This window comes from Erpetoichthys calabaricus, chromosome 2 (assembly GCF_900747795.2).
Source record: "Erpetoichthys calabaricus chromosome 2, fErpCal1.3, whole genome shotgun sequence".
NCBI classification, from domain to species: domain Eukaryota; kingdom Metazoa; phylum Chordata; class Cladistia; order Polypteriformes; family Polypteridae; genus Erpetoichthys; species Erpetoichthys calabaricus.
The window spans coordinates 288,453,515-288,688,268 of record NC_041395.2 but is presented as its reverse complement, the minus strand read 5'-3'; the positions used below and the strand labels follow the sequence as shown (position 1 = coordinate 288,688,268).

At 38.5% G+C, this 234,754-nt stretch overlaps 1 protein-coding gene across 2 annotated transcripts; it reads left to right on the top strand.

The window, feature by feature from the left end:
* The first annotated feature begins 6,794 nt into the window (after window positions 1-6,794).
* armh3 (armadillo like helical domain containing 3) lies at window positions 6,795-228,516 on the top strand. 2 transcript variants are annotated; one of them, XM_028795718.2, is made up of 26 exons: window positions 6,795-6,860; window positions 32,942-33,052; window positions 53,905-53,961; window positions 54,273-54,419; window positions 62,229-62,336; window positions 62,599-62,691; window positions 65,727-65,801; window positions 66,127-66,213; window positions 70,660-70,716; window positions 71,497-71,540; window positions 73,133-73,193; window positions 73,954-74,000; window positions 75,984-76,059; window positions 76,153-76,231; window positions 94,764-94,865; window positions 98,968-99,026; window positions 102,423-102,488; window positions 104,791-104,860; window positions 105,682-105,742; window positions 106,593-106,681; window positions 112,360-112,442; window positions 115,584-115,710; window positions 133,117-133,192; window positions 155,971-156,049; window positions 223,248-223,364; window positions 227,520-228,516. In XM_028795718.2, exons 2-26 carry the CDS (start codon window positions 32,951-32,953, stop codon window positions 227,610-227,612), a joined length of 2,055 nt encoding a protein of 684 aa, XP_028651551.1. In that variant the 5' UTR covers window positions 6,795-6,860; window positions 32,942-32,950; the 3' UTR covers window positions 227,613-228,516. The 2 variants fall into 2 exon arrangements, with proteins under 2 accessions (XP_028651551.1, XP_028651550.1); XM_028795717.2 differs by lacking the exon at window positions 6,795-6,860 and adding an exon at window positions 17,508-17,973.
* Window positions 228,517-234,754: the final 6,238 nt, after the last annotated feature.

Sequence of the window (234,754 nt, the reverse complement as noted above, 5' to 3'; positions counted from 1 at the left end):
TCTTGGCTACAAGACTCCTTTAGGTTATATCGACTAATGGTGCCCCCTCTAAAACATTTTCCGGTTTAAAACAATGAAACCAAATCACTGGTGGTACTCTGTGTTGTAGGCATCTTGTTCCTCCTCACGATATGTAATTACTGTTACATGATGTATTAGATTCATCGAGTGGGTGCGATTCCTCTTGAAGGTTTCAGTACTTAAGAACCGGGGGTGTGTGTCTTCCTTGAAGGTATTAGCGCATTGGTATTAACATGATGTGGCATCTTAAGAGTTGAGGAGAGGGTTTCCTTCTTGGAGATTAGCCTTCATATTAGCATTCAAAATCAAAGAGTGGGAGTGAAGGGATGAGCTCGGGTATGCCATGGTGCCATTCGTTTGAGATTCTGGTCCATGTTGCCTTGATTGTGTCACACATGCTGAAAATCCTGTCCTGTTGGATTCAGATCTAGTGACTGGGAAGACCACTGAAGAACACTGAACTCATTGTCATGTTCATGAAACCAGTTTGAGACAATGTTTTCTTTGTGACATGGTGCATTATAATGCTGGAAGTAGCCATTAGAAGATGTGGTCGGCAACAATACTCCGATAGGCCATAGTATTTAAGTGAATTGATTTGTATTAAAGGGTCCAAATTGTGTCAAGAAAACATTACTGATAGCATTACACCACCACTACCAGCCTTGATGGTTGACCCAAGGCAGGCTGGGTGCAGTGATTTATGCTGTTGGTCTCAGATTCTGACCCTACCATCTGTGTGCCTGAGTAAATACTGAGATTCATCAGAGCAGGCTACATTTGTCCAGTCTTCAGCTGTTCAGTTTTGGTGAGCTTGTGCCCGCTTCAGCTTTCTGTTCTTGGCTGACAGGAGTGGAACCCAACATGGTGTTTGGTTGAAGAGCTTTTCTGTTCACCCCAGCTGTGCAGAGTGGTTATTTAAATTACTGTAGCCTTTCTGTCAGCTCAATTCAGGCTGGCCATTCTCCTCTGACCTCTGTCATCGACAAGGCATTTCTGTCCGCAGAACTGCCACTCACTAGATGTTTTTGGTTATTTCGACCCACTCTAAGTATACTCTAGAGATTGTTGTGTGAGCAAATCCCAGGAGATCAGAGATCACATTTTTTCAACATTCCGGTATTTGATGTGAATGTTAACTGAAGCTTCTGACCTGTATCTGCATGCTTTTATACACTGTGCTACTGCCATATGATTGGCCGATTAGATAATTGAATGGTTAAGCAGGTGTACAGGTGTTCCTAAACATTTTTCCATCATGAGAGAGAGTGAGAGAGTGTGCCATGTCAGTAGCTGTAAACAAAGAGAGTCTGATGCTTCAACTATGTGTTTTTAGAGAGAGAGAGAGAAGAAGAGAGGGAGGGTAACTTTTTAAAAGCATTTTCATCTGGGCATGGCATTTTCTGTTGTTATGTTAAAACTAAGAAAAAATGAAAATAAAAATTCACTTAAATTAAAAATAAAAACACATCAACAGGCTTAATATGTTTGTCAGTTTGCAGACTTCTGAGATACCACCAATAAACTTTACCTGCTCTTCAGAAGAGATACATCCAACTCAGGCTTTGTATGAGGGTTGTATTGCCCCATTGCCAAATGACTTTTCCAAACCACAAGTGATTCATCACCAACATCATTTTTCTCAGATATGTAAGCTTTAGTGAATCTATCAGTGAGTCCAACAACAGCTTTATTTTATATTTCTCACTGCTTTGCAATGTAACAGGTAAGAAAATGCCAGACACCTGACAAGTAAGCCGACACGTTTTTCATTTTCATTTTGTTGGCCAGTACATCTCTTCTGTAACGTCTGGATTAAAGTAAGCTAGGAGCTTGTCACATCTGTCCCCAGCCCACAAGTGCACCTTGTATTTTGCTTTCAGTGTGTGCCACTTGATCAGTTGCCTTGCAGTGACAATTATATCTAACAGGCTCTCACACATGACCACAGTGAAATTCTGTAAGGGGTCATCTCTATCTGATACATATGTCTTGTGGCCTAGAGATCAGTGAATGTCCGTTTTGAAAGTTGGCCAAAGCACTTGTTTCTCCACCTGTATTCAGAAGTGACATCAGAGCTTACCATTTGAGCAAAGCCATCACCTTCGTGTGCTTCACCATCATTAGAACTGGAATCTGCTGTATAATGTAGTCACTTGCCATTTCTGAAAAACTGGCAGTAACATGACAAATCGTATTCTTTTACACGTGCTTCATGTTCTGACAGCCTATGTGCCACCTGTGTTATTGCCACGACTGGATAATCTAGACACAGGAATAGTTTAAATGAAAACCAAACAACAAATATTTTTTCATACATCTTTGTTAATTTCGGGGCCCCTGTAGCTTGTAGGGGCCCTGTGCTGCATCCCAAGTCATCCTGCACAGAAGCTCTTGTGTTTCTTGTGCTTTTGTAGATTTTCCTCCAGGTTCTTCAGTCTTCCTACCATAGGTTAGATTTACTGACGTTACACAATTGGACATCTGTGAGTATTCATATGTGCATGGGTAATGAAATGGCATCCTGTCCAAAGCTGTTTCCTGGCCTCTGAAATGCTTATTTTCAAATGTTATGTTAGATTCTGTAGAGTCCTGCTTGTAACCAGGGATTTTGCACATTTCCATGGGCATCATTTAAGTGAGATTAACAGAATGAAACAAACTGAAAATAAACACCGAATTGAATTGGCTGCAAACCAGAAGTAGGATAATGATTGTCATCATGAGCATCTGAAAGTTGTTTTAGATCATAATGCTTAAGAATTATAGTTGTTTTTCCATTGTACCTTCCCCAGCTAAATTTCCCCCTGGGGACAAGTAAAGTTCTATCTATGGAAATTTCCTATTAGGACTGGCTAAATTAGCAATCTTGAAAACAAGAAGAAACAAGGAAAAAAAACTCATGGTGACTAGGGCCCACAATTTACCGCGGCCCGTGGAATTTAACACCATGCCGTGGAATTTAGGGTTTTGCAGCGGTAAATCGCCACGATGCAGAATTAACCTAACCGCCGCAAAAAATACCAAATCTGAATGAAATCTCACCATTTGAGGCATATTGATATTAGTATGATTAGTTTTGATTACTTCTTTAAGTTCTTTCTTTAGCCTATTGCATCATCTCATTGCGTCATTAGCCCTTCTGTTGGAAGAGTATAAACATTAATTTTTTAAGTCGATTTATAGCATTGGTGGTACTTGTAGCAATTTTTAAATTGATTTATTGGCTGTGGTAACAATTTGACCTATCGTGTACTTTACAATCAATTGGGCTTATTTAAATTTAGTAAATCTTTGAGTATGGCCAATAACAAGCAACGCAATAAAACTGCTGTGAATATTGGACCGGAACAGCGAGTTAAAGAATTTGGACAGGATAAATTCTATGCCGAAGGTGGTTTACTGTGGTGCAAGACTTGTAACGAACTGGTCGATCATGTTAGATGCCAGACTATAACTGATCATCTGGGGACAAAAAAGCACACAGAGCGTGCAAATAAACGACAACATGAGGCCACAAATAACCCCACAAGCAGCAAACGACAAAGTACTATTACCGGATGCATTGAATGATCAACTGCTGCCAAAGATACGTTAGTGATGGAACTGGTTGAAGCATTTATGGCAGCCAATATACCACTGGAGAAAGTTGACAACCCTACCATGCGTAGTTTTATGCAGAAGAACCTGAAGGGCGGTGGTGGAATACCGCAGGCTAATGCACTTGGGGAATTATACGTTACAAAAATTTAAAACCAACAACAGGCTAATATAATAGCGAAGCTAGCCGGACAGAAAGTTGTCGTTATTGCCGATGAAACAACGGATGTTGCTGGACGTTATGCTGTGAATGTGCTTATTCAACCGCTCAATGCTTTTAAACCAGATGAATGCACAGCAATGTTAGTGAACACAGATTTTTTAACCGAAGTGAAAAATGTAAGCACTGTGCAGCTAATTATCCGTACTCTGACTGAGGTTAATGTGCACTTCAATGACGTTGTAGCGTTTGTTACGGATAGTGCAGCTTATATGAAAAAATGTTTTCGTGACAGTTTGCGAGGAATACTGTCAAATGCCGTTCATGTCACATGTTGGGCCCACATCCTGTCATTAGTTGAAGAGTTTCGTGAAGCACTATGACTTTGTGATATGCTGGCTGCTTCTGTCAAGGCCATATTCTCTAAAGCATTAGGACGTCATGCTAGATATCTTCATCATCTGCGACAAATGAAAGTTGAAAAGGCAGTCATGCCGCCAACTCCAGTCATCACAAGATGGAACTCTTGATTCGAGGCTGTGCTGTATCACGCTGAGTTGCTACTGAAATCGAACACAGTGGAGCTACAGTCCAGTTAAAGAAGCTGTCGGCGTTGCTGCAACGTACTGATAAACTTAACGAGCTGAGAGCTGAACTTGAATTTGTATCTGTTCACTGCCTGCCAATTATGAACACTCTGACTTCTTTTGAGGCTCAGTCATTCATGGCTGTCAATGTCTACAACAAAGTGTCTGACTTACTGTCTTGCCTGAAATCGTCCGGATTTCCAATTACAACCAGCAGCTGTGAAGATGCAAAGCACAATGCTGCTGCTAAACTTGAAGAATATTTTGTGGGAACCAAACAGCCGGCAATAGACCCATTCAGATCTGTGAAAATATTTGATCCATGACAGCTACCACTCTTATCGAAGAATTTTGATGATCATGCACAATCGGTGTCAACAATGATGGCTGCAGCAGATGAATGGCAAGCGTATCTGGACATAGCATTTCGTGAAGTAATTCCAGCTGATATCACTGCTTTTTGGTGTGCCTTAGAGGACAGACTGCCTCGCTTAGCAGCTCTTGCTAAAGTTTACATTGCGTTGCCGATGTCTTCTGTTGATGTGGAACGTTCATTCTCAAAATATGGATCGGTGTTGTCACCACTGCGATGTTCTCTGTCACAAGAAAATCTACGAGCTTACACTGCCGTATTCTTCAACAATAAATAAACAATAACTTTATAAACATTATTCGATAGTTTGTTGAGAATAATATTATGCCTACATATGTTTCAGCATCGTTTGCCTAAAGTAAATCTGTGGATTAAAATGTGCGGATGTGAACGCTTTGATATACCTATTTGATTAGTATTACGAATTATGATTGATTATTAAGGATTAAGAATAAGAAAAATTGCATTTATTTTGCTTGGGTTACAAATTAGTCTTATGGAGTTCTGGTACTGCATTTGCCATGCCGCGGTACACCGCTGAGTTTAAAAAAACATGCCGCGGAATTTACGATTTCTTGCTGCGGTAAATCGTGGGCCCTAATGGTGACTGACGCACTGCTGTTGTTTAAAGTTCTTATTAAAAGTAGACTGAAACTTGAATTTACTTACCAGAAACTAATTAACAACTTGAAATGTTCAGCGAAATGTGGGGAACAGGACAGGTACTATGTGCTGTTGAGGGTGGCAAACTAGTAATAAATAGAAAGTACTGGTAATATCTCAAAGGGTGATTCAAAATTATGTGTGGAGTACGAGAAGTGTACTGAGGGTGTAGTACTGGAGTAAAAAAATGTATCTGTGCACTTATTGTAGACAATTATTTGAATGTGTGTGTGGTGTAGGAGGCATAGACTGGGCAGTAGTGGTGGAGTAATGCAATTATGATTTGTTTCTTTCTGTTTAAAAACTATTATTTATCATGGACAATAATAACTTTATTGTGAAATTGTTACTTATTTATTAACATATAATACTGATGTGTTTATGTTTTCTATTGCGCAAAATAAAGTTTATTTAAAAAGAAAAAGTATCTCTATCTATCTATCTATCTATCTATCTATCTATCTATCTATCTATCTATCTATCTATCTATCTATCTATCTATCTATCTATCTAGTGAGGGCAGTACGATCATATAACTGCTGTGATTTAGTTTCTACAAGATTTCCAGTTAAGTTTAGAGGCCAATAGGAGATCCTATTTTTGAGAAATTAGTTAGTTATTGATTTAGTCCCCCGATTTAATGCTTTTTGATACTTCCACAGATGCAGTCCTTACAATTCCTAAAGTAAATAAAGCTATGGCAGATGATATGGCCTTTAGGTTCAGGGCCCACAAATTGTGGAGTGACCCCCCTATCAGTAATGATACCCTGAGGGTCTTTGCCTCAAGGCTGTAACTGTTGAAATAACTCATTTGTTTTAATTCTCAGTGTTCTGTTGTGATACTTGGCACCTTTGCTATTCTGATTAAGCAGCTCTTGCTGATCCTGAATTGAGACTTCACATTAATTGGGAATAAATTAAACCATTAGCGGCAAACCTCAAATTTCAATCACCATGTGCATTTTGACCTCAAGGGTTGGTAGGTACAGTGGCACAGATCAGAACTTTCAGGGGGATAGGCAAATTTTCAATAATAAATGGTCAAGTTTCCATTCCAGACTTTTGCAGCACACAGGCTGTGTTATGTATGGGGGCATAGGGTTAGGAGATAAAAGGTTTTACAGTGGCATCAGTGTATGCATGTCACAAAGGATTATGGGATTACCAGCTGGGGCAGGGGGCTGAAGAGGTATGGTGGACATCAGAGCAGCTGTAGTGTATCCATCTAGAAACACCTCTGTAAACATCTGGTTAAATTCAAAGCAGGCTAAAGGCCCAAAGTTTTGTCTATTTAGATGAAAGCTATACAGTCAAAATTTGGTGTTTTTAAGCATCTTTCCTTTTCAGTGTGGAAATAACTTTTAACCTTATTTCCTTTGCAGATTCACACTAACGCAGACCTGCACTAACTCCATCTGGTTAAATTTAACATTACCGTGCATGATTGGAAAAATGTAAGTTGTTGTTCTTTATTCTTTTCTTTAGTATTCAATAATGATATTGCCACACTCTAAAATGGTATTCACAATGTTATTCTGTGTCAAACATTTATTGTTGTTTTATCCAATATGTCTGAAGACCTCTTTGAACTGTTGAACGCTCAATGTCAAAGGCTGTACTATCAAACATTTGCATACTCGGTAATACAAAGTGACGTACATGATATCTATGAAGTTGTCTTACTGATATTCCAAAGTAAACATGACCCATCTAGAACTGTTATGGTTTTTGGCTTAAGACAGTACCTTGGTGCCAAGTTTCTGACCTCTCAGTGCTATCACGTTTGCACACCATTGATCTTTTTAATTAAATGCCTCTTCCAAATCGAAAATGGTGAAGAAATTCCACCTGATGTCTGTGTTCATTACGTTACTTGGTCTAGATGTGGACTGACCGTTAACAAACTCAACTCATTACCCTTATGTGGAATGCCTGCACTACACATGCAATACGACTCGGGTAAGGTGTAAATATTGATCCCCACATATTATACTTCAGATGCTCTTCAGTTTTCTATGTCTTAGAAGCAGAGGCTGTTTTCAAAAAGGAAATGGTATTATTTGCCAATGCATTTTCTGCCATGATTTCCTCCACCTCCATTCAAAAAAGAATTTGGATACACAACGGGAGCCAAGAGTGGTGAGACATTATTGTTGGCTGCTTTAATGACTCCCAGTGGCTGACTAACATTTGAATTTCTGTGCAGTCACCTTTTCCTACATCATTCTTTCATTGTTACATCTCGCACAATGCACAAAAATAATGTAGTTGTACTATATATTTGAGCTAAAATGCAATTTGATTGTTTAATAATAATAATAAGTGTTATTTATATAGCAACTTTCCCATTCTCAAGGCGCTTCACAGAGTCTCACAAAGAAACAGCAGGTGTATGTAACATTGAATACAGTGTTCCCTCTTCGATCACGGGGGTTGCATTCCAGAACCCTCTGCGAAAAGTGAAAATTTGCGAAGTAAAAACCATATGTTTATATGGTTATTTTTTATATATTTTAAGCCCTTATAAACTCTGCCATACTCTTATAAACATTTCCCGCACAGTTATACAGCATAAACCCTTTATATTCTCTTAGATATTAGGTAAGATTCGTTGAAATGATGTATGTAAACACACTGTTTACATACAGTAAAACCTAAATGTTATTTTAAAGATATCGAGCGTCTCCGATATCACATATGTTGCAGCCATTAGGATAGACAGGCCACCAGCAAAAATACGTACAGTGCAAGAAGAATTGTATACAGTAAAATGTGTGTATAGTTGCACTAAACGTACGTACATGTACTAAGTACATAGAAAATTAGTTATGGGTACTCACCAATAATGACACGACGACTTGTCCGATAACGATGAGTTTAATTTTACTGCACAACAAAGGAGAGCGTTACAGCTCTTCTAAAGGAGCCTCTTCAGGTGACTGTGTAGCACCGCCGTCGTTGTCTGGAGTTCCTTCTTCCACTGAAGGCGTACTAGGTGGTGTTTTGTGGGTAAGGAACATCGTGATGAGCAGTTGCTGGTGCTGTTTTTTCATTTGTGTAAAGAGGTTTTTATACACTTCCGTGGTACTGTCAAGAGCATTTTTAAATTGCAAAGAACGAATCATTTGCGGGTCCCATTCTTCAACCGATGTCTGGAGATCTTTTGCCATTCGTAGAAAGGTTGCGAGACACTCGAGAGTTAGGCCGGCGTCTTCTTCCTGTGCTGGGTCCTCTTGTTCCTTATTTTCCTCGCTCATTGACTTGGTCATCTCGGCCAAATCTTCGTCGCTCAGCGTCTCGGAGTGGGCATTGAGCAGCTCATTGACGTCATCAAAAGTCATGTCATCGAACGAATCCTTCTCCTCGTTTTGCCAGCCTGACTGCCTTGTCAACCGCCGAGTGATGAATTTCTTCTGCAGAAAAGCCCTTATAGTCGTGCATGACTTCTGGCCACAATTTCTTCCAGCAGGCATTAACCGTCTCTTTCTTCATATTGTTAAGGGCCTTCTGCACGTTCACCAGACATGATGTGATCATGTACTTACGCCAGTACTCCTTCAGGGAAAAGTCGTTGGCCGTGTCCATTGCCTCGACCATGTGTTGCAGGGTGTTCCTGGTGTACAACGCCTTGAAAGCCTGGATAACTCCTTGATCCATTAGCTGAATGAGTGATGTATTTCAGCGGCAAGAACTCTATTTTTACGCCTTGGTAGGATAGATCCAAGGGATGACATCCAGCATTGTCCAGAAGCAAAAGGACTTTAAACTCCAGCCCTTTCTCTGCCAGATAGATCTTTACCTCCGGGATGAAACATTGGTGAAACCAATCCAACATCAGGAGTTTCATAATCCAGGCCTTCAGGTTGTGCATCCAGTACACAGGCAGCAGGTTTTTATTCTTGTTTTTCAGGGTCTGGGGTTTTTGGACTTATAAATGAGCCCAGGCTTTATCATAAAGCCCACAACATTGCCGAACATGACCAGCGTGATGCGATCTTTGTGAGCCTTAAACCCCGGGGCTTTTGCCTCTTCCTTCATGATAAAAGTACAAGATGGCATCCGCTTCCAAAATAGGGCCGTCTCATCCATATTAAACACTTGTTCAGGCCGATATCCGCCTTCCTCAATGGCCGCCTTGAACGTGTCGGCGACATATTTCTTGGCTGCGGCTTTGTCTGCGGAGGCAGCCTCTCCATGCAGGTTCACACTGGCCAACTTGAACCTTTTCTTGGATTTTTCAAACCAGTCCTTGCTGGCAGTAAATTCTGTTTTCTTGCTGAGGGATTCAACAGAAGTTCCAGGTTGACGGACATCGCCTAGAGCATCTCCGGCATCCGCAAACCTATCATGAAGTTGCTTGGCCTTCTCTCAGATGATATTGGTGTCCAAGGGGATGTTCTTCTTCCGGCAGTCTTCAATCCAAATCCCTAAAGCAGATTCCATCCAGACTACCACCTTATTACGTCCACTTACAACTCATTTCGCACCCTGGTTAAAGGACACGGCGGCTGTAGATCTTATATTCTTTTCCTCCTTTTTAATATAACGAACCATGGACTCATTGATGCCATAATGGCGTCCTACAGTGGCGTAGTTGTTCCCTTCCTTCAAGATATCCAAAACTTTTACCTTTTAGGCAATCGTTAGCATCTTCAGTTGGCGCTTGGGCACGGCCCATGAAGCAGTAGCAGGAGCAGATCATTTTGGAGCCATAACGAAGGGCTTGACTATGCACAAAGATAAACACAAAAGAGCACAAAAGTTACACAGCGAAACACGTTGATGCTGAATGAGCGAGATGAGATTTCCTGGTTAACGCAAAGCGGAATCGAATTCTGCGCTCCGTCGCTGAGCCATTCAGCACCCAGGAACTTAACTGCGTGCTGTGATTGGGTAGTTTCTCAGCCATCTGCCAATAGCGTCCCTTGTATGAAATTAACTGGGCAAACCAACTGAGGAAGCATGTATCAGAAATAAAAAGACCCATTGTCCAGAGAAATCCGCGAACCAGCGAAAAATCCGAGATATATATTTAGATATGCTTACATATAAAATACATGATAGAGTGAAGCCGCGAAAGTCGAAGCGCGATATAGCGAGGGATTACTGTACAGATGTTTCCTGAATAGAACATTAGAACAGATACAGAATATACAATAAATCAGAGTAAAAAACTAAATTCAGTTCTAAAAGAAAGCATAATAAATAACATCATTTGTTGTATAAAACACACACAGATTATGCTGAGCATCTGCACAGAGAGAAAGACTCAAAGAGGAGGCAGAATGTCAGGTTAAGTTAAAAGCCTTCCTAAATAGATGAGTTTTAAGTTGTTTCTTTAAAAGAATGAATGGAGTCTGCTGCTGTAATTAATTTAGAGAGGTCATTGCAAAGTCTGGGTGCCTTACAGCTAAAGGCCCTGTCACCCAAAGAGTGCAGGTTTGTGTGGGGCACAACAAGACTGCCAGAATCAGAGGACCTTAGTAGGCAAAAAGGAGGATAGTGATGGAGAAGGTCAATGATGTAGTCCGGTGCAAGGCCATTTAAAGCTTTGTAGGTTATTAATAGGATTTCATATTCAGTTCTGTAATAGGAGCCAGTGGAGGCAAAGCAGGATGGGTGTTATGTGCTCACTGTGTCTGGTCTGTGTTAGGACTCTTGCAGCAGAATTTTGAATTAGCTGAAGCTGTGATATAAGATTAGATAAGATATGTGATAAAAACACAGACCTGTTTACATCAACATCTGATCTGTCTCAGATGTGTGGAAATGTCAGAATCAGAACACATTAGAGTGGTACTGTAAATGGGAAAATGTTGTCGCTCTCCAATTGCAGAGAGCGGCTGCTGGACAGTATCAACCTTTGAGTCTTCCAAATTGTATATTCTCTTTGAAGCTTTGTTAGCTAATAGTACTGGGTAGTCTCCATTCATTTGTACAACTGCTTATATTTTAAAACATGGATTCATTTAATGGATTGATGGATCAGTGGATGTGAGTGTGAAGACTACAGTCTATACATACAGTCACTAGCTGCCTTAAACAGCATTAATTATTCTGAGAAGATGAATCTTATCTAGAAGACTGTGCTGCAAAACAGCTTACAGCTATTAATGGGAGCTTCCGTCAAGTTCCAACTTAAGGGGCACCAGCACATAAAATACTTTAAACATTTGCTGATATCCTTTAATTTTTTTTACTTTGCTGAATAATTGTAATGTTTTTGTGTAGATCACAGAAACAAAGTCCTGCTAGGTTGTATTTAAGGTGTTCAACTGGCACTGTACATGTAGCCGGAGACTGCAGTTGCTGTGTATTGAAATGGAGCAGCATGGTGGTGCAGTGGTTGGTACTGCTGCCATCTCACAGTTCCAGCAGACTTGTTTCTAATCTAGAACCCAGCTGCAATCTGTCTGTGCTTGCATATTCTTTCTGTGTCTGTGTGAGTTTTGTATCCAGGTACTCTGGCTTTCCTCCCAATACCATAAGCTGTTTGGATAGCTATTAATTTTCCCAATGTGAATGTATTGTGAACTAAATGCCCAAGATGGGGTGGACAGCCAGTTGGTTTGAGTAATCAGAACTGTGACTTTGTCTGTTGTAACTAACAGTCAATCACCCAAAGGTTTATTTCTATGGTAATGCTGGAGTTTCTGTTATCCTGTCAAGCATTATCAACAGGCCATATGTCAGTTATTATATTGAGTTTATTTTAGCTATAACTAAGCTTGTGCAGAGTAAGGAGCACAATATGACAAAACACTGAAAGTTAAACCTTGGCCTGCCATGACCCAGAATTGGATGGAACAAGTTAAAAAATGGATGATATATTTAAGTACAGTATAATATGTAAATGTTGTTTAGTAAAACATAGCAAGGGCAAGGAGTAATACTGAAGCTGTTGATTTTAATTTTATTAGATTCTTTGGCTTTTTAGATGTCTTGTGATGGAATATAACTCTTTTAATGGAGCCAGTGTAACTGGTTACACAGTAGCCCTCACATGTCTGCCTGCTTTATGGGTGAGTGATCCTGGACAGGACCATCACACACCACCAGTCCTTAATCCTGTTTAGCTTCAGAGGAAGCTCAAAATTGTGGTCTGCTTTGGTCTGGTAGGTGAACTCTCACCCTGAGACAGCGTCCACTCTACACTCCAGACCTCTGATCATAAGTGCTAGAGTGTACATTATTCTCTTGAAAGTTTCCTCTGCATACAGTTCACTAGTTGTAGTATAGTCATGTGTACAGAATACAGTAAAACTATCAGTTAAATGTCAAACCAACATATAATATACCTCATCACTCTCCAGTATCATGAGTAACAAGAATCCTGTCAGTGGTCAAGTAGTTGGTATTACTTTATTGTTTATCTTGTAGCATAGTAATTGTCACTGCTGCATTACAGCCTTACAGGCTTGCACAAGTTGCACATTCACCCCATAGCCTTATGAGTTTAAGCACTGTAATCCAGTTTTCTTGCACTTTACAAAAACGGACAGTTTAGGATGACTTCATCTGTTCCTTCATCCTCCCATCCTTCAATTCGCAAGCAATTCACTGGGGAGACTTTAGCTGTACTGGGTAAAAGAGGGGATCTAACTTTGTATAGGGCATCAGGTTTACTGCAGCGTATGCTTACACAACATATGTTTAATATCAAGGAGAATGCCTTACAATATCCTGGCACCTAGTCCAGCACTGGTTCCTTCCTTGATCCCAATGATGCTGGGATAGACTTCCCATAAGCATGTTCACAAAGTGAGAGAATGAATGAATGACCTTGTTGCAAAGATAAGACGGTGTGGCCTAGCTATCAAAGGAGTGGATTTTAAGGAATCGGTCTGCCAATTCAGTCCCCCGTAGAAACACATCCCCCACCAGACCTCCAGGAGAACATGGATGCAATTATGTTGAAGGTTTGTGCTCCGTAAGTTCCTTTGACTTAAAGTGAGATGTAAAGAGGTGAGTGATGTAACCTTTGCACATTGGTCAGACATATGGGTAAAGGCTGTGTCTGTCACTCTACGCAGTTTTTCCAGTGATTTTCAGTTTCAGAGTTCATTTACAAAATCTTTGTGAGTCTGATGCAGCCAGGGAGTGCTCCTGTGATAACCAGTCATGTAGTCTGACATTTTCTGTGACTTTCCAAAACAAGGTCAAACAGGTTTGATTTAGGGGTCGGTCTCTATGTGTTTAGGAGATGACAAACAATAGACACTCAGGCAGAAGTACAATGCATAAAATGCAGCTACAAGAAATAAAGAACACAGGCATTATGGCCCTCACAAATAGGAGAGAGTCTCATTTGTCTGTTATGTCATGTATTATGTACCAAAGCAGAATTAAAAAAAAAGAAGAAAAAGAACAGAGATTGTGGCCAAACGTACTGTACCTTTATAGCGCCAGCACAGTCAGGTATCACGTTATTGGCTGTCAGAAAAGGGGTGAACTCACAATACTTTGGAAATGTGGAGTTATGCTGGAAGGTTGCCACAGAGTCATCTAATTTGTCATAACCTGTGAAACTTGTCATGTAATCTGACATCCACAGGTGACAAAGTCAGCAACGGCACTTGGCAAGTTTGACATACCTTCCAACTAGAAGTTGTCTAATGTGTTACTGGTTTAAGACCTAACTGTACTCCAAGATATGTAACAGCATTAACACTTCTGCTACAACTGCAGAAGTAAAAGTAACATTTGAAGAGCAAAATTTGTTAAATTTACATATATCAATATCTGAATTATTAGGAATTGGATATACGTACTGTGTAAACAGTTTTTCATAGTGAAATTATAACAAAATTGTACATTTTTTCACATTTTATACTATGTAAGCATTACAGGTAACTGAGTAAAAAATTATTTGTCCTTAAGGATCCTAATAGAACACTATACAAAAATAAATGAATGGTGCAGACTTACTAACACTTAGTGTACCAAGCTGTCAGTATTCTCAAATAATAGATATAAGTGAAACACACTTCATCAACCAAGCTACTTGAGGGTTTAGAAACAACTGTAGGGTGACAGAGTAGAGCATATTGTACAACAGAATAAGAACTAAGTCAGACTTTTAAATCTGTGATGGATGGGCATCCTGTCCTGGCTTAGTTCTTGCTTAATGCCCAATGCTGCTGGGACAGACTATAGCTCCTTGTCATATTTTGTTAGAAAAGTGGGTTCAGAGAATCAGTGAGGTTTTTTCTATATGTCTTTGTTGCAATTTTCTGCTACACCCAGCTGCAAGCTGATGCAAGTCTTTTTAGATTGCAAAATATTACTAAGTCATGGTAAACCAAACAAATCAGTTTACTTCTGATTGCTTCTGCACATCACTGAAATGAGGTGCTTTATCTTGTTTTTAAAGAACTAACATGCTATACATTCTGCCCTGGCTCAGAAAAATGTTAATGTTGCACTCAGACCCACTCTTCTGGCTTCTTCTGCAATTTCATGGAATCATTGACAAATGCACACAAGATGACACCTGATGTGGTTAACATGGACTGCTGCATTCAGCTCAGTTCAATGCAATTTCATGTTATCAAGCCCACTTCCACTTATGAGGTCAATACGAAAGGCGATCGCCTCAGCCAAAACTATCATCTGGGCGGCATTTTCATGTAACAGTATCGTTTTACCACTACTTAATAAGAGTAGAAAAATTAATATTCACCTTAACTGTAAAAATTACACATACACACCTGTTCCTTATTTACATACAACCTTTAAAATTTTAAAATTACGCACAAACACAGACATCACAGGTTTCTCCACATTGCAAACTCCTGGGAATTAAATTGAGTGTGCACTTTGAAGCTCATGTCACAGGTGTGCGCTTGATATTGTTGTCAGTCTGGATTTCCACAAGTAAAAACATTTTATTTTTTTTAGAATTATCTATATACAGTTAGGTCCATAAATATTTGGACAGAGACAACTTTTTTCTAATTTTGGTTCTGTACATTACCACAATGAATTTTACATGAAACAACTCAGATGCAGTTGAAGTGCAGACTTTCAGCTTTAATTCAGTGGGGTGAACAAAACGACTGCATAAAAATGTGAGGCAACTAAAGCATTTTTTTTAACATAATCCCTTCATTTCAGGGGCTCAAAAGTAATTGGACAATTGACTCAAAGGCTATTTTATGGGCAGGTGTGGGCAAGTCCGTCGTTATGTCATTATCAATTAAGCAGATAAAAGGCCTGGAGTTGATTTGAGGTGTGGTGCTTGCGTGTGGAAGATTTTGCTGTGAACAGACAACATGCGGTCAAAGGAGCTCTCCATGCAGGTGAAAGAAGCCATTCTTAAGCTGCGAAAACAGAAAAAACCCATCCGAGAAATTGTTACAATATTACGAGTGGCAAAATCTACAGTTTGGTACATCCTGAGAAAGAAAGCAAGCACTGGTGAACTCAGCAACGCAAAAAGACCTGGACGTCCACGGAAGACAACAGTGGTGGATGATCGCAGAATCATTTCCATGGTGAAGAGAAACACATTAACAACAGCCAACCAAGTGAACAACACTCTCCAGTGGGTAGGCATATCGATATTCAAGTCTACCATAAAGAGAAGACTGCATGAAAGTAAATACAGAGGGTGCACCGCAAGGTGCAAGCCACTCATAAGCCTCAGGAATAGAAAGGCTAGATTGGACTTTGCTAAAGAACATCTAAAAAAAGCCAGCACAGTTCTGGAAAAACATTCTGTGGACAGATGAAACTAAGATCAACCTCTACCAGAATGATGGCAAGAAAAAAGTATGGAGAAGGCGTGGAACAGCTCATTATCCAAAGCATACCACATCATCTGTAAAACACAGTGGAGACAGTGTAATGGCTTGGGTGTGCATGGCTGCCAGTGGCACTGGGACACTAGTGTTTATTGATGATGTGACACAGGACAGAAGCAGCTGAATGAATTCTGAGGTGTTCAGAGACATACTGTCTGCTCAAATCCAGCTAAATGCAGTCAAATTGATTGGGCGGCGTTTCATGATACAGATGGACAATGGCCCAAAACTCACAGCCAAAGCAACCCAGGAGTTTATTAAAGCAAAGAAGTGGAAAATTCTTGAATGGCCAAGTCATTCACCTGATCTTAACCCAATTGAGCATGCATTTCACTTGTTGATGGCTAAACTTCGGACAGAAATGCCCACAAACAAACAGCAACTGAAAGGCGCTGCAGTAAAGGCCTGGCAGAGCATTAAAAAGGAGGAAACCCAGCATCTGGTGATGTCCATGAGTTCAAGAGTTCAGGCTGTCATTACCAGCAAAGTGTTTTCAACTAAGTATTAGAAATGAACATTTTATTTCCAGTTATTTAATTTGTCCAATTACTTTTGAGCCCCTGAAATGAAGGGATTGTGTTCAAAAAATGCTTTAGTTGCCTCAGATTTTTCTGCAATCGTTTTGTTCACCCCACTGAATTAAAGCTGAAAGTCTGCACTTCAACTGCATCTGAGTTTTCATTTAAAATTCATTGTGGTCATGTACAGAACCAAAATTAGAAAAAAGTTGTCTCTGTCCAAATATTTATGGACCTAACTGTATCTATATCCATATGTATATATATAATATTATTAGTTTGTTTTGTTAACTAATGTCTTATTTTAATTTCTTATTTTGTCTTTTATTTTTCTTCATTATGTAAAGCACTTTGAGCTACTTTTTTGTATGAAAATGTGCTATATAAATAAATCTTGTTGTTGTTTTACAAGGAGTACTGTACTGTTTTGCGAAACCTGTACTGCAATACATATTAACGTAGCCTAAATGTACCATTTCATGGGGGGCAAAAATGGGGTTTGCCTCAGGCAACTTTATTTAGCGGAACAGCTCTGCTTGCGGATAATAATGTACCTGTAAGGCGTTTTGGGAGTGATGTTCACTATGAAAAAAGTGCTACATTAAGTAATGCTGGCATGAACACATAAGTGGTCCATATAAACACTACTCTCCTAAGGGAGTCAGAATTTTTTGCCATTTGTTCAATCCTAAACGTAAGGAAGAAATTGTTTTATAGGTGTAAAATACTTGAGTTTATTTTTTGGGGAGAAGGAGATTTATTTGCGAGACCTGTATCGGTATGAATACTGAAAGCACTATAACCCAAAAATCTCTTTTGCCACCGCGCAGTCCTGGATTTAATTTCCGGCTGTGTGAATTTTCCATATTCTCGGCGTGTCTATCACTGTTTTCTCCTGGTATTCAAGTTTCCTACCACATCAACAAGACTTGCTAATGAAGATTTCCAAATTGTCACGGTGAGTGTGAACGTGTCCAGTGATAACTGACGTCCCATCCGCCGCTGATTCCCTTCCTTTGGACGGACACTGCCTGGACAAGCACCTCCTTCGTTCTGTTGTGGATTAGGTAAATTCGGAAATGAATGAATGGAAAGAGAAAAAAATGAGCGTGACACTTCGGGCCTTAGGACCCGGCTGGCTTCCGCGGAGGTGCGCGGGTTGGCTCGGATTGTGGAGTCCACAGAATTGTTGTTTTCTCCAAAGCCAAGAGGGGATGGATTCGTAGAGGATCACAGCAGAGCAGGTAGGATTGGCCGGCTGGAGCCTGCTGTCTTACAAATCTTCGGCTCCTACAAATTTGTCAGCGGTTTATCCGAGTCCGGTTTGGCACTGACAGACCTATCAAGTACAGTGACACTCCCCTCCTCGCTCCGCACACTTAGATTTACAGCATATAACGACGTCTGCTAGAGAGGCGAGCTGATGTGAAGCAATTCAGAGCTTGTTCTTTAAAAGCATCTTTATGCAGACTGAGGCAGTTATGTAGACATGGCAGTGATATTCTTCAGCGGTTAGCAGTAATTAGATTCGTGTAGTTTAATGTAACTCAGTAATATATTACAATCTGAAAAGACTGGTATCGGTCTTCAGAAGTCCCCCGATGTTAAGTGAGGGCTGGCCTGCTGTTGAGTTAGGAAAGTTCGCTGAAGTACAGGCGTGTGTAGGCCGCATGGAACCGGCGGGCTGTTGATCGAGGATTTCATCACGCTGAGCGGGCAGATCATACAACACTGGCGACTCACAATAACATGACGGTGTGAATGGCACTGTTTGTCCATCCAACGCGCGAACCCCGTTTTTCAATAAAAAGGTGGTTAGGACCTGTCCTGGCTAGCCGTGGGTGTGTGAGAGAAATTTAGACCAAGACGGCATGCCACTTCTCGGCTGGGCACAAAATCATATTTCGCAAGTTTGATTGGTGTTTTATGTAGTGTTCTTTTATAAAAACTTTTAACGAAAATGTGTTTTTTAAATTTCTTTTGTGTTTTTAGTCGTTGGCATATGGCCAATGAAACAACTTTTTGAGCTGCCTTAACATTTGTTGACTCATGGCATATTGGTGCTGTCAGCGATGGGCCAGATAATTCAAGTGCAGGGCTATGCTTTGGTTAAACTATATTTGGAGAGAGCAGGGAGGGTAGTCACACTGGTCATGCTAAGGTTTTGTCAGCAGAGAAATCTCTGAAACGCGTGATGACCATGAGACAATTAACTAATTTGTAGAAATTAGACGAAAGGGATGTATATTTGTATAGTGGTCATTGTCTAAATATACACTAAAAAAGTATCCTAGAACACGAGTCATTAGATTTTACTTAGTGTATTAGGGGAAAGTATTTCAAGGAAAGGGGTCAAAATAAGGGTAGTTAATAAAATGTACTTGCGTGTGAAAACTTCAGTCTTTCCTTGAATATGTTTGATGTGTTTTTGAGTATGCAGATATAAGCAGGCTTTCCAAAACGGTTCCAAAAAGAGCTTTGCATGGTCATTATTGTCATGTTGTGTAGAGAGTATGGTGAAATTCTTAATTGATTTTGATAACGTTCAAAACTTTGGCAATGTCTATCACTCTTCTTCAAAATCTTCTGTCTGCCATACCTAAAACATGTCGGAGCACATTTTTGTCATTATAGGGTAATACTGGTGTTTGACACTTATCTCTGTTGTGACTAGAACTAATTCATAATGCTGCTGTCAGAATATCAAGTGGCATTAAAAATGCCATCACATTTCACCCATGTTTGCTTCTCTCTATTGGCTCCCTGTGAAATACAGGTGGATTTAAGATTTTGTTTGTGTTCAAAGCCTTACAGCCTATCTTGCTGATCTCCTCTGTCCCGACTTATCCTCCAGGTCTCCCTGTTCCTCTAATCAATTATTACTGTTTGTTCCATGTGCAAGCTTTAGGCTGTGGATTGATCATTCCTTTGCTTTGGTGGGTTTTTGGTTATGGAACAGCCCACCCTTCTCAATAAGATCAGTTCCCACAATTACTGTAAATTACAGTTACCAACTAGCTTTTATTCACTTGCTTTTTTTAGATCATAATGACAGTCTAGCTTAACTTTGTAGTTTTAACTCTTGTTTTATTTTCTAACCACAATTGCGTCCAAAAATATTGGCATTGCTACAGTTTTTTCAGCTAATGCACCAATTCTTCCACAAAATGTATGACATTACAAAATGATTGGTATTAACATGTATTTTCATTTATTTGCATTGGAAGAACATTAAGCCTGGGAAAAAAACCCAATCTAATCTTATTTCACACAGAACCCCAAAACAGAGATTGATAGAATTGCTGGCACCTTTGATAAGCTGAAAGAAATAATTGGATTCCAAGCAGTTAATCCTGCTGTATTTTTTATTTAAAATCACCTGTGACAAGTTACATTGCTGGCAATTTAAAAGTTAAATATTGTGATTTGACTTGTGGTTCGCGTGTGTGTACAATAAACAGTCGCACAGCTACAAATCCATCTCCAGAGACCTTCATGTTCTTTTATCTGTGGTACGCAACAAGAAGTTTAAGGTCCATGACATGTTAGCCAGCCTTCCTGGATGTGGATGGAAGTATAACATTTATGAAAGACTGCAGTGAAGGATTGCAAGAATGGAGAAAAAAGAAACTCGTGTCAACTACCAAACAGATCCAAGCTGACCCTCAGAGACAAGGTACAACAGTGTCAACTTGCACTGTCTGTTTCTGTCTCATTGAAAGGGACTTTAGTTTAGAAGCCCTGGGAGGACTCTTCTCCTCACACAGAGACATAAAAATTCCATACTGGAGTTTGCTAAAACACACTTGAACAAGCCAAAATACTTCTGTGAGAATGTACTTTGGGCAGGCATGGCCAAATTAGTGCTTTTTGCTAAAGCACACTATCTTTTTGCTTACAGGAAAAAAAAATTAAGCCTTAAGAAAAGAACAGTAATCCCTGCTGTCAAAAACGGAGGTGGATCACTAATGTTTTGGGGTTTCTTTGCTGCTTTGGACACTGGGTACCTTGCAACTGTATCATGAAATCTGAAGATTACCAAGGAATTTTGGACTGCAGTGGAGGACCCAGTGTTGTAAAGCTTGTTTTCTGTCAAAGGTCATGGTTTTTCAGCATGACGGTGACCCAAAGCACACTTTAAAAAGTATTTAGAAATGGATTCAAATCAAGTGTTGAAGTGGTCGTGATACAAATCTAATGGTACACTTGTGGGGAGATTTGAAAAAAGCTGTTGGGAGAAGACAGCCATCAAATCCGGGAGACATGGAACATTTTACAAAAAAAAAGAGTGGTCAAATATTCCAGTAGAATGGTGCAAGAAACTCAGGCCTAGCTACATAAAGCACTTTACTGCAGTTATCCTTTCCAGCCAGTGATTTTGTCAATACCCTTACTGGGGTTGTGTGTGAAATAATTTTTTTTTTCCTTCAGATTTTTTGTGCTCTTGGAATGCAGTAAACCAATATACATATGTTAAAATTTATGACAAAACAAAAAACTGCAGAAGTTCCATATTTCATCTGCCTTTGTTTTTTTGTTCTTTTATTCTGATGTGTTCTGTTTATATTATATTACTCCTTTTACTTATCCTTTGTTGATTTTATTTTTGTAAAGCACTTTGGTCAACTTTTAGTTGATTTAAAAGTGCTATATAAGTACATTTTGACTTAACTAATATCATTTTGCCAGCTCCTTTTGAAAATTGCATTTTTTGATGATGTCAGGGCTCCTGTTAAATAACCACAGGTGCTCTAAGTGATAGATGGAATATCAAAGGCACTATATGAGACTCGAGCCTAACCAGGCCCAGCCCAATTCTAGTCACCAATAACAGAACTTGAATCATCATACATGAGGTTTACTGGTAGTGGCATCACTGGTGGCCAAGCTGGGGAAAAAGTGTAATTAGTCATTAGTGGTGGTCAAGTAACCAAAAGATTTACGAAAGGAGGAAAAAAAAAAAAAATCTCCCCCCAAGTGGTGGGAAGGATGTTGAGGAAGTCCAGAAGCAGGGACTGAGCTGCCTCAGCTATCAGTAGTGGGTTAAAGTTGACAGTTTTGAGTTGAGCTTGTGCGGTATAATGGTTTAAGCTCCAAAAATATGGTCATAATTAACAGCAGATTTATATTTTCAATAGTGAGAAATTATCACTAGAAAAATGAATTATTGAGTAGGGCTGTCAAATTATACCAAAATTTGGGTTCAAATATATTAAAAACATGGAAGTATTCAAATATTTTTGAACGTAGATTAAAAGCTCAAGTGCTGCTTCATACAAAGTTATATTTAACGTTCCTTTGTATGCTTTGCTATTATTATTTGTGCTTGTTTACTTGCAGTGCGTCACGTGGACCACTTGTGACTGACACTCCTACACCAAAAAAGACTTTCTGTCCATGGAAAGTGACATAATCAAAGAGAAAAGTGGAACCGAGACACTTCACCTGCCTGTAATGCATATTTGAAACACATTCAAAATCTCTCACAATCATTTAAAGATGTTAAACGCATTAGTTACTTTAGTCGCTGCACCCCGCTCCATCGTCTAGTCCTCTGGTCCACTGTGTGCATTTCTGCCTGGGCAAAAGTTGTGAAGTCCATGCCCATGTCTATTGTATATAAGTTGTGGCACAGTGAGTCTATTTGCATTTCACAAAAAGAGTTACTGAAAGTAATAAATGTTGCATTTTAATGATTCCGTCTTCTTATTTTTTATTTGGCATACCCTTTCATCAACAGCACCTTATACAATTCTACTACAGGTTTTTAAAAAAAATAAAAAGCAAAATTTTAAATACAAATTAAAAAGAAGCATAGGTTATTGTTTTAAAAAACAAAAATAAAATCAGGTTGTGGAAGGCAGATCTAGTATGCAGAACAGCCAGATCTGATACGTTAGCATAGTGGGGTGTTGGTAATCAAAGAATAAGTAGAAGTAAACTAAACTGATATTTCCCCTTCAAAGATTAAGCAAAAATATAACCCATGTAACTGTAAATTTTCATTTCACCTTTGTTTTAGGAATATGTGTCAAGCCAGCAGCCTTGAAATGACACGTGTTTGTTGAGGTAGCTAAGTATGCTTTCTTGACACTGAAAATACTGTTTAAAATAGCATGTCAAGATGTCTGGAGGTGCATGAGAGAGAAAGGAGTACCACTGAAGTATGTGAGGAATTTCCAGGATATGTATCAGCGAGTGAGGACTTGTGTTAAAAGCAGTGTTGGGGTATCAGACAAGATCCCAGTTAGAGTAGGTCTGCACCAAGGATCTTCTTTAACTCCTTACCTCTTTGATCTAGTTATGGATGTGTTGAGTCATGGGATAAAGGACCAGTCCCCCTGGTGCATGCTTTTTGATGATGACATTGTGTTCTGTAGTACCAGAAAAGAGGAAGTAGAGAATGAGTTGGAAGGTAGATGATCAAAGATACAGGTGCATCTCAATAAATTAAAATATCATCGAAAAGTTCAGTAATTCAATTCAAAAAGTGAAACTGATATATTCATTCATTTTATAGATTCATTACACACACATTAGTTATAAGCCATAATCGACAAAATGAAAAGAAATAAATGCTTGAAATATATCACTCTGTGTGTAGTGAATCTATATAATATGAGTTTCACTTTTTGAATTGAATTACTGAAATAAATTAACTTTTCAATGATATTCTAATTTATTGAGATGCATCTGTATACCGGAAGAAGACAATATATGAGGTTTAATGACAATTAGGATTCTGAACATAGCCTGCAAGGAGAGCAGAAAAATAGTGCATACATTTAAATATGCAGGATCAGAGGTAGTCCAAGATGGAAAAAAGGGTGCAGAAATAACAAATAGAGTGCAGTGTGGATGGAACATTTGGAAGATGGTATCATAGTGGCGCAGTGGGTAGCGCTGCTGCCTCTCAGTTGGGAGACCTGGGGACCTGGGTTCACTTCCTGGGTCCTCCCTGCGTGGAGTTTGCATGTTCTCCCCGTGTCTGCGTGGGTTTGCTCCCACAGTCCAAAGATATGCAGGTGAGGTGGATTGGCGATTCTAAATTGGCCCTAGTGTGTGCTTGGTGTGTGCGTGTGTTTGTGTGTGTCCTGCGGTGGGTTGGCACCCTGTCCGGGATTGGTTCCTGCCTTGTGCCCTGTGTTGGCTGGGATTGGCTCCAGCAGACCCCCGTGACCCTGTGTTCGGATTCTGCGGGTTGGAAAATGGATGGATGGATATCATAGTGGCTGTATTGTGTGATTGAAAGTTAAAGGTCAGATTTTTAAGACAGTGGTAAGATCAGCAATAACAAATGGAACCGAGACATGGGCAGTGAAGAGAGTGCAGGAGAAGTAGTTAGATGTGGCAGAAATAAGAGTGTTGATATGGATGTATGAAGTTAAATAAAAATGGCAGAATAACAAATGAGACAATCATAGGTTCAACACTAGTGGAATAGATATCTAAGAAAATACAGGAAAGTAAATTAAAGTGGTATGGGCATGTGATGAGAAGAGACAATGAATATATGGGCAAAGAGTGATGGGATAGGATGTACAGGGGAAGAGAAAGCGAGGGAGGCCAAAGCGGGAGGTGGATGGATAAAGTAATATAAGATCTGAAGGAAAACTTTTTGTCAGGGTAGGAGGTGCAGGATTGAGTTTTATGGTTGATCAAGCACATTGACCCCACATAAAAGTGGGAAACGATAAAAGAAGAAGAAAATGGTGATTTTAAAGCTGATATAGTAATAAAAGGAAAATCAGAAAAATTGTCAGTTATTTCCATTTATGTTTAATGAGAAATAAAACCAGCTTTTGTTTGTTGTGATGAATGCTTAATGGTTTTAAAACACCAAATCATGAATCTCAGGTTTAAGAGTGAAACAGGATCAGGAACAAAATGATACATGTTGGGTGCTGGAGATAAATATCTGTTTTATAAATGATTGTGGAAGTGATCATCAAAACACATGCAAAATACAAAAATATTGCAGCACAGAGCAACTGGAATAACATGATGTCAAAATTAGTGGGAGGTAATGTTTTGTCTTTGTAGAGTAATGTATTACTCTACTTTCCTCTTTTGTATTATTAACATGTAGCCTTTGTCAGAATGCCTTAAATCTTACAGACTTACCACTGTTTATAAGGTATTGTACCATATAACTTCTCCCCACCTTCCCTTCTACATTTATAACCTCAGGCAATTAGGTGTAGCAAAGGACAAGCAGGAGTTAAGTTACACTTTAAATAATGTATTATTGATAATATTCAGAAATAATAATAATATGCAAAGTACATTTGAATATTGGCAACCATACAACCTGATAAATGCTGATGTGTAGTTTCAGGCGGCACACAGACTTGTTAGTTACTTAAAATGTCTCTAGTTAAGTCCTCATTTTTGGTCAGCTTTCTTCAGAACAGGCCGCATGCCTGTCTCAATATGACTGCCAAGCTGTGCTCTTCATTGTGTTGTCCTTTTCAGTTCATGGTGTAAGATGCTCTTTTATCAGTTGGTGTGTGTGAGAGAGAGAGGGAGGGGTAAAGGAAGCAAATTTATAGATTCTCTGTCCAACCCCTACAGCCAATAGGGCGTCATGATACTTAAAGGCTTCTGATACAAGTCAATTACAAACAGCCATGCTTCAGACCAATGGGGCATAGAATACCTTCACACCTTCCCCCAAAACCATTTGTTAAGGTGAAGCTTGCCAGCTAGATAGTTTTCCTCCATACGGGGGTTGTTTGAGAGTCCTACAGAGAATCACTGGCCAAACTTGTTTTAGGCACTTCCCACAACCCTGTCGTAAAATTACAAAGACTCCTTCCTAAAAGCGGGGAAGGGGTTCTTAACCATCAAACCACTGCTGTTATCTTCTTATATAATATGCTACCGTGGCTGTTCGTTTGTCTGTCCAGAATTTTAAATCACCTGTAGCTCGCAAACCGTTTGAACTATTTACCTGAAATTTGGTACACATATACTACATGACGTCTACTATCTGCTTTCGGGTGATGATTGACCTCCAAGGTTATTCCTCATTTTATTTTATTGTAGAATCAACTCTCGGCAGCGGCCAGCAGGGCGGCTGTGCGGTGCATGCGTATGGGCGCTGTTCTCATTCCCAAACAACTTTGCCATCACTTCCTCTACCTCTTTATATCTTAAATTATTCTTGAGGCAGATTGAACACTTAAGCTATATTTGTCCATTATTAAAGGTGTTATTTTTCAGACATGTTCTATCTCGTAAATGGTGACTGATAAAGTAATAGCACTGAGAGATATGTTCTTCCAAATAATCAGTTTTAATTCTGTTTGTGACATTGCTAGTCTTCTCTGTTATAAGTGTTTAGGTTTATAGGATCATTATTGTCATGTGTATAGAGTACAGTAGTGCTGGGCGGTATGACCAAAATTCTATATCACGGTATTTTTCTAAATTATACCGGTCTCACGGTATTTTTTCCCCATGCATGAGTGGATGTTAACCACATTTTTCACTGCAATTACTGGCTAACAATAACCTATTCCACTGTCATGAGAATTGTACATTGTACAAAAAAAACATTTTAATGTGCACACAAGTATTAATACAGGTTTGCATGGCCCCATAAAGTGATAGTTTTCAAGGGGGTGGCACTAATGAAGAGAAGGAATCACATTGCATAATAGATACAGTCAAAATATAGAACCTTTTTATTGAACAAAGTTTGCAAACAACTTAAACAAAAATTTTGACAACATATTTTCAACCACTCAAATAGACATTTAGACTTAGTAAAATATCCAGAGGTGCTTGTCAAAAGTTGGATTGCACTGAACATGTCTTAGAAAAGGAATAAATAGTAAATATTTTTTGTAAACCAACTACACTTTCTGTTAATGTTAACAATCTCTGTCCACTGACATGTTAAAGTGACTTTTTAAACAACTTTACCATCATTAAACTGCATAATATTTAAACTAATAAATAATAACAATACAATAAATAATAGTGCAACTTCCAGTAATAATACTATTACAGTGATCCCTCGCTATATCGCGCTTCGACTTTCGTGGCTTCACTCCATCGTGGATTTTAAATGTAAGCATATCTAAATATATATCACGGATTTTTTGCTGGTTTGCGGATTTCTGTGGACAATGGGTCTTTTAATTTATGGTACATGCTTCCTCAGTTGTTTTGCCTAGTTGATTTCATACAAGGGACGCTATTGGCAGATGGCTGAGAAGCTACCCAACCAGAGCACGTATTACGTATTAAATAGAGTATTAAATTAACTCCTCAATGATATACGATATGCTTCCCACGCGGTGCTTCGCATACTTGAAAGCCCGAACAGCACGTATTGATTTTTGATTGTTTGCTTTTCTCTGTCTCTCTCACTCTCTCTGACATTCTCTGCTCCTGACGGAGGGGGTGTGAGCAGAGGGGCTGTTCGCACACTGGCCTAGAGGATATTAACGCTCCTCTAAAAAATGCATCTGCTTTGTCCGACGGTGCTTCGCATACGTAAAAGCCCGAACAGTCCTATTGATTTTTGATTGTTTGCTTTTCTCTCTCTTTCTCTGTCTGACATTCTCTGCTCTTGACACGCACTCCTTTGAAGAGGAAGATATGTTTGCATTGTTTTAATTGTGAGACGGAACTGTCATCCCTGTCTTGTCATGGAGTACAGTTTAAACTTTTGACTAAAGGGTGTTATTTCATGTCTAGAGGGCTCTAATAATGTTAAAAAATGTATTTAGAAGGCAGTAAACAGGCTTTCTATGCTCTAACTGCGAAAATATTCAATTTATAAATAAAGAATCCTACTTCGCGGAAATTCATTTATCGCGGTAGAGTCTGGAACGGATTAACTGTGATAAACGAGGGTTTACTGTACTTCCGAGACTTCAAAGCCCAGGTGCATTACACAGTATTCACCAAATTAAAATAAAATAAAACAAGTGCAACTTGGTGATGACATCTTTACCAACTGAACCATCATCAAGGCAAACTGCATTAATACGGACCTTGCTTCAAGCTAAGCTATATACATAAATAATAAAACTGCAACTTGCATTTATAATGCTATTTGTGGTATAGCCCTACGGAAGCGTGCCACAGTGAAGAGAAAAAAAAAAAAATGTCGAGATTAAAGTTGTCATTTCCACTTTATTCTCATAGTTTATTTTGTCATTAAAGTAGAATGCCGTAAACTAAATTTCATCCTAAAATCATTGTTTAATTTATAGATTTTCTCAAATCCCGTCATAAGTTAATGTAGCACATTAATTGCTTTGTGTTGTGTTCCGTTCCCTGACCCAGTTGTTAATTGCTACGCGCTTCTTAAACTGACTTTCTCTGCACTAAGAGGAGGCGCCGGTAGTGATCGCTGCACAGAATACATTCACTTCATGATATTTCTGCTCTCTGAAAATGTAGAATGCTAAGATAAATTTTCGTGATGAAATGCATTAAAGCAGGTATTAAACATGCACGGTAGTGCTGCTCCCTTGCAGTAAGGGGTCCCCAGGTGTATGTTCAGTGTAGAGAACTTGGGTTTGTGATCTGGTGGTCAGAGTAGAGGTGGGTGGTATGACCAAAATTCTATATCACGGTATTTTTCTAAATTCTGCTGGTTTCACTGTATTAGACGGTATTTTTTTCCCCATGCATGAGTGGATGTTAACCACATTTTCCACTGCAATTACTGCAGTAGACTGGCTAAGAATAACCTATTAGACTGTTATGAGAATTGTACATTGTACAAAAAGACATTTTAATGTGCACACAAGTATTAATCCAGGTTTGCATGGCCCCATAAAGTGATAGTTTTCAAGGGGGTGGCACTAAAGAGAAGGAATCACATTGCATGACAGATGCAGTCAAAATATAGAACCTTTAATTGAACAAATTTTGCAAAAGCATAAACTATGATTTTGACAACATATTTTCAACCATCCAAAGAGACATTTAGACTTAGTAAAATATCCAGAGGTGTTTGTCAAAAGTTGGATTGCACTGAACAAGTCTTAGAAAAGGAATAAATAGTAAATATTTTTTGTAAACCAACTACACTTTCTGTTAATGTTAACAATCTCTGTCCACTGACAACGTTAAAGTGACTTTTTAAACAATTTTATCATCATTAAACTGCATAATATTTAAACTAATAAATAATAACAATAAAATACATAATAGTATCACTGATAGTTGCACCAGTACTTCAAGGCTTCAAGCCCAGGTGCATTACACAGTATTCACCAAATTAAAATAAAATAAAACAAGTGCAACTTGGTGATGACATCTTACCAACTGTACCATCATTTAGGCAAACTGCATTAATATGGACCTTGCTTCAAGCTAAGCTATATACATAAATAATAAAAACTGCAACTTGCATTTATAATGCTGTTTGTGGTATAGCCCTATGGAAGCGCATTAGGGCCACTGTGAAGAAAAAAAAATATGGACACGGAAGAAAAAAACAAACTATATGTCGAGAATAAATTCGACATGTTGACTATATCAAGATTAAAGTCGACATTTCCACTTTATTCTCATAGTTTATTTTATAATTATAGTAGAATGTGGTAAACTAAACTTCATCCTAAAATCAATGTTTAATTTACTAGATTTTCTCAAACCCCGTCACAAGTTAATGCAGCACATGAAATACTTTGTGTTAAGTGTTCTCCGACCCAGTTGTTAATCACTACGCTTCTTAAACTGACTTCCTCCGCACTAAGAGCAGGCACCTGCAGCAATCACCACACAGAATCCATTCACTTCATGATATTCCTGCACTCTACCAAAACCCCAGTTCCTATCTTTCCTTTTTTCTCCACATTACCAATCACCACACGATAAACGTCTTTGTGAAATTAAAACTAGTTATTAACTTAGCCGACGGAGTGTTCAGAACTTTAAAAATAATCTTCGTTATACATGTTTAATTATGCCATCCATTCAGAGTTGCGCCCATCTATGAACGAGTCGATAGCACATCGCAGAATGAATACAAGCAAAACATACATTAGCAAGTACAAAAACAAGTACAACTTGGCTTGCAGTATTATCCAGTAGTATAGAAACAGTATTTACACATCTGACCTTTTAAAACTAAAGTATCTCCAAGTGACGGACGTGACTCCTTTTTTTCGGCAAAAGTTCTTCTGTTCATCACATGTTCAACTTTACTTTTAGTTCAGTTTCAGAATGCTCTCTGTCCATTTTCACCGCGCGGCATACCTATGCTACCGCCCACTATTTGGTGGTGTAGCAGTGAAAAAGAGCCCTAGTGCAACAAATCTGTGTTTAGCGGTGTAGCAGTGAAAAAGGTCCCCACTTAAACAGTTTCCCGCTGCATCATGTTCCGAACGTCGTTTAGGCAAGTTAAACCGGTGTTGCGGTATAAGAAAAATCCATATCATAAAAAAAAGAAAAAACGGTTTTCAGTATGAACCGGTATACCGCCCAGCACTAGGTCAGAGACACGAACACAGAATTCAATGCATGTTCTTCTGAGTGGACTTTCTTTATTGCATGCGTGCTTTCTGTCTGATGTACCAGACCCGCAGTTCCTATCTTTCCTTTTTCTTTCTCCACATAACCAATCACCACACGATAAACGTCTTTGTGAAATTAAATGTAGTTATAAACTTAGACCACGGAGTGTTCAGAACTTAAAAAAAATCTTTGGTATACATGTTTAATTATGCCATCCATTTAAGGTTGTGCCCATCCCAGTAAGCATTGTGTGCGAGGCAGGAGCAAATCCTGAACGTGGCGCCAGCACATTGCAGGGTGAATACGAGCAACACATACACTAGCAGGACTAATATAGCATAACAAAACCTCACATCCTACTTGACTTTGAAAGGAAACTGAAGCACGCCGAGTAAACCCACCAGAAAAACATGCAAATTCAAAGCGGGGAACAACCGGAACCCCATTGCTGCGAGGCAGCAGTGCAATCTCCATGCCACCGTGCCCCAACACGATTAATACCTGCTTTAATGCATTTCATCATGAAAATTATATCAAGTATTTATCTTGGCATTCTAAATGTTGAGGGAGCAGGAATTTCATGAAATTAATGTATTCTGTGTGCTGCCTGCACCTCCTCTTAGTGCAAGAGGAAGTCAGTTTAAGAAGCACGTAGCGATTGATAAGGCTCCGGGAACACTTAACACAAAGCATTTAATGTGCTACATAACTTATGACGGGGTTTGAGAAAATCTAGTAAATTAAATATTTATTTTAAGATGAAGTTTAGTTTACCACATTCTACTATAATTATAAAATAAACTATGAGAATATGATGCTCTACTTTAATAACAAATTACGAGAATAAATTCAACATGTCGACTTTAATCTCGACAAACGGCGAGAATAAAGTAGAGATGTCAAGAATAAAGTCAACATGTCGACTTTATTCTCGTCATAAGCGTCGAGATTAAAGTGGAAATGTCGAGAATAAAGTCAACCTGTCATCACACTATTACACAGTACCCAGGTACATTACACAGTATTGAAAAAATAAAACAAGTACAACTTGGCTTGCAGTATTATCCAGTAGTATAGAAACAGTATTTACACATTTGAAGATAATGGTCCACATCCGACCTTTTAAATCTAAAGTATCTCCAGACAACAGACGTAACTCCTTTTTCCAGCAAAAGTTCTTCTGTGTCATCATTTTCAACTTTATCGTCTGCTATAGCTTCAGTTTCGGAATGTTCTCTGTCCATTTTCACCACGCAATACCTCCACTACCGCATGTACTTCGTTGCGCGCCTGTTTAGCGGTGTAGCAGTGAAAAAGAGCCCCCATGCAACACCGGTGTAGTAGTGAAAAAGGTCCCCCTTAAACAGTTTCCCGTAGTGCCAAGTTCCGAATGTTGTTTAGGCAATTTAAACCGGTGTTGCGGTATCCATATCATAACAAAAATAAAAAACGGTTTTCGGTATGAACCGGTATACCACCCGGCACTAGAGTACAGTGAACTTATTACTTTCATGTGATAAAATAGTATGTATCACACTGCCCGTCCCTATTGCCATTATTACAGTGATCCCTCGCTATATCGCGCTTCGCCTTTCGCGGCTTCACTCCATCGCGGATTTTATATGTAAGCATATTTAAATATATATCGCGGATTTTTCGATGCTTCGCGGGTTTCTGCGGACAATAGGTCTTTTAATTTCTGGTACATGCTTCCTCAGTTGGTTTGCCCAGTTGATTTCATTGGCAGATGGCTGAGAAGCTATCCAGCTTACTTTCTCTCTTCCTCTCTCTCTCTCTCTCTCTTGCGCTGACGTAGGGGGGTGTGAGCAGGGGGGCTGTGTGCAGCTGCTTCCTGAAGGACAGGCTGCACGGAGCTTCGCATACTTAAAAGCTCAAAGGGCACGTATTGATTTTCTGTGGCTCTCTCTCTCTCTCTTCCTGCTCCTGACAGAGGGGGTGTGAGCTGCCGCCTTCAACAGCTTTGTACCGGCGGTGCTTCGCATACTTAAAAGCCAAAAAGCCCTATTGATTTTTTTTTTGACTGCTTGCTTTGCACTCCTTTGAAAAGGAAGATATGTTTGCATTCTTTTAATTGTGAGACAGAACTGTCATCTCTGTCTTGTCAAGGAGCACAGTTTAAACTTTTGAAAAAGAGACAAATGTTTGTTTGCAGTGTTTGAATAACGTTCCTGTCTCTCTACAACCTCCTGTGTTTCTGGGCAAATCTGTGACCCAAGCATGACAATATAAAAATAACCATATAAACATATGGTTTCTACTTCGCGGATTTTCCTATTTCGCGGGTGGCTCTGGAACGCAACCCCCGCGATGGAGGAGGGATTACTGTAGTGAGTAGAATTATCTTTCCTCAAAACTTTTGTCTTCATTGCCAAAGTACATTTTATAACACTATTCACCATTAACATTGAAATGCTGGTGCTGCTAATCTGTATTTGTTAATAACTGTTTAATACTTATACTCTCTTCAATGCTCAATTCTAATTTCTTACTTAAACTCAGTTCTTGCAGCCTAAGTATTGTGTTCTTAGTATAAATGGATCTAGTACAAATATTCTCATTGATGCTCCACCAATTGAAAGCTGGATTTTGTATTTGAATTAATAAAATAATAATTGGACCATTGTTGTTTGGAATAACATTTTAGACTATTGTTGATTGTGTTGAATTGATTTTTTTGATTAGTAACCTAATGTCTGTTTTCAGAACTTCGAGATGGCCCAGGTGGAGAAGAAAGCAGGTTTGCTGAGGAAATCCTCTGCTTCCAAGAAACCACTGAAGGAGAAGGTGGTGCTAATGTATGATGAGATCTTTGCGGTAGGTAATGAGTGGCAGCCGGTGGCCTGTAGCTTTTGTATCTGTTAAATAAGCTAATGGAAAGTTATGGTACTTGTAAAAGTTGTTTTTTTTTATTCAGTTTTATTCTCTGTTATGTTCACGCTCCCCCCAGTCTGACATTGTTAGTTTTCAAATAAAGACGTGCTATAACGAAACAAGAGGTTTTACTGTATGATCGATTTTATATAAAAGACATAGTTTGTCATCCACACCCACACTTTATAGGTATATATTTTTGTCTGTAAGTATTAGTTAGATAATAACATATGAAAGGGACAAAAGAAGCAGTACTTTGTAGTAAAGTGTAGAAAGCAAAAAAATAGTAAAACTAGATGGCATTTAATATACTTACTATAAGCAAACATGGAAGAAAGTGTATAAGAATGAAGGAATCTCTTGAATGGTCACATCATTTCTCTCAAAACACTTGTTCTATGTTGCATAAAAATGCCATAGTTCAGGTTTTCCTCCTTCATTTATTGTAATACATTGTTATTTATCCTGGAACCGAAGAGTACTGCACCTGATTTATACTTTATATTGTAGCAGCGCTACAGAATAAAGGACTGTATATTCCAGCTGCCCCAGCAGTGTTGCTCAGTTTCGAAGGGTGCATGGGTGGCTGGGAAGAAGACCAAGCCAGCAGGAACTTTTAAAGAGGGAACCGACAAGACACTGGGCGAGTCGCAATCTTTTGTCTGTCTGATAAAAACGCTGTTTCACACATTTGGATTACCAGTTTATTGTCTTGTTCCTGTGTGGATGTATGGTGTGTCTCATGCTTGCCTGTTCATGAGTTGTACAGATTGGACTTGCATTCTTTGGAGGGAGCGGTCCCAATCACCTCATCCCACACCGCATTAGGGGACTAGTAGAACAAACTTTACATTACTTACCGAACCATTCACAGGATTTTCCAGTTGCCTCCATCATTATCTGCTGCCACTTCATTTGGACTGTGTTTTGGACATTGTCATGAGTGTTTCTTGTTAGGTGTGTGTTGTATTATTTTTGGTCATTGCCGTAGGGAGGATTAACTGTTATATTGTTGTTTATATTTCTATTTCATTTAAAATACTGCATTATTTTTGATATAATCTGCTGTTCAACTCTGCCTCCGTGAGTGAGTGTGTGTGAATTGGCCAAGGCTGAGTGCGTTCCTGGGGTCCCCACCAAAAAAATTTGTAAGTCACTGTCCCTTTGACAGTGTGAATCTTAGGGGCACCTCGACTGCTACAATATTACTAGCCGAAATGTATTTATATAATGGGTTTAAGGTAAGAAAGCAAATATTTATGTGTTTTTTAAATGTTGACCCTTTTGTCGTTGCGGGCTGAAATGGAACTGACCCATCCACCGTCCACACTACCTCTCTGATAACTATCAATTTCTGAGCTCTCATGAGTCAAGATTTTTTCTTTTCTATGTGTAATTGGATTCCATTATTGCCATATCTCCTGTAAGGGTGGGAACCATAATAGTACATCTTTGTTTTTCCTGGTCTGTTGTGATTTCACTAGTAGGCATTTAATCCCACTTTAATAAGATTGTCGATTTTTTGATTAACTTGAGTTGTTTGAGTCATTTATATAGCAGTAAGCTGAACACAACTACTGTTTTTTTGTGTGATTTGTCTGCAATCAAACTCCTGTTTATGATGAAACCTTTAAGATTCCATAAGTCTGTAAGTTAAGTTAGATTAACTGTAAAAAAAAATTCATGAACTTACATTCATCTCTTTCGAAGTAATGCGTGGTATTTGTGGTGTTGGCCCTCCCATTATGACTCAATGAGATTCTTGAAACTCCTTGAAGCCTATATTTTAAATTGCATTAACAGTAATGCAATAGGAAATTTTGTGAAAGTTTACCTGTTTGAGTGATGCATGATTTTTGTGTTGATCACACCACTTAAGACCCCTAACCCCCTGCTGTTATTTTCACTGAATCACTGATGTTGAATATATTTTTCCACTGTAAATGGGGCCAAATTTAAATAATACGCCAAATTCATTACCATTGGCTGAATTGTTTTGGCACTATAACAAGGTTTTGTGCCCCCCTCCTTACAAGCTTGATTACCAGTGGAACTTTTGAAAAGTCAAATTTTAAGCATTATCAGCAGTAGTATGCATATGGCCAGCTGATATGGCTCAAAATTCATATCACGATATTTTTGCACCAAATGTTGATATACGATATGCATTGCTATTATTTCCTATTCAGTGTTACTGGAAACGATGTCACGCACTTATATTGTTCTTATATTTAATTATTTGGATCTAATTGCACAGTAATAATTGTATATTATTTACTTTATAATAGCATAAGCACAAGCAAAATATACACATTATTGCAAGAAATGCATATAAACATTAATTGAAGAAAACCAGTTTTCTGACTGTATGTACTTAGGTAGTGTAGGAGCAGGTGCTTTAACTACTTTAGAAGATTTGCCTTTTTTTTTTTTACCTATATCTCAGAATATATCGGTATATAAAACCATCTTATTCTGCACTGTAAAAAATGTAATAAGAACTGAAAATGAATTGGTAATTGTAGCAACAGGACAGAAACGAGGTGCCCTTGCACATGCTGTTTACTCAGAAATGCAAACCATAATCTGTTAGAAAAATCATAATCTTGGTATGAAATTTTTGGAAAGCAATATTTAATTCAAATAAATCTAGTGTGAAATCTGCTGTTGCTTTTTTGCAAGGAACAATAATACATTTTATTTATATAGCGCCTTTCAAAGCTCAAAGCACCACAGTCTCCTAAAGAAACAGCAGATATATGTAACACTGGATACAGATGTTTCCTAATTAGAACATTTAAACAGATAGATACAGAATATACAAATGCATTATATAGAATAAAAGACAATAAATCAGAAAAAATACTAAATTCAATACTAAAAGAAACCCTAGCAAATAACATTATTTCTGATATAACACACAAATTACACTGAGCATCTGGACTAAGAGGAGGCAGAATGTTAGGTTAAGTTAAAAGCCTTCTTGAACAGATGAGTTTTAATTTGTTTTTTAAATAGAATGAATGGAGTCCACTAATCTAATTAAGTTAGAGAGGCCATTCCAAAGTCTGGGTGCTATATAGCTAAAGGCCCTGTCACCCATAGACTGCAGGTTAGTATGGGACCAGAATCAGAGGAACTTGGTGAGCTAACATGAACATAGTGATGGAGAAGCTCACTGATGTAGTCCCGTGCAAGGCCATTTGAAGTTGTGAGCTGTGAAAGCCCTGATGAAGTTTCACTTTTAACATTGAAATAGAGTATCATCTTGATAAAAATGATAACCTAATCCATATTTACGAATGATATGGCCAAGAGGAAGCATATAGATATAGAAGAGCAGAGGACCGAGGACAGAACCCTGAGGAACACTTTACGTGACCAGTGCTGAACTGGATCTTCTGTAGCCAAGATTAACAAACTCTTGCATTGGGGGGCAACACCCTCTATACTAGATACTGTGGCTGCAGTGTTGCCTCCAAGAGATGAAGCACAGCATTGATATCCGTTCGGTTTCTTGGTATCAGTGATAAGGGTGAAAAAGTGATCTCACACAAATAACTAGTAGGCAGTATGATTAACAATTTAATAGCTGTGGCGACAGTTCACTGCCAGGGACTACAATGAAACCAAGCTTTAAGTATGCCTGACAAAGTTTCCTTTTCTTTTTTGGTTTCTGTCTCACATTCTGAAGTATGAACACATTTCTTTTTCGTGGACTATCATTTTAGCTTTCAAAGAAATTTAAAAGGTTTTGTTGTTTTTCCTTTCCATTTTGTAGGGTTTAACATTTTACCTCACATTGACTCAAGAAATAATTTGCTTTCTGAAATACCACAACCAAGTATTTGAAAAACAACATGCACGTGTTGTCGACAGGCAAGCTGACGCAATACCAGCAATAAAATGTACAATCATCAAAAGAGTGAACCTACCCCCTCCATAGCTACTTGGCAGACTGTATGTATCCCTGCCACCTATACTCGTTGTCCCAGGCAGCATTGCCCTGCTCCACTCCAGTACATCATCCAGATAAACACTGGAGTTTATCTGGGGAAACGGGAACAAAACAGCAAACGGAAGATGATACAGACGTACATGAAAACTAGGGAATTAAACTGCTCAAACATGTTGCACAAACACTTCACAAAGTGCACAGACAGCTAATTATAAAGCTATTACTTCTGCCTGGTTATAAAGCATACTGTTTAACCAGCTGCAGTTTGGTGCTGATGCTTCTGACTGCGGTGCACTGTATGTTAGATATTGCATTTTTGTTTTGCACTGTTATATTTTTAAAGCTGCTTTGTGACAATACTTGTTTAAAGCGCTATATAAAATGACATTTCAGCACTATGTAAAGTCAAAACTATTTTCCTCACACATAACAGATCTACAGCATTATTTTCAGTTCTGTTTCTCTGTCTGAAGTTGCCTCTGCTGACCGCTGCTGAAATCACAGATTCCTGTTGCCAGATCAGCACAGTAAAATTGGCATGGCATCAACACCAAGTTTTTATTAGTCATAAAACTTGTCCTGAGCCAGGTGAATATATATGTGGGCTTAATACATAATAACATGAGTTTGCTTAGACATCTTACCTTGTAAATAAGCGAATGCCAAACCGCTGCTTCATTGTAAGAGTCTCAGTTTGTTTCTTCAGCTCGAGGATCTCCTCTCTAACAGACATGTTTTCATCAAGCGCTAAGTAGACAACTGCTAGATCCGGAGGTAAATGTAGATGTTGGCCTCAAGGATTTTATCATCTTCCTCCTCACCCGTTGTGTCATCCTCTATTGGTCACTTTCTCCTCTCCCCAACCCCTGGTCTTGAAAGTGGAATGGAGAAATTGTTCCACTCAAATCAAACAACGCAGGAACTGCTTCCCTCTTCAACAGCCAGTGCTCTGTCTCAGACCCTGGCTTTCGAGAATCCTCATTCTTAAAATGCCGGCTACAAACTTGGGTATGAGGACTAACTGTAAGGCTCCCTCTCCAGGTCGCGACAGTCCTTTAGATTGGGTTTTCACATCAGAGGGAAATGTATGAAAACCATGTGCCTTGTTTCGCTTACTTGGAAGCTCAATATAAAGGTACACAACAATGTTCATCTTTAGAGCTATCTGTTCAATGAAACTTAAAGTTCTTTTTCTTGGACATTCTTGCCACTAAACACAAATCACAATGGAAGTGACAGAGCTGCCTATGATTTCACCGGAAGTACATCAGCAATACCGTGTGCTTATAGCCTATTAATATATCACAATAGTTTTATTTTCAAAAGATGTATTTAAAAATATTGGTTACATTTTTCAAAATTTGAAAACATTATCTAATTTTTTACTCTTTATGTTGGTTGTCTCAAAGTGGAAGGGAGGGGATGTGCTGTTTCTTTTTTCTTCTTTTAATTCTTTTGACCAGTTTTTGATTATAATTAAAAAAAAAAAAAAAAAAAAAAAAATTTTTTTTTTTTTTAACCTTGGGAAATACATGTAACATGTATCCTCAATTTTCACTCCAGTTGTTTAGGACTTTTTTTATTTTGTTGTTTTAGACATGAAGTGTTTATTGTGAAATTCAATGAGCCATAGTTGTTTGCAGTGAAGAAAATGGCAAAATCTACATATAGCTCCTTAAAGCCAAGATGTATGACATTGGTAACCGATGAAACTTTTTGGATTAATAAATTATGAGAGACCTAAAAATATGAACAAGTTTTTGCTGCTTGTGAAATATTCTCAGTTTCTACTACATGGGAAAGAGGATATGTCTGTGTGTGTTTTTTTATTACTTTGTAGGCATGGTATTGAATAACAGTTCATAAACAAAGCGAGAATTTAACACAAAGTTTTTGGTAGCCTGAATTGCTAGTAGCATATAAATAATCCTGGTATTGGCAGTTATCTACTAGTCCAGACAAAACAGACATATTTTCTTGTATGTAACATCACTTGCATTATTGCAGAGCTTTACATTAAGAAAAAAAGCTCTTCAATAAAGTGTAAATTGGAACAGCATCTTTAAAGTAGAAATTCCATAGTTTCACACAAGACCGTTTTAACATTTAATGTATTTTGTGATAATCTACAGTTATATTTTGACATAACCTAAGATTGTCAAATGTGCTTAATCCAATTCAAAGTTGTGGTAAGCTAGAGACTTTCCTAGCAGCACTGGGAGCAGGAAACAATCTTCGATAAGGGACAAGTCTATCATAGGACCCTTTCACATTCACACACTTAACTTAAACTCACTCCTACATAGCTCCAGTTTGGAAAATCATCAATTACCCTAATATACACATCTTACAGATTTGGGAGGAAAATTATATTTTCACATGAACCCCCTCTGAAGAGGTAGCCTCCATTGGGACCATTTGTGAAAAACAGTGACCTAATGTTGACCTCTCATCAGGTTAGGTCAGTTCAGGGTGGGGAGCATCCACTGGTACAGTGCCGTTTCCACCACACAATTAAACATCTTGGGATCCTGGTTGATAACCCCTCGGGCAGACACGCGGTCCAGTCCCATGCTCCGGAAATGGCCATCGCTCTGCTGTAGGCATGTGTAACGTGGGTGTCCCCTTGGCCTGGTCTGGCCACTCGGGTCCTCAACACGGAATCATGCCACATGGCCATAGTGCCATAACTGATGGTGCCTTACAATTCAGATAATGTGCCTCATTCGGGACTCCATGAGCAATTGCTCATTTGACACAAAGTTAAATCAGCAGTACCCAAGGATTCTTAGAAGAGGCACAGTACCGAAGGAGTCCAGTCTTCCTCTTCATCTCAGGTCACTGGATAGCGTCCATTTCTCTCAACCATGTAGCAAAACAGGAAGCACGAGGACTCTAAACACTTGGACCTTCATACTTTTTGCGCTACACACCCCTTTCCAGGGGCCTCATGACCCCCTTCCCCCCAGCCCCCATCCGGCCCCATACTCTACCAATCCATCTACTGACTTCTAGGAAGAGTCAGCAGAGAAATGATTGTCACTGCCAAGGTAGGTAAACCTCTCGACGCAGTCGACACTCTCTCTACAGACAGACACATTGCTGATGGTTGTGTCCTAGAGGTCATTAAGGTGAGGATCTTGGTTTTTTAACAGGGACACTCGCAAGCCCAGACACACTGACTTCTCACTCAGTCTCGAGTGCCCCAATCAGAGCCTCCATTGACTCCGCGAAGATCACAGCATCGTCGGTAAAGTCAAGATCATCGAATCTTCCTTCACCAACAGATGCTTCACACTGGACCCCACAACCCTGCCCAACACTCAGTTCATTATGTAATTTTTCAATTTGTCCATATCTTAGCTGTTCTGCTGCTAAAATTCTGATTGTTTTAACCTTTCACTCTTGGATTATTGTAAATGCTATTATAGAGGTCTACCAAATTAATCTGTACATAAATGATACAGAGTCCATCCACTCTCATCTTAACACGTACCAAGATGTCAAAGTGAACTTTATTGTCATCTCAACCATATACAAGTATACAGATAGATGAAATTGCGAAGCTCAGGGTCCAGAGTGTTACAACATGCAATAAATAAATTAAAAACAGAATTAAAAATTTAAAAATTAAAACACAAACAAGACAAGACATTGTGCAAAGATATGACAAAGAAGTAGCAGCAATATTGATGTGTAAGATATGTAATATAATAAATAATAGATATAGATAACGCAGAAATTATCAGTGTATGCTAATAGTTGTTTAAGACGTGTAAACAATGACAGGTTAGAATGTTTCACAGCAGAAGGATAACAAGAGTGTCAAAATACTTAAAGGTCAGTATGAGATTTTCAGTTCTTTTCTACCCGCACACTCATCTTTGCAGGAAAGTGGCTCGCATGTATAAAAGTTCTGTTTTTAAAGGTGGCTGAGGTCGTGTAGAAGATCCCAGGGGGCAGCCTGGTGTTAAGGAGTCTAACAGCTTGGAGGTAAAAACTCTCCCGCATCCTGGCAGATCTGGCTTTAATGCTGCAGTATCTTCTCTTGGATGGCAGAAGTGTGAAAAATCCATGTGAGGGGTGTAAGGGGTCCTGCACAATGCTGCAGGCCTTGTGGACACTGCGTTTGTAAAATATGTCCTGTAGTGAAAGGAGAGGCACCCCAATAATGTTCTCTGCTGTTTTCACTATCCTTTGCAGGCGCTTGCGGTCAGATATGTTGCAGTTGCCATACCAGACAGTGATGCAGCTGGTCAGAACACTCTCAATGGTGCCTCTGTAGAACATGGTGAGGATGGAAGGGGGAAGACTTGCTCACTTCAGCCACCTCAGGAAGTGTAGTCTCTGCTGGGCTTTCTTGATTAGTGATGAGGTGTTATGTGTCCACGTAAGTTCCTCAGTTATGTGCACACCGAGTAACTTGGTACTCCTAACAGTCTCCACATCTAAACCGTTGATGCTGAGTGGGAAGTGGGCAGGATGTGATTTTCTGAAGTCCACAATTATCTCTTTTGTCTTGTCGACATTGAGAGATAGATTGTTGTCTTCACACTATGCGGACAGCCGTTCCACCTCATCTCTGTATGCTGTTTCATCATCCCTGCTTATCAGTCCCAGCACCGTCGTATCATCCTCACACTTGATGATGTGGTTGGTGTTGTGCGTGGCTGTGCAGTCGTGAGTCAGCAGGGTGAACAGCAATGGACTAAGCACGCAGCCCTGTGGTGCTTCAGTGCTCAGTGTGATGATGCTGGAAGTGTTGTAGCCCATCCGAACTGACTGGGGACTCTCTGTCAAGAAATCCAGGATCCAATTGCAGAGGGTGGTGTTCAGGCCCAACCTGCTCAGTTTTACAACCAGCTTTGGTGGGATGATTGTGTTGAAGGCAGAGCTAAAGTCTATGAATAGCATCCTGACATATGTGTCTTTTTTATCCAGATGTGTCAGGGAGCAGTGAAGGGCAGAGCATATGGCATCCTCAGTTGACCTGTTTGAGAGGTATGCAAACTAAAGAGGGTCAAGGGAGGCAGGGAAAATAGTCTTTATGTGGGACATGACTAACCTTTTGAAGCACTTCATTATGATTGGCGTGAGTGCAACTGGTCGGTAGTCATTCAGGCAAGTCACTGATGACTTCTTTGGCACTGGTATGATGGTGGTCGACTTGAAGCATGCTGGGACTGACGACTGGCTTAGAGATGTGTTGAAGATGTCTGTGAGGACACCAGCCAGTTGACTGGCACATTCTTTGAGCACACGACCAGGTTTGTTGTCAGGTCCTGCAGCCTTGCGTGGATTGACTCTGGATAAAGTTCTCCTCACATCAGTTATGGAGAGACAGAGTGCCTGGTCAGTGGAGGGAGGTGTTGCTTTTCTCGCAGGCTCTTTGTTCTGCGCCTCAAACCCTGTGAAGAAGTTGTTCAGCTCATCCGGAAGGGAGGCATCACCATCGCTGCTGTGTGGGTTGGGCTTGTAGTTTGTAATTGTCTGAACGCCCTGCCACATACGACGTGCGTCTCTGGTGCTGCTGAATTGTTTGTTGATCCTCTGCACGTATGCCCACTTAGCTCTCCTTATAGCACGAGACAGGTTGGCTCTGGTCACCCTGAGGGCGGCCTTGTCTCCAGATCTGAAGGCTGCATTTCTGATCTTGAGCAGCTTGTGCACTTCTCACTTCTGTCATCCAGGGCTTTTGGTTGCCTCTTGTGGTAACATCCTTGGTAACAGTAACATCCTCTTTGCATTTGGAGATGTAGCCAGTCACAGAGTCTGTGTACTCCTCCAGATTGATGGAGTCACCATCCATAGCAGCCTCTCTGAAAATGTCCCAGTCTGTCAATTCAAAGCAGTCTTGGAGAGCTGAAACAGCACCAACCTGCCACACTCTGATGCTCTTGTTGGCTGGTTTAGTGCGCTTCAGCAGGGACTTGTATGCAGGGATCATAAAAACGCTGATATGATCTGAACAGCCGAGGTGGGTGTAGGGTAGGGCCTTGTAGGCGTCAGGAGCGTTCGTGTAAACATTGTCCAGACAGCTTCCCCCTCTAGTAGCAAAGTTCACATTCTGGGAGAATTTTGGGAGAAATGACTTCAAGTTGGCATAATTGAAGTCTCCAGCAATAATGAAAAATGCCTCGGGGTGCGTAGTTTGCAGTTTGCTGATGATCTCGTAGAGTTCCGCTAGCGCCAGGTTAGCATTCGCACTAGGCGGGAGGTAGACGGCAACCACCAGCACGCAACTGTATTCCCTCTACAGGTAGAAAGGCCGACACCTTACTGATAAAACCTCTATGAGCAGGGAGCAGTGTCGCGCAACTGAGGCAGTGTTTGTACACCACTTTCTGTTCACATAAACACACAGTCCGCCCCCGCGTGTCTTACACGTCTCCCATTTCCCACTGCATGGCCCACTGCAGCTTTATATAATCCAGCTTGTTGTCCAGCGATGGGACGTTTGCAAGCGGAATAGACAGTATCGCAGATCTGGTTGGGTTAGTTTTTAGCCTTGTGCTAACACCGCCACATTTACCTTGTTTCTGCTTCCGATCACTTGCGCTTGTGTTTTTGCCAGCTCAGCTTCTCAGGCTGCCGAAGTAAGCAAAGGCTGCAGAGCGTCTCTGTCACTTCACTGGATATTTCGGCGCAGTTTCTTCGGAAATCGAGCAGGATTTGCCGCTCATAAATGTATGTCTGCGTACTACTATCACTTAAATCTACTGTTTTACTTATACTAGTTGACAAAGACAAACAAAGATTAACACTAAACACCGCGGACTCAGGAGCTTTGTAAGCAGCAGCCCGCACGGGCGCCACCATTGTCTTCACAATTGTGTTTTATTATAAACCTAGTTTTATAAAGTTTATATTGGCTTGCAATTGAAAAGTATATTCATTTTAAAATGTTCTGTTTAACCTTCAAGGCACAGCATGAAAACTTTCCTTCATATTTATCCAGTTTGATAAATCGCTATGTATCTAACAGAGCTCTTCAACCTGCTGATGTTCATCATCTTGTGGTTTCACAGTACAAGTATAACACTTCTGTGCCTTGAGACCTGAGTTGTTATGCCCAGCAGTTGTTAGCTGGAGTGTTCAGTCAGCTTTAAATCAAGGCGTTTTTTTTACGTGTGTAGATTTATTTTATATAATTTAATTTTGTTTACATGGAGATAACATCATTGTATTCTTGTGCCACATGCTTATATTTAGTTTGATTTTTGTTTTCATCTTTATTTGTGGCAATTAAACTAATGAACTTGTATTTCTTCCAGGACAACAACCAGAAATTTACACTAGAAAAAAGTGGGAAAGTGAGATGTCACAATTGCTAAGTCTAAACATTTCCATAGCATGTGATCACAGCATAACATTCAACAGGAAAATAATGCTAAATGTGAAAAATCAGCAAAAAAAGCTGCTTCAAACCTTGGTTTAGAATGGAAACCAGGTTGAAAGCTTTCTAATGTTTAAAAAGTTTAAATGGTTCCAAAGACGGTAAGCAATGTGATATACTAATGTGTAGATTTAAAGTCTTTACCTACAGTAGATTTAAAATGTATTGTTTGCAATTACAGACTGTTTATCTTCTGGCAGTGTGATACTTTCCACATTGCTTTGTTGTTTTCATAACCCTCTCCAGACAAATATGCCATAGGGTGTGCTGTATTTGCATTGTGGCTTATTGTACTACACTAATCTCTGTGGGTGAGACCATACTGACCAAGTCACTTGGTGATCTGTTGTAAATGTCTCCTAACTTTTGTCCTGGTGAATGGACATGCAGGTGTTGGGTGTAACAGAGCAAGATGCAGAGGACAGGAAGAGATGGGATTGCTGTGGCAATCCCAAACGGGAGCAGCTGAAAGAAGAAGAATGGCTCATTGCCTTGGTATTCTCATCTCATTGACTGAGCCAATTAATCTTGGGGTTCACTTACTAGTGCGCATCATCAAATAATTTTATCATTTTATTTATTTTTGAAGGATACAATTTGTGGACATAAATACATTTCTTTATTTTGGACGTCTCATTTCCTCACCTTGTAATCCGTGAATTTACATTATAGGCTATTTTTGACACGCATTCAATTGACCTAGCTGTAGGCTTTTTGTATTCCAAAGTTCAGTCTTAATAGTCAGTAGGTATACCATGCAGCAATCAGAAAGTTACAAATTTAGAAGGTTCACTAAAATATTCTTCCATATATAATGTTCTTCTACTCTGTGTGTGCGTGCGTGTGTACGTGTGTATATAATGTATAATAATAATAATAAATTGCATTTATAGATCGCCTTTCACAAAACCAAGGTCGCTTTAAAAAAAAAAAAAATTACACAAAAGGCAAACATTTGTAGAAGGGGAAAAATTTTCAGTTGAAATTTAAAGGTGGAGAAAGAGGAGCAGTCTTGGAGAGACTGAGGAAGAGAGTTCCAGAGTTGAGGGGCCATAACACTGAAGGACGTGCCTCCCAGGGTGGAGAGTCTGGTGTGTGGGACAGTAAGGAGATTACTGATTGAGGACCTGAGAGAGCGACAAGGAGTGTAAGGAGCTAGGAGCTGAGTGAGGTAGAGAGGAGCAAGGTTATGTAGGGCTTTGAAGGTGAGAAGCAGAATCTTGAATTTAATCCTTGATGGAACCGGTAACCAGTGCAGTTGAGAAAGAACAGGGGAGATGTGAGCAAAATGCTTTGTGTGGGTGAGGACTGTGGCTGTGAAGTTCTGAATGTACTGTAGCTTCTGTATAGATTTTGCAGGGAGGCTGATGAAGAGGGAATTACAGTAATCAATACAAGACATTATGAAACAATGAACCAGAGTTTGAGCCTCATTAAAGGACAGACATGGACGGAGGTGGGCAATGTTATGGAGATGATAGAATTAAATTTTGTATAATGTATATACAGTTAGGTCCATAAATATTTGGACAGAGACAACTTTTTTCTAATTTTGGTTCTGTACATTACCACAATGAATTTTAAATGAAACAACTCAGATGCAGTTGAAGTGTAGACTTTCAGCTTTAATTCAGTGGGATGAACAAAACGACTGCATAAAAATGTGAGGCAACTAAAGCATTTTTTAACACAATCCCTTCATTTCAGGGGCTCAAAAGTAATTGGACAAATTAAATAACTGGAAATAAAATGTTCATTTCTAATACTTGGTTGCTGGCAATGACAGCCTGAAGTCTTGAACTCATGGACATCACCAGATGCTGGGTTTCCTCCTTTTTAATGCTCTGCCAGGCTTTTACTGCAGTGGCTTTCAGTTGCTGTTTGTTTGTGGGCCTTTCTGTTCGAAGTTTAGTCTTCAACAAGTGAAATGCATGCTCAGTTGGGTTAAGATCAGGGGCCTCATGTATAACGCCGTGCGTAGAACTCACACTATAACATGGCGTAAGCACAAAAGCGGGAATGTGCGTACGCACAGAAAAATCCAGATGCAGGAATCTGTACGTACGCAAACCTCCACGTTCTTCCGCTACATAAATCCCGATCAGCGTGAAAAGTAACGCACATGCACGCGCTTGCTGCCCCACCCCAACTCCTCCCAGAATTATGCCTCTTTGAATATGCAAATCAATATAAATAGCCCCTTACCTTCAGCACTTCAGGATGACAATGACGAAAGCACGGGAAAAAAAAAAAAAAACTTCAGCGAATGCGAAATGGAGATCTTGCTAAGAGAAGTAGAGGCCAGAAAAACTGTTTTATTTGGTAGCTTAGGAAGTGGAATTAGTAACAAAAGGAAATTGATGGAATGGCATAGCGTGGTGGATGCACTCAAAAGTGCTGGAGCAGAAACTCGCACTGTGACCGAAATAAAAAAGAAGTGGTCCGACATCAAAGTTGCCGTGAAAAGGAGAGTTGCAGCTCATCGTCTGCTTGTCAGCACGACTGGAGGAGGTAGTGAACTCCCGGAGCTCACACCATTTGAGCAGCGAGTTGCTGCAATTATTGGCGACACACTCATTGCCGGTATTGTACCAGCAGGGGAGGGTGATTCTGATATCATCGTAGGTGATGGTGAGTTACCATTTCTTTTTTGAATACCATTATCCATACTCGTGTAAATAATTTGTATGTGAAATAAGACAATCAGGCTGCAGATACTGTATTAATTACTGTTTAATTAATTCCAGACAACAGTACAAAAGCTGACCCCAATGCTGAGGACGTGGCTCCAGGCGATTATGGTGCTGCGTCTGTGCCGACCACATCTTCGGGCGCTGGCTGTTCACACACCCCTGCCTCAGAAACCACTGTTCGATCATCTGGCCGTGTGCTGACTGATGCAGTTCTGGAATCCCAAAATGCATTGGTGGATGCGGTGAGAGATGTAGTCAATGCACAACGGGATGTAGCCAATGAACTACGAAATATAAAGGCAGTATTGTGTGATATTAATCAAAAATTAAATGAATTTGTGAATAAATAAATGATGCATCTGCTTACCTGTTTTTACATTCTGTTAATTACATTCATTCGACATTGTAATGCTGTCCGGTGTGGCTGCTCATTTGGTGGACCAGGGTCCTGTTCATCATACCGCATCTCTTCAGGTACGGGCAAGCTATGAATGAGTGCCATATTATGTAGAATGCTACATGTTTGCACGATGCGACACACTTTCTGTGGACTATAGAGCAGCACTCCACCAGTCTTATCCAGGCAGCGCCAACGGCCCTTAAGCTGCCCTATAGTACGTTCTACCACCGCCCGAGCCTGAGAGTGGAGGTCAGTATAACGTCGCTCTTGTTCAGTCAGTGGGTTGGCGAGAAGGATGAGGAGCCACGTCTTCAGCGGGTACCCACTGTCACATAAGTAATCGTGTTATATGGTTACATTGTACAGATAACGTACGACTGTGATTAAAAGGTAATAAATGTCTTATTTTACCGAGAAGCCAGCCATCACGCACCGCACCATTTTCAAGTTTGTTCCCCACACTACTATTTCTCAGGATGAATGAATCATGAGTTGAGCCAGGCCATCTCGCAACAACATTAGTGAGGCGCATTTTCGCATCATTGATGATTTGCACATTAATAGAGTTAAAATGCTTTCTATTTACATAAACAAATTCATTCTGTGAAGGTGCCTTTATAGCAATGTGTGTGCAGTCGACCGCTCCGATGACATTTGGAAAACCGGACATTGCTGCAAATTGCGCTTTGATGTTTGCCTGTTCAACCAGAGTGTACGGAAATCTGATATATCTGCTTGACAAGCGGATAATACCATCCCATACAGCTGGCATGGCACGACTCGGTGTTGACTGAGAAATACCGGATCAGTCAGCCAGTTCACGCTGAAAAGCTCCTGTGGCTAAAAATCCGAGAGTGGACAGAACTTGCAAAGGAGCAGGTAGAGCACAATTCCTCAAAGTCTGCCTTTGAAAAGCAGGTGCCAGTTCAGCACACAGCTCCAAGAGGATCGCTCTTGGAAATCTAAACCGACTTAGTAGCCAGTCATCATCATGTGCCAAGAAATCCGTATGATCTCTGAATACGCGTACTCTTCTAATCCTTCCATTTGCGATGTCCTCTAACAATGCTAAAGCAGCCATGGCAGTGGAATAGTTTGGCCATTCAGTGCACAATTATATTGTTACAAATTGATTACAATCAGGTGCCTTAAATTTATCAATGATATGCAGTTAGTTTCAGTGTATATGATACAGCCGCGTCAGGGATGTCGTTCTAAAAATGAAAGGGAAACCACACAGGAACAGTAGCACTGCTTTGATGCTGGGTGCCACCAGTCTGCAAAACCGAGCGGAGAACTTGCGTACGCCAGGGTTTGAGTTACCGTGGAAATGTGCGTGGCTTTATGCCAAGTTTAGGTTTTATACATCGCGATTTGAGCGTGGAAACGTTCGTACGCAACATTTCTGTGCATACGCACCGTTTATACATGAGGCCCCAGGTGACTGACTTGGCCATTCAAAAATTTTCCACTTCTTTGCTTTAATAAACTCCTGGGTTGCATTGGCTGTATGTTTTGGGTCATTGTCCATCTGTATCATGAAACGCCACCCAATCAATTTGACTGCATTTAGCTGGATTTGAGCAGACAGTATGTCTCTGAACACCTCAGAATTCATTCGGCTGCTTCTGTCGTGTGTCACATCATCAATAGACACTAGTGTCCCAGTGCCACTGGCAGCCATGCACACCCAAGCCATCACACTGCCTCCACTGCGTTTTACAGATGATGTGGTATGCTTTGGATAATGAGCTGTGCCACGCCTTCTCCATACTTTTGTCTTGCCATCATTCTGGTAGAGGTTGATCTTGGTTTCATCTGTCCAAAGAATGTTTTTCCAGAACTGTGCTGGCTTTTTTAGATGTTCTAGCCTTTCTATTCTTGAGGCTTATGAGTGGCTTGCACCTTGCAGTGCACCCTTTGTATTTACTTTCATGCAGTCTTCTTTTTATGGTAGACTTGGATATCAATACGCCTACCCCCTAGAGAGTGTTGTTCACTTGGTTGGCTTTTGTGAAGGGGTTTCTCTTCAACATGGAAATGATTCTGCAATCATCCACCACTGTTGTCTTCCGTGGACGTCCAGGTCTTTTTGCATTGCTGAGTTCACCAGTGCTTGCTTTCTTTCTTTCTCAGGATGTACCAAACTGTAGATTTTGCCACTTGTAATATTGTAGCAATTTCTTGGATGGGTTTTTTCTGTTTTCGGAGCTTAAGGATGGCTTCTTTCACCTGCATGGAGAGCTCCTTTGACCGTATGTTGTCTGTTCACAGCAAAATCTTACACATGCAAGCACCACATCTCAAATCAACTCCAGGCCTTTTATCTGCTTAATTGATAATGACATAACGATGGACTTGCCCACACCTGCCCATGAAATAGCCTTTGAGTCAATTGTCCAATTACTTTTGAGCACCTGAAATGAAGGGATTGTGTTAAAAAATGCTTTAGTTGCCTCACATTTTTATGCAATCGTTTTGTTCACCCCACTGAATTAAAGCTGAAAGTCTGCACTTCAACTGCATCTGAGTTGTTTCATTTAAAATTCATTGTGGTAATGTACAGAACCAAAATTAGAAAAAAGTTGTCTCTGTCCAAATATTTATGGACCTAACTGTATGTATGTATATGTATATCATTTATATTCTTAGAACAAAACAACCAATATTTTTCTTTCTTCAAGAACTGAATTTTCAGTTTGCCTATTGATGAGAGAAGTGTCTTATTATTTGGCATGTCTCTCTATAAAACATGCAGTAATAACTGGATTTACAATATATGGATCATTTCTTTGTTTTGTATGGAGTTAATCAATCATAGAAACAAACCTGGCAGGTTTTTGTGAAATTTTCCAGTGGCTATCAGAAAGCCTCCTCCCTCTCTCCCTGTATACAGTACACTTAAGAAAGTCACAGATTTACTAATGTTTATTCACATGTTATTCAGGTGTCATTTCACCTTATTCACAAATAAAGGCCTGTGAATGGGAGGAAAAGTAGAGGTGGGCGGTATGACCAAAATTCTATATCACGGTATTTTTCTAAATTCTGCCGGTTTCACGGTATTAGACGGTATTTTTTTCCCCATGCATGAGTGGATGTTAACCACATTTTCCATTGCAATTACTGCAGTAGACCGGCTAAGAATAACCTATTCGACTGTTATGAGAATTGTACATCGTACAAAAAGACATTTTAATGTGCACACAAGTATTAATCCAGGTTTGCATGGCCCCATAAAGTGATAGTTTTCAAGGGGATGGCACTAAAGAGAAGGAATCACATTGCATGACAGATGCAGTCAAAATATTGAACCTTTAATTGAACAAATTTTGCAAACATATTTTCAACCATCCAAAGAGGCATTTAGACTTAGTAAAATATCCAGAGGTGTTTGTCAAAAGTTGGATTGCACTGAACACGTCTTAGAAAAGGAGTAAATAGTAAATATTTTTTGTAAACCAACTACACTTTCTGTTAATATTAACAATCTCTGTCCACTGACACGTTAAAGTGACTTTTTAAACAATTTTACCACCATTAAACTCCATAATATTTAAACTAATAAATAATAACAATAAAATACATAATAGTATTACTGATAGTTGCACCATTACTTCAAGGCTTCAAGCCCAGGTGCATTACACAGTATTCACCAAATTAAAATAAAATAAAACAAGTGCAATCTTGGTGATGACATCTTACCAACTGTACCATCATTTAGGCAAACTGCATTAATATGGACCTTGCTTCAAGCTAAGCTATATACATAAATAATAAAAACTGCAACTTGCATTTATAATGCTGTTTGTGGTATAGCCCTATGGAAGCGCGTTAGGGCCACTGTGAAGAAAAAAACAAACTATATGTCGAGAATAAATTCGACACGTTGACTATGTGAAGATTAAAGTCGACATTTCCACTTTATTCTCAGTTTATTTTATAATTAAAGTAGAATGTTGTAAACTAAACTTCATCCTAAAATCAATGTTTAATTTACTAGATTTTCTCAAACCCCGTCACAAGTTAATGCAACACATCAAATACTTTGTGTTAAGTGTTCTCCGACCCAGTCGTTAATCACTACGCTTCTTAAACTGACTTCCTCCGCACTAAGAGCAGGCGCCTGCAGCAATCACCGCACAGAATCCATTCACTTCATGATATTCCTGCTCTCTACCAAAACCACACGATAATTACCAATCACCACACGATAAATGTCTTTGTGAAATTAAAACTAGTTATTAACTTAGCCGACGGAGTGTTCAGAACTTTAAAAATATCTTCATTATACATGTTTAATTATGCCATCCATTCAGAGTTGCGCCCATCTCTGAATGAGTCGATAGCACATCGCAGAATGAATTCAAGCAAAACATACACTAGCAAGTACAAAAACAAGTACAACTTGGCTTGCAGTATTATCCAGTAGTATAGAAACAGTATTTACACATCTGACCTTTTAAAACTAAAGTATCTCCAGGTGACGGATGTGACTTCTTTTTTTCGGCAAAAGTTCTTCTGTTCATCACATGTTCAACTTTACTTTTAGTTCTGTTTCGGAATGCTCTCTGTCCATTTTCTCCGAGTGGCATACCTATGCTACCGCCCACTATTTGGTGGTGTAGCAGTGAAAAAGAGCCCTAGTGCAACAAATCTGTGTTTTAGCGGTGTAGCAGTGAAAAAGGTCCCCACTTAAACAGTTTCCCGCAGCGCCACGTTCCGAACGTCGTTTAGGCAATTTAAACCGGTGTTGCGGTATAAGAAATATCCATATCATAAAAAAAATAAACGGTTTTCGGTATGAACCGGTATACCGCCCAGCACTAAGGAAAAGTATAGTTACCATCTAATATTGTAATATTTTCATTATTTTCTGTTCTGGATTTGTGCCATCAAAGTTCAGTATAATACTTTTGCTGCAATGTTTGTTTGCAGAAAAGAATCTGTTGACACTAGTATCATGGGTGCTTAAGCGGTTCATATTTCTGTACCTCATGGGACTGTTTTAAAGCTATTACCAGTTGTTGTAGCACTACTTGACTACTGCTGTGGTGATTCATTTTAAATTAACCAGCATTATGTTTTCATATAGCTGTTCTTGTTTCACTTCACTTTTTGCCAATCTAGAAATGGTTGAGTCCAAAAATGATGTATTTCCTTAATCTCAGTAATTACAGTTAGGTGTAGACATAACTGTCTGAAGCTTTCTTGTAATTTCTTTTCATAATACTAATCTATCTATATACTTTATATAAGGTTTTATTAAATGTTTCTTTAAAAAAGTGAATGTTAGCAAAAAGTATAAAATATTATGTTTAATTAAAATACAGTACACTAGGAACACATATTTCACCATACAAGTAGTTAGTCCTGATGCTGCTTTATATTGATAGAGATGATTTACAAACAAAGGTAAGAGATTGCCCAGGTGTCAAGATGTGGAAGATTATCATACAATGGTTTGAGTATTTCCACATTTGTTCTTTAAAAGGTGAATGGAGAGTTCCTCCAAAGGATTCCTATAAATGCACAAGTGTGAGGTTTAAAGGCTTCTTTCTGCTAGTTACTTCGAAGATGGTGATGATTGGAGGTGGCAGGCTGGTAGCATAAGCCAGAGATAGACAAAGAGATACAGACAGTGAATGAAGGGCAAGAGTGTTTTGTTACAGAATGAGGCACTGTGTTTAATGATGGACAAGCAGGCACATTTTCCCAGCTGTTAAATAAAGGGTAAATCCATTAAGCTTAGTGGGTGTGCCACAGTTTGTTTCCTGTTCTGTTTATTTCATAATTAGTATTGACCCTTTGAGCATTCTTTCTTTTTGTGTGTTTATTTTAATTCAGTAACTGTTTTTATTACCTCACAAGCACTTCTTGTTCTGGTTAAGAGTTTTACACATAATTTACTGGTGCATCTCAAAATATTAGACATTTTTGTCACTGAATGGTAGGTAACATTTCCATGTAAGAGCCCAAGAATCCAAAGTTAAAGTCCAAGTTGATCAGTCCTACTCTGTTGATTTCACTGGACCTTCCTATGTTCATGTGGATTTCATCACTAGACTGTAGCAGAATACTAGAATTCAAAGACCGATGACACCCTAAACAGCCCAGCAAGTGAGGAGATTAACTTGTACTCTTCTTTATACTGTGTATCCCTCTCAATAGTGAGCACTTGTCTTGTTGCTTCTGCATGAAACCCTCCTAGGGATCAAATTAAAGCGATAATTTAATATCTGGATGACCATTTATTTAATTTTTTTCTTATTATTCTTAAATATTATCATAAAATACTCATCTTGAAAGTGAAGTAAAAAGCACATAAAGTTTGTTGTTTCATTTCAGAAAGATGATCCAGCAAAAAATAATCCACGTTTCTGGGAGGAGCTTTTTCTAATGAGGGTGAGAAAGCATTGCTATTTTAGTCTGTTTAGTTAACTGTGTGTCTTGTAGTGTTGTTTTTTTTTTTCTACCTATTAATACCTCAACCTCTGAAAGAATTCCTGTCATAAGTAACATTGTAGATGTTTTTCTGTACTATTTAATCCGCCTTGTGCATCTCTTCAAAATGCTTTACTTAATGAGAAAATTACACATTTATCCTGCAGTGTTTGACTGCCTGCAATTTTATTAATTTAGTTTTTACTTTATATCTTTTCAGTTTGTTACTTTTTGAGCATGCATTTGGGAGCATTTCTTCTCTTTTTTTGTAGGTGAATTTAGAATACCTTGAAGGAAAACTGGAATCTCTTGATGGTGATGATCTCATGAAAATTAAAGACAATGTAAATAGCCTTTTTCATCACTGCATTCAAGCTCTTGGAGAGGAGCACCAGATTAAAGTTGTCAATGCTTTACAGGTAAAAAGTAGGAAAAAACATTTTTATGTTTTAAGTTTACTGTTTTGGAAGCCAGTAGTCCTGAGTTTGAATCCTGGCCTAGGCTCCATTTGTATCTGCACCTGCATCTGTAGATTTTTCTCCTTGTTGTCCGGTTTTCTTCCATGACCCAAGGTGTGTGTTAGGTTAATTGGTGGCACTAAATTGGTCCCATATTAGTGAATGAGTGTGTGTGCTTAGTACGACCTGTTATAAACTAACATCCTATTCAAGTTTCAATGCTGATGAGATAGGCTTCAGCCACCTTCACCATGAATTGGGTTAAGCAGGTTTGAAAATGCTTGTTTGGATGGATTGGTACTTTAAAATGCCACTCAACCACCCATACTTTAAGTTTGTTAGTATAAACATTGTTTTAGTCAAGTAAAAATATGAAAGCATTTTTAAAGATGTTGCCATTGTGTTCATTTGAATGTCTTTTACTGTCTTAGTTGATTTTATATTGTACAGTAATAAAGAAAACCAACCTGAAGTGAAGCCGTGAAACATGAGTTTCTGCAGGTTCTGTTTCAAAATAGCTTTAAAAGCCGGCAGTTCAAACTTCACAATGGTGCTGTGCTCTACAATGCATTATTTGGGCTATTTAATCCCACTGCTGCAGCATTAAATGTGAATATGTTTACTTACATTTCTATTGCAACAGACTACCATGATTTTACTGATTTTATACATTTGTCTCCAGGCAGTTGTGCCTTAGTCCATAAAACAAAGGAAGCCAGGGACCAGGATTAAACCCAACTTCAGAACATCCACAAAACACACAGCAAGAAGATACATACAAAACTAGATAGTTGTAAGCAATTTTGATTGGGAACAATATTTATATTAGGGGTGAATAAAAATTATTAATACATTCATAATAAGTCAAATGTGTGAGAATTTAGCGTTTTTTTGAAATATATTACTGTCTTGCATTAGGACATTTTTTTGGAAAGTGTTCTCTTTCCACTGTGCCCTTTTTCTCTTTTTTTACCACAAGATGCTAAGATGCTATCGGGTTTAACCTTCCATTCAATCGGCCAAATATAAATTTTAAATGAAGAAGTTGAGTGTGTGGATGTACAGTTTGGGAAGAATATCTAGAACAGACAATGTGTAAATTTAACCAATTTCTTAAAATTAGGGTTGAACTCATCCCTGTCCTTTGTTAATTTAGAATAGTTGGTTTCCTGTACAACATTAAGTGATACATATAGGCTGATGGTAGTTTTCAAAATGTAACCGCCACCTTATCGTGGTGGAGGGTTTGCGTGTCCCAATGATCCTAGGAGCTCTGTTGTCCGGGGCTTCATGCCCCTGGTAGGGTCACCCAAGGCAAACTGGTCCTAGGTGAGGGATGAGACAAAGAGTGGTTCAAACCTCCTATGATGAAAGAAAACTTTGGACGGCGTTTTCCCTTGCCCGGATGCGGGTCACCGGGGCCCCCCTCTGGAGCGAGATGGAGGTGGGGCTCGATGGCGAGCGCCTAGTGGCCGGGCCTGCACCCATGGGGCTCGGCCGGGCACAGCCCGAAGAGGCAACATGGGTCCCCCTTCCCATGGGCTCACCACCTATGAGAGGGGCCAAGTAGGTCGGGTGCAGTGTGAGTTGGGTGGTGGCCGAAGGCGGGGACCTTGGCGGTCCGATCCTCGGCTACAGAAGCTGGCTCTTGGAACGTGGAATTTCACCTCTCTGAAGGGGAAGGAGCCTGAGCTAGTGCGCGAGGTTGAGAGGTTCCGGCTAGATATAGTCAGACTCACTTCGACGCACAGCTTGGACTCTGGAACCAATCTCCTTGAGAGGGGCTGGACTCTCTACCACTCTAGAGTTGCCCCCGGTGAGAGGCGCCGAGCGGGTGTGGGTATACTTATTGCCCCCCGACTTGGAGCCTGTTCATTGGGGTTTACCCCGGTAGACGAGAATGTAGCCTCCCTCCGCCTTTGGGTGGGGGGACGGGTCCTAACTGTTGTTTGTGCGTATGCACCGAACAGCAGCTTGGAGTACCCACCCTTTTTGGAGTCCCTGGAGGGGGTGCTAGAGGGCATATCTTCTGGGGACTCCCTCATTCTGCTGGGAGACTTCAATGCTCACGTGGGCAATGACAGTGAGACCTGGAAGGGCGTGATTGGGAGGAATGGCCCCCCCGATCTGAACCCGAGCGGTGTTTTGTTATTGGATTTCTGTGCTCGTCACGGATTGTCCATAACGAACACCATGTTCAAGCATAGGGGTGTTCATATGTGCACTTGGCACCAGGACACCCTAGGCCTCAGTTCGATGATCGACTTTGTGGTTGTGTTATCGGACTTACGGCCACATGTCTTGGACACTCGGGTGAAGAGAGGGGCGGAGCTGTCAACTGATCACCACCTGGTGGTGAGTTGGCTTCGATGGTGGGGGAGGATGCCGGTCAGGCCTGGTAGGCCCAAACGTGTTGTGAGGGTCTGCTGGGAACGTCTGGCAGAGCCCTCTGTCAGAAGTAGCTTCAACTCCCACCTCCGGCAGAACTTCGACCACATCCCGAGGGAGGTGGGGGATATTGAGTCCGAATGGGCCATGTTCCGTGCCTCTATTGTTGAGGCAGCTGACGGAGCTGTGGCCGTAAGGTGGTTGGTGCCTGTCGTGGCGGCAATCCCCGAACCCGTTGGTGGACACTGGCGGTGAGGGATGCCGTCAAGCTGAAGAAGGAGTCCTGCAGGACCCTTTTGTCCTGTGGGACTCTGGAGGCAGCTGATAGGTACCAGCAGGCCAAGCGGAATGCGGCTTTGGTGGTTGCTGAGGCAAAAACTCGGGCGTGGGAGGAGTTTGGGGAGGCCATGGAGAACGACTTTCGGATGGCTTCGAGGAGATTCTGGTCCACTGTCCGGCGTCTCAGGAGGGGCAAGCAGTGCAGTGTCAACACTGTATATGGTGGTGATGGTGCGCTGCTGACCTCGACTCGGGACGTTGTGGGTCGGTGGGGGGAGTACTTTGAAGACCTCCTCAATCCCGCTAACATGCCTTCCAATGTGGAAGCAGAGCCTGGGGACTCAGAGGTGGGCTCCCCCATCTCTGGGACTGAGGTCACCGAGGTGGTCAAAAAAACTCCTTGGTGGCAGGGCCCCAGGGGTGGATGAGATACGCCCGGAGTTCCTCAAGGCTCTGGATGTTGTAGGACTGTCTTGGTTGACACGCCTCTGCAACATCGCATGGACATCAGGGACAGTGCCTCTGGATTGGCAGACCGGGGTGGTGGTCCCCCTCTTTAAGAAAGGGGACCGGAGGGTGTGTTCCAACTACAGAGGGATCACACTCCTCAGCCTCCCTGGAAAAGTCTATTCGGGGGTCCTGAAGAGGAGGGTCCGTCGGATAGTCGAGCCTCGGATTCAGGAGGAACAGTGTGGTTTTCGTCCTGGTCGCGGAACAGTTGGCCAGCTCTACACCGTTAGCAGGGTCCTAGAGGGTGCATGGGAGTTTGCCCAACCAGTCTACAAGTGTTTTGTGGACTTGGAAAAGGCATTCGAACGTGTCCCTCGGGGAATCCTGTGGGGGGGTACTCCGAGAGTATGGGGTACCGGACCCCTTGATAAGGGCTGTTCGGTCCCTGTACGATCGGTGCCAGAGCTTGGTCCGCATTGCCGGCAGTAAGTCGAACCCATTTCCAGTGAGAGTTGGATTCCGCCAGGGCTGTCCTTTGTCACCGATTCTGTTCATAACTTTTATGGACAGAATTTCTAGGTGCAGCCAGGGCGTTGAGGGGGTCCGGTTTGGTGGACTCAGGATTGAATCACTGCTTTTTGCAGATGATGTTGTCCTGTTTGCTTCATCAGGCCGAGATCTTCAGCTCTCTCTAGATCAGTTCGCAGCCGAGTGTGAAGCGGCTGGGATGGGAATCAGCACCTCCAAATCCGAGACCATGGTCCTCAGCCGGAAAAGGGTGGAGTGCCCTCTCAGGGTAGGTAGCGAGATCCTGCCCCAAGTGGAGGAGTTCAAGTATCTCGGGGTCTTGTTCACGAGTGAGGGAAGAATGGAGCATGAGATCGACAGGCAGATCGGTGCGGCATCCGCAGTAATGCGGGCTCTGCATCGGTCTGTCGTGGTGAAAAAGGAGCTGAGCCGCAAGGCGAAGCTATCAATTTACCAGTCGATCTATGTTCCTACCCTCACCTATGGTCATGAGCTATGGGTAGTGACTGAAAGAACGAGATCGCGAATACAAGCGGCTGAAATGAGTTTCCTCCGCAGGGTGTCTGGGCTTTCCCTTAAAGATAGGGTGAGAAGCACAGTCATCCGGGAGGGGCTCAGTGTAGAGCCGCTGCTCCTCCGCATCGAGAGGAGTCAGATGAGGTGGCTTGGGCATCTGATCAGGATGCCTCCTGGACGCCCCCTTGGTGAGGTGTTCCGGGCACGTCTAACTGGGAGGAGACCCCGGGGAAGACCCAGGACACGCTGGAGGGACTATGTCTCCCTTGGGATTCTCCCGGAAGAGCTAGAAGAAGTGGCCAGGGAGAGGGAAGTCTGGGCATCTCTGCTCAAGCTGCTGCCCCCGCGACCCGACCTCGGATCAGCGGAAGAGGATGGATGGATGGATGGATGGAAGATGAAAGAACAGTAGCTACAGAAATTTTGTCATTTTCTTAATATCATGGAAAGTGACTTCAGTGACATTGCCAATACAAATTTCAGTATCTTTTCCTAGTTCTTTTTGCATTTTGTCATGTTTATGAGATGTTCATTAAAGCATACAGATGCAAGAAAAAGTTTTGAGTTCTCTACTCCTAACAATGAGGTCTGATTTTCAGCTGCAAACTCATTTAATTCATTGGAATATCAAACTTCAAAAAGTTTTTGTAGAAGACAAGCCTAGCAGTTAGCATACATTTTCCATCCTAGATTAGATGAAGTATAGTTGTTTGTATGTTTTATGTATTTTAAACCAATTTTGCTTGGCTATTATTATGACTTAGTTGAAGATTGGACCACATTATTAAGAGTACAGTAAAACCTTGATTATCTATCACTCGATTAACCGTCAGTCTCCATTAACCGTCAGGGCCATAGTAAGCGTGTAGTGTTCTTCCCCAGCACAACAGTGTCAGTTATGTACAGTGCATCCGGAAAGTATTCACAGCGCATCACTTTTTCCACATTTTGTTATGTTACAACCTTATTCCAAAATGGATTAAATTCATTTTTTTCCTCAGAATTCTACACACAACACCCCATAATGACAACGTGAAAAAAGTTTACTTGAGGTTTTTGCAAATTTATTAAAAATAAAAAATTGAGAAATCACATGTACATAAGTATTCACAGCCTTTGCTCAATACTTTGTCGATGCACCTTTGGCAGCAATTACAGCCTCAAGTCTTTTTAAATATGATGCCACAAGCTTGGCACACCTATCCTTGGCCAGTTTCACCCATTCCTCTTTGCAGCACCTCTCAAGCTCCATCAGGTTGGATGGCAAGCGTCGGTGCACAGCCATTTTAAGATCTCTCCAGAGATGTTCAATTGGATTCAAGTCTGGGCTCTGGCTGGGCCACTCAAGGACATTCACAGAGTTGTCTTGAAGCCACTCCTTTGATATCTTGGCTGTGTGCTTAGGGTCGTTGTCCTGCTGAAAGATGAACCGTCGCCCCAGTCTGAGGTTAAGAGTGGTCTGGAGCAGGTTTTCATCCAGAATGTCTCTGTACATTGCTACAGTCATCTTTCCCTTTACCCTGACTAGTCTCCCAGTCCCTGTCGCTGAAAAACATCCCCACAGCATGATGCTGCCACCACCATGCTTCACTGTAGGGATGGTATTGGCCTGGTGATGAGCGGTGCCTGGTTTCCTCCAAACGTGATGCCTGGCATTCACACCAAAGAGTTCAATTTTTGTCTCATCAGACCAGAGAATTTTCTTTCTCATGGTCTGAGAGTCCTTCAGGTGCCTTTTGGCAAACTCCAGGCGGGCTGCCATGTGCCTTTTACTAAGTAGTGGCTTCCGTCTGGCCACTCTACCATACAGGCCTGATTGGTGTTTTGCTGCAGAGATGGTTGTCCTTCTGGAAGGTTCTCCTCTCTCCACAGAGGACCTCTGGAGCTCTGACAGAGTGACCATCGGGTTCTCTTTCACCTCCCTGACTAAGGCCCTTCTCCCACGATCGCTCAGTTTAGATGGCCGGCCAGCTCTAGGAAGAGTCCTGGTGGTTTCAAACTTCTTCCACTTACGGATGATGGAGGCCAGTGTGCTCATTGGGACCTTCAAAGCAGCAGAAATTTTTCTGTAACCTTCCCCAGATTTGTGCCTCGAGACAATCCTGTCTCGGAGGTCTACAGACAATTCCTTTGACTTCATGCTTGGTTTGTGCTGTGACATGAACTGTCAACTGTGAGACCCTATATAGACAGGTGTGTGCCTTTCCAAATCATGTTCAATCAAGTGAATTTACCCACAGGTGGACTCCAATTAAGCTGCAGAAACATCTCAAGGATGATCAGGGGAAACAGGATGCATGAAAACATACAGTAGGCGAGCAAGGTGCCTTGAAATGACAGTCTGAGAGACAAGCTTTATGAGCTTTACCTGTCTTAGACAGCTAATGTGCCTAGTATATAATAAAAATGGAAAGCAAGCAATGTAACATAAGTACAAATTAAATATATATGGTACATTAAAGAATAATATTTCATAAACAGGCTGTATGAGTGCAGAGATTAAGGTATATTTAGATCACATTAGTACAATCTGGACAAGAACAGGCCATTCAGCCCAATAAAGCTCGACAGTCCTATTCACTTAATTCTTCTAAAATTACATAAAGTATAGTTTTGAAAGTCCCTAAAGTCTTACGGTCTACCACGCTACTTGGTAGGTTACTCCTAGTTTCTATGGTTCTCTGTGTAAAGAAAAACTTCCTAATGTGTTCTTGATGTACTCATTTTAAAATAACAATCCCGGTCCACTGTACTAATTCCCATCACTTCAATTATGTCTCCTCTTAATCTTCTTTTGCTTAAACTGAAAACGCTCAGCTCTTTTAATCTTTCTTGGAGCTCTGGAATGAATCTGGTCGCTCTTCTCAGGACCTTTTCTAGCGGTGCTGTGTCCTTTTTGTAGCCTGGAGACCACAACTCTGCACAGTACTCAAGATGAGGCCTCACCAGTGTAATATAAATCTTGAGCATAACCTCCTTGGACTTTTACTCCACACATCGTGCAATATAACCTAACATTCTGTTTGCCTTCTTATTGGCTTCTGAACACTGTCTGGAAGTTGATAGTATAGAGTCCACTACGACTCCTAAATCCTTGTAATAAGGTGTACTTTCGATTTTCAGACCTCCCATTGTGTATTCACATTGACTCAGTGCATATTAATTGAACTTTGTAGATGCCTGTTGTCATTTTGTACTGTTAATTTAAGATAAGACAGCTTTTAACTTTATTTCCAATTTTCCCAGGAGTTATTGCCATGAGGCCTATTGTTACGTTGGCACTTATAATTATAAATATTAAAAGGATAGATTAGAAATAAGTTGCTCTCTTTCACCCCCCCCCCCCCCCCCCCCCCCACTCCCCCACGTGAGGCTAGACCACACTTCACAAAGTCCCAGTCTTCTGACATACCTAGAGACACAGCACGTCCAAAGCAAAACAAGTCCCCCAGGAACGGCATATAAGGATTAAAATAGACTTTTTCTTGTAACTGTATGTAATTTATGATATATTTTTAACATCAGAATAAATAAAATTTCATTAATATTTCTAATTTTTATATGTAGTATATTGGTCATGTGTCCATACTTTGATATTTTGTTTTACAGACCTTGTGTGCACTGTTGTGGGGTGTCCATCAGAAGAACAAGTCTACATCAGGGTTTGATATTATTAACATGTTAATGGGCTTTGATAAAGCAGAACTTCGAATGAAGGTATGGTAATTTTTTGGTACCAAAAATACATACCACAAAACTGGTTTTAAATAAAGAAAATCCTTAAGTGAAGATTTCAGCTATAATTTAGCTGTTAGCAAGTTAAATTGCTGTGACATTTTTAAGTAAATTACTGAATATATTTGTTATTTAAATTATTTAGTGCTAACATTGATCATTTTGTTATATTTAAATTCTTGATAATAAAAATGAATGCAGAAATAAGTTTAAGTGATTTATTTATTTATTTTTTTAATTCTAGGATCTCATGGAAAGTTTGGACACACTTTTGTGTGGTGAGGGTTCAGAAAGCTTGAAGAGCCTTTGCCTTAAACTCTTGCTTTGTTTAGTTACGGTAAAGCTCTGTCATTTTTTTGGATTATATACTTTGAATAAATAAAGTAGCTTTGATGTAATTCATAAAATTAAAAAAGAAAATGAAGTAGCTTTAATGTTGTATTAGTCAGTTATACATAGTTTTTTTTTTTGGTGGTATGTATTTACACTAAGATGTGATTTTTGAGAGCAGGGCAAAGCTGTTCTAAACTTGGGTTTACCAAATAACCACACAAGAAGTTCCTCAAGGCACTATCCTCTTCCTTCAGCTCTTCTGTATCTATATGCTTCCTCTTGTTAATATTATTTGTAGAATTGGACTGGGTTATCATTTTTATGCAAATGATACTCAACTTAATTTCAATGTTAAAAGTGAAACTTCATCAGGGTTTTCTCAGCTCAGAACTCTCCTCACTGAAAGTAAAACCTGGATGAAGCAGAACTCTTTAAAATTATATTGCAACAAAATTGAACTCCTGCAAATTGGCACTAAAGTGCAACTTCAGCAGTTGAACTCCTCCTCAGTCAATCTTGATGGTGATCTCGTCAGACCTTCTTTTAATGCATGGAATCTTGGTTTTATTTTTCGATTCCTCTCTTTCTTATTCCACCCACATATACCACATTAAGAAACTTTCTTTCACCTCTGTAACATATCCCTTATTTGCTTATTCCTCTACTTTTCTAATGCTGACAAACTTGTCCATGCTTTTATCACATCTCATGTTGATTATTGTAACTCTCTACTGGCAGATGCCACTTCTATCTTACACAGCTCCAGTTATTTCAAAACTCTGCTGCAAGAGTACTTACACAAACCAGCAACAGCAAGCACATAACACCCATCCTGCTTTGCCTTCACTGGCTCCCTCTGTCTTTGGAATGACCTCCTGAAATTATTTAGATCAGCTGACTCAATTAATTCTTTCTAAAAAAACAACTGAAAACTCATCTGCTCAGAAAGGCTTTGAACTTAACCTAATATTCTACCCCTTCTTTCTGTTTACTTCTCAGTCCAGATGCTCCAGTTAATTTGTGTGTGTTATATCACAAATGATTTGTTTATGCGTTCTTTTTGTAGTGGATTTAGTATTTTACTGTTTTTCTTTTTCTTCTCTTTAATCTATATATTGCTTTGTATATCCTGTATTTATCTCTTTAAGTGTTCTATGCAGAAAGTATTTGTATCCAATGTTACATATACCCTGCTCTTCTTTCTGTGACTTTGTGGTGCTATATAAGTTAAATTGTATTATTTTATTATTATTATTTATATTATTATTATTATTTTATTATTATTATCAAGGTTTGAGAAACATGACAATGACTTACAAAGGGAGATTGAGAAATGATTGAAATTTTGTGAAGGACTGTGTTGTAGTTGTAGAAAGCAATGCTGGGATTTACTTTACTAGTGTTTTGTCTCTTAATTGGCAGGCTTTTTCTGATTAGAAGTTTAAGTTCCTTGCCAGTGTAGTTCCCTGTCAGAGGTCTTGCAATTCAGTGCTGTAAAAGTCATTGTTCTTAACTAACTAAAAAGGAAGCCAATGCTGATAAAGATTTTTCAACCTCTTTTGTATGTTGAAAGCTTAAGCAGGAATCAGAGCTACTGCTGAAGTCAACTGCTCAAAATGCAACATTGAATGAAAGGTGAAATATTCTAAACCTGAACCTGAAAGAACAGCTTCTTGGCACTAAAATATGTAAATTATAATTTTCAAATGTTTGTAGTTTATAGCATATGTTTCCTTTTTTAGAACAAAGCTAGCATTGATGTTTTAAAAAAACTATGTCAAGTATTATACTATCATTGAATTTCTAATGCTAGAGAACAGTGTGCTTTCAGTGATTGATTCCCAGCTATTTAATGTATTTTATGATAAGGCTACTTCAAATACCATAGTTAAGAGCTGGCTGCACATTGCTGTTACAGCAGGACACTTCTTGAACATGACCCAAGATTTGGCTGATTGTTGGCAATGATGACAGAAGAAAATGTTACGACAGTGGAACAAATCATAGTGGAGAATAAAGTATGAGATAGCAGACATTGTAGGGATTGATAGTCAGTTGGATCCATTCATCATAAGCATTTAATTATGATAAAGGTCTGTTCTTATTGAGTGAAGCAAAGTATCAGCTCATCCAACCAACTACTTAGAACAACGAGAGAGGAATGACCTAGAGTCTTAACAACAAACATAACAGAAGCATTATGATACTCCAAAACCAAATAAATTCAAAGTCAAAGCCAGAACTGCAAGGATTATTTGTACGTTTTTGTTTTTTATTTTCTTTGATAAATGGAGGAAGGTGTCAATCATTCTCCTTCTGTTTCATGGCAGTGCTCCGGCTCCCACTGCACTAACTGCAGAGGCTGCTCTGTGAAACTGTGGATACCAAGTTATACCACAGTCATCCCGTTCTCCACGCCTGGGTCCTTGTGACTACTGCCTGTTTCCTAGTCTGGAAAGCTACCTCTGCTAGGTGGAATGTGCTGTGTAGATGATGAAGATGTCAAGTCATCTACAAAGAGTGGTTGCACAAGAAAGTCAAAATGTTTTGAGTGGTATAGAAAAGATTATTGAATGATAAATACATTTATGTTCTTGGAGATTATGCTGAAAATAAAACCTGTTGGGTTTTGTATGCGTTTTTCGTAAAAGGTCAGACTCAGAACTGTTTGTTCACTTCTTGTAAAAATGTAAACATTTTTATCTTAAATAAAACCAATAACAGTGCAACCTTTCTGGAAAACTGTCTGCTTGGTTTCATCTCTGATTTGAAATGAAATCTAGAGTGTTTCCTGGATAAACAAGGTGGACTTGTCCTATATTGCAGAAACTGGAGAAAGTACAGCTGGAGAGCAACAGCCTCCCTTGAATAAACCCAGATAATGGCTACTGAAGTTCTTGTTGTTGTAATGCTGTATTTCTTCCAGATGTTATCACTGTAAATCTAATGCTTCTGTCTGTAATTTTGTTCAGTATATTTATGTTTTCAGTTATTGAACGTCCTATAGTTTAACTTTCTTTTACATACATATATACTTAGGTTACAGACAACATTAGCCAAAATTCAATCCTGGAATATGTAATGATAAACAGCATATTTGAAGCCATTTTACAGGTAAGTATAATTTTTAATATTAAGTTTGTAGTTTGAGCTTTTAGTTTTTTTAGATATTCTTTCAATAAGCATATTAACATTTTTTAGATGTACTGGGATAAAATTTACACATTATTTATCAGATAGCATTTCATTCCATGTTGTGTTCAACGGCTCTGGTGCATTTGTAGCATTCATTATTATTTGAGCTGCTTTCAGAGTCTCAGTTTCCCAATATGCATTGTTTGGTCATGTGGCTTTGTTACTTTTTAAGTGGTAAAGCATAATACTAATGCACAATTTCAGTTTACTAGAGTGAACCTTTTTTTTTGTTGTTTATATAAAGATTTTATCCACTGATCCCAGCAGACGACAGCATGGCTATGATGCAGTGGTCCTCTTGGCCCTATTGGTGAATTATCGAAAATATGAGGTGCTTGAATCTCTTTTGTTAATCGTACAAACTTTATTGGGATTTCTTGTAGACATCTTCATCAGCAACAAGATCTTAGGAGGAATCTACTGTAGCATGTCTTTTTAATATTTTGCTTGTCTTGAGCTATGTCAGTCAAGTATTCTATTTGTGTTATAAAATTATTGCTGAATTTCTTTTTCATGGTTTTATAGCAAGATGGGCTGTTCTCTGGACCATGGGGGGAAGACCCACCTCTTAGTGTATGCTGAAGTAATGTGACACATTCTGTACTGGCAGTCCATTTAATGTTTAATACCTTGTTTGGTGTATGCTTCTTTGAAAGCTTATAGTTCCACTACCAGTCATCCTTCAGAATGGTTATTGATGGATGAGAAATTAATTTCACTGCTCTCACTTAAGTCATTTTTATTTTCATTACTGCTTGTAGAAATATTTGGCTGTTTTTATTGCATTACACATTGCACTAAATAAGGCTAGGATACTGCTGTATTATGTGTTTTTTTTAAATCCATCCATCCATCCATCCATTGTCTCCCGCTTATCCGAGGTCGGGTCGCGGGGGCAGCAGCTTGAGCAGAGATGCCCAGACTTCCCTCTCCCCGGCCACTTCTTCTAGCTCTTCCGGGAGAATCCCAAGGCGTTCCCAGGCCAGTTGGGAGACATAGTCCCTCCAGCGTGTCCTGGGTCTTCCCCGGGGCCTCCTCCCGGTTGGACGTGCCCGGAACACCTCACCAGGGGGGGCGTCCAGGAGGCATCCTGATCAGATGCCCGAGCCACCTCATCTGACTCCTCTCGATGCGGAGGAGCAGCGGCTCTACTCTGAGCCCCTCCCGGATGACTGAGCTTCTCACCCTATCTTTAAGGGAAAGCCCAGACACCCTGCGGAGGAAACTCATTTCAGCCGCTTGTATTCGCGATCTCGTTCTTTCGGTCACTACCCATAGCTCATGACCATAGGTGAGGGTAGGAACATAGATCGACTGGTAAATTGATAGCTTCGCCTTGCGGCTCAGCTCCTTTTTCACCACGACAGACCGATGCAGAGCCCGCATTACTGCGGATGCCGCACCGATCCGCCTGTTGATCTCATGCTCCATTTTTTTTAATTGTATAAGCTAAATGAAATTCCTCATTCATTCAATAACACACAACAACTCTTTCATTCTGCCTGAAACTAATGCCCTCACAACATGCCTTTGTTAATTATTTAATTTAGTTTTTGCAAAATTCAGCTTACTTTACAGTCTCAGTTTAAAGGCACACTGTTTTTTTTATTACTTTTACCAGTACTAGTGGGTTGCTTTACATTGTAAGCCTGTCTGCTTTGTGAGGAACCATATGATTATACCTGCTATGCTGAATAAAATAAACAGTAATGGGTTTGATTGTACTTTTCTTTATATACTGTAATAGTGAAATGTTTTGGGCAGTTTTCACTTTACACTCCAATGTAAATATATTAAAAACACAATTATACATTTCAAAGATACAAGATCTATATTTGTGAAAACATTTTGTTTGCTCCAACATAGCAAGTTCTTAGTATTCTTGGATTCTCCACAATTTCCTCTTCAAGAGGCTTTTTACAATAATAAAATATAGCAAAATGTAATTTCGCACTAGTTTGTCACTGTTGTCAACTAGGAAAATTTGATTGCCTTTTAGGTTATAAATACTTTTAAATGAATGTATCTGCTATTAATTTTGTGACTGTACTCTTACAGATCTATGAAATATTTCTTCAAACCATACTTTTACTTTTTAACCACTCTTTTTCATTTGACAATTTTTATATTCCTTTTTATTCTACAAATTTAGTCTTGTGAGTTGTGCAGTAAAGACATTTTCAAGATGCAAACTTAGGTTAGGTATATGCTGTTATAATTAGAATGGAAACGTGTTAAAGCTGCCTTTGAACTTCACTCCTGCCCTTAGGTTTATTTGTTATTTTGCTTGCTTGTTATGAATTGCATATATACAGAAACAAAACAAAGACTGTATCTCTCTCCTTTCATTAGGCATCCAACCAGTTTATATCCCTTTTATCCAGTTCTCATTCATGGGAATCCTTTGCCTATCCTGGCCTGGATAAAGTGCCAGCCCATTGCTGGGATAATTTAGAACAGTGATTCTTAGCCTTTTTTGAATCCTTTTTTGAGTCCCCTTTTAAGAATCTGATGAAAGCTATGGCCCAATTATCCAGAAAAATTCACATAAACACAACATTGCACGCAATGCATCTAATGTAGTTTATTAAGATTTGATTGTTTCATACATATATGACATACACAAATTATTATTAAACTTTAAAGTAAACAATCTAAAAAATCACTCCTTTTTTATGCAAAAAGTAATGGCCACTCATTATAATTATGAAATACAATTTTCATGTGCAAATTGAAACACATCTACTACTACTACTTTTTCTACTACCATTACTACTACTACTACTACTACTACTACTACTACTACTACTACTACTCCTCTAAATCCACAGTATCGGGCTGTATAGTGAATATAAATAGACCTCAGGTTAAAAAACCCTGCTTTAGATTTACATATTACAGTAATGCATAATTCTTGTAGGATGTATCCAGTGTAAAACCAACACAGGCATGGGGAGAAAAAGCAACTCCATACAAGCAATGCTTGTGCTGGGATTCTAGCACAAGACTTTGAGGCAGAAGCACCAGTTACTGAGCTACCATATTGCCTTTTGCACTAGTATCCCTTAAAGATAAACTGGAGTTTAAGTAATATCTACACATAGATGTATTAATATAGTGATTTTTTGTAATAAGTATAAAAATGTGTTTATTTAGTATTTTTTAGTCAGTTTTATTTTTTCATAAGCTTTGCATGCATTAATTTGTCCTGCAGATTTGCACCATTAATTGAATCTGTATTTATAAACTAAAATGCAGTTCCACCCAACCTCAAAACATACTGAATAGTCCACTTTACCTTGGTAAATGTTCCAATTTCAGAAAACAAGACTTTTGTTTTTCTGATGTATGTTTGACAACAAAATTAAATTTTAAATAATTCATCTTTATCATTAATTCTTGGAACTATATTTTATGAGGGAAGAATATGTGTTCTCAGTTCAAAGTGGCTAGTATGGATGGAGTATTCTTGTACACAACAGCCTGTGGAAAGGATGCTTCTTAGCCAATTAAAAATAAGTGAAGCAGAATATTTCTAATGTAGAAGTAACATTCTGAATGTGTAGAAGTAACATCCTGAATGTGTAGATTTTCAGTACAACATTGCCTTTCAGCTGAAATAGTTCAGAAATAGACATCCTCATGATGTCAAAATATAGCGTCAAAGTGGAGTGACTGTAGCAAGGGTTCTGTAAGGCATCCGTGCTAAGCGGTGTGCTTCGGCAGCTAACTGTATTAGTAAACAAACTTAACACTAAGGAATTCTGTCTGTTTGGTCCCTTTGGCTTGAGTCACTTCTTGCAGTTTACATTTAGCAAATAAAGAAATGTTTCCATGACTCCATAATTGACAATGACAGAAAAACCATCCCCACCCATAATACAAATGATAGATTTGCATGCCAGAGCAGACTAAATCCATATTTTTATTAACATTTTGCCCCTTTCTTTGTAGCAAAAGCATTCATCCTTGTTTTAGTTTTTCACATGTATCTCAACATTTGCCAGTTTTCTAGAGCCTCATCATAACTATAGGATTTAGATTTAATTTCTTTTTCTCTCCCAATTCTGTCTCTGCCTTTTTCTGTCATCTTTGATCTGTTGCATCTCCTTATTGGTGTGTTGACTTCTTCAAGTTAGGCTCAGCGTCAATGCTGAAAGCTTATTGTTTGTCTAAATGCATAGAAAAGTCTAAATTTCATCTGCAAAATTAAATATGGTAGGTTCAATTTTCAAATCCCCAATAAAGTACAAGTGCAACTGCACCTTCTGTGATGCTAGTTAGCAGTAACCTCAAGCATGTGGGTGAAAGACTTCCATGTATCAAGAGAAGGAGTGAAGTGAAGAGGAAAGCCAGTCTTCTTTGTTAATGCATTCTTGCAAAAACAATATGTATATGCACATTTCTGGTTTGTCTCTGTGTGTGTGTGTGTGTGTATACAATTTACAGACATAAAAGTTTGCCAGAACATATTTTCAGCTTCAAGTTGATGACATACTCAGTAGATTAAAGTGTTTGTTTTAATGTTTTCATGTGATTCCAATTTGAACTCAATTCAATTTGTGAAATTCTTCTAAAATTTAAATATCACATTAGTGCACTTTCCTGAGGTCAGATGTTTAAACAGTTCAATCAATTAGACAAAACAGTGACTTGTATGGTTGAAATATAAGCCTGCAGTCACAGTGGTGCCCCAGGACTAAACCTGAGAACCACTATTCTAGTCTATTTATGCTTTAACATGATGTTTATGCTGTATGTTTTTTATCTTCAATAGTCTGTGAACCCATACATCGTTAAACTTTCAATTATTGATGATGAAACCACATTAAATGTAAGTTGATCTGTGATTTTGTTTGTTTGATAGCATATACCTAATTATGTTTCTAATAGTGAAAATGTAAGATCTTAATTTTGCATAAAACTGTTGGCTAAATTTGTTAATTGTAATACTCCTTGTTGGAAAGAAAAAATTAAAACTCCTACTACGTAGCTGAATTTTCATTATTAAACATTATTAATTTTTAACTGACAAGTCTCTTATCATAGCAGTTTTGAACACTATTTATATATCAATATTTCAAAAAAAATTACTGTTGCATTTTGTACTGTGCAAGCAAGCTGTTCAGAGTTTTGGACTGGAACAAAGACTGTTTGGATAATATTAGTTATTACTACTCAAAACATAAGTAAATATTCTTTTTTTGTTAAACATCTTAATTTAATGTAGAACATGACATGAGTATTTCATTAAAATAAAAAGAGATGAGGTCTGCCCAAATTAAGGAGACCTCTCTTTTAGTCACATTTGGTTAGTTAATAGCTATGTAAGTTGTTAGGACTTCTGCTTCAGCTACAAAACTTGTGGTTTTGTTCCAAATTACCATTATCCATTGTGTAAAAAAAAAAAAAAGCTTTCTGCATTAAGCACAGTTCTTTTTAAAATATTCTCTCATTTATCAATATTTACAGTTTATCAATTTATTTATATTAACTTTCTACAAGCATAGGTCAGAATGATGAAGTATAAGTTTAATTGTAATGCTGCTTTGTGTATGTCTACAATAAGCTAGTGTACACAGAATAGACATGTCCTTATATCTTTTTGTTATAGGGAATGGGTCTGGTCCTTTCACAAGCACTCTCTGAATATAACAGGTAAGAAAATGAAGTATGAAAGGCAGCATTATTGCACATTCTTGGATCCCAGAACTTTTTTGTAGAGTTTATGTGTTTCTCTATGTTTCTGTGATCTTTGATTTTCTTTTGTATTACAAAGACCAGCTGTTTGGTGGAGTGGTGACACTGTATTGGTAGGGTGTGGGTATGAGTTTATGCATAATGTCCCATCAAGGGTTTTTTTCATGCCCAATTTCCATACTGTTGACATGGGCTGCAGCTCCCCATGATGTTTTGTTTGGAAAAGTGTACAGATATGGGAATCAAGTAATTGTAGATGATTAGGATAAGGGTTTGAGTTGTGTTTTTAGGTTTTGAAGTGTTCCGTTTGAAGATTTTCACTTGTGAAATAGGTACACATAGACCTTGAACAAGAGACCTAACCAGCCTGTAATTTCTCTGTACAAGTATGTACCAGCTGTTCTTATAAGACATCTTTCAAACAGTTTGAATGGTAACCTTGTTCTACTTTTTAATGTTAGCCAAATTATTTTAAATTATTCATTATGCATTAAGTAAATATCATATTGCCCTTCCTAGGATCATGACTTACATATGTGAGGTGTCTTACATGTCCCATGAATCCACAGAGCTGTACTCTCAGGAACATGGTTAGTTAAATTGTCTTAAGGAGAGTTCAGTCAGTCGGTCATTTTCTAAAAGTCAGGGTCATGAGGGGTGCTGGAGCCTATCTCAGGTAGTACAGGGCACAGGCAAAAATATTCCCCTGGACATTGTGCCAGTCCATTTCAGGGCAGTTTGCTGTAAAAGTAAAACATTATTTAAAGATGCCTAATACGATATTCTGTTAAAACCATTTTAATTTGACAGACCATGCAAAAACAAATAACCAAACTGACCAAGAATAAGTTGTTTAACAGTTAAAAAATGTAATAATACAGGGAACATATTCTAGTTACGCTTATCACCTTGGTGATTCCCCTTAAAATCAGTCAGTTCTCATCTCGAATAGGGACAGCAAACTAGTACAAGTAAGTTGTGTCACCATCACCTAGTAAGACTTTGTGAAGAGACAGTGTGAGCTCACCTCTTGCTAGGCAAACCGTGACTAGGTCAGGAGTGGAACATAGGCAGGGCAGATATAAATGTACCTAGAATTTTGAGTATGAACTCTAGCTCTTAGTACTTAGACGGCCGTTTAATCTGTTGTAAATGTCCAGGTCCAGAATATTACAGATTGGTGTTGTATGGGTATTTGGCAAGTAAATTAAACACCTGTTTTAATTCAGCCCTTTTCACATGAAAAGGGGTAACTACTTTAAAAACGTGGAAGCTAACCAGCTTTTTTCTTGGCACGTATCTGCAATCTGTGATTTCCTGCTGTCTCCTTTGTTTTTTCTCTGTTCCAGATATCATCAATGCTACTTCTGTGTTCTCTTAGTTTTTAGTCTATTTTTCTGCACTATCTTTAGATAAACCTTTGTCTATTATATTTTATTTTTGAATCAGTTATATAATACATACATCACAACTGATTATCCTTCAGTTTTCCATCTTTGCTACAGATAAACAAAGATCACTTGTGGTTAACACTTGAAAAAATATTTTAGGCAATACAGAGATAAAGAAGAGGAGAACCAAGGAGGCTTTTTTTCTGCAATCACCAATATGGTATGAACTTTATGACCTTCTTAATACTGATGAAGTAAAAACATGTTGCATAGAGAAGTAACATTCATGGAAAATGAGTTGTAGAAGCTGTTGTAACAAACTTGAAAGTACTGTCTCCATTAAATATACACCAGCTAACTGGCAAGTTTAAGATAAATATCAAATAGCTCATACACCAATTTTGGCCAACTAATGCAAAGATCTTGCATAATAATTGACACGTTTTACAAGTGTTGGTTGGAATAAAAGGTAGAACAAATGAATAAAAGAAATTTTATAAATAAGAACAGTCCATAAAACATGCTTGGTTAACTAATAGGTGAACCATCATACTGGAAAAATAATCTTCATCTTTCTGGTGCTCCTGTTATAATATGCATAACATTTGAATCAAAAAAGCATTTAAAACAATTAATAATCACATGAATAATAAATTAGTCATCACATCAAGTTGTTAATGAATTAATTTAAACAGTAACTTAATGTTATAGAGAAAAAATGTAATCTGTGGATTTAGGAGAGTGATTAAAGGAGTAGTCTCAGTTGTACATATTAGATGCACATATTTGTTTTATATCTGTTAGTTTAATAAATTAACATTTTGTGTTTTTTTTTTTGTAAACTTAAAATTAACAGTAAGTCTCTTCGTGAAATACAAATAAAGATGCAGGCATTTGTGCAAATGTATGTTATATAAAATTGTGCCTATCTTCAGCTACTGTACTGTATCCTTTAAATTAAGCAGTATTCTTATCTACAGGTTGGCAGTATGTTCATATCGGATGCTGATGAAAAGATTTCAGTACAGTAAGTAACACAATAAAGATTGTTCTGTAAAAATCTGTTTAAAAGAAAAATTTTTAATCAAAAAGAAAGCATAACAGAATCCCCTGTGAACTCTCAAGCAAATAGTCCAGAGCTTTGGGCACATCAGTATACCATTTTGGACTTCTCTTTAAATGAAATCATATAGGCTAAGGTGCTAGTGCTGTGAGAAAATGAAAACTTAATGAAAATAAGGAGGATGAGTGGAGACAACTGGTGATTAGTATGTAATAAAAAATACATGCTGCCCAGTCACATGAAAATAGTTTTTCTATGACCTAAGTAAAATGTTATTAGCCCCTTTCATCCTTGCATACTGTTACAGCAATATACCTCTTCTTAGGAATTTACCAGTATATGTGAACAAAGCTGCATGAGAGGGTTCTTAGAAGCTCAACCAAAACCTAGACTAAATTCCAGGAATTTATCAGGGGTTTCTACTGTATGTGTCAAAAAAGCTGTAAAACTGTAGGGTTGAGCATGTAAAATGCCACAATAGGCTCATGTAGTGAAAGCACTATTCAAAAATAAATTGACTTAGCTTGACTCGCAGTCATAAGTAGCTATGAATGTAGGTCGGTGTCTGTATCGATCACTTTCAGAAATGGTTTAGAAATTTGTTTAATTTTCCAAGTTTAACCATTTGAAAGTGTCTGAAAATCAGACTCCAAAATGAGCAAGTGACTCCCTGTTGGAGGAATGAGATTGTTCAGTCCACTTACATTCTTTATTTTTATATTAGTAGAGAGGCTGACCCCGAGTGAAGTACAAATAAAGAATAATTTGAGAAGTGCTCATCCTGTTTAAACTGAGGGTTTGGCCAGTTTTCAGATCTTTGCTGCTTTGAATTTGGATGTCCAGTTTGTCAATTTAGTTGTGATTTGAATGTTTTGTGAAGTAGTTTCCTCGAAAGTAAGAGTAACAGGTCAAATATAACACCTACCCTTGTCTGTTTTGTTTTAGTTAAAGAGAGAAAAAAATTGTAGATGTTGGTAGGAAAAGATATTTTTAAGCAAGTTTCATGATATTTGCCCACTTAATTGGCACTGTTAAATTCTGAACATCGTTGAAAATTAGCAATTTGTCCTTGTATATCTGAACAATATATTTCCCTAAATCTATTTTATTTTTAGCCTGTAAACTAACTAGGGATGATTAAGACTTCAAATTCATGTTTGTTTGAAAGAGAATGCTAAATAAAGCTGGGTGGCATATAGCCATATGGTGCACACAGGCGCATTGGTTGGTGCTACTGCCTTACTGGTACATCATCCTGGATTTGCTACCTCAAGTTGCTGTTGTCCATGTTGGGGTTGTATGTTGTCACTGTGGGTGTGTGGTGTTACAGACACTCTTGTTTTTCTCCCTCATCTTTAAAGACATGTTAAGTGAAACCTGTGTTAGTTGGCTGTGTGATGTGCTGTCCCCCGTCTAGGCCTGACTACTATGTCTTATGCTGCTGAGACAGGCTTCACCCCTCCATGACCCTCACTTGGATAAAGCAGGATTATAAATGTTATGTTATATGTGGCCTTTATTGATAAGGTGAGATTTTTTTCACCGTTCAGGCACTTATTACCTTTGTAGACAATAGGAAAATATTTATATTGTATACATTTAGCCTCCGGGGAAGTACTTGTTTTCCTATGTTTGCCATGTTTACTAGCAGGCTGCAGTATATCCATGATTTTTTTTTTAATGTTGAGTATTTCCATGTCTTGTTCTACTAAAAAGACATGATGAATGAGAAAGCATGAGTTGTCGATGTACCAGAGACAAATGATTCATGGAAAATGGAGTGAGCATCATCCAGGAGACATAGAAGCTTAGAAAAGCTCTTAGCACTCATGAAAAGGCAATGGTTATTTGACTCTCTGATTGTTAGAAAAAAAGTGTTTAGTACAAAACAACAGCGTAACTCAAACATGAAGAAATGAATAATAATAACAATGTTTATGTTTTTAGGACCAATGAAGCTGTTTTGCTTGCATTATATGAAGCAGTGCATTTAAACAGGAATTTCATTACAGTACTTGCGCAGGTAAGCTTTTTTTTAATAAAGAAAAACAAACCTTTGTTAGTGTTAACCTATCTAAATAGTAAAGTCTGTCATACTTATTTTTCTTATTGTCAGAGTCATCCAGAGATTGGCATGATGTCAACTCCTACAACGCCAGTCCCAACCACTCCGACCACTCCTTCCTCGATGGATGGTAATGTGCTTATTCCTTTTTGTTGTTTTTTTTTCTACCACAAGATGGAGCTGCTTTCTTTAATTTCTTATTTGAAGTTAATTTAAGTACAAATGTTGCCTTGTGTGATAGATAGATAGATAGATAGATAGTACACATACATATACAGTCATAGATGGGTATAATTATACAGTACATTAGTTTTGTCGAATATGTGAAGTTTGCAAAACCACAAAAGGAACAACTCCTTATTTTTATAACTCTTTTCAAGTTTTGTAATATTCTGTTTTTTCTTTCGGAATAGTTTTCTGTTACACAGGTTCATAAATATTTTTTAAAAAGTGTTTACATTTTAAAACCATACATTTGTCTTAACATATAGACTTTAATAGATGAATATATTAAAATACTCCTAACTTTGAAAAATAAGGCAGTAATGATCAAGAAGAAATCAAAATCTTCTGCTGGTTCAGGTGCTGGGTAAAATAAATTGTTTTTATGGGCCCACAGTCCATAACGTCTAACTGACCTTAGCAAACTGATTGCTCAGTATTTCCTTGGGCATTCTGCCGTTCACTCCATTGCTGGCTAGTGTCAATAATTGGAGGAATTACATAATGGAGTCTGTGCTATTTTCTTTCATCCACTGTTTTGTGCAAACCCAGCAGGTGTATCTCTGTTGATTTATTGCTGGAACAAATCAGCACAACAGGATAATAAAAGGAAATTATACCAACAGCAAGAGGTAATGGGTGACACTATTTTAGTATTTATAAGTAACCTACTAACATTTGTTTGGTATGAGTAAATAACAAATTTCTGAGAACAATGATGCAGTTCCATGTATGTATATTACAGAGTTTTGAAGCTTGGTAGCTATTCCTTTTTTCTCCTCTTTTACTTTTAATTCCTTCTCATTCCTGTGCCATGTTGTGAGAGATGAATAAATATTGATAGTATTTATCTGGTAAATTTTTTTGTATCAAGTCAAGTTGGGGAGCATGCACTGGTATAGTGCATTGCCGCACCCATTACACAAAGAAACAACTCAGGATCCCAGTTTGCAACCCCCCAGGCAGACACGAGGTCCAGTCCCACCCTCCGGAAATGACCCTCTATCTGCCGAAGCCAGGTGTTACGTGGGCGACCCCTTGGTCTGGTCCAGCCACTCTGGTCCCCAACAATGAGGATTTTTACGAGCTGGATCACCCTCGGGGAAACACGCCACGTGGCTATAGTGTCGTAACTGACGCTCCCTCACAATGCAGGTAATGTGCCTCATTCGGGAGTCCATGAGCAAATGCTCATTCGACACAAAGTCAAACCAACGGTACCCAAAGATTTTCCAGAGAGACATGGTACCAAAGGAGTCGAGTCTTCGTCTCAGGTCACTGGATAGCGTCCATGTCTCGCAAACATATAGCAAGACAGGAGGCACCAGGATTGTAAAGACTTGGACCTTCGTCCTTTTGCATAGATATCGGGAGCACCACACACCCCTTTCCAGCGACCTCATGACCCCCCATGCTCTCCCAATCCATCTACTGACTTCATAGGAAGAGTCACCAGAGACGTGAATGTCACTGCTAAGGTAAGTAAACCTCTCAACAAGGTCAACACTCTCTCCGCAAACAGACACACTGCTGATGGCTGTGCCCAAGAGGTCATTAAAGGCCTGGATCTTGGATTTTATCCAGGACACTCGCAAGCCCAGACACTCAGACTCCTCGCTCAGTCTCTCGAGCGCCCTGATCAGGGCCTCCATTGACTCTGCGAAGATCACAGCATCGTCAGCAAAGTCAAGATCCGTGAACCTTTCTTCACCAACAGATGCCCCACAGCTGCTGGACCCCGCGACCTTGCCCAACGCCCAGTCCATACAAGCATTGAACAGAGTAGGAGCAAGAACACACCCTGACAAACCCCAGAATCAACGGAAAAATGCAGAGGTCCTGCCTCCACTCTGCACAGCACTCACAGTACCAGTGTACAGGCTGGCCATGATATCCAGCAACCTCGAGGGGATCCCACAAATCTTCAGGATTTCCCACAGGGCAGCTCGATCAACTGAGTGAACGCTTTGTGAAAATCAACAAAGGCTGCAAAGAAACTCTGCCGATATTCGCGTTTGCACTCCATGAGAACCCCCTAAGTGCCAGGATGCGGTTGATGGTAGACTTCTTAGGCGTAAAACCAGACTGTTCCGGTCGCTGGTAGGTGAGCAAGTCATCACGGATCCTGTTGAGGATCACCCTTGCAAGGACCTTACCCGGCACAGAGAGCAGTGTTATCCCCCTGTAGTTGCTGCAATCCATGAGATCACCCTTCCAGATAGGGACGACAAGTCCCGTTTTCCAGTCATTTGGGATGATGCCAGTCTCCCAAATGGAAGCAAAGTTTGCTTGCAGTTCCAGGAGGACAGTCTTACCACCAGCCTGGAGAAGTTCACCCCGGATACCTCAGATCCCTGGAGCCTTCCCCCCCCCTCAGCTGGTTCACTACCTGTGCAATCTCTGTGAGATTTGGTGGTTCACAGCTAATTGGAGGATCAGCCTCAAGAACCATGGACCCAGAGATATCCAACATCCAGCCAGAGGATCAGCTTTGAACAACTGCCTAAAGTAGCCAGCCCAGCGGGTCATAACTGCAGTGTCATCCTCTCCGAGGAACAGATTCAGATGTGTGTAATGCTTCGATTCCTCTGTAAGCAGGATGTGGGTCGCTACACCACAGATGGTGTGTCACTCGCTCACAGATTCCTCTAACAAACGCCTCTTTATCTGCCCTCAGAGCCCTCACAGCCATCCCTCTCAGTTCCCAGTACAGACCAGAGTTGCCATTGAGCTGTGCGCTGCGACTCCTCTCAATGATATCCGGGGTGCCCTGCAAGATGAAACACCTCCTTCTGGGAACACTGGTAACAACCTTCAGGGTCTTGTCACGGCAGGTCTCCCACATCACATTAGGATCGGCAGTCGTACCCAAATCTGCAAGTTCCTCACACAAACTGCGTGCAAACTCATTAGAAACAGCCTGGTCTTGGAGTCTGGCCAAGTCCAGGCTCATTTTCCTGGTAGGTATTAACCTACTGGACCTAAGCTGGATCCTAATATTGTGCTACTGTTATGTAAAGGTGTAATTGGTCAGGCTGTACAATTATTCCTACTCATTTACTGTTTTTTTTGTTTTCTGTATCACCTTGGCAGTAACTGCCTGGTCTTTCTGTTAATGAGAAGTGCATTTCTCAATATTGTACTTCAGCAACAAAAAGAAAATACATGTTTATTGAACTCAACTAACTATATTATCCAAGATCGGAATCATGTAGTAAAACAGTCAAGTACTAAATCATTTCAACAATCTTAAAGGTAGTACTAGCTTATTGCATGAGATCGATCTACTTATACTTGAAAGGTGACTGGACTGGGATTCGATTTAAACTTCTGAAGCTATGAAGCATTGGTAATAACCACTCTGCTCTTGTGCTCTTAGTTCACTCTAGTAACATAAAACTTCCTACAAAATATCTGGCACATGGGGATTTTGTCTTTCATACTGAAGACATCATTTTTTCCTCTATTGAAATAGTTACAGTAAAACCTCGATTATCCATCAGGGATCTGAACCGGGGCTGTGAGGGATAAGAAGAAAGACATTTTACTTGGAGTCTTTGTTCCATAACAAATGGTGCCCTGTCTTATACTCCATTATCAGGGTTATGGAGCACACCTCCAAAACAAAAGAAAGTTTTCCCTACTAATCAGTTTATCTCCTGTCACTCACATTCCTTTTTTCAACATACCGCAAACACTCCTGCTTATTGTCTCCTGACTTTCTACTCAAAACGTCCTTCCGCCACATCTTCCTTTTTCTCCTAACTTCTTCTACCATCTCATCTAACAGACGTGTCTGCCCCTTACAGAACAGTAGCCCTTCACCCAGTTCCATTACTTACAGCATTCATTATACAGTAATCCCTCGCTGTATCGCGCTTCGCCTTTCGCGGCTTTACTCTATCGCGGATTTTATATGTAAGCATATTTAAATATAGTTGGTTTCGTCCGTTTATAGGAGATGGACGTCTGAAGCAGAGCTCCGCTAGCAGCGGCTTTATTTTCCCACGTATTTCATATTATTTAGAGGTATCCTGTATTTAACCCGACCAAGGAACTTCCACTACAATATACAAGCATGAGTAACAAGAAGAAAAGTCAGAAAGAACCGGAAAAGAAACTTAAAGCTGCATCAAAGTCCGGACAGACTTCCGGCCTGAGTGCAAGTGTAAGGTATGGCATCACGGAGACTGACCTGGAACAGGCAGAAGAGTGCGCAGAATTCCTGGGACCCCGCTCCATTGTATCGTCTCCAGTCGAGAGTGAAAATGGGAGCGAAGGCGCAAGTGATACAGGTCGCGAGGGATCGCCGATTTCTGAGGATCATTCGAGACTAGAAAGGGCTCTGCAGGACGTGCTCTCATCTACTCATCTGCATTTTCACTTGCGGAGCACGAAAGCAGAAGCGAACTGTCCGAACTGAAAGAGATGATCGCTACACAGAAAGAGATGATCGCTACACTGGCCACTACCATGGTTACGGCCATGAATGAGCTTAAGAAAGATAACACAAATGATCTTAAGAAGGTGGCCATTGAGGTCAAGAAGGATAACAAAGATAAGGAAACGCGTCTATTTAAACGTTTCGACGTGAACTTTAAAGGCATGTTGAAGAAATTAGTGGAACACATTGAAGAAACTAATTCCAAACTGAAAAGGCTTGATGATCATATTAATGACGTTTCAGATCAGCTGGAAGACGTTAAGCAGGGACTCACGGCTCGAGTGGAAACAGCGGAACAACTGGCATCTAACGCCGATGAAAAAGCCACAGCTGCGAACTCGGAATACAAAAAAACTTGGAGACAGACTTGCAGCCCTGGAGGATGGGTGCAGAAGAAATAATATAAGAATTGAGGGTATACCTGAGAAACGAGAAAGCTCAAGCCCAGTGCAATTTGCAGTAGAATTACTGTCTAAAATAATTGGAGATGACTTTAAACTCGACAATGAGATAGCCACGGCTTATCGCACAAAGATACCAAGCGCCTTTAAACCTAGGTCTTTTATTGTCCGCTTCGAACGACTAAGATGTAAGCTTGATGTGATGGCACTTCTCAGACACAAGCAAGAGATTATATTCGAAAATAATCTTATTCGTATTTTTCCCGACTTCTCACCATCAACAGCTGCATAACGCAGATCCTACATCGACATTAAAAGGATGCTACGGGAAGCCGATATCAAATACGGCCTCTTGTATCCTGCCAAACTGAAAGTGGAAGTTCAAGATCGACATTATATTTTCTTCAGCAAAGAAGAAGCTGAAAAAGAATTAAAGAAGCTGTTTCCGACACTTTTTTGAAAGTTAATTAAAATTAAAGAGCCGTATTCTATCAAGGCACGGGAAGGACCTATGATCTGATCGCTGGATCCATGTTTAAAGAGACTGGTATTATAATTATACATACTTTATTTTCTTTTTTTTTTTTTTTTTATCTGGACTTTATATGTTATATGTTTATGTTTTAATCAGAGTTATAGAGTTATAGACGTGAGTGTGAAAATGTGGAAGTGATTAAAGTAGGATTCGTTTTATTTATTTATTTATTTTTTATTTATTTATTTTTTTTATTTTACTATACCTTAAAGTAGACTGTTTAACTTCATACCCTTGGTTTATTGCTTGTTCTACTATTTATACAATTACCATTATACTATTACAGTAGGAATTACCAGGTTTACCCTAGACTAGTTTTTAAAATCATTCCCAGGGTTGTTTTTTTTTTTTTTAATCTTAATATCTTAACTTAAAAGCGCTGAAGATTATTTCAAGCTTAAATATTGTTAATGAGAACATTTTCGTCAGATAGTATTAAGGATTTAACTGTAAAAGATATCTCTGTTTTAATTCTGTAACGCCGCTGCAGGGTGGGGTTTGTTTTGTTTTGGACGTGCTCTGTCTCTTCGTATGTCAGAGGACTGGAACATCGCGAAGTGGGGTCTAGCCTCATGTGGGGAGGCAAAATGGGGGGGTGGGGGGATAAAGGGGGGAGAGAAGGTTATATCTAATCTATTCTTATAATCCTTATAATTATAAATATCAATGCAACAACAGGCTAACATGCAACAACTCATGGGGAATCTTGAAACTAAGATTAAAACTGCCATATTACCAATTAAAACTATAAATGACATTAAAAACTCAGAATCAATGTCTCCATGATGGGACAGTTAACTTTGTGAGCTGGAATGTTAAAGGCCTGAATCACGAATTAAAGAGAAAGAAAGTATGCTCTCACCTAACAGGCTTAAACGCTAAAATAGTATTTCTACAGGAGACCCACTTACTAACCAAGGATCAGTTCAGATTACAAAAAGACTGGACTGGCCAAATGTTCCATTCTAGCTTTATAAAGAAAACTAGAGGGGTGGGAATTCTCATACATAGAACAGTTCCATTTGTAGCATCAGAGGTAGTGTCGGGCCCTGAAGGGAGATATGTGATGGTCATGGGCAACTTATATAACAGTAAAATGATTTTGATAAATGTTTATGCACCCAATGTTGATGATAAGGAATTCATGCAAAATCTATTTGCATCCATTCCCAATGTGAACACTCATAAAATTATAATGGCTGGGGACTTTAATTGTGTTTTAAATCCACTCTTAGATAGGACTCCTGTGACAGGGGGGACGACATCAAATACTGCAAAGATAATTACACAGTTTTTAAATGATCACAACTTATCAGACCCCTGGAGGTTTCTTAACCCAAACTCAAGAACATATTCGTTCTACTCACCAGTGCATTATAGCTACTCAAGAATTGATTATTTTTTTATAGATAATAATTTCCTGCCTACAATTAAATCATGCAAATATGACACAATTGTTATCTCTGACCATGCCCCTTTAGTCTTGGAGCTAAAATCAATTAGCCCCTCATACTCACCTCGCAGATGGCGTCTTAACCCTCTTTTATTGGCAGACGAGAACTACACAGAATTTATATCCAAACAAATCAGCTTCTTCCTAGAGACAAACACGTCCACAGAGGTTTCTGCAGGAACACTCTGGGAAACTCTAAAGGCCTTCTTAAGAGGCCAGATTATTTCATATCTTTCCCATAGAAATAAATTAGAAACCAAGAAAGTGTCAGAGCTAAGAAATGAAATTACTAGAATAGATGAAGAACAAGCCAGGCGTCCAAGTGAAGCTCTTCACAGGAAAAGGCAGGCCCTGCATACAGAACTTAACATCTTAACAACTAAAGAAACTGAACAACTTATTTATAAGTCTAGACAGTATTACTATGAACACGGAGAAAAAGCTAATAAGCTTTTAGCTCAACAAATTCATAAACAAGAAGTTCACAATGCAATACCAGTAATCACCAACAAGAATGGAGAAGAAATCATCGACCATAATAAAATAATGCACACATTTAGAGATTACTATAAGTCTTTATATTCCACTGAGCCCAAAGAAGACAACACGCAATCTAATGCATTTCTGGATAATTCACAAATGCCACAAATAGATGCTTTAAGTGCTGAGGAACTGGATAAACCTCTAACGCTAACAGAATTCCTAGACGCTATAAAGTCACTACAAAGCGGGAAATCATCAGGCCCTGATGGTTACCCCGTAGAGTTTTATAAGAAATTCTCCACTCAGCTAGCTCCACTCTTATTGGTAACATTTACAGAAGCTAAAGACCACCAAATACTACCTCAAACATTTCGACAAGCATTAATCACCGTCTTTCCTAAACAAAATAAGGACTTGTTACAATGTGCATCATATAGACCAATTTCACTCCTGAATAATGATGTTAAGATACTCTCAAAAATCCTAGCTAGAAGGATGGAGAAAGTGCTGCCCTCGGTAATATCACAAGATCAAACTGGATTTATTAAAGGCCGACATCTATCTTCAAATCTCCGACGCTTGTTTAATGTTATATATTCACCAGCAAAATCAAACACCCCAGAGATATTACTATCATTAGACGCAGAAAAGGCATTTGACATGATCGAATGGAATTACCTTTTCACTGCATTGGAGAAATTTGGGTTTGGCCTGAATATTTGTGCTTGGATCAAACTACTGTATACCAGTCCAGAAGCTTCAGTTTGTATTAATAAAATTTGCTCAGACTACTTTAAACTAGAACGTGGTACCAGACAAGGATGTCCCTTGTCGCCACTGTTGTTTGCAATCGCTATTGAACCACTGGCGGTTCACTGCCGAAATTCTCATCAGATAAAGGGGATTGTCAGAGAAGGACTGGAACAGAAAATTTCTCTATATGCAGATGATATGGTCTTATATATATCGGACCCAGAAAACACTGTCCCTGCTGTTTTAACAGCACTAACAGAATTTCAAAAGATATCTGGTCTTAGAATTAATCTGAATAAAAGTATACTCTTTCCAGTGAACTCACAAGCATATAATATTAAATTAAACACCCTACCTTTTACCATAGCAGATCAGTTTAAATACCTAGGGGTAAATATCACAAGTAAACATAAATTTCTTTATCAACAAAATTTTGGCGTCTGTATGGAAAAAATTAAGCAAGACTTGCATAGATGGTCAACCCTTCATCTCACTCTAGCCGGAAGAATTAACATTGTTAAGATGAATATCCTTCCTAAACTTCTCTTTTTATTTCAAAACATTTCAATATATATCAATAAATCGTTTTTTAAACAGTTAGATTCAATAATAACCTCATTCATTTGGAACTCAAAACACCCACGTATCCGAAGAGCGACCCTACAAAGACCTCAGGCAGAAGGTGGCATGGCTTTACCTAATTTTCAGTTTTATTACTGGGCAGCAAACATACAAGCCATAAAAACCTGGACACAAATAAATGCACATACACAGGCTTGGTCTGCAATAGAAGTAAAATCCTGTAGTACTTCTTTATATTCCCTGCTCTGCTCTCCAATAAATGAAAGTTATCGCAAATATACTAATAACCCAATTGTGCTTTACTCACTCAGAATATGGAACCAAATTAGGAAGCATTTTAAGATGGAAAATCTTTTATCAGTGGCACCTCTGCAAGGGAACCACCTCTTTGAACCTTCGCAAGTATATCCAGTTTTTAATACCTGGAAAAGTTTTGGGATTAAAATGCTCAGAGATCTTTATATAGACAACATATTTACATCTTTTGAACAATTACGTTCAAAATTTAACCTCCCAGCTACACAATTCTTTTACTATCTTCAAATTAGAAATTTTGTTAAACAGAAATTGCCCGATTTCCCCCACCTTGCACCCTCCACAATGCTGGAAAAAATACTGCTCAATTCCGAGGAAACAAACACTATTTCCGCAATATATAAAATCTTATTAGAGTCCCTACCTTTCAAAGATCCAAGAGGACATTGGGAAGAAGATCTCTTAATCAATATATCAGAAAAGGAGTGGAAGGTAGCAAAGCAGAGAATTCACTCGAGTTCTATATGCGCAAAGCATAGAATTATTCAACTAAAAATTATATATCGAGCTCATCTGTCTCGCTTAAAACTGTCCAAAATGTTTCCAGGCCAGGATCCAACCTGCGAGCGCTGCAACCAAGCTCCTGCCTCACTGGGTCACATGTTCTGGGCCTGCACCAAACTAACATCATTTTGGACAAAAATTTTTAAGTGCCTCTCAGACAGCCTTAGTATCACAATCCCTCCTAACCCACTAACAGCTGTGTTTGGTGTCCTTCCAGATGGACTTGAATTGGAGAAGGACAAGCAAACGGTGATTGCATTCACTACACTCTTGGCACGCAGACTTATTTTGTTAAATTGGAAGAATCCTAATTCTCCTCTTATAAGTCAGTGGGAAACCGATGTTTTATATTATTTGAAATTGGAAAAAATCAAATTTTCAGTTAGAGGATCTGTACAAAATTTTTTCAAAACTTGGCAGGATTTAATCAATATTATTTTAGAATAAGAGAATTAACTATTATTGCATTTAACTCCCTTCTCCATCTCTTATTTATATAGATATTTACTTCTCCCCTTCTTTTGTCTAATGTTGCCTTATTAAAAAGCTTAAAGAAATTTTCCTTTAGCTAAGCTCTCCTTCTCAGGGGTGGGGTTTGATTTGTTTTCAAATTTGTTGGGTTATAAATTGATCTGTTTGTATGGAATGATTACAATGAAAATTAATAAAATAAAAATATTAAAAAAAAAAATAAATATATATCGCGGATTTTTTGCTGGTTCGCGGATTTCTGCGGACAATGGGTCTTTTAATTTCTTGTACATGCTTCCTCAGTTGGTTTGCCCAGTTGATTTCATACAAGGGACGCTATTGGCAGATGGCTGAGAAGCTACCCAACTTACTTTTCTCTCTCTCTCTCTTGCGCTGACTTTCTCTGATCCTGACGTAGGGGGATTGAGCAGGGGGGCTGTTCGCACACCTAGACGATACGGACGCTCGTCTAAAAATGCTGAAAGATTATCTTCACGTTGCTACCTTCTGTGCAGCTGCTTCGTGAAGCGACATGCTGCACGGTGCTTCGCATACTTAAAAGCACGAAGGGCATGTATTGATTTTCAATTGTTTGTTTTTCTCTGTCTCTCTCTATCTCTCTCTCTCTCTTTCTCTGCTCCTGACGGAGGGAGTGTGAGCTGCCGCCTTCAACAGCTTTGTGCCGTGGTACTTCGCATACTTAAAAGCCAAACAGCCCTATTGATTTGTTTGCTTTTCTCTATCTCTCTGACATTATCTGCTCCTGACGCGCACTCCTTTGAAGAGGAAGATATGTTTGCATTCTTTTAATTGTGAGACGGAACTGTCATCTCTGTCTTGTCATGGAGCACAGTTTAAACTTTTGAAAAAGAGACAAATGTTTGTTTGCAGTGTTTGAATAACGTTCCTGTCTCTCTACAACCTCCTGTGTTTCTGCGCAAATCTGTGACCCAAGCATGACAATATAAAAATAACCATATAAACATATGGTTTCTACTTCGCGGATTTTCTTATTTCGTGGGTGGCTCTGGAACGCAACCCCCGCGATGGAGGAGGGATTACTGTATACATTCTGCCCCCCAAAAAGCATCACAAGCTGCCTGCACGTCACAATATAGTAACAAAACATAATATAGCAGATTTTTAAAAGAAAATTACATTATAGAAGAACATAAACATTAATACATTAACATTACTATCAGTGGTTTCCATTTTCAAAACATTTTTCAATTTTGTTGGCATCATGCTTTATATTTTTCACTGTTGTTCTTCCTTCTCTGTAAATTGAAGCAATACTTGAAGCACTTTTGCCATTTTGTAAACATTTAATAATTTGTTTTTTGTTATAATTCCGACAGCACACGGTTACAGTTATCAGCCATAACAATGTATAGTAGATTAATTATAATAAAATTGAAAAGCTACAAAACGCTATTAAAATTGAAGGTATGTAACTGATACGCGGTGGTGGGTAAGAACACTACACACTAGTACAAGGGAGATTTGTTCCAATGTGAAGAGGTTGCAGTGTACTGCACGGTAGTAGTAGTACAGTAATAGGTAGGCGCTGGAGTGTGCTGTTTTTTTTGGGCTCGCTGACAGTTAATCAAGTGAGGGATATTTGAAGTTTTACTGTACTTCCAAATAGAAAATGTCTTTAGAATAACTGTACTGTCATTCATGCAGTGATGGAAATTTAAAGGTAGTGTAATTTCAAACCTTATGCCACTTAATTTGAAGTATCAAAGATTGGCCTTTAGTGTTTTAATTCACTTCCACAATGATACCTAAAGTTTGCTAAATGTTTCTTCATATGTGGACATTTTTTTTTAGAATTATCCACTCTGGATATCTGCATATCCATAAGAATTTACTAATGGCAAACTGAAAGGGCATAGAAGAAAAAACAACAAACAAGCACAAGGGGTCCTGCCTATGATGTTGATTTGAGACCACTGGCGTCACCAATGTTTTTTGATCTTGTTTATTCTAATTGTACTGAACAAAGTATCCATACCCCTTCACTTTCTGCATAGTTCTTTGTGTTTTCAGACAGGTTTGAGAATTTATTAAATATCAAAAACTGAAATCTGTCATTCAGACTCTTCATCAGTACTTTGTAGAAGCCCCTTTGACAGCAGTTACCGCTTTATGTTTTCTTGGGTATGTCTTTACAATCTTTGCACTACTAGATTTGGGCAGATTGTCCCATTTTTCCTACCAGATCCTCTGAAGATGTGTTAGATTGGATAGGATGCATCTGACTGCCATCTTCATGTCTGTCCATGGGTGTTCTATGGGGTTTAAGTCTGGGCTTTGACCAGGTTATTTAAGGACAGTTAGAGACTTGTCCCAAAAGCCCTCCTGTGTTTTCTCGGCTATATGCCTCAGGTAATTATTGTGCTGAAAGAAATGTCAGAGGACCTCTCTATATTTGGTTACATTTATCCTTCCCTCAGTTCTGACCACACTTCCTGTTCCTACTGCATAGAAGCACCCCCATAGCATGATGCTGCCATCAACATGCTTCGCCGTAAGAAACGTGGGCAGGTGATGAGCAGTGCCTGGTCTATGCCAGGCATAGTACTTGGAGTACTTGGAGCTCTGAATTAAGAGTTCGACTTTTTGATTCGTCAAACCAGAGTGTAATTTTCCTCTAAATACTGTTTGGCAATCTAGCCACTCTGCCATAAACTCCTGATTGATGGAGTGCTGGTGAGATGGTCGTCCTTCTGATAGGTTCTCCCATCTCAGCTGAGGACCTCTGAAGCTTTTAGTGGCTATTGGGTTCTCTGTCACCTCCCTGCCCATGGTCCGTCTTACCTAATTGCTCAGGACAATTGGCCACCTCTTGCAAGAGCCTTGGTGGTTCCAAATGTCATTCATTTTATAATTATTGATGCTGTATGCTTCTGAGAACACTCAAAGCTTTGGAAATGGTTATATATTCTTGACTTGATCAATGAGTTATTACAATTTTATTATGGAGGTCTACAGAGAGTTCCTTGGACTTCATTGTTTGGTTTTGTTCTGACATACAATGTGAATTACATACACAGGTGTGTGCCCTTTAAATCTTTGTCCAGTCATTTCAGATCACAGGTGGACTCCAGGCAAGTTGTAGGCACATCTCAAGGATAATTAAAGCAAACAGGATCCACCTAACCACAATTTTATGTGCCACAGAAAAGGTGCTGAATACTTATATGAATGAGAAATTTCAGTTTTTAATTTTTAATAAGTTTGCAAACCTTTCTGAAAACATGTTTTCACTTTGTCATTATGGGTGATTTGATGTAGAATGATGGATAGAAATTGCAATTTTATGTATTTAAAATTAAATCTACAGCACAATACAGTGTGTGGAAAGTGATTTAGTCTGAATACTTTCTGAATCCACTGTAAATCACATCAAATATCTCAGAATATCACATACATAAAGAGATGATTCTACCCTCATTACCAAATTTAGTCATGCTGGGGGATGAAACATTGCTTTACCATTTGAAATGGACTGTGCATTTAATGTGTACGTATTTGGTATGTGGAAATTACTATGAAACAGTATACTCATCAGAAATCATGAGTAATCAGGCTTTAATGTGTACATTAGTTAAGTGTTGTGACATTCCAATATCTAAAAGCTATTCTAGATTCTAAAATTGCTACTAAACTTTTCTAACATTGCAGGAGGCATAAAATTGATCATATGCAGAAAACAGGGTTCAGACATATACTGTATGTGTATATTTTATAAATAACCAGCATAAATATTATCATAAGTATTTAAGGTATTGGAAGAAACCATTCTTCTGAAACTTGCTTAATCCAGTTCAGAGTGGTCAAGCATTTTTTGAAAGCAGGAAATGGCCTTTTTTAAGGCTTGATCCCTTCATAAGGTCTATTCAAACATAAAAGCATTCTCTCTCACACTGGGCTATTTTAGAATTGCCAAATAAACAATAGTGCAGATTTTGGGGATATGGGAGGAAAACCAGAGTATGTGAATGAAAACCTACACAGACATGGAGATAATTAGCAGACAGACAGTGTCTGGCATGGGAGTTGAACTCTGGGTACTGGATCTATGATGTAGCAGTACTACCATTTGCCCCACCAATGCTACTGTTGAAATAAAGTTAGGCCTTTTTATTTCATATGATGAAGCTGGCATCATTAGAAACACACAATAACATTCACTTTCTGTTCAGTGTAATTTGTGCTTAACCTACTGTATCTTGGAGCACCCACAAATACAGTAATTTAAAATTGTGAATTGTATAAACATCTTTAAATATAAGTAGTTATCCCTATGACAGATGCCACCATGCAGCAACATCCTTTGATTGTATTTGGCAATTATTTTACTCTACCTTTTGTATTTTTTTTTTTTCAACAGATCCTCATCTATATGTACTTAAGTGTTATATTTTAATACGGTATTGAATACCATGTGCTCATTGAATGTATCATACAGTATATACCTTGTGCTCATCAAATGGATTTTAATACTGTATTGTATACCATAATGCTCACTGAATGAATACTACTGATCAATTAGAAAAGCCATCGACAACTCTGAGGTCTGTCCAAAGTTCTACACCATCAGCCGACTTTCTTTGGATACAGTTCTTTTTTTTTTTTTATCTCCAAGGTGAAACTACTCCTTTTCTTTCTTTCTACTTACTGCCTTCACAAATGACATGTTTTTAGTGAAGGGAGAAATTCGAAAAGAGAAAAGATAGTATTGAATAGTTTATTATGTAATATTACAGTCATCCCTCTGTATTCGCAGGGGTTTGGTTGTAGAACCATGCTCAAGTCCCTTATATAAAATAAAACATATAAGGGTAGTATTTACATATAACCTACACACATCCTCTTGTATACTTTAAATCATATCTAGATTACTTATAATACCTAATACAATGTAAATGCTACATTAATAGTTGTTATACAATACTGTATTGCTTAGGGAATAATTACAAGAAAAATCACTCTGTATATGTTCAGTGCAGACGCAACCATCGGTTTGTCTAACTACATAGTACACACTAGCAGCAATGTAACATTCTCTTTCTTTCAGCACTTACAGATTGCTTTAACTTAATGACCTAAAAGAGAAATGCATAGAATAAAACACAAAATACTTAAAATGCAACTACATCTAAGAAAATATTTTTTATATATGTTTATTTTTTTTTTTAAATATGCTTTGGAGAAAACATTAAAAATTGCTGTAAGAACCTGGGTTGTTGGTCAATTGGTTATAGTAACTCCAAGGAATTTAAAACTTGACTCTTTCCTTAGCCATGCCCCCATGTGATTTACCTGCTGCTTCTTGAAATCAGTGATCATCACCTTAGTCAGAAGGAGGTTATGGTTCTGACACCACCCTGACAGGAGCCTAATCTCCCCTTGATAGACTGTCTCATCATTATCTGTGATCAAGCCTTCATATTGGAGCTATATCTGTCCATACAGTAATGGGTGAAGAGAGAGTACAGCAGGGGACGTAGTACATTGCCTAGAGGGGTGTTTAGAATTAATGTTATGTCACGATTGCATTGCAACCTTGATATTTGTGCAGATTATTTTCTCTTAAGTTATTCCATAACTCTTTTATCAAATCATTTTAACTCTTTCTTCCCATCATGATTATGATGGTTCTTCTAATATATGATTGTATAATATTAACAATAAGAGCAGCTCACTACTCAAAATGATAAACTTGCCGGGGAGCTGGTTTCGAACTCACGACCTCCAGATTATAAGTCAACGGATCTTACCGCTACACCATGGAAGCTGTTGTAGTTTACTTGCACCTTTTGTGAAAGTGTTTATTTGATATTTGGCCATCAGCCTTCACACATTATACAGTTCATGTCTAGATTTTGTTATTTATTACTAAAACATGAAAAACGTTTCTGTTTTAACGATGTGCTTACACAGATTGTTGTAGACACAAAACACACATCAAATTATTTCCCCTTACAATTCTGTGTAGCTCACTCGCTGATGATCAATCAAGGCAGGAACCTGGAGAACTTCTTGCCTGTTGTGGGGGGGGGGATGGTATAACTTGCTGCTTAGGCTTATCGACACATTTGGACGACAAATGAAGCTGACGGAGAGGTGCAAAGGGATTTAAGGTGGGCCAGATTTATGAGTTTTTTTGTAGGCTCTGGTAATTCTAGTGTTAACATCAATGTGGGTAACGATGAGAACACCTAGTGAGGCATGATTGGGAGGAATGGCCTGACTGATCAAAACCTGAGCAGTGTTTTGTTATTGGACTTCTGTGATAGGTATGGTTTATCCATAAAAAAACACCACGCTTGAAGGTGGCTCATTAGTGTACTTAGCACCAAAGATCTACGATTAATTTTATAATCGTATCATTAGATTTGCAGCCATTTGTTCTGGACACTCAGGTGAAGAGAGGGGCAGAGCTGCCAGCTGATCACCACCTAGTGATGAGTTTGGTCAGATGGTGGTGGAGGCACCTAGACAGACCAGTAAAACCCAAGTGAATAGTGAAGTTGGACTGGGAAAATCTTTGGGAGCTGTCCAGAAGTCTTTCAACCCCCACCTCTGGAAGAGCTTTTCCTACATCTTGGGAGAGGCTGGGGACATAGAGTCCAAGTGGGCCTTGTTCAAAGCCTTCACTATGGATGCAGCTGCCAAGAGCTTCAGCCTGAAGGCCATAGATGCCTCTTAAGTTCTGCTATCTTATATAGTACCCCTCAGTGTTTTAGCTGGACTACAAGTCAGTCTGATCCAGCTGTTTATCTAGTGGCAGCTTAAAAAGCCTGGTGAAAAACTGCAGAGAAGAGCCTATGGATGTCTTGCATCTTCCAGTGTATGAAATCATTGAAGTATAAGCTTACCACAGAGGAAAGCGAAGACTTGCTGGAGTGGGTTTGAAATGCTGTTCATGTTTATGGATTTTTTGGAACACTTGTGCTTCCTATAAAAGGATTCTACAACAAATTTAGCATTAGTTCAAAATAATCATTTTTTTGTAATGGACAGATGCCCTGTTCAGGGTTGGCTACAGTCCACCGGGATAGGCTTTGGTATTTTTAATCTGAACCGGACAAGGCAGGTTATAGAAAATACATGAATGAATATAGTACATAATACTAAATGGGGAAGAAAGTTTTATTCAGTAACAATCTTAAAAATTAATAATTTATTAAATTACATGCGTACATTTTTAGTTAGCAGGACACTCATCATATAGTGAGATGATCTACTTTTCTCATTTTGTATGGTTTGGATTTGAACATATGATTAATCTGTTTAGTTCAGTATTCTCAGATAGGAACAACAAATCGAAAATACTAAAGTTGTAAGAGTTCACTGTCAACTGTACAAATTTGCATTTAAATATCACTCCCGATTTATAAAGTACCATAAGTCAGTGTAAGTTGAAAGGCAAGAAGAGTACACCTATAAGAACTACCAGTACTCTCTTTGATAGCTAAAGAAAGCCCATAGCTGTTTGCACTATTAAACTGAACCAAATTAAAATTCCTTAAACCACTCTGCTGTACCATAGAATCTCATTTCAATAAGACCATAACAGTTTTATGTTTCTCAAACACTGCATATACTTTTATGTGACTTGATTTGGTATTTGGTAACACAGTCTTCCGGGAAGCAGAAGAAGAGTTCTCTTCCTTCACCCTACTACAGAAATATCTGTGACTTGTTTTGTTTACTCTTGTTTTAAAACTTCCATCTACAGATTTGTATTGATTGGTTTATTTGTTTGATCACTTAAGTAATTTGGCAAACCTAATCATATTGTTTTGGTGTGCAAATATACTGCATAATGCAGTTTTAATGGAGATTGCAAAAATGACAAAAACTCTGCATTTTCTGAAAAGCCCTAGTAATGCATAGTATATGCCCTCTGGGGTGCTGCAAAATAACTTTGCAATGACTTTTTAATGAACTGCATTTACATTTGTTTTCATTTTTAATGTTACTATTAAAAATATCAATGGTTAAAATTTTTTTTGTTAACACACTGCTGAAATAATATATGTTTACCATCAAATATTACATTAATGTTTTATCATTTAGATATATTTTAATCTTTTATAGTTGACAGTAAATAATGAGATCTTTACATGTTGTTCAATGTATCTTGGGGTTTTGCTTGCCTCACCCTCCTTAATAAAAAAGATCTCATTTAAAATAATAAATAGTACAGTATGTACAGTACATTCTCACGAATATAAGCCAGTTTTGGCTTGGGTAGTCGGTACTTTCTAAGAAAAGCTCAAAGTGTATCTTGCCTCCTTTATACAACATTTATTTGGGGTTTTCTCTGTTTGTGCCTCTTTCATGCATAAAACCCGGTATTTGAGATTCAACGATCTCTTACTTGGTATAAAAGTTTGGGTTTTGTGGTGGTACTGGGCACTGAATGATTATAAAGTTTTCATAATTTTTCTACCCAAGTCATTTTTAAAATCTCTTTTCTAGTGATGAATTCTGCAGAGCTGCCTCTTGATCCTAATCTCCAGACAAGTAATCTGCTCATAACATTTTTAAAGTATTCTTCTATAGTTATGCAAGACACCAAAGGTATTTTTTGTTTAATCATTTTTATAATGCATTCTTCTTCTTAGAGCATGCTCATGTTTATTCGAAATATACAGTATACCATATGTATCCTCACATGCATGAGAAATGTGTTGTGATGAGTTCAAAATTTAATCTTTGATTTTTGAACGAAGCTCTGAACATGATTTAATCACTTTTGGAGTGAATCTGACATTACAGTCAGTGGGCATGTGTACTTGAAAATAAATCACTCTATCCAAAAGAAACTTAGAACAGTTATTAGCCTTGGACAATCCAAGAATACTATGAGCAAAACTGCTCCAGTAGTTTTTACTCTACAGAGATAACAATGCATGGAATAGGTATGTATGTATGTATAAATATGTACAGTGGGGCAAAAAAGTATTTAGTCAGCCACCAATTGTGCAAGTTCTCCCACTTAAAAAGAAGAGAGAGGCCTGTAATTTTCATCATAGGTATACCTCAACTATGAGAGACATAATGAGAAAAAAAAAATCTAGAAAATCACATTGTCTGATTTTTGAAGAATTTATTTGCAAATTATGGTGGAAAAAAAGTATTTGGTCAATAACAAAAGTTAATCTCAATACAGTGGAACCTCGGTTCACGACCATAATTCGTTCCAAAACTCTGGTCGTGAACCGAAGCAATTTCCCCCATAGGATTGTATGTAAATACAATTAATCCGTTCCAGACCATACAAACTGTATGTAAATATATATATTTTTTTAATTTTTAAGCACAAACATAGTTAATCATACCCATAGAATGCACAGCGTAATAGTAGACTAAATGTAAAAACATTGAATAACACTGAGAAAACCTTGAACAACAGAGAAAACTAACACTGCAATAGTTCGCGCTACAGTGCTAGGAACTGCTCGCTAAAAACATTTTTTTTAATGAGTTTTAAGCACAGAGGAAAAAATTAACATTTGAAAAATCCGTAATTTAATAAACCACCAAGAAAAGTAACATTGTAACAATGCAGGCTACGAACCGATCACTTTAAACAGAACTGTAAACAAAAACAAGCCTTCTCTACCTTATGTGTCCCTCCCTCTCTCTCTCTCTCTCTCTCTCTCTCGCTCGCTCGCTCGCTCTCTCTCTCTCTCTTTTGCAAGCCTGGAGCGCCTGTGTGTGTGTGTGTGTCTCTCTCTAGCACGCTCCTGTGTGTGTGCGCATCTGTCTCTCTCGCTGCCTGTGTGTGTGCACGTTTGTCTCTCTCTGGCGCTGCCTGTGTGTGTGCGGCTCTCTCTCTCTCTCCCTGTGTGTGTGCATGGCTCTATCTCTCTCGCTGCCTGTGTGTGCATGGCTCTCTCTCAAGCAGCCTGTGTGTATGCTGCCTGTGTGTGTGTGCGTGTGTGTGTCGCGCGTTCTCGCTCTCTCTCTTGCTCGCTGCACAGGAAATGCACAGGGAGAGACTGAACATGTACAAACCGAAAGGGAACCTGGCTTGTTCATATACCGAGTGTGTGGTTGTGAACCGAGGCAAAAGTTTGGTGAACTTTTTGGTCGTAAACCGATTTGTACGTGTACCGAGACGTTCATGAACCGAGGTTCCACTGTACTTTGTTATATACCCTTTGTTGGCAATGACAGAGGTCAAACGTTTTCTGTAAGTCTTCACAAGGTTTTCACACACTGTTGCTGGTATTTTGGCCCATTCCTCCATGCAGATCTCCTCTAGAGCAGTGATGTTTTGGGGCTGTCGCTGGGCAACACGGACTTTCAACTCCCTCCAAAGATTTTCTATGGGGTTGAGATCTGGAGACTGGCTAGACCACTCCAGGACCTTGAAATGCTTCTTACGAAGCCACTCCTTCGTTACCCGGGCGGTGTGTTTGGGATCATTGTCATGCTGAAAGACCCAACCACGTTTCATCTTCAATGCCCTTGCTGATGGAAGGAGGTTTTCACTCAAAATCTGACGATACATGGCCCCATTCATTCTGTCCTTTACATGGATCAGTCGTCCTGGTCCCTTTGCAGAAAAACAGCCCCAAAGCATGATGTTTCCACCCCCATGCTTTACAGTAGGTATGGTGTTCTTTGGATGCAACTCAGCATTCTTTCTCCTCCAAATACGACGAGTAGAGTTTTTACCAAAAAGTTCTATTTTGGTTTCATCTGACCATATGACATTCTCCCAATCCTCTTCTGGATCATCGAAATGCTCTCTAGCAAACTTCAGACAGGCCTGCACATGTACTGGCTTAAGCAGGGGGACATGTCTGGCACTGCAGGATTTGAGTCCCTGGCGGCGTAGTGTGTTACTGATGGTAGCCTTTGGTACTTTGGTCCCAGCTCTCTGCAGGTCATTCACTAGGTCCCTCCGTGTGGTTCTGGGATTTTTGCTCACCGTTCTTGTGATCATTTTGACCCCACGGGGTGAGATCTTGCATGGAGCCCCAGATCGAGGGAGATAATCAGTGGTCTTGTATGTCTTCCATTTTCTGCTCCCACAGTTGATTTCTTCACACCAAGCTGCTTACCTATTGCAGATTCAGTCTTCCCAGCCTGGTACAGGTCTACAATTTTGTTTCTGGTGTCCTTTGACAGACAGTTCTTTGGTCTTGGCCATAGTGGAGTTTGGAGTGTGACTGTTTGAGGTTGTGGACAGATGTCTTTTATATTGATAACGAGTTCAAACAGGTGCCATTAATACAGGTAACGAGTGGAGGACAGAGGAGCCTCTTACAGAAGAAGTTACAGGTCTGTGAGAGCCAGAAATCTTGCTTGTTTGTAGGTGACCAAGTACTTATTTTCCACCATAATTTGCAAATAAATTCTTTAAAATCAGACAATGTGATTTTCTGGATTTTTTTTCTCATTTTGTCTCTCATAGTTGATGTATACCTATGATGAAAATTAAAGGCCTCTATCATCTTTTTAAGTGAAAGAACTTGCACAATTGGTGGCTGACTAAATACTTTTTTGCCCCACTGTAGAATAAGCAATGTGATACAGTCAAAATTAAGACTTCAAACTTGTTCTGCATTAATGTGCCAAATTCAAGCTATGGTTCTTCATTTTTTGAATTCAGACCTATTTAAATGTATTATTTAAAATGGATGGTTTGTTTTCTAGGGTGCTGTAGCTTAAGATAATGGGCCTTTTAACCCCCATTCATCATAACTGCTAGGGATATGGTATTCTGCCTTTGCTCTGACCATTTATGCCATACCTTTCCTGACATCTCACATTTCATGGATTCCTTCATTCACAAACCAATCTAATGGTTCTAGCCACATTTTTGTGGTAAGGCAGAAGACAGAGCAAGGTCTCCTCTCATATTAATTTAACTTCATGTAAACTGGTACGCAAATAAAGAAAGAAAATTTTGAATTGTTGAAGGATGCCATGTTGTGCATTTTTCTTACATGGCACAAGGAGAGTTTTTTGTACTGTTACATTACATGCAGACAGAAGCATGCAGCACTAAAGCACAGTGACAATATGTTCCATGACATGCATAGAGAAAAAGAGGTATAAGAAGGATGTCTTTTAAACTCTCTCGCTTTCTTTTTCTGTCTCACTTTCTCTCACTCAATCTGCCATTACAATATATATGGTATGGTGGAGACCAAAGCACAAGATGCATGCCTCCCAAACTCTCATTCTGTGGTCATAGACCCTGATTATGTGGTGGTGGGAGAAACAAACAGACTTGTGCCTCTCCATTACTTTCATTCTCTCCTGTGTGCTTTCTTATGCCACCATGCACTGCAGTGAGTCAGGCTTGCTCTTTGGTGCTTTTGTTCTGGCTCACCCTCCACGCCATTGTAATGCATACATCCCAAATGGGTAACTGTGATTGTTACCATATATGTTCTTTTCCATTTTATACATTTTATGTAAAGCTCTTGTGGTATATCTGCATTTGAAGCTATTAAAGTATGCATTAAGTGGTATATCAAAACAATTTTGCTGCACTAGGCAATATAAACAATTATCCAAAATCCTTTCACTATAAACTGTCTTACCCAAGAGGTATATTTCTAAGCACAAAGTTCTTCTGTATAAATGAAATAATAATGACTATATGATGGTGAATATATGGATGGTGAGTCTGTGCACCAACTTATTTTTATCTTTTCAGATGAACATAGACTGAATAGTGCAAAACTTTGTCTCATCATTCTGTCATGTATAGCAGAGGTAAAATTATTTAAATCCTACATTTTCACACTTGCATATGTAACACTTTTTGAACCAGGCTTATTGAATGGATTAAAAAGTGATATGGCATAACATCCTATAGCCTGTCATTTGAATGACTGCCAACATATGATTGATAATCAGGTTTTTTTAAATTTTGTTTTTCAGTTTTCTTTTCATACAATTGTATATTCAGCGACATAGGCAGCATAATGTTATGTAACAGTTTGGAAAGTTATATGTTTTTGCAGACCAAATAACATATTTTCCTGTTAAGTTAGGTAGACTTTAATATCACAGAGAGAAATTTGGTTGCAGCAGGAAAATACAAAAATATAGGATGCTGTTACATAGATTCATGAAAACAAGCCAAGACACAACATATGACAGTAATTGTTATCAGTATACACACCCACGAGATTTGTGGAAATAGGAGTAATTTCCTTCACCATTACACAGTAATAATTCAGAATTCAGCAGGATGTCTTGAAACACTTGAATGCAAAATGCTTATAGCTCTGGGAATTAAAGAGTTTGTAAATAAATCTATTGCTGTTTATCCTGGGGAACCTAAATCTGCAGCTTGATGGCAACAAATGAAGCTTTGGAAACAGACAATGGCCATTGTTTGACAAGATTGAGTTGGCCTTCTTTCTAATTTTTTCTGCTATAGCTCATTGACAGAGGCTTGCTTCAAACTAATAGTTTTACTACTGATTTTACAATATTGATTAGACAATTTGTTTTTAATGCCAAGGTTGCCAAACACATATATAAAAGCAAATGTGACCATAGATTGAATAAAAGACTAACAAGAAACTATTATTAAAGTTTTATCCACTTTAAAACAGTCGAGTGTCCTTAGAAGTAACAGCTATTTCTGCTCTGTCTTACAAATTTGTGAATGTGTATGCATCCTTTTTTTATAGGTAGGGAGAGGACACTCCCTAATTATTTGAACTTTGGAGAAATCATCACTATGACCCAGAGTCCAAAGGTCAATTAAAAAATTGGAAGTATGTTAAATATCCAACCCTAAAGAAATTGAAGCTCTAAGAAAGTGCTAGCAACATCATGTGCACATATTTTTTATTGATTATATGCCTCAAAAAGCCTTCATAACCAGTCAATATTATGCTAATTATTTGTAGTTTATGGCTGTTAGTCAGGAAAGTGAGAAAATCTGTCCTTCACAAAAAACTCCTCCTCACACTGCTGGGTTAGAGATCTTGTTTGGTGAAATTGTGGGCAGAAAAAGATGCCACAGCCATCCTTTTCTCAAAACCTACCTTCTGTTCCTATTCTGAAGAGTTAACCTTTGTGGGATGTGCTGTACCACTGATAAAGATATTAGATTGGCTACAGAAATTTAGTTGCACAAACAAGACATTATATGCTGCTGTGGAGACATGATCGGAATTAGTAGGAGGGCTTCATAGTGGCCATTGTCCAGTTGTCCTGAGTACAGAAGGTAAATGAAGAGAGTATTTCCAGAATTGTAAATGCAAGGCGGGATGTTGGGGTCGTGTTTGAAGTAAATGACAATGGTAGCATGGAGAATCTCGGAAAGAGCTTGAATTTCAGCTTCACCACCATAAACTCCAGATGTTGCCATGTATTGATAGTACTCCTGACTTGTAATAACTCGACTTACGTTGGAAAGAACAACAGGAAGAACGTCTCCAAATCTGTCCCAATGTGATGCAACGAAATCTACTGCCCTATGTCATAGTGAGAGTGCATTGCCTTCGTCAACCGTTTGTGTCAAGAAATAACCCACTGATAGGAACAGGCAATTGCCGGATCCCGGAATAGAGATGGCGTTGTACAAAAACCTGTCGACAGAGAAGATACTGTCGTTCATTTTATAACAAAGGCTTAGGAAACAACCATCGCAGTATAACGTAAATAGCAAGGTGTATGGGAGGCCGCAGGCAGTGTGGGGAAGGGTTTGGAAGAGGACGAATAGGATTCGAGAAATGCCGTGTGGGCGGGACCGGTTTTAAAGGGGAAGCAGGACAAACCAGAAGAGAAATATATATAAGAGATAATCTTTACTGTGTATCAATAATTAGTATACACCAACCAGAAACCCTAACCTTCAGACAGATGGTAATGAATTGATTGACCAATTGTTGTAATAAGGTAAAATTTAATATTCAAACTTTAAAATTCATTGTATAATCTAAAAATCTTAACAAAATCATTTATTTGAATATGTTCTTTATTAAAAAAAATACAAAATACAAACAAAATAAGATGGTGTTTGATGTATTCTTAGTTGACACATGAATAGTGACACACTGCAGCATCAAAACGACTATGGATACAAAATGTGAGAGAGAGTGTGGAATGACAGCATCAATATGGAAACAAAAATAATGAAAACAATAAATAAAATAAATTTCCCAGGCAACAAACAGTGTCAAATGTTGACCCTGGCGCTATATTGCTCATGGCTTTATAAACTGCCTTGAGGTCACAGAAGAAACTTGAAATGAGAAGAAAACTCAGTGGGAAACTCAGCAAGCTTGCAGAGACTGAAGACTCTTTTATTAACTTTTATGTTCAAGAATAGACCAAATTGATGCTCTTGTCAGGTTTACCAAGGAACTGGGAAAAACTTTTCAATGCTTTAAGGGTTTTAACTTGGCTGTTTGTAAGGCAAAGAAAGGTCATTGCTTTGTTTGGGGTATGAAGGTGTTTGAGACTGCACAAATTCCTGGTCTTTAACCCTCCAGGTAACGAGTTATGCACTTTTGCTCTCTTCACCCCCTTGTATGTGATTCAGTGCCAGTTTTCCACTGGGACAAATACTTATGGTCATTAGAAGTCAGGTTAGTACTCAGATCAATGTCTGAAAAGAGCAGTTCTTATTCTTCTCGTTTGGTTGTCCTGAGGAGACTGATATTCTTTGCAGTGTTGGTCTTTCCCCAGTACCTCATGGTGTAAGACCAGATATTCGGTGTCCTCAGGAAGCAGGTAGAATAACTTTACAGATGATACTTCTATATTAGGCAAAGTTCTACTACAAGACCACTTGATTTATTCAGGGTGGAATGAAATTGACTTGGAAACTATTTTATTTAGACAGTTTTTCATAAGATACTATTTTTTTAAGTAATTATTTTTGATGTTTGTTAGTATATGGCACTCTTTGTCAACTTAACATTACTCTTTCAATGTAAACCTATTATGGTATGCTTCTGCAGAACTAATTGCTTCACTTTAATTATGTATTCTTGTCTTTTTTTATGCAAGTGAATAAATTATACAAGGTATAACTTGTCAAGCTGGCAATAATTACTTTTTAAGCTACAAAAGGTTGCTATAATTGATTTAAAATTTTACTTCAGTCTTGCTTTCTTTATATTTCACTCTTATTGTATTTTGCAGGATCAATATGCCAACTCCTTTCTGCATGATGATAATATGAATTTTCGTGTTAATCTGCATAGAATGGTGAGCATTTCTATTCGATCTATCATCAGAAGATGCTTATTCCTAAAAAGGGCCTTTGGGAGGCCAGAGCCCACATGATAGAAGTGTTATGTATAAGGCAGAAACCAAGTTAGACAGAGCAAACTCAGTCAAACATCTTTATATATAATCTTCATTTGGATCTTGATCTTTGTTTGTCCGCAAATTCACTGCCTTGTGTGGTGTTCCTGCTGTGTTCAGTAGAGGGCAGTAGTGATGGAGGAGGAGAGGAAATGAGGGGGGGATCGTTGGATGAGGTTGGAGTGTGGTGATTAAAGAGGATTGAACTAAAGGAGACTACGTGCTGTTTGTACTGGCTGAATACACAACACCTTGGTTGTTATTTTTGTTTACAAACACTGTCGATACCACTCTTTGTGTTTAGATCTGGCGTCGACACCACTCTTTGTGTTTAGATCTGGCGTTGACACCGTGCTTTGTGTTTAGATCTGGCGTCGACACCTGCTTCGTTGTCGAGACTGTGGTTTTTTGTGTTTCTATCGACCGTTGTTGGCAGCACTTTGTCCAAATTGAATGTTCACCCACTTCTTGGAGTCGGCAGTCAGAATATACAGTATAAGTCGGACACACTTCTGTGATTTTCCATCAGTCGGTGTTTGGAGTTCAAGAAAGAAGCATTGGTTCTTCCTTACTCTTTGGATTGCCACAAAGCAACCTGTGAGATTGGAGAAAGGTTGAGAAGAGATCGTGAGAGGAAACGACAGCGTCATGAAAACGAGACGGACTATGAATGGAGAGAAGCAGAAATGCTCCTCCACCAATACATAATTACTATTCGGACAGTGATTCCGAGTAGGCCGTTCCTATCGAATCAATGTCCAAGGGTTTTGTTTTGTAATTTTGTTTCCCTTATAAAAAATCATAATGCTGTGCGACGAAGGGCCCAGTTCACGACTGGCAGCCACGTTTAAACAGGGAGCCCTTCACAGACAACTTTAACACGCACAACGTAGTTGGGCGCACATGGCTAGTCCCTAATATTCTTACTTTCCTTGTTAGTGTTGGATACACCCTGGCACGGTGATCACTGACAGTAGCCAGCGAATCTGACCTGTAAAAATCTCGGCAGAGTAATTAAAAATGGGCAGACACGACATGCTACATGTGCAGTGACCAAGTCAGAATTTCAAACCACTGTCCTGCATCTGAAAAGCAGTATTCACTACAACTTCCTAGTTACAGTAAAGATACCTATAAGAGCATTTTGAATTAACTCAAACACCTATTGTAAATTGTGGTTGCTTCAGCAAAACTAATGTTTAGGCCTTCAGATTTAAAAAGTGAGAGGATCCTTGTACTGTTCCATCAATTAATAGAAGTTCTGTTTTTGGATTTGCATGCAAAAACATTACAGAAACTGCTTAAATGATCTGCATGTGCATGTATTGTATAACTTCTCAAAGGTGCTTGGTTTTTAAAATGAAAAGACCAGGCTTCAAGGGTAGCTTGGCATTTACCATTAAATACTGTTAGATTATATTTTAATATACAGTGTATATTATATGTGACAACTGAACAATAGCCAGTTTCAATAACTTTGTGTTAGAAATTTCTTGATTTTCAGCTAAATGCAGTAATGAAAGTCCATACTTGTTTGTTTTATACATTCGCAAAGGTGAACCACAGCTGAAGGTGTGCTGGATGTAAAAATCTGAGAGCAAATAATAAGACATATAACTTTAATATCAAAACTTGTAAAATTCAGAGTAGCTGGTGTTTGGATCGTGAAGCCCAGACATTCTTAATTCAACCCATTTACTTATTTGCTGTAATCATGGGATTAATGTCATGTTTACTTTACAAATTAGAATCTAAGTGTTGTTAAATTAATTTTGTTTGCTAAACAAATGTTCAGTCAACAATTGATCTTAAAGAAAAAATTCCTATTAACAGGGAGATTTTTTTAAATTCCTGTATGAAACTCAGCTTAACCACCTTAGAATCCTATCTTAACATAAAATGGTGCAAAATTGAAATTCATCTGTATGTCACTTTTTACATTTTTCATAATGATTGAAAACAAAGTCCTTTACCTTCTTCTTTATAATCATTTCTGTATTGGCTTCTTTTTTGCTAAACAGAATTTTCAGCCTCTGGTTTACTGTAGAAGCAGTTAAAATTTGATCTAAAGAGCATTTAGTTTTTTCCCCTGAGTTTACCCTAATTTACTTTACCTTAATTTACTATTAAGCACACTGGTTAAACAAAGCAGTCAGTGTGTATAATAGCTTTATCTAATCTATTGCCCTTTTGTTGTGTTTAGCCGATGAGGCACAGAAAAAAGGCAGCTGATAAGAATATCCCTTCCAGACCCTTGGCATGTGCAGTACTAGGTAAGAGATCTTCACAGTAAACATGAAAAGGGTTTGCCACTTATTGGGTCTGTTGTTGCTGTTCTGCCTGTGCATATCACAAATAATTTTTTCCCCTATATTTATAATGAAATGCCTGCTTTGTAAAAGAAAAATAGCATGTGAATTATTTTAGGTTGCTAAAGAAACAGAGAATGTTTTATATAGCAAAAAATAATAAAATAACACAAAGCTTTCAATTTCATCATAGGCCATCAATCACACAGTTAAGTACAATACATTTAGTTATTTTATTTGACCCTTGGAATGGGGTGACTGTATAAAGGAACCATAACTGGAATCCAGTAGGTGGAGTTCTTGTATAGAGAATAACCAAAATTCTACTATAGCCAGAGAAGTCAAGCAAAATGACACCTTTAATTGGCTAACTGAACCGATTAAAATGTGTAAGCTTTCAGGCAGGTTGTAATTGATCTCATTACATCCATAATAGCTAAAATGGTACAACACACTACTACTACTACTACTACTACTGTAGCCAGAGAAAGATGCCAGATGAGAGATCCCCAACAGGTGGGCATAGTCACTTTACTGCAGTTACCAGGAGGAAAGAATCCTACATTCATGAGTACAGAGGACATTATGTGTTGGTGTATGTTAGAACGCTTCATTAAAGGTGTGCAGTTGTTAGGTAGGTCAAACTTCATGCTAGAGGGTAGCAGATACCCAGAGGAACAATAAAAGGAGACTTGCTGACTGTTGGCAAAAAAATAAATAAAATAAAACTGCTTTTTTGTCAGGTTGAATTGTCTTTTTTGTTTTCTTTTTTATTTTTTAAACAGACTTGATGGTGGAATTTATTGTAACTCATATGATGAAGGAATTTCCAATGGACTTATACATGTGAGTTTGCATTACCTTATATTTTTCTTATCACTGTTTTATGGTCTTTTATTAATTTAGTGAACCTGCTTAATCTAATATCAGAGTTGTAGGCAACTGAAATTTATGCCTGTAACATTAGCCACAAGGCAGGAGCTGCCCTGGATGGTTGTGGCAGTCTTTTTCTGGCTACATTCACTCATAGAAGTCCAATTTAAAGTCACCATTCAGCCTAATGAATACAACTTTGTGGGACGTGGAAGGTAAAAAAAGTACTCGGAGTGGACCCATGCAGACAGTTCTATTGATATAATAGATTCAACAGATTGTCTGGCAGTGACCTTGTTTGTGCACTGGCATAACTTGGGATGTTTCTGCCAGTCTGGGTTTTTCTCAGCCACCAAGTGTGCTATTAAGCACACTATCTGCATCTCTCTCTCTCTGTTTTTCTGTCTGTTACAATGCCCGTTGTCTTCTACACACAGTTCACCTGCATGACCCACACACACAAGGCCGCAGTGCACACCATTACATGTAATTTAAATTATTTTAATGTTTTTCTTTTTTTTTCATGTTTTATATTGTGTAATATTAAAATATTTTTCACTTAATATGAAACTATTCAGTCCTCTGGAGTCATTGGTATTGTATCAGTAACAGGCTGTCCCCATATCTCATATAGTTTGTGCATACATCACTTAGGGTGTTTTTCTGACACCCAAGTGTAACCAAGTTCTTCCTAGATGAAAATAGATTTTGTCAGAGTCATTTTAAGATATATATGTTCCGTTAACTTTGCAAAGTATAAAAAAAATATATTGTTCTAATTTCTGTTTAAATTGATTAAAGCTCTTTTTTTCTCATTCAATAGGCGATGTGTACAGGTTGTTCACAAGCTAATTTGCTACCAAAAAAAGTGCAGAGTGCGTCTGCATTACACATGGAGAGAACTCTGGTCAGGTAACTATAACATTATTAAATGCTTCAGTCCTGTAAGGTATAAAATATTAATTCTTTTTTTTTGCATTTATATAGCGCTTTTCTCACTACTCATAGCGCTCAGCAATTGCAGGTTAAGGGCCTTGCTCAAGGGCCCAACAGAGCAGAATCCCTATTGGCATTTATGGGATTCGAACCGGCAACCTTCCAATTACCAGTGCAGATCCCTACATCCCTACATGTAACTTTTCAAAGAGTATTTAGTCCATACAGTCAGGCTTACATTGTACTTGGACATTTAGCAAGAATAATCTTCAGTGTGTTGACAAGTATTAATATTTGCACTTCTCCTCTATCCTGAAAATCTATTCTTTGATGACAAGTAATCTTAGATTATAGGTATCTCTCCTATGAATGCTGTAATAATCCACTGTGGACTTTATTTACAATATGCTTATGTCTTCTCTTACCTCCTTGAAGATTTCAGGTTTCTGATTCTGGTTCTTGTATATTTTTTACTCCTAAGGTGGACTGTAGATTTTCATAAAGCTAATGGTGTAAGCATACTTGAAATACACTACTCACTTCAGTGCATGTAAAGCATTTGTCCATGTAAAATCCTATGGTAAACTTAAAGTGTTTACCATGTTAATGCAAAGCAATGCATAGTTCTCATTAGAGATACGCTGGATGTTAATCCACAACAGTCCAAAGAGCTTTGCTTAAAAATCTAATTATCTAATATTTTCAGTTTTACTCTTTATAAACATGATATTAACAAAAAAATAGCAAGTTTCACATAGAATGATAGTAGGTAGAGATACAAGTTGTTTTACTGTAGTGATGAGTGTGCAGTCTATGTATTTTCTGTAATAACTTAAACTAAAACAAAACAATGATACCTGGTAAATGACACGCGATTTCCAAACAGAAATAAGCATGGACTAAACACTACAGGTTAGAGGATATCATTTTTTAAACAGCTGTGGTAATTTAGAAGATATGCATTGTATTGATACTTTTCTAACAAAATACAATACATCTGTATTTCCATAGATCAGAGGTCTTCAATCACAGCCTAGGGAGCCACAGTGGCTACAAGTTTTAATTTCAACCAGTTTTTTTAAATAGAAGACAGTCTTTGCTGATAGTAAAACTTGGTAAAAAAAAAAAAAGAAACGAAAACTTAGTAATTAGTTCTATGTCTTGTTATTACATTCATTCTTTCAAAACAAATCTGTATCACATTGATGATTTTACTTTTCCATTATTTGTATGTTTTGCGGACCAGGACAGATTTGTGTTTCTTGGTTCTTCCTTTTTCTCTTCCATTTATTTCAAAGTTTTATTAATAAGGGTACTTTATGATGCATTAAACAGGTTTAAACGGGATCACCTTAGCTGGAGTGCTGGTTGTCGTTTGCATCTCATTATTAATCAGGGTTGTGTTAAGAAAATACAGAGCATTTAAAGCATAAATACAGTTCTTTAAAACTAAGATGTGCAATTCAGGGTTTTGAATCATAATAGTTAAAATTAAGGCCAGCAATTAAATTAAATTAAGAAACTAGTTGAAGCAAAAACCTGTGAAATATTCTAATATGTCATTGTTTGTTGACTCTACTATGAATTTAAAGGCTCACCTTACAAGGAATCGCACATCATTAAATTCAAGTAACATACCCAGATGAGTGTTATGCAAAGTGACCAGGTTTCATTAGTGTTAATGAGAAGATGTATTAAATTCAGTTCAATTTATTTTTGTATAGTACTTTTCATTGAGTGCAGGCTCAAAGGGCTGCAATAAATTTATAAGTTTAATGCTATTACAGTGTTTCAAATTACTGATCACATATTACATACACATGCCGAAAGAAGAAGAAGAAAATTAAGATAGAGATATTTTTATACACACAACAAAACAAAGCAATGCCAGACTTAACACAAATGGACCCTAATAATATCTGTTCATTAGCATTATTGTTGAACTATATGAATTCCATTTTCTCAAAAAAAATTAAGAGGAGTAAATTTGATAAATGTAATCCATTTTTTATTTAAAAAATATTAAGTGGAATGAATTTGGTCAAGGGGTAATCAGCTCAGATGTGACAAATTTACATGTTTTCTTTTTGTGATACAATTTCAGCTTTAAACACCCACACAATACAGAAATAAAAAAAACATCAAGTGTTTGAAGCTGTGTGTGAACTTTGCAAGATTCGTTCTTCTGATATTTTATATCTCTGATTTCTTAAATACTCTAAAAGGCATGTTGTCAATTGAACTGTTGACTCTAAGCTGACATAGTGTAGTGGTACAGTATGTGCATGCATGATTTGCAGTGGGCTGGTATTTCATCCATTCTTGGGTCTCACAAGATGAGGACAGTTGAAAGTTTTATAAAGCTGGATGTAAAGTTTCAAATTGTGTAAATTACATATTTATTTTTTGTTTTATATATCATTTTATTTCATCTTTCAGCCTTACAATTTTAAGTTCCTTTGCAAAGATCAAGGTTAGCTTCTGCTGTACACTTGTTGCTGCAGAGGGGTGTAGGGAGATTATGAGTGATGGGGCATGGAGCGCACCATTACAGTAGCAGAAGTGCTGTGCCTTCTGGTTATTATTATTTTGTTAATTAATTCTATCAGTAAAGTTTAGCAATGACATATGCCATAGATAAATAGATACTTTATTTATTCTGCTCTTTTAGTCTTAATTACAGAAAATAATAATAATTAACTACATTGAAGCTGCAAAAAAAAATTCCTATTCTCAAGAAAAATATATTTTAGCACAGCAAACTTAAGTCCCCTTCTTCTTCCCTTAGGAGATCCTTATACCCCACAAGACCATTGAAATTTGAAAGAATAAACAGTTTTTCACCTCACAAGGCAGCTCACACATTCTTTTCCAACAGTACAGTAACAATATATCACTTATTGTTTAACATGGGTTAAAGCAGATGTTTTCTTAGCTAACACAGTGTACACTTGAATATGGGTCTGCACATTCATACTGCATGGACAGTTATCAATAAACAACTGTTGACGGTCCGAGTCATTGCTCAAGTTCTTTGTGGCCTACAACAAACAGTGCCCCTATTATGAAATGTTCTATTCTGAATTTATAACCCATCTTTTTGTAAAGTTTTCTCTTAAAAATTATGAGATTTATTTATGGTAAAACTAAAAATACAAATTGAGGTAAATAAAGCTGCTTATTATGTTTGACATAGTTGTAGCAGGCCTGCTAATAGTATTAAAATAATCATTCAATATATTCAATAACAGTTGTAGAATGGTGTGAATTAGTCACTAGCCACTTCCCTTTAATATCGATTCTGGTAATATTACATGAACACTATTATTGTTCTTTTTTTCCTCCCACTCTTGAAGTGCACATCCCTGTTGCTTCTAGGATACTCAAGGTCTGCCTGCAACTCTAAATTGGAAAAGACCCAAGCTGCAAATCTGCAAATAAAGTTATTATACCTGCAACCCACAAATTGTCTCAAGTGAATCTATTCTTGAGGTTTTGTAAAATGCAAAGTGGAGGAAGACCGCAAAGGCCTAGTTGATGACTTTGCTGACTGATGCCAGCTGATCAATCTGTAGTACATGGGTAGCAAAATCAAGGTGTTGATGGTGGGCTTCAGGAAAAACAAGTCTGCTCTGATTTCAGTCTTCATCCAAGCACTAGATGTTGAGATATTTCAAGTATATAATTACCTGGAAAGGAACACCTAGACAGAAATCTGACTGAGCTCTAAACTTTGAGACCATATTCAAGTGTGAAAAAGATGACGGTGTTTTTCAAAGCAGCCCAGGCCCTTGGAAAATATTTTTTCATATGTACAATCAGCTATTAGTTTCATACGTGCTCTTTAACACAGTGCAATTTTGGAACATTAACATAAGAACAAGAGATGCCAGCTGACCAATTTTCTATTAAGTGATAATAAAACCAAATGATTTGTGTACTTACAGTTTTCTATTTGTACCCATCTGGAAAAGTAACATATAATAATGAATTTAGGAAACACAAGTTTAATTTGAAATGCAAAATCCTTTTTGTTTCCAACATGTGCTGAAATAATATACATAATATTCTCAATTCCATTTAAATCTGTTCTGGCCATACTGAGTATAAGATACAAACCAACACAGTCCATTTACACTCTGGCACATCACACAGGGTAAATTTACAATCTCCAGTTAATCCAATGTGCATGTCTTTGTTTTGGGGAATGAAGACTGGTGGACTAGGTGAAGAAACGCATGGACTGTAGACACCATTAGAATGTCTCCACATAGTCTGCTTCCGCATGTGGAATTTAAACCAAGGACACTGGTTCCACGAGGAACTGACCACTTAATCACGGTTGTAACTTGTGTTGAATTTATAATTATGTCATTTGTAATCACAGACATCTGTTTTCATGTGACCTGTCTAAATTTTTAAGATCATGAATAGCATAATACTTCGCAGACATTATGAGACAGTATTTTTTTTTTTTTGCAAAATATTAACAGGAGTTCATAATGGACACAAATACCAGCATTCAGAAAGCATGTGGTAGATAACATAATCAATGGTTTAACTTCACACATTATGCTGACAAGCTGCCAAATGACATGTTTTCATCACTTACAACACAACATATATAGCTGTATAGGCTACAGTGTGCAAATTACACTTTTCCTATATAGCATAAACAAATAAAAATGTGAGTCAGCATTTTAAACAAAATTCTTGTCTGAATTAAATGGAAAACCTTTAAAACCTGTCTAAATGATTTTAAGTAAATCTCTGTTTTTCTTTTTTATGTAAATATTCTAAGGATAGTCTATTATCTTTCCTTATGAGGCAAATTATAGTTCTGTCCATCTGGCCATACAATGAAAATGTTGTTGTTCCTTTGCCTGCTTTATAAACTATTTTCAGAATTATATCTCTAGGCACTGAAATGACAGCATCCAAGCTGCCTGATGTAAACTGAGGAAAGATGGCCTGTCTAGTGTTTTTCAGCCATTTGTTTCTGCCAGCATTCTATTGGGAATTTCTTTTTTCCTAATCTCCCTGAATTGGTGGCTGATATCAGTTAATGAGCACTGCAGCTCCAGTCTAACAGCATTCACACAAATTGCCTTCAGGGTGCTTGGTCTGTTGATTGCATTCAGTGCTGTACTGATGTAGCGCCTTCTGTGCTGATAGTAAATGTGTGGTGTCTATTTGAAGGAGTATCTTTGCAGAATATTGACTTTTGAAGCTGGAAACTCTGGCAGTAAATTACATTCCACAAATCTTGCCAGAGAGACAAGATAACAAAAGTTATGTGTCTTGTTAAAAGGCAGTCAATAGTTTCTTTTTAATAGCTCTATGAAAAATTGCTTTTATTGTTTTATGTGGTAAGTTGCCTCTAGTTTTGATAATAAGAAGGCCTTACTCTGTCATCGTGAAGAGTTTCCCCTAATATTCCTGATTGAAATCCATATTTCTTCATCCAGTATAGATTTACAAGTTATGATTGATGCACACATTCATTTTGCACTTTTGGCTTAGCTATATAATTTACTAATAGTTGTTTTTTCCCTTTTTAATTCTACATGTCTTCTTTTGCTTCAAAATGTAACAAAATGAGGAATTTCAGACTATCCTGTTAATTGTTCATATTTTTTTTTTCTTTCATACAGCACTCATAAACTTGCTGAAATTTCTAATGTCTAATGAGACGACCTTGCTGTCAAAATACAACATATTTCAGCTTGCTCTGCAGGTAAGCATTGGTTCAACCATCAGTAGATCCTTTTTCTGAATATATTTCTCCAGCACAGGGTCACATGGAGTTGGAGCCTTTTTTGGCATCATTGTGTGTCCTGGTTGGAATGCAAGTGCATCACAGGGCACATTCATTCATATATTCATATTACCCTGGATCAGTTAAATTTATATTAGTCAGTCCACCTTTGACAGGGATGTTTTTCAACAGTGGAAGGAAACTAGAAAAATCAGAGGAAACGCTCAAGAAACCATATAGAGAATTGCACTGATATCCAACTGTAGCAAAGCAGCATTTATTTGGAGCAATTTAACATTTATATTTGTTTCTGTATATTAGACCAAGTGTGTTTAGCCATACATTTGAATGTATTCATTTGTTGCTTGTATGTTGGAAAGTAGTGTTCTATATAGTATATACATTGTGAATATAGTAAGTTTATACACATTTGAATAGTAATTCTGGCAAAAGGAATACTGGCTGCGTATTGCAAAATCTGTTTGCCTGTCGTTAATACTGTCATGGATTATCTAAGGCATAGGGCTTCACACCTCATGGTTGCCAGTTCAATTGCCACATCAGTCACCCTGAACAAGTCACTTAACACTAGAATTACCAGAGCCTACGAAAAAACTTGTAGATCCGTCCCACCTTAAATCGCTTCGCACCACTCCATCAGCATCTTTTGTACTGTAAATGTGTGGATAAGCAGCAAGCAGCTGCCACCGCACAGTTTTCTCAGCTCAAATCTGTTTATCTGCGTGTCAGTTGCTTAGAGTTGTATAGAGTGAAAAGTCAAGGAAAATGACACCTTTTATAAATACTATACAGTAATCCCTCCTCCATCGCGGGGGTTGCGTTCCAGAGCCACCCGCGAAATAAGAAAATCCGCGAAGTAGAAACCATATATTTATATGGTTATTTTTATATTGTCATGCTTGGGTCACAGATTTGCGCAGAAACACAGGAGGTTGTAGAGAGACAGGAACGTTATTCAAACACTGCAAACAAACATTTGTCTCTTTTTCAAAAGTTTAAACTGTGCTCCATGACAAGACAGAGATGACAGTTCTGTCTCACAATTAAAAGAATGCAAACATATCTTCCTCTTCAAAGGAGTGCGCGTCAGGAGCACAGACTGTCAGAAAGAGAGACAGAAAAGCAAACAAATCAATAGGGCTGTTTGGCTTTTAAGCATGCGAAGCACCGCCGGTACAAAGCTGTTGAAGGCGGCAGCTCACACCCCCTCCGTCAGGAGCAGGGAGAGAGAGAGACAGAGACAGAGAAAAACAGTCAAAAATCAATACGTGCCCTTCGAGCTTTTAAGTATGCGAAGCACCGTGCAGCATGTCGCTTCAGGAAGCAGCTGCACAGAAGGTAGCAACGTGAAGATAATCTTTCAGCATTTTTAGACGAGTGTCCGTATTGTCTAGGTGTGCGAACAGCCCCCCTGCTCAATCCCCTTACGTCAGGATCAGAGAAAGTCAGCGTGAGAGAGAGAGAAAAGTACATTGGGTAGCTTCTCAGCCATCTGCCAATAGCATCCCTTGTATGAAATCAACTGGGCAAACCAACTGAGGAAGCATGTACCAAAAATTAAAAGACCCATTGTCCGCAGAAATCCGCGAACCAGCAAAAAATCCGCGATATATATTTAAATATGCTTACATATAAAATCCGCAATGGAGTGAAGCCGCGAAAGGCGAAGCGCGATATAGCGAGGGATCACTGTATCGTTATTTGGAACACATGCATTTCATGTGTGTTCCGTGCCTACAACAATGTATGTACAGTAAACACATGGTTTAAAACAGAAACGTTTTTCATGTTTTAGTAATAATTGACAAAATGTGGACATGAAGTGTATAATGTGTTAAGCCTGAATTCCAAATATCAAATAAACACTTTCACAAAAGGCAGAAATATAACAGAACAAGTGTGCTTCTATTCAAGAATATAACTGCAGAAAAAGAACCCACGTTAGGGTGCAACATTGACATGCGTTTGCTACGACCGCTTTGGTGGCACAACGGTATCAACTGTTGACTGGTAATCAAAACTTCATGGGTTCGATCCCGGACGAGTCCGTTTTGAGAAGTGAGCTGCTCTTATTCTTACTATTTTGTAATGTGATAGCAGGCTGCTTGCTGCTTATCGACTCATTTACAGGACAAAAGACGCTGATGGAGAGATGCAATGCGATTTAAGGTGGGACAGATCTACAAGTTTTTTCGTAGGCTCTGGTAATTCTAGTGTACTGCTGTAATATATCTAATAACTGTCACTTTTTACTCAAAATAGTATTATTTAGTTTGTTTTTGTGATGTACATTTTTATTATGTCTGTATAAACAGTATACATTGATAAATATGTTTTCTAAATACCTGTCTTGTTTCTGTAAACTTGTCTGGATGGGAGACTGACCCCTGCAGTCCCACCTGTGTCATTAAACAAATTTTTCCATTAGTAAATGTTTCTTAATGCAACTTTTGACTTACTGTACATGCAAAATTATGTTACCAGAGTCAACTGGAATAGAACTCACTGGTAAATCAAGATCCATGTGTAATAAACATAGTGCCTGTGAGCCTGTTTTGGTTTTGAAAAGTGGCTGGTTCACTTACCCACATACTTTTTTATGTACTTCTTTTGCCATTCATTATTTTGTTCTTTATTTCACCTTATACAATTTCTTGTATTAGGAATTTGTTAGTTTTCGCATACCCCTTGTGGTCAGAGCGCAGGGTCAGCCATTGTACAGCTCCCCTTGAGCAATTCCAGGTTAAGGGTCAAGCTCAAGGGCCCAGCAGAGTAGGATTTCTTATGGCAGTGACCGGGATTCGAACCGGCAACCTTCTGGATACTGGCACAAATACTTAGCCTCAGATCCACCATTACCAAATCACTCTGGTCTTTCCTCCACCCGCCAGTGATACCTTTGCCTTCATTCTTCTTGATTCTAACTACAGGGTCAATAAGGCTACATCCTATAAGTGCTTCCAAGGTCACTTCCTGCCTCCCCAGAATTCACGGCTGGGGGCTATTGTGTTTCTGGAGCATTAACTTTAGGTTAAAGCTCCACTATTTGGATAGAAATTGTGTAATGTTCATTTTAATATATATTTTTTCTATTACCAGGTTGTCAATTTATTCAACATGTTCATAACATATGGGGACACTTTTCTTCCAACTCCTAACAGTTATGATGAACTTTATTATGAGATTGTGAGGATGCATCAAGTCTTTGATAATCTTTACTGTATGGGTAAGTAATGTATTCCTCCTTATAAATGATAGTTTAGTTGGCTTGATTTGATATTAAAATGTCAAATACTCTACAGAAAGCATTTTTATTTTGTAATGTTTTAGAAAAATTTAATTTTAAACGTTAAGTAAAAGACCTTATTCACTCAATCCTGAGTTCAAGGCATGAACTAACCATTTATGTACAAAAGTCCATTACAGTGTTCTCTTACATACACACAAGACAGATGTATAGTGGCCAGTCAACCTAACATGCATGTCTTTGGGGTGCTGAAAAAAGCAGAGTACTTCCAATTGATCTGCAAAGACATTAGAAAAACTTGATCATACAGCCATTGACTTGGATAGGTGGTTGTGAACCCAAGTCTTTTGGGGCTGTCAAGCTTCAGTCGTAATCACTAATCAGTTGTGCTTCCCAAAATAACATGTATAAAATGTGTTAGACTTCATTACTTGGTCTTCAGAATGACTTGTTCTGTGTTGTAAAATGAGGGAAATGAATTCTGCTGCTCTTGGTTTATTTTATTTGTTATTTGTAAACATCTAATTTTCATAAAAGCCATGGGGAGATGAGTGGCACCTCAATTATGGCAAGCATAGGAAATTCTAAATTTGGCATTTTTGAATGCATTCACTTTGGATACAATACATTCAGTACATTTTACTTATATGTATGTATTTGTATATACAGTAATACTGTATGTATGTACAATTAATGTATTTGGATACAATACATTTCAGTACATTCTACTTGAGTTTACATGTGTGTCATTCATTTTAGGACAGTCTCCATTCTTCTTTGAAAAGACACCCACTTAGCAGTAGAAGTTGTTTTCTCTGCTATGCATGTCACTCTCAGAAAAAAATATTCCTATTACGTTTACTGTCAAAGAGCAATATTCTCTGCCTTGTCTTCATGTTGTGACAGGCTTACATTGAGCATCACCCCTTAAAGTGGCAATGTTTCCTGATACATGAAAACTTAAAGCTGCAATCACACCCCCGTAAACAGGATCAGGTCTGTTTTAATCATTTGAACTGCTGTTTCTTAAAGAGTAAGTGTTTCTGTGATTATTCAGCACCTTTTGTGCAGGGACAACTTAAATCAGTGAATAGTTGGAAAACACCTGTCTTTTATAGCAAGTATTACTGTGTGGCATAAAATGACTTCTTTTTTGCAAAACCCTTTTGTGATTGCTATTGTTTAAGATGTGTTGTCATCTTTGCAAGACAGTTTCAGTCATGATCACTACAACCTTGTTTTTGACATAATATAAAAGTAGGTGTTCATCTGGCAGGTGCGTCTGTATCCAAGACTACAGAAATTAGTATTGTTTTCAAAGGTGCAATTCTAGAAATGACAGAATAAAAGCCAACCTGCCACATAACACCAAGAAAATTGGAGATGACAGTTTACTGTAGTGTCAGTGCTCATTGTTACTTATTCCTACTATTGAACTGGAGTTTACTTATTTTATATTCCAAAGTATGTCAATAGGTAGATTTAGTGAGATGTTATTGTTTTTCCAAGTGATATAATGGGATTTCATGCATTCCGTCTATGAAAACTTCACTAGATTTTCTGTTATATATTTCACTTTATGCTACTGAGTACAGTTGTTATACAAAAATGATTGGTTTTCTTTTTTCACAACAGATAAAGATGATTTTTGATTTAACCAGATACCTCTATCTTTGCTCATATGAGAAAAGGATAATCCATCATCACTAGCTGCATAATGTCCATATTTAGCACCAACTCCACACAGGATGACAATGCACTGCATAAGGTGGTGAAGTCTGCTTACAGTATTACTATAACATAGGCTGGAACAAGTCGAAACCATGAAGATATAATGTTTTGCACCAAAACCAAATTAATCAGAATTCAAAGTCAGAAAAAAAAAACAACTGAAAGCTCAGAAACCAGAAATTTCAGAAAGTAGTTTTCACTACATTCGTTTGAGTTTTCTATCCAAATGATGGATACTAATGGATTGTTGCGTCAGTATTTAAGGGGTCACACGGATGATACAAGGTGCTGTGCCTTCCAAAACCACAATCCTTGGCAACCAGGAGCATTAATCAATTACTATTATCAGGAACACTATACTGCAAAGGTAACTGCATAGAAATGTACCCAACGCTAAGTCAAAACCCATATTACCACGTACACTTATGCTTAGAAATATTATTTCCAACAGAAACAAATCCCCAAAGTGAACATCTCATAACACTTTCTAGTAACAGGAATGATCATCTTTGCCTACCGAATAGCCTGAATTGTTTCAGGTGTGAATTCATCATGGTGCTAGAAGTTTTAAATAGGAATTTTGGTCAATACTGACTAAATAGCTGCGCTGGTGCTGCAGAATTTTCTGTCTGACATTCATGGTGTGAACCTCCCATTCCTTCTTATCCCAAAGGTACTTTATTGGATTACAGTCTGGGAATTGTCCAAGCCTTTGGAGAAAACCTGTAGTCACTGTCTTGTTCATGGAACAAGCTTGAGATCTGGCATGCCTAGTGACTTGGTGCACTATCCTGCAGGAAGCATCTTTAGATTGTGGCCTTAAAGGTGTATACAAGATCAGCAACAGTGCTTAGGTATTCTGTGACATTCATGTGATACTCTTTTGGTATTGTATAAATAAATGTTGTCATAGCACATTTTCATATGGCAGTGTAGCTCAAAGTGCTTTGCACATAGTAAAAGAAAAATTAAAGTTACAGAAGAGGCAGAAATGGCACAATTTCTAAAGGAGGTAAAATTAAAAACTGAAATCAGGTAATTTGTGCGTCTCTAATGTTTATAGCATTAAATGTTACTGTCTAATTTGATAACATTCTAGGTCAAATGGCTAGGACAGAGAGGAAAACAAATCTCCATCTGGTGTGGATTATGGAGAAAACAGACCATTAGAGGTTCTGTACCCCAATGTTTGCCTAGCCCCACCCAGGCATTTTACATTTTTTAACTATGGTAAAGTTGTTCTGTATTATCTACATATGATGTAAAGTCCTAGAAGATTCAATGTTGTAATTATCATCTTAGTGGTAGCATCATTCAACCTTTCTAGTATCAAAAGTGGCTGCAGAGTACTTTGGTTGGGTATGGGATGCGCAATAAAAATCATGAATGCTTAGTGTCATTTGTGTCAATAAGGCATCTTTGAGTACCTGACAATCAGGTCATAAACACCTCATATCGCGTCTACACATGTTTCATTACAATATGTCCAAAAACACAACGGTCATTAGGCAGCTACTTTCGCATTTCACCACCTGAAAAGAAATGGTAAACCGAACCGGAACCATGGAGAGTTTACAACGGACTTCCTCAGACTGACTGAACTAGGTACTGACTTAACCTTGTAGGCCATAATGGACGGACTTGAATTACTGGACGACAAAGTTGGTTGCCGTGTGCACAGATGGGGCTACTGTCAACGTTGGCATGTACAACAGCATTGTGCCAAAAGTACGGCAACTGGCTGTGGTGGGAAACTCTCTTGTGCACATTCTGTGCACCGCACACATACTGGAGAACTGTGCAAAATGAGCTGATCACAACGTTCTGTGCTGTGAGATTTTCAATCACTCTGTGGTCAGGCTGCTACAGTTTTATTTACAAAAAGGTGGAGCAAAAAACATGGCGGTGCTGAAGAAGTTGTGTGAAGAGAATGGGATCTCCTTTGTGAAACTGGGTAGGTTTCATAATATTAGGTGGTCTGCATGGAGTCATGACACACTGTTAAAAATATCAAGACTATTGCCTGTCATTCAAATGTAACTGTCCACGAATGATAGCAGTGAATTGCAGCATATCTGCACAGAACATTTTTAGTGTTTTCTGGCCAACATGCTTGACATTGGCAACATTTTGAAGACCACATCCATTAGGTTTCAGAAGGAAAAGCTAACCATTGGAGAATGTAAGGATGAACTCATGGTAGCCTTTGAACAGTTCACACTTCTGCTTGATGGTGAAGGCCACCACAGGACACACAATGCTTCTCATGCTGATGCTGACAGGGACAAGACAAACTTACTCAGGAGGTTAATTGAAGAGTTTGAAATCATATACGACTTCAAGTCATGTGATCATTTCTTAGTATTTGATCCTTCAACTTGGCCTCAGGAAAAGCAAAACTTCCACTGTTTTGGCAACACAACAGTTTGCACCATTCTTTAGAAATGTGATATCATCCTCTATGTATGACTTGGTCCACATAATAAATATAAGCAATCCAGATACTTACTTTAATATCATCAAGGTGGTTAAACTGTCTCTTACACTGCCTTTGAGCAATGCAGCCTGTGAGAGGGGATTGTCACATCTAAACATAATAAAAAGCAAGTACAGATTTAGTGTGTCACATTGTCGCCTCACAGCCATGATGCACATTCACTTGTCAAAGAAGATCACAGAGACATTTGACCTAGTGCCGGCTGTGGATGGAGATAGCAAGAGGAGGCTCAACCAGGGACAGGGAGGTGTAGCTACAGCATCCTCATCATCTGTAATGCAGGAAGCTGAGGTAGAGGACAGAAAGGTAGACACCAAGGAGGACAGCGAGGAAGACTGCACTTGCTAAGACTTCGTCACATAATGGGTCTGTACCAAATATCTGGTACTCACCTGAATAACTCACTGAAAAATGTATGTGTACCCTTGCTTATAATTCATAAAAGCTTTGCTGTAAATACAGTACCAATTGCATAAATCTTTTTACTTCGACTGTACCGAGTGAACAGTTGAGGAGTTGGTGAATTAGGGAATGTAAGCATGACTCACAAACTCCTCTCCAACTTTACCTTTTGGCTGTTATCAGCGTGTCGCCAGTGATGACCAACTGCACATGATCTACTGTTTCACGTAGGGGTGTTGTGTTTATACATTTCAAAGTCCTTTTGTGACCTGCTGGTGGGAACTGCAAACCCCTAGTCGCTGACTCAGAGTTCAGCACTTTGCGGTGTGAGCTAAATGGGGAACTCCATCTGTCAGCTGTGCAGTCCCCATTTCTAGCCACTGTAAGTTATGCACTTCCCTGGTGACGTCTGCTGATGTCTCTCTTTCTGTGTCAGCCCCCGCTTTCTCTGCACAGTTTTGCCACTACACTCCACCTGTCCACAGTGCAAATCCCACCCAGACTAGAAATTATTGTATTACTGAATTACTGTATACTTGCATAACAAAGCATCTCAGTTCGAAGATTTACTCTGTGGTGAACTGCTGGTAGTGAGCTGTCAAAACCATGTCCTCTGGCTCAGAAGCAAGCATTTTGCAGCATGAGCTAAATGGAGACCTCCAACCGTCTGCCATACACAGCTCACCTCTGACTACTGTGAACGTTGTGCCTCCCTGGTGATGTTGGCTGAACTTTCTGTCTGTATCAGCCCCCACCTTCTCTGCACAGCATTGTCACTACAGCGACCATTCATTTTATCAGAGTTTTCAGCTATCCATCCAGCTATCTATATGTATGTACGTATGTATTTATGACTTAATTGTATTTACTGTATATTATGTAAAAACACCAATACTTACAACTGTGAATAAATGTGAAAGCTGAAAATATAGTTATTTGATATTAGATTTACTCTTTTATAACAGATCCATTACACATAAAATATGTAAAGGTCAAATTAAGAAGGTGTGTTTTTAGCAGTTTTGTTTTAATAATCAATATTTATATCCTAGTGTATCTCCATAAAAATCAAAAAGCCCTATCATTGATTCAGTCATGTTACTGACTTTTTTACCACAGCCAGGAGGTCGAGTTTCTGTTTTATACATCTTTAGTTTAATGAAATTTCTGGGCATCCGTTATTAATTCTAGTAATGCAATTTTCACTGGCCTAATGTGTGCAAACAAGACATTCCTGTACAATTGCACTACCTGTATTAGCTTGTAATGTTGGCAAAAGGTAGTGTAGGTTCACTCTGCTCTTCTGCGTATCACAGCAGTAACTGAAATTTTTCACACCAGTTGATATTTTCCGTTGTCTAGTTTTGATGATTACATGCTCACTATAGCCCTACCTACAGTACCTGTTTTTAGCTGAGTTGAACCATATGTGTGGCCTCCATCTGCTATTGCCCATCTGCTACATTGTACGATGCAGTGTGTGTTCAATGATGCTTTTATACACAATAATGTTGAAATGAGGTTTTTGGTTACTTGTGACCAAACATGTCTGACCAGTTTCCACGGATGTCTGTCATTAAAAAGGTGTATTTACCTACAGAATGACTGTTAGCTAAATGTTTTTTTGTTTACCTCACCGTTCTCTTTAAAGTCTAGAGATTGTGGTGAATGAAACTCAGAAAATGCTGCTGCTTCTGAGATGCTGGATGTTGCATGGCACCAGGAGAAATATTATGCTCCTATTCAAATTATGATTTTGTATCCATTCTAATACATTTAGTTGTAAAGAGAAAGCCAGACAAAGTAAGTGTTTTGGGGCACCTTACGGCCAACCCAGTATAATTGAAAAAACACTTGTAAAGCACTTGTAAAACGCAAAATGAGTTTTCCCTGTTGTTCACGTCAACAGCCCAAGATGGTGGTTCTACCACTTATGAGGCATTCTAGGGGAAGAGGTGGGTCCAGGTGGATGGACCCTGGAAGTGACGTTAAAAGTAGGAAAAGCCGTCAATCTTCCTTTCTGTAGAGGGAGGAAAAGAAAGATTGTTATTACTCCGTGTCATCTCCTGCTTCGGTGGAGAATTACCATCGTCCAAGCCGTTAAGCTGCCTCCCATGTGCACTCGCATGACATAGTGCATATGGGAATGATGAATATGCACCAGTAATGTGCAGTTTTTCTGCAAAAAGATCATTTTTGTTGTAGACCTTCCCTTACAATTCCCAGAATCACTAGTTGTTTTCACAGAGATAGCAAAGGGTTTGATGCAGATGGCATCTTGTTCATAGTTGTAAAAGAAACCTAAGAAGCCTAATTTATAATATTGACACATGCAGAAGTTAAATCCAAGTAGAAATTTTGGGTCCAACCCCCAAAGGAGCATAATTAATGTGGTAATCAGGTAACCTCATTTAGCTTGATCAAAAGTTTTTTCTGCATCTGATGTTAATAAAAAAGTTCAGTTGTTACAGAGGCATCCATATTACTAACTGAGAATGGTAAACCGGATATGGACGCAGGGACCTGCCCGTGGATGCAGGAGACCTAGTGCGCAGGCACCACACAAAGCCCCCCTCCCCAGAGTGAAACGGGAGAGACTACGAATGTGCGCAGGCGCCACACAAAGCCCCCCGCCCCAGAGCGAAACGGGAGAGACTACTAACCGTTTGACATGCCACAAACCAGGCAGGCATGGCTCCATAAAGAAACCGCTCGACTGACCGAGCTACAAAGTGAAACGGAAAACACCACGGAGTCCGCAGTGGTCCACAATGCACCGCATGATAGTTCGGAAGAAGCTCCGTATTAACAATGGGGGGCCCCAGAGTGACACGGGCGGACGCTCCGTATTAAACGTACGTCATCCTCACACGTCCAAACTATACAGCATAGGTGGATCACATTACAGTGATGCATTATTGACAGTACAGTAAAGATCACAAGACTGCAAACAAATGGAAATTAGTACTCAAAAAAGGGAGAATATAATCACCACGGACCAGGTGTCATTGAAACAAATGCAGAATAAAGCGAGGTCAGAAATAAAAGACAGAGTAGAAAACAAAGTAAAACGTCATAAAGAGGTTAAAGAACGGGGCCAAACACATGGAGAGCAGGTTACAGATGATGAAAACTGGAATGCAACAGCTTCAAAAAAACCTAGGCACGAAACACATGCACAGCGAGATACAGAATATAAAAGCAGAAAACACGACAGTTAAACGTCCACACCACACAGCGGAGGCAGACCCAGAAGGTGCAGGCGCCTACATCGCGCGTCGGAAGGTGCGGGACAGTATGAAAGGCAAAGGCGCCTACACAGCATGGTAAAACCCGACATAATACGGAAGGCGCAGGCGTCGCCGCCATATTGTGAGTGGCACTACTGCGTAGTAAAGGTACAGGCGTCACCGCCATATTGTGCGTGGCACTACTGCGGAGTGAAGTTAGGAATAATGTGCTGCTTGGGATCGTACAAAACGCTGAACGCGACCCACCGTTTGAAACTGCGGAGGCAAAGCAGGCACGGGTTCAAACTGAACGAGCTTGACTGACGGATATACGCCTACAACGCGCGTCTCAAACCGCAGAAGCAGGGCAAGCACGAGTTCAAAACAACGCAAGCTCCTACAACGCGCGTCTGAAACTACAGCTGCCCAGCGGGCACGGGTTCAAAACGCCGGGGGTAGGCGAGCGAAGCGAGCAGGGGGCGGAGCTCCCTTGTACAGTATATTATGCTGAATGTGTGGTGAAGATGCAAAAGTAATTGTCTGCCTTTAAAAAATCTAGTTTGATCTTGAAAATTATACAAGTAAGCATTTTTCCTATTCTATTTGCAAGAACTTTGGCCAGATTCTTAACATTAGTGATCAGTAGGGAAATTTGTATACAGGTATTTAAGGCCTGACGTTGTGCTATTTCTGTTTTGCATCTTTATTTAAAGCACGGGTGTCGAACTCCAAGCCTGGAGGGCCGTAGTGGCTGTAGGTTTTCATTATAACCCTTTTCCTAATCAATGACCAGTTTTCACTGTTAATGAACTCCTTTTCCCTTCACTTCAATAAACCTGTTTTTAAGGATTCACTCGTCTCAATTAATTATTTTCTTCATTAAATGGCAGCCAAACAGAAATGAGACGTGAAACGAGCCAACAGATGACCAGCTAATATGGGGCTTCAAACTCCAACCAATTTCACTCCAACCAATTTCTTAATGAGAAGCTAGTTCTTGCTGTTAATTAAACCCGTTACTTAATTGCATGGCATGTTGCTGCTCTCATTCTGCTACAGCAGACATTTCCCAAACTGTTGATTTTCTGCTTCTGATTATTGACCATACAGAGACCCTCACCTTTCTTTATGTTCAGATAATGTGGTTAGCTGGTCACCTGTTTGCTCATTTAGTGTCTCATTATTGTTTGGCCTTTAATTAAGGAAACAAAAAGAACTAAGGGGTCTGAGTCGAGTTAATTAAATAGCAGCAAAAACAGGTCACTAATTAAGAAGATGGTTAGAATGAAAACCTGCAGCCATTTCAGCCCTCCAGGACCAGAGTTTGACACCCCTGATTTAGAGCATTGTTTTTGTGACATTATGATGAGAAAGTATATTCTACTATTATTTTTTTTCCCCTCAAATTCTTATTGTTTTGTTGTGTTTTGTAACATTGGCTCCTACTGCATTGTTGGTTCTTTCTTATATATGTTTGATGGGATAATGTGTTCTGAGCCTTTTCTAAATGTTTATGATAGTCTTTTTGTTTATGTAGAGCTCATTGATTTTGAAGATCAATTCAGCTGTCCTTCTGGTTTGCAATTTATTTTTGTAAAGTAATTTATCCCCTTATTTATGATTTAAAGTTTCTCAGAGAGTTCCAGCAGTTATCTCAATGGAAACATTAGCTTCAACAAAAATACCAATTTATATTGAGATTATTGTGATAAAGTTTTAATTTGGTAGTAATAACGGATTAAGTTGACAAATTTAAACTTGAACTAGTAGTGTTTGCTATTTTGTGTTCATGGAGGAGTGGAGCTTGCTCAAAAATAGTAGAATTTGACAGAGTACTAAATTATTGTTGATAAAGAAGTAGATAGTTTCGTGAATAACTGATGCACTCAAGTGATGAAAGAATATTGTCTTGAATATGTCTACATAATGCTCCTTGGGTCTGACATTGTATGATCTCTTTAAAAATGTAACATGCTTGTATCAGATTTATATAGCATGGTTGTGGTTGAAGAGGTTTGATTTAAATAAGGTGAAGTATAGAGCTAAAATGTTTTGCAATTATAAATTCACAACTATATCATTGTAGCTAAAAGAATGTTAGCAATATACGAGGAGGTGTCAAGCTTAAGTTAGAAAATGTGATTTATTAGAAAATGGAATGAACCTTAGCAAAACTGATAATACAATTTCTCAATGTAGTCTCCACCCTTCTCAATGCACTTGTGCCACCTGCCTGGAAGTGCCTGGATTCCAGCAGAATAAAAGGTTTTGTCTTGTCCTCGCAAGCTTATACTTAACTGTTGAAATGTAACAACAGTTAACAAGGTTAAAATTTTATTTTTCTTTAGTTTTTCAAATTGGTACTTGAATCAAATTGGGGATTTGCTCTTTAGAGATAAAGATGTTGTATGACCTTCATCCATTTTTGTCTTTTTAACTTTGGTAGCCAGGATTTAATTGAAATGAGCTAGCTCAGCACATTTAAAATGTGTGTAGCTTTTTAATATGGCTAAATTACTTTAGCTTAAGATACAGAATATGACTTGCATACTTTTCTTCTTCTTTGGGAAGGCAGAGAAATTATACAACACTATTACTGCTTTTACTTTTTAAGATCCCTTCTGTTTTCATTTCAAACTACAGTAATCCCTCACCTATCGCGGGGGTTACGTTCCAGAGCCCCCCCGCGATAGGTGAAATCCGCGAAGTAGCGACCTATATTTATTTTATTATTTATACACATTTTAAGGCTTTATAAACTCTTCCCACACTCTTATAAACCTTTCTCACTCTCTTGTTAACCTTTCCCACACTCTTATAAACACTTCCTATGCTCTTAAACACTTTCTACGTTCTTAAACACCGCAGACCAACACTGCACACTGCACACAGCGATCAGACGTCAATGTGTCTGCCACTCGCTTTGTGAAGGGGGGCAGCTGAACTCACGCTGAGCAGAAATGGACTTTGTGCTGCTTCTGCCAAAATGCCTGCTTGTCGCTCTGCTCGAGGAGTGTGTGTGTGTGGGTGTGTGAGAGCTGAACGCACCTTCGCTCAAACCCCCCCCCCCCCCCCCTCCCCGGAAGTGCAATAGGCTCCTGCCACTTCGCATTGTCAAGGGGGTGGGGAGCTGAATGAACGCTAAGGAGAAGTGGACTTTGTGCTGGGTTTGTGCTGCTTGTCGCTCTGCGTGTCAATAATTTAAAAGCCTGTACAATCAGGCTTTTAGGTGTACATCACCAATTTTCCTGTCTCACTGTCTTGTCTTGCGTGAAGTTAAAATGTTTTATAATAGTGAGATGTTACTCATATCCTTAGCCCGACATCCACATATCATATGTGTTAACAAAGTGCGTTTTATAAGTTTACATGTGTTTAAAGCATGTGGGATGGGTATTTTAAGGCTTAAACTAAAAAAATGTTTATTTATATGGTCTTTCTATATCACGGATTTTCTCCTGTTGCTGATGGGTCTGGAACATAACTTCCGCGATAGGCGGGCAATCACTTGTATTTAAAAATCCGCGAAGTCGTGAATCCGCGAAAAGTGAACCGCGAAGTAGCGAGGGATTACTGTAATGCAAATTAGATTAAAAAGTTATTGTTTTCTATGTCAGTTTTACCTGCATTCATTTTGCACAGTTAATAGTGTCTGAACACCTGCTCCACTCTTCTTGCTGTTATTAACAAACTGCCCATTTCACATTTTCTATTTACTGACCACACATAGTCACTACTTGGTGGCAAAGACAAACCGATGACAAGTGTTGACCTTTGTAACTGCCATCTGTCAGTGCAGTTTTTTTTCTTTGTGGATAACAGGCATTTATGCAGAGACACAGTGGGGTGCCTTGACATCCAGCACATTGCAATGGTCGAGTCACTGAATCTGAGATGAAGATGCCTTTCTACCTCCTTTTCTCTCTCATGTGTTTGTTGCCACTCTTTAACTCCCCATCTTCCCATCAGTGATGCATACATTTGAGATTCAGAACAGTGTTGTATTACTGTGTTTACGTATTTACATAAAAAAGTCAATAGCAAGTTAATGTATAATAAATAACCATTTCCAGAAGTTCTAGCATAATCATAAAATGTACAGGATCATCAGAAATGATCACCATGGTTGTATGTATCATCTCTTTAGATGACTGGTTAGATTGTTTTAAATGTACTCTTAACCTGAAAATTAACTGCTGTACCCTAATATATTTTGTTATATTTTGTTGCTCTTGCATTGCTAAATTTACATTCTGGGGAGTAATGAATTGCACCATGCACTTTCAGAAATGTGAAGATAAAAAATTATAGTGATGCTACATCACATGCTGACTAGATAAAGAGATTAGCAAAAAAGATGCAGGTGACTAGATACAGTATATATAGTGCCATATACATTTTTTTTATTTTAATATACCTGTACTATTTTAACCCTTGATATGACTTTGGAGCAAATGTGTATGCCCGGAATATACCATGGCATTGTGTATAGGTCGAATATATAATATAATAAAAGACCAATTAAATATCAAGGGGTGGCTTCTGTAATTACAAGAAAGGGAAGTTAGCAAATTTATGTTCTGTTTTGACATCTCATGTTATAAACTGGCAGTATTTGAACTGATTTTATCACACCCACGCTTTATGCAAAGGGCATGCAAAAGCTTCCAGTCTGTGTATGAGTTGTTTGCCAGAGAACAGGTTTATTTATTTATTCAGTTTTACCCATTTAGACCTCCATTTCAAAGCTGCTTTTATTTTTGTTGATTCTTTTTTTAATGCAGAACACCACAATAAAAATCTAAAAGTCATAGTCTCACACAAAATCTTCTTACATGCTTGGTAGATGTGTGTCATGTGTTTGTTTATTTTAAAATAGTATATTAAAAGCAAACCAGCTTAATTTTAGAGCTTCAGTACGTGAAAATAAATAAATACCCCTGAGTGGTTGCATCTCAAAGAGTCATTATATTTGAAGCAATCAAAAAGTTGCAAAACTAACTGTTGTAAGAGAGGACGTGGATTGGCTGACAGCTTGGCTAGGATGGATGGAACATTACCTGGCTAGAAGGCCCTTTATTATGCGTGGTCCTAGTTGAAGGATGAGCACCTTACACAGGAACGATAATTCCTTACATGGCCAGGAGGTTGGAATAATAAATATTTGAAAGGGGAGTGCTTTACTGGGGTCATTTACACACCAAAAATTATAAATGGCTCTTCCATCTACACACCTGAAGGAATAGCCCTGGTGTGTTTCATGGCAACTGCCATGGGGAGCTGCAGAGAGGATAATTTTTTGTTTTAAGGATGTTCCACCTGACTCGTAAGTGAGGCAGTGACATGGGAAGTATTCCCGGGTCCTGGATTAAAGAAGCAGTCTTCCTCCTCCAGCTAGGTCAGTGTCAGGAGTGGAGTCTGGCAAAGATCATCTGGGAAGAGTGGAAGAGAATTAACAAAAAATGAAGATAGAAAAAGTGAATTGTTTAAAGAGCCTGTGAAAATGTAGCTCTCTTAAATTAAAAACTTCTTTTTCATCACTGACTCCTGGATTGTTAATGTTGACTCTTGTTTTACTGACTTGGTACAACTAGATTATTAATTTTTGGACTTGACTGTTTTTGTTTGGTGTCAGCGCCTTACAAGAGGTCCAACTTTTCCAAGTGTGTAGCTCTTCTTCATTGTTTTCTGCTGTGGTTTATTGACTTCCTGTAGTTAATGATACGTTAGTTTCTGAATTCTCTGATCTCTTGGCTGATATAACAACACTCTCCTATAATAAAGTACTTATTGTTGGTGGTTCTCAAACTGTGGGGCGGGCCCCCCAGGGGGGCGTGAAGTAACAAAAAGGTGGGCGCAAAGATGTGAAAAAAAGAAAACAAGAATCGAAAATATGAAAAATACATCTTTTGAAACCAAAACAAATTAACTTAAAGTACATTCTGATACTAGAAAAATAAATATAGAGTTAGATAAATGTCGATAAAAGTTAAGTAGGTATAATAAAATATACATCTATGATATATCATTAATTAACAAAGAACAAATTGGTATTAGTGGGCTCATTTCAAAAAAATGTTAGGGGTGCACAATTAAAAGTGTTATGAAAACTCGGGTCGCAAGTACTTAAAGGTTGAGAAACGCTGACATACAGTATACATTTGTTGTCCATTTAAACTTTTGGTTAATGACTTTCTATCATTATAGTATTCATTTGATTTTATCCAGCATATTAATGTCACACCCTTGATCTTGTTCTTACATTTGGTACTACAGTTAAGATGTTAAGAACAAAAAAAGAATAATATTTCAAGTATCTATTTTGAGAGAGAGACAAATATTTTAAAACATTTAAAAACATTATATCTGCCACCGGATTATTTTCACAATATCAGGTATTTTGAACTGTGAATGTAAAACTAAAAAAGCTAATAAAAACATAATAAATACAAAAACACATTGTTAGGTTTAGTTTTTCACCAGATAGCACCTACAGTGCATCCAGAAAGTATTCACAGCGCATCACTTTTTCCACCTTTTGTTATGCTACAGCCTTATTCCAAAATGGATTTAATTCATTTTTTTCCTCAGAATTCTACACACAACACCCCATAATGACAATGTGAAAAAAGTTTACTTGAGGTTTTTGCACATTTATTAAAAATAAAAAAAACTGAGAAATCACATGTACATAAGTATTCACAGCCTTTGCTCAATACTTTGTCGATGCACCTTTGGCAGCAATTACAGCCTCAAGTCTTTTTGAATATGATGCCACAAGCTTGGCACACCTATCCTTGGCCAGTTTTGCCCATTCCTCTTTGCAGCACCTCTCAAGCTCCATCAGGTTGGATGGGAAGCGTCGGTGCACAGCCATTCTAAGATCTCTCCAGAGATGTTCAATTGGATTCAAGTCTGGGCTCTGGCTGAGCCACTCAAGGACATTCACAGAGTTGTCCTGAAGCCACTCCTTTGATATCTTGGCTGTGTGCTTAGGGTCGTTGTCCTGCTGAAAGATGAACCGTCGCCCCAGTCTGAGGTCAAGAGCGCTCTGGAGCAGGTTTTCATCCAGGATGTCTCTGTACATTGCTGCAGTCATCTTTCCCTTTATCCTGACTAGTCTCCTAGTTCCTTCCGCTGAAAAACATCCCCACAGCATGATGCTGCCACCACCATGCTTCACTGTAGAGATGGTGCCAGGTTTCCTCCAAACGTGATGCCTGGCATTCACACCAAAGACTTCAATCTTTGTCTTATCAGACCAGAGAATTTTCTTTCTCATGGTCTGAGAGTCCTTCAGGTGCCTTTTGGCAAACTCCAGGTGGGCTGCCATGTGCCTTTTACTAAGGAGTGGCTTCCGACTGGCCACTCTACCATACAGGCCTGATTGGTGGATTGCTGCAGAGATGGTTGTCCTTCTGGAAGGTTCTCCTCTCTCCACAGAGGACCTCTGGAGCTCTGAAAGAGTGACTATCGGGTTCTTGGTCACCTCCCTGACTAAGGCCCTTCTCCCCCGATCGCTCAGTTTAGATGGCCGGCCAGCTCTAGGAAGAGTCCTGGTGGTTTCGAACTTCTTCCAATTACGGATGATGGAGGCCACTGTGGTCATTGGGACCTTCAAAGCAGCAGAAATTTTTCTGTTCCCTTCCCCAGATATGTGCCTTGAGACAATCCTGTCTCGGAAGCCTACAGACAATTCCTTTGACTTCATGTTTGGTTTGTGCTCTGACATGAACTGTCAACTGTGGGACCTTATATAGACAGGTATGTGCCTTTCCAAAGCATGTCCAACCAACTGAATTTACCACAGGTGGACTCCAATTAAGCTGCAGAAACATCTCAAGGATGATCAGGGGAAACAGGATGCACCTGAGCTCAATTTCGAGCTTCACAGCAAAGGCTGTGAATACTTATGTACATGTGCTTTCTCAGTTTTTTTATTTTTAATAAATTTGCAAAAACCTCAAGTAAACTTTTTTCATGTTGTCATTATGGGGTGTTGTGTGTAGAATTCTGAGGAAAAAAATGAATTTAATCCATTTTAGAATAAGGCTGTAACATAACAAAATGTGGAAAAAGTGATGCGCTGTAATTACTTTCCGGATGCACTGTACCTACCAGTTTTCACCTACCTACCTCTAGTTCAGTAGAGAGAGACATTGACAACTCAGGAATTTTACAAGATTTGTATATCTTCATTGTTAAACAACCTTTTTAAAACGAAAGCGATTGGTCAGCAACAGTAGTTTAATCTTGTATGTTGACCTTGTCAGTCTCTCGATCAGTGCCGTTTTATTTTCAAAATGGATTTCTCCTTTGCGAAGTGGCAGGTGAATTATTGTCAACAAAAAGCAGACACTTGAGAAATGAACTGTTTATTGTATGTTTTAGTGTAAAGCACTTTGGGTAAACCACTACTGATTTTTTTTTAAATGTGCTGTATAATTAAATTGACATTTGAACCCAAGACCTGTGTATTGTAGCTGTGTCAAGGGTTCAGTGTGACTGATATGCATCTTTTATTCATTGCTGCCAGGGTAGGCTCCAAATCCCAGAGACAATAAACAGGAGAATGTTTATATTAAAGTAAATAGATTGTTAGTTCTGATTAACTTGTGTTTGTGATTTTGAAAATGTTGTATGCTTATAAATGAATGAAGTAACTGAATTTTGCAATTATTGGTTGTTGCAGTTTGACACCAACTAAAAAAAAAAGGAGAGGTAAAAAATAGCCTAAAAGAGAACAATCATAACATAAAGTAAAACATTTTATTTTATTTTTGATGGACTGGTGTCCTACTGATGCCTGTCTTGTGCTACTGCTGATAGGATAGGCCCTACTCACCAGGGCCCTGAATTTGATAAAGCAGAACTGAGAATATTATGTTGTGTTATATTATTTTTCAGCAGCAGATTGCATAGTTCCACCCTAATATACAGTAAAATGTTAGCAAACAGATTGTTTTGATTTCTAACAATAAGTGATTTAATTCTTTATACAAACAATCATGTTTTCATTTTAACTTTTTTAGTAAATAATAGAACCATTGGATTGTATCTCCCTGAGACTTTTTTGAGTATCAGTCCAGCATCATTTGTTGGCCTTGTGAGGATGAAGATGCACCTTTTGAGTGTACCATAAAATGAAACATTAATACATTATTTGCCAAGGAAAATGGAATATTGACAAAGGAAGGCATTCAGAAGCAGTGATATCTAAAATATTAAAAGCTTTTCAGCGCTTTAAAAATGTCATGGATGAAGACTGATAAACTCCACAATATGTGTTTTTGTCTTAATACATCAATTTCATATATGAGTGCGATGTTTTAAACACTTTCTTATACTTTTATTATGTTTTGATAATATATTAAATCACAACATTCTTTAGTTTAATGTCCAGTAGTATGGTCTCTGGTTTGTTTGAGATATTTAATTTAAGCTGCTTTGCCTATCATGCTGGAAATTGATATGATAATTTAAAAGAATGAAGAAGTCACTTCGTTTTTTACAACCATATTTCAGTGCTGAGGCTTTCAACAAACACTGGGCAGTGGAAGGAAGCTGCTAGCAAGGTGACCCATGCCTTGGTGAATGTAAGGTAAGAAGTACAAAATAAATCTTTGTTTTTTGGAAAATTTCATGTTTAAACATAATAAGGTTGATTTGCACTAAGGCAAATCTATCTGATGAGAGCAACTATGAGTCTATTATGATAAGATTCTCTTCAACCAGCTACCCACTAATCCCTTGTATCTCCTAGATTGTCTGAAAGCTGTATTTTGTTTTATAGTCTTGCTTTGAGGTTTGCTCTTCATTTGTTCTTGGAAAATTGAAATGTTTCAGTTTTGTTCTCTTTTACCTTAATCTTAATATTCATTTTTAATTGTGAATGCTTCTACCAGTTTGACCAGCTGACATAATTCATGTACATACTTGTAATTAGACCCATAGAAATGGCGATCCATATTACCCACATACTTCACTTTTCCTAAAAATAGGAAAATGTACTAAAGTTTATGTTATCAGTATCCATATCATATGCCATTGTACTTCTCCATTTAACTGTAGTAAAAAGACACTTGGACTATGATCATCTAACAGTGAATTTTGCAGTCCCTTTCACAATTGTGTTAATAAATTATTTAAAAAGTTCACATTTGGTGAATTACCTTTACTTTGCACTGCAGAAAGGAGAGAAATCCAACCTTTAACTGAATTACAGTAAATTTATTCTCAGTAAAGTTTTTTATGATCAAGAAATAGTTATTTTTAAGAAAACCACATGTACTATAGTTATTGATACCGCTGCATTTAATGCATTGTACAAACTCCCTTTGCCAATAAAACAGCACTGAGTCTTCTCCAACAACATCTTATAATAACGTTGGAGAATATGGAGCAGGGAATCTAAGACCATTCCTCCATGCAGAATATGTACAGATCATTCAGAGTCCTAGGTCATCTCTTGTGGACTATCAACTCACCCCACAGGTTTTCATTGGGATTTAGCTCTGGGAACTGAGGTGGCCATGGCAGAAACTTGATTTTGTGTTCCTTTAACCATTTTTGTGTTGGATTGGACATAAGTTTTGGATCATTGTACTGCTGGAACATACAAAGATAACCCTTTTATAGTTTCCTGGCAGAGGCAGCCAGATTTAAATTAAAAATCTCCAGGTATTAAATGAAGTACATGATGCCATTTACCCTAACAAAGTTCCCATGGCCCTTGGAGGAAACACCGCCCCACAACATCACAGAATGTCAACCATACTTGACAGTGGAAATCTGGTTCTTTTCGATATAACCATCTTTCATTTCACACCAAACCCACCTTGAGTGTTTATTGCTAAAAAGCTCGATTTTTGTTTCATCTGACCATAGAGCACATTTCCAGTCAATGTTCCAGCAGTATTTAGCAAACTCCAGACACTTGTTTGTGCTTAAATGACAGGAGAGGCTTTTGTTTCTGGCATGCCTTCCAAATAATCTGTTGGCACAGAGGTGGTGTCTGATGATAGTTTTGGAGACTAGGTGGTTCCAAGATTCTATATTCTTCTGCTCAGTTGGTCCTCTGCATCCTTAGATTGTACTGACCACAAATCAGTATTTTTTGTGGGGAATAAAAATTCTATAAAGTTCCAAAAAGCAAAACTTTAATACCTGAATCCACGTGAATGAAGTGTTGAGAGGTCTGGTGGAGTGAGATGGGGTCAGGTGGTCTCACCCCTCAATCCTCCGTAAAGGCCCATTTATACCTGACATGTTTGCCTTGGCAAAAGGGTCCACTTGGGTGTGTGTGATGTAAATTTTTTCATCAGTATAAATTTAAAGTATAGAGGAGGTTCTGCTTAGGTTATATAAGGGACTGGAACATTTGCTGATTACTTCTCTTACTATCCTGGCACCGTGCTTATGGGCAAAATAAAACTTTGGTCTTTTTCCAGGCATGTTGGTAACTGTTCCAGTTAATTTGAACAATGTAATTATTTCCCTAACTATAGATTTGGGCATTTTCAGGTGAGCAGCATTTTTTCCCCTGGCCTATCAAGGTCAACACACTTGTCTCTCATTTGGGCTCTATGTTCTCTGTCACAAAAATAGCCAAGAGACATTGGGAAGGTTTGGGGCAGCCACCCATATAATATTTCCTGGCTGCAAAATCTGTCAAAAGATAAACACATGTTCATACAACTGAGTCCAAAACAGAACAGAGTATCTTCTTTAAGATGGCAGCTTTTAAACCCTTAGGGGGGATGTGATATCATCAGGACTGGAACCAAAAGTGACATCACTGGCTACCCCAAAACAGGGTAGGATTTCCCGAGAATGGTCTGCAAGGAATTAAGGGAGAGAATTAGTGCACTTCGCCACCCCCTGTTCTGGTGTTGAACTGCATTTATTCAGGCCCTTTGGTTGTCCCCTTAACATGCGTGTGTGACATCCCTTAACTTTCCCATGCTGACAAATGAATAAGGGAATTTGACCTCTGTGACGCCTCATATTTATACCCCAGTTAAATAGGAAGTAATGGATTACTGCTTGAAATTTCCTACATACTCTGATTAACTTAAAAAGTAAGATGGATAAATTGCTTCAGTTACATTTTGTTCATAAAAAGTCTAGGGGTTTCAATAATGATTGTTGTTCAAAATAATTATTTCTTTCTGAGGGATTATTTTTTTATTAGAATAAATTTACTTCAATTTAAGGTTGGATTTCTGTCATCTTTTCAGTGCTAGATTAAAGTAACTCCCCAAAAGTTTTTTTTTTTTTCTCTAGACCATTTTTACTCATCTTTACCAGGTTTGTTAGTAATTGTGGAGGGACTGTTGTATGGTTGCATTGAGTATGATGAGAATTTAGTTGCTGGAAACTGAGACAAAGGCTCTGTCTTTAAGGATCACTTTGTTTGGATAAAATATTGTATTTGCAATTGTCTAGTTCAAGCATGAGATTGTGATGAGCTTCTCCCTCACTTTATATCTATTAAGAACAATCCTAATGTGAACTCACTAGTGTGTTCTTCAGGAAAAAGTTTCTGTAATGGTGAGGAAGGGACATTCTACTCTATACTGAAAAATTTGGCAGATTGGCTGGTTGCAGAATGGTTCCAACAAGAATTGTGAGGAGGATTACTGCTTAGAAATAGCAGCAGAGCGTTATACCATGTTAGCCATTGATTGATACAGGAGAAAGTAGGGTGAAATGACACCTTTTATTGGCTAACTAAATAGATTACATACAGTGCATCCGGAAAGTATTCACAGCGCGTCACTTTTTCCACATTTTGTTATGTTACAGCCTTATTCCAAAATGGATTAAATTCATTTTTTTCCTCAAAATTCTACACACAACACCCCATAATGACAACGTGAAAAAAGTTTACTTGAGATTTTTGCAAATTTATTAAAAATAAAAATAAATTGAGAAAGCACATGTACATAAGTATTCACAGCCTTTGCCATGAAGCTCAAAATTGAGCTCAGGTGCATCCTGTTTCACCTGATCATCCTTGAGATGTTTCTGCAGCTTAATTGGAGTCCACCTGTGGTAAATTCAGTTGGTTGGACATGATTTGGAAAGGCACACACCTGTCTATATACGGTCCCACAGTTGACAGTTCATGTCAGAGCACAAACCAAGCATGAAATCAAAGGAATTGTCTGTAGACCTCTGAGACAGGATTGTCTCAAGGCTCAAATCTGGGGAAGGTTACAGAAAAATTTCTGCTGCTTTGAAGGTCCCAATGACCACAGTGGCCTCCATCATCCGTAATTGGAGGAAGTTCGAAACCACCAGGACTCTTCCTAGAGCTGGCCGGCCATCTAAACTGAGCGATCGGGGGAGAAGGGCCTTAGTCAGGGAGGTGACCAAGAACCCGATGGTCACTCTTTCAGAGCTCCTGAGGTCCTCTGTGGAGAGAGGAGAACCTTCCAGAAGGACAACCATCTCTGCAGCAATCCACCAATCAGGCCTGTATGGTAGAGTGGCCAGACAGAAGCCACTGCTTAGTAAAAGGCACATGGCAGCCCGCCTGGAGTTTGCAAAAGGCACCTGAAGGACTCTCAGACCATGAGAAAGAAAATTCTCTGGTCTGTTGAGACAAAGATTGAAGTCTTTGGTGTGAATGCCAGGCGTCACATTTGGAGGAAACCAGGCACCGCTCATCACCAGGCCAATACCATCCCTGCAGTGAAGCATGGTGGTGGCAGCATCATGCTGTGGGGATGTTTTTCAGCGGCAGGGACTGGGAGACTAGTCAGGATAAAGGGAAAGATGACTGCAGCAATGTACAGAGACATCCTGGATGAAAACCTGCTCCAGAGCGATGTTGACCTCAGACAGGGGCGACGGTTCGTCTTTCAGCAGGACAACGACCCTAAACACACAGCCAAGATATCAAAGGAGTGGCTTCAGGACAACTCTGTGTCCTTGAGTGGCCCAGCCAGAGCCCAGACTTGAATCCAATTGAACATCTCTGGAGAGATCTTAAAATGGCTGTGCACCAACGCTTCCCATCCAACCTGATGGAGCTTGAGAGGTGCTGCAAAGAGGAATGGGCGAAACTGGCCAAGGATAGGTATGCCAAGCTTGTGACATCATATTCAAAAAGACTTGAGGCTGTAATTGCTGCCAAAGGTGCATCAACAAAGTATTGAGCAAGGCTGTGAATACTTATGTACATGTGATTTCTCAGTTTTTTTTATTTTTAATAAATGTGCAAAAACCTCAAGTAAACTTTTTTCACATTGTCATTATGGGGTATTGTGTGTAGAATTCTGAGGAAAAAAATGAATTTAATCAATTTTGGAATAAGGCTGTAACATAACAAAATATGGAAAAAGTGATGCGCTGTGAATACTTTCTGGATGCATTGTATGTAAGCTTTCGAGGCAGCTAAGGTTACACCTTGCCTGATGAAGGGGCCTTAGCTGCCTCGAAAGCTTGCATTTGTAATCCATTTAATTAGCCAATAAAAGATGTCATTTCACCCTACTTTCTCCTGCTTAGAAATAGAGATGCCAAGTTTTCTTAGATTTAGGTTATATTACACTTTGCTACATGTGGAAAATCTCTGCACATCGGTGTTACTGGAATGTACATCTCTTTGATATTTGTTATACAGATATATAGTGTCTGCCCTAGGTTGTTCACTTCCTACTGTACATTATGCTGTATTCTATTCTGACTCAGGAACACTTTAATATGCTGTGCTGTACTGCTGGCAAACTGTGACCATTTACTTATGTTGTATGTTGATCGTACAGTATTTGTGAATGTTTAATGCTGTTCAGTACTGTCAACTAGAATGTTCAAATTTCTACTTTGTGGATACTAAAGGCCTCAGTTTATTAAGTAGTACTGAATCTGAATAGATGTGTTTAGAAAGAAACATAATAACAGCCTAAATAAAACCCTGTCTTTCTCACTTGGCCTTCTTCAGCATTGGGTTTTAACCTTTGCTGCTATAACACCTTTTGTACCTTCACATGTTCTTGCTCTGGCCAATCTTCCTTTGACCAGTCAAATCCTTAACCTGTTCAAAATTGGAATCAAAGTCCAGCTATAACTTGAATAAAAATGCAATGAAAAGGTGTTACTTCTAGGGTGATCCCAAAAAGTAAATATTTGGTCAAGAATGCCATCTAAATCCTTAAAGATTTGTCTAGGGACTTAAGCCTTCAAGGCCAGAGCAACTCCTAAGTATCCTGTCAAACATAATACTAGGTGCAGTCTACAGTATAATTCAAATGGGCCTCCCATTATCATTACCATTACTCTTGATCCTCTGTATCTGTTTCTGTTGCAAAAAAAAAAAAACAAAAAAAAACACTAATCTGATAAAAAAAAATATCTATGTATTGAACATAGCCTGGCTTTGCTAGCCCATAATATTATCCATGTTTGTTGGGAACTGGTATGAAGTCGTAATGCAAATTGCTGACATTAAATTCAATGTTTGTAGTTAGAATAGAAAATATGATCTAAGAAAGGAAGCAGACATGTCTGTAGGCTACCTAGTATGCTAGTAATCTGAATAACTCATATTTTTTTCAGTTTAAAAAGTGAATCAATTAAGTTTATTTTCACAGAAGTACAGTGATTAGATAGCCATAGAAACTTGGGTTTCAATCCTTATCCTAGTCCTTTCAGTCTGGAGCTTACAGATCCTCCTCATGTTCTCATTAATTTTCTCCTGATTGACACCTAAACCCCAAAGGCAAAGATTTACATTTTGTTGGCATCTCTTAATTGGTGTGATGGGAATGTGAATGTGTAGGGGTCTCAAATTAGCTTGCTGGAGAGCTGCAGTTACTGCAAGTTTTATCTCCAGCTAAGTTCTTAACTATAAGCCAGTTCTTGCTGTTAAATGAATATTTCACTTTATTAAATGGCTTGCTTTGGCTTTTTGTCATTGGTCTCAAAAATGATTATTAATAGTTCAGATTATACTTCTCTGTGAACAGCAAGAATTCATACTGAAGTTGAGTTTACTCCAGAATATGAGTCCTTTCAGTTTAGAAAATGAGATTGTGAAGTTTAATGTACAAAACTGAATATTTTGATATAAAAGAAAAGTTGGTACATAATTATACAAATTATTCCAATGAAGGCAAGATTTCCTTCTAAATAAGAAACTGAGCTCAACCAGAAAATTCAGTCTCTATGGCTATCTATAAACCAAGAGTAAGTGTTCTTGTTCTGTACGTATACTGTAAGTGAGATGGTATAAATATTTCACAGCTACTGATCCAAGTAGCAACCATCTAGTGGAATAACCACAAGACTAATTATTTTGCATGATTGTTAATGAAAAACTAAAATTAAAATGTATCATTTCAAGGTCTGGATTTGGTTAGGATGAGTCAATAATGTTAAATTATTGAAAGGTTGATGGTGTGCATATTCATTTCTGAAATAGTAACTATGAAACAATTTAAAAGTAATACAAATTCTCATACCTGCTTAGTCCATTTTAAGGTTGCTTGAAGGTAGGTTACTGGTTATATGGCTGGCAAGGCTGCACTGTCATCCTGTCCAACACAGGGCCCATTTGAACACACTCACACAGGCCCGATTTGCAATCATTAATTAATGCGCTCTATCAGCCTGTATATCTTTGGAGTTGTGGAAGGAAACCCCATAAAACAGGACATGGAGAAATATATAAATTCGACTTGAACAGTGACTGGCTATGGGATTCAAACTTAGGCAGCTACATACATAAGATGCCAGAGCTATCCACTGTGCTAATATGCTGTCTGTAAACTAATTCTTTAATTGTTATATGGTTATACTTTTATAGGTCTAAAGCATTTGCATTGTGATCTAAACTAAATCCTTATGTAGTAATATATTTTTCATGCTAAGATGTTGTAAAAGGAATAGACTCGACACACTTAAAAAAGGTTTGGGGCAGCCACCCGTATATTATTCCTGGCTGCAAAAGGTTCTTTAAATAGTATAGAGATGTTCTCAATACCGAGTCCAAAACAGAACTGTCGATGGTTTGTCAAGATGGTGGCTTTAAGGGATCAGACAGGAAGTGATGTTCTTCGGATGTTAGAGTGAGTGCCGGAAGTGATATTCTTCTGGGCGCCGGAACTGGAAATGACGGCATCTGCTCTGAATCAGACAGGTTTTCCCGTGGCTGGTCTGTAGAGATAACAGGAGAAGGTTTAGTGCACCCCGCCACCCCTTCGCCTGGTGTGGAATTACCTTTGCTTGGTCCATACAATGTCCTCCTAGTTGCACGTGTGTGACATGGCCCCCCCCCCCCTCAGCCCAGACCCATCAGGTTGAGCGTACCTGTCCGAGACGTCATGGCATCGAGAAAGGGCATTGGCATTGGCTTGCAGTACACCACGGCGATAAACGACCAAATACTTATAAGGCTGTAGATCTTAAAACCACCTTGTGATGCGTGGATTGGACTCCCTATGCAAGGCCATCCACTGTAATGGCGCATGGTCTGTCACGAGTGAATTCACACCCCAAGAGGTAATATCTCAGCTGAGTAATCGGCCATTTAATAGGCAAAGCTTCCCGCTTCACTGCTGCATACCTGGTTTCCGGCTCAGGTACATAATGGGGTGTTCAACTCCATCGGCACTTTGCCTCAGCACGGCTCCAAGACCTGTGTCCGAAGCGTCCGTGTGGAGGATGAAAGGCATAGAAAAGTCAGGCACTTTCAATATAGGAGCTGACGTAAGGGCCATTTTCAGGTCACTGAATGCAGCCTCTGATGTCTCATCCCATACCTTGTGATTAGGTCTCCCCTTCTTTGTGAGGTTTGTCAAGGGCGTTGCTCTCTCAGAAAACCGGGGTACAAACTGACGATAGAAACCCGCTAAGCCGAGAAAGGCCTGAACCTGGCTGTTATTTATTGGACAGGGCCAATTCAAAATGGTATCTATTTTAGAACACTGTGGCCTCACCATACCCCGGCCCACTAGATAGCCTAAATATTTGGCTTCGACTAACCCAAAGTAGCATTTCTGTGAATTAATACGAAGACCAGCTGTTGATAGTGAATGCAATACAGCTCAAACCTGCTGTAAGTGTTTCTCCCATGTGTTGGAATAGATGACAACGTCATCCTAGTAGGCAGCACTATATGAATTATGAGGATGGAGCACTTTGTCCACCAGATGTTGGAATGTCGCAGGTTCCCCATGCAATCCAAATGGGAGAACACGATACTGCCAGAGCCCACTAGGGGTGCTAAACACAGTCTTTTCCTTAGCGGAGTCTGTTAAGGGAACCTGCCAGTACCCCTTAGTCATATCTAAAGTAGTCAAGAATTTGGCATTACCTAGCCATTCGAGGAGGTCGTCCACTCGCAACATCGAATTGGAAGACTTGGTTAAGCTGATGGAAGTCATTGCAGAACCGACATCTTCCATCAGGCTTACTGACCATGACAATAGGACTGGACCAGGGACTATAACTTTCCTCAATCACACCAAGGTCCAGCATTCGTCTGATCTCCAGCTCCACTTCAGCCTTTTTTGCCTCGGGAATTCTGTACGGGCATTCTTGGATTATAACCCCATGTTTCGTCACAATATAATGCGCAACCAGGGACGTCCGTCCTGAATTTTCACTTACTACCTCAGGGACAGACAGGATAACTCCTTCGAGCTCCGGTGGTTGTTGGCAAGTCAGATTATCTCCAAAATTAAGGTGTAATTTATGAGCGAAGAGAGAGCGGGGCTGTCCGGAGGAGGGTTCGAAATCCCTGTCCTTCCACAGTTTCAGCAGATTGACATGATAAATCCACTCGCTGGGACGACAATTCAGTTGTTTCACCAAATAATCGACCATTCCCTTCCTCTCCTTAATTTCATAGGGTCCTTGCCAATGAGCCAGTAATTTAGAATGTGAGGTAGGAACTAAAACCATGACTCGATCTCCCGGGCAGAACGCCCGAAGAGACGTACCACGGTTATAGCATCGGACCTGGGCTGCTTGCGCCTTTTCCATATGTGTTTTCAATATAGGTCTGATCTTTTCAAATCTATTGCATAATTGCACAATATATTCCAATATATTTGTTGACAGGAGGGCCTCTTCCTCCTAGCCTTCTTTTAAAATGTCTAATATGCCCTGGGGTTGTCATCCATATAGTAATTCAAAAGGTGAGAACCCTGTGGAGGCTTGTGGGACTTACCGATATGCAAAAAGGACAAGGGAGAGGAGCTGATCCCAGTCCCTTCCATCCTCGTTGACTACCTTACATAACATTTGTTTGAGAGTTTGATTGAACCTCTCTACGAAACCGTCAGTTTGAGGATGATATACAGAGGTTTTTAAATGTTTTATTTGAAGTAGCTTGCCAGTCTCCCTGAACGTCTGCGAGGTAAAAGGCGTCCCTTGATCCATCAGGATTTCTTTAGGGATACCAACTCGCGCAAAGACCTCTACTAATTCCCGTGCGATAGCTTTTGGAATAGCTGAACGCGGTGGAACAGCTTCCGAAAACCGGGTAGCATAATCTACCAGGACCATTATATATTTATGACCTCTGGCTGAGGGTTCAAGGGGTCCTATCATGTCGACCCCAATACGCTCAAAAGGGACATCTATTAAGGGTAATGGAACTAGAGGAGCACAGTCCCTCCTAGGAATCTGCCTCAATTGACACTCCGGACAGGATGTACAAAGCGGCAGACCTCCTCATTAATCCCGGGCCAAAACAGTCGGAGCTTAATCCGCTCAAGTGTTTTTTCGGGTCCCAAATGGGCTCCCAGCAGATGGGTATGTGCTAGTAACAGACTTGTCTCCACGAAGTCCGTGGTACTAACAACAGTGACCTTATCTCTCCCTCATGTTCTGCCACCTGGTACAACAAGTCATTATTTAACACAAAGTGAGGACCTTGTCGCATTGGATGTAATGTATCTGGCTGAGATGTCCCGGGTGTTTCCACGTCATCACCAGAGGCCGAATTCCACTCCCCGGCCGGCTGTATACTCAGCATGCAAGAAATTGAGGGCACTGATTCTGCGTCCTTGACTAGACCTAGCGATCTTGGGGAAGAAGCGTCTGTGTTACTGCTTTTAATGTCAACCCAATCTCTGCCTAATACCATGGGGAACGGAGGATTATCCATCACCGTCAACTTTTTTAATATGCCGTCCTGACATATATAACAGTTGGCGGATCTATAATTCCGGACATCCCCGTGAATGCAGGTAATGCGGGTTTTAATCTTTAACCACTGTCGCAGTAACACCAGATGGCGAGCAACAACAGAAATGTTAATGCCAGAATCAAATAAAGTTATAACCTTAATAACATTAACTAGCACTTCCCCCATATGTGCAAAGGCCAGAGGGTTAGTGAGCGCAGCCCGCAGACCCCATCGTTGCTTCACGGAGCCGGCCGACGCATCTCAGGTTCCACTCGAGTACACTTTGCATTGTAGCTTCAAGACTCTATGTTAGGGATGCAAGTACACCAGGGTTCACACGAGTTCCGTTTTGATACTCCCAAGCCGGTTTCTGCCCTGAGGTGTTCTATTGCCTCGGTTAGCGAGATAATATCAGTATAGCCCCAGGCCAGCTGGACGATTTTTTTCAGGCTGGGCATGGAGCAACAAAGCGCAGGCCACCTGCTCCACTATTTGATGGCTCGATTGTTTATGTGGTTGTAGCCACCTTCGCCCATAAAGCCATTGCCTGTTTTTTCACTGCTTTAGCAGGTTTATATGTCCAGGCTATTAGGTTTTCTACCTGCCAGCCTGGGTTTCTCCCACCGTTATCAAAATGTTTGCCTTTTGTGGGATATTTTGGTGCAGTCCTTATACTCGAGAGACCATAATAAGTCCCCAATGTGTTCCCAGACGCACCAGGCTGTACCTGTGGGTCCCATTTCTACTCTTCCCTGGACCTTTAACAGGATGATGGGTCGGAGCATACTCAAGGTTTTCCTGACACGCCCCCTAACCATGTGACTTTTCTTGCATTGGGTATAGTGTGTCGAGTCCTTGTTTTGGTTTGACTTCCGTTCTCTCCAGGAGGTCATCATCTTGCCGACTATGCCACCGTAAAAGGAATAGACTCGACACACTTAAAAAGGTTTGGGGCAGCCACCTGTATATTATTCCTGGCTGCAAAAGGTTCTTTAAATAGTATAGAGATGTTCTCAATACCGAGTCCAAAACAGAACTGTCGATGGTTTGTCAAGATGGCGGCTTTAAGGGATCGGACAGGAAGTGACGTAAGGGAAACGGAAGTGATGTTCTTTGGATGTCAGAGTGGGTGCCCAGAAATGATGTTGTTCTGGGTGCCAGGACCGGAAGTGATATTCTTCTGGGTGCCGGAACTGGAAGTGACGTCATCTGCTCTGAATCAGACAGGTTTTCCCGTGGCTGGTCTGTAGAGATAACAGGAGAAGGTTTAGTGCACCCCACCACCCTGGCGTGGAATTACCTTTGCTTGGTCCATACAACGTCCTCCTAGTTGCACGTGTGTGACAATGTTTACACTACAGGCCTGTCTAAATTTAATGCTAGATGTATCATTTGCTTTGGATCCAAAAACAAACATATAAAGAAAACTACCAAGGAGCAAGTTTAGTCGCTGTTAACATGTTTTAACAGATAGGAGACACTCTAGTTGTGGCACTCATATCAAACTTAATAGAAGGAAGGCTAAGACATATTAAAGTAAAATATTTATTATTCAAAAAATGAATGGAAAAAGAGATAAACACAAAGTAGTAAATAAAAGACACAAAATCATCAAATTCTTTTATGACTTACAGTGGGTATAGAAAAGAATCACCCCCTTCGAAATTTTCCCATTTTTTTTTGCTTTACAGCCTTAAATGAAAACACACAAACCAATATTTTTTCCAGATTTACTTACTCAATGCAATCTATAACATCCAAGTGAAAGAATCACAGCTACAGTTCAGAAGAATTTTAAAAATAAAAAATAAGACATACTGAGATTAATAAAGGATCACCCCCTCCTAAACAATATTTGTAAACTCAATCAGTTTATAAGTAACCACCATTTCCATTGCAGACCATGGTTACTGGCTTTCACCTGTGATCAATTGTAATCAGTGTGATTAGTGAAGCATAAAAACAGCTGTTCCAGGAGTATTCCCTTGCTTGGTAGTGCAACTGACAGCAAACAACTGACTATGGGTGGCAAGCCACTTTCAAAAGATCTCGGGGATAGAGTTGTGGACAGACAGAAGGCAGGAGATGGATACCAAAAAATCTCAAAGGCTTTATAAATCCCAAGGAGCACAGTAAAGTCCATAATAAAGAAGTGGCAAGTGTTTGGTACTACTGGGACCCTCCCTGGATCCGTCCGTCCCTCCCTCCAAACTGGATGGAAGAGCACGGAGGAAACTGGTAAGAGAGGCTACTAAAAGGCCAATGGCCACTTTGAAGGAGTTACAGGATTTTATGTCAAAGAGTGGTCATTGTGTGCATGTGACAACAATTTCACAAGCGCTCCACAATTGTGGCTTGTTCAGGAGGGTCGCAAGGAAAAAGCCACTTCTCAAGAAAGGCCACATTAAGGCTCGTTTGAGTTTTGCCAGAATACACCTTGAAGATTCTGATGCCAAGTGGAAAAAGGTCTTATGGTCAGATGAGACCAAAATCGAACTATTTGGCCTTAATACCAAACGGTACACCTGGCGGAAATCCAATGCAGCTCACCATCCACAACACACCATACCTACAGTATGGCAGGGTAGGGTAGCTTGTGCCTCATCAAGCACTTTGAAATGTTAAATCCAGCCCCTGTGCCTACTACCAGTCAAGTGAACTCCATGTCTTTTGACTTTGAGGTGTTTTTTTGGATTACTTTCCACCAAGTTGAGGGTCAAATACCAGGCTAGAGCTTCTAACTAATGGCAATTGCACCTTTAAGCTCTGAATGGCAGTGCTTAAACTTGCTTACCATTTTAAAAGGTTATTCAGTTCCTTTTTCCTAGGCTCTGTCTGTGGGCAACATCCTACCGACCCTTGTAGAATCATCAAGTGAAAGAGCAAAAGTTAATCTACATATCCACATCAGCTTTGCTAAATTTACGCAGAAAGAATCCTTCTTCAGCTTCACAGCATTCCTTATCTCTAGGGTCCACTAGCAAGTCCTGGGGGTTGTCACATGGGTCGACAACAGCTGCTGCATCCATCTTTACTACTGAAGTCTTGAATAGTGTTAATTCAAAATCAATATTACTGACATTTTCTGATTTGCAGTTAAACGACCTTCCTGAGGTGTTAGATGAATACATCCTGGAAAAGGGATATGTGCTAGATTTCCTATGGATCCTTCCCAGTCCCATGTTCATATTACCAACCTTGCTCCTACTGATGCTCTGTCTTTGTATTAGTGTTTAATCCAGCTGGTTTTCTGGATTAAGCCCCACTGGGCTGTGTGGGTCTCATGACCACCGTAACACTTACCAGTGCACATTACCGCCAGGTCTGACTAAGGTGTGTGTTCTGATACCTCTGTCCCAGACAATGATTTAGTACAATCATAAGATTTTTGGATTGTTCATTGTCCCATTGCTGTTCTCAAACCATTTGCTGTGGATAATTATATCAGTAGAATGCTTCTACAAAATAATTATTCTAATGATCTAGCATCCTAAAGTCACAATGGAGTGTTAATAAATCATGCAGTATATTTTTTTTATATTTTGTTGGCTGGAGTCATTTAATATTATAGTTGGCTCCTTTGTGAGAATTACGATTTGGAAGTAATAATCTTCAATAATTTTCCAAGTTTCATGCCTATGAAACTGGAAAGAACTTGAAATGAAGAGACAAAATATAAACGTTTTAGAATTATTAATGTGCTAGAATCTTGAATGTTGTTTGGCAGCTAGTTGCATTTATTAAAGTAAGTTATGGAATTAATCAGAATTTTTTAGCATTAACATAATGTTCTATAAATAATATGTAACTCATAAGTCAGTATAAAGTCCTTTGTAAATTAGTTGTTGCGAAAATCATTGGTTTACTTAAAAAAGCCTGTTGGTTACGAGCTACATTAAATGATACATTATTCTGTAGATATCCACTCTCAAAAAGATAAATTAAAAGGATACACCTGAGGATATTGCCTCATTAAATAATCATAGTACAAAATTGTCCTCATGAAACTTTCATTATAAGAACTAGCATAGTAAGATCAATAAGAATCAAGGTAGGAGGCAATAGATTTTATTGATTTGTTTTACTGTCTTCCAAATGTCTAACCCCTTATTCTTTGTGTACATGAACTTTTTTTTATTATCAAGTATAATGCAATTTTAAGCTAATAATAATCTATAAAAGAATGTTTATACACTAGCTGTGTAAGCCCATGCTGTAAAGACCACGGGTTCCTAGAAACCATTGAAATCATCAGGAAAAAAAATTGTCGGGTGATTGAAAGGAACTACTCTGGTCAGGGGATGATGTTCTATCTCTGATGTTGTCCCACTGGCCCAGTTAAGTAGGCACTCATGATACTATTTTCATTGTCCCCGCAGGCTTTACATTTGATGTCACACACCTTAAAAAAACTTTACGGTAAACAACATTCCGTATAAAAATCTTGTCACAAACTTTAATCAACTTGCCCTGAATTGAGGATTCTTCTACTACTATTTTTCTATCCTTGTACTGGCACATCTAAGTAGATGCCTTGCTCTTTTGACCAGCATCACACAGAACAACTACTTTTCCTGATAAATAACACTCTTCGACACAGTGTGTGAAAGACATCTACAACTCTGCTCTGATTAGTTCACTCTGAATGCTGACTCCCTCCTCCCATTGGCCCCTGCAAACTTCTACTGACTGCTGGCAATTGAAGTTGCCTTGGTTTCATTACCACGGATTCACCCGGATAATGGGCTTGTTTATTTATTTAAATAAACAGCAACACTGTGCCTAATATGACTTTTACTTTCCTATTTTATGTGCAACAGGAAACAAGAAAACAGGAAATACTTGCACAAACTAGAAACAAGAAACCGCTGCTTCACACCTTTTCCAGTCTGACCACTGTTGGGCTCCAATTTATTAGTTTTCTATTAAAATATTTGCCCTCTTTCTGTAATTCTACTGTTATAAAGGATCTTAATCCTTGATGTCCAAGAACTTGCAGACTTCTGTCTTCCAACCCCACTTATAAATGTTTTCTACTGTTTGCTACAATTTTTTCTCACATACTCAGTAATGGCCTCTGATAATTTATAACACCCTAACATATTTTTAAAATTTATTTTTAGGGACACCCCCAAGTTTTGTTCAGTTTAGGCCTGGCTATCTACACAAAGCAATTCAGCTTCCATTGGATAGATTTCATTAATATTTTGTACACATTCTTAAATGAAGATTTCTCAGGGGAGCTCATTTCATGCTGTACAATTTTTTGAAATTTGAAAAAGACTCGAATTTAAAGGGCATTAGCAATTTTTTAAAATTATTTATCTTAATATGGAGAAACATTATGTACAGCATTCATTACTGATTCATTTATTCTTTGAATCTTACTCTGAGAGAAGTTATTTCAACTTTTACATTTTCCCTGTTTTACATGTTTTATAGCCAACCATTATGGCAAAACAAATTCTTAATACGGGTTATTCAAATGCCAGCTATGACACTCATGTGGCCAGGAACTTTCTATAAGGTTAGCTGCTTACACATGCAGGGCAGACTTCAACATAGATTTTAACTCTCCATCAAGTACAATGGATATAAAAAGTCTACACACCCCTGCCAAAATCTCAGATTTTGTGTAATAAATGAAACCGTGATAAATCCTGTAAGAACTTATTTCCACCTTTAGATAGATAGATAGATACTTTATTAATCCCAAGGGGAAATTCACATACTCCAGCAGCACCTTACTGATACAAAAAACAATATTAGATTAAAGATTGATAATAATGCAGGTAAAAACGTTTACCCCCCTCGGGTGGAATTGAAGAGTTGCATAGTTTGGGGGAGGAACGATCTTCTCAGTCTGTCAGTGGAACAGGAAAGTGACAGCAGTCTGTCACTGAAGCTGCTCTTCTGTCTAGAGATGACACTGTTTAGTGGATGCAGTGGATTTTCCATAATTGATAGGAGCCTGCTGAACACCCTTCGCTCTGCCACAGATGTCAAACTGTCCAGCTCCATGCCAACAATAGAGCCTGCCTTCCTCACCAGTTTGTCCAGGCGTGAGGCGTCTTTCTTCTTAATGCTGCCTCCCCAGCACACCATCGCGTAGAAGAGGGCGCTCGCCACAACCGTCTGATAGAACATCTGCAGCATCTTATTGCAGATGTTGAAGGACGCCAGCCTTCTAAGGAAGTATAACCGGCTCTGTCCTTTCTTACACAGAGCATCAGTATTGGCAGTCCAGTCTAATTTATCATCCAGCTGCACTCCCAGGTATTTATAGGTCTGCACCATCTGCACACAGTCACCTCTGATGATCATGGGGTCCATGAGGGGTCTGGGCCTCCTAAAATCCACCACCAGCTCCTTGGTTTTGCTGGTGTTCAGGTGTAGGTGGTTTGAGTTGCACCATTTAACAAAGTCATTGATTAGGTCCCTATACTCCTCCTCCTGCCCACTCCTGATGCAGCCCACGATAGCAGTGTCATCAGCGAACTTTTACATGTGGCAGGACTCCGAGTTGTGTTGAAAGTCCGATGTATATAGGCTGAACAAGATCGGAGAAAGTACAGTCCCTTGTGGCGCTCCTGTGTTGCTGACCACAATGTCAGACGTGCAGTTCCCAAGACGCACATACTGAGGTCTGTGTTTAAGATAGTCCACGATCCATGCCACCAGGTATGAATCTACTCCCATCTCTGTCAGCTTGTCCCTAAGGAGCAGAGGTTGGATTGTGTTGAAGGCGCTAGAGAAGTCTAGAAACATAAAACTTACAGCACCACTGCCTCTGTCCAAGTGAGAGAGGGATCGATGTAGCATATAGATGATGGCATCCTCCGCTCCCACCTTCTCCTGATATGCAAACTCTAGATGGTTGAGGGCATGTTGAACCTGTGGCCTCAGGTGGTGAAGCAGCAGCCTCTCCATGGTCTTCATCACATCATGTGATGTCAGAGCAACAGGCCGGAAGTCATTCAGCTCACTAGGACATGATACCTTTGGGACTGGCGTGATGCAAGATGTTTTCCAAAGCCTCAGGACTCTCCCCTGTTCCAGGCTCAGGTTGAAGATGCGCTGTAGAGGACCCCCCAGCTCCGATGCACAGACCTTCAGCAGTCGTGGCGATACTCCATCTGGGCCCGCTGCTTTGCTGGTACGAAGTCTTCCTCAGCTCTCTGCTCACTTGCGCTGTTGTAATTATGGGTGAGGATGTCTCTCCTATGCTGGTATCAGCAGAAGGATGTGTGGAGGGTGCAGTACTCCGAGGTGAGAGTGGGTTAGGGTGGTCAAACCTGTTAAAGTAGTTGTTCATTTGGTTTGCTCTCTTCACGTCTCTCTCGATGGTGGTACCCCGCTTTGAGCTGCAGCCAATGATGATCTTCATCCCATCCCACACTTCCTTCATGCTGTTATTCTGCAACTTCTGCTCCAGCTTTCTCCTGTACTGCTCCTTCGCCGCCCTGAGCTGGACTCGGAGTTCCTTCTGCAAGCGCTTGAGCTCATGCTGATCACCGCCTTTAAAAGCCCTTTTCTTCTGGTTCAAAAGGCCCTTGATGTCACTTGCAGCGTACAGTTCGTACTGGAACTACAATGTCCATACAGAAGTTGATGTAGTCAGTAGTGCAGTCAACAACTTCCTTAATGTTCTCACTATGTGAGCCCTGCAGGATATCCCAGTCTGTAGTTCCAAAACATTCTCTAAGAGCATTCTCAGCTTCTGGGGTCCACTTCCTGAATGATCGTGTGGTTGCAGGTAGGACCCTCACTTTTGATTTGTAGTGAGGCTGAAGCAGAACCAGGTTATGATCTGCTTTCCCAAGCGCAGGCAGCGGGGTGGCGCTGTATGCGTCTTTAACATTTGCATACAGTAAATCAATAGTCATATTTCCCCGGGTGTTACAGTCCACATACTGGGAGAAGGCAGGTAATGTTATGTTCAGCGTCACATGGTTAAAGTCTCCAGCGATTAGTACAAGCGCCTCAGGGTGCTGCGTTTGCAACTTAGCAACAGCAGAATGGATGATGTCACTTGCTGTCTCAACGTCCGCCCGAGGAGGGATGTACACGATGACAACAATGATGTGTCCGAACTCCCTGGGCAAGTAATAGGGACGCAAACTTACGGCCAACAGTTCGATGTCCCTGCAGCAAGTGGAGACTTTGACGTTAACATGTCCAGAGTTACACCATCTTGTATTTACATAGAGAGCAAGTCCTCCTCCTTTGTGCTTCCCATAGGTACTTGCATCTCTGTCCGCTCTAACTGTGTTAAACCCGGGTAGCTCCACGTTAGCATCTGGGATGGTGGTAGATAGCCACATTTCGCAAAAACACAACAAACTGCATTCTCTGTAGGTTCTGACATTTTTCACCAGCGCAGCCAGTTCGTCGATCTTATTTGAGATTGAGTTCACATTCCCCAGAATCACAGAAGGCACCGAAGGCTTAAAACGCCACTTTCTCGCAAGCCGCTTCATTTTTAGCTTAGTGCCAGCTCTGCTGCTACGACACCGCCTTCTTACCTCATCGGGTAAATAGGGAACCACACCGATACCGGCATTTGTTCTCAGCGCTTTATTTATTTATTCTCGCATTATTGCAGAGTTGCAATATTTACAAAGAAGCTGAATATAAATCAGAAACTGTATAGTGAAAAAGGAAGAAAAAAAATCATAAAAACTGGTTGCATTAGTGTGCATACCCTTTAATAATCAAGGATGTGGCAGCATTCAGAATTAACCAATCACAATAAATCTCAAATAGTAGTTAATATACACCCGATATCAATTAAAGTGGCTCTGACTGAGCTCAGATAATGTTTGGCTGTTCCTGTAGGATTATTCTGATATCCTCTTGGTTGCAACATACTCTAAAAGCCATGGTCTGCATGAAGGTGATTATATCATTGAAAGGTATCAATCAGAACAGGAAGGCAAAAAAGTATCCAAAATTACTCTACCAAGATCAGGATATCCCTCCAAGATTGATGAAAAGACAAGGAGAAAATTGCAATATAAACAAAGAATGTGAAAACAAATCATGCTCCAGCAACAACCTTTGTTTTCTTCATACTCAGTACATTTTCTAACTTGTTTCCTTTTGTAGTTACAAACATTTCACTTTTGTTTTAAAACATCCTATTCCAATTTAGAAAGGGTAATTGTAAAAGGAGTTTACAGCAAGTTAAATAACAAGTTTGGGTTGTTTGGTGATGCCTTTCCCAGACAGACAGGCAATATAATGGAAGAACAGGAGCATGTACGGCGGCAGCACCTTTCCCCAGCTGTTGTGGTTTTCGTCTCCGTGAAGTTACCCGGGAAATACAATGCAGGCAGGCAATACTGCTGTGGAGCTCCAGGGCTGTGGGGGGTAGATCACTGTCTGTTAGGGACTTTGTCTTTTCCATCCTACACTCATGGTATGCTTAGAAGTACTTCCATGTTGAACTTTGAAAGAAGTCTCCACGACCTGGCCAAGTGAGTTTGGAGTCAAGAGAACTAGAGTGGCAAGAGCTCACCTGGTGTGTGAAGAAGATAAAAATGATTTTTATGAGGAAGAAGGTGTTCTGTTAGGGCAAATATGTAATAAAGACACTATTGTTGTCTTGTGCTGTTATTTTCTTTGCCAGGTGGTGTATGAGACCCTTCCAGTTGTTTTACAAATTATTTGTATAATATCTTGAACTTTGTATGTGGAGGAGACACTGGTAAGAGCATAACATTTACAGAGCAAAGTACTGAGTCCACGAAGCTGTTCACACAACCCTTTATGTAAAGTGCAGTATACATAAGTTTGTTTTTTTGGTGGGCACATTAAATTTAAAAATCACATGATTTACAATTAATTTGTTAAATATATTAAAACAAGATAATCAGTAAACATTGCAGACAGTATTAGAAAGAGATGAATGTCATTTGGCCAGAATGACTAGTCTTTTAAGTGCTAAACATATTTAGGTTGTTGTGTTGAACAGCTTTTTTTAGCTTATGTTTGCTTAGATTAGAAGGGAACTGAAAGAGCATATTCCAATAACTGTGAGAAGATTTAATACATATAGGTAACAAGGAAAAGGGGAAATTAAAAACCAGCCTAAACAACTACATTCCATCCATTGCATGTATGAGCACTAAATTATTTATATTGCTTTCTTCCTGGAGACGCTGCTGGTCCAGGTTAGGGGTACAATGGCATATCTTTTATGCAAACAGGAGAGCAAATCACAACTCTTCCATACTTGTTTCTGTGTGTTCCTATACCTATTTCTTGTACATTTCAGCAGGATTACATTTGTTTTGTCTTCTCAGTTGTACAGTACATTATTCTTGCAAAGTATATTATCTGATATTTCTTATGTCAATGTTATTTAATACTGGGTAATGAGAAGGCAAACTTTACAGATAAGCTTGGATCATTCCATTAGTCAAGCATGTTTGCATAGCTAATTGATAATCTGTCTCAATATTTTAGCAGACTTATCCATAAGTCACCAGGGTTCCCACTTTAATCAGTAAGTTCATTCAATGCTTTATGTGAAGTGCCTCCTAGTTAGTGCCTTAAATGCTCTTTTGCCTATGAATAAATGATTCACTACTCAACTGAAGTAATTCTGGTGGTTTAACTTCATCATTGCTTTGATTAGTATGAACATTTGTGTCCCCACCATCTCTTAGCCTTCACTTCTAAAGTCTGAAGAGTCTTAGTTCCTTTTGCCTGCCAGAGCAGCTTTTAACTAGTTGGTGTACATGTTGTTTTTTTCTCTGCAAAACTGCTAGTTTGTGGTGTATCTTGTTTTCTATTGAGGTGATCAGAAATGCACATACTGTAGCAGTGTAAATGTGGACTCTCTAGGATAGAGTTTAATGTTCCTACTTTTTTATTTGTTTATAAAATAAGCAGATTTATTTGTGAATGTCCTACACGCAACATATACTATATGACAGTCTTCTATTTAATTTTGTTGTCATTTGCAAATTACTTGCTTGATCACTGAATTTGGATATGTTTTGTTAATATAAAGTGTAGCAGTCACAGCACATACTTGCTCTTTGAAGGCCTTGAGTATAATCAAAGTCCCTGAGATTCATTAGCATTGCCAAAATGTTTCAGGCTGTATTGGAAGATTAAAAGGAAGTCTTACTGTAAACATCTGTAGTCTGTAGGCAAAATTCAGTGTGTCAACACATGGACTCTAATAGCAAATACCTTAACAAGCAAAAAAATATTAAAATAGCCAGCCAGACTTTGCTCCTGATGTTTCAATTGAACAATCCAAACAGCGAAATAAAAGAAGATAGATTTCAAGTATGGAGTTTAAAAATACAGCTTGCCTGTCAGATTTTGGTAAATTATTTGCTGAGGTTTGGAGACCTGACTGGCATAAGGGTATTCAGGTATCTCATAAAGTAGGTGGACACTGTCATAGACCCTAATATACATCAGCGACTGTAGTTGAAAGCTTAGCAGTTTTTTCGTTCAGACACTCATAAAGCAACTGCCTCATATGCACCCACCCCCCCCCCCCCCCCCAATTTTTTTTTTAACTTTTTGAAATTATCAGGCTGTTGAGTTCTAATGAATGATCTGTGTACATAGTTCTGTTTTGCTATAAAATCATTGCTGTAATGTTAGCTTGGGCATAAACAGTAAACGTCTTCTGTAGTGTGAATACATGTGTGTTGATATGCTGACATTTCAATGCAGTCATTATGGACTTAATTTGTCCCTTGGAGATACCTCTAATTTTATATCATGTTGATAATATTTAAAAAATTTTGTTTCTTATATTGATAAATTTACCATTTTTTTGTTTGGTTTTATTAAGAGGGAGACCGAGTTCAGGGGATTATATTATAGAACAGGCAACAACAGCATGTTGTTTGTGTGTATGTGTAAAGTGTTTTGAGTATTTAAACTAGAAATCATATTCAACAGCATTGTGCTGAGTTTTCAAACACTTTCCAATATATGACCTACTTTTAAAAGTGATCCACATCTTAAACAGGTTTAGATGTTTCAGCTTTTTTTTTCTTGTGGAAGTTACCAAAATCTAGGGGCAAGAGTCATAACAGCTCTGTTGTAAGTATCATCTTTACCAACCGTGTGATAAGTCTTTATTTTAGATGATTTATCAGATTATATAATACTTTTGGTGCACTCTTTAAATGTAAATATTGATCTTTAAGCTGTCTGTAATGGTAGTCTTGGACATATATATATTTTTTTTTAAATTTCAGAGCCATCATTAATCATTTTAATCCAAAAATTGAGTCCTATGCTGCTGTGAATCACATATCCCAGCTATCTGAAGACCAGGTAGGGATGAAACATTTTTCAGATTACAGTATATTTTATGCCTGTGTTTAATTATTTTTAAACTGAATATTTTGTACCTGCCTTATTTTTGGGATGTTAATTTTTATTGCAACTTTCCACCATGGTCATTTTTTTTTTGTAAGTATTCTATGCATTTAGATGCATATATTCGCTGATTTGTTTGATGTAATCTTTACTTTGATAAGTGCTGCATGAATTAAAGATTAATTGATTTTCTGGCAGTCTTCGCTTTAACAATTTTAAATGGGTTATCTGTGATCAAAAACTATGCTGCAATGGCAAACACAAAACCTTATGAGTTTAAAGATTTACTTGTTCATGCTGCTCTTTTTCCAGTCTTTCTGGCTTTTCAAATGTTAATTATCACTGGCAGTTTTAGCTCCCTACATATCTTATCTTCTGAGAGGCCAGTGACAAAGGTTCAACATAAAATCTAGCATAAAAATTACCACCCTTTGGGTATTTTTGACAGGATTTTACAGTACTCGTTAGGATAATTCTGGTGAAAGAGTTTCTAATGGTTTTTTAATGAAAGTATTTATATGCAGCTCCTATTGCTAGCTGGAGTGCTGTTAACAAAGTAATATGCAAATATAGGAACATGAATTAGTATTTCAATATTTGCAAACTGCTTGCTGTCATTCCTTATTAAAGTACTTGTCAAACTCCATTGTTGCTATAGAAGTTTAAAATGCGTTGACTCCTCCTTAGTTATGCCCTCTTTATTTTGGATTTTGTTAAGTGACACTTGTGCAACACTGAAGCATTATGATGCCATATAGATGTAAAGTTATAAATTAAGGTCTCTAATCCTTGCCCAGCTATGTATCCTATATGTTGTTTGTTCTTGATTATAGGCTTAAAACTCCCATTAATATCCTTAACTCTGCAAGTCTCAATCTTAAATAAGCTGGGGGATAAAAATGGTAACATTGTAAGATCCATCCATCCTCTTCCGCTTATCCGAGGTCGGGTTGCAGGGGCAGCAGCTTGAGCAGAGATGCCCAGACTTCCCTCTCTCCGGCCACTTCTTCTAGCTCTTCTGGGAGAATCCCAAGGCGTTCCCAGGCCAGCCGGGAGACATAGTCCCTCCAGCGTGTCCTGTGTCTTCCCCGGGGCCTCCTCCCGTTTGGACGTGCCCGGAACACCTCACCAGGGAGGTGTCCAGGAGGCATCCTGATCAGATGCCTGAGCCACCTCATCTGACTCCTCTCGATGTGGAGGAGCAGCGGCTCTACTCTGAGCCCCTCCCGGATGACTGAGCTTCTCACCCTATCTTTAAGGGAGAGCCCAGACACCCTGCGGAGGAAACTCATTTCAGCCGCTTGTATTCGCGATCTTGTTCTTTCGGTCACTTCCCATAGCTCATGACCATAGGTGAGGGTAGGAACATAGATCAACTGGTAAATTGAGAGCTTTGCCTTACGGCTCAGCTCCTTTTTCACCACGATAGACCGATGCAGAGCCCGCATCACTGCGGACGCTGCACCGATCTGCCTGTCGATCTCACGCTCCATTCTGCCCTCACTCGTGAACAAGACCCCGAGATACTTGAACTCCTTCACTTGAGGCAGGATCTCGTTCCCAACCCTGAGAGGGCACTCCACCCTTTTCCGGCTGAGGACCATGGTCTCGGAATTGGAAGTGCTGATTCCCATCCCAGCCGCTTCACACTCAGCTGCGAACCGATCCAGAGAGAACTGAAGATCACGGCCTGATGAAGCAAACAGGACAACATCATCTGCAAAAAGCAGTGACCCAATCCTGAGTCCACCAAACCGGACCCCCTCAACACCCTGGCTGCGCCTAGAAATTCTGTCCGTAAAAGTTATGAACAGAATCGGTGACAAAGGGCAGCCCTGGCGGAGTCCAACTCTCACTGAAAATGGGTTCGACTTACTGCCGGCAATGCGGACCAAGCTCTGACACCGGTTGTACAGGGACCGAACAGCCCTTATCAGGGGGTCCGGTACCCCATACTCCCAGAGAACCCCCCACAGGATTCCCCGAGGGACACGGTCGAACACCTTTTCTAAGTCCACAAAACACATGTAGACTGGTTGGGCAAACTCCCATGCACCCTCCAGGACTCTGCTAAGGGTGTAGAGCTGGTCCACTGTTCCGCAACCAGGATGAAAACCACACTGTTCCTCCTGAATCCGAGGTTCGACTATCCGATGGACTCCTCTCCAGAACCCCCGAATAGACTTTTCCAGGGAGGCTGAGGAGTGTGATCCCTCTGTAGTTGGAACACACCCTCCGGTCCCCCTTCTTAAAGAGGGGGACCACCACCCCAGACTGCCAATCCAGAGGCACTGTCCCTGATGTCCATTTGATGTTGCAGAGACGTGTCAACCAAGACAGCCCTACAACATCCAGAGCCTTGAGGAACTCCGGGTGTATCTCATCCACATGACCACATTGGTGACCTCAGTCCCAGAGATGGGGGAGCCCACCTCCGAGTCCCCAGGCTCTGCTTCCTCATTGGAAGGCATGTTAGTGGGATTGAGGAGGTCTTCGAAGTACTCCCCCCACCGACCCACAACGTCCCGAGTCGAGGTCAGCAGCGCACCATCCCCACCATATACAGTGTTGACACTGCACTACTTCCCCCTCCTGAGACGCCGGATGCTGGACCAGAATCTCCTTGAAGCCGTCCGAAAGTCGTTCTCCATGGCCTCCCCAAACTCCTCCCATGCCCGAGTTTTTGCCTCAGCAACCACTGAAGCCGCATTCCGCTTGACCTGCCGGTACCTATTAGCTGCCTCCAGAGTCCCACAGTACAAAAGGGACCGGTAGGACTCCTTCTTCAGCTTGACAGCATCTCTCACCGCCGGTGTCCACCAATGGGTTCGGGGATTGCTGCCACGACAGGCACCGACCACCTTACGGCCACAGCTCCAGTCAGCCGCCTCAACAATAGAGGCACGGAACATGGCCCATTCGGACTCAATGTCCCCCACCTCCCTCGGGATGTGGTTGAAGTTCTGCCGGAGGTGGGAGTTGAAGCTACTTCTGACAGGGGGCTCTGCCAGACGTTCCCAGCAGACCCTCACAACACGTTTGGGCCTACCAGGCCTGACCGGCATCCTCCCCCACCATCGAAGCCAACTCACCACCAGGTGGTGATCAGTTGACAGCTCCGCCCCTCTCTTCACCAGAGCGTTCAGGACATGTGGCCGCAAGTCCGACAACACGACCACAAAGTCGATCATCGAACTGAGGCCTAGGGTGTCCTGGTGCCAAGTGCACATATGAACACCCCTATGTTTGAACATGGTGTTCGTTATGGACAATCCGTGACGAGCACAGAAGTCCAATAACAAAACACCGCTCGGGTTCAGATCGGGGGGGCCATTCCTCCCAATCACGCCCTTCCAGGTCTCACTGTCATTGCCCACGTGAGCATTGAAGTCTCCCAGCAGTACGAGGGAGTCCCCAGAAGGTATGACCTCTAGCACCCCCTCCAAGGACTCCAAAAAGGGTGGGTACTCTGAACTGCTGTTCGGTGCATACGCACAAACAACAGTTAGGACCCGTCCCCCCACCCGAAGGCGGAGGGAGGCTACCCTCTCATCCACCGGGGTAAACCCCAATGTACAGGCTCCAAGTCGGGGGGCAATAAGTATGCCCACACCCGCTCTGAGCCTCTCACCGGGGGCAACTCCAGAGTGGTAGAGAGTCCAGCACCTCTCAAGGAGATTGGTTCCAGAGTTCAAGCTGTGCGTTGAGGTGAGCCGGACTATATCTAGCCGGAACCTCGCGCACTAGCTCAGACTCCTTCCCCTTCAAAGAGGTGACATTCCACGTCCCAAGAGCCAGCTTCTGTAGCCGAGGATCGGAACACCAAGGTCCCTGCCTTCGGCCACCACCCAACTCACACTGTACCCGACCTCCTTGGCTTCTCCCATAGGTGGTGAGCCCATGGGAAGGGGGACCCATGTTGCCTCTTCGGGCTGTGCCCGGCCGAGCACCATGGGTGCCATCCCGGCCCCCAGGTGCTTGCCATCGAGCCCCACCTCCAGGCCTGATTCCAGATGTGGGCCCCGGTGACCTGCGTCTGGGCGAGGGAAAACAACATCCAAATTTTTTATTCATCATAGAAGGTCTTTTGAACTGCACTTTGTCTCATCCCTCACCTAGGACCGGTTTGCCTTGGGTGACCCTACCAGGGGCATAAATCCCCGGACAACAGAGCTCCTAGGATCATTGGGACACGCAAACCCCTCCACCACAATAAGGTGGCGGTGATTGTAAGATCATGTATTAATTTAAAATAGTGGTTCTTGTTAATGTTCTTAAAATGTTAATGTTCTTAAATGCTAATGTTCTTAAAATGTTTTATAATGAAACCTCCCAATTGGGTAGATGTGGGTATATTTTTTAAACCACTTTGATCATTTGTAGACAATCAGTACTTTAGTAAACCATCATTCAAACAGATAAACAAGTCACATAGATAATCTAGCATAACATAGTATATATCCTTATTTACTGTACCTCTATGTTTATACTGTTATTTTAGAGGGAAACTCTTAAACAAAGTAAAGCATATCACAAAAAGGTGTCCTGTGCAATTTTTTTGCAATCGATTTCAAAATAATAACTCAAATTTGGGTCAGTTTAGCCTGATTTCAGCATTTACACTTTCTTTTCCGTAAAGTAACTCTAGCAACAGCTTCTAGAGCATGTTGTCTTACAGTCATGGGCTTACGAATTGCCCCTGCACTCTGCTCCTTTTACCCCAAAAAGGTAGTTTTTCATTCAGGTCAAGGAATTCACCTTGGTGATTTTAATTTGCATATGCATCCACAAGGCTATGTAGTTCGGCAACATAACATGATCACCACTGATGGTTTCAAATAAAGACATTTGACAACTGTCAGAAGGGGAATGTTGCCATCCCGGTTATTTTTACTTTGTTGTCAATTTGTCATTTTAATTAGGTCAAAAAGTGGTCCTAAAAGAAAATTTGTGATTGCAGGAGGCCCAAGCCACTGTGATGTCTACATAGGTTTTCACTAAAAAAACCTAAAGATGTGGTCAGGTATAAAGGTGACCGTAGATTTGCTTTGTGTGAGAAGCATGATTATGTGGGTTAGTGTGCCATTAAATGGGCTTGTACATGGTCCAGAGTTGTTTCATGCCTTGTGCTATGATTGCCTTTTACCTAGTTTTGAGTTAAGTATTCAGTTTAAGTGGGTTCAATAAATTTACGAATGAAGAGAGCACAAAACTTTACTTGTATATAATTAACAGTGACATACTGTATATACATGTAACTCTCCAGGAACACTATATTGGTCAGTAACCTCAGTACAGAAATTAATTATACTTCATGACATTTGTGTAGGTAATATTAGTGTTGAGCAAACTTCAGAAATTTGGCCACCCAGCCCAGGTATTCCACACTCTAATGTGGCATGAAATAGTTTTGAAGATTTATAGTACCAGTCAAAAATCTGGACACATCCAGATATTTTCATGTTTTGATGGAAATTGATACCATAATAGAAGAGGAAGGGGAAGTACTAGATGCACAACTGTTTAAAAGAATAAGCACATCAGATTCCATTGTTTGAGAAACAAATGCCTTACAGGTCCTCAGTTGGCTTCTTCCTTAAATACATGCCAAATACCAGTGTCATCTACAATAGTGAAAAGATTAAAATAGGCAAATGAACACAGATATTGGACAGAAGGTGACTGGAAAAATGATTATCATCCTGGGGTCATTTTCTGTGTTGCAGATCAGACTGGTAATTTACATGTTTTTAAAAAAAAGAAGCCAAATGACAACTTGCTAGGAGTTGGTTTCTCAGACTACAGATTCTGATGTACTTATCCTCTTATTTACTTTTGCATCTGTGTCTTCCACTTCTTTTTCTTTCCAGATCCAGTATGCCCTCTTTTCTCAGTACAGTAATAGACACCTTGGTGTGAAATCTTAATTTTCTTGGCAACTGTCACACATTTATTCCGCAAAAAAATGTTTTTTGAGAAAGGAATTTCATTTTGGCCATTTCTGAACATTACAAATTCCATTACCTTACATCCAAAGGGAGCAGAAAAGCAGTGGTGAAACAGAGGTTTATCTACTAGCCAATTATCTTCTCCTTAATTAATCATTTAAAATGCTAAGGGTGGTTACCATTAGATCACTTGGAAGGAATGGCTCGTGAAAATGGGGATATCCAGTCATATGCAAATAATAAATTAAAATCTGTCATTTCAAGCAATAATAGCCATACATATTGCTTTATTAGTATCTTGATAAAGCTGGTTTCTTCCTTAAATACATGAAAATAACATTGTTATTTGCAGCAGAGAAAAGATGACTCCAGGATTCTGATCATAATATGCCTTTCCAGTCATCTTTCATCCAATGTCTGTGTTCAATGCCCATTTAAATCTTTTCAGTGTTGTTCTGGTGTGTGTTTAAGGAAGAAGCAAACGGAGGACCTGTAAGGCATGCATTTCTCATACTACAGGCTTTGATGTATGTATTCTCTTATATAGTTCTGCATCTGGGCCTTCCTATTCTGTTCTAGTATTAATTTATCTCAAAAATATCAACATTTTTAGGTGTGTCCAGCCTTTTGACTGATATTGTAGTTGAGATATGATAAATGTGTAAAATTAGATCTGTTCTAGGTCATAACAGCTCTATTGTAAGCATACTGTGAGCTAGAGTACTAACAAGTATAGTTAAGCATGAAAGAACTGATTCTGATGAGTGTTTTTGTGATGGAAGCTGTATGCTTTTATTTGTTGGAAAATGTTCAGAAGTTATTTCATTCAAATATATTCTTCTCCACACATACAAAATTGATGTTCACACTTTCTCTGCAGTGCAAAATGAAACTGCCCCTGCAGAACACAGTCCTCCTCCTCATTATGCAGATTGTGATCTTGCCATTGTTAAACCACCATGTTCTTTTAACCATTAAGGGGCATCATAGAATAATCCAGACCCAAGCAGACTTTCTTGGTTATTAATTACAACTGCATATAATGATATGTCAGTGATCATGGACAAACTGTAATGTATGACATTTTCAGCAATTATTGAAACAATATAGCAGGAGAGGTTTAACCAGTATATTCAAGAGGCAATATAATAAGCCAGTATTGGTATATATCAGATTTATATTTATTAATTAAATTACAATTCTGAAAATATACTATGAATAGGGAATATGCAAGTATGACAATATTTTTAGAATTTTTCAACAGGCATTTCTTCCAGCAGAGAGGACTCTCAGTCCCATTATCTTTGGACACACATGCATTGGTGGGAAGTCAAGCAAAATTACACCTTTTATTGGCTAACTAAAAAGACTGCAAGCTTTTGAGGCAACTCAGGCCCCTTCTTCATGCAAGATGTAATCACGTTACAACACGTTAGTACTACAGAGTTTTGCATTAAATATTGAGAGCACCGAATCATATGGACAGAGGCTGATCAGAAGTACATTTCCATAGCACTGATAAATGAATCTTCTGGCAGTACTGTAAGTTACTCAAAAGTATTCAGTTACTTTTATTTAAAGTTACATTAAAGCACCAGGTATTTAATTGCCAAAAAACACAACTGACAGACTTGCATTGTTCTGTTTGAAAAATGAAAAATGTTAATTACAAATTATTCAGTGTTAGGGTATATGGCAAAAACATTTCAGCAAAGCACCTGGATTGTTGAGTTTTCAGGCTATTTTTAGTTATCTACATTGTAAAATAAAAGAAGTGACAGTGGTGGTTAACATATTTTGTTTGAGACAAAGGAAAACTAAGTAGTATCTAATTACATGAGACAACAGTAATAGAAAACATTTCATGAGTATGGACTTCAGTGACAAGAGTGATATCATTCATAATAAACAGACTACTGTATTTGATAGACATACTTACTGTATTTATAAGCAAATAAAGAGAATGGGTATTGTTCACACGAAAACAAAAATATAATTATTTTCTTTTTCTCAGTATGGTGGAAGATACCCTGTAACTGTAACCATTTCATAATAAGTTCACATGCATGTATTTTGTTCCATTTTAATAAAATAAGAGTATAATATTCCCAAAAGTTCAAACTTTTTATAAACAGTGCATTAAAGCTTGCAGCAAAAAAGCCAACAATCATGCACTTAATGATGATCAGCTTTATGACTTTAGGATGTGACATTATAACCCCACAATCAGTGACATTATCTATAAAATGTAAAGTCATGTTTCATTCATTGTTTTGTCACATTTTCTAATGTAAGGTGCAGTGACAAATCATTTTCACAATTCCTGATTTCCTCTGTTATTAAATAAATAACACCAGATCAATTGAGCCACATTATAATATACTGTAACTGATAATCTAATGATAGAACTTACTTTTTTTAATGAGAGAGTTCCAGGGTTTTGCTTTTTTTTTTAATTTAAGATTATAATGATCCACCCATCGAATTCCTATGCTTGTCCAGTTTAAGGCCTTGGGGACCCTGAACCTATCCAGCACAAGGCAATATTGATGGTTCATTTCAATGATCTATGCTACTGTAGTTGTACAAGCTAACACTTAGATGCAAAATCCTGACAGATATCAGCATTATATGTGTGCAGAGAGCTGATAACCATAAATGTACAACACATACAATGTGGTCTTGAAGAAAGAAGGAGCATGGTTCTTTTGGACCACGCAGACTAGTCATGCACCTTGACATCCTCAAGGCAAAAACTTCCAAGAACTGCAGTTGTTAAGTTTAACACCCCGTATGACTAGAAGTCGTATAATGTGCCGTCTATTTAAGGAGACTGGTGCTCCATCGGACCTATTGTTGTCAAGAATCACAAATTGTTGTTTAACACCAGCATCCCTGAAGTCTACAAAAAAAGTCAGAATCCTGGGCCACCTTAAATTCCTTTGCATCTCTAAACCAGAGTCTTTGTTTTTCAAATGTGTCAATCAGCACAAGCAGCCTGCTATCCCATCCCCCACTGACGCAGATGAAGTTCTATCAGCTCAAGTTTCTTTTTCTGGGTGTGAGGTGCCTGGAGTTGTATAGGGTAAATAATATATTATTATTTGGAATACCATATATACTCGCGTTTAAATACTCCCATGGATAATTTGGGGCTTGATTTTACCGTATAATTTCCGCTATTTTATAATGTCGTCGTATAAGTCAAATGTGAAAAACTCACGCTATTGGTCCAAGAAATTATGATATGCTAACACCCACCTGAGAGAGTAACACGGAGCACAATGCCTTTTTTTTTCTATGTATTGTGCCTATGTAATCACATGGTAATACCCAAACTATTCCGAAGCGACGTTTGCATTGTTTTGTGATTTTTGTATATCATACCCTCATATACCTCTATCGTAAGAGCATCTCATATCTACGATGGTGCGTTCAATCAGAAGAAAATATGAAGCTAGTTTTATATTAAAAGTTGATGAAGTGGCGAAAGAAATTGGTAACTGCACTGCCGCAACAAAATTCCATGTGTCTGAGAAACTGGTGTGAGATTGGAGCAAGCAAAAAGATGTTATAAAAAATTTAAATAAAATAAGTGTTGCATTTTTGAACGGCCATATAAGTTGAGGACTGATTTTATGATCGATTTTTCAGGTTTCAAGACCTGACTTGTATGGATGATAGGAAATGTGAGGCAAGAAATTTTGAACACCTACCTAAAACAGAAACCTTTTCCATGTTATAGTAATAATGACGTGAAGCGTATAATGGGTGAAGACTTTAGTCCAATTATCAAACAAACGTGCACTTCTATTCATGACTATATCCAAAGAAAAAAAATCATTCAATTTACATGTTGCTGTCAATGAGCTAAAAACCCAAGCTCAAATGTCAATTGACAGAAAATTGATATGTCTTGGATTGTGCAGAGGTAAGAACTGCTGCCTTGTAACCAAAAGGTTGCGGGTTCGAGACCAGGTGCTCCTCATTTTGACTAGTATAATAAAAACATACATTTGATTTGAGTCTGTAACACCCAGTGTAAATTTTGGCTACTTGTAAAAGCACTTTTTTTTATTACTCAGTTTTATTCTGCCAGTGACGTTCACGTGGTACAACGAACTTGCCTCTCTCTCTCTCTGTCTGAGTTGATGGTGTTATGTCCATTCTTTTCACTAGAGCAACGATGACCATAGTTGGTGTTTTGGTTGATGCCTGCTCAGAACTATTTATTGTACCGACAATCAAAGATACGATGCCCCGTGACTGCTATCAGACTATCATGGTATTTGTGCATTGACAAAAAAGACACCCATGCAGAACGTATGAAAAAATGACAAATTTTCATGTGCAATGCTACTCTTTATTTAGGAAAAGATCCCAGTTGTCCCATGAGAGAAAGACTTTCCGAGATTGTGCTCATAAAGCTTATGGAGCCATTTCTGGACAAAGGCAGAACAGTAACAAAAGACAGCTTCTTCACAGCGCTTTCGGTGGTTAATAGACTGCTGCACCACAACACAACTCTGCTTGGCACCATAAAGTAAAATGGAATGGGAACTACTACCTGCAGCTAAAGTCACTTTAGTAAATGTGCAATTCTCCACGTTAGTGTTTAGATCTGACAGTGCCATGCTGACAGTGTAAAACTGAGATGCAAATTAGCTGAGAGCGTAATGCTATAATCATTAGATATTCAAATCAGGGTAGTTACACAAGATTTTTGAGGGGTAAATTACTTTGAAATCAGCTTGCACAGAGCTTATTCTAGTTGCAGTTAGGACTACTACATTCGGGCAAGATTTAAGAGTATAGTGGGGATTCAGTTTCATTTTAGAGATCAAATCATTGATAGCTTAAGTGAACAAAGAAAAATTTGTATTAAAGTAATTGGTGGAAGAGGAAAGACAAACAGGATGTTAGAGGAAGAAGAACAAGGAATAACTTAAAATTTGGCATTTATTATGTTGAAAGGATGGAATTTATTAGATTCTTTATTGTGAAAGATTAAAAAACTAATAGAAATCATATGGTGTTAATTTTAGCTATTGTCTCAAGATTACGGATGGTGCAGAATTATAGAATTATGGACTAAATATGTTCAGATTCAAGCTTTATGACCCCCAGCAGTTTTAAATAGCGCAACAGGTTATAGTTGGCAATAATAAATTACAATTTGCTTTTAGGGCCTTTCCCAGGTACAAATGTATTTGGGGAGTGCATGAAATCACATTCTAGTCTCTAATTTTCTACCTTTTATTGTCATGCTACATACTAGAAATACATGATGCATATTGTATTAGAGTGTTTTATATTATTTTTAATTAGTATGAGAATCAGATATTAATCCTACATCATTGTATCACAAAGCAAAATTGATTAATTCTGACTGCAACTACTAAATCAAAAACATCATAGTGTTCTAAGTTAATTAAAGATAAGAGATTTATAATAACTGTAGCTTCATTTAAACCCCTTAACAATTCCACTGTCTTTGCTTATCTTTATCACATTGTCATATTGACATCTGATGCCCAAGAAGGCAGGTAGCCAATGCTGTATTCTTTTGATTTCTTCAAATACCCCCTTACTGTTGGCCAATGCACCCATACTGGATAGGTGATTTTTTCCATTTTGTTTATTACAGTTATGCCATTTTGCCACAGATACAAGTTAAGCTTCTTGGTCTGTACTTTTCCAAATTTTTATACCAATATGCTATCTTCCAGTCTTTCCTAGCATTTAACATTTTCATAAAATTACATGTTAAGGGTTAAAGTATAATACTAGCTGTTTTAAACACTCTTTGGCAACTGTTGTCCACTTACTTGTTTTCTTAATCTTCATATCTGTAGAAATTAGCATGTTGTTGAGTTGCTCAGAATAAAAAAACAACTCGGAGAACTCTGAATTAAAAGAATACTGTTCTTAATTTCATTTGAAATCTCTCAAGATTGTGTACATTGAACAGAGAATCTTTTAAAATATTGCAAATACTTCATCCAACCTTGATATTCTTGTTTTGCAGCTTCATATTTTGCAGAGTTCTAGTAATACTATATACTAGGGCTGTTAAATTATCCTAAAAATAATGTTCAAATATTCAAATTAAAATGAAAGTAAATATCTGAATAAATTTAAACGAAGTTAATTATTGTGGGTTTTACTTTTACATTTGTTTGGTTTTTTTTTTTTTATATATTTAATGTTTTCATTATGGTAATGGCTGAGGTGGCAGCCACAGCAAGAACAAATATCAACTGAAAACAAAACTTATTTAAATATAAAAACCAGTAAAATCCCAAGCAAGTGCACCCTATAAAAGGGAAACATCAGCACCACAGTCTTGTCTTCAGTCTAGTATTGACCGCTGGGAGCATGAGTTCTTATCATGAGAGCATGCCATAAAAATAACCACGAAATGCTGAAATCATTACAAGCCACATGCACTGGCACTGTGCTTTGCTGAATTATTATTAATATTTTGACTTTTTTTTTTACTCGCATGGTGAGTTGCATCAGTCCTGCTTGCCACACACTCCACTGGCATCCTTCACTACAAATATGTTCTGAAGTACCTTGCTGCTACATGGACAGCTGTAAGGAACAGGAGTCAAGATTGAGATGTAGCCCAAAGAAAAACACTTCTTTTGATGGCACAGGAAGAGTCGAGTACTAGGGGTGAGGGGTAGTCAGTTAAGGTCAGACTATTTGGTTTAAGATTAGGAGGAATACAGGTTGGTTAGTAAGACAGCAACAGTGTGAGAATATCAAGAGATATAAAAGAGCAGGCAGGTTGAAGGTGGAATTGTTTTATTGTTTTGGAGGTGTCCAACAGGCAGCAGCAGGGTACTAGATGTATTGTGGCACTCAGAATAAAAAGTCAGTCAGCACCTGTGGACATACACAGAAAAGTCATATCCAAGTCATTGCTATCACAATATGTCTACTTTTTTCTCCTTTACAGATGTAGCAATGTAAAGGTGGCCTGAATATTTTTAATTTCACTTAATTGTTTTAGGCACTGTGTTTCAAGCCAGCCGCCACGTAAGTGTTGGCTTGGGTTGACACTAACGAGGCCCATTAAAGTCTAAGCATGTGTAAAGTATAATCCATCCATCCATTATCCAACCCACTATATCCTAACTACAGGGTCACAGGGGTCTGCTGGAGCCAATCTCAGCCAACACAGGGCGCAAGGCAGGAAACAAACCCCTGGCAGGGTGCCAGCCCACCACAGGGTGCACACACACACACCCACACACCAAGCACACACTAGGGACAGTTTAGAATCGCCAATACACCTAACCTGCATGTCTTTGGACTGTGGGAGGAAACCGGAGCACCCGGAGGAAACCCACACAGACACGGGGAGAACATGTAAACTCCACTCAGGGCGGACCCAGGAAGCGAACCCGGGTCTCCTAACTGCGCTACCCACTGTGCCACCGTGCCACCCGTAAAGTATTTATTATAAAAGGAAAATCAGAATCAAAACAGTTAATTGCTTTAATAAGAAGGTCTTAGAATTAAACAGCAGTCAGGAATCTCGGGTTTAAGAGTGAATGGGACAGAATCAGATGCAAAATGATACGTTTAGGGTATAAGAAAAAATCTTCTCTGAGTACACTAGTAGATCAAGGTGCAGAATAGTGGAAGAAAAAAACTGTCAGGGAGGGGTGTTGGTTGTATGTTTTGCTAGTGAAGACAAAAATCTAACTATAACAGGCTAACCATTCAAAATTATGAAAAGGATGATTGCATAATGCATTTGGAGTAGCTCAATGTCAAATTAGTATGGGTAAAACAAACAACAATTCATTTACAATTGTATGTCAGCTTTTACCTTTGAATAAGACCATTTTAAAATTACAATTAAATACCAACATTGAATCAGACAGCACTATTTTATACTAATTTTAAATTAATTTCCTCATTCAGAAAACTACAGTAGAGAATAGTCTTGATTTGTGGAATTTCTTACATGCTATTGAGGTTGTGGTTTAGTCTGTATAAGCAAATAAAACTTGTTACTGTCTGCATCAAACTGCATTCTTAACCTGTTATGTTACACATTACATTTTTTTTACATGTTTCCACATTTCCTTTTCTTAGAATTTTTTTTTTTACATTGTGCTCATGTTGGTGTGTGCAGCAATGCACTGTATCAGCGCATTCTCCCAACCTCATGTTTAAAAAAAGTAAAAAAGTACATTTTGGTGCACTTCTTCTTGAGCAATTGTTATATCAGCATTCAGACATACAAAATTTTCTGGAAATGCTTTCCACAGTGTGTGTGTTATCAAAAAATTGCCACAGTAGGCAACATAACCTGTGCCTCAGTAATTAAATACTGCAGGAATCGCAGTATTGTAGAAAAGAGGATTCCCTGACACAAACCTTCTGTCGGAAATGCTCACTACACACTCAAATCCTTTATGCTAATTTATTATTTTAAATTATTATTTATTCACATACAGAACTTGAAAGTAACCAACTATAGCCTGCATAACTCCCGACCAGATGGTGTTAACAAATAGTTTACTATTTTCCAGATGAGTCAGTGAGGCAATTAGAACAAAATACACTGCATAGTGATAAATAATAATAAAAAATTCAAGCAATTTTTAAATATAAGTAAATGATGATGTGTATACTTCATTAATGCTAATGTTATTGTTAATGCTTTCTTCTATATTTTCTTACTGTTCACGTCATGCAGTAAACAAACTTAATCATTAACCTTTCAACTTCTAAAATTACCCAATTGGTCAGAATTCTTTCTTCTTGTAAATTTATGTAAATCCTTAACCACAAGGTTGAAAAAATGCATCTTGTACTATCTTGTTCATAATGTGATACTCATCTTGTATTTACAATGTAAATATTATGAGTTATAGTGTAAAGGGGGCACAATGATGTCAGGAACCTTTTACAATCTTTATAAAGTATTTCTGCCAACAACATTTACTTATTAGCCTTATTTTTACAGTTGCTTTGTTCACCTCATAACCTTCAGTGTACTGCTGTTGAAGACTACTGTGTTTTTAGATGTGCTTACCATCAGATGTGACTTACTTGATGTTGATGTCTGTTGTTTTTGTGAGAATTGTGAAGCCTACGAAAATATTCATAATGACGGGCCAACTTAAATTTCCTAGCACCTCCTCATCCGTGTCTTTGTTTTGCAAATGTGTCCATCAGCACAAGCAGCAAGCAGCCTGCTCACAAGTCAGACACAAATTCTCAGAGCTGAATTCTGAAGGTGTCTGGAATTGTACAGGCTAATTAATATATTGTTATTTGGAATACATGCATTTCATGTGTGTTCCATGTCTACAACGATCTGAGTAAATGTAGGATGACAAGAAATGCGAGGCAAGAAATGTTGAACACATAACTAAAACAGAATCTTTTTTCATGTTATAGTATTAATTGACAAAATCTAAATATCAAATAAACACTTTCACAAAAGGTATAACAAAACAAGTCTGCTTTTATTCAAGAATATAACAAAGAAAAAGAAATTGTTCAATTTACATGTTATTGCCAATATAGAAAAACTGGAGCCCATCTATCAAATGATATAAACTAGATACGTGTGCTTGACTGGTGCAGAGGTAAGAACTGTTGCCTTATAATCAAGAGGTTGCGGGTATGATCCTGGGTCCTCCTCACATTTACCATTTGAGTAGTGAGCTGCTATTATTATCATGTAACAAAAACATACATTTGATTTGAGTCTGTAACAGTCAGTGTAAATTTATGGTACTTATAAAAGTTAGCACTGAAGGGATAAAAGCAGATACACAAACGCAGCTCTATCATTTCTTCTTGGTGTCTTGTTGAGCAGACACTGCGGTGTCGATGGTGGATGTTACTTTTCCTCACACATGGACATTCACATCAACATGTCATTTGAATAATTTTTTTATTCAATTATCCAAGAATAAAACTGAATAAAAAAAAAATCGTTCAAGTGCCATCTTGATATTAATGTCTATGTGCGAGGAAAAGTAACACCTTTTACAAGTCCCATAAATTTACACAGGATGTTACAGACTTTCATCAAATGTATGTTTTTGTTATATGATAATAATAGCAGCTTACTACTCAAAGCGCTAAGTACAGAGAAAACACGGGATTTGAACCCATTACCTCGGCATTGCTAAATGGTAGCTTATCCACTGCACCGTCTGTGCAGATCCGTGACGGAGCAGTAGGGGTGGGCGGTATGACCAAAATTCTATATCACGGTATTTTTCTAAATTATCCCGGTTTCACGGTATTCAACGGTATTTTTTTCCCCCATGCATGTGTGGATATTAACCACATTTTCCACTGCAATTACTGGCTAAGAATAACCTATTCCACTGTCAAGAGTATTGTACATTGTACAAAAAAAAACATTTTAATGTGCACACAAGTATTAATACAGTTTTGCATTGCCCCATAAAGTGATAGTTTTCAAGGGGGTGGCACTAATGGAGAAGGTATCACATTGCATGACAGATGCAGTCAAAATATAGAACCTTTTTATTGAACAAATTTTGCAAAAACAAACTATAATTTTGACAACATATTTTCAACCATACAAAGAGGCATTTAGACTTAGTAAAATATCCAGAAGTGCTTGTCAAAAATTGTATTGCACCGAATATGTCTTAGAAAAGGAATAAATAATAAATATTTTTTGTAAACCAACTACACTTTCTGTTAATGTTAACAATCTCTGTCCACTGACACGTTAAAGTGACTTTTTAGACAACTTTATCATCATTAAACTGCATAATATTTAAACTAATAAATAATAACAATAAAATAAATAATAGTATTATTACTGATAGTTGCACTATTATTTCAAGACTTCAAGCCCAGGTGCATTACACAGTATTCACCAAATTAAAATAAAATAAAACAAGTGCAACCTGGTGATGACATCTTTACCAACTGAACCATCATTTAGGCAAACTGCATTAATATGGACCTTGCTTCAAGCTAAGCTATACTGGGAAGAAAAAAACAAACTATATGTCGAGAACAAAGTCAACATTTCCACTTTATTCTCGCCGTTTATGTCGAGATTAAAGTCGACATTTCCACTTTATTCTCGCCGTTTATGTTGAGGTTAAAGTTGACATTTCCACTTTATTCTCATAGTTTACTTCATAATTATAGTAGAATGTCGTAAACTAAACTTCTTCCTAAAATCAATGTTTAATCAATTACTTAATTTACCCCGTCATAAATTAATGCAGCACATTAAATGCTTTGTGTTACGTTCCCCGACCCAGTGGTTAATCACTACGCTTCTTAAACTGACTTCCTCCACACTAAGAGAAGACCGCGATCACCAAACAGAATCCATTCACTTCATGATATTCCTGCTTTCTGAAAATTTAGAATGCTAAGATAAATACTTGATATCATTTTCATGATGAAATGCATTAAAGCAGGTATTACACATGCACGGTAGTGAGGCGGTAGTGCTGCTCCCTCGCAGTAAGGGGTCCCCAGGTGTATGTTCAGTGTAGAGAACTTCATGGCAGGTGTGACGAGGCTCCAAAAAACTGGATGTATGAATAGCAATCGCACAGGTTTAACTTAAATATTGTGTAAATGTTGGGTTTGTGATCTGCTGGTCGGAGACACGAACACAGAATTCAATGCATGTTCTTCTGAGCGGGCTATCTTTATTGCATGCATGCTGTCTCTATCTGACGTACCAAAACCCCAGTTCCTATCCTTCCTTTTTCTTTCACCACATAACCAATCACCACACGATAAACGTCTTTGTGAAATTAAAACTAGTTATAAACTTAGCCCACAGAGTGTTCAGAACTTTAAAAATATTTTCGTTATACGTGTTTAATTATGCCATCCATTCAGAGTTGCGCCCATCTTTGAACATGTCGCCAGCATATCGCAGGATGAATACAAGTAAAACATACACTAGCAGGGTCAATATAGCACAACAAAATCCCACATCCTACATGACTTTGAAAGGAAACTGAAGCACGCTGAGTAAACCCACCAGAAAAACATTCAAATGCAAGGCAGGCATGCCGCCGTGCCCCCATATGATTAATGCATGCTTTAATGCATTTCACCATGAAAATTATATTAAGTATTTATTTTAGCATTCTAAATGTTCAGAGAGCAGGAAGATCATGAAGTGAATGTATTCTGTACAGCGATCGCTACCGGCGCCTCCTCTTAGTGCAAGAAGAAGTCAGTTTAAGAATCACTTAACACAAAGCATTTAATGTGCTATATAACTTATGACGGGGTTTGAGAAAATCTAGTAAATTAAATATTCATTTTACGATGAAGTTTAGTTTACGATGTTCTACTTTAATGACACATTACGAGAATAAAGTCAACATGTCGACTTTATTCTCGTCATAAGCGTCAAGATTAAAGTGGAAATGTCGAGAATAAAGTCAACATGTCTTCACACTATTACACAGTACCCAGGTACATTACACTGTATTGAAAACAAAACAAGTACAACTTGGCTTGCAGTATTATCCAGTAGTATAGAAACAGTATTTACACATCTGACCTTTTAAAACTAAAGTATCTCCAGGTGACGGACGTGACTCCTTTTTTTCGGCAAAAGTTCTTCTGTTCATCATGTTCAACTTTATCGTCGGCTTCAGTTTCGGAATGTTCTCTGTCCATTTTCACCGCGCAATACCTATGCTACCGCTACCTATTTGGTGGTGTAGCAGTGAAAAAGAGCCCTAGTGTAACAAATCTGTGTTTAGCGGTGTAGCAGTGAAAAAGGTCCCCACTTCAACAGTTTCCCGCTGTGCCACGTTCCGAACGTCGTTTAGGCAATTTAAACCGGTGTTGCGGTATAAGAAAAATCCATATCATAAAAAAAATTAAAAACCGGTATACCGCCCAGCACTACGGAGCAGTGCTACAACTGTGACAACTGGTTGAAAATGAAACACGCAAATACACACGTATGCGAACATCTTTTTATTTTGTACCTACTGATAGTTGGGCTTCAGCAACATGTCAGTTGAGCAATTTATTTTTCTTCTGTTTAATACTTGAATAAAAGCATACTTTTTTTTGTTAACCATTTGTGAAAGTGTTTCTTGGATATTTGGACATAACTGTTAGGCCTTTCTGTTTGCAGTTACATCTAGTTACTTCTAAGCTAATATTTGGACATAACTGTTAGGCCTTTCTGTTTGCAGTTACATCTAGTTACTTCTAAGCTAAACATGTAGTATATACTATATAAAATAATAATTCACTCTTCATTATCCTAACAGTTAATCCTATCAGAAGATTTGAACATTCAAGTTGTCAGTGATGGGAACACAAAGGAAGAGTGATATTTTGATTCAGAGCAGACAGACTTTGTATCCAAAATTATGTACTAATTGTGAATTGTCCATTACCAATGGCATATTAGAACAAAAGGTTGTTTATACATGTACCTGGTATTAGAGTACATGTGTGAATTTCTCCTTGGGGATCAATAAAGTATCTATCCATCTATCCATCCATCCATCCCAAATTCTTCAACCCAAAATGTACTTAGGCTTAGGCTGTCCCAGGAAAACACAGCAGGCACCAGTGTTAGGGCTAAGTTCATTTCTCGCACCAGAAGAGTTTTTCTATTTCAGAAAAGGTCAGAAACAAAGTTTTAAGAATCTTGTTCAAGACTTAAGCAGTGGAGGTAACTATAAGGAGATAATAAAACTATTTGAGCCCTGTTGTTGTTTCATCTTTAGGAATTGTAGTTGAACAGCAAAGTTAATAGAAGCCATTAAGTTAAAGATTTGGTCTTCCATGCAGTGTCAATGCCAATTTCAGGTTAAGAGTGCATGAACTTAATTAAGCAGTTCAGTAGACCAAGATCCACCAGTAACAATGCAAAAGTTGGGTATGAACAAGAAGATGAACTCTAGGTTTATGGGGGGTTTGGGGGCGGTGGTCCAGGCTATAGTAAGCAAGGGTGTGAAAGTGACAAACACTGTCTATGGATATTTGTGGGGGTGAAAAGAACACTGAGGAACTGCTGAACCTAATGCATATGTCATCATAGGAAGCACTGCCAGAATCACCTGGGGCCTCATGTATACGGTTTCCATGCTCACATCGTGAAGTATAAAAACTAAACTAATAATAATAATAATAATTCATTACATTTATATAGCGCTTTTCTCAGTACTCAAAGCGCTATCCACACAGGGAGGAACTGGGACGTGAACTCACAATCTTCGACAGTCTCATTACTGCAAAGCAGCAGCACTACCACTACGCCACCTGTGAGGACAAATTGGCATAAAGCCACGTACATTTTCACTCCTGGTCAATCCCTTGCATACGCAAGTTCTGGCCGCACCCAGCGTCAAAGCAGTACTACTGTTCCTGTGTGGTTTCCCTTTATTTTTTAGATTCACATCCCTGACACAAATTTATCAAATACACTGACATTATCCGCATATTGTTTACTAGTTTAAGGCATCTGATTGTAATCAACCCATAACCATATAATGGTGCACAGAATGGCCAAACTATTCCAAATACTATAGCTGCTTTAGTGTTGTCACTGTCAGTGCACCACTAAGAGTATTTAACCCACTGTATCTGAGTGTGGAATCACAGCTCTACAGCAGATTGTGTCAAGTGCAGGGAGAAATATAGAGATAGAGCTTCTAGCACACACTGCCTCAGCCTTGTGCAGACCTGTACAGACCTCATGGTTCAGAAACAGTTTCATCCCAAGAGCTATAAATGCACTCAATCAGTCCATCAAATGCTCCCTGTAGAACTGTTTGTACTTATAAGTACAATTGCCTCACTGTAAACTTGCAATACAGTTGTAATATTGCACAACCTGATCCACTTATTCTTTCATATTGTATATTTTTCACTGTTTTTTATCCTGTTATTATTATTGTTGTGGTTGTTATTTTACCATTTTATAGGAAAATAAGCTTATGTAGGATACTGTAATGCTGCAGTAAATTATTATATTTAGGGGCAGCAAGCATCTTGTGGGAGGCAGGAACAATCTCTGGAAGGGGTGCCAGCTCATCGCTACTACTGTGCCAACGTGCCTCAATGTTTTATACATGCTTTAAGTTCTATCATCATGAAAGTATCAAGTATACATCTTAGTATTTAAATTGTTCAGAGAGCTGTAACATCATGAATGTAATGTATTCTGTGTCCTGTTGGCATAAGAGATGGTCCATACTGATTTACACACATAAGAGTACATAGAATTCGAAGCATTTAACGTGTTACTTTAGTTATGATGGGATTTGAGAAACTATTAAACGATTTTAAGATGAAGTTTATGATGTTCTACTTTAATGACAAAATAAACCATGTGATTAAAATTTTTCACACTGTGTCCCAGTTTTTTTTTTCCTTTTCTCTATACCCTAATACGCTTCCGTATGACACTCAGACGGTGGGCTACAACTTGCCTTTTCATGGTGGCTTTGATATCTGACCACTTTTTATTTATTATGGGTGCTGTGTGACTTTCTGAACATGAACTTTTGAGTTTCTCTGCCACTCTTTCACTCGATCAACTTCCTTTTGTTGTTTATATCACTGCTTAAACCAACAAATAGTACATTTAACCTTGCCTCCACTTGGTATTCGCTGAAATTTTTCTTTTTCCCTGTGCTTTTGCCATTGTGTTTTCACAGAACGCAAAAAATAAAAGACTATTTATATTGATTTGCATATTCAAAGAGTTGTTATTTTCGGAGGAGTTGGGGTGGGGCCGCAGGCGTGTGCATGAGCGTTATTTTTCGCGGTGACCGAGATTTATGGAGCGGAATAACGTGGAAGTTGGTGTACGCACAGATTTATGCATCTGGATTTTTTTGTGCGTGCACACATTTCTGCTTTTGTCCGTATGCAATGTTTTAGTGTGAATTTTATGCACAACGTTATGCATGAGGCCCCTGGTGAGTTTTGGGTCTAATTCTATGAGTGAGATCTGTGTGGTTGTTGAAATCAATGAAATGGCAAAACTTTAGGGAGGATGAGAAGGTGTTTAATATTGTTGCGACTTTCTTGTTAATACACTATGATGGAGTGATATTTTGAATATATTAATAAATATTTTGTATGTGTTTATTTGTAAGCTAGTCATACCAGTTGTAATATTAGTGTTTCATTAGGCTTGTTATACTTTCATTTCTAAATAACCCCCGAGTCTTTAGGACTGACTCAGGATGTGAAATTTATTGCAGGGCTGAGGGAGGTGTCTCAAACTGGCTTGGCATGGGTGATTCAATGCAGGACATTCTGTAAGCCAACCCCTGCAGGAAGGCCCATAAACTGCCTATCTGGCAAGCTTCAGCTAAACAAATCGGGGACATTCTATAAGCCTATCCACTACTTGAAGGCAGGTGTAAAAAGGCAGTGTATGCACCCATTGGTCTGAAGTATGGCTGTTTGGGACTGGTTTTGAATCCTATTCTATGCCTTGACACCCTATTGGTCTATGGATTTGGATAAGAATGCATGAAGTTGGTCTCTTGACCCCTCCCTCACTAACACCATGGCCATAAAGAGAACACAATGAGGAGCACAACTCAGCAGCCATATTGAGACAGGAATACGGCCTATCGTGAAGAAAGCTGACTAGAAATGATGGCTTAACTAGAGATATTTGAGTAACTGCAAGTCTGTGGGCCATCTGAAACTATACATTTAGCATTTATCAGGTTGTATGGTTATGGTTTGCCAATATTCACATGTACCCTGCTTCATTATTTTTATTTTATTAATATTATCAGTAATGTAATATTAAAATGTATAACCTAACTCCTGCTTGTCCTTTTCCACTATCCATTTGCCTGAGGTTATAAATGTATGAGGGAAGGTGTGGAGAAGTGCTAAAGCAGAATACCTTATAATCAGTGGTAAGTCTATTGGATGTGAGACATTCTGATAAAGTCTACGCATTAAAGAGTACAAAAAGGGGAAAGTAGAGTCACATAGGACTCTGCCAAAATAAAACACTTGAATATATTATCATGGGTTTCTGTGTGACTTACCACATCCGTTACTAGGTTGGTCTACTCCCGACCCTTAAAATTAACATACAGATATACATTAGAATCCTATAGACAAAGTCTCAGGTAAAAGCCTGATTGTCAGTCACCTCGCATTATTCTACTTAGAGCCCAGTGTTATTCATAAGATGGTTGTGCTGACATTCAGATGAAACGGTCACACATCTCTCGGTCTCCTTTTCTGACGTTGCGTTTTCCCTGTCTTTGGTCCCTCAGACAAGCCATATTTATGTTAAAATTCCATGTGGGGCTTCGAAACGTGATATTACATGCATTTGACTGGCTGGCTGTCCATATAGTGGCCGTCTTTGCTCAAAGTTTTTTGATCTTTTTACACATTTCTATTCACAAGCCATAAAGCAATCAACACAGCCCAAGGATCTTTTTACAAATATTTAAGGTGAAAGATTACTGGTATAATTCAGGAAGAGAAGATGCTTTGATGTTAATTACCACTGCAAGTGTCCTGTAAATTCAGTTTATCTTGTTTGTCTGAGCAAAATATAATAAAAATATTAGCATCTATTAATTAAAATCACTGGTTTACAAAAAAAATATTTTTTGTTTTCTTCTGGGAACTTCAGAGCATCTCTTTATTAAGTTTTTTTACACTGATTTCATATATGAAATCTGAATTAAGCTAGCTCATCAGGTTTTTGAAATACACATCATTGATGTTTTGACACATTTAAATATCAATATAATACTGTATATCAACACGATATCTGGAGTTTGGATTATGTCCCACAAAAATTGTTTTGATATGTTTATTCTGAAAACAAGTCAGAAGACGATACCAGAGACACGTTAAAGCACTTTTATGTCAATTTACCTCAATATAAAAGTGAGGTCAGTGTGCCCAAAAATGTTGGAGGCAATTGCTTTTGCGCTTGTACTGCACATCCGTCTCTGTTTGCAAGAACCAACCATAGTCACCCATCATGCCCGGAGTGAATTTTCCCCGATATCAGTTTTCAATCACCTTTATATCTTGATGAAATCTTTCCCCATGCTCATCTCTGACATCGCTTAGATTTGATGGAAAAAAGTCATCTTCAGTGACATTCTGGCTCCCGTAAGCTAATATACTTTCAGCATATTCTCCACAAACTCAGCATTATTCTCTGCTCTGTGACTGTCAAGAAAATTCTGGACAACCTGCATGAATGAGGGTGCTGATTCAGTGGGCTTCAGTTTCCTGTTGAACTCTTTGTTAAGCATCAGTCCATGTATTTCAGGGCCAACAGAAACACCTTCCTTAATTTTGGCTTCACTTTTCTCAAGACCAAACTGTGATAATGCAGGTTCTGCTCCAATGCTCCCATCCACTGTTCGGGAACCCTTGAACCCAACACCGTCGATAATGTTACCGATGACCTAGACAGTGAGGCAATAACACTTAGAGCAAGGGGATGCTTTTATTCAACAATGATTCAATCAAAACAAGTGTTCCAACAAAGTGCAGCAGTGCATTCAAAAATCTTCATTAAATAAATAATCCATTAAAACAATGACAATCGTGGAGGTTAAAATAGAAAAACACAATCATTTAAAACCGTGGTTAAAACGTTGTGCAGGAAGCAATCTTTTAAAAACCAATGACAATGTCCGGTGCTTCTTTTCCATTAGCGTCTCACCTGCTTCTCCCATGTTGGCCCTGCAACAGGCGAGACGCTCTCTCCGCAGCTGACCTTCTCTGTGCCTGCTTCTACTACTGTTAGTTGCCCTACCGATCCTTGGCTCCAGTCGGCTCCCCCTGACGGTGACTTGGGATTCCCCAACAACCAAGGCTCTCACGTTGGGAACACCATGTCCCAAGTCCCGCCTTTCGCGGCCTTAAGCAGAGAGTCACCCATCTCCCGGTCACTCCTGTCCTTCATAAAAACAAACTCTGCGGGAGCGACAACTACTACTACGCCCTGGGTGTCGGCCTAACACCCAGGCTGTCTGCTCAGCTGCCGCGAGCCTGCTCTCGCTTGCTTTCCTGCACCCGCTGTCTCTCTCTCACTCGCTCGCTCACTTCCTGCTTCCTCCTGCAACCTCCGTTTACTTTTCTTCTTCCTCGTTCATCCTTCATAGCCAGCTCATGCTTCTATTTATGCCGAGAGAACATAGCAGCTGCAGCACATTAGCCCCAGGAACAATCACGGATGTGGGCAGTGTCTCACCTGTGCACTTAGGTGAGAAACGCCCACACCACAGATCGCCCCGAGACCCGCTACAGCCACCACGCCCACTCTCTAAGCCGCGAGCGCGGTGATTATTTAAACAAAAACTGGCCTTTGCTGGGAGAGCTGTGGACCCACAACACCACACAAACTTATTTCTTAAATGCTGAAACGCACCCCCTTTCTGTCCAGTCACCCTAGTTGTCCAAGACCTGGAACATCATTAATAAAAAATGGGACATGTTGGACGAAAACGGTTTTCAGATTTGGAGTCAGCAAGTGAAATTTGTTAAAGTACAGATGAAAGAATCCCAGTAGCAAAATGCTTATTGACCAGTGAAATTTAAGATCTTGCACTGCAGGATATGTATTTATTAAGTGTTGTTTGGAAGTCAGTCAAAAGTACCACTTCATTGGCAGACTGGACTTAATGATTCATTTTATTAAAGAACAAGAACAGAAGATGTTGCACAAGTACCAAGCAGTCACATTAGCGAATGTACTGTAAATTATTGAAGTTAAGAATTTCCTACTAGAATGCACAATATGCATGATCTACATTCAGAATTCATATTAATATCCATCCATCCATTATCCAACCCGCTATATCCTAATTACAGGGTCACAGGGGTCTGCTGGAGCCAATCCCAGCCAACACAGGGCGCAAGGCAGGAAAAAAAACCCTGGCAGGGCTCCAGCCCACCGCAGGGTGCGCACACACACTAGGGACAATTTAGAATCACCAATGCACCTAACCTGCATGTCTTTGGACTGTGGGAGGAAACCCACACAGACACGGGAAGAACATGCAAACTCCATGCAGGGAGGACCCGGGAAGCGAACCCGGGTCTCCTAACTGCGATGTAGCAGCGCTACCCACTGCACCACCGTGTTGCACTCATATTAATATTTTTTTTTTTTTATAAGCAAAGTATTTTTTCTGTACTTTCAAGTAAATGCAGGGCACATGGGAACAGCCTTAGGTTCTTTATTTGAAAAGTAAATAATTAAATTGTTCCCAAATCAAATGAATCTCAAAAAACTGATCTGCACTTTTCATGTTGTCAGCAAATACATATGTGAAAAATATCTTATTATTGTTTATATATGGGTTTACTTTTTTTTTTTAATGGACTATTAATTAACAACAAGATTCTACCAAGTAAAATAGCAATTTAAGCTTGTTAATGGGTTACAAATGCTGAATATATGTATGGGTAGCTGCTGGTCTTCTATCATACACCTTTGGATTATGGTTCAAGGCCATTGTTCTAGAGCTGTTGTTCTTGTTGAGTGTGTAACTCTCCCTTTGTGCTTTGGGGTATGTTAATGAATGTCAATTATTCATATGCAAATTATACATACCCAGCACAGCTGTACCTGCCCAGTGAACAAAATGTGCTCACATACTGTATAGCCTGCAGGATGCTGATATTACAGCATGCTTCCCTGAGTTTTGAGGCAGCTGAACTAGAAAATTATTAAGCTTTTTATGCACTTAAATATTAATGACAGATGTTTATTTTTAGTGTGCCAAAAGTGCTTATTTAATATATGAATAATTTAGTTTAATGGAATATATTCTGAAATTTGACTGGGAAGACTTTGATTGCTTTGCGTTTACAATTAAGTTAATAAGTGGTAAGTAGTGAGATTTATATAATGCCTTCTGTTACTTTGTATCTGTAAATTTTGTGTGCAATGTATTGTGCCTCTTTATCAGAAAGGCTTCTTAACTGTGGCTTTTACATATTCCAAAAGCAATGTGCATGAATACAAAACACTGGAAGAAGGATGGGATAAAGCAAATTCTATATTTTTATTTGGTACATTTGCTCAGTCTTTTTGGCGATAAATTTAGACAGTCAGTCAGTCAATCATTTTCTAACCTGTTTCATAATGAACAAGGTCTCAGGGGGTGCCGGAGCCTTTCCCAGCTAGCATAGGGTGCAAGGCAAGAATAAACCCTGGACAGGGCACCAGTCCATTGCAGGGAGATAAACGAATTGTGAAAAGGAGAATGCATTTTTACTTGAAATTAATATCAATGTATATTTTTCAATATGCCTTAATTTTTTTTGAGGATGTGGCGTACAGAAGCATTACCTAGATGGGCAGAGATCTTCTAATAAGGGGATCAACTGTGAAGGGCTTTCTGCGGCAAGGGTACCAAGAATGTGGCAAAAAAAGAAGGCAGTTTTGTAGAGGGCTTCAGAGACAGAAACACATTGGCATTGAAAGGGCATCTCTGCATGCCAGAGTGTCAAGGCCACTGGTTGTTAGAAGTAATGTATGGAGCACGGGGAAAAAGCATGTAGTGTTCTCCCAGGTCTCTAGCAGGCAGATGATCCATGTGATGTTATTAATGTTTGCCTATCTTACTAAGAGAAGACATGCAAGGTTGTTGCAATGTTATAAGACCTCTAGTTTAGCAGATTTCAGCATCATTAACTGGGCAATTTGGACTCAAAGTGGCCCATTAAGAGCAAAGCCAGTGAATTCTGGTAGCAGACTAGCACACTTTACATTAGTACTTGGCATAAGCACACAGTCTCTGACAGGAAAGAATGAAATTCTTTTAATAGTTTAAGTTTGAAAGTCCGAGCACTTTAAAGGCCAAATAAGCTTCAGCCTGGGTTCTTGAAAGAAAAGTCATTCTGTAAGGAGAGACTTTAAAGTTGCACAAGGCCACAGTTACAGCAGATTGTGAAGTGAAGAATGAGTTTGAAAAAGGAGTAACTAAGGCTTGATTTTTTTTATTTTTTATTTTTTTTTTTTTTACTTTTTGTTGTTTTAAGTTCTGTCTGTGTTGATTCCTCTATGAATATGCATATTTTAATATACTGTGTGGGCAGGAATATATTGGAGTGGAAGTTTGGGGAGTGTTCTCTGTTTGTAGCTTCTCTTGCATTTAGTATATGTGGCAGATCAAAGGTGATCTAACTGAAAAATAAAATATATATATATATCTAATGTCAATGTGTACAAAATCCACCAAGATTTAAAAAAAATCAAAGCTACTTATAACAGTAAAAAAAAAGTTTAACACAAGCAACTTACTAAATAATCAAGGTTAAGGTTAAGTCAAAAGTATTCTCCTCCATCATCACACAATCCTCAGATGCTAGCAAAACAAACAAAAGCACAGTATGTTATGCAGATTAAAAGTGTGTCATTTTTTATAAAGCAACAGCTTCAACAATGGGCTTGAAGACATGATGAATGGGAAAATATTGTCATTTTATCCAGTGTTATTCCCATTAACTAAAAGTAAAAAATACATAAGTTGGTAACGGAAAATAATCATGTTGTTAACTAAAACTGAAATAAAAGTGAAAACTAGAACTAAACAAAAAACTTAAAAACAAAATAGTTTTAATAATTTTAATTTTGATTTTCTCCACACTAGTCTTTGTGTGCAATGTACATGTGAGCATGCAGGTGCCTTTATAATTATTAAAAATTATGTAAAACCATGCAGTAGTAAATTTGATTAGAAATGAGCATTGAATCGTGTATATGTGCAAGAACCCCTTGCTGCTGGAGTTTAAATCTGTGGATGTAATTGGTTATTTCATCCATCCCCAAAAAAAAAAAAACTTAAAGAGAGACGACTCCCATCTGGTGTGTTTATTTGTAGCTGTGTTTGTTAGATCTGTATAGAACAGCAAACAAATAGCAATTGAATGGTCAATGCTGTCCATTGCTTTAAAACTGATAACAAAATCTGGTCTTACCCTATTCTTTGCTTCTTATTACACTGGATTAATGTATAGCGTCTACATTTATTTCTCTTTGTGTAATTGTACAAAAGTTGTGTTTATTGTTCATGGCTTTCTTCATTTTTTTTTCCCTGCTTCTTTGTAGATCTAATTCAGAACTTTGACCTTTAAATGTTTATTAATGTTCGATATTAGTTTGTATCCTGTGATGATAATGTCATCTCTGCTTTTATTTCTTTTGTATTCCTTTGAATATTTGTGAAGAGCTTTGGCCATTAAAAATGTGCTATATAACGGAAATGTGTTATTATGGTTATTAATTAGCATTATTTATTACCATTATTATTAAGCTTAGGTTTAATTGCTAACCTGGTCAGTGTCTGTATGAAGTTTGCTTGTTCTCCCCATGTGTATGTGGGCTACGTGGGTGTAACCTCAGATATTTGCTTATAGTAGTTTATTCAAAATGTGACTTTAAGCACTGCTCAGTTACCAAAATCTGTTTATTCCTACCAGTATTGTTAAATTATATCCTCCCAGGTTAGGTTCACAGGAAGCTTCCCATGTTTTGCATGTTGCGTATAAAGTGAATGATCTCAGGTGTTGCTATAACAGCTGTTCAGTATTTAGCTCAAATCGTGTGCTTGTAGAGATACAACATATACAAGGAAAATCTTTAATTTCTATTTCTTCTATTATTTTTATTAACACAATTCAAGTAGTGACTTAATTGTATTTTAAAAAATAGGCAGAGTAAGAGTTCCCTGAAAGAATACTCTTTCAAAGTTTCAAAATGGGTAGATGACTTGTAGTCAGCATCAGGAGATAACAAAAATAAATGTAAAATAAGAGTATATGTGTATGATGATCTTACTGGGAATCTCAAAAACAAAAAAGAAAGTGTGTTTGGAATTAAATAACCATTTGCTTAAAGTAATAAATGACTTCAGAGCCCACTTGTTATTTGATTCTTGCATTGTGTAATTATACTTGAAGCCTCAAACTGTGACATTATCAGTAGAAAATGGAGTTCTGTAACAGACAATAAAACCGTATGGAATAGGTTGATAGGTACAACAGGAATAATATACAATTTGCCAGCTATAACAAAAAATCAAAAACTGGAAATTTTTGGTGTGACAAAAACTAAATCTTAATTGCTAAACAATTAAAACTAAATGGCAAAAAAACTAAAACTAAATAGAAAATGTAAAAAAATGAAAAACTAAATAAAAACAAACTGGAAAATGGCAAAAAACTAAATAAAAAATAAAGTTTAAAATTAAAAAATATCTTAAAACTAGAAAAAAATTGATTTAATCTTTTGGGCTTTTCAGTTTTTATTTGGGTAGTTATTTTGTAGTTTTACACAATGTTGCCAGAAACTGAAGTAATTTTAAATGTCTAAATGAAAACCAAACTATAACTTGCATTTGGTTCTAGGTTTGACACCAGCCTAAAAGGCAAGCTTCCAGAAAAAAACAAATATTTCCATTTCCATTTTAATTTAACAGATACTTTAATTATTCAGTTAACATTTGGTACTAAGCACCAAATCTTGATTGAGCTTCATTAATGCAGAATAATAGATGAATATCAGTAGGATATTAAAGAGACTAAAACATCTTTAGAATTATTAAGACCCTTGCAGTATATGAATGATCACATAAAATCACAAACAGAAGTGGTGTTTTCCACTTGAGCACATCTGCCACAGTACTTTTGTAATCCCTGTATGGTACTATACATTTGCTTCTTTTAAGAATTCTGAGAAGTGTTTCCTGGGTAGACATTGTGGGATTATATTGTGGGTATGTGAAAATGTGTATGCATTCTATACACCATGTAGGTATTTAATCCCTTTTTTCTTATATTTAATCCCTTTTTTCTTATTTTTGAAACATTTCCTACACCACAATAAAATACTGGCAGTATACACATTTTCATGTCTTTGAAAGTAAATTATCAAAGGAGTTTTAAGAAACATTAGGATAAAACCACAGTCTAAAAAGTCTAGGGTTTTAAGAACCAGTTGTAACTTGAATTCAGATGAATTTAAGACAAATGTTTGTAATGTGACATCAAAAAAGCAAAATAATATTGGAGCACATGGCAAGTGTTTTAAGAACTGCCACTCAACAGCAGTAGAGAGCAGTCTAGGGCACAAAAAGGTAGATGTGATCAGAGTTAAAGAGAATGGTTTTCTCTTTCATACAGCATATCAGTTAAAACTCCCTGGCAGACATATTCAAACTGTGTGGATTAAGCCTTATCCAAGCAACCAGATGTTTAAGATTCATCTTGCAAAGAGTAGCTACAGTACATAATTCTTATTTTTGTCACTGGAAACAACAATTGATCTTACACTTGTTTCTGAAATATTCAGTAATTTTGAATTTGACAATTTTAGAATTACACTATAACAAATTTTTGTCTTTTAAGTAGTCTACTATACAGTCTTAAAATGAAAGCAAATTCTTAGATATTTTAAAAATTCATTATGAGAAAGACTCATTGCAGGAAGTGTAATGGGATGTTAAGTTACATTAACTTGTGCTTAATTTTAATAATAATATTGCTAATAATAATAATACTACTACTAATAATAATAATGGCAGTCAAGAAAGTCCAAAGGAGTGCTACTAGACTGATGTCAAGGTTCTGTGTTATTAGCTACATGAAAAAGACTGGAGAAGTTGAATTTTCTCATTGTCAGATTAAGAGTTGACATGACAGAAGAGATTGAAATTAGGAAAGGACTAAGTATGGTAGGTGCCAGCTGCTAGTTTCAAAATTAGTTGTATGGGTACAGAAAGAACCATAGATATGAGGAATAAGTTAACAATTTATGTGGTACACAGTGGTTCTTTGGGGACATTGAAATCCTAACTTAATGATATTTTGCACACATTGGATTTACAAGTTTGTGGTCTGAATTACTTGTTTTTGTGAAAATTGTTTTTATACCTATGTTCTTATAAACTATTAAATAACATGGGGTATATTTGAAGAAATATACATTACTGTATATATATATATCTAAATTACATATATAGCATTTTTTCACAGATTCCCTATTTGTATAGAGGAACACCATAGCATGTGTTTCATTTCAGAATGTAGTCGATGCCCCCACATCTGGCAGTGGTGGATACACCAGCTTCTATTTATGTATGCAAATCCGCTCCATTTTAACCAATTTCCTACAAATTTTGGACAGGCTTCCCATTTTTACAAAGGAACTCCATCAGCTTTGGTTTGCTCCAATGTTTACTTTGTGCTCCCTCCCTGTGCAGTGCAGAATACCCTTGATTGTTTGTGTGTACATTTATATGTATATGTGTATAGAATGCTAAAGAAATAGCTGAGGGAAGGAAAGGAAGCTTACTAAGCAAAACTAGAAAGCAAAAACATGAATGATATCTGGAATGGACTGGGCATAATTATTGAACTCAAACAATCTATGCTCAGGTTCTAGAACAGTGGTTCTCAACCTTCCTAATGCCACGACCCTTTAATACACTTCCTCATGTTGTGGTGACCCCCAACCATAAAATTATTCTTGTTGCTACTTCATAACTGTAATTTTGCTACTGTTATGAATCGTAATGTAAATATCTGATATGCAGGATGTATTTTCATTGTTACAAATTGAACATAATTAAAGCATAGTGATTAATCACAAAAACAATATGTAATTATATATTGTGAAATATTTATTTCTAATTACAAATAAATGAAACTTTGTCTTGAAGCATGGTGTAGCATGGGTAACAGTCTTAATATAACAACAGTAAACTACATTGCTACATTTTGCAACAGTATGCGTAAAAAGCCAACGTCAGTGCGAAGGTTGAGATTGCTTCTTTCTCACCAGATCAGAAATTCTCGGGGCAGTCTTTGCAAGAGCACAACGAAGATCATCTTCCACAACAAGTCTACTTCTGTATTTAGACTTGATAACCAACAAGCTGGAAAACCCTTGTTTCACAAAGATATGTTGTTAGAAATGGAAGAAGAAGGTGCAACACAGTCTCAGACAGAACAGGATATGTCTGCAAACACTTGATCCAGAATTTTGTAACTGGCATTGTAGAGAAATCAGTTCTCGCTGCATTGCTGTTAATAAGTTCAATGAACTCCTCTTGTGCTGTCTCAGGAACATCTTCAACTTTGACTGTGAATGGGCTTCTGGCAAGTGCAAATAGTGTGTCAGGTAGATTTGGAAAGTAGATGAAATTTCGTCTGCAAGCAGGTGCAAGTGTTCTTTCACAGAAATTATCATCATAATCCTTTTGTCTAGTTCAATGTCATGTTCGTCAAAGAAAGCAGATAAGGTAGGCAACATGTAAATTTTATTTTCATCCAATTTTTTTTGCCAAAGCTGAAGTTTCATTTGGAATGATCATATCTTTTCAGACAAATCGAGGCATGTTGCATTTGGTCCTTGCAGTGATAAATTTAACTCATTCAAGATGGCAAAGATGTCAACCAAGTAAGCTATTTTCTGCAGTTCACTTTTATCGCTGAAAAGTGCTTCGAACTGCAGTCTTGCTTTCTGATTAAAAAACGTTTTGAGTTCATCACGAAACTCAAAAACACGTTTTAAAACTTTTCCTCTCGACAACCATCTCACTTCAGTGTGAAATAGCAGAGCATTGTTCGGCACATCCAACTCATTGCACAGTTGCGAAAACAGTCGACTGTTTAAAGTGCTCGCCTTTACAAAATTGATAGAACTTATGACACTTTTCATTACTTCTTGTGGCAGCGTCTTCGTTGCTAATATTTGCTGATGAATCATACAGTGAGTTCCGATGACTTTTGGTGACTCATTCAGTACCAAACTTTGAAATCCAGATCGACATCCTAGCATAGCTGGAGCACCATCTGTGCAAACACCACAAACCTTTTCCCATGAGATCTTATGCTCTTTCAGAAATGAACCAACTGTGTCAAATACATCACGTGCAGTAGTTGTCGTTTCAAGAGGTTTGCAAAAAAGAAACTCATCTTTAAAGTCGCCATCATTAATATACCTCACGTAAACCAGTAATTGTGAACAGTTTGCAACGTCTGTAGATTCATAAAGCTGGATGCTAAATATTGGAAGTGGAGCAGATTTAATTTCCTGGATTACCTGATCAAGAATATCAGCAGACATGTCATCTATTCGTCTGCGGACAGTGTCATTAGATAAGGAAATTGCACTCAATTTCGTAACAAATTCGTCTCTCATAACTCGAACAATGTCTTTGGCCGCTGGCAACAGTAAATCCTCAGCAATGGTGTGAGGTTTCATAGCTCTGGCGATTCTGAGTGCCACCAAATATGAAGCTTCAACGGCTGCTACGTTTTGTTTGTTGTACTTGCCACCAGTGTCAAGTCTGGCTTTTTTGAGTCCATCAGCTTTGCTTCTAAAATAGTTGGTATCCTTGCCAGCAAAGCTCGGATGCTTGCTATCAAAATGGCGTATTAGTTTGTTCGGCTTCATAGATTCGGCCGATAGAACGTCACAACAAATAACAAATTGCGGTTTCTCAATTCCTGCTGTAATTATTGAGGTAAAACCATACTGTAAAAAATCCTCACTATATTTTTTTAACGTTCTTCTCTACACGATCCATTGTCACGAGAGACAGGCGCATACGCACACACAGGCGCGCAAGTGAGAGGCATACACACACACAGGCGGGTGCTAGAGAGAGGCACACACACACACAGGCGCGTGCTAGAGAGAGGCACACACACAGGAGCGCACTAGAGAGAGGCACACACACAGGAGCGCGCTAGAGAGAGACACACAGAGAGAGACAGATAGAGGAGCGGTGTCTCGGTTCCTAAGACCATCGGAAATGTGTTTTCCGATGGTCTTAGGCGACCCCTGTGACAGGGTCGTTCGACCCCCAAAGGGGTCATGACCCACAGGTTGAGAATCGCTGTTCCAGAAGGAGATGTGGCTAATGTCCATGAACCAATTTTTTATTTGATATTCCCTTCCACTGCCACCTTCTTCCAATGACCAGTGTCTCCACACCATTTCTAAAACATCAACAACTCCTACCACGTCCACTGGAATGGCCAGTGATGAATCCACCTTTGACCAGAAGTATGTACTGTCCATAATTGAACACCAAGTAAGGGCACAACTGAGGAAGCTACACAAAAGGAAAAGCTGCAGGACCAGATGGAGTCAGTCCTTAAGTTCTTAAGGCCTGTGCTGCCCCACTTTGTTGTATCCTCTGTCATCTGTTTAGTCTGTCCCTAAGGCTCCAGAAAGTGCTGCTACTGTGTAAAACATCTTGCATTGTTCCTATTCGAAAGAAGGCAGATCCCTCTTCATCTAATGACTACAGACCAGTGGCACATAATGTTTCACATCATGAGAGACTAGTGATGGACTATCTGAGTTCTCTTGTGGTAGACCCCCTGGAACCACTGCAGTTTGCCTATCGGACAAATATCGTAGTGGATAATGGATAATGCACTTTTTCTATCTTCTCCACTGTTAGACACTCAATGTCTTTGTTTCATGAATGGACATGAGTAACACTGAAGCAGCACAAAAAACAGTCCTGTTTCTTTTTTTCTTTATTCTCTACATCTCAGACTATAAATATAACAGCTGATTATGTAATAGGCGGATTAATAGGATTAATTGCATTTTTGTCGTTATTGCGATAAGTAATTTCTGCGGCAACCGTATCGCTGCATCAAATATATACAGTTGGGTATATAAATATTTGGACAGAGACAACTTTTTTCTAATTTTGTTTCTGTACATTACCACAATGAATTTTAAATGAAACAACTCAGATGCAGTTGAAGTGCAGACATTCAGCTTTAATTCAGTGGGGTGAACAAAACGATTGCATAAAAATGTGAGGCAACTAAAGCATTTTTTTAAACAATTCACTTCATCAACAGTGACTTTGAGTTAAAGACTCTGTGTTTATAGACATGCTTCTTCCCCAAAGAACACAGTGGGGGAAATATAGCTATGGGATTACTTGATGGTTTAGCTAACTGGTGTTTATGTGAAGAAGGGGTAGAATGCTTTACTACTGACAATGCAAAAAATATGATCAAAGCTACTGAAGCAAATGACCGGCCCAGAGTTAAGTGTTTTGAACACAGGCTGACCCTTGGTGTCGGTTGGTTAAGTGTTTTATTTCAGAAATTTAACTGGATAGTAACACAGAGCAATAATTAAGAACACTGGCGCTGTACATTAATAGATCCTGGTGTACAGCTACAAACATTATTGGAACATACTGCTCCCCCGACTTTGAATATCTGGCAGTGAAATGTAGACCATTGAAGACAGTAAGAGAGTTCTCCTCCATCCTGATAATGGCTGTATATATCCCACTATGAGCTAATGCTAAATTAGCATTGGAAGAGCTGTACTGCCTGATTAGCAGACAAATGAATGCCAATCCAGACGCGGCTGTGATTGTGTCTGTTGACTTTAATCATGTAGAATTAAAAGCAGTGCTTCCCAAATTTTGAGGATTCATTAACTTTCCAACTAGAGACAATAGCATTCTGGATCAATTTTATTGCAACATCCCAGGAGCATATAAGGCTGTAGCAGCCCCACATCTGGGCATGTCGGACCACATCGCAGTGGAGCTGATCCCAGCCTATACTCGCATGATCTGCAAGATGAAACCGACTATCAGAATAGTACAGGTATGGACTGAGGAGGCATCTTCAGCATTACAGGACTGTTTTGAGCATACTGACTGGGGGGTGTTCAAAGAGGGCTCAGATCTAGAGGGATATACATCATCTGTCCTATCCTATGTGCAGTTCTGTACTGATGCTGTCCTGCCCACGAAGACCTTTAGGGTGTTTCCAAATCAGAAACCGTGGCTGGACAGTACGGTGAGGTCCCTGCTTAAACCCCGGGACGCTGCATATAGGTCAGGCGACAGGCTGGCATATAGCAAAGCCCGAAAGAAACTGAAAAAAGGAATAAACCTGGCAAAATACAGATACAAACAGTGTATCGAGGAGAATTTTTAATAACAATCACCCATGGAACATGTGGAGAGGTGTAAAGACCATAACGGATTATAAGCGGAGCGATCAGCAGGTCAGCCATGACCCTAGTCTCCCTGACACCTTGAACAGTTTCTTTGCATGCAACTGTTGTGAATGCCAGTTAATCAATCAAAAGGTAATTTAAATCAGTAGTATAAACCTCTGTACCTTTCAGTGGGTATTTTTTGTAGTGTATTTCACAAAACAGATTCGTCAAAACCATGAAAAAATAAAACATATTGTAGAATAATGTGCACAACAGGCTTTCATTACATTTTAAGAAGAAAATATATATCTCAATACAGTAAAACAGAAAATGCAGTGATTTTTGGATAAATTTTATTTATGTGTTAGAGACTTTATGCTAGTACTATGGATTAAAAGTGAACAGCTATTCAGGTGCTAAAGAAAATAGATTTAGATATTCACTTTAGGAAATATCCATCTTAGTAGTTTCTTCTGTTTTTAAGTAATAATAATAATTAATAATTGTAGTAAACTTTAAAAGTACCTCTTGTAATGCCAAACTACACAGTACATAAATGAGTTGGTATCATATAAATGAAAAAAAAAATTCAGACAGCGAGTGTCAGTAGGCCTAGGAACCAAATTACCTGTTCTATAACATTTCAGTAATTTTACTGCTCTGATGCTGATCTTTCTGATTATAAAGAAGAATTCATAATTAATTGCAGAATTAACGATGTTTGAGGGCTCCACTAGAGTGCCTCTTTCTCTTGCACGACTTGGCTCAAAAACTAATCAACACATCATCATCTCATAACAGGCTCACAAGAAGTTTTGAGTTTGGTATTTTTCCATCCAGCCGTTTTAGCTCTACTAGATCGTCCTTAAGAAACTGTGACACACAAGCACACACACAGAGACATAGACCCATCATCGAGATATCAATGTTTTTCATATCAGGGGACCCTAAAACTTCAAAAACTGGAGAGGTTATGGTGGGGGAGGGCGCAAAGCAATAAAGCAAATAAGATAGAATTAAATTTTACAAATTATACACTGCACATGAAAATCTTTTTTTAAAACGATAAACAAATAAAACCCAAATTTACCCCTCCATACTCATCCATTATCACTTTCTGATAATGTCTTTCTTTTTTTCTTGTTTTCTTTTCCTACAAAAGGCTCATGGGAGATGGAGCAGTGGGCATTAGCAGTCATGTTACAAAAAACCAGCACACAAAATTGCCAGCCTTTTTATAACCAGCATTTTGTATTAAGATTTGGAAAAAACACAAATTATAATAGATAGTAAAATCCTTTTTTTTTTTCCCCAAACACTTTTTCAGCCAGCTATTGTATGTTTTTGGCCCCTCATTACAGAGTTTTTTACTATGCATTTGTGCATTACTTTTGATAAAGGCATCAGGATAGTTATTTTTGTTTTATCTGATCTTGTCATTCCTTGTCACTACATTTTGCCGTACTTTTACTTTTGGGACAGAGAGTTTTGCATTGCAGAAAAGTAGTATATTACTATAAAAATTTGTTCTCAGTAAGGTCTTAATTACTTTATGTTTCTATGTACTGGTTCATTATATGTACTTCTGCACAGTTTCTGCTGGATTTCGACTTTTTAAAATTCTAAGTTTAATGATGGTTGCCAAGTTTTGTAAGTACAGATTTTTGTTTTACTGTAAAAAAAAATGTAATTCTTTAACTAGACTTTAGGCTTCCTTTAAAGAATTTACAGTTAGGTCCATAAATATTTGGACAAAGACAACTTTTGTCTAATTTTGGTTCTGTACATTACCACAATGAATTTTAAATGAAACAACTCTCAACTGCATCGGAGTTGTTTCATTTAAAATTAATTGTGGTAATGTACAGAACCAAAATTAGAAAAAAGTTGTCTCTGTCCAAATATTTATGGACCTAACTGTATGTAATGCACAGGAAGTTTGTAACATTACTTCTAAAGGATGGAGTGCATCTGTAAAGCATCTCCTAAATGTAGCATTACATACCACTTGTTAATAGTCATAGTCTCTTTTTTAAGGGTATTTTATTTTAAAAAGTTTATTGCGCATATGTATTTGCACACTTTCTTACAGCGTAGGAGGCTTGCTGACCTCTAGCTGTACGAATTTACTTTTTTAATTTAGTTGTCCTGTCCATCAAAAACTGAGTAGTTATTTCACTTTCTTGTAGCCTTTTCAGTATTGTTAATAGCTTTATAAAATGTTTTTGAATGTGGCTTGCAATGAAATTGTATAGCTGAACATTGAAAATGCAAATGAACCCTGGAAAGGTTTATTGATTTTTTTTTATTTTATAATTAAATTGCAAATTGACCTAAAGGTAATTTCGTCTCCACCTATGTGACCTTGTCCCTAGCAAGTTGAGATACATGAATGATTTTATTTTTGGTCTAATTCTATTCTTATAATTTCACTTTCAAACTTACTTGCTATATGTATTATTTACAACAGAGATGGTGCCTGTGCTTACACATTCATTGTTTACTAACCTCTTAGATTACTCGTAAGAGAAATATTTAAAACATTGAGAAAAGGTCATTTTCATAGTGACACCATTACAATATGTTTCTAAAAATTCCTTAAAATATTTAAAAAGAAATATAGCCTTACATAAGATATATACTTAGTAATAATGATAAATATAAAACATACAGCCAGTACCAAGTACTTTTTTTTAGCAGAATTATGTGTATCCATTATGTCATTAAAGTTTTGTAATTGCATTTCACCTGTGAGCTTTTTGCACTTAGGGAAGAGTTTAACTAGGGACATCATATGAATCGATAGTTCTGTTCTAATTCAGTAGTAAAATTCTGAAAACATAAAGGTACCAGCTTTTTAGCAGTATTGTTAGTACTGAGAAATTCGGTGTGCACTCATGTGTGACTGCAAGTAGATGAATTACTTTGGAAGGCAGAGTAATACATAGTAAAATCTACCTATAAAATGCCAGTATAGGAATCTTGTTATTTTAATAAAATTAAAAATAAAAAAAAAGCAAAACACACATGCAGGCTCAAGTTATTGCCATTTTTATCCCATTATGGTATTAATTCAGACACAGATTTGTATGTGCTTTGAGAGCGAATTAATATTACTGATCAAATTAGGTGTAATCGTCTGACTTGTCACACATCTGCAAGAGGAGATGAAAAGAAAGATATTAAGATTAATTGCTTTTAAATAGTGTCTTACACAGCACAGATAAATGAGCGGAGGTTTTGCATTTATTCTCTTATTGTAATTAGCACTTCTACAGAAGTCAGTGCGTTTAAACATCTGTCCTTTTTCTAACCGGTGTATACGCATCCACAGTTAGACATATAGGACTGTGGGTTGTGGGAGGACTGCCAGCCCAAACAACTCTTGTAACAAGTAAACATCGACACAAGATTCAAACAATGTGTTTATTTTGCTCGTCTATGCTGGTGATGACGTGAGTTGTTCCATGTGTTAATACCAAAATAAAATGTATTTAGTGTTTCAATGCTTTGAAGAACAGCACACATCTCCCTATTAATGTAATGGGTACTGTGTTAACAGAGTGTGTAATCTCTGAAACGTGGTTAGCATGACAAGCAAAACAGCATAATTCATTGCTAAATAAGATTCTGCAAACACTGAATTTATGTTCTTCGTTAGACTTTGAAAGGCAATCTACTGTTCATTAGTATAATGCATGAGAGAAAGCACATGTCATATTTGAATAGTATGTTGAAAAATGTAATACTGTTTCATAGTTTGAGGATATGTAATGACAGCAACTAATTTTCAATTTCTGGATTTGTACTCGGGCATAAGAAATAAGAAAATCTGATTACTCACACAAAAAAAGCATAAAACAGCAAAACAAAGGCTGTTTAAAAGGAGTTCTGAAATAAAGTATTAATGTAAAACTGACAGGTTTGATTTCAAACAGGATGCATTAAAATTGGGACAAATGTATTAAAAAAATAATAATTTAATAATTTTAAAAAAAATAATAAAGCACCATAAGTTTCTGACATTTGAAATTTGAATTGAATTTGAAATTTGAATTATTACTATTTAGTAGTATTTTGTAACTATCTAATTATGCTATTGTAAATCTTGTAATAGCAAATATTAGAAAACAAACCGATTAGTTCGCTGAAAAGACTTTAAAAGCATTTGTTGCAAAAATAGCTTTAAAGAGTTGGTTTAAATGGAAATATCTTAAAATTCACAAATTCAACAGTGAATACATAATGTTTGAATTTTTGTATTTAGTTTGAATTTTAAGCAGACGTTTTAGGTTACTGGACAGAAAATGTCAGAGAATCAGTTTAGAGTGTGCTCATGTTAAGATAAATCGGGTAGCTCATGATATATCATTGTTTTTAACCCCAATGCTGAAAATCCTTCAAAAATTATAAACTCCTCATTTATTCTTTCACTTTAGGGATCCCCATCTCTGCCATACATTAAAATTCAAGTCTTAATGCCAGTACTAGTTTTCTTAAGTGATAGTTGGGTAACTACTTAATGAATGTACTTGTATTTTAAAGCCGTTATTACTGCATTTATTCATATTTTTCTCCTGTATAATAGAAAAGTACTGAAAAATTACGGTACTGTAAAAGTACTATACAGTAACTGAAAAAGGCAAACTATTGTTCATTTCAATAAATAATTAAAAGCTGTTGAATGGGATTTCTGTTTTTGCCGTGATATTGAAAGGTATTGAATATTGTAAAATTCCACTGGGATTGGAATCTTTTACAAAAATTTTGCTATCGTGACATTTCTAATTGATACTGAACAGATTAGGCCAATGCAGAATATGAAAATTAGTACCTTCATTAAAAAGAAAATAATAATGCTAGGTTTCCAGTAACAGAAAGGAGGATATAAAAAATAATCTCTTGTTAACTAAGAAAGTGCATTACATTTATGTTTTTCTTTAATTAGTGAATTATTCCCATTTATTAATTATCCTCATAATTTTCTTTCTACAATCCTTATGAAAGTTTGTGGGCAGCAACATGTTTATCTGGGCTGACTAGTCCACAATGTCCCATCCAACGTCTTATGCCTCTTTTGAAGTATTCTCATAATGAGGGCCATCACTCAAGTGTGCAGTAAGGAACACCTCCATGATATCCAGTGCTTATAGTTTTTCCACTCGGAAGTAATCCTCTTCAAACATCTTGCCACTATAAAGCTTTTCAGGCAGCTTTGTGACCTTAGCCGCCTCCTCAAAGAAGAGCATATCCATCAAATGTATAGTTCTGCCTAATGTTCCAGATGCTTGACAGTATCTCCAGTTGAGGTCTGTGATCCGGCACTCTAGTAAGGCATAACCAGGGTGATATTCTGCCTATTCATTCTTAATCGTCAAATAGTTTTCCAGAACTCCATTGAGGGCATATAGAATCATTCCTCATGGCCTTACCAAACTCCACCCATGTGCAGATCTTCTATTCAGCCACTACTATAACTGTTATCTTTTGGTGTGGCAGTACCTGTCAAACAGATCTGAAGGTTTTCATACTAATATTGCATGTTTGTTTGCTTTCTTCAGCTAAACAGCCTCCATTACCACTGGTATCCATCAGAGTGGTCCTAGAATTGCTCAGTGTCTATCTGTCAACTTTATCTAATATTTTACTATTTGAATTTTGCAGCAGAGTATCTATTTTATTCTCAGGGAATGACTGAGTTGGAGTATATAGGAGAAAGTATTGGCCCAATACAAGTACCACCATGTAATACTGGTGTACCCTTAAAGCGCACACTAAATGTATTGCATAGAACAAATATTACTGAAAAAAGTAACACAGTAATGAGTTGTTTGAACATGGTCTTGTGCCTCCTTCATTCTTATATTTTGTATATACCTGAGGTAACTACATTAAAGTAAAAAAAATAGTAGTTCTAAAGTTATTTTTAAAGAAGTAACAGTTTGCAATGCAACATAGTTTTCATGTCTTACATGAGTTATTTTCATATGGATTGGTTGAAGGAGCAAACTGAACTGAACAAATTATATGTTTAGGAAGGTTTATCTCATTAGTTTCTTCAAAACTGAAAGCAAAATAACAAGTTTTCTTTATGTACAGATATTTTTCAAGTATTTTTCTAGCTTATTATCTTGAGATTCTTTGCGGGGGTTGGGGAGTGCTTTAGTTTCTTAGGGAGGAGCCATAAAATAAATTTAAAAATTCTAAGAAATCTGCATGTTGTACAGTATATTTTTAGATTACCTGGAGCTAGCAGCTGATGCAGTTTCTAGATATCTTTGAAGCAGCTGTGATCACAACTGGCTATCCATGTACTCTAATTAAAAACTGTCACAGATCTGACAGCGTGTTAAATTTCATTGAATTTAATTTTGAAGCTAAATGCAGCATAGACCTATCTAGGGCATGTTGCCTTTTCAGATGTTTTTATTCTTCAAAGTTGAGCAGTAATAATTTGAAATGTTATCTTTATACATAGCTTGCGTGCAGACTGTGAGGCATCAGAAACCACAATCCTTAAAAGCATTTTAAATGTAACCACAATCCTTAAAAGCATTTTAAATGTAATCTACATTTTTTTTAATGAAAATACCAAGGTCCTAATCTTTATTATCCATAATTAAGAGAAACAGAGATTTAGCTGATTTGTTTTGTGTTTTTTTTAAAAAAACATGCATTCTTTTTTGTATATGATACAGTTAATCAAATAATGTTTAAAGAAGCATTCCTCTTCAACTCAAATATGTTTGGATTTTTTTGTTTAGTTTTTGCATTATTATAAAAGCTGATTATACTTGCAGGATATGCATAACAAAATAATGCAGTCACTAATTAATTACTAGAACATGTTTAATTTGTTACATCGGACTGGTCCCTTGCTAGGTCTGGCTCTAGTTTTGCACCTGATACTGCCATCACCACTAAACCTATGGTTCACATAACATCTGTACTGTATTAATCATTCAGTGAAAAACCTACCTATGTGCAGGTTTGAAAGTGGGTAAGCAGCTAAAAAAAATTAAAGATTGATTTATTTTTCTCAGTCCTTCCATTCTTATTCAAATATTTGCACTTGTATCAAGAACCAGTTATTTTTCTTACTTTAAACTGAAAACGACACAAATTAACCATTGGAATTCATTGCAAACCGTTTCAAAATTGCCCATTGATGTGTTGTTGTTTTCTTAATTAGCTTAACGGACACCTGACATATTTCTGGAATTATTTTCTCTTTGTCTTTTATAGCGGTACGCATATTTGTAGCGAATTTATTAATTCAGTTCTAAAGTAATAAATCTGTCCCTCTATTGTTGAATCTGCTGTCATTTACTATTATCTCTTCTGCAGATCTATTGTTTTTCTTGCAGCGCATGTTAATCAAGTATTGTAATTCATTTTTAGAGAAGGGTTCTTCAGGCCTTTGTTGTCAATAAGTTTTTGATTGAATGACACCCCTTGTGATACTTTTTAATTACTTTCTGACACAATTTCAGTTTTACTTAATGCTGCTTGTGAATCATGGGACAGCTGGCATAATGTTTAACAAAAAAACTTTTAGAGATGGATTAGTGTTTTCAAAGCTTAGGCCTTGTGAACAATTTACATAATGACAAGCTGATGACAGCTTTGAACACCCATCTATATTTCAGGGACTTTCTCTTTGCTTAAAGTAATGAGATGCTTGCCTGCACAGGCCATCACCTCCAAGTGTTTTTATACCAGAAAGTTGAACACAACAAGATGCTATCAGGAAGCACTCATTAGTTTAATATATATTAATATATATTGTAAATGTAAATTATTTATTAATTTGAGATTTTTATTGCCCCTCCTGCATTGTGTGCTGTAGCACTAAAACAATCTTTAAAATGTTCAAGAGTATGGTTTTTCAGTGTACAATTAATACAGCAAAGCTGTTGGGTGAATCATCGTTTATTTTCTTTCCATGTATTCATTTTAGTTAAAAATAAGATGAAAAGGTAATGGTCAAAAAAACTGAGTAACACAAATTCTACCTGCTTCCATTCCAATGTTAAAAAGCTGTATTTTATGTGAATTGATGATATGAAGTGTAGAAAAATAGATAATAATTAAACAACTTGTTTTATATTCTTATATCAACTATTAGGAGCATATTTTTATGTTGCCAATTTTAAGTTATTGAAAATAAATTCAGTATTCCACTTGTGTAGCGATGTATTGTTTGATGAAGGATAACCAGTTGTCCTTGTCAAAAATGTAAAAATGAAGAATAAATCAAGGCATTTGACACAGCCCAGTGGCTTTTCCCATTTATTGCTGCTTTCTAGATGAATATTATATTTATGTTAATTTCCTTATTTTAAATCAGCAACCAAGTAAAAGTTGATCTTAAATGTTGGCATATGACCTTATACAGGGGAAGAATTCTTTAGTAAGATCCATAAAATCTTGGAGGCTATTTGATTTGTTTTTTTTTTTTTTTCATTCTCATCAACACATCACTTTTTGTGGCTATTGATGCAGTGTTGCTGAGTAACATGATGTACTTATTATTGGTGCATTATGATAGCCCTATAAAAGATGGCAGTGCACACAACGAAGCATCCAGTCTTTCACTCAAATAAAAGAAGGACCTTTGTGAAAAAAATGTAGCTGTCAAACAACAAATAAAAGAAAATTAATTAATTAGGAAATAAATTTCAGGATTTGACTAATATTCAGTTTTGTTGTTTTTGAATCCTGTTTTGCACTCATATTGTGTAGAAAGATTAGTAACAACCTCTGTGTATGGATTATGTATCCTGAAGTACAGCCACTCGCTTGATGAGCAGAGCCCCTGACTGAAACAAGTGTGTCCCAGTGAGAGAAGGTTTGCTTATGGGAGTGGATTTTATTGTGAGTAAAAATATGAATATATGAGTTTTGTGTGTACCCTTATTAAAGTATTTGTGTTATGAGTGTGTAAAGGGAGATTACGGATTGTGGTGTGGGAGGTCTTGGGTGGCTGCTCACCTTCTCACTACAACATTTTCATCCTTCTGAACATGTTAGCTAGTGAGGATCTACACAAAGAATTAGCAATTGAGCATGGAAATAATGGTGCCACTTAAATGCCAAGGCATAATAAGAGAGTTCTGAGCTCAACAGTCAATGTCAAGCAGAAGAATAGGCAAGTCAGCATCACATACCTTTATGTAACAAGTCAAAAGGTAGAGCTAACAAGTTTAGTTTAGACAGTTTTCTTTTAAGACACAAACCTAGTTAAATATGATAGTGCTTTTAGTTTTTTGGCAATCTAATTAGCACATGTTAATTATCTCTGAGCAGTAGATATACAACCATGTCTTATAAAGTAGTGAGAAGTGTAGTTCATGAGGGCACACATAGGAAACTCTTATTTTTGTGAACCTTTGAAAACATAAGTAGATTATATGGTTACATCTTTGATATTTGTCAAATGTATTAACATGTCCTTTCACTTTTTGTGAATGTCTCTTAAAATGCTTCCTAAATTGAATGATAGAATTCCTTATTACATATTAAAGAGGTTGGAAATTAAGTGGTTAGCGTAGCTTCCTCAGAAGTCAAGGAATTTGGGTTCATCTTGTCTGGTCATTGCCTTTGTCATGTCTGAATGGCCTTGTAATGTTTGCATGGGTTTTCCCACCCACATTCTTGAAGATGCATATTACAATACATGTTAAGTTAATTGGTGATTCTTAATTAGCCCATTAAAGAAATTTACATTGATTTATTTGAAAAGCTTACATGGTGACAATTAATTGGTTTGTAGTTTCTTAATATTTTTATTCATACTAGATCACATATTTTTTATTTATCTTACATTAAACATAACACCCTAGTGACCTACTGTTTTGCTGTTCGGCTTTCAAACATAATCTGAGAGTAAGTCAAAGCTGGTGGTGTTGCTTTCTGTGGAAAGGCTTTCATAATGAATTTTTTCTTTTTTTATATATTTTTAAAATCAGTCACTTTGTGTTTTCTGCATATGCCTCCATTGGTATATAAACTCACAGCTGGCAGAGGACACACTATGCCAGCTTAATTAACAGGACAGAATGTTCACTTTAATACATTTTGCTACTACTGTAAAATCTTCCACTAGCTCTGGCTTGAGTAGCATGAAATAAAATTATCAGCACACACTTTTAAATCTGTATAGACATGGGCTGAATAATAAAGCAGAAGATGCATTGTTCAGTCATGGCGCTCAGGTGCTTTATGTGAAATTTGTATTTTCATCTTTCTTTGGGTTTGTATTTTCATCTTACTTTGGGGCTCTTTTTCATGGGTCAGGAGACGATTAATTTAAGATAATTTGAGATTCCAAGTTATTTGTTTATGCCTGTGTATGCATGTATATCCAGGTCTTTGAACAACTTGAAGTTTAATCACATTTCAACATTTGCTTGCAGTCTATCAGTGATATTTCAAGTGTCAACTCCATTTGTCTTTTATCAAACCCATTTTACTTTAGTTTGGACTCTGTGGTAATGACAGTATTGGAACTGCAAAGGTGATGTGCACTTTTCACTGTTGTGTACAAACAAATACTCTAGAATGCAGCTTAGAGTGAATGTGATACAAGTCTGTCATTTTCATTTTATTTGAGTTCTTATTTGGCATTTAGATGGCGGTGGCTTCTTTATATCAGTTATATTCAAATTGCAACTATTATTTGTAATGATGAAACAATGCTACATGCTACTCATCTGAAAGGTTAAATCAAAGAACCACTCCAGAAAACCATGATCATTTTGCAAATAAAAGATAAAGAATTTGTGTTTCTCAATAAAGGTGCAGTATTGAGGGAAATGCATTCTGTCACCCAGACCAATGGAGTGCATGTCCCAAGCATCCAGAAATGATTATTTCTGGCAGGCCACTCCATGTTTTTGTATAATTTATGGAGACCTTTCAACTTCCACCTCTGAGTTCCATCCACTCATTTTCTGAATCTGGAATGTCAATGGGAGACAGAGCTTATTCCTTCAGCTGGTGCTTATTGCTAGGAAGCTGCTGTGGACAGAATTTCGGAATATGACAGGGCAGTTTCATGCAAATATTAGCAGTCTCCCAAACTCTAAATGTACATATACTGTGTATCTACACTTGCTTTTCTGTTACATATACCGTAGATACTCGCGTATTAGTTGATCTCGCAGATAAGTCGAGTGTATTTTTAAGCCGAAAATTATGAAATTTGTTATGACCCGTGTATAAGTCGATGGTAAAACTTGACAGGTATCAGAGATAGAGGGCGACAATCAGCTGTTAATGGCGACAAAACTCACCGTCACGTCACAGGCATTCCCTCTGTGCTTGGAGAAATGCTAGACTCGTTGACTCAGCAGCTAATCCTTGCGTGTGTGTGAGTTGCAAAATGTAAACAAATGTAAACAAAGGCAGGATGGCGTCGATATGTCACAAGGGAGCGAAGCGAGTGCAGAAAAGAAAACACTCGGCAGACGATGTTTTGCACATTATCGCTGAGTCGGACTCTGATTTTTCAGAATCGGATTTTATTGACAATGTTCAGGAATCGAGCAAGAGAGTGAAAAGCCGGCATCAGCTGATCGGACACCAGCCAATGCCGCGCCAGCTGATCGGCTGCCAGCTGAACGCATTCGCACATTCGATGCACCTACGGCAAGGTTCGCGTGGGAGGAATACCCAGACATTGATCCGTGGGAGCCAAACTGGCTACCGGACTTCACAAAACAGCATGGCTTGCTGTTGGACACGACAGATCACCTGCTGCTGGACTACTTCAGGCTGTTCTCTCCTGATCCTGCTTTTCAGCTACTGTCAGACGAGACAAACAGGTAGGCAGAGAAATTTTTTGAATCGCGGGCTGCACTTGCATAGCATTGATAGCGTGCGTTGCCTTGGTTCTTTTGATTCCAAATCTGGTTGCACGTGGCAGCTAATGGTATGTTTGTTATCCAAAACCTGCAAAAGCTAATGCTCAAATTCAAGTATTTCACAGTTTAAAGAATTATTTAATGAAATTAGAAAAAAACTAGCTAATTAGCAATAGTATTGCTGGCTTATAATTATTTCAAAGACCATGGGAAACGGCAGATGACCGGTGACCGGTGACTTAACACAGTGAAGCGTTGAGTGTACAATGTCATTACCCAAATTCTATGGACAATTGTGTTGCCCCGCGGATAAGTCGATCCTGTTTTTTGAATGAATTTTAAGGTATAAATTTTTCGACTTATACGAGAGTATCTACGGTATTATGTGCTTGGAAAGGATATTCTGTGTTTAAAATGCACAGTATTTAAAATCTTGTCATTAAGTGCAGGGAGTAAAGTTAAGTAGCGATCAGCCTTAATTAGAGGTGGCAATCTTAAATCAATCTTCAGTGCAGTTGCTTCTTTTTTTTAAATAAATAATAATAATAATTTTATTGATTTCATTGTAATCACACAACAATCCATACAAATAGATCAATTTTTACAAAAATAGGATTGAAAACAAATCAACCCCCACCCCTGAGAAAGAGAGCATGGCCATCAGAGTAAAGCTTAAAAGCTAGTAAAAAATAAGTAAATAGATGAATTAATAGGTGAATAAAGATAAATGGAGAAGAAAAAGAAATGGGGAGAGAACCTGCTTCCTCAATTTAAATGCATATTCTAAAATGTTATTGATTAGATCCTGCCAGGTTTTGAAAAAGTTCTGCACAGATCCTCTAAGTGCGAATTTTTTCCAGTTTCAAATAATATACACTGAGTTAACAGAGGAAAGTTAGGATTCTTCCAGTTGAGCAAGATACGTCTACGTGCCAATAATGTAGTAACGGCGATCACAGTTTGTTTGTCCTTCTCCACATTTTGTCCTTCTCCACTTTAAGCCCATCTGGGAGTACACCAAACACAGCTGTTAATGGTTTAGGATGGACTGTGACCCCAAGGCTATCTGAGAGGCATTTAAAAATTTTGGTCCAGTATGATATTAATTTGGTACAGGCCCAAAACATGTGACCCAGTGAGGCTGGAGCTTGATTACAGCGTCCGCAGGTTGGAAACATTTTGGACAATTTTAAATGAGACAGATGTGCTCAATATATAATTTTGAGTTGAATAACTGTATGCTTTGCATATATGGAGCTCGAGTGAATTCTCTGCATTGCTACCTTCCACTCCTTTTCTGATATGTGGTGGCTTTGAGGCTAGGGATCTGCAGTGGCAATCGGAAGGTTGCTGGTTCAAATCCCGTAAATGCCAAAAAGGGACTCTGCTCTGTTGGGCTCTTAAACAAGGCCCATAACCTGCAATTGCTGAGCGCTTTGAGTAGTGAGAAAAGCGCTATATAAATGCAAAGAATTATTAATTATTATTATTATATGTTGAGTGAGAGATCCTTTTCCCACTGTCCTCTTGGATCTTTGAAAGGGTGATCAATATTTTTTCCAGCATAGAGGGAGGTGGGAGGTGAGGAAAATTGAGCAGGTTCTGTTTAACAAAGTTTTTAATTTAAAGGTAGTGAAAGAAATGTATTGCTGGAAAGTTAAATTTGGAATGTAATTGTTCGTAGGATGCAAAGATGTTGTCTATGTACAGATCTCCAAGGGATTTAATACCAAATGTTTTCCAGATATTAAAAACTGCATATGTTTGAGAGGGTGGATAAAGGTGGTTCTCCTGCAGAGGTGCCACAGATAAAAGCTGCTCTATCTTAAAATGCTTCCTACATTGGTTCCATATTCTGAGTGAGTGAAGCACCATTGGGTTGTTAGTATATTGGTGATAACTTGCATTTATTGGGGCACAAAGCAAGGAATATAAAGAAGTACTGCAGGATTTTATTTCTATTGCGGACCAAGCCTGTGTATGTTCATCTGTTTGTGTCCGTGTCCAGGTTTTTATAGCTTGTATGTTTGCTGCCCAGTAATAAAACTGAAAGTTAGGTAGAGCCATGCTGCCTTCTGCCTTAGGTCTTTGTAGGGTCGCTGTTTGGATACGTAGATGTTTTGAATTCAAAATAAATGAGGTTATGCAGTTGCTTCTGCTAGGCAAAAATACCAGCTTAGGCCCCACCAACAAAAGAATCACACATTAAAGTTGGAACCTGCTGACTATGCTGTTCTCTCGGCTCACTCTCTCACAGTTTTGTTTAGTTTCATCTTCAAAATTTGAAGAATCTAGGTAAAGGAATTGTTAGATTAATGCTTCCTTTCCTCTCACAATGCAGATAATAGAGCCAAGATGGACTTTCTGTATAACATAATGCTGCAATAAATTGGTGCAGTTCAGAAAAATATGATAAAAATGTATTTATTGTATTACTACATTATGCACTGCTAGAACAACTACACTCACTTGCACCTTGTCCAGGATTTGTAATTGCATTGTATCATATACTGCTAGGAACTGCATATCCTACAGCCCTGAATTATATTAAGTGGGTTATAGGTTGTTATAATATTTTAAATAACTTTATCATATGGGACTTAAAAGAACTAATTATCTGAGTTTCTGTCATTCAAAGGCTATGAATTTTGTCTTAAACTATTCTTACACTATTCTAGGTACGGAAAGTATTCAGACCCCCTTCAATTTTTCACTCTTTGTCATATTGCAGCCATTTGCTAAAATCATTTAAATTAACTTTTTTCCTCATTAATGTACACACAGCACCCCATATTGACAGACAAAAAAAAGAATTTTTGAAATTGTTGCAGATTTATTAAAAAAGAAAAACTGAAATATCACATGGTCCTAAGTATTCAGACCCTTTGCTGTGACACTCATATATTTAACTCAGGTGCTTTCCATTTCTTCTGATCATCCTTGAGATCACCTTCATTTGAGTCCAGCTGTGTTTGATTATACTGATTGGACTTGATTAGGAAAGCCACACACCTGTCTATATAAGACCTTACAGCTCACAATGCATGTCAGAGCAAATGAGAATCATGAGGTCAAAGGAACTGCTTGAAGAGCTCAGAGACAGAATTGTGGCAAGGCACAGATCTGGCCAAGGTTACAAAAAAATTTCTGCTGCACTTAAGGATCCCAAGAGCACAGTGGCCTCCATAATCCTTAAATGGAAGACGTTTGGGACGACCAGAACCCTTCCTAGAGCTGGCCGTCCGGCCAAGCTGAGCTACCGGGGAAGAAGAGTCTTGGTGAGAGAGGTAAAGAAGAACCCAAAGATCACTTTGGCTGAGCTCCAGAGATGCAGTCAGGAGATGGGAGAAAGTTGTAGAAAGTCAACCATCACTGCAGCCCTCCACCAGTCAGGGCTTTATGGCAGAGTGGCCTGTCGGAAGCCTCTCCTCAGTGCAAGACACATGACAGCCCGCATTGAGTTTGCTAAAAGACACCTGAAGGACTCTGAGATGGTGAGAAATATGATTCTCTGGTCTGATGAGACCAAGATAGAACTTTTTGGCCTTAATTCTAAGCGGTATGTGTGGAGACAACCAGGCACTGCTCATCACTTGTCTCCTGTGTGTCCTGGAGAGAATGAATGTCAGCGGTGCACCAGGGATTGGTGCTGGGCCCTCTCCTCTTCTTCCTATACCACCTCCTCACTAGGCCCTATCATCATGTCATATGGTTTTCTTATCTGTGCTATTGCAATGATACACTTATCATTCCCAGAGGACCTCATGGTATCTTCTAGAACCTCCTATGCTCTTTCTCGACCACTAAGGTCTGCTGATAAAAGGTGTCTAGTGATGTAATTTCTGTGTGGCATCAAGTCCAATGTAGACCTTTTCATGTGTAGCTCCTAGCTGATGGAATGAGCTTCTCCCTTCCATTTAAATTTCTGACTCCCTTCAGTGTCTTTAAGAATAGTTTGAAGACTCTTTTGCTGGGTGAATTTCTATCTTAACGTAAAAATTGTAACTAGCTCATATTTTGTTTTGATCTTTTCACATGTGGTGATCAAATCTGTAACCTTGACATTTATTTAACCTTTGATCCTAAAAAGTCCCCTAGACTGAAGGTTACTTGATTAAGCAGATGTCTTTTGTGTGTCGCTTTAAATAAATGCTTCTGCTAAACCAGTAAATAAAAAATTACTTGTTTTAATTATACATTTCTTTGTTTTTGAATGTGGCAAAGAGAGTAACCTTACTTCCTTTGCCACTAAGATACCTACTTTTTCGAAGTTTGAACATTCTTGTGTTAATCTGAGAAGTCTACTACCCTCCCACATTCAAAAACATGTGATTAGTTTGACTGGCAACCCAGATGCGACTAGTCTGACTGTGTTGGCCCTGGGTATTACTTGTGTCTCTTTTGGGTCTGGTTCATTCTTTTTATGTGTTTAAATAACCATAACCTTGTACCAAAAAACACAGCTTCAAAAAATGTATGGGATGATACTGAAAGCCTCTTATGAGATGTATGTATCTGATGAGCATTTTCTAACAATAAAGATGATGAGCATCTTTTAATGAAAAAATTGTTACAGCCACCCACTATGTTTTCAACCATTTTGAGAGTGGTTGCAGTTTATCAAGTGGGGCATAGAATTCCATTTGCATCTTACCCACATTTGGTCTAGGAGGAGTTATCAGCTTCTTCTTTTCAAGGACAGATCCTGTTGGGCCTATCCTGTCTCATTTGTCCTCCTATGCTACGTCTCTCCTTGACATCCCAAAATATGACCTCCATTTTCAGCTTTGAACCAGTGGTCAAAGAATACAATGCAAAGGCTATTTTGAGAAGTCTTAATTAGCAAAACTATTAGCTTAATCCTGGAAGATTTGTCTTGGGCAACAATGGTCATTTCATTTGGTGAATTTTCTCAGTGTGAGCCGACAGTCCTTTTCTCCAACTGGAGCACCCGCTGTGTCAAAATAGAGCAGGAACAGTGAAACTAGCTGCCTCCTACAGCCAGGCTAATACAGATTTTATGTGCCCTCTGCCTGGTTGGTTGGTTTACCCACGTGCCACCAAGTAAAAATCCTTGGATGTTGAAAACCTGTCACACAATACAAAATAAAACATTAAGAAAAGATCTGTCTTCATTAGAAATTGCAAATTTCAAAACTATTTTACTAAAATGAATTTCCCAGTTCATGCCACTACATTTATAGTGTTTCATTAATTCTTGTTTACCTAAAGAAAATGACTAAAAATATTCATATGCTATCTGTGTGTCTGTAATGGAAGACGCACACAACACCATTATTAATGTGCATCATATAATGTGTGACTTCTAATTGGATATTATTTTTTGTGAAAATTTTTTTCAACCTTTCATTTATTTAGAAATCCACTTTTCCATTTCAGGTTCATAGGAAGTTCTAGCCTAACTCAGTAGCATCAGGTATAAGACAGGAGCCATCCCTATTGGACTTCCAGCCCACCTTGGAACATACTGTTATAAACCGATTGATTGAAAGGAAATTGTTAAAATTATTTAGGAAGGCACAGTATAAAGATACATAGATACATACATCTAGTGCATATTTTATTGATCCCTAGTGGAAATTGCAGTATTACAGCAAAGTACACATATACAGTATATCAACAGATATTCAGCATACACACAAACTACACTGAATACACACAAGTCTAAAGTGGTTAAGGTAAACTGAAATATTTAATATAACCATATTTTTAATTATCCATCCATCCATCCATTTTCCAACCCGCTGAATCTGAACGCAGGGTCATGGGGGTCTGCTGGAGCCAATCCCAGCCATCACAGGGCGCAAGACAGTAACCAATCCCGGGCAGGGCGCCAACCCACTGCAGTATTTTTAATTAGCATATCAAAATACGAGGAAAACAGTTTAGTAAGCAGACATTTTGTAAAGTCTGATGGCATGCGGTAAAAAAGACCTTTGGTAGTACAGTATTTCCTGGAGTACCATTATAGAATCATTTTTTTGTTGAAGATTCTGTGTAAGTTCTTTAGGGTCTCAAGCAGAAGGTGAGTGATATTATTAATAACAGCCAACAAAATACCCAGAATCCTCTCTGCTGCAACCTCCATGAGACCAGAACATAGCTGATCTTACTGATGCCATCCAGTCTGTTGGCATCCTCTGCTCTCATGCCACTGTCTAATCATTACCCTGCTTATACAGCACACTTGCAACCACCGTCAGATAGTAACATGTGCAGAAATGCTAGTTAGCATAGTTATAAACAAAAACGTATGTGTCCCTGTATTGACAGGAGAATGTATACCTAACAGTGAGATGATCATGAAAGCTATAACATGAATCTTTCTTTTTCTTCTTTTCTTGATAATCAGTGAGTGGCCAATATAGTTATTCAGCATTGTTGGTATTCCTACAGTTCTGCCTACTGACTCAACATAGAGCCAAAAGCTCTACAAAATGTGAAAAAAAGAAGGTGAACGGTGTCAGGGAAAAAAATGAAAATACAATTCAAAACCAAATTTATCAAATCTTAAAACCCAATCTGTTTATCTGCATATTTGAGATGAGAAGTATTGTGATTACTTGATTCTGAATACTGCCACATCCTTGATTATTAAAAGGTGTGCACACTCATGCAACCAGATTTTTGTGTGATTTTATTTTTTCCTTTTTTCTCTAAACAGTTTCTAATTTTTATTCACATTCTTTGTATAGACTGCAATTTTGCAATAAAGTTGGAATAGGTTCTGACAGGATTTATCTTGGTTTCATTTTTTATTATACAAAATCTGTGATTTTGTCAGGGGTGTGTAGACCTTTTATATCCACTGTACAGTTAATACACAGCATACAGGACCATCCAAGTATCTGTACACACCCAGAAGTTTTCATGATTTTGATAGAAATTGATACCATTTTTTTAATCAAGAATTAATTAAATTGATTTCAAAATGCAGCCAAGACTTTACTAGTGTGGCTTTATGTGAAATCTTTCTTGGCATTCTGTCACATGGAATGACCTTTATTCTACAAATAAAAAGCTAAACTAAAAAACTAAACTTTAGGAATGCCAGTACCTGCAACCGAATTGAACAGAACAACATGTTTCAGTGGCACTAAAGCAATAACAAAGGTTTCTCTAATAACCAGTTAGTATTTATAATAACAAATTAAGGATAACCGAATGGAGTTGACCATTAGCACACTGAAGGATTGGCTGCTGAAAATGGGACTTTGTAATCAACTGTAAATAATAAATTAAAAATCAGTCATTACAAGCTATAATAGCCTTTAGAAACACCAGTGATATCTTGGCTATATTTTTAAAGTAGTTTGGTGGTATTTTGATTAAAAAAAGGTTTCAGTTTCTATTACAAATGTGAACATTGCTCAGTGTGTCTAGACTTTTGAATGATACTGCATGTGTTTAATTGGAGCCTGCTGCAGATACCAAATTAGAAACATTTTTACCAGCAAATACTTATTGGGAGCAGTTTGGACAGTATCCTGTCCGTGCCTATCAGTCTGTTGCCCCAGGGTGTTACTGCTGCTGCCACAAAATGCATTATGCTAGGCATCTTTTCTCATTTGAAGTAATTCTGTTCCTTTGAATGTGGGCTCATTGGATAGACCTCACATGCCAAGCAAAAAATGCCTGAAATTTGACAGGTAGAAGATTAATGGGAATCCACTAAATATGAAAGCTTTGGGGAAAGCTTTGTTACCGTTTTTGACACACCACTGACTGGAAGTATGGAAACACCTTAGGGTATTAAAGCTGTAGTCAGGTTATTATAGGTTTTTTTTTTTTTTTGCTAGTTTATGGCAGGGCTATTAACACCTACATGGGGTTAAAGTAGATTAAGGCAGTTACTGTTTTTGTGAATTTTGTAGGTTCTGTCAGTTTCTGCATTTGTTTTTCACTATGAACTTAGGAGGCTTTCCTTATTCTAAAGATGTATAGTACATGTAAAGTCATTAGGCAAATTTTATGTGTGAATTAAAGTGGACTTGTACAACATTCAGGATTGCTTTGGTGCCTTTTGCCCAGTGCTGCCGTAAAAGGCTCCAGTCCCTCTTCTATTGTGACTAGTATTAAGCAGGTTTTGGAATTATATTAATGTTATGTTGCTTTATAAAACTCTGTATTACCCTTACAGGGCTGCAGACTGAAACCAGGTGGGTCACAAATTCAAACATCTGTGATATTTTTCATTTTGTTCTTAGTGTATCACTGAGTTGACTACTGGCCTAAAGATACAGTTGAGTGGTGTCTTGAAATTGGCTATGTATCAACAGATGTGCTCACTCTGCAGTGAGCCAGTATCTGGTTCGGTGTTGTTTCACTTGTGGCAGGGTGTTCTATATCACTCAGTGCTTATTGCTGAGTTTGGAAAAACATTATAGCATACAACTCTTCACAGGCAAGGTAGGTGGCAATTTTCTGTGAGTTGCTAGAAGGGTGGGTGGATGGCACTAGATGAATGTCAACATCCAACAGGGAAGGGAAGAGCATCCTTTAATAAGCCTCAGGAGGATTCATAAAAGATGGCAGGCTTCCAAAGAAAAAGAACAACTAGCCCTTTTGCAGGCATTAGTGCTTGCCTTGGTCTGAGCGATGCTAAAGAGCATGATAATGGTTACTGATACCATGATAACAACCGTGTTCACATTTCAGCCAAAATGTGCGAGGCTAGCTACATCTTGTTCCTAGTTTGCATTTGTTGTTTTGGAGGCATTTCCTGTGGACCATAACAACAAGAAAGTGAAGTAATCAGACTTGTTAAGTTCTTAAGAGTGTGGTATTGCTGTTTATTATTGTTCAATAAACAATCTTTTTATTGGAATAAATTTTTTAGTGAGTGTCTCTGTCTTTCCATTTTGGTACTAGCTACAGCACGCTCAAATACAAATTCATCAAAAAATAATTGTTAGGGTATTTCCTTTTATTTTATCCTGTCTTTACCTTTGGAATGGTCAGCTTTTGCCTTTCGTTCTCTTAAGTAAATAGAGCTTCAGTGGTGTTTTCTGGTAAGATGATGCTCTACCAGTTTGTTCACAGCATGAATCTCCAAATAATGAAATAGATATTTTACTGTTGCACTGGTTTCCTCCCACAGTCCAAAGACATGCAGGTTAGGTGCATTGGCAATTCTAAATTGTCCCTAGTGTGTGTATGTGTGTGCGCGCCCTGTGGTGGGCTGGCGCCCTGCCCGGGGTCTGTTTCCTGCCTTGCGCCCTGTGTTGGTTGGGATTGGCTCCAGCAGACCCCTGTGACCCTGTAGTTAGGATATAACGGTTTGGATAATGGATGGATGGACATGCAGCATTTAAGTGTCTACAGTTCATACAAACTGGCTTTTCTCTATGATGCTGGTCAAAAATATGTGACATGGTTTTTGTTTACAGATTGTGGATCCATGTATGATGCGACTTGTCTATTTATAAAATATAAATACAATTGTAAGCTGCTTGTCTGTTTGTTTATTCGCTTGTCACTCAAACCCACTGAAGTGATTTTCCAAAATTTTGCTTATATTGTTGCTTCAACCTCACATATACACTACATGGCATACTAGGGATGGGGTTGCAACCCAAAATCTAGCAGGGACTGCAATTCCCATCAGGCAGCAGAAGTGCATTGGTGCTGATGGAAGGATATTGTCATCAGTGTCCACAAACATTTCTACCAACCAAAGCAGGATCTAATTTAAGATCAGAGGTACAACGTTTTCTTCTCAATTAATTTGGATAGCAATTTCATTGTGTCACTGGAATACACCTTTTGACTTAAGAGTATGTCTTTTTTTGTATCATCGTGGGTTGTGTTTATCAATATTGAATCTCCAAAATAGTTTTTCCCTGTTTGATACCCAGGCAACAACATTGCTTCAGCTAGTCTTAAATAATAGCGTTCACCATACTAATTTATTTTATATTCTATAATACCAGAGTAACATTTCATTGTTCATCTAACACTGTAGCACGAATGTGATGCTCAGTGTATTTCACATGCTAGGAAACAAGTATATAGTACTGGGTAGGACTTCCTTTTTTTTCTAGAACAGCTTATACTTTTTGAAGCATGGATTCAGCTAAGTTCTGAAAACTCTCCTTTATAATTTTGATTCATGTTGACTAGATAACACCATAAAACAATTTCTGTCCTTTGAATGGTATTTTCACTCACAGAACTGCTCCTTATTGGTTGTTATTTGTGTATACCACCATTCTCTGTAAACTCTGTAATGTATTAAAATCTCATTGTGTTTCCCGAGGTGCTAGAATCATGTTTGGCACCAACAATAATACCATATGGGGTCAGTCTCCCTTAGATCACATATCATACCTATTTTAATGTTTGTTTAAACAACAACAAAGCCTCTTAATTGTGTCTTTGTGCTGTATACATGAGTTGCAGCCACATTATTGGTTATTTGGAGGATCAGAATATTTGCATTAATGACCAGGTGGACTAAATAAAATGGTCATTGAGTGTATAATGTATTATTACAAACACCTGACAAGTACCAGAGATGTGTGATGGGCAACTAAAGTGCAAATTTGTGATGTCTGGTGAACAGCCAGCTGCATATGAATGTACAAGTGGAGTGGTGTCTTACTGAAATGAATTGTAAAATAAATATGTGGCTGCTGTAGATGGATTTTCTTAATCTCATAATTGCAATTGTTTGTTGGTTTTGGATTGTTGGCGAGGGATGTGATTGTTTCTGTCTTTTTACATTTGAAGCAGGCATGCAGCCACTAAACAAAAAGAGTTTGACAGAATTGCATATATGGGACTACAAAATTGTACTACACCTGGATGCTATTTGAAGCTACTGTATGAGTAATGAGCCAGCAAATGTTATTTTCTACCTCCGTAGGGCCTGGTCCATCATTGTTTGTGACATCTGTAGTACAACTCTAAAAACACAGAATTTGAAAAAGTTTAAACAGTTTAGAATTTTGAATGCTTACTAGTCAGATTATAAATGTAAGCTTACTAGCTAACATACATAAAGAAATGTTTGAGTTTTTAGTTTGTATTCTTAGATGGTATGGAAAAAAGCAGTGAAGGTTAGTATGATGGCCCTGTGTTTATTGCAGTCTTCTTTCCTTGTTAAGTTTGATGTGCTTCATTCAAAAGAGACATTCATTAAGTTTTTTGATGGTACTTTAATTAATATTAGGGATTGCATTGTACTTCCAAATAGCTAGCCAGGCCATGACCTGCTGGGCTGGCTACTTTGAGCAGCTGTTTAAAGCTTGATTCTCTGGCTAGGGCACTGGACATCAAGCTGTGTGTTCTTGCTCTCACTCTGTTCAGTGCTTGCATGGACTGGGTGCTGGATAAAGTTGTGGGGTCCAGCGGCTGTGGGGCAACTGTTAATGAAGAAAGATTCACGGATCTTGACTTTGCCGACAATGTTGTGATCTTTGCGGCGTCAATGGAGTCTCTGATTGAAGCTCTTGAGAGACTGAGCGAGGAGTCTGAGTGTCTGGGCTTGCCAGTGTCCTGGATAAAAATCAAGATCCAGACCTTAATGACCTCTTGGGCACAGCCTTTAGCGGTGTGTTTGTCTGTGGAGTGTTGACCTTGTTGAGAGATTTACTTACCTTGGCAGCAACATTCACGTCTCTGCTGACTCTTCCTATGAAGTCAGTAGGTGGATTGGGAGAGCATGGGGGGGTCATGAGGTCACTGTAAAAGAGCTTGTGGTACCCCTGATAAAGGAAAGGAGAAAGGTCCATGTCTTCAGAGTCCTGGGGCCTCATGTATAAATGGTGTGTACGCACAAAAATGTTGCGTAAGCCCATTTCCACGCTCAAATCGCGATGTATAAAACCTAAACTTGGCATAAAGCCACTCACATTTTCACAGTAGCTCAAACCCAGGCGTATGCAAGTTCTCCGCTCAGTTTTGCAAACTGGCGGCACCCAGAATCAAAGCAGTGCTTTTTCTCCAGTGTGGTTTCCCTTTCTTTTTAGATCCACATCCCTGACACAGCTTTATCATATACACTGAAATTAACCGCATATTGTTCATTAGTTTAAGACATCTGATTGTAATTAACCTGTAACAATATAATGGTCCATGGAATGGCCAAACTATTCCAAATACCATAGCTGCTTTAGCGTTGTTACTCTCACTGCACCTTTTTCTACTTTCAGCTGCTCCCGTTAGGGGTTGCCACAGCAGATCATCTTTTTCCATATTACTCTTACTGCACCACTCAGAGCAGCTGATTGGAAGGAGAATTATCAGTATACAGCATCAAGCACATGCTGCCTGAGCCATGCTGCCTATTTGAACTGCTCTAATCCAACAAACGCTTCAGAGCCTTTCCTGTATGGACCTCACGGTTCACAAACAGTTTCATCCCAAGAACTATAAATGCACTCAGTCAATCCATCAAGTGCTCCTTATAGAACTGTTTGTACTTACAAGTACAATTACCTCACTGTAAACTTGCGATACAGTTATAATATTGCACAACCTGCTCTACTTTATAAAGCGTGTATTTACGTATGATGACGATACCATTTTTAAGATGAAATGCAGCAAAATATGTTTATTACATTATACAGATAAAATGTTAACATCATTTAAATAATCTATATTGTTGATAATTAAACGTGAGAACACGATGTAGCAGCGCTAGCGACGAGCTAGTGCCCCGATTATTCCTGCTTCGTGCTGTATTCTTGCTGGGGCTGGCGCAACATTGGAAAGGCAGATGGATAGAATAATTAAACATGTAGAAGATATTTCAATGTTCCTTAAAAGTTTTGAAGAATCCGTGTTCTAAGCTTACAGATGGCTTAACGTCTGTTACAGAGCTGATTGTGTGGCGATTGGTTACTTGGAGAAAGAAAAGGAAGGACAGGAATTGGGGGTTAGTACGTTTGAAAGAGACAGTACTACTGCAATAAATTATTTCATCGAAGGTCGCGCAGCAAGCATCTTGCAAGAGGCAGGAACAATCTGTGGACGAGGCGCTTGCTCATCACTATCACTGCACCACCATGTTCCCATGTTTAATAACATGCTTTAATTCCTATCATCATGAAAATGATATCAAGCATATATCTCAGTATTTTAATTATTCAGAGAGCTGTAATATCATGAATGTAATGGATTCTGTGTCCTGTCAGAGGAAGAGAAAGCCCATTTAAGAAGTAGGTAGTGCACATAGAAGATCAAATACAAAACAAAGCATTTAACATGCTACTTCAGTTACGATGGGATTTGGGAAACAAGTAAATTAAACGATTTTAAGATGAAGTTTATGATGTTCTACTTAAATGACAAAATAAACTACGTGATTAAAGTGGAAATTTCGAGATTAAAGTTGACATTTCGTGCTTTTTTCCCCACTGTGTGCCTATTTTTTTTTCCTCTGTACCCTAATAAGCTTTCATATGACACTCAGACGGTGGGCTACAACTCGCCTTTTCACAGCAACTTTGATATCTGACCGCTTCTTTTTTATCTCGGGCACTGTGCGACTTTGTGAACTTGAACTTTCGAGTTTCTCCGACACTCTGTCACTCGATCAACTTCCTTTTGTTGATTATATCACTGTTTAAACCAACAAATAGTAGGTTTTTCCTTGCCTGTAATTGGTATTCACTGAAATTCTTCTATTTTCCCCCGTGCTTTTGCCATTGTCTTTTCACAGAAGGCTGAGCTTAAGGGCTATTTATATTGATTTGCATATTCAAAGAGGTGTAATTCTAGGAGGAGTTGGGACGGGACAGCAGGCGCGTGCATGTGCGTTATTTTTCATGCTGACTGGGATTTATGTAGCGGAAGAACGTGGAAGTTGGCGTTCGCACAGTTTTATGCATCTGGATTTTTTTGTGCGTATGCACATTTCCGCTTTTGTCCGTACGTCATGTTATAGTGTGAATTCTATGCACACCGTTATACATGAGGCCCCTGGTCCATCCTGTTTTGCTGTATGGTTGTGAGAGACCTGAGATGAAGACCGGACTCCTTCAGTACTGTGTCTCTTCAGAGAATCCTTGAATACTACTGGTTTGACTTTGTGTCGTACAAGCGGTTTCTCATGGAGTCCCGAATGAGGCATATTACCTGCATTGCAAGTGAGCGTTAGTTGCAGCACTATGGCCATGTGGCACAATTCCCCAAGGATGATTCAGTTCACAGGATCCTAATTGTTAGGGACCACAGGGGCTGGACCAGGCCAAGGGGACGTCCACGTAACAACTGGCTGTGACAGAAAGATGATCATTTCTGAGTGGATGAGACAGGACCGCGTGTCTGCCTGGGGAGTTGCCAACCAGGATCCCAAGCTCTTTCGTCATGTGGTGGGTGCAGCAGCACACTGTGCCAGTGCCTGCTCTGTAACCTGACCTGACCTGATTTCCCTTCCTTGCTATTTAGAAAATAAACAACTATAGAGACAGTTGTTATAGGTGGAATTGCTTTGTGTTACTGGAGAACACATTTATATAAACTGACATTGTTATTGAGGAAAAAAAAGATGTTTTTTTTAGTTATGCCCAATACCAATAAAATGCTTTTGCATTAAATGACATTTTTGTTGAAAATGTGAGATCCTAAAACCCGTTTTGAGTTAGCACACGTCAACTATATTTGGCGCCATATTTATTGCTTTGTTATCCACTAGGTCCTCGTGTTACTTTGTTACATTTCCCCAGGAGTGGCAGAATGTAAATGCACACAAAACATAAGATTTAAAAGTGTTTTTTGGTTTCGGAGACAGTAGGTCTCTGTCACTTTCTTAGTCTGAAGCAATGAACTGCATAGTAGATTTTTGCAATATAATAATGGTTAAACTTTTTTTAGGCATATGCTTGAGCATCCCTTTAAGGGATTTGTTAAGAGTATAGTACCATATACATCCATAAATACATGATTGCATATTTATAGGAGTTAGAAAGGAGGTTTCAAGTCTGAGTTTCACCCTATAATGCGAGAATATATGAATACCCTACACGTATTGAAACTGTTGAAGTATATTATTATTGTCAGTAATGCTCCAAGTAATAGTTAATGCAGTTCTCTCTCATACACATTTTTGTATGGAAAATCTTAGTAAAAGATTTTTTTTCTGCTTTTGCACAGTCATATTCAGGTAAAATAATGCATTTTGATTCATTAACTGCAGAAGGTCAGTCCTGGAGATAGGCAATGATATTTACCTAAAGTCCTCTTTGGCATCTGGATTCCTTGAACACAAACATTTCTTAGTTCATTTATTTGACTAAGCCAAGTGGATTAAAAAGTTAAAGGTGAAAGATTTTGAAACTATTTTTATGTAAATTTATTACCCTTATATTACTAATGCCTTGTCTCAATATTAAACACAATTAATGCAATTTGAACAACAGTCTAAGTCAAATATGTAGATAATTTAAAAAATGCAGAGAACTAAATGGACCATACAAGCTCTTGAGATTAATATTTTGATGCATCTCATTTATTTCCCTCCATCCTCTCTAGAACATTGGCATTGCAGTATATTTTCTTGATGTTTATCACAGATTTGGATAGACTTCACATAGCCCATGGAGCAGTTAAATACCTTGAATTTCAGTTTGGGATTGCAAAAATGATTTATTTTATATGAAAATCCCACGTGGTTTAGATTAATAAACCTAGGAAACACTCAGCACTTCAAAATAAAAACCAATTAAAAGAAACACTATCATTATCATTATTTCAGTTATTTTTCTTTTTACAACATGTGTTCAGAAATAAAACTACATAATTAGCCCATGCTTTGAGAGCGCAACTGTATGACCAGTCAGCTGTTAGAGTCTAGGTTTTACCTTGTAGTGTCCAAAAATTAGCATACAGTACCTGATGAAGCCACATTGATTAAGAAATAATAGCAGAATGGATTTCTGGCCAATTAAAACACCATACATAAAGCCAATAAGAATACAGATTCTTCACATTTTCTTATTGGGCTTTGCTACAGTTTTTCATTCAGTTCAGAGTTATAAGGAACCAGTTCCTATCCCTGCATAACTGACCGCAAGGCTGGAATGGTACATCAATTTATTGCACGTCAATGTCACATACACCGTACACCCACAGTCACTCATATTGGACTAGTTTAGATAGATAGATACTTTATTAATCCCAGCAGCAGCATACTAATACAAAAAAACAATATTAAATTAAAGATTGATAACAATGAAGGTAAAAACAGACAATAAGTTTGTATAATGTTAATGTTTACCCCCCCCCGGGTGGTATTGAAGAGTCGCATAGTTTGGGGGAGGAACGATCTTCTCAGTCTGTCAGTGGAGCAGGACAGTGACAGCAGTCTGTCGCTGAAGGTGCGCCTCTGTCTGGAGATGATCCTGTTTAGTGGATGCAGTGGATTCTCCATAATTGATAGGAGCCTGCTGAGCGACTGTCGCTCTGCCACAGATATCAAGCTGTCCAGCTCCATGTGAGTGTTTTTTGTTTTAGTGTTGCTATTTAATATAACCTGGTGCAACTCCCACACTGGTACAGAACAAATATGGAAACTCCACACGTGTAGCACCAGTTATTTTTGTGGCAAGAAGAACTCAAGACAGGTTTCAAACAAACTATTTCTATACCTGTGGCTAGGCTACAAAAGTAATAAAATGAGTTGTTCTGTATGTGTTATTCTGTCAAAAATATAATGTGTAATAAATGTTTTAAACCTCCCACACTGAGCAGACATCAATATGGCTCATTTTATAATCATATAATACAGTATCTAATGTATTGACACCTGTGCAGATTGACAGACACATTAAGTTAGCGGGGTGCTATTATAACCACCTAACAGATTTAAAGCGCTATCTGTGTTGTGTGCATTTAGTTTTTAAAGCCAGTGGAGTGTTCGTTAGTATTAGTCACAGATGTGGAAAAAGGTCTAAAGTGCAACAAAAAGTACAAAACTGGCACTTGATATTGGGGAAGTTCAATGTGTCTTCCATTTGCATGCTTTGCTGAATAAATATATACTGTATTTCATTAATTTCATTATCATAGCACTTTATTAATATCAGACCATGAAAGTGTAGCCTTATCATATACTGGACACGCAAAAATGACTGCTAGCCTGTAAAATATTATAGATTATTTAACAGTTGTTTCTATTCATAAATTGATTATTGACCCTGCTGAATCCTCTTAAGGGCTCTAAACGCAAAGCCTATCCAGTTAGAATTGGTGTAAGTTAGGAATATATCCTGGGCAAAAAAATACCACTAGGTCACAAAAGACAAAAAAAATGACATAGAAAGTCACAACATCAGTAGCACCAAGACCTTATCCACCTTCATGAGAGCCAGTGACAGGCCAAGCATCAGCATGTCATGCCTTTAGTAGAAACAAGCTAGAAGCTTTGCAGGTCAACAGCTCCCTAGAGACATTTCAAGTTTAACCTCAGTTTCATTTTTGCTACAATACAGAAGAGTTTTGCATAGTAATGCAGTGAACTCTACATTGATTTCTGCACAAACCCCTTCTTAATTTTTTATTCTGCTAAAAGCAGACATTGCATCCATCCATTAGACAGCATGCAATAGTCTGTTTTCTGGGGGTTGAAATCTGTTCAAGTGGTATATCATGTGTAATACAGTGTATAAAAACAACTTTACACAGATGTGCAAATTTGACTTATTTCTATTATTTTAAGATGTTGGTACTTGAACAAATAACTGCATGTCAGGCTTTATTCACATTTTTCAGTAACAATCATTTTTCCCTTTTCTTCCTAGACTAAGAAGCTACAGATATACAACCTACAATATTATCTGTTTGAGAAAGGAAAATGAGGTTTCTACTTAGCAGCAAGCATAATGTCTGGGTCAAGCAGCAGTTAGTGTAGATAATGCCCCAAGGTCCCCTCCAGCTAGTTCACCATTTTGTCACAGTTCAGTAGTTCTGCAAATGCCAACAAGAAATTAGATGGCACAGTGCAAAACATGAGTTAGGCATCAGCTTTCATAGCTACCTCTTTATTTTTAATTGGTCTTTTTTTTTTCAAAAGGTAAGCAGGAAAAATCAATTTATGAGCCACTCAATTTGAAAGAGGTAGCTTTTCTAAATATTGTCTGGGTAATAAAGGAGGTGGTTCATGAACTTTATTTTTGTGTAGACTTTCTTAATATGTAGTTTGATTTTGGTTCAAGACAACTTTACATGATTACCTGGTTTTATTATTTTCTTTTCTGGAAAGTTTGATTTAAACAGGACTGATTAGGTGTGAAATTTTATGTTAAATGCTAAATATTGTCAAAAGAGAATAATAGAGCATTTTATTCACATTTTCACTCTGTATATTATCTTTGTAGGTTCTAGAAGTGGTGCGCTCAAATTATGACACTTTGACATTAAAGCTGCAAGATGGCTTGGATCAGTACGAGAGGTACTCTGAGCAGCCCAAAGAGGCCGCCTTCTTTAAAGAGCTGGTAAGTGATAACATAAGATCCAATGTTTATATGACCATTCAAAAAGATATATGCACAAGAATTCTCTCAAATAGTACTTAAGCTGGGTGTGGTACAGCTCCTACTCGGGAACCAAACTTTCTGGTTGTGTCTTTGACAGCCTCTTCATTATTCATTTCTAAAATGCCTTGGCAGAAATTGCAAATACCTAATCATCCTGGTATTCTGTTAGCAGGGTTAGAAGTGAGTTGTCTAACTTTCCATGTTTTCATTAGCTTACTTTTTCTGTCTTGATTGTAATAAGGTTTGTTGGCTTTTTATAGCCATCTTCCTATTAGTTCTACTGATCCTATTGGGCAGAGTAATCCCATAAATAGTAAATCTGTACAGACAAGCAGATTAGGCAATAGGAGTTATTCAAAGAACAAATAAAGAAGCTGAATCACTGGTTTGAAAAAACGATAGGAACCTATTAAAAAAAACATATATGCCAACAGCTGAGTAACAAGATACTCTAAACATTAGCAAAGCATAAAATACACAGTATTTTGGTTATAGTAAGCAGTGCTATGGGCACACAATGTGGTCTGAGTATAGCAGACCTGCTACTTGTATCTATTATACAGCTTTGCTTGATGGGTTTCATTGACACCTGTCATTATTTTCTCTGCCTTCTGTGTAACCTCTGACTGAACTTTGAGGCGTTGCACAGTGTGTTTTATAAATATTGAAAGCTTCAGGGAGATCTTCCTGTGCAGTGAAGTTTCTGTTTTAGACGTCTGGATATCTGGCTTCAATCTGTTCCAGTGTGGCTGGGGCTTCCATGGAGGCTGGTTGGTAGTTTACGTTTATGGCAGTCGTGGTGTTATGCATCATCATGACCTCTGCACAACTGACTATGTACTGTTGTTGCTGCAACTCATTATCAAACACCAGGGTCACAACTTCTCTGGCAGTACCTATCGGTGCCTGTGCCGAGCAGTAATTTATGTATCTTCTTGGAGCTTGAGCCACAACACGGTTGTGCAAAGTGTCTTTTTTAACAAATGTACACATCATATGTGGCAAATTCAAATTTTTCCACGAGGAGTTAGGCGATTCCACCACTGATAAGCAGCTAGTCGAGGTGTGCTTGGGTTTGTCATTGCATCTGACCTCAGCAGCATGCCAATCATTTGTCTCTTATCCGTGAAATTAATCAGTCAGTGATTTCGTCATCTGCCAGATGATAACTTTGAATTGCTGACTACACCACACATTGGACACTCCATTGTGGTGTGAGTATCAGCCAACCTATGTCATTAGATCACAGCATGACAGTGACAAAATTGTACCAGTGTATAGTCCCTTTTTGAACGTTAATTGGAGTAACATGTTTAAAATAGTTTAAGCTAGTGAAATTGAGTCCCTCAGGTTGTTTCTGGTGCTCATTTTGATTCATACCTTATACAACTATGAAGCTTCAAGCACACCCATCATTGTCTTGTCTTGGGGATACATGAGTCATCGATTGCACCACCACACTGAGTTTCTTCTCTTTTGGGATCCTGGTATAGAGGTGATCAGAGAACACAACACTGGTGGTTTACCTATTCCAAAAAGATTGGTGTTATACAGTAGTTACTCGTAGTGGTAATATGCCATGATGCTTTCTGCTGCACCTCTTTTTGACAAATATATATTTTCAAAATCACATGTATTCTTAGCAGCCTATGAGGTTGCAGTCTTTTGATCTTTAGAAAATACTAGGGGGCTCCGCCCCCTGCTCGCTTCGCTCGCCAACCCCCATGTTTGGTTTACCGGATATACAATACAATACAATACAATTTATTTTTTGTATAGCCCAAAATCACACAAGAAGTGCCGCAATGGGCTTTAACAGGCCCTGCCTCTTGACAGCCCCCCAGCCTTGACCCTCTAAGAAGACCAGAAAAAACTCCCAAAAAAAAACCCTTGTAGGGAAAAAATGGAAGAAACCTTGGGAAAAGCAGTTCAAAGAGAGACCCCTTTCCAGGTAGGCTGGGCGTGCAGTGCGTGTCAAAAAGAAGAGGGTCAATACAATACAATACAATACACAGAACAGAATAAATCCTCAATACAGTATAAAAATAAAAATTCTAGAAGTACAGACTAGAATTTCACATTAGATGATATCACATAATATGATTTGGATTTGTTTTAAGTCCTGGAGACCTCATTCATCAAGCTGCCTCCCCCATTTTGCCATTCCACATCTGAAATAGCGCTAATCCGATGAAAGGACCCCTCATTCCCACGTCCCCATTCATCAGGGATGACTTTACCTTAGGCAGGCAATCTACAATTTAAATAGATTGTTATTTTCTTGGGAATTGTTACATATGCATTATTTTCACTTTTACTTTAAAAACTTTTGTAAAAACAATACTTGTTTCTTTATTTCCTGCCCCGCGCGTGGTTACATCTCTTTCTTGCCAGACGTATAATGCTGCTCGTGTTGTGAAGGGTGTTGCGGCTGAACGTATGCTAAGGATATGCCTTTGGATCATTTGCTGTCTTTTTGCTGCTTGCCTGTACAGCCGCTGTCCTTTTTGCTACGGCCCTGGGACAATCTCTTGGCACCAAGTCTCATGTTTACGGTCCCCGTGAGACGCACCTTGGCAAGTCTCCTTGGTCTCGCGGGTCTTTAAAATGTCTTCCGAGATAATCACGTATCGTAGCCTTGCATTTGCTTTCCAGGACAGGATTTCTTTTTATAATAGAGAGAGAGAACAATTTAGGAGACTGTACAGCAGTAAGGGTTCTTTAGCATTCTAAGCAGGAGTTTATCTCACTAGTCTTGATTTTGTTCACGTATCTAGATAATAGACTTGCCCCAACTGCAGAATTATAGTACTGTTCATCCTCTGCATCTTTAGTCTTCCCTTAATAATATCTCAAAACAGCTTCTTCCATTGGCCTACAAAGTGCCACGTCTACCACATTGAACCCCACAACAAAGGAGGTATCGAGGCTGCTAGTTTTCATTTTGTGAGTGAAAATGTGTTTGGATTTGTAGCTTTCTGCTAAAGAAGCATTTAAACTTTCTCGTGTTAGTAAATTAAATGTATTTACAGTCTAATCTGTTTACAATCAGGTACATATGTATTTACTACATGTTAAATCACATAGTACAAGTACTCAGAAAAGGAAAGTCCATTGGCCATGCAAGTAATCAATCATTGATTACCAATGATATTGACTGTTGGCACAAGCCTATGTAGGTACTAACAAAGAAACTGTTACCATCCATAGTACACAATCCTTCAGCCAGGTTCTCTGCCATGTGCTGGTCAGGAAAAAACCTGTTTGCTTAAACTTTTCAGCTCTGCTTTTTCACCTGGCTGAAAACTAAAAAAATGACGAATAACTGCACTAGTTTTCTGCATCCAGATAAGCCATCATTAAAAGCTGGCTTTTGATTGCTAGTACCTACATAAAGTGTTCCGATCTAGATCTGGAAATTATCAGTGTGTTTTTATGAAACATGTGGAAGTGCCTTCGGCATGAAGACTCTGGTCAACCATTGGGGCATGTTTTGTGCAGGGCTAATTATAATGTGCTACTTCAGGAACTCATTTTTTACCAGCTATAATCAGGCTTTACCAACTATCCCATGTGGTAAGAGAAACATTTTCTTCAATTTTAATACCCATGAACTACATCCATTTTCTGTTCCACTTGTGTAGTGTAGAATCATGTATGTTCTGTTAAGTGGCAACTCTAAATTGGACCTGTGTGGGTGAGAGCTTAAGGGTGCGCTCTGATGAGGGTTGATTCTGGTCATAAGTTTTGATCATTTCAAACAAATTATGGACATATTTTACTTACTCTGTATATGTATTTATTTGTTTTACTATAATTTTTGTGTGTATGTGATTGCTGGTAATATGTGTGGGAGGCAGAAATATTATACTTTCCCTGTCTATCTGTCTATCTTGTATGTCTGTCAGTCTGTCTGTCTTTTCATCTGAAGCAAGTAAAATAATGTTGATTAAGGTCCCCATCTCATCATTGCTGAGGTCCAGTGGTGTAGCTTACAATTAATTATTCTAAATGCATGTAGTCTATTTGCACTGGTAGAACTGCATTGAAAGATTTAAAAAAATAAGTACCGGTTACATAATGATCCTATTTGCTTATTGTTTTATTTTATAGGTACGCTCAATCAGCTTGAATGTGCGGAAGAATGTGTCCCTCAACACTCTGAGCCAAGACTTCCTACTGAAAGAATTCTCTTCCATATCCTGAGACTTTGTCTTCGTCTCAAGTGAACTGTCATTCTCATAATGTGCTCCCAGAGTGCCCTGTAGACACTTTACTTACACTGTGATCGATGCAGACATCTCTCACACTGACTGTGCTGCCCAAAAGAATTGAATATTTTCAGCTGTGAAATAACCAGGCTTTGTAATTGTTGTTCAGACTCTGTAACTCTACATCTGTTTGGGATAGGGGACTTTTGGGGGTATCCATCCTGCCTTCTGCCACACTGAAATGAACAGTGTTAATTAAGGCTGATTGAATTAAAACAAATCTCTCTTATTCTGTTGTGTTGAAAATACATTGTTGTGTTACGGAAATTTTTACTGTTATTTCAGTCTAGTAAGGGATCCGAAGAGCAGTCAGCTGAATCAGGTAAACTGAATATAGTGAATCTCCAAATCAATAAACTGGAAGTGAAAAGCACTGAGGGCTTAGTTAAATTGAGTTGTGTGATCTGAAAATTTGCTAGAGTGCAGCATCAAGAACTTCTCTTTTGGTTTCCCAGGTAACAATGAAGAAATCAATGTTGTTAAAAGGGGGTGTTCAGTGCTGCAGTGCGCTCTCTCTTGCATGTGGCAGTCCAATAGTTAGTGAGATAAAGTACATCCTAATAAAAATTATGCTTTATAAGGCTAGTCTACAGGTTTCTGACGGATTCCTGAGAGTAATACACTTTGTTTCAGGATGGTAGGAGAGAAGATGTGTGTAAATGGAGATGGGAATGCCTTGTCATTTGTCATTGATATACTAGGATAGATTGTTTAAAATAATTGACCATTCTGATGAAATCGTACGTACCACCTGTTTTAAATCTTGCTGTATTACCTGTTATGGACAAAAATTATTCAGTGTTATTTATATGTACTGTTCCTCAAAATAGACATTTTTTTTAACAATTTCAAGTGTTAAAAAATCTTAGTTTTTATTTTGCATTGTTTTATGTGTGAGATGTTATTTTCCTTGAGGTTACCTGACTCTAGCCTCTGGGAGCTTTTGCTTTGAAACCCAGCTGTGCCAATGATGCACATGAACATCAGCTGGGGAGTTTGGTTTAGGGCTGTTACTTCACTAATTTGCTTTTCAGAATCAGTGAACTATAAAATTAAATTGAATTAGAATTTTTCATCGCTGCACCTAAAACTGCCTTACTGAAAAAAACCACACCAATACAGAATAATGCCATCATTGTTGCTTGGAAACACAATACTGTGCATAAATTAAAGATTCTCCTTCTAGTATAAGCTCACTTGCCACCAAAGAAAAATATAATAGCTTTTAAAAAGAAAAAAATACAATTTGTTATTCTAACATTTTAGTCTCCTTAGAATATTAACAAAGTAGATGTCTGGGAGAGTGTAGTGGGATTTCGCATTATGCAGCAGATGGTCTTGAAATAAATGTATGTGTGTATACAGTATATATATATATATATATATATATATATATATATATATATATAATATATATACACACACACACTGGGTATAGAAAAGAATCACCCCCTTCAAATCATTCCCATTTTTTTTGTGCTTTACAGCTTTAAATGAAAACTCACAGACCAATATTTTTTCCAGCTTTACTTACTCAATGCAATCTATAACATCCAAGTGAAAGATATCACAGCTACATTTCAGAAGAATTTTAAAAAATAAAAAACAAATACTGAGATTAGTAAAAGATCACCTCCCTCCTAAACAATATTTGTAAACTCAATCAGGTGTAAGTAAGCACCATTTCCATTGCAGACCATGGTTACTTTCTTCCTTCCACCTGTGATCAATTGTAATCAATGTGATTAGTGAAGCAAAAAAACAGCTGTTTCCTGGAGCATCCCCTTGCCTGGTAGTGCAATTGACAGCAAACAACTGACTATCTTTCAAAAGATCTCGGGGATAGGGTTGTGGACAGACATAAGGCTGGAGATGGATACAAAAAATATCTCAAAGGCTTTATCAATCCCAAGGAGCCCAGTAAAGTCCATCATAAAGAAGTGGCAGGTGTTTGGTACTTACTAGGACTCTCCTTGTATCCGTCCGTCCCTCCAAACTGGATGGAAGAGCAAGGAGGAAACTGGTAAGAGAGGCTACCAAGAGGCCAATGGCCACTTTTAAGGACTTACAGGATTTTATGGCAAAGAGTGGTCATTGTGTGTATGTGACAACAATTTCACAAGCGCTCCACAACTGTGGCTTGTTCGGGAGGGTCGCAAGGAAAAAGCCACTTCTCAAGAAAGGCCACATTAAGGCTCGTTTGAGCTTTGCCAGCATGCACCTTGAAGATTCTGATGCCAAGTGGGAAAAGGTCTTATGGTCAGATGAGACCAAAATCTAACTATTTAGCCTTAATACCAAACTGTACACCTGGTGGAAATTCAATGCAGCTCACCATCCACAACACACCATACCTAGAGTAAAGCATGGAGGTGGCAGCGTCTTGTTGTGGGGGTGTTTCTCTGCCGCAGGGTCTAGGGCTCTCGTTAGGGTAGAAGGAAAAATGGATAGGGCAAAATATTGTCAAATTCTTGAGGAAAACCTGCTACCCTCTGCCAGAAAGTTGAAGATGGACAGAATGTTCACCTTTTAACATGACAACGACCTGAAGCACACAGCAAATTTGACCAGACAACGGCTGAAGGAGAAAAAAGTGAATGTCCTCGTGTGGCCCAGTCAGAGCTCAGACCTAAATTCCATTGAAAATCTGTGGAAAGATTTAAAGATAGCAGTCCACCAACGCTCACCATCCAATTTGACCGAACTTGAACATTTCTGTAAAGAAGAGTCTGCAAATATTGCTCTATCTTGATGTGCAAAGCTGATAGAGAAGTATCCCAACAGACTCAAGGCTGTCATTAAAGCAAAAGGTGGTCCAACAAAATATTGACAATGAGAGGTGATCCTTTATTAATCTCAGCATGTCTTGTTTTTGATTTTTTTAATAATTTTTCTGAACAGTAGCTGTGATATCTTTCACTTGGATTATATAGGTTGCACTGAGTAAGTAAAGCTGGGAAGAAATATTTTTTGTGTGTGGGAATATTTCGAAGGGGTGATTCTTTTCTGTACCCACTGTATATAGTATATGCATACATACTGTACATACAAACAGAAGGAAATGTGTCAGTTATTAATCTGTGTGCTGTAAGTAAAGATTCTAAAGCTTGTTTTCCCAGTTTTGTCAATAAATTTCTTACATGAATGCATTAATGTTACTGTACAATACATACTATTTACTTTCTCAACTAGAAAGCTGCAAGCAGCCCTGAAAGGTTGGGACATAATTCCTATCAGCAACTACCCTGGAGAAACTTATGGGGGTCCATGTCAGTTATAACAGATAAAGTCAGATACAATAGCAGTCCTGGAGACCTCTGCCAGCTGCCAGCCCACATCCTCTTGGGCACTCTACAGTAATATGTGCTAGGTCATCCAATTTTAAGGCAGAATCTTTCCATTTGATGATTTTTAATGCTCCCACTTTCTCAGTTTTAATTCCCAGCTTTGGAAAGGAAGCAGCTTGTTCAAAAGGCAATGACACCACATGCTACAGTAGGATGCCAAGAACACAAAAAGGAATACAATTTTTGTATAGCCCAAAATCACACAAGATGTGCCATAGAGGGCTTTGACAGACCCCCCAGCCTTGACTCTCTAAGAAGACAAGGACCCCCCCCCCCCAAAAAAAAAAAACCTTGTAGGGAAAAAACATGGAAGAAACCTTGGGAAAGGCAGTTCAAAGAGAAACCTCTTTCCAGGTAGGCTGGGCGTGCAGTGGGTGTCAAAATAGGGGGTAAATACAGTACCATACAAGGACAGAACACAAGTAATTCTCAATGCAATTTAATAGTGCAATAGAAATATTACAAGTACAGAGCAGAATTCAACAGTAGATAATCTTACATAATACATTTGGATTTGTTCAGAGTCCTGGAGACCTCAGCCATCAAGCTTCCTCCCCCTATTGGCCATTCCACAGCTGAATCAGTGCTGGGTCAGCCAATCCAATGAAAGGACCCCTCTACCCAATGATTCCTGCGATCTTCCGTCAGAGATGACTTTACCTTAGGCAGGCAGAATAGAGAATGGTTGACATTTTTATCAGGTTTGACTCCCATGTCCCATTGTCTTCTGTGTGGAATTTGCAAGAACTTCCGGTGTCTTGGATTTTTTTACAAAGATGTATTACGTGAATCACATTTTCTGTGTGTGTGTGAGACAGAGAGAGAGAGATATGCATTGGGCACAGCAAGGAGGTTGGTTTTTGCCTTATTCTAACCATAGACAGGATAGACACAAGCTTCCTCCAACCATGAAAGGATTTAAGCAGGCCTGAGGATGTATGTTACGCGTTGGTTTCATTATTCAAACATAACATGTGCAAGTCTTGTGTGTTAATTTAGTGCACAACTAAGAAAAAATAAGCTTTACAATTATGTTTAAAGCTAAAGAGCATCCAAAATATAAGCCAATTTTGTACTATGCCAATTAGAGCATAATCAGCTAGCACATAATGGATTCATCCTTGAAAGCCAGCTCCAGTTTTTTTTCCATACCTTATGAGGCATTATTTAAGTGTTGTATGTCCTGCAGTATATAGAGCTTTGTTGTTTCTGCCAACAATGAAAAAAACTGCTTATCCAACATGTTGGTTTATGTTATAATTTGTGGGAAAGGTGCATGCATGCAGTTTGGGGTCACATTAGTAATGTAGAAAAGTGACATAGAAAATACTGTTTTTACAATAAGTCTCTACAGATACCTGTAACATGAGTGTGTTAGATAAGTGGCACTAATCCTGCTGTAAAATGACTGGACATCTTAGAACCTGAAAATGTAGTGCTGTCATTTGTGACTTCCAAAACTCGATGTCCAGAGTAATTTAAGTAAAGTGCTCCCTAGAGAGCAGCAGTAACTGATGTTGAGCCTAAATAAACTTCATTCTCTGGAGATAGCTCAGTAAGAAATAACGCAGACAATTGGTCGGATTATTTTGGCAGGTCTAAGGTCCGGTGCCCTGGAGTTCAGACCTCATCATAGTTGCTAGTGTACCACAAGTCCTACACATGCCAGATATGTTAATTAAGGTTGCAGCAGGCATCTTTAAAAATGTTTTAATCAAAGGTGTCAAGACATTTGCTTAAATATTTTTTTCAATTGCCTGGTAGTATTTAGAAGTGTTTTGGATGTGTTTTTGACAACAAGGAATATAACATTATGATCCAGCTGGCCAAGGGATGATTGTATAATTATTAAGCATCCAAGACAGCCTCTTGTTACACATTGAAGCTTGTGATAATCAGTGACTAAGTGTAAATAGCCACAAGGGAAACTGAGGTAAAATCTCTTAGCAGATAAAAGCCTCTGCAATTAATGCTATATTGATTTTGATGGTGAAATTTAGTAGAATGTGAGCTGGAGACAAAGCCAGAACCAATGGACAAGAGAAGCAGATACTTGAAGATATCTGTCACAGGAAGGCTCTGTCCCTGTGCAGCTTTGAAGTGGATTAGCCCATGTCTGCTGGAGACTGAAGAATATTGTGTTCTGTTATGCTTGTCTACTTTTATTTTTTTAGAGATCCTAATTATAAGGTCCCATTTTCTATGCTGTTTAGGATTATCTAAAGATGTGTTGTTGTGGAATCACTTATCTAGTAAGAGGCATAATGTCTTTATCAGTACTGATGGTTTGCACTGCAGTCTCTGTAGCCTTGGGCCTTTGAAGCAGCATTTTTTATATGTGATTATTTTCAAATAAGCATTGTTGTAAATGCATTTAGCTTCCTGAATTTATTTATGTAAATAGGAAATCATTTTAAGATATTGAGTAGTAGAAGTAGAATATTAATTATGATTGTATTCCGCAGGGGATCACATGACGCTTGCTGGAGTATGGCTGTGTTCTAAAGGTGCTCCGTAACCCGACTCTTCAATTACTACTGATTACCCACCTAAATCTCTCATCAAAGCCTCAACATACCTTTTTGAATAGTTGATGATTTTTTAATGGATCGTTCAGGTCAAGAGAATCATCCAAAGTCTCCTTGTTCAAGCCCAGTGAAGGAAGCCCAGACAACTTCGGTGCAAGCTGCCAAGGCTGCAGATGGCGTTCAAAGTGATTTGATTGTCGACCAATTGAAAGCCTTTGTCTCTAAGCAGAATGTGCAACGCTGAACAGGACGATCCAGAGACGTTTTTCCAACCTGCATACCAACATTGTAGAAGTTAGAAATGAACAGCAGAAACTTCCATCTATTTTTATGCAGTTCTGCCTTCAAGTGGATCAGCACGAAGCAGAGATATGCTCTTTGCGTGCCGAAACCAAATCTCTCTGTGAAAGACTTTATGAACAAGAGGACAGAGAAAGAAGGGATACTCTTAAGAGTTATTGGAATCCCAAAGAATACTGAAGGTTGGAAATATGCTCAGCTTTCTGGAAAAACAGTGGCCTGTATGGTTTCCGTCTACCTCTGATTTGGACCAGAAGTTATTTGGGCGCATAGAATACATATTTATGTCCTATTATAATCAAGCTGCTCTGGTATTCTGACAGAGATACCATCCTGAAAAAAAAAGCCACCTATGATGGATGGAAGATTCACTTTTTGTCCAACTACTCGACCCACTCCACACAAGTATGTAAGGCCATGACTCCAGTGATCAGAGAGGCTCGACAACTTGGCATCCACATGTGTCTGATTTATCCAGCAAAGCTTGGGATTTCCTTTTCGAGAGCGCAACAGCCATTCACTGACCCTCAACAAGTGCTTAATGCCCTGGACTTAATCTAGTCGACTGGTACTTGGCCACTTTGACTGTTCATTGTCAGCTATTTCTGTACAGTTTAATTCCTTTCTTTGAAACATTGATTCGTGTTGGCTATTTGCATTGACTATTTTATTTGGTATATTTTTCTTTTCGTGAATGTACTTTTAGCTGTTCTTCTGAACACATTTGTCTGTTTTTTTTTTGTATTTATGTAGGTATGTTACTATATAAATATTGAAGTGTATATGTATTCTGTGTATATTTCCTTAGGTTCAATGGGAGTTCAAACTGATTTGTCATGGATAGGGGATTGCGAGGGGTGGGACTGGGACGTGAACCTGCTATGCTCCGTCTACTATACTAT

Bases quoted from the DNA above. Each gene is read 5' to 3' on its own strand.
- armh3 (XM_028795718.2), top strand. From the start codon at position 32,951: ATGGCCCAGGTGGAGAAGAAAGCAGGTTTGCTGAGGAAATCCTCTGCT. The intron at 94,866-98,967 runs GTATTTTTTGTT...TTATCTTTTCAG, and splicing joins AGTTATGCAAGACACCAAAG to ATGAACATAGACTGAATAGT. The intron at 115,711-133,116 runs GTAAGTAATGTA...ACCATATTTCAG, and splicing joins TGATAATCTTTACTGTATGG to TGCTGAGGCTTTCAACAAAC.